A 288,358-nucleotide genomic window follows, 5' to 3' on the forward strand; every position below is an offset into this window, starting at 1 on the left:
GATGTTCACTTGGTAGGAAAAAACTATCAATATTCTTATGTCAAATAGTAGTTTTGAAATAATTTTAATTCAATGAATAATTATTGGAATAATAGGTATAACAAATTTAGTATTGAGCCAAAAAATTAATTTTTCTACTATATTTAATGTTTAAAATCACAAATTCAGTTTTCAAAAAATAAAGAAAATGGATAAAAGCAATACCATCCATGTACTATAAACTATAATATGCAGTATTGATTATCATCTATCCATTTCATATATATATTATGTTTTAAATTGTCTGGCAATGGTCATCCAACTTTCACAGAGTAATCTATCTTAAGATATAGTTTAGGAAGGCAGAATCAATGACTCAAGAGGACAGAATCTGTGGCCCAGGTTCTTTTGACCTATTCTTTCCTTTTTACCAGGAGGAGGTGTCATGGGAACCACTAGCTGTTGTGAAAGTTTGGCATTAGCCTATGGTGAGCTGGGGGCCCTAATGACAGAGACTTAGCCAAAATTTCTGGACTGCAGGGCTGGCTCCTGATCCTCTGAGGCCTTGTGAGCCATCTTTAACCTTGGTTGTTAATCCTTCCCAGGCCCAGAGCTCCTGGACACAAGTGGGAAGACACCAGGAAGTGAGGTGACAGAGGTGATCATGCAGCTAGTTGAATTTTGCAGCCCATATGCCCAGGGATCCCAGGCAGCAAGTGACAAGTCTCTTGAGTGAAAGAAGGAAGTGGGTTCCTGCCATAGTCCTTGGGAGAAGCTTGATCTGTTCTCTTGGGAGACTGAGCAAAGACAGCTTTATATCAGGGACACTGGAAGCAGGTCTGTGACACTGCTCAGAGCCTGCCTTCCTTCCTTCCTTCCTTCCTTCCTTCCTTCCTTCCTTCCTTCCTTCCTTCCCTCCCTCCCTCCTTCCCTCCCTCCCTCCCTCTTTCCCTCCCTCCCTCCCTCCCTCCCTCCTTCCCTCCATCCCTCTTTTCTCATTTTTTCTTTCTCTATCTCTTTCTCTCTCTCCCTCTCGCTTGCTTGTTCACTCCCTTTTGCTTCCTCCAAAAGAACATAGCCTATTTTTGCCTCAAATTCATCCTGGGCTTAGGGATGAAGACCAGGGCTCTCTCCTTCTGCAGCTCCTAGATTGCCAACATTCTCTTTTCCCATTTGTCTTGGAAGTTGTCCTGTAGGTCTTCCTTGGGATACTTTCTTGACTGATGAGACTTTTTTCTTCTGATTATTTTCTTTTCCTCAGTTTTCTATTTCACTTCTTCCATGAAGATCAGCCTATCTTGGAATGTACTCAATAGAAAGTAGAATAGTGGGCCTGGGCACAGTGGCTCACACCTGTAATCCCAATACTTGGGAAGGCCAAGGCGGGTGGATCCTCTGAGGTCAGGAGTTCGAGACCAGCCTGGCCAACATGGCAAAACCCCGTCTCTATTAAAAATACAAAAAAATTATCTGGGTGTGGTGGTGGGTGCCTGTAATCCCAGCTATTCGGGAGTCTGAGGCAGGAGAATTGCTTGAACCTGGGAGGCGGAGGTTGCAGTGAGCTGAGATTGTGCCACTGCACTCCAGCCTGGACGACAAGAGTGAAACTCCATCTCAAAAATAAATAAATTAATTAAAAATTAAAAAGAAAGTAGAATAGTGTGTGCTATCCCAGAAAGGCCCCATTCATACATGCCTCTCCTCTTGAAAGCTCATCTGAGACATACCAGCATTTCCTGAATATTGCCAAAGGCTTGACTCTGTCTTAGATGATCCCAAAGCAGCACCTCTATAGCTGGGGAAGTGTCCACAGTGATTGTGAAAGGATATTGAGGGGTATCCTTCCTCTTTGGTCCCAACAGGGGACTGAGAAGGAAGAGTCAGGAGTTCCCATTAGAGAGAATACCTGATTCTCAGAGGAGTCTCACTGGCCACTCAGCCTCTGGGTTGTGCTCTGTGCCAGCAACCAACTCAGGACTCCTGTGTGAGAGAGATACTCTTTGTAAGGATGTGGAAGGGCACAGTAAGCAACAGGTGAGCATTCTCTGGGTTGAGTTTGAGTGGCAATACCAGAGGTTGGGCACTCCTAAGCTAGATACTCTCAATAGTTCAAGGTGGCTATCCGTGAAGTGGGTGGTCAGGGGCAGCTAAGTGACCTGCAGAATTATCAGGAGCCACATACTGGCAGCAGACATTGTTTTTGGCTATATTCACATCCATATTTGTGTCATTTTCTCAGTTCATTAAATTACTTTGCATAAACTTGTTTTGAAAGTTCATAAGCACTGTATCAGTCAGAATCGGTTGTTTTTCTTTAGCTTATACTCTGTTTAACTGTCCATGTTTAGCCCTTCCCTTCTCCTCTTCCCCTTATTACTAACTGCATTCTCCATGTATGTTGAGCATTCAATGTGCTTTTAAAATGACAGCTATCTTGGAAGCCCTTTAACTCATTAACCTCCTGACTCCCACTCCCATCCCCACTGTCTCCAAAGATGGCCCTGATGAGCCACACTTTCTGGTATTCCATTCTTGTGTAATTTCTTTCCCTTTGAATCTGGGCTAATTCAAGATTATGGCTTGCTCTTGACCCATAATATGTGGCAGAAATGACTCTAGGTTCCTTTAGAACTTACTTAACAGAACCTTGTAGCATCTAGCTGGATCACTTGAAATGCTAGTTCTAGAGGAAGCCAGTCACTTTGTCAGAACACTATCTTGAGATGTCCATGCTAACCATGTGGAGAGACTATGTGTAGAGAGATGTCCAGCCATTCTGCAGCTGTTCCAGTTATTTCAATTCCAGAGCCAGATGTGAGAGAAGAAGCCATTATGGACATCCATCCTAGGCAGGCATTCAGATGATGCCAGCCCCAGATGCCATCTGAGAGCAACCATGAGACTCCAAGGGGAGAGCATCAACTAAGCTCAGTCAACACAGATAATCATGAGAGACAATATATTTCTATTTAAGCCACTATGTTTTGGTGCTTTGTTATGCAGCAATAAGTCATTGGAATGCCCCTCCCCCCCGGCCCCTCAAATTGCAGGACAGGATGTCCATGAAAATAGCAAGCCATTTTCCATACCTATCCTTTGTCAGTCTCCCTGACTCAAGTGTAAAATAATTATTTTCTTCTCATCATATGAAATGTAGTTCTACTGATGGTCATGTGAACTAAATCATACCTTTGTTTTTTTTCTTTTTTAGAGAGACAGGGCCTTGCTCTGTCACCCAGGCTGTTGCAATCATGGCTCACTGTAGCCTCAAGCTCCTGGACTCAGGTGATTCTCCTATCTCAGCTTCCTAAGTAGTTGAGACTATAGGTATATAGCTAATTTTTAAAAAATTAGCCAGGGGGGTCTCTTTTAAAATTAGATGGGGGGGGGGTCCCCTCCATGTTGCCAGACTGGTCTTGAACTATTGGTATCAAGTGATCCTCCCGCCTTGGCCTCCCAAAGTGCTGAGATTATAGGTGTGAGTCACTGCACCCAGCCCTAAATCATACCATTTAAAGTCATGATTGTTGGAGAATTTTGAAAACATCCGCATTGTATAAACCTTTCCCCTCCCCTCCCTGATCCTTGCTCCTGTCATGTACCAGTGTACTTCCTGGACATCATACTGCCTGCTGCATGTGTCCAGTTCACTCACTGGGAGGGTGCTTCAGCAGCAACACACATCAAGGGCAGATCTCCTTGAAGTCAACAGAAGTAAGAGGAAGGGGCTGAGAATCAGTGCCAGTTGGTTGGGGGGACACCTGGCCTCTCCCTCTCTCTTGGCACCAGCTTTTCCCAAGGTCTCATCAGAATGTTTCCCTTCTACTGCCGTGTCCATTTTTTCATGGTATTTAAATTTACTTCTTTATCCTGGAAAAGACATTGGAGAATCCCCTTCCCCCAAATTAAATGAGACAAGGTTGTAGTTTTTCAAAAGGAGTATTTACTAGGAAACTAAAGGGGAACCAAACAGAATGCAAGAGAACAGAGGCAGAGTTGCAAATGGGCTGAGGGAGTTCAAATTTATTACCAGCCTCTGGCCACAGCTGTACTGGCTAGGCAAAGCTTTCCAGACACAAAGCCACCTGCCTGCCATGTGGACAGTCCTCTTTGCCTGCTTGCCCCTACACAGCCACCTTCTATTTCATACCAACAAACCAGCTGCATCTTCATTAGTATGCCAAGGCTGCTGGCTTTCTGGGCAGGAAGCTCCTGAGGTGGGGAACAGTAGGCACAGCTGCCTCAGGATCTCCCGCCTAGGCTCCCATTGCCAAGGACATGTCAGAATTTATTGGGATGGCTGCCTGATACCTATTGAAGACAGTTTTCTTTCTCTGGGACCATTCTTCTGGGCTCATCTGCCTAGCTTTACAGACAATATTTCTGCTAACTATCCTGGTAGTGCTAGCCCTTCATGTTTTGGTTCTAAACACTGGTATGGCGGCGGATGTCTGAATGAGGAAGGATGAGCAGAGGGGAACCTTGAGCAGAGGAAGTTGAATTTTCCTTATGGCATCAGACATAGGCAGAACCTTGGATTCTCTGAATCTCAGTGGGTGGAAGTCGATCAGAGAAGTGAAGCTTGAATGTAATGACACTGCTTCCTACAACCAAAGGCCTATAGCCTTCTTAGATCTGCCATCAGAGTAGAGCTTCTTGTACAGTACTAGGCAGCTGGGGCAATGAGAACTTTCTGAAGACGTGTAACGATCCTTCTTCCACCCAGTTAGTTCCATGATGAAATGTTAATTGAAACAAAGATAATGAACTTTCCGGGAAGGTAAACTACAATCCAACTCTGGATTCTGCTGCAAAGAGATTGTGTGAAAAGAAAAATATTATTTTGGAGTAGTGGTGCAAATGTGTGGATGGGGTGCCTTGCACCTATAATGGGACAGAGATGACCATTAGGTAACAGCCCCCAGTCCTCCCAGGATATGCTGAGGCCTGTGGTTTCATTTACAGGGAGGCAGAAGCAATGAGGATGAGGCGTATAGCTGGCCATTGGTTGGCAGACTTGGTCAGGAAGGAAGCTGAGTAATGAATGAGATGCCTGGGGAGGGCCCTTGACCTTCACTCTTACAGGTATTTCCATCCCCAAGTGCTGTGAAAGTGATGTATGTGTCTGAAGAGAGAAGAAAGCCTCTGTGTGTGGTTGCCCAAGGCTATGACTCTGGGCCATTGCATATGGAAATACCCCAGAAGGCACTCAGGCCAGAGAAGCCCAAAAGCTGTGCCTTTCTCTAGGGGATGGCTGTGTTCTCTCTCCATGATCTCATCTTACCCCTTTTTGTTTGAGATGGAGTCTCGCTCTGTCGCCCAGGCTGGAGTGCAGTGGTACGATCTCGGCTCACTGCAAGCTCTGCCTCCCAGGTTCACGCCATTCTCCTGCCTCAGCCTCCTGAGTAGCTGGGACTATAGGCACCTGCCACCACACCCAGCTAATTTTTTGTATTTTTAGTAGAGACGGGGTTTCACTGTGTTACCCAGGATGGTCTTGATCTCCTGACCTTGTGATTCGCCCGCTTCGGCTTCCCAAAGTGCTGGGATTACAGGCGTGAGCCACTGCACCCGGCCAACAATTACTTTTCACTCTAATAACATTCCCAGTTGAAAGGAAGTGGCTGCTGGTTACTGAGTGAATAGTGTTGGGGGTCTCTGATTCCTCAAAATCTGGTTTTAGCAGAAAATAGGGCCATGTTGATACTGGTACTCTCTACCATGTGCATGGGAGGAGGCAGTGAATTTGCTGTGAACTAGCCCTCCTTGCACTAGATTTTTTTTTCCAGGGAACAGCCTGCTTGTCCTATTACTCTCTTGGGGCTCTTCCTTGCAAATCTGCAGTACTTTTGGGGCACAGTTATTTTCTGGAGACAGTCATTAGCTCAAAGGTAGTCATGTGTGAATTGAGATCTGCTGCCTATTTAGCACCTGGATATATTTTTAAATATTCTGTCCTTCCAGGGCATTCTAGAAAATAATATTATGTTAGAATAACAATTTCCAGGGCAGATGCTATGTCCTCATCACCAAAGGCTTCATATGAAACACTGAGTCCTGGTACTCTTGGTACTGTCACTATATCTATCATTTATTTTCATTCATAGTCCAATCTTGGTTCTTGGCATGAGAGACATGCTACCCTGCAGCACATCACCTTGGGCCACCTGCAGAACGTGGCTGAACCATTCAGGTTCACCAAACCCGGTCTAGAAAGAAGGCCAGTTATTGCTGTGGTTACAGCTGAGCGTTTGGTCACTGAAATTGTCTGGGTGTTGCTGGATGGAAAAAGTTACTTGAGATCTTTGTGAGATGGTTGTCCTATTGTGTCCTTGGCGCAAGCAGTCCTCTTACCCATGGTCATCGTTTCTGCAGGAAGAAAAAACAAAAAAATAATTTGGCTTTCATTCATACTTTTTTTCTTTTTTCTTTTTTTTTTTTGGGATGGAGTCTTGCTCTGTCACCCAGGCTGGAGTGCAGTGGCATGATCTTGGCTCACTGCAACCTCCGCCTCTTGGGTTCAAGCAATTCTCCTGCCTCAGCCTCCCAAGCAGCTGGGATCACAGGCACCTGCCACCACAACTGGCTAATTTTTGTATTTTTAGTAGAGACAGGGTATCACCATGTTGGCCAGGCTGGTCTTGAACTCCTGACCTCCTGATCTGCCTGCCTCGGCCTCCCAAAGTGTTGGGATTACAGGCGTGAGCCACCGCGCCTAGCCCATTCATACATTTTTAATGTGCATCAAACAAGTGCCAGACACGCTAATAGATGCTGGGGATATAAAGACCATAAGTAGGACACTCACCCTACTTTCAAAGGGCTCACAGATGGAGAAATTACAATGTAAGAAGCTGCATAGAATACTGCAGGGGCAATGAGAGGGAGGAAGTAACTTCAAAGGGATTGAGGAGGTCTACAGAGAACATTCTGAAGGATGAGTCTTGAGGTAGGCCATTTAGGCTTAAGAGGAATCCTTCTGGAAAGAAGGAAGAAAGGTCACTTGGGGTAGAGAAAAGAGACTGTGCAAAGGCAGAAATGCAATAAAGGGCATGGTGCATTGAAGGAATCATCACAATTTGGTGTGACTGGACTGTAGTGTGAGGAGTGAAGTGGTCGGAGGTAAGGCTGGTGATGTGATTTAGTTATGCCCCCACCCAAATCTCAACTTGAGTTGTATCTCCCAGGCTTCCCATGTGTTGTGGGAGGGACCCGGGAGGGGAGGTAATGGAATCATGGGGGCCAGTCTTCCCTGTGCTATTCTCGTGATAGTGAATAAGTCTCATGAGATCTGATGGGTGTATCAGGGGATTCCGCTTTTGCTTCTTCCTCATTTTCTCTTGCTGTTGCCACATAAGAAGTTCCTTTCACCTCCTGCCATGATTCTGAGGCCTCCCCAGCCATGTGGAACTGTAAGTCCAATTAAAGCTCTTTTTCTTCCCACTCTCAGATATGTCTTTGTCAGCAGCATGTAAATGGACTAATACAGCTGGGATGGAAAGATGAGGTCTGAGTGGTGCAACATCATTCCTTGTCTCCAAGATGTGAAGGAGGGGCTCTCTTAAGGAAGCCCCAGACTTAGACTAGCAGTATCTCTTGTGTTTCACACTCAGCCCAGCATTCAACTTAATTTAAACTCAGGGCACCTGCCAGCACAGATTAAATGTAGTAATACTGCGGCTATAGAGAGAAAAAACTGAAGTGACTTCTATGGATATAAGAATAACAAAATTTACATATAAACTATGAAAGAGTAGCAACCATTCTGACACTGAAATTTATGGACTTCCTTTCAGGGATCAAAAGTTCACATGTGAGGCTATTACTTAAGGGAAGTATTAAAAAGCAGTGTGTTCACTGCAAAGGGAAACCATGTTTGATTGTGACCCATTGCTTTGAAGTGTGTGCATGTGTGCGGGTGCACACACACATCTCTGGGAAAGGGGTATTTGTTTCTGCATCTAGGAAGAAAGCATGAATGATATTTGTCTTAATATTGTGGTTCATATATCAGTTTGCCAGAGCAGCTGCTACCCTGGAACGTCCTCCGAATAGCTCTGCTTTCTAAGCCACCACCTATGTCAGGCCTTTGGTTCCCTAGCCACTCTTTCAAACTGTGAAACCCATACCCATATCAGTTTGCCAATTCCTGAGTCCTTTCTCATCAGAGAAGGCAAATTGTTAATAGGCTCAGTGCCACCAATGAATGTGATCTGGAATTAAGTTGTGATGGTATTAGCCAATATTCCTTCATTTTTGGGTACTTACTGTATGCCAGGCACTGGGATATAGACTTTACAAGTTCTTAAAAGACCCCTTGGCGTTCTTTAATGGAGGATGCAGAGTTGTAGAGACACTAATTTGTGCAAAGCAACACTGTGACTAAGGGTCAGAGCTAAGATTTAAACCCAAGACTTCTAATTTCAAAGTCCAAGCTTTAGCAATTATGTCAATTTCCTCTGTAGGTCCAGTCCACATTTCTGATGTATTAAAAGTACCTTATCTGCCTTGGCTTTCTAGACTCTAAATCTAGCCAGATTAGCTGCCTTTAAGAAGCCTAGTCCAAACTAGTAGCATACAGCAGGTGCCATATCCCACTTGTGGTTTCCTAGCTGCTCATCCCATTTCTCTGGATTCCCCCAGCTAGTGACATGCATATGTAACTTGTTTCTCCCCTCAGTTCTGTGTACAACCTCATTTTTCCTTGTTATGACCTAGTTTTACCTCTTCATTTAAGCAGTTCCTTCAGAATGCTTTGGATTTAGCTCTCCCCAAGTATCCAGCCTTAGGGACCACCTCTGTACCTGATTTCTTATGGCCTGTCTAAAGCCTCCTTAGAGGGCTAGGCTGCAATCTCAGCCAATTTTTTACCAGTCCCTATACCCAGGGATACCACTAGCAGAGGCATTGTTGCCAATGGCCAAGTCATAGCATAGCTCCGACCTGAACTCCATAGCTGGACTTTGCTCATTTGGTGAATTTCCTTGTGCATGCAATTAGCCAGTCAAGGTCAGCCTCTGGAAATATGGCGGTGTGGCCTACTAGTCTACCCCTTCTTAAGGTGCAGTCCTTCAGTTGGGTGAGTTTTCTGGGCTCTGAATCTTTTCCTCTTCTGGACAGTGCCACTAAGGTCCTAGAATGCTTATGAGCTGGGACCGAGCCCACAAGATGACAGGGTTAAGGAGTTTCAATACATCTGGTGGTGTGGTAGGGTCATTGCTACCAGCAATCTTGCAAGAACAGCCTCTTGAAAACGAACGTATTCTAGGGAAAGTCAAGTATACAAGTTAGGTCTGAAAAAGTTGTCTCAGGAGAAGACATGAGTAAATTTTGCTGTTGTTGCTCAGCCCCTTTTTGTCTGGCTTCTGTTGGGGGAAAACTAGAAAAACTCAACCAAATCAAACAAAATAAGCAAATTACACCTTTCCAAACTCCTATAACCTAGTGAGCTGTTTTTCAGCTAAACATTTCATAAAACAAAATGGGAGAAAAGATTTTTCCGTAATTCAGAAAAGCATTGACTCAGTGGGATTTTGGTGAGACGAAGGTGGTGGAGACTGAGGCATCAACACCAGAGACTGTAATGGTGGTTTAATAACTATTAAGCATAATGCTAGCCTGGCTGGTTCCAATGCTGGTGCCAGCCCTATTTCCACGGGCAGAAGCAGCAGTGTCCTTGTTATGAGACTTGGTGGGCTCCCAGGCAGTACCAGGGGTTTAGAAGGTACCAACAACTCCAGCAGTATCAACAGGAAATAGTGGTTACAATCCTATCTGAACAGAGGAGATTTTAAGTGAATTCAGTTGTCCTGAGACATAAGGATCTAATTTGAATTAAATTGAATTGAAACCAAAGATGAGAACTGTCCTAATGAAAACTGTAATGTGAAGTGACATTTCGATCACAAAAATGACAGCTGATATGAGACAGGCCATTGAAACAGACCCCAAATTAAGAACATGAAAAGACAGAGTGAAACATTAGATAATATCTCTCTGTGAATATGAAAATGGGACTTTATTACAGGAAGTACCTAAGGGCTCTGAACTAAGAAGCTTGTCAAAAATGGAAGTGATTCTTATTACATGATTTAATCTTATAGGTACTTAATATTGTTAAACTTACATTTAAAATTTTATTTAAAAAGCACAAAAATCTCAGGATTTTGTTGACTGTTTATTGCTTACCACAACTTTGCAAATATATGAAGATTCATCATGCTCTGCTGGTTTAGAATCTGATTTTGTTGATTGTTGCTTAGCACAGCTTTACAAATATGTGAAGAATTATCACACTCTGCCAGTTTACAATCTGATTAGCTTTCTGTAAAGAGGGCATTCTATTTTTTTTTTTTTTTTTTACTTTCCCTCTCCCCTTTAAGAACAAGTATGTTAAAGAAATAAAGCAGTATGAATGTGACTATCCTGCCTTTCAGGAGACTGGGTCAGTAGCATGGAGAATGAAAGAGTCCATTTGGGCAATAACTACTATTTATTGATTGCTTAAGCACTAGCTCTATCCTAAGAACTTTGCATACCTTATCTCCTTCACGCCTCACCTCAACCCTCTGTGACAGATATTACAATTACAGTTTTACAGTGAGGTAACTGAGTCTGAAAAAGGCCAAATAATAAAGGTAGTAAATGGCAGAGCCAGAATCTGCCACCATGCTTTTATGGATTCAAATGTATGCTCTTAAGTACTATGCCCAGAATGGTAAATTATTGTGCTTTGAATAGTAACTCCACTACAGCACCTTTCTAAAAAGGATTCGCAGTCCAGAAATGAATTCTGACCAGTCCGGACTTCATAGGAGAGTGTGTTAAGATTCACTGTCAAGTAGACCTTGAGGGGAAAGGTGGCAAATGGTGTGTGGCATGTGTGACATATAGACTGTTATTTACTGAGAGGAGCTCATTACAAACAATCAAGAAGCAAAGGCTACAGTGAAGGCACCATTCAGAAAGTAAGACAAGGACTGTCATATTTTTCAGATGAGGTGGCAAGATAGGAAATTACTACAGGGCCAAAATTACTATACCTGATGAAGTAAAGCGGAGGATGTTTGGAGTTTGTTACTTCAAATTAATATTCATTACATGTATTCATCATTCAACAAACATTTATTGAGTCCCAGGCATCTGTGCTGAGCAATAAGAAAACAAAGTTAGGCTCGGCGCTGTGGCTCACGCCTGTAATCCCAGCACTTTGGGAGGCCGAGGCGGGTGGATCACCTGAGGTCAGGAGTTCGAGACCAGCCTGGTCAACATGGTGAAACCCTGTCTCTACTAAAAACACAAAAATTAGCTGGGTGTTGTGGTGGGTGCCTGTAGTCCCAGCTACTTGGGAGGCTGAGGCAGGAGAATCACTTGAACCTGGGAGGCAGAGGTTGCAGTGAGCCAAGATTATGCCACTGCACTCCAGCCTGGGTGACAGAGCCAGACTCCCTCTCAAAAAACAAACAAACAAACAAAAAAACACAAAGATAAATAATGCACATCTTATTCTTGAAGGGCTCAGTGTGGTCAAAAGAAGACTATAGAATCAAGGATGAAGAGAAGGAACAGAGAGTAAAAGGACGTCTCAGCGGGAAGCTCTGATTGTGACTACTATGTGGGAGTGTGTGTGTCCATAATTCCATCTACCCAAATCAGGGAATAGGAATGATAAAAGTTATAACAAAAAATTCGATAAGGGTGAAATTGGAAAGATTCCAAGGATATATGTGATGCACTGGGTTACAAAATAAAATTTCATTAAAAAGCCTAGGATTGTCTCCCACTGACAGTACAGCAAGCGAAAGCCAACCAGAAGAAGAAACTTGCCTTATTAATTCATACCTCTGGTAAAATTCCCCTGTGAGGCAACCAATGCCCCGTCCCATGTCTGTGCACAGTTATTCTACCTCTGCAATTTGGGACTCAGATCTCTGGTCATCTGTAATTTCAATTCCTAGAAAGAGCTTCTAAACTGATCATTTTGTTCCTATTAATTAGAAAAGGAACTGTGACACAGAAAGGTTTAACAAATAAGAATTATAAATGATGCTTTTGTGTAAATTTTATTTATTCAAGTGCAATATACATCTTGTTATTCCAATTTTTCTTTTGTTTTTAAGCTAAATGCTTAACAATCTGATATACCAGAAAATTATAAAATTCATGATTTTAATGGACATATTTAGAATAACTTAACTAGTTAAATTTATAGTCACCATTTAAATGCTTAGGAAAATCTATTATACTACATTTATAAAGCTTATTTTTAAGATGTTGAAATGCTTAAGATAATTTCACCTAAATGTATAAGATTTTATTTATTAGCATTATAAGAGTTATGTGATTGAGAACAATTTTGTTTAACAACTGCATTAGATGTTTGGAGTGTTTAATATAATCACATTTTAAATTTATGATTTTAGTTTGAAATATTCACAGAAATTTAATTAGTCAATTGCTTAAACAATGCTTAAAAATTTAGGAGAATTTTACTCACTAGATTTCTATCCTTTTCCTTATTGAAAAATATTTAAGAGAATTTGATTAAACGTAAAATTGGTGTTTAAAAGTTTAGGAAAGTTTAATCTGTTAAATTAATGAGCTAATGAGAATTTAACAAAGAACAAGTGAAGAAAGTATTATTTCAAAATAAAATTATTAGATCTATAATCATTATAACGGTTAACATGTAGAATTTGGTATATACTATTATAAGAATATTAGATATATTATTACTCCTTACCACAATTCTCTGAGGCAGGTACTGTTATTCCTATTCTACAGCTGAGAAAATCAAGGTACAGACAAGTGAGTAACTGCTTTATCAAGTGTGTTAGTTTCTTGGGGTTGCCATAATGAAGTATCACGAACTGGATGGCTGAAAATAACAGAATTTTATTGTCTCACAGTTCTGGAGGCTAGAAGTCTGAAGTCAAGGTACCAGTGGGCCCATACTTTCTCTGAAGGCTCTACGGGAGAATTCTTCCCTGCCTCTTCCTACCTCTTAGTGGTTGCCAGCAATCCTTGGCTTATAGCTGCATCACTACAATTCCTGCCTCCATTGTCACATGGCAGTCTCCTGTATGTCCCTCTATGTCTTTATATGACCTTCTTATAAGGACACTAGTCATGGGATTTGGTGCCTACCCTGATCCAGCATAAGCTCATCTTAACATGTTATCTGCAAATAACTTATTTCCAAATAAGGTGACATTCTGATGTTCTGCGTAGATATAAATTTTGGGAGGACACTATTCAAACCAGTACCCCATAGTCACCAATATCCAGCATATTGATAAGCCCAATGTCAGTTTGTAATCCTCATTTTGTTTACATCTTATTTGTCACATCTGGGCATTCCCTCTTTCTGGAAACAATTTCTTTCTTGCCTTCTAGGATACCACACCCTCTTGGTTTTCTTACTATTTCAATGACTTGCTCCTTCTCAGTCTATCAGTTTCTCTTCTTTTCTCTACCTTTAAACAGAATGTCCCAGTTCTTAGTCCTGGGACCTCTTCTCTTTACTATTTATATCTCATCCATTTTTATAGCCTGATCTTTCTCTGGAACTCTAGATTCCTGCATCTAACTGCTATTTTATGTTTTCCTATGGATATCCAATAGTTGCTTCAAACTTATTAGGTCCAACTCCTGATCATCCCACATAGGTGCTCTACCTGCAGTCTTCCCGAGCTCACTTAATGGCAGCTCTGTCTTTCCATGGTCAACCTTGGAATCATCCTTTACTTCTCTCTCTCATACACTACAGAAAACCCTACTGGGTCTCCCTTCAAAATATACCCAGAATGTAATCGTTTCTCACCACGTTCCCTGCTTCTACACTGTCCAAGTCTCTGTTATTGCCATCTGGATTATAGCAGTAGACTCCTAATGGGTATTCTCATGTCCAACCTTGTCTTTATCTAGTCTATTCTCAAACACAGCAGCAGAGAGATCAGTGATAACTTTGGATCATGTCACATCTCTCTTAAAAATTGCCATCTTGGCAAATGAGCCAAAGTACTTTTGAAGCTCTACTGGGTTCAGGTAACCTGAGCTCTACCCACTGTTACCTTTCTGATCTCATCCCCTACTTCTTTCTCTTTTTTCTCTCCTGCATCCCCTACATTGCTCTCCTCACTATTCCTCTTGTGAACTTCCTTAAGACCTTTGTATTGGCAGTTCCCTTAGCCTGTATTTCTGCATGGCCACAGGGCTTGCTCCCTCATCTCCTTCAAGGGTTTGCTCAAATATTCCAATTGTTTGTGAGCCCTACCATTACCTCCATTAAAATTACCCCCCTGTAAAAAGTAAACAATCTATATCACACTTCTGATCCCCATTACATGCTCTATTAAATTAAATTAATTAATTAATTAATTAATTAATTTTTTGAGATGGAGTCTCACTCTTGTTGCCCAGGCTGGAGTGCAGTGGTGTGATCTCGGCTCACTGCAACCTCTGCCTACCAGGTTCAAGCAATTCTCCTGCCTCAGCCTTTTGAGTAGCTGGGATTACAGGCACCCACCACCATGCCTGGCTAATTTTTGTACTTTTAGTAGAGAAGGTGTTTTGCCATGTTTGTCAGTCTGGTCTCAAACTCCTGACCTCAGGTGATCCACCCACCACAGCCTCCCAAAGCGCACACCCTCCCAAATCCCTCCCAAAGGGATTACAGGTATGAGCCACTGCGCCCGGCCCTATTTTATTTTTCATAGCATTTACCTTCAGTATAACATAATATGTCTGTGTCTCCCACTAGGCAAGTTTCACTAGAGCAAAGATTTTTGACTATTTTGTCCCTAAAAATGTATCTTCAGTACCTATAGTAGATATTCAATCAATATTTGTTGAACAAATAAATAAATGCTTGAAACTTTCCATTTCCTTCTGCAAAGTGATTGTTTCAAAGGAAACTTGCTTGACTCTTACTTGGACAGAATTCTTACAATACAGCAAATGATGCCATGTAATGAGGCACCTTGAAAGATTGCTGGGATAAGCTGACAGCATGGCAGCCAACATAGTGACTCCAGGCTTGTAGGAGTTCTGTGCTTTCTGGAGGAAATGGTCATGGGTTTCCCACCCTGCCTTTTAAACTAAGGTAAGTCTCTTATAAAGACCTTTGTGAGAACTGTTTGAGGCTTCATGCCACTGCAAATCCATCTGAGATGATGACTGGGACCTTCATTGCCATTGTCTTAATTCTCATGGGTATTGACTTGCTCTCTGGCATTCAGAGTTAGCTCTCAGTTGCTTTGGTGCATTAATAGAACCACTATGCCTGCAGATTTGAAAAAAAAATGACATGTAGAATTTGTCTAAGAAATCAGTAAGTAAAACTTGTAAAAATCATTTTACAAGTTGTAAGATAGAAGAAATTGAAATTTTATCCAACAAGAACTTATTCAATGCTGACTTTGTGCCAGGCATTTTGCCAGGTGCTTGTTATACAATGATGAATAACACTTAGGCCCATTCTCAAGGAGCAGTGGGAGGTGCTGGGGATGACACACACACAGATAACATCAAGTAGCACAAAATGCTATGTCAGGGGCAGGCATAGGGTGCTAGGAGAAGATAGCACAGACGAGAAATATTTAGCTCATACCACAGGATCTTCAGAATGTTTCCTGAAGAAGCTGACAACTGATTAGATGCTAAAAAGACAGGCTGGATCTAGCCAGGAAAAGAGGGGTTGAAAGGACAGCATAAGAAAAAGTTAAAGCAGAAGCAAAGGCATGGGGGTGAATAGAAAGCATTGTGTGAACCACCAGCAATTAGGTGTGGCCTCAACATAAAGTATAAGGAGGAGATGGAGGCAGAGTCTCAGAGAACCTTGAATGCCAAGGTAGGGAACTCAATCTTGATCTTGTTCGGAATGAAGGGCAGTTATTGAAGGATTTTTAAGTGGGAGAGTTACATGCTCAGATTTGTACTTTAGTACTTGAAGGAGTGTAGAGGTTGGATTGAAGAGCAAATAGGAGAGTCAGAAAAACAGAATTGAGTGATAGTATGGGATCAGCTGAAGCACCCCTCTTGCCTTGACAGATCCCACTGAGCCTGACTCTGTAGAATTACTGGTGAGTGAAGATGGGAAGGAGGTCGTTAGCTTCGGCACTTGAGAACTCTAGGTGGCAGGTTCTAAAACAGGACTAGGGTGTTTAAATTTAGCATTTCCTGAATAGGGACCAATGGAGCTCTGAAAAAATAAGTCAAAAATATAAATACCAAAGAGATAATGAATGAAGAGTCATATATCTATCACCCACTCTCAATTGACCCTAAACTTTAGTGATCAATAAAATGGACATTAGATCTGTTCCCCTATGACCTTGACTTCAGGATATCACCATTACGACTTATGGAGGGTGGCCATTTTCTGGCTAAAGAGCAAGATCCCAAGGTCCTCTAGTTCTCATTCTCCTGACATGAGGAAGACACCGGAGGGAGGTATAAGCAGCCTGCTGCGTGTGCAGGCACCTTGCCTCTCTCCTCTGGGTGCCTCCACCCACTGTGAGGAGCTGTGTGCAAACTGCACCTTGTCTTAATCCTCCCTTGGGTACTTACACACTGACCAGCCCCCTCCTGCCTCCTGACTATTGCACACTAGAAACTTCTCCATGATCAGAGAGCAAAAGCTCAATTGCCATGTGTAGTAAAGGTCTGCAGTAAGCCCAAATCAACTAAATAGTCAATTCAGTGGGCACCGACCAACCCTATGCCCCAGACCTAAAGGAGTCCACATCAGGAGGGAAGACAGATGTATCTGACTAACTACAAAATAAAAACGAGAGGTGATAAGTGGTCAATGTACAATCAAATACAATATAAATACAATCAAACTATTAAGGGAGTACTTCATTCCAAATGGCGCATTGCTCACTAGAGACTTCATGGAGGAGGTGGCACCTAAAATGAACCCTGAGGATTATGCAGGACTTACAGATAGTGGGTGACTTCCTTCTTGGGCATCTGCTGGGATCAGCCCCATCTGACTGGATGGTGATCCTTGCTTTAGCAGACATGACCCAGGGAAAGGTCATTTTTGCTCAGAATTTACACAGGCCACGAAGAGCAGCTGTAGAATGCATAGCCTATTGTGGTACCATGAAGGACTAAATACCAACCCCATGAAGTCCTCAAGCAGGGGCCTTCACCCCTTTCCCAGGACCTTCATGCTCTCCTTTCTTTTTCCAGTTGTGATTTATAGATATGTTTTTCTCTATTTGGGAAAAAGTCTCAGAATTAGCTTAAATGGGCCAGAGACAGTGGCTCATGTCTGTAATCCCAGAACTTTGGGAGGCTAAGGTGGGTGGATCGCTTGAGCCCAGGAGTACAGGACTAGCCTGGGCAACATGGTAAAATCCCATCTCTACAAAAACAAAAACAAAAAAAAACAAAAAAGCCCCCAAAAATACAAAAATTAACCAGGCGTGGTGACGGGTGCCTGTAGTCCCAGCTACTCGGGAGGCTGAGGTAGGAGAATCACTTGAACCCAGGAGATGGAGGCTGCAGTGAGCCTAGATGGCACCACTGCACTCCAGCCTGGGTGACAGAGCAAGAATCTGTCTCAAAAAAAAAAAAAAAAAAAAAAAAAAATTAGCTTAAACATTGGGATGTTGTATGGAATATACACATCTAATAGGTTGAACAGAACTTGATTTTGAAAAGTCAGTTAAATATGTGCTAATTTTAGAAAATGTATTGTCTTACAGCTTGCTTTTTTTTTTCTCAGTGAGAGAAAGAGACAGAAACAAAGGCCCTTAAATGTGTTTGTTTGAAAAGAGGATACAAGATAAGAAACTTTCTTTTATCCTTAAAGGTTTAGAGGCTTTTATTGGTATGTTATTAATAATATTAACATTTTTGGCACTATTCCAACTATTAGCTTTTCATCTCAAAGATACTCACAATGTCAAAACGAATAAAACCTATTAGCCGAATTCATTGTCTCTCATCTGTGTATCTGCTGTTCTCTATACACTGTGGCTGATAGTAGGCCATGGCATATATCTCTCAACTATACTGTTAGCATTGGGTCTTTGTGTGACTTAGAAACAGAAGCCTCCTCCAGGCAAATTCACCACTTGGCAAGTGGAGAGAAAGCTGATTTCAAGCTGACTTTAGCTTCACACATCTCCTCAGCCTGGCACCCTAGTGAAGAAATCACCTGCAAGACAGTGTGCTGGGGCCCTGGGGAAACAGCTCTTTGGGGAGGTATCAGGGGCCTTAGGTTATTAAAGGTAATGCCCAGGTCCTATCTCAGAATGACAGGCTGTGTTATTCTGCATAACCATGTAAAATGTGTTTCCTGTAGGCAGTTTCCTATTCGCAGACACAATTATGATATTAGATGGATGTTTCTTTCCCTGGCTATAGAATTTTCAATGTCAGTTACTTGCATTGTCTTATAATTCACTCGTGTTATCCCCAGCCCTGAGGAAATCTTCATTAAATGCTACAGTCTGGCATTTGCATGCTTTGGGGGAATGGGGAAAGGGACTGTATCTGTGCTTGGGATAGGATAGGGGGATAGGGCAGGGAGAAGATGGTGGCTGGGAGAAGCAGCTGAAAGCCTCTAAAGATGGCCGTAGAGAAGCCTGGAGTGCAGCGGGGAGCAGAAATGGTAAGCATCATCTGAGATCATGACAAGCATAAAAGACCATTCCTCAGGCCACTGCAGAGACATATTGGAGGAAGAAATCAACTAAGGGCTAGAACGAAAGGGTGAGGACTCAGGGTATTTGAGTATTAAAATGAAGGGTGATTCTGGGAGCTGGAGGCTTAGAATCTCATCAAGGGCTGGAAATCAGGTAGGTAGCAAGGAAAGGAAAGAAAAAGGACTGGGGAGCAGCAATGTCAGAAAAGGGGCAACTTACCTGGACTTAGGGATTGGTGTCCTGCCCTGTGGGGAAGCTAAGCCCTTTTGGCCAGCTGGGAGCCTCTAGCCTGTCAAAGCAGAGGAGACTCCAGAGGGTGCCTGCTGAAGGAGACTGGGCTTAAGGCCTCTTCCCTGGTGCTTCTCAGGAAGGAGAGTGAGATCTGAACTTAGGGGCCATGCCCTCTGCACCCTGGCCTGTCTCCCTTTCGACCTCCTCTCCTACAACTCTACCTCTCGTTGCTCATGGTCCTGGCCACGCCCGCCTCCTCTCTACTTCTGGACAGGCCTCCCTGGTCCTTGCTCCAGAGCTGTGTGCTGGCCATCTGCTCCGTGATGGAAACGCACTTCTCAGGCCTTTGCTTGGCTGTCTGCTTCTGGTCAGTCAGGGAAAGTGTCATTTTCTCAGGGCCTACCCCAGCTACCCAGGACCAAGGAGTGCCCCATCACTGCTGTCACATCTTGCTGTTGTATTTGCATCCTCCAGCTTGTGGTGACTTATTTTCTGTTCAACTGGATTCAGTTTGCCTGTCTCCCTCCATCAGAATGCAACCTCCATGGCGCAGGGGTCCCCACTGCCTTGCTCAACACCTTATTCCCAGTGTTGGGAATGGCATGCGGCATATGGCGGGGCGCAATAAACACTGGCTGAATGAATGTGTGCATGCTAGAGACCAGGACAACTGAAGATGGTCATGGGAACTGATGATAGATAAGCAAATGGCTGGCTCTTAGGGGTTAGGGAAACACTTTGGAGTATCTTCCCAGCTTGCACTCACAGTACCCACTCCTCCCCATAGTGGGCACACCACCATGCCTGGCTAATTTTTGTTATTTTTTTGTAGAGATGGAGATCTTAGTATGTTTCCCAGGCTGGTCTAGAACTCCTGAGCTCAAGCAATCCATCCACCTTAGCCTCCCAAAGTGCTGGGATTACAGGTATGAGCCACTGTGCCTGGCCTTATTTTATTCTTTAAAGGAATTTCAGGGCTGGGCATGGTGGCTCACACCTGTAATCCCAGCACTTTGGGAGGCTGAGGCAGGGGGATCACCTCAGGTTGGGGGTTCAAGACCAGCCTGACCAACATGAAGAAACCCTGTCTCTACTGCAAATACAAAATTAGTCAGGTGTAGTGGCGCATGCCTGTAATCCCAGCTACTTGGGAGGCTGAAGCAGGAGAATCGCTTGAACCTGGGAGGCGGAGGTTGCGGTGAGCTGAGATCATACCATTGCACTTCAGCCTGGGCAATAAAAGCGAAACTTCGTCTCATAAAAAGGAGTTTGAGTTAGGTTTTCTGTTCCTAGAAACCTAAAGCATTCTACTTGACTCAGGGTGTGATAACTGTCCCATTCAAAGCTCTCTGGGCAACTGGCTCCATTGCTATCTTGTATGGAATTTATGCTCTGCTCTAGGGACTAGTCTCTCTGAAAGGACTATGGGTAAGGCAACAAGAAAAACAAAAGCACTCTGGAAGAGAGGGGGACTTTCAGAGCTGTCCTAATGGATAGACCAGCAGCAACATGTCGAAGCCCCAGTGAGATCATTTCGACTGTGTAGAAGCAAAACTTTGTCAAAAATCAGAACTTCTTTAGAATAGCCTCTCAAGACATCGCACAAGAAGATGGGAGAAGATTGCCTTTGAAATGGGCCCAACTTACATACCCATACCTCTGTGGAAAGAAGCAGTGGATAGAGTCAGAGAGCAGCTTTTCTGAGTGAGCAGAACTGCAGGGAACAGAATCAGGAGTGAGAAGGCCTCTGGGAGCCAGGACATTCTTATCTAATACTTGAGGCCAATGTGGCAACAAGCAGAAGTGCTTATGAGTAGATTTTCTAGATGTTAATTACTTAAGATTATTATGATTTTGATTTATTTCACATTTGAATTTGATTTCTTATCATTGTTTGTTTTGTTTCCTCAGTGTGTGTGTGTGTGTTTAAATATAAACCTGTAATGCTGTCAGTTCTGCCTTACTCAGTGACCCTTGATTGCTCATTCACATTTTAAAATTAACAACTGGGTATTTTGTATATATTTTCTCTGCTTTCGTGTGTGCAGACTAATTTTCTAGCTATCTCCTTCTCTAGAGTTGGGATCCATCCAGCAGCAATGTCAGATTTGTTGTTGTTGGTTATGAGGTACATGCTAGTCCCTTGCAAGAAACAGTTTCAGGCACAGCTGGATCCAGAGGTTCAGACAGTGTCATCAGGACTCATTATCACCTTCTCCACTTCTCAAGTATGCTTTCTTTTGTTTCACTCCATTCTGGAGTGCAGTCTATTATTTTGATGGTGAGATAGCAGCCAGCAACTCCACATTTATATCCTCGCAGCTTCAAGTCCAGTGGAAAGGTGTGACTTTTCCTGATAGTTCCAACAAAATTCCTGGGCCTAAATTGGGTCACACACTCACCCTGAACCAATCCCTGAATGTGATGATTGGGCTTAAGCCTGGGGAGATGCAAAGACGCTCCTGGAGCTGAAGATGCGGATACCTCTACCCAAACTACATGGTTAGAGGGGGAACAGGGGATGAGTCTTCAAAGGAAAATGTGGTTCTTTTATCTGAAGAGGAGAAGAAAAGCTGCATAAGCAAAGTCATACATTTTCACTTCAGGCCTTTTCAAGCTAAGATAACGAGGGAAAATTATGTTCTGCTTTGGAGGAATAAAATCTTTGCAACTATAAAATTTAGTCTTAACAGAATGCAACATTTAAAACACATCCGTGGGAAAACCACACAGAACATAGCATGACTTCTAAAGTAAAAAAGAGTATTCCATTAACTTTCAGAGTTTTAAAAACAAAGGGCTTTCTGTTAATAAATTTTACTACATATTGTTCAGTGCATGTCCTACTGGGTTTAGAAATTGTGGTTATTTTGAAGCATTTGATTAGGTGGGGAGGAAACATCAGAAGCAAAGCAGCTGAAAGTACATTAGCAAAAAACCTACATCCCAAATTATTTGGGAATGTGAAGTCATAAAGGATGATGAATCGGTGCCAGCAGGATGGAAACAAAATAATTTTCTTTAAAATTCTAAGGCATTGTTCTAGTTTTAATTGTTAAGTGAGCTGAATAATAACAGCTGAGAAGGAAAAATCTTTTAAAACCAGCATTACTGTGTGATCCCTACACTGACCATGCCAGAAACTGGTTGTACTCTGATTGGCATAGCTGTGTCTTCAAAGCTGCTTGACCAGCACAGAAGTGAGGTTGAGAGGTTTGCTGACATGTGTCGGCATATGTAAAACTTTTTCCAGGGAGAGGGCAAGAGAAGGAAAAGAAAAGTTAAACTGGAACTCCAATAGGTTATGAGATTCATCTTGATGATAAAACAATGAAGAGAGAAAGCCTTTCCTAACAGGTGGAGAGAAGTAAGTCCACATTTGGACCCAAATAAGCTTGGTAGCTATGCCCAACAAGCACTGAGATGGAGGAAAACTGTGAGTTTAAATCTGTATTTAGTCAGCTTTTGTTACAATAACAACCCCCAAATCTTAGTTGCTTACAACAATACATGCTAATTTCTTGCTGATGAGTTTGTGGTTGGCTGCAGCTCTGCCAGACAGGTAGAGATCTACTTCTGCATTGTCTTGTTTCAGGACCAAGCTGAAGAAGCCCGTTTTCCAGGGCATGTTATTCCCATGACAGATGCTAAAAGTTCAAGGGGGTGAGTAGAATCATGTGGAACTGGCATGTTGTCATCCATTCATATTCTGTTGATCAAAGCAAATCACAGGCCCGAGTCCTAAGTCACTGGAGTCAAGACCCTGACAAGAGTGTGGTGGGGCATATAACAATGAAGAAATAATACCATCTACCTTAATCTGACAGCTCGGCCAGTTATTTGTCTCATGATGTTGGATAAATTAGTTAAGCCTCAGTTTCTTTTATCTGGGGAGACAAAACTGTTTACTTCACAGGGTGACAGCTAAACTAGGGATGCTTGTACAGCGCTGAGCACAGTGGCCGGGATAGAGTAGAAAATCTAACATTGGATTGTTATTCATTGGAGGGATCATATTACAGGCAAAGCATGCCTCCTTGGGAGGAGTGGCATCCTGACTGGCATCAGGGAGAAGGCAGACAGGAGTTGAGAACTTAGCTGGGCACAGGGGAGGGTATGGTAGTGGGACAGGCAGGAGAGGGTTTAAGGTGGAGGGAAGAGCAGGGGCCCACCAGACCCAGTGCTCACAAACACTGGGGAATGGATGAATAAATGGGTACATGAGGAGAAACAGTTCAGGCCCTCTCTCAAACAACTCCAGGAGAACAGCTGGTCTGAGGATGACTGTGGCTTTATTTTCTAGGACAGCCTGGTCACCTTGCTTCCTCTGGGTGAAGCAGACTTTGCCCCTTGAGATCAAACCTGGCAGGCTGTGCTTTCTACACCCCCAGTCCAGTTGCCTCTCTTGTCTCTCCTGTCATCATATCCTGCCCTGTACTTCCCCTTCTCCAAACCACTTCCAAACCCTGTACTTCCCCTTCTCCACTTCCACTGTCTCCAGCCCTCCTCTGGTGCTCCATGCCTACCTCCCCTACATCCTTAATCCTTTATGTAAGCTTTCTATCCACTTTCGCACTTCAACTGAATCCTGGTTCTCCCTTGAAGTCACAACACTTTCTTTGTAGCACTCTCAAGAGGCCTTTTAGTCCCTCACATTCCATGCATCTATGTATCTCAGGGTGGCCTGGCAAGGTTGTCACTTTTGCTCCTTGTTTTTTTTTTTTTTTTTTTTTTTTGAGATGGAGTCTCACTCTGTTGTCCAGGCTGGCTCACTGCAACTGTTGCCTTCTGGGTTCAAGTGATTCTTGTGCCTCAGCCTCCTGAGTAGCTGGGATTATAGGCACCCACCACCACGCCCAGCTAATTTTTGTACTTTTAGTAGAGATAGGGTTTTGCCATGTCGTCTAGGCCAGTCTCGAACTCCTGATTTCAAGTGACCCTCCCACCTCGGCCTCCCAAAGTGCTGGGATTACAGGTGTGAGCCACCATGCCTGGGCTCTTTGGCTCCTTGATGCCTTTGCTTCTCCACTTTCTCATAACCCTCTGAGTCTTGGCTTCTCCTCCCTGGTTCCATCAGCAACACCCTTGGCCACCCTCCTTCATTCTGTGAAGACTAAGCCCCTGCTGCTCCCAGTTTTCCTTTCCACCTCAAGCCCTGAATCTGCCCCACCCCAGTCAACCGGGCCTGGCAGCCATCTCATCCTTAGTGCTGACCCATCCACTGTGAAGCCACGACTGAAAAGGGGGGTTCAGGTCTCTGGGGAAGCTGGAGAGACCCTGCCCCTCCCTCATTGTGCCTGCTAAAGAATTACATTTGAAGGCCTATGAAAAGTGAGTTATTTTGAGATAATTCTTTTTGCTCTGTAGAGCAGGGTTTGCCACTTTTTCAAACTATTTCAGTATGTCTGGAAAGCAGAACCACACATCATACAACATTGGAGACACAGGGGGCACAGTTGCCATTTTCAGCATAGATTGACGTGCATAATCATAGTGTGAAATTGCAATAAATAAAGCACAGTCATCTTGCTAAAGCGGCACACTCACAGCGGATGCTGTCGTCCTTGGAGCAGGAGGTGTGTGCTGCTACCCTGTACCGCCTTGAGGTAAGCCGCAGCAGGGATTTGGAGCCCTGAACAGAGAAGATCTGCATGAGTTGCCTGTATCACACCGCTTTTAGCAGGCGCCATCAAAGGCAATGATGTTTTCCCCAAGCCTCAAGCCAGATCCCTGAACCTGAGTATGGCACCCTCTCACTGTAAAGGCTGCATTCAGAATAAATCTCAGATAGAACCAGATGGCTCTGAAGCCCTTCGGAGAGAAGGCCTCCCGATTTCTCCTCAGTTTCACAAAGTCACTAGATTGTCTCAACAATATTTGGGATATTTGTGAAATATCCCAAAGTTCACGGGACCCCAAGCCCAGTGGTAATTCTTTCCTTGCAGACTGTCAAGGCTTTGCTTAAAGCCCCTCCAGAGAGGTAGAGCTCATGCTGTTAAGCAAAACATGAGATGCTGTTGGTGAGGGTGTTTTTCATTCAGCTTTTTAGAGTGTAGACGTTTGAATGTGCAATCTTCTGAAACCATACAATGATTGTCAATGAAGGATCTCTAATTTGTGAGTCTGGAATGAGTTTGCACACTTCATGCAGAGCACATGGGAAGCTGAGCCCACCCTCTTGATCTCATTCAGCCAACACTGAGCACCTAGTTGTGTGCTGGGGCCTATACAATGGTCTCAGGATTCAGAGATGAATGAGATACAGTATCTGTTTTCAAGGAACTCATAGTTTATTCAGGAAAACCAACACAAAATTACAAAATAGCATTTTGGGAGCTATCACAAAGAGATATATACAGAGAAAAGGTTGTCTGTATGTTGAGTTCAAAGGAAGTAAATGTTTGTGAGGGAGCTTTGTGTAGCTATCACAGACAAAGAGAACAGCACATGCAAAAGCAAAGTGGCACCGCAAAGCAGTGCTGCCAGGGTCCTAGAAGTGGTCTGTGTGCTGGGGCTGGGGCATAAAATGTTCAGAGGCAGTGATTGGCTATGCCTCCAGATAGAGACGGGCCAGGTTGTGAAGGCCTCTGTGTGCCCTCTAAGGAACTTGGGTTCTAACCTATAAAAGGAAGCCAAGGAGAGCCAGAGAGAACTACAGAGAATTGGAGTAAGGTACCAAGGTGAGTCGTGAAGGGGGCTGGCAGTTCCCTGAGGTATTCACTATGGCACAGGAAGGTGGCCACATCTGTCCCTGCTTAGAGAATCCGTGATACGAGGGCAAGATTGATCAGACTCTGAATCGGACAGTTCCAGAACATTGGAAAGCCTTTGTGGTCCATCAGACAGAGTGACCTCACCAGCTCTGCAGACACACACACTTCCATTTGCCAAACTGCAAATACTGAAGCAAAAGGGCACCAGGATGCATGCCTCTGGGCCCTGAAGTGGACAGCCCTGGTGATGCTGGTGTGTCCCATGCTTCTCTCCCAAGCTCCCCTCAGGGATTGGGTCCTCACTGTCTAGTGGATCATTCATGATTCAGCAGTGATTGCAGGAGGCCTGCGGAGCTGACCAGGGACCAAAGTGGGCTCACAGACAGAAAGGCAGGGCAGGAACAACCTACCCACATTCTTCAGGGGGAGGGGAAGAGAAGCAAGGAGAAATGAGGGTACTAGTCTTCCGCTTCTGGAGAGGGAGCTTGTTGGTGTCACCTCCTGCTTCCCCTTGAGGGAGTCAAGGCAGAGGGGCTGGGGGGATGGCCAGGGAGGGCTTTTTCTTCCCTTGCTCTGGGAAGCGCTAGGATCTAGGTTCTTAAAAGACCGTCCTGTGGTGCCTGTGGTACCACATGCTCATGTTTGGGATCGGGAAGTTGTTATGTTGTCACTGGCTCCAGAGATCACTGGACAGGAGGACCAGCCCAAGAGTAAGCCCTCTTGAGAGTTCTCAAAGCAGGAGAATCAGTGTTTCCGGCCAAGACTCCATAAACCTCATGAAGCCTGGTTTCTCCTTTAATAATAATGATACTAATAATAGCTAATATCCATTGAGCAAACATTAGGTACTAGGCACTCTTGTAAGTGTTCTGCATTTATTAACTTATTTAATTCTTACAACTCTCAGAGGTGGTTAAAAATTAGTCTTCACTGTACAGTCCTTCCAACGATAACTATGATTATCCTTGAACACAGAGACTTGATATTCCAGCTCCATGATTTCAGCAGTTGGGAGCTTCTCATTTCCTTTGCAGCCCTTGGCTCGGCGATAGGCACAACTATAAGGTCAAGTGGGTATTTTCCAGGCAAGTCTAGCACGTGGACTTGATGCTGTGCCTGAGGCTGGTTCCCAGCTTGGGGCTCCCACATAGAGGCTGCTTATGCCAGGGCAAAAGCCAGCCTTGTGACCAGTTCTATGCCAGCTACAAGAACTGGGTTTTTTAGTAACTTCAGCACAGGAACCATGTGCTGTGGGCAGTAGGGTAGGATGGTCTGAGCCCAAACACCGGCCAGAGGACTAGTGCAGCCATCTGGAAGAGTCAGCTCACAAAGACGAGACTTCCCCAGGGCCCCACTGTATAGATAGTGCCTCTGGGATTCCAGTATTAGGCATAGTCTGAAGAGGATTCAGCCCAAGCCTCCTGTCTATTAGAAAAAGTGTCTCCCTGGCTGAAGGAGGCCAGGAAGCAGTTGCATCCCTGTGGGCCATCTTCTCAGATGCTGCTTTGTGTGGTGTAGTAAAAAACAAAAGTGACTTAGGTCAGAAACTTGAGGCATGACTATGTCCCACTGTTAGCCAGTGAAAGCCCATCAGAAAGAGAGAAAAGGGTGGTTGGAAGTGTAGGAGGAGAGCAGGCATATTCAGGGGGCCAGCAGTGCAGCAAGGTTTTTGGAGAAGCACCAGGGCTGGAGCCATGAGAGGGCAGGGTCAGAGAGGAGGGGTGCAGAGGGGGACTGCAGTCAGAGGCTCCCAGGGGACCATCCCCAAGGGAAGTCAAGGTCAGAGAGAGCAGAGAGCGCCCGTGGAGTCCAAGGCTGGACAGCGAAGCCCAGGGGCAGCCCCAGCCCATGCCACATGTGCTTTCAGAGGCCCTAGTTCCCGCTGAAGCACATTTTTGGACATTTGATTTCTCCCTTCTGCTTCTCTTCTTTTCTTGTGCATACATGTATGTTAAATAATATCAATTATCAAAGTTTATCTAGCATCCATTAAGTTCTAGATGCTATGTTAAACATGTTACATTCATTTCTTCACTTAAGTCTCACACAACTCCCTGAGGTAGGATCTATTGTGTTGCTAAAGAGTAGAAGAACCTGAGGTTTAGAGGAATTTAGAAACTTGCTCAAGGACATACAGCTCAAAAATGGCAAAGCCAGAATATGAAGCCAGCTCCAGCACTCATGCTTTTAAATACCACACTGTCTCCTGGGTTCGCAAAGTGAAAAGACCCCATCCCGGCTTTGATAAGCGGATGACGGCCCAGGGCCCTAGCAGAATCCCAGCAGGGGAAGACTCTCCTGGAAGCTCCTTGGCAAAACAAGTCACCTTCTAGTCTGTCCCCAGCCACTGACCTCTAAGTCCCAGTGCTAATCCTGCTTTGGAAAATCACAAACTACATGGGAAATCAAAGGCAAAGTCCCAGCTCCCTCCTATCAATCCATTCCTGCTTGGCCCTTTATGTGGTGCAGGCCCCCAGGGAGGCAGCAACTACAAGCCAGGAGATACTCTTGGCTCTGCTTTCATAGAGAAAACCTCCATTGGCTATGGAAATTGGGCAATTTTTCACTTAAAACCATCTGAAAACAAAATTCAGTGCCTTCAAAATTATATATTCACAGAACATTTCCAGACTCTGGAATAGGATTAGATGGTAATGATTTAATTGATGGTTAAGTGTGTAGATAAAATGAATATGCTGAATTCTTTCCGTAATTATCTCTCCAAGGAGCCCCAGCAGCTGTAATTACTGTCTGAGGCCAAAATTACAAACCAGCTGTAGTTTTAAGCAAAATACATTGCAGCCTCCACTGGATCGCTGAGGAAAAGTCGGTCCCTACCAGCACAGAGGCCCACTAGGACCCATCAAAAAGGGAGCACAGCCCTTAAAGAAGTTTATTCCCAAACCTCAGGGAATGTGTTCTCGCAGCATTGTTCTACATCCTGGTGCTTCACTGTCACTGCACACTGCTCTCTCGTTGCAGCTGGAAACCCTTCTTCCTCCCCTAGGAAGATCAGTTCATACTGATCTCTCATCCTGAGGACCAGAGAGCAGACTGAGCAAAAAGAGGCACTATTAAATCTCAGCCCAGGGAGGATGGGGGAGCCCTCGCGGGCCTGCAGGGAGACTGGCGGTCTCACTACAACTCAGAGTCTGTACCCTTTTGGTAGCCAATAGGCCAAATTAGGTTCTAAATCTACTTTTGGCTATAGTAAACTGGAATGGCTGATTCCACTGATCAAATGAATCCAATCATGACCAAATTCTCTGTAGAAGCTAAGCTCCTTCCTGAATAGTTATGCAAAATCCATGCATTCATTCAACAACCATCACAGAATTATGGAGTACCTCCTACGTGCCAGGCACTATGTGAAGGATTGGGTATACAATGACAAATAGAGCAGATATGGCTCCTGCACTATGGACTGTGGCTCTTGAATTATCCTTCACTTGACTTGGAACCTGCCAACAGTTCTGTCTGGGACACTAGGATCTGCATCTTTAGATGAGGTGGTTGGGTAGAAGAGAGTTTCAGGATGAAGTGGGCATGCTGCAGGTGAAGAATGGAGCACGTGAGCTGCTGATTTCAGCTGAGCTGGCTGGAGACACTGGCCTTGGCTCCCAGGAGCTTTGTCTGCTCTGCAGCCTCTTTCATGCATTCAGCACTTCCTGAGGTGCCTACTGTGTGCACAGACTGTGCCCTCTGTGGTTCACTCCTTTACCCCCTAAAACATGGACATCATGCCCTATCCTTGTTGTGTGGAGCTCTTGCTAGGTATGACTAAGACAGAATACAGTACCAGGTAACACCATAACTGTTATTAAACAATCTCTATTATTTTCTTATGTCTATTTCCTCAGCCAGATTGTAAATTCTGTGGGGGATGGGACCAGCATTTCCCCATTATACCTCCAGTGCCGGGTAGGGTGCTTTGCACTTGCTCAGAAATACTCGGTTTAAAATAAATTCTCCAACTCCACTTCCAAAGGGGAAGCCGGGGGAATTCCTTTTCAGGTGAAGGTGTTAGGCAGTGGGGACTGCAGAACAATGAGCAAATCGAGACTTCCACAAGGGCACACCAGAATCCACTCATTCCCATTCAAAAAGTTCTCTCATTCTCATTCCTTCTTTCATTCTCATTCTCATTCATTCATTCATTCATTCTCTCTCTCTCTCCTTTTCTCTCTCTCTCTCTCATTTTCCTCCTGGAAGACAGGTGCCATGTATTTTTATCACTGAATCCTCAGTGTCTGGACATCGCGTGGTACAGAGGGCCCCTAAATAAGTGTTTATTGAATCGACGTATCAATGAATCCATCAGAGTCCTGAAGAGTTACCTGCAGTGATGTCAATGGCCAGGGGAGGGCAGCAAAGGGCAGCAGAGCTGACGGCTGAGGCCCTAGGAAAGGGCTACTGCTCTTTGGGAGACAGATGCTTGGCATTGAGTCAAGGAACCCATTACCCATGTGAGTATCTGGAGACACTGAGAACCCCAGGACTGGAGAAAATGGCTGACAGGAATTCAGCCAGTGTCAGAAGCCCAGTGTCATACAGGAGGGGGACTAATTTGAGTGGGGAGCTGCTGAAGTGGGTGCCCAGTGCTGGTGGTGAAGGTGTGTGGAGAGAGGAGCTGAAATCCCGATTCCAAGAGAGATAGTCTAGAGTCACAGTGTTGGCAGCACGAGTCCTGTGCTGAGCTCTCTGGGATTCCAAACATGCCTGAAGGGTTTTGACTCTCTGGTTCTTGAAATGACAAGTGTTCCAAAAGTCGGGTCTCACATCATCCTCCACCCTGGTTTGCACTGCAGAAGAGTGGGAAGAGAGAGAGCCAAGAGCAGACCACAGCCGCATGTGTGTGGAGACGTGTTCTCCAGCCCCTCCTCAAGTCCCACCACAGGGGAGGGAAATGGCAGCGTTGGGTCTGTAGAGGAAAAGCTCCTCCCCTCAGCCATTTTCACTGGAGAGTAGAGCGTTGATGGCATGTGCAGAGACATGGCAGGAGGCGGTGGGTTTGCTGGGACCATCTCTTATCTGGAGAGTTTCTCAGTGGGCGCTGCTGGTCTGGCAAGCTTTGAGATTCAGATTTGGTTTGTTGCCCTGTGGTGTGTGTGCTGGCTTGAGCTTTTTGGAATAGGCTACAGAATGGTTTGCTTCCAGGAAGGTGGATAATGGAGTGCAGAGTTGTCATGAGAAGAAATCGGGTGTCTGTGGGGGAGAGTTGGCTGGAAGGTTGGCTGGGTATTGCCAGGGGAGAAGGGGATGGTGTTTTTCTTGGTGTCCCAGAAGAAGGGATCCATCTTCAGGGCTGAACCTGTTTGGCCCACACAGTCCCATTCCTTTTGCCAATGACTGCTTCAAACACTGGCATACTTCTGGCCATGATGTGTAAGGAGCCGGTTTGCTGGGCACTTGAATAATTTTTTCCTTGCTCTTAACAGAGAGCTACAAGAAGTACATTTTCCTGTGGATACTTTCATGTCTGGATGCAATGCCTAGATCTGCATCCATCTTGCGACCAACCCGAAGATGAATCGAAAGTAAGGAAGGATGGCCCAGTAGCCTGGGAAGAACTGGTGTTCCTGATACCATCATTAACCACAGAATCTACAATCCCTGAACCCCCCATCCTTAACTACAGAATCTACAATCCTATCTCTAGACACTCTGTCCGGATGCTACACTTTCTTTGTTCAATCTAGTTTGTGTCAGGATTTCTGTTCATTACATCCAAAGTATTCTAATACTGGTAGCAAAACAACTGGAGAAGTTTTCACTTTGTCTTTAACCAAAGAAGACTTCCAGGAAACATCTCCTCAGTGGATTTCTCCCTCACCACTGGATTTTTGTCTCTGTACTAGTGCTTTGATTTGTTTTAGGAGTTTCACCTCTCCACCTGTCATATGCCCCTGGCAGGCTCATTTCTGCTAATGCCCACAATATGCATATCAATGAGCTTTCAACCTTAGGTACGCAGCTCTTCAGGCATGTATAGCACATTAATCTGTCTGCTTCTAAGTGGTCTGTTGATATGTTTGGGTTACAGTTATACCTACAAGGCTGTGGTCATTGTCCTGGGTTATTCTATTTGTTCTCTCTGCAGGATGCATTAGGACACCCAAGGCCATGGCCGTCATTTGCATCTAGGATTCAATCTTATCTCCTGTGAATCACTGGAAATCTCCTGTCCTGGAACCCTTTTTTTCCACATCCCACTGGATGTCATTCATAGCAACTGGTCTTGTGGGTTGTCTGTTTTATTGTGTTGTCTTACTCTTCCTCTTGGTATCAGTTTTTAAATCCTCTTGATGAGATCAACTAATCAATCACTAAGCAACATAGTCCCTCATGTAAGATTCTCTGCACTCTTGGCTAGAATGATTTATTCTGGTATCTTAAGCTGTGTTTCAGAACCTCATTCTAAATATCAACCTATTCTTGTGAGTCCACTACTGATCATCTTTAGATATTCTTCAGTCTTCCAGAGTTCCAAAGGGCAGTAGGAAGAAGCAATGAAAATACCACCTGTATTCTCACATCTTTCATTTTTCCACTCAAAAAATACTGCCATGTTCACTCCTGGTGAAATGTTTATGTCCATGAGAAGCAGTGGCTTTGAATAGTTTTGGCAGACTCTTTATAGCGCTTTACTCAACATTGGGAAGGTATCTTGCCATCAGACCTTTTGGGTCTCCATGAAACTTCTTATACCCCCTCTAGGAAAAGTCAGTAACTGTGATCTTTCTGAGCTTCTAAACACAGCATTTTTTGTACACTCAAGTGAGTGGGGGTCCTCCCTCATTTGTGCTTCTCTTCCTGTAAGTGTGACTTCCTCGCAGTAGGATGAATCTCATGCCTATTTGTGTTATTTTGCTAATTCCAGCTTCTGTTCTACTTGGGGCGGGGGGTTCCAACTCTTTTAAGGTTTCATCTTCAGCACTTCTAAACCATGGGAAACTATGTGAAAACAAATGTAGTAGCCAAACACACCATTCATCACTGTGCTTCTGGACAGCTACAAGTCCATACGTGTTCAGGTGAGTCTTCAGGTTGTACGGGAATAGAGGCTCACTCAAGGTAGTTCAGTGAAAGTCTAGATGGGAGTGCTTATGGTGTTCTATAATAAAATACTCATGGAACAATAATAGAAATGGATTCTTAGAGAAGCCCAAGAGAAGGAACTATGATTGCTTCATTTCCCTGACATTTCTAAGTTTGGTGGCGTAATCTAATCAACTCAACTCACCTTAGGGTGCCAGGCCATGTCATAAGTCACTGGACTGCCCATAAACAGGTTTCTGGGAGCATGTCCCCATCTTGATCCAATCACCTGTGGCCAGGGACACACATTTTACAAACCATGGTGGTTAGGGCTGCCTGTTCAACAGATATTAGGGGTGAAGTTGTACATGCATGCAGGGGAGGCTGAGATGGTAGGCACCGTGAGTAACATGTTCCAGGGTGGGCTCTGCCTCTTGTCTGCTCTGTGACACACCCCGGCTTCCTTGTCCTGACCTCTCATTTGCTAAAGTCTGATTTCCATCTTTAAAGTCTCTGCTCAATCTCTCCAGCCTTCTGCTCATGTCTTCACCTCCTACCTTGCAGCCTGTCTTTTGACTTAATGTTGCTTGACTGCAATTCCTGTGGTTTGGCCTGAGGGTCCACTCCAACGAAATGCTCCTCTGGCAGCCTTGGCAGGTGTGTCCCAGTGTTCCTGGCTGTCTCCTTGCACCAGTGCAGGCTGCTTGAGATTAGACATGCTCCTCCCTCCTATCAGTCCACCTTGGCCCTGACACTGACTTTTCTCAGCCTCCTTTTGTTTGTCTGCTGGGGCAGAACAAGGTTTCCCAGAAGGTTTAAATTTACATTCTTGGTCAAGGTCTCACACCATCATGACACTGAAGCAGAGAGAGTGACTTCCTTCTCTTCTATGCTGTATGCATGCCTCCATGCCCCTACTAGTCTGTATAATTCCAGTTTCTATACTTTCTTCCATTCTTTCCTGAAACTTTGTCCTCTCTGTTAAAGTAGATTTTTAGGGATTTGTTTCAGGTTGGTTCATCCCTCGGAATATCTTGGGTTTGTCTGATTGAAGCCAAATGGACACAGTGAGTGTTTCCTTTCTGAGTGGTGGGAGGTGGCTCTTGCATCACCTTTGGGTCCCTTAGAGCTTTAGAGTAAATGTTCAAAGACTGCCCACAGCTGGACTAGAGACTGTGAATTAGATCTGGGAGGAGAGGACTTAGCAGGAAAAAGCTTCTGTATCTGATGCTAAAATCAGAGATGAAGTCTGAACAGAAGTGGGACATCCAAGAGTCAGGGGTGGGATGTAGGAGGTGCATGGGATGACAGAGGCGGGGCTCAGATCTGAGAAGGGCAGTTTCAATGTGCACAGCAGAGCACTGGGGAGGGGATGTATTGTTCCGTACAAGCTGATGAAAGTTGATAGAAGAATAGGAACAAGGCTTGGATGGTGACAAAAGACCTACCTGCACCAATGTGAAAAAAGTGGCCCTTTCAAGGCTGAGCCAGTTTGGAAGAGGGCAGAACTGCTTCCACGACACCAGAGAGTGCTGCAAATATGTGAGAAAACCTGGGCACCAAGAGACCTGGGAGAGAGGAGGCAGATGATGGGTGGGCCAAAGTTCTGGTAGTTGGGAAAGGTGATAGAAGGCATTGCATTAATGCTGGGTCCTCTGCCCTTGTCCTAAGAGCAGCACATGGCTGCTTCCGAATCCTGCCCATGTAGTAACATTTGCTTCCATATGCCACAAAGATGAGATGGGGCCCTGATGTGCCTGCTATAGGAGGGCAGAGCATCCTGTGTGCTCTGTGAGAAGAGCTGGGCCACGTGTCTCCGGGTCAAAGCCCATACACCTGTTATCCCCTCTCTCTCTTGTATCTTCAGCCTTTCCTTCCCTATTGGGAAGGATTTCCATATTTCCAAGAGCCTGCTCAAGTGGGGTCAGCATGTGTCTCTGGTCACCACCCTCTCCCCTGTGGAGGGTTGGCAACTCTCCCATCTATACAAAATTTGAAAGCACCAATTATATGATTGACACTGTTACACTGGAAAACAATTTCCTGTCAGACTCCCCCACTAGACTTTTTACAGGCAGGTGCTACATCTTCGTCTCTCTCTCCACAGCACTTGTTGTAGTATTTGCAACCTGGCAGGAATGAAGGAGTCCACGTGGAGTCAAGCACCTCAGGGAACCCCTTCATGGCAGTGACACATACCTCCAACAAGAATTGCCTCTTCTTTCCTTCTGTGGCTTTGCACAGCATTTTTCTTTAATTATAAATACACAGTTGGTCTCTCTATGCTGTTTAGGCTAAGCACAGCACAGCTCCAAACTGGAAAGTTAAATATTTGTGGTAAAAATAACTTATTTGTGCCTATGCAAATGTGGCAACACAAACTCAGGCATGTAGTGTTCTATGCAGAGAAGCTAAAACCAAGAGATGACATTAATTTCCAGTGAAAATATGTGATGACAATTTTAGAATTCTGGCTTTTCAGAAAAAAAAAATCACTCTAGAGGGTCCTAAAAATATGTGCAGTTAGTTATGAGTCCATATTTCCTTCTTACACTCCCACACTGGATCAAAATGCAGCGGTCGTTTTCAAAGTGCATATCACACAGTGTTTTTTGAACACTGTGTGTGTTCAAAAATGGGCTGCTGCCCATTATGGGTTTGTGCAAAGGCAGTGCAATGGCAGTGGCCCATTATGGGTTTGTGAAATTAATTTAATGATTGTGACCAGTAGTCTATTTTTAATAAAAAAACAAAAAAGTGCATCATGTTATATGTATTAATTTCATGAAACTGTTGTTTCAGTTTTATATCTATGTCCATGTTATGATTGAAATGTATATCCAAATGTGAATCAATGCCAAGAACATTTGAGGCGCACTGCTCCCTTCCATGTAGAACTAGGGACTTATTGAAATACTGTGCTACATCTTACATTCTTAACACTAAAGTCTTTGTGAAGCACTGGAAATTCCAAAAGCCAGAGAAATGAGAAACTTGGGCTATCTCTGGAAAAGTTATCCTTAGTTAAGCAGTACAATAGAACAATAAAAAATAAGCTACTGGAAAGCCAGTATAGGTAGAGTTACAGCTTCCTAGAACCTTAATTGGCTGCAGAAAGGACACAAACACTTGTCCAACATCCTTCACTGCTTTCACCAGATACTATGCTAGGTGCTTTCATATATGTTATATCATTTAATCATCCACACACAGTTATCTAAAACCAGCTACTAATATCCCCATTTTACAGAGGAGGAAATGAATCCTCAGAGAGAGAAGATAATTCGCTCAAGCTCAGCAGTTCTAAGTGGCCTAGCTGGAATTAGGTTCCTCTTCCTGTTAGACACTAGTAACAACAGCACAACTGAGGTTGTCCACCAGGAAGCTGAGCTGTGTCATGTCTTCCTCTTTGATTAAATGATTTTGCTTTTCTCAATTTGTCTGCTTCGATCCCAGTAGCTCTTGCATTTATCTGTTTTAGACATTCAACTTTCAAATTAGATTTGACTTCATTAAAGAATTTGGCCAAAAAGAACCCAAAAAAACAAAAAACAAAAACCCAACTGGACACCACTGTATTAAACAAGTAATTTAAGCCTTTGTGTGTATGCTTAAGTTTGCTAAGAGCTCTTACATTTGTACATATACATGCATATAAACAACATATTACAAATAATCTAGAAATACATACGAGCACCATGGACCCTCAATCTGGGATCAGACTAAGCAACTTCTCATTTTACAATTCAAATGCAAATCCATGTTAATCCTACAGAAGATACTGTCCCCACTTTCCCTTCCTCCAAGGCCACCAAATTCCTTTCCCTGTGGCTGGCTGCTGCACCAACACTTCTATAACCTGCTCTTTCTTCAGCTTCTTTACTGCCTGGAAGGAACCTTATGTAACCTACCACCCTACCCACCTCAATAGCAAGCATGTCCTGCTCAGCAGCACAGTGTCTTAAACACAGAGGCCACCTAATGTTCTCTTAGCATGGAGTGGGTAGTGATGGTGGAAGGGCTCAGTCCTTAACTTCCAAGCCCTCCTCTCTAAAATTGGAATGCGTGAAGTCCTGAATCTGGCCCAGATCTGTTTCTCCTATAATAGTCCTGGCTCACCATTATTCCCTGTCTCATGGAGTTCTCTTCTGGTCTTTTCAGCTGATTTTTTTTTTTCTTTTTCTGAGATGAAGTCTGGCTCTGTTGCCCAGGCTGGAGTGCAATGGCACAATCTTGGCTCACTGCAACCTCTGCCTCCTGGGTTCATGTAATTCTCCTGCCTCAGCTTCCCAAGTAGCTGGGGTGACAGACGTGCACCACCATGCCCAGCTAATTTTTGTATTTTTAGTACAAACAGGGTTTCACCATGTTAGTTGGGCTGGTCTTGAACTCCTGACCTCAAGTGATCCACCCACTGTGGCTTCCCAAAGTGCTGGGATTACAGGCATGAGTCACTGCGCCCGGCCTTTCAGCTGATTTTCTAATCAAGAAGCTATATCAGTCTTTGTCTGCAGTTTGTCAAGGACTCTCTTTTAAAGTGCAGAGACTATCCACCTCAGCTACAGCACAGGGCTCAGCACTGTATTTCCAGTTATGGAATACAGTTATTTCAGTTATTTTATATATGTTATATCATTCTTAATTCTGTCCCTAGTTCCTGCTACTGAGGAAGTCCATACTCTGCAGGATAGTGTCCTGGTCTGCCATGAATTCAAACACAATCTGTAAAGAGAGTGAAGGAAGCTACATCTGTGCTTGGGGGCTTTAGAGAGTTATTGGCTTGAAGCAATAAGAGGAACATCTGGGCTGAGTAGTCCTTGAAGACTCTCATGTGATTCAAAAGTCCTTTTCTTCCTTATTATTTCCTCTCTTGCTATCAAGCATCTCCTCTGGCAGCAGCAACTGAACTAAAAGTGATTTCTCTATAACAGTGAGCAAGTTTCTCATGGCCTTTGCTATTGACTCTTTCATGCCTGCTGACCTGCAAAAGAATCAGGAGGGCTGGTGCTGGAGCGGATGGCACACTGTGAGTGATGGTTTAGATTCTGCCTGGACTCAAACCATTTGGTTGATGGCAGTATCCTTGATTTTCCCCCTTCCTATCCTGAGAGTATAGGGTTTCTCTGAATTATTACTTCTTTCTTTGCAAGGATCCATGGATCCTCATTCCTGATATAAGACTAGTTCTAGGTAAGCGCACATTCGTGTGATATATTGGTTCCATACTAGGCAATGGAAGTGCCACATTATCTGTAAGGAGCAGGAGAAGAGTCATTAGCCCTAATCCTGGGAACGAACTTTCTGTAACTTTAAGAAACATAAAATTTCAAATGCAGCTGAAAGGTTATATATATTCTGTCACCTCCAACTACTCACCCATAAATACAATAGGCACCATAGAGGCTAGGATAAAGGGCAAATTTAATATTACAAGTGTGCTTGTAATAAATATTGACAACATCATGCCTTCAATGTTATCAATGTTGATGTCACCCTGCAGGTCCAAGGTAGAGAGGCAGAACTGCTCCCCTGGCTGCCCTGCCATGCTTTAGGGTCATGTGATACAATCTTCCATAGCCACGGGGCCTTGGTTTTCAACTCATTCCTGGACCTTGTGTGCCAAAGTGAGTCCAGCTTCCACACCCTTTACCTCCACCTCCAGGCTGATCCAGACTGCCAGGCCAGGATCCTCCAAGCAGGATCCTACCTTGATCTTAAAAACTTCCTATGAAGAGCTCTACCATCATGTTTTCTAAAACCAGAAGCCCACCCTAATCCCTGCCTGGCTTTTGGTTCCTTCATTAGAGGCAATCACTGCCAGAGAGCGCCCCACTCACTATCCCTCCATAGATGCTTCTAGAACTAGGTTGGGAGCACGAGATGCTCAGCCTTTATATTTTGTTATCTTGAACCACAAGGGAGTCTTTGAGGACTACCCAGCCCAGATCTTTCTCTTATTACTTCAAGCCAACAATTCTCTAAGGCGCCCAAGCACAGACGTGGCTTCCTTAACTGTCTTTACAGATTGTGTTTGAATTCATGGCACAGCAAAAGACTGTCCTGCTGTGTATGGAGTTCCTCAGTAGCAGGAACTACGGACAGAATTGAGAATAGCACTAACACTGGAAATACAGTGCTGAGCCCTAACACTGGAAATACAGTACTGAGCCTTGTGCTATAGGTGAGGTGGATGGTCTCTGAGTCTGTGGACCTCTCTTCAGCCAGTCCAATTCCTGTCTTTCTCTTGTGAATAAATGTTGCTGGCTCCAACTCAGCCTTATTTCTTGATGTGATTCTGACTCCAGTCATTAAGGGGGATGTCTTAGTCCTTTTGGGCTACTGTAACAAAATATCTTAGACTGGATAATTTACAAATGACAGAAATTTATTGCTCACAGTCCTTGAGGCTGGAAAGTCCAAGATAAGGTGCTAGCTGATTTGGTGTCTGATGAGTGCTAGCTCTCTGCCTCATGGATGGGGCCATCATTCTGTGTCCTTACATGGTAGAAGGGGCAAACAAGCTTCCTTGGGCCTCTTTTATAAGGGCACTAATCCCATTCACGAAGGCAGAGCCCTCATAACCTAATTGTTTCCCACCTCTTAATACTACCACATTGGGGATTAGGTTTCAACACATGAATTTTGGGAGGATGCAAGCACTCAGACCATAGCAGAGAGAGATTGCAGATAAGGCCCAGCAGAAAGCACAAGCAGATGTGGATGTATTTGGATCCACTTCTCCATTCCCATTCCCAGGACTTCATTAAGCATTAATAACAGGAAAAAAAAATTCAGAATGTTCATATTTTAAAATTTATAGTCAATCTTAATCCCTTTGGGTGGTATTTACTTTCTTGATTGGTTTATTAGTCCATTCTCACATTGCTATAAACAAATAATCCAAGACTGGATAATTTATAAAGAAAAGTGGATTAATCGGTTCACAGTTCTGAGGGCTATATAGGAAGCATGGCACTTACACCTGCTTGGCTTCTGGGGAGGTGTCAGAAAGCTTTTACTTATGGCAGAAGGCAAATGGAGAGCCAGTGTGGCAAATGGCAGAGCAGGAACAAGGGGGTTGGAGGTGCCACACACTTTTAAACCAGATCTTGCAAGAACACACTCACTAGCATGAGGACAGCACCAAGCCATGAGGGATATTATCCAAACATCTCTCACCAGGCCCTACCTCCAACATTAGGGTTCACAATTCAACATGAGATTTGGGCAGGGACAAATATTTAAACTGTATAATTCTACTCCAACCCCTTCCAAATCTTATGTTCTTCCCATATTGCAAAATACAACCATGTCTTCCCAATAATCCCCCAAAGTCTTAGGTCATTCCAGCATTAATTCAGAAGTTCAAAGTCCAAAGTCTCATCTGAGACAAGGCAAGTGCCTTCTACATATGAGCCTGTAAAATAAAAAATCAAGTCATTTACTTCTAAGATACAATAGAGGTACAAGCATTGGATAAACATTCCCATTCCGAAAGGGAGAAATTGGCCAAAAGAAAGGGGCTAGAGGCTCCATGCAAGTTTGAAACCCAGCAGGGCAGTCATTAAATCTTTTTTTTTTTTTTTTTTTTTTTTTGAGATGGAGTCTCACTCTTGTTGCCCAGGCTGGAGTACAATGGCACAATCTCAGCTCACTGCAACCTCCGCCTCCTGCGTTCAAGCGATTCTCCTGTCTCAGCCTCCCAAGTAGCTGGGATTGAAGGCACCTGCCACCACACGCAGCTAATTTTTGTACTTTTAGTAGAGACAGGGTTTCACCATGTTGTCCAGGCTGGTCTCAAACTTCTGACCTCAAGTGATCCACCTACCTTGGCCTCCCAAAGTGCTGGGATTACAGGCATGAGCCACCATGCCCGACTGTTGTTAAATCTTAAAGCTCCAAAATAATCCCCAACTCTATGTCCCATATCCAGGAAACACTGGCGCAAACGGTAGGCCCCCAAGGCCTTGGGCAGCTCTGCCCCTGTGGTTTTGCAGGGTTCCTCCCTCAAGGCTGCTCTCATGAGCTGGGGTTGAGTGCCTGTGGCTTTTCCAGGCACACAGTGCAAGCTGTCAGTGGATCTACCATTCTGAGGTCTAGGGGATGGTGGCCCCCTTCTCATAGTTCCCCTAGACACTGCCGCTGTGGGGACTCTGCGTGAGACCTCCAATCCCACATTTTCCCTTGGCACTGCCCTAGTAGAAGTTCTCTGGGAGGGCTCAGCCCCTGCAGCAGGCTTCTGCCTGGGCACTCAGGCTTTCTCATACATCCTCTGAAATCTAGACAGAAGCTGCTAAACCTTCACTCTTGTACCCACAGTTAAGCATCTGCAGACTTAATGCCACAGGGAAGCTGCTCAAGCTTCTGGCTTGCATTCTTTGAAGTAGCAGCTGGAGGTGTATCTGGGCCCCTTTGAGTTATGGCTAGAGCTGGAGCAGCAGGGATGGGGGGAGCAGTGTCCTGAGGCTGCACAGGGCAGTGGGGCCCTGGTCCTGGCCCACAAAACCATTCATCCCTCTTAGGTCTCTGAACCTGTAATGAGCAGGGCTGCCACCAAGGTCTCTGAAATGCCTTTGAGGTCTTTTTCCCATTGTCTTGGATGTTAGCACCTGACTCCCTTTTAGTTATGCCAGTATCTCTAGCAAGTGGTTGCTCCACAGCTTGCTTGAATTTCTGTCTTGAAAAGCCTTTTCTTTTATTGCCATATGATAGGCTGCAAATTTTCCAAACTTTTACACTCTGCTTCCTGTTTAAATATAAGTTCCAACTTTAAGTCATTCCTTAGGCTATCAGAAGCAGCCAAGCCAAATCTGGAATGCTTTCCTGCTTAGAAATTTCTTCTGCCAGATACTCTAGATCATCACTCTCATGTGCAAACTCCCACAAATCCCTAGAGCAGGGACACAACACAACCAAGTTCTTTGCTAAAGCATAACAGAGATGACCCTTGCTCTTGTTCCCAATAAGACCCCATTTCCACCTGAGGTCTCATCAGTCTGGACTTCACTGTCCCTATTACTATCAGCATATTGGTCACAAACCATTTAACCAGTCTCTAAGAAGTTCCAAACTTTCTCTCATCTTTCTGTCTTCTTGTAAGCCCTCCAAACTCTTCCAACCTTGGTCCATTACCCAATTCCAAAGCTGCTTCCACATTTTCAAGTATCTTTATTGCAATATCCCACTTCACTTCTGGTACTGCTTTTCTTGCATTGCTATAAAGAAATACCTGGGACTGGGTAATGTATAAAGAAAGGAGGTTTAATTGGCTTATAGTTCTTAAGGCTGTACTGAAAGCATGGTACTGACATCTGCTTGGTTTCTGGTGGGGCCTCAGGAAGTTTTTACTCATGGTAGAAGGCAAAGGAAGAGCCAGCATCTCACTTGGCAGAGCAGAAGGCAAGGCAGGATTGAAGGTTCCACACACTTAAATGACTAGATCTTGCAAGAACTCACTATCAAGAGGACAGCACCAAGCCATGATGGATATGACCCAAACACCTCCCATCAGGCCCCACCTCCAGCTTTGGGGATTACAATTCAACATGAAATTTGGGCAGGGACAAATATTTAAACTATATTAATTGGTTTTATGACCGCCCTTTAGTAAACTTTATTAATATGAACACTTACTATTAACATGCAAAGCATCTAAGCACACACCATTCAGATCCTGAGCTATGAAGGAAAAAATCACCCCATTGTTTTCCTGCCTTATTCATAACTGCTTCTGTTTCTGATAATTTGAGTATAATTCACTGTAGTGTACCATATACCTAAAAGTTACAATTGCATTGTGTGATTTCTCAATGAATTATAAAGTTCCCCTTGCTTTGTAGAAAGCCTCTTTTCTTTATTTCAAGCATTTTGATTATCAATATCATCACATTTTATGTCCTGAATTTTATCTAAGGTGTGAAAAAATATATGTCTACCACCACTGACTGAAGACTTTATAATAATAAAAATAGATAATGTAGAAATAAAAATAATACTACAATTGCTAAAATTATTGTTGTTAAAAGAGTATAGATTTTCATTTTTTTTCTAAACAAATGAATTGCAGTACATCACATAAGACATTGAAGGGAAAGATCAGCTATGTGACTAATCTTCACTCCTGAGGAACTGTGCCTTTATCAGCTCAAGGGAGTGATTATAAAATGAAGAGCTTCCCACAGGCCCTGAGACTCCATGTAGAATTTGAATAACATATAAATACAAAAGGAAAGCAGTTTTTTTTCTTAACCTTATATAATATTTGTATGTCATTATATTTGAAAGCCAAGTGTCCCTCTTTTCGCCATGCTTGCTTTAACACACAAGTTAATTATCTGAACATTAATAATTTGCTCCATTAAGAAAACTTTAATGGGAGTCTACTGTCGCTACACACTTTGTAGGTATTGGACATACCACAGTGAGCCAGGCAGAAGAGCTGATCTCGCGACAGCTTTGGGAATGGTTCTCTTCACTCCCAGAGAACACCACCTGGGGCAGTGTGAGTGTTCACCTGTATCCTAAATAAGATGTTTTTCATTTCAAATAAGAGAAATTCTGCTTATCACTGCTTACACAACAAAGGGAATTTATACATTTACATACTTATAAAGGCCAGAGGTAACACTATGTTTGGGAGAGGTTTGATTCAGGAGCTCAACCACGTGACTGAGAGTCTGGTTTCTTTGTATCTATGGGCTTGGTTTCTCCCTAAACCTGGATCTTTTATAGAGATCCAAAGAAGCCACAGCTGCTCCCAGGGTATTTAGTGCTTTGTTTATATCCAACAAGAAAGAGAGAGTATCTTTGTCCAAACATTCACACCAAATGTTTTATAATACTGTTGGACTGAATCAGTGCATGCAGTGGTAATCCCTGTGGTTAGCTTGACAGGTTTAGCCTGGAACTAAGTCACACATACTGTCACCAGAGACAAGGATGGAGCCAGGCTCCCTAGCATCATTAATCAGAAATCAGGGCCATCAGAAAGGGGGCTTGATGCTGAGGAGGCAACTAATAAATATTCACACTGTTGGTGTATGGGTCCCCACAGGACTGGGCAGGATCTTTTGTGAGGTTCCCTTCTGCTTTTTGTTGCTGGAGTGTGAGTACTAAAACCACCTATCCCAACATAGACTCTCCAATAACTTGGCTGTACTAGTCTACTGCCTTTATTACTACAACTTAAGTATTCACTCATGGGACTTCCCAATTTCTATTCCTTAGGAAGCATCAACAGTTTACACCCCAAGACTCTTTGAATCCCAGGCTCAAAATCATCAACTTGCTGTTCCACCTCAGCTATTGTATCATGACACTGATCCAGTCCTAACCAAGGTCCCCATCCCCCCACTTCATCTCCCTCATCGCATGGAGAGACCCACCTTAAACCACACTTCAAAGTCTCAATAAATAAGACTCTGCCCTTCCCCTTCCATTACCTGGGAAAGCAATAAACTCAGCTTTGTCTTATCAATAGGTTGTTCTGGTAATGTTTGGAAGACAGCATTTGACAGGTGCATCTTCTGAAAGATTCATATCCAGGAGCAGTGGTCTTCCTGAATGTCCTCTGCCAGGGTGCTCCGCCTTTGCCCCAGGCCCCATTCCCCAGGAGGGAATAGTCTTCCTCCCACCAGACTATGAGGAGGGAGTGTGTTTCTTTCAGAGAGTGGTATAAACCATTTTGGTTCATTTCATCTGCGGGGAAAGAATTGGCCTATCACGTTAGCAATCACCTCTGAATGCCATCCCTGGAGATGGAGACAGCTGATGGCTCAAGCCCACTGTCATTCACCTTCCTATTTAATAGCTATACAAGTGTGCAGCAGGGATGCTCCAAGGCAGTGACTACTGGAGCAAGGTCATCTGTGAATGAGAGGAGAGTCAAGATGCAGTTGACTTTCTGTTCAGGCAGAAACGTTATTTTCTACCACATTGTCATTATCTTTTATACTTCTAGTGTTTACCCTAAGTACTTCTATGTTTTGTATGATTACTATCTCTACAAACCTTCAGAAAAGTCACAAAAGTCACCCATTCCTGATAAAGATGAGAAAATGCCTACCGTCTCTCTCTCTTTTTTTCTACAGATAATTCAATACAAGAAAGAAGATTTGCTTGGGAAGGTCTGAATGACTCTGGCTTTGTTTGTTAACCATAACCTCTACCAGCTGGAAACACAATGCCCCACTAATACTAACACTGCCTGCTTGTCCAAGCAGCATTCTGGCCACTTATAGCAATTGACACAAATTCTAACAGGTCTGTTAACGTTATTCAGATCCCAAACTTGCAGTACATTTTTATGTTCTTGGCAATCAGTTTTGCTTCAGCGGCCCTGCAGGTGTTTATGCATGCTGGCACGCTAAATCTCATCATTCAAAATAATTTAATTTTACAACAAAATCTGAAGAATAATTTCTTCATTTTGTCAAAAAATACTCCAGTCCTATTATTTTTCTCTTCTTTATCTTCACGGGTAGGTGGGGCAAAGAATTACCTTGTATAAAACTGCTGCTAAAATATATTCCTAGTGAGAAAGGTCAACTTTCTTCTCCTGATCAACTGATCACCTCCTGATCAGTTTTCACTCAGGGGACAGCAGTCCGCCATTCACCATTGGGATCTCTGTGTGTTTCTTCTCTCTTATGAAAGGAGATATTGAGTGCTCTAGGACTTGGCTGCCCACATCAAGTACAGGGGGACCCTCATGATTCACTAAGGGGCCTCAGTTCTGAATATTTCTCATTATTCAAAAATGCAAAGCCATTGTCATTATGTGGCAGTTCACTGGAACCAAGGGAGGAAATGATCCCTTTTCATGTTCTTCTCCTAAATAGAGAAAAGGTAATTAAAACTTGGAGCTTAATAAGGGCCATCTCCATTTGAACAGCCTAATACAAATCCATTCTCAATACCTTTTTACACCTTGTCTGAACTGACTTCTACTGTGTACTCCACTGCATGGAGAATTCTGGAAATTTAGAACGAAGGGAACCCAATTCATTTTATATATATCACATTCATTCTTTTTTTTTTTTCATTTATTCACCAAATGCTAATTCAATACCTATGTAACAGAAATAATGTTCTTATTGTCTGTAAATCATGTTGTCCCATGCATTGAATACATGCCATATATTATACGAAGCTGAGGGCTGATAACTCAAGGCAAATGATCAGTTAGTCCCCTATGAAATAAGTATCTTATTTCATGTTACATGTAGAAATGACCATGTAACTTTATCTTAAAGCCAGGCCTTGTTGAGAAAAATGGGATCCAAATTCCAAATGTTTCCTTACATGTTGAGAGGAAACCTTGGAGGTCTGAGCATGAGTCACAGGTAGAGAGAAATCATGCTAGGATATATAGTGTTTCCACCAGATAGGAAGACGAAGCAGAGAGTCTTTGGCAGAAGAGATACAGAGAAGTGAGGAGGAGAGGTTCTGGCTTTACCATTCAGGCTTGAAACCCCATGTTCAGATGGATTGAGGGGGAAGCTGAAGGCAAACTTGACCCTTGGGTCAACACAGGCTAGAGGAACAATGTAGAAATGACCATGTAACTTTATAGGCATGAACAGGATGCCTGTGATGGCACTGAGTCTCCTGTGGCTCCCTTGTGTGCCCAAATGCCTGAAGGGTGTGAGAGTATTGGTTGTTAGAATTTCAGGGAATTCCACCAAGTGGGGAATGACTCTGTATTAAGGGCTGCAAAGAAAAGCTCCCAGGCCAAGCATTGAGTGGGAGGTGCTACCCACCCCCGGGGATCCACAGGGACTTCAATAGCTGATGTGGGGCCTCATCAGCCTCAAGATGGCCAAGTTTCTATGCTGAGACAATAGCCCACAGTTACACCAGCCAAGATCCTCAGAAGCAGAGGCAGTGATGATGAAGTCTGACGCCCAAAGGCAAGCAGAACAATATGCACAGTGCCGGTCAATGCCATGAGGTAGCCTTCGTACTTCCCTATACCTAGCTGGGAGGGAGGAAGGAGAGAGGAGACCCCCAGGAAGAAGAGAAAATAATTAACCCAAAGAGACTGACATAACCTGGAAAAGACTGAGAACTACTAATTAGCAAGATAAAGTTCATTTTCCCCTTACTGTTTCTTACCAAGATGGTATGTATCCTTTTAGATAATAAAGAAATTTATGTTTTCTTGCCCTATTTTAATGTGATTTAAATGTTTCTTGTTTTTTCTATTTTCATTCATAACAAAAATTTTGTTCTCAGAGACACTAAGACATGATGCGGGACTATATGGGGGGAGCACCTCATAATATGGGCAAGATGCTGCAGCAGCATGTAGCCCTCCATGTCCTGACTGCTCACTTCTCTTTTGCCATCCCCTAATACACATATTAGGCTTTTGCTGTGTTTATTTACCTAGCCCATAAGCCACTCCTTCAGAGGGCAATGCATGGAATTGCCAGCCTTGGTTCCACACCAACTGAAAAGGGTCTGGAATTCAGGTGTTTCCAAAGACCTGCAGTCTTGGGTGCCTTAATGCTTGCTGAGTAGCAGCACTTTCTAGGATTTTCCCCATTGTATGTTTCAGTCCATGCTTTTCTTTTTTTCATGTCTCAGTCTTCTTCCCTGCTAGTCTGGTTCTCAACAAGACCCAAGCCCTGCAACACAACCAAATCCCCTTGATGGGAGCCTGATTTCCTACGTGGCTTTTCCCAGTCACCCCATCCTCTCCCCACTCCCATCTTTCCTGGTGAGTTACTCCTTTCCTAAATCTGTTGTGAATAACAATTTGGCCATAGTGCTAAAGCCTCTCACTTTAAATTCCTTTGGGAGGCAGTCATTCACATTCATTTTAGACAATTTCCCTGTCCTGTGAGGACTCTTCTCAAGAAGTCTACTCCCAAAACTCCTGCTGAGGTGGGTACCAGGTCACATTTTCATGACTCCAGACCCGCAGCAAATTGCACCAGGATGGACACCTAATCAAATCTTGGGCAATCAGATACATTCTCCTGGGAATATGTGGACCTCCAAGACTCCAGATAGGCCCTGCTGGACAATTGATAGATAATATCTAGACATGGTTTACAGGGGCTACTTGTGTAACTCCAAGACAAGTCTGGGTAAAACTGACAGTTGCTGTAGTCCTTTGACTCTACGTTTATACCCTTCTGGATGCTGAGGGTGATAAATGAGGGCTCTGTTTATGTCTGGGCATATTGTACCATAACTGCCCTCTGGTTATGCTTGGCATTATGTAGTCCTGAGTTGAAGAGGGCCAGGACTCTCAATGAGCTGGTCCCAGCAGACAGTCAGACATGCAGAATTTTGTAGCTGTATTTATGTGTATGTACAAAGGCTGAGCTTGGAGTGAGGAAGACATCCAAAATGGGCCACGCCTTGAATAGAACTTTGGTGTTTGGAATCTTACACCTATGCCTATTAGGATAATATTGCTGATCTTGACTACATATTCTGGTTGGATTCTCTTTCTTCTGTCTTTTAGAAAAGTGAAATTTCATTTAACCAGATAGTATCTGTGTCTGTTCTTCCCACCAAACCAAGATTAGTACTTATTCATACAACAGATGTTACATGGCACTACACAGGGAAGCGATGAAAACTTGGAACTATGTCCTGTTATTCTCCACGAGGCTCATGATGTTGGTCATCTTGACATATAGGAGGGTAGGAAAGGTGTTGCGATATGGCCAGGCCAACACCATCTTCTCTTGAATTGGTGGACAAGGGTGCCGAGCGAAGGGAGCTCTTAGAGCTCTGTCATCTGAGGCCCTATGAAGGGGACGCTCTGATCCCTAAACCCCAGGCAGTCTGCTCGGGGGAGTTTTCACAGCTTTCCAAACCTTTGACATCATGGGGAGTAAAGGGAGCCCTACTGGCTGACCTTTGAGTGTGCAGTGAAGTCATCCAGAATCCCTGTGAGAGAAACGGATTTTTGAACTCACTGGCTTTGAAGATTCCATCTGCCACCTGCCCTGGCAAGGTCAGGGTGTATTGGACACAACCTTGAGCAGGCTGCCAGATCTCTGCAGGGCGCAGAGTTTAGACCTAACCAATTCCTCAGCAGTGAAGAGCTTCTGTGAGGCCAGCCTCCCTCCATGCTAAATCCCAGTGCCCCCATCTTTGTTCTCTCTCCCTCTCTCTCTGTCTTCTATACACACATGCTCATGAGTGCACCCTCACATACTCTGTTATCATGAGCACTGAGATTTAATTGCTGGTTTTTGTTTTAAAGCAGACATTTAAAAGGTTCTTAGAGAGCATAACAGCAGCTTGTCTTTAAGACCACGAAAAAGAGGAAAAGAAACAAAACTTAAATATGTACATCTGGTTTAGCCAAGTACTGGATGACCCCTTCCTCCAATCTGAGATGATGGCTCACTGGGGTGCAGGAGTGGTGGATTCCTGGCCTTTCTCTTATTCTCCATGACACACATGGATGATATTTCTTCATAGGACATAGTCCCATAAGGACACACAGCAGCCCCTCAGAATCTGGGGCATACATAATAACAACTGTAACTGAAAGCTTTACTGAGTGTTTACTATATATACATCAGCTACAATGCTGCATTTCATATCAATAGATTGTTTAATCCTCACCATCCCTCTTGTGAGACAGGAAATGTTATGGTCACTTTACAGATGTGAACACTGAGGTTCAGAAGGCGAAAAACAAACATCTAGTGAGTGGAAGGACAGCAATTTGAATGTAGGCCCTTCCAACTCCAAAGTGAATGTTTCTGGCCACTCTGCCTATTGCCTCCTCCATCCTTACAGCTGCTAACGAAGTATGGCCAACCTCTCCAATACTGTTTTTCATCTCATCTGGTACCATTGCCCCAATTCTGCGAGCTCAACGTTCATTTTTAAAAGAAAAAGCATCACTTCCTCTCTCAGGATGGATCTGGAGTCCCGGACGTGTACTTCAAAGACACAGGAAGCAACAGGGAAGAGGCAGCCTCCCTCTGCCTCTGCTTACATGAAGGTTTGCCCTCCCTCTGCTTATATGAAGGTTTGTCCTTCATATAAGCCGTGCAGGCATTTCATTTCCTTAGTTCTGCTGTAACAGTTGAGAAATGACCATTGTACTGGCCAAAGTAATTTTAGCCGCTGTAACAAATGACTTCTAAGTTTCAGTGGTTTAACCCTAATGGCATTTACTTTTCAGTTACATAACTGTGGAGCACAGATTTCCAAAAAGCTGAGTGTTTGGGGTTTAAGGAATATCTCTCAGGTGAACGAATTTATACCACACTTTTTCTCAGCCATGAAGGAAAAGGCCTCCAAGGCCTGCTCCCTGCACTCTCCTTTGTGTAACACATGCATATACTGCCACTCAGGGGCCCATGTGCAACACTCTGCCCGGGGCTACTCCCCTGCCTAGGTCACCAAAAAAAAAAAAACTGCTGGTGCACGAATCAGGGCTCATCTCTCAGCCCTACACCACACGCCTCATCCTTACTCCTTTCTCATTTCCTGTTTCCTGAGAAGCACAGAACTTTAATACTCTCTGATACTACTAATTACAAATAAGAATTAAAATCAGCAATGGCTCATAAGGGTGCAAAAAGTCTATTACAACTCTTCTAAATGCCACTGCTAGTGACAGGCCCCCAAAATTTAATGAGCCCGCAGATGGACTCCTTTGAGAATTCCACCAGGAGCTGAAGAAGTGAGGTACAGTTCAGTGGACACCAGTCCCCAGCTCCTTCTCAAGTAGCTCATAGATCCTGTGGGTCTCCCTTAGGGATTAATTTTGAGTCTAGAAAAGAATGATTTTTGCTCCTATGGCCCAGGGGCAGAACTATCCTTAGGAACCTGCAAATTAGGGGGCCTTAGGCTCTTTTTGAATACATCTGGGTGCCCCGATAGTTAGAATCCATAAACCCTGTCTTGCCCTTCTCCTTCCTGCACCACCTCCAACAAAGAAGTCCCTTGGTTCCCCTGTCTGGGTTTGGGGCCTCTCTGTCTCTCCACAACTGCCCTGTGTTCACTTCAACCAGACTCACCTGACTATCAATGGCAGGGGGGCCCACACTGGGTGAGGCTCTAGTCTTGGCCTCTCAGATGGCTTTGCATGGAATGGAGCTGCCTGCACCAGGAGAACAGTGGAAAGTTCTCTGCCTGGAACCCCTGTGTCCTCAGTAAATAACTGCTACTGCCTTCCTGGTTTTCCAATTCCCGGAGGCTCAGTTCTCTTTACTTATTGAGAGCATGAAGGAGAGATGCTTCACAGTCTCCTCTAAGCACAATAAACGTCTCTCTCCTTTGCACTTTTGTAGCACTTTATATGGATGGAAATGCTTACATTTGTGTCTCTCAGTGATTAGTTTACATGTCATCTTTTGTTTATTTTACAGTCTATAAGTTCTACAAGTGAAAGGACTGTTTCTTATTCTCATCTGTATTCTCTGTAGCTATTATAGCATTTGACCCACAGAAATGTTACTTAGGGAGTGCAAATTATTTTTGAGAGAACGAGTTAGTGAATAAATAAGAGAGTGAATCAATGAGCAAAGATAAGTGGGGGAAGAGTGAATGAGAAGTAAAGGGGGAGGGAGTGAATGAATGACGATGTGAGTGGCAGAATGCTGGCCAATTGCCTTCAGGTTTTCACTCTCCTCTTATTCTATGCAAACAGAACCCTCGTTTTTAGTTGGACACATTGACACCCAACAAAAAGATTACACTTCTAACTATTCCCTGCAATTTGACATGTCCACGTGACTAAGTTTTGTGACTAAACTAAATGTAAGTAGCAGTGTTGCATGAGAATTCAAAGAGAATCCTTAAAAAGGGAATGTGTGCCCTTTCGGCTCTTCCCCTTTTGCACATTTTTGCGGCCTAGAAAATATGCAGTGGTTGGAGCTTAGCAGCCATATCGTATGATGAGGGTACTTCAAGGAACAAAGCCACACTGGGACAGTGAAGCAGAAAGATAGAAGTCTAGGTCTCTTGTTGAACATGGAGCTGCTAAGATATCCCAGACTGCCTTCCTCTAGACTTTTTTGTATATAAGAGAGAGACATAAATTCTCATTTCATTTGTTTTTAATTTATAATTGGTTGTTTTGGTTTTTATTATATGCAGTTGAACCTGATACTAACCAGCTTGCCCAGAATCACAGGTTGGTGCCAGAGCTGGTCTTAGAATCAAGGCCTCATGTTTTTTCCAAAGTCAGTCTCAAGTCACTGTATGAAAGCCTGAAAGTCCACACTCACCCACACCTTGCAGATGCCCTCCAAGTACCAACCCAAAGCCTTAACACAGAAGTACAGAATCTTGATCTTTTAAAAACACAATCAAAATGAGGGATGATCTCTGATCAATATTCAAAACCCACCAGACTGGTGGGAAGCACAGATTCAGCCTCAAATTGAATGCAAGTCCCAGCAGCCCCAGGAAATGTAACCAGGAAAACCTGTCTATGACATCCATCCTGGTGCGCTCACATGTTTGGCAGCTCCTGCATTTCAACACTAAAGCATTTACTCTTATGTAAAGTGGAGCATGTGGGTTAGGGTCTTACCTCCACCAGGGAATGCCAGTGTGCAATGGGCTTCCGAGGATATGACAACATTTCACTCCAGTGGTCTCTGCCCAGCCTCTCAGCCTCGTTGCCTACTTGACACACGCCGATGATCTCATTGTGACCTACACTGTGAAAATGGCCCACAATAGTTTTTTCTTAAAATTTTGGTATGTAAGATCAACAGCTACTCAATTAAACTGATGAAGGAATTGGGGACGTGGTGAGGTTTTTTTTTTTTTTTTTTTTTTTTTCATTTCCTCACTTAAAACTGCAGGCTAAGCATCACGGCCAATAGAACTTGGGATCTAACATATACCCTGGCTGTCCTAACACTGACATGGGTCAACTTGTTTCCAAGAACCTTGTTCGAAGAACCCCATGATTTGTGCTAAGGATGCCACCTCTTGTTCTGGATCTAGGCTGGCCTCCACATAATAAAGAGGAAGCCATCTGAAAAGAGTTTCTTGCAATAACGGCTGCTCTAACTCCCACAAGAGGCAACCAAGCATGGGTGAGGGAGCAGTTTTGTGTCTGGCAGCCATGGGTCTTGAGCCCACAAAGTAGAGTAAGTGAAGGAAGCTCATAGATCTTCCTGCTCCCTCTCTTTAGAGAAGACTGTTATTGTCTTATACTCATCCCTCTTTTCTTCTAAGTTCAGCCTCTTTGGCCCACTTAATTTCCCAACTATAGAAAGATACATAGCTCCTTTGACCTTGAGGCTAATATTTCCTTTTTTTTTTTTTTTGAAATAGAGTCTCGCTCTGTTGCCCAGGCTGGAGTGCAGTGGCATGATCTCGGCTCACTGCAACCTCCAGCTCCCGGGTTCAAGCAATTTTCCTGCCTCAGCTTCCAAGTAGCTGGGATTACAGGTGCATGCCACTATGCCTGGCCAATTTTTGCATTTTTTAGTTGAGACGGGGTTTCACCATGTTGGCCAGGCTGGTCTCGAACTCCTAACTTCAAATGATCCACCCGCCTCGGCCTCCCAAAGTGCTGGGATTACAGGTGTGAGCCACCGTGCCCGGCCAAGGCTAATATTTCTGAAACTTTCCCTAGGTAGGTCTCTGCCTTGAGCCATTTTTGTTTTCCCTAGCAGTTTTTTAAAAAGTCCGTGGTATAACTGGACTGATATGGCCAATTCTTTAACTCTATAGGATCCAAACTCACATACTTTCTCTTTTTTTTTCCCTCCTGCAAAGACAAGTGATTTTTCTCCTATTTGTGTAATGGAGCATAAAGGTAAGATGAGGGTGGGGAGGTCATGTGAAGGATATTTGAGTCTCTGCTCATTAAAATCAAATGCATGCAGAAGCCCCATGAATTCTGCCATGAATTTTTCCAGGCCAGATTCATGAGTTTACTGAGAATTAAATTAAGGCAGAGCTCACATAATCAGATTTGTCCATGCAGGAAACTTGGCAATAGCTTAAAAATTGCTGGCCTAGGCTTCCACGGTTGGTGGGCAATGTCCCCTACTGGGGCCTGACACTATTGGTGTTGTTTCTTGCCCACAGGAGATGGGACAAGGTCTACTGCTCAGCATGGGTTGTCACACTCATGGGCAGCTGAGCCAATCCACGTGCTCCTTGGGTTGGAAGACTGTCATGCTTCACGCAGGCATCTGCTGGAAAGAGTGTGCAGGTCACTGAAGCTGCCTTCCTGATATTTCAGAGGTATGTGGGAAAATCCTTAGTCACAAATAATATTAGAAGTCAGAATAATTTTTTTTAAATAATGTGCCCAGACCATGTGGGAGGTTTCCAATTAAAGAGAGACTTTGCATTTCAGTCTAATGACTGGTTTAACATGTATAATTCCCTGTTGGTACTTCCTTTGCATATTAAAATGACTGTTTTTCAAATCTGTCCTTTAAATACACAATTGGCTACAATGCAGGCTATAAATATCTCTTCTGTGCTGTATTAATTAAAAAGTCGAGCATCTTATACATTTTAATGTACCTTGTCATCCATACTGATTCTAGCATTTTCAAGAGAACATTTTTGTGTTTGCTTTCAGACTTAAGTGGAAGGAAACAATCTTTATTAAATACTTGCGAGAAGGAAAAAGATTGAAGTTGTGTATTTAGAAATGTTGATGGTCTGGCTAAAGTAGTCATTCTGCCATTTTCAGTGGAATCTTTCCAACGAAGGGCAGTGAGGACTGCCTGACAGAAGATAAAACCTGTGGGGCCACAGTTCTTCAAGCTGAGATTCTAGGAGTTATGCAAAGATGAAAAGGGGAAGAGGTGGAGGTTGGGGGAGGATGGAGGAAGAGAAAAAAAATGAGAAAGGGGCAGAAAAGAATGGGAGTGCTGAGAGACACTTTGGTAGTCTGACTCTACAGCATGGTTTAGAGGTGACTCCTGTCAATGTGCTTCCCATGCACTGCTAGTTGACTCATTTCCTGCAGCCTGGAACACCAGCTAAGAATCTGTGGCTGCTGCTCCCCCTCTGCCCTCCCAGCCCTGGACGCACTGAACTTGCACTGGAAAAGAGTTCCAGGTATCTCACCGGTCATAGTCCATGACTGCTATGGACAAGTGGATTTGGTCAATGTTCTCGGGAGGGACATCAAAGACTATGGCTTCATTGTAAACAGGATTCAAGGTGTTCCTCTTGGTGGATGTTTTCCTCTTCTTCAGTCGTCTGCCATCACACATCAGTGAGACTTTCACGTAGGGATCTGGACAGACCATGAGAAGCAGGAGTACTGTGAGGATTAGTGTAGATTTAGGTGGGCAGTTATATCACTGTGGGTTTTCATGAACTATGGTATGTCGAATTCCTTTACCTGCCTGTGGACTGGAGTTGGAGGATTGTCATTAATATGATATCTGGGGAGCAACTAGAGTGAGGATAATTAAGTCACTAATTCAAGATAAAGCACAGGATACTGTCTCCTGAAAATGTGTGAAATTTAAAAATAGTTTGAAAACATCTGTTATGGAATTAGGAGACATTCCAGCTAGAACTCAAGACTGGCCTGGCCAGGATGGGAAGAGAAATGCACCGGCATTTCCAAGGCTGAAAACAGGCCCCCCAACTCTGAGCCACCTCAGGGAATATTTTCAGGATTTTAAGAAAGGGAATTCCTAGACTCTTTTAATTTCTGAATTCCTAGAGGACAGAGAGAACATCTGGGAGTGGAATTCCTTAAGTACAGAGACCCTGAGCCCCTAGAGTGGCCTGCCCTTGGGTTGCAAAGGGAGAAGCAGCTCAGCATATCAGGGAGAGAAAGGCCACAGGCTTCCTTGTGGTGCAACACTGTGATGGGGTGACAAGTGGCAAGGCTGGCCTCTGCTCCAGATAGGGCTCTTCTGGTCCTAACAGCTATCTCACTCTTCTTCTGTTCGGTGGGAAGTCCTTGTTCTCTTTTCACCTGCATAACCATGCATTGCTCTGACTCCTATATACAGTCCAGTAGGGACTTAGATGACCAGAGGGACCACAGCTATTTTTTTTTTCTGCTTTAAAAAAAAACACTGGGGTATAGGATGCAGAATATATTGCATATGGTGTTCTTTGATTTCAGAGGATGTAAGCCAGGGTGTATTGGGTGTTTTGTGACCACATTTGGGAAACACCTGCAGAGGTTGCTTGTGAATTTGCAGTTAGCAATGCATATAGAGGCATTTTTTTCTTGTTAGGGTTCAGAATTTAATGCTTGGTTTAATGGAAAAACTAAAACTCATAGTTCACTTTAATAAGGAAATAGGATTGTTCTCAGCCTTCAATGAGCCTCGGATGATATTTGAGGAAAGACCAAATTAGATAAGCTTTATCAATGTGTGTAAACAATAGGTCCAATTCAAAATTATGGTGAGGGAGACCCAAGAGAGTACTATTGTCCCTTGTTATCCACAAGGAATTGGTTTCAGGACCCTTCACGGATAGGAAAATCCAAGGATGTTCAAGTCCCTTATATAAAATGGCATCATATTTGCATATAACCTACGCACATTATCCTGTATACTTTAAATTATCTCTAGATTGCTTACAATACCTAATCTGGTATAAATGCTGTGTAAATAGTTGTTATACTGTATTGTTTAAAAAACTGTATTATTTTTATTGTTGTATTTTTTTTCCTGAGTATTTTAAATCCATCATTGGTTGAATCTACAGATGTGGAACTGGTGGATACAGAAGGCTAACTGTATTAATAACAATAACTAACAATATGTAGCACTTAATATATGCTAGCACTGTTCTCATGGCTTTATATTTATTAATTCAGTTTTACAACAGCCCAGTGAACCAGATACCATAATTACTCTCATCTTACCGATGGGAATCCAAAGCTCAGAGAGGTAAAATGACTTGCTCAAGGTCACACAGGTGTTAGGACTAGGATTAAGCCTAGGCAGTCTGGTTCCAGAGTCAACGTGCTTTATTACCTTACTAAAACTTCATAAGGTACTTACTACAGTAGAAGTGCATGAGAAAGTCTGAATTTGAAAATGCCCCACCTGATGCTCCTGTTATGTCCATTGCCTTTAAATTCCTTGCTTTTATAATGGTAATAGTCAGCCTGCCAGCCGTTGGAAGATAGCACAGGGAAAACATCAGCTCTCCCAGATCCACGTTGTCCTGTTGAGAAAGCACAAACTAAAGTATTAGAAAGTGTCTCCAGACTGGTGTGCAAGAGGCTCAGCTTCAGGCCTCACTGAAAGGGAACACACTGCCCCTTTTGCTCAGCTTGTAAATCCCTGGTATCTCTTCCCTTCATGTCAGTCTCAGGGAGAATAATAAATCCCTGCACTTTGGGAGCACCTCACCCTAAGGAGGCATAATCTATCTTTGGATGGCAAAGCTGTAAGCCTGTTCAGGCCTCTGCCACCATGTATCCAGCCACAGGCAGCCCTGTACAGACTCATGTGTCCAGGTAGCCCAGAACATATCCTCCAGTGCAGAGTGCCCCATGTGGCTCCATTCATACCACTACTACAATGCACACAGAGCCTCTAGGTCAAAGCTACACAAAGAGGTGCCCTGCAGTACTGTGGTGCGCCACTCACAGTCCAGGATAGCTCTGCACACAGCCCTATGCAGCATCATGAAGCCTCTCAACAGGTTTCCACACCGCCCCACACACTCCCCTACACAGCCCCCTCAAACTTGCCACCATATCCCTGTATACCCCTGCATACGCCCAACCTCCCACACGCAATCCCCATGCCACAGAGCAGAGCGCACACCCTGGTTGCACACAATCTGTGCAGACCAGCACAGGGCTCCACTGGACCCTGGAAACTTACAGCCTGTCGCATAGCTCCAAATAAGGACACTGTGTGAGCCTGAGAATGGCACCCTGTGAGCCTACACATTCAGAGCCCTGGACACATCCAAGTACTTGCCTAGTCCTGCACTGCCTCCATGCAGGGAGAGAACAGAGACCCAGACTCCCAGGTGGCCCTTGTGCCTCCCTCTCATAGTTCCACTTTGTGGCAGCTCTTTCCTTTTCTTAATGTGCCTCTAAAGACCCCCATTTCCCTCTACTGGGGAAGATATATCAGGCAGTGTGCAGCCATTCAAATAGGTCAGAAGACACAATTCTCTTTCTCCTTTTTAGCTCACGGGGAGTATAACCAGAAAGGAGGGGGAACAAAAGCCATTTCATTTCGTTTCAATTTCTGAGAGATACCTGAGGTTATCGAGCTGAGGTGCCTGTGTCTAATTAACACAGTTTCCTACTGACAATGCTCTGAGGATTCAGGTTCTTGCCCTCAGTGTCCACAGCTTTCCCTCCCCTCCTCAGTTCTCCAAGGATGCTTCTATTTTTAGAAGCACAGATTCAGCTCTGGAAGGTCACCTCGCCCAACCTCCCTTTCTTGATTGCTTCCACAGGAGGATGAGGCAAAGGGATCTATTTGGTCACTAAGGCAGACGGATTACTCTGTGTCTTCTTGCATCATGCATTGCTTGCCCAGTGTAAATAAATGACCTCTCCTTGTAAGCTTGGCTTTCCTGGTTCCGGAAGCCCTGACCTCAAGAGACCCAGGTGACTGGGCCTTCCCCTTTTGGGAGATATGGGGGCTTGGGGACTAGAATTCTATAGGACTGGAGGTTTTACACACAGCAGACTCTGGCTTGCTCTGCGGTGCTGGGTTCCCTATTGTAGGAGCAGTGTCTGCCCTTACTGAAGAGGGGATTGACCCAGCCTCCTGCTGGTGGCAGAAAGGAAAGAGAGACCACAGCTGTCCCCACACATCACCCTTTTGTTTCCTGACTCCCTGGCCCACTTTGCTCTTCAACTTCTGTTCTTCCTTTAAAAGGCTTTTCACTGCACCTAGCTCTCTCCTCTCCCCTCATCCTTCTCAGAAAATCTTGGTTTGGCAAAGTAAACACAGAATTAACCAAAACTATGCCTATGAAGCTTCATAATCAATTCTTTCAACATACATTTCTTGAGGGCCTGCACTGTGCACACACTTTGTAAGGTTCAGGATGTGAAAATGCATGCCATCTAATCTCTGCCCTCAAGACTGAGGCACATAATTAAATGTGATGTGTCAGATTACTTCCATGCTAGGTATGTTGGTTTATTTGTTTTCCTCCGACATAAGCCCATTCACAAATATTTATACAATATAGCTATTTGCTCATAAGTTAAAAGAGAAAAGTCAAACCTCAGACTTGATGGTATATTCAGAATGTAAACCAAGCAAAAGTCCACATTTGTACTTTAAAAAATAGCAAATTAGCTGGGTGCAGTGGCACATGCCTACAATCCTAGCTACTCTGGAGGCTAAGGCAGGAGGATCACTTGAGCCCAGGAGTACAAGTGCAGTTTAGGCAATCTAGCAAGATGCTGTCTCTTCAAAAAGAAAGAAAGAAAGAAAGAAAGAAAGAAAGAAAGAAAGAAAGAAAGAAAGAAAGAAAGAAAGAAACGAACAAACAAACAACAGGCAGCTAAGTGCCTCTACCATGGAGAAGAACCAAAATAGCAAGTAGATATTCACACTTTGAATAGATCATCTAAGGGAGAACACTGGAATTCAACAAAAAAGTGACAGGAAGCACCAAAAGTAACAAAGGAAAAGGAAGCAATGTAGCCTGCTCAGTGGGGTTTGGCTGGGAGCTGGGAGAAGCTCCCTAACATAGGGAAGGGGTTAAGTGAGAGACCTCTCAGGGTCCACATTTCCACCACATACTATCCTACTCACAGGAGAGCCCCTCGACCCTCACAGTCCTCGAGACTAACAGAGAGAGCTGCCTAGAAATTGCACAGTGGTATTGTTTCAAAGAGAGAGCTCATGCTGTGACCCACAGGCCCGTAAGCCCTGAGCAGCTACAGCACAGTGACATTCTGAAAGCTGAGCCCCTAAAGGACTTGTCTTACCCTGGTTTTGGTGCCATTGATGCTACTACCAGGCCAGGGAGGAGATGAGGCCAGATCCTTTCATGCACCCTAAGGATAAATAACACTGTCACTAGTGCTGCAAGCTGCTGGGGGACTGACGCATGAGCAAATCACATGCTGCACAACTACCTACCTATGCTGCTCCCAATGAGAGTGTCTGTGCCCTCCCCAGTGGCAGCCCTGAACTGAAGCCACCACTGCCCTCATCTGAGCATTCTTCTGACTGCCTGGGGACCACCCTGTTCCTGCCTATCATAGGTATGCCTGAACATATTACCAGTGGGCCTGAGGACAAGTCTCAATTCTGGCAACCTGGTCCTGTCTCCTCAGTACTTGCAAATGCCATCCAGGGGCCTGGCAATCATCCAGCCTAGTCTATCACTGCTGGTACATGTGCACTCTTCCCAGGGTCTGAGGTGGGGGCAACTCAACCCCCTGGTACCACAACAATTGGCACCCACTTGCAAGCACCATGAGACTGGCCCATCCAACCCATTACAGCTCAGACCAACTTGGATTTCAGTGAGTGGCCGAATCACTGCTATTGCCATTGCTCACATCAAGCCTGCTCACCTAGAGCAAGAGAACCAGTTTACATGCCAGGCCCACTGCTGCCACTACTAGCATTTCAGCAAGACACCTGGAAGCCCAATAATTGGCCCACTTGGATCCACTAATACCAGAGCCAGCATACATCACTCTGGGGCTCAAAGACAGGCATCTTCAGCCCACTGCTGTACCACTGGGGCCAGAAGACTGGCCTACCTAATAACTTAGTTCCCAGAAAACTTTACCACAGCCTCCACTATCCACACCCTAAGCTATCAAGGAAATCACAGATACCACTGACGCTATTTATAGCCAAGGAGATCATAGAGACTACGCTATTGCTTGCATCCAAAATGAAACCCAAAATGCCCTACTCAACCAACATCATAGATAATCTTCAGAGAAGAGTCCTCTCTACAAAAGTAAATTTACAAAAATTGGAAGAAGTGATTGTTACACCAGATGTGCAGATATTAACATAATGACACAGGAAACATGAGAAAGCAAGAAAATGTGACACCTTCAAAGGAACACAATAATTCTACAGCAACAGATACCAATAAAAAAATCAATGAAATCATGGGTAAACAATTCAAATTACTGCTTTTAAAGAAGCTCAGCAAACAAGATAATTTTGAAAAACAATATAGAAAATTGGAAAAGAATTCATCAGAGAGATACACATTTTTAAAAGAACCAAACAGAAATTCTGTAACTGAAGAATTCATTGAATAAAATACAAAATACAGTCAAAACCTCCAACAACAGATTAGATTAAGCAGAATAAAGAATCTCAGAACTTGAAATCTTTTGAAATAATCCAGTCAGACAAAAATAAATAAAAAGAATAAAAAAGAATGAGAAAGGCTTTGTGACATATGGGACAACATAAAGCGACTCAATATTCTAATTATCAGTGCCCCCCTTTTTTGCAACGGGTTTGCCGCCAGAACACAGGTGTCATGAAAACTACCCCTAAAAGCCAAAATGGGAAAGGAAAAGACTCATATCAACATTGTCGTCATTGGACACGTAGATTCGGGCAAGTCCACCACTACTGGCCATCTGATCTACAAATGCGGTGGCATCGACAAAAGAACCATTGAAAAATTTGAGAAGGAGGCTGCTGAGATGGGAAAGGGCTCCTTCAAGTATGCCTGGGTCTTGGATAAACTGAAAGCTGAGCGGGAACGTGGTATCACCATTGATATCTCCTTGTGGAAATTTGAGACCAGCAAGTATTATATGACTATCATTGATGCCCCAGGACACAGAGACTTCATCAAAAACATGATTACAGGGACATCTCAGGCTGACTGTGCTGTCCTGATTGTTGCTGCTGGTGTTGGTGAATTTGAAGCTGGTATCTCCAAGAATGGGCAGACCCGAGAGCATGCTCTTCTGGCTTACACACTGGGTGTGAAACAACTAATTGTTGGTGTTAACAAAATGGATTCCACTAAGCCACCCTACAGCCAGAAGAGATACGAGGAAATTGTTAAGGAAGTCAGCACTTACATTAAGAAAATTGGCTACAACCCCGACACAGTAGCATTTGTGCCAATTTCTGGTTGGAATGGTGACAACATGCTGGAGCCAAGTGCTAACATGCCTTGGTTCAAGGGATGGAAGGTCACCCGTAAGGATGGCAATGCCAGTGGAACCACGCTGCTTGAGGCTCTGGACTGCATCCTACCACCAACTCATCCAACTGACAAGCCCTTGCGCCTGCCTCTCCAGGATGTCTACAAAATTGGTGGTATTGGTACTGTTCCTGTTGGCCGAGTGGAGACTGGTGTTTTCAAACCCGGTATGGTGGTCACCGTTGCTCCAGTCAACGTTACAACTGAAGTAAAATCTGTCGAAATGCACCATGAAGCTTTGAGTGAAGCTCTTCCTGGGGACAATGTGGGCTTCAATGTCAAGAATGTGTCTGTCAAGGATGTTCGTCGTGGCAACGTTGCTGGTGACAGCAAAAACGACCCACCAATGGAAGCAGCTGGCTTCACTGCTCAGGTGATTATCCTGAACCATCCAGGCCAAATAAGCGCTGGCTATGCCCCTGTGTTGGACTGCCACACGGCTCACATTGCATGCAAGTTTGCTGAGCTGAAGGAAAAGATTGATCGCCGTTCTGGTAAAAAACTGGAAGATGGCCCTAAATTCTTGAAGTCTGGTGATGCTGCCATTGTTGATATGGTTCCTGGCAAGCCTATGTGTGTTGAGAGCTTCTCAGACTATCCACCTTTGGGTCGCTTTGCTGTTCGTGATATGAGGCAGACAGTTGCGGTGGGTGTCATCAAAGCTGTGGACAAGAAGGCTGCTGGAGCTGGCAAGGTCACCAAGTCTGCCCAGAAAGCTCAGAAGGCTAAATGAATATTATCCCTAATACCTGCCACCCCACTCTTAATCTGTGGTGGAAGAACGGTCTCAGAACTGTTTGTTTCAATTGGCCATTTAAGTTTAGTAGTAAAAGACTGGTTAATGATAACAATGCATCGTAAAACCTTCAGAAGGAAAGGAGAATGTTTTGTGGACCACTTTGGTTTTCTTTTTTGCGTGTGGCAGTTTTAAGTTATTAGTTTTTAAAATCAGTACTTTTTAATGGAAACAACTTGACCAAAAATTTGTCACAGAATTTTGAGACCCATTAAAAAAGTTTAATGAGAAAAAAATAAAAAAATTATCAGTGCCCCCAAGGGCAAAGAGAGAATGAAAGGGTTAGAAAATCTGTTTAATGAAATAATAGATGAAAACTTCCCCAATCTAGAAAAAGACTTATATAAGGGTCTCAGAGAACCCCACATAAATACAAAGCATGAAGGTCTTCTCTGCAGCATGTTATAGTCAAACTATTTAAAGTCAAAGATAAAGAGGGGATTCCAACAACAGCAAGACAAAAGTGTCTAGTCATCCATAAAGGAAACCCCATCAGGCTCACAAAGTATTTCTCAGCAGAAACAATACAGGGCAAGAGAGACATATTCAAAGTGCTGAAAGAAAAAAAAAGCCATTTAAGTATACTATCTACCAAAATTATCCTTCACAAAAAAAGTCCTTCCCAGAGAAGAAAATGCTGAGGGAATTTATCACCACTAGACTGGCCCTAGAAGAAATGTCCAAAGAAGTCCTAAACCTGGAATAAAAAAGATAATATTTACCTTCATGAAAACACATCAAAGTATAAAACTCACTGGTAAACCAAACACACAAATGAGGAAGAGAAAGAATTCAAATGGTACAACTACAGAAAACCACCAAACCAAAATGACAAACAATTAGAAAAAAAGAGAGGAATAAAGAACATACAAAACAACCAGAAAACAGTGAAGAACATGACAGGAACAAAGCCTTGCATATTAAAAGCAATCTTGAGGCCGGTTGTGGTGGCTCACACCTGCAGTCTTAGCACTTTGGGAGGCCAAGGCAGGTGAATCACCTGAGGTCAGGAGTTCGAGACCAGCCTGGCCAACATGGTGAAACCCTGTCTTTCCTAAAAATACAAAAATTAGCCAGGCATGGTGCTGGGTGCCTGTATCTCAGCTACTTGAGAGGCTGAGGCAGGAGAATCACTTGAACCTGGGAGGTGGAGGTTGCAGTGAGCTGAGACCATGCCACTGCACTCCAGCCTGGGTGACAAGAGCAAAACTCTGTCTCAAAAAGAAAAAAAAAGAGCTATTGAATGGAAATAGATTAAATTATCTGTTTAAAATATATAGACTGGCTGAATAAATAAGAAAACATTATCCAACTATATGCTGCCTACAAGAAATACACTTTACCTGTCAAGATACATATATACCCAAAGTAAAGAGATGGTAAAAAATTCCACTCAAACAGAGACCCAAAGTGGGCAGAAGTAGCTATACTTAGATCAGATCAAACAGACTTTAGGTCAAAAACAGCAAAAATGACAAAGACAAAGAAGGTCATTATATAATGCTAGAGGGATCAATCCAGCAAGAGGATACAACAATTCTGAATATTTATGCATCCAACCCTTGAGTGCCCAGATTCATAAAGCAAATATAACTAGAGCTAAAGAGAGAGATAGACTCCCATAAAATAATATTGGAAAATTCAACGCCCCACTCTCAGCATTAGTCAAATCATCTAGACAAAAAAATCAACGACAACAAAAAATTGGATTTAAACTACACTTTAGAAAAAGTGGAACTAATCAAACACACACAGAACATTTTATTCAACAACTGTAAAATACACATTCTTCTAAGCACATGAAACATTCTCTAGAATACAGCATATGTTAGGTCACAAAACAATTCTCAACACATTTTTAAAAATCAAAATCATACCAAGTATCTTCAGGTCACAATGGAATAAAACAATAAATCAATACTAGGAGGAATTCTGGGACCTATAGATACATGGAAATTAAAAAACATGCTTCTGAATGACTACTGGGTCAATGAGGAAATTAAGATGAAAAGCAAAACATTTCTTGAAACAAATGTAAATAAGACGTGTGCCAAAACCAATGGGATAGAGCAAAAGCAGTGTTAAGAGGAAGTTTGACATAGGCAATAAATGCCTACATCAAAAAAGTAGAATGATTTCAAACAAATAACCCAATGATGCACCTCAAGGAACCACAAAAGCAAGAATAAACCAAAGTCAAAATTAGAAGAAAATAAATAATAAAGAGCTGAACCAAATGAGATAGACTAAAAAATACACAGAATAAATGAAATGAAAAGTTGATTCTTCAAAAAAAGACAAGCAAAATTGCTAAGCCACTAGCTAGACTAACCAAGAAGATAGAAGACAAAACAAGAAATGAAAAGGGAGATATTACAACTGATACCACAGAAATACAAAAGATCATCACACACGATTATGAATAACTGTACACTAACAAACCAGAAAACCTAGGAGAAATGGATAAATTTCTGGAAATATACAAGCTACCAAGATTGAATAAGGAAAAAATAGAAAACCTAAACAGACCAATAATGAGTAGCAAGATTGAATCAGTAATACAAATTCTCCCAACAAAGAAAACCCAACTAGTGGATGGATTCACAGCAGAAATTTACAAACATATAAAGAAGAACTAATACAAATCCTCCTAAAACTATTTCAAAAAATGACAGTGGAAAGAATTCTCCTCAAGTCATTATATGAGACCAATATTATCCCAGTGACAAAACCTGACAAGGACACAACAAAAAGAAAACTACATAAATCCTCAACAAACTACTAGCAAATCAAATCCAACACACATCAAAAAGATAATATACCATGACCAAATGGGATTTACACCAGGGATGCATGGATGGTTCAACATATGCAAATCAATAAATGTGATACATCACATAAACAAAATCAAGGACAAAAATCATATGATCATCTCAATAGATGCAGAAAAAGCTTTTGATAAAATACACCATCCCTTCATGATAAAAACTCTCAATATACCAAGTGTAGAAGGAACATGCCTCAAAATAATAAAGGTCATCTATGACAAACCCACAGATAACATCATACTGAATGTTAGTATGAATATTACTACTGAAAAGATGAAAGCCTTTCCTCTCAGATCTGTAACTAAACATGAAGGCCCACCTTCACCACACCTATTTAACATAGTACTGAAAGTCTTAGCCAGAGCAATCATGCAAGACAAAGAAATAAAAGGCATCATTCAGAACAAGGATCTCTGAGGAAAAGAAATTTAAAAAATGAAATAATAAAAGGCATCCAAATTGGAAAAGAGGAAGTCAACCGTTTCTTTACTGATGATATGATCTTATAGAAAAATCTAAACTCCACCAAAAAACTCTTAGATATGACAAATTTAGTAAAGTTTCAGAATGCAAATCAACATACAAAAATCAGTGACATTTCTATATACTGATAATGAACTAGCCATGACAGAAATCAAGAAGGTAATCCAATTTACAACAGATAAAAAAAATACCTAAGAACAAACTTAACTAAGGCATTGAAACATCTCTATGAGAAAAACTACAAAACACGAATGAAGAAATTGAAGAGGACACAAACAAATGGAAAGACATCCCATGTTCATGGATCAGAAGAATCAATAATGTTAAAATGACCATACTACCAGCTGGGCATGGTGGCTCACGCCTGTAATCTCAGCACTTTGGGAGGCCGAGGCGAGTGGATCACCTGAGGTCAGGAGTTCAAGACCAGCCTGACCAATAGAGAGAAACCCCATCCCTACTAAAAATACAAAATAAGCTGGGCATGGTGGCACATGCTTGTAATCCCAGCTACTCAGGAAGCTAAGGCAGGAGAATTGCTTGAACCTGGGAGGCGGAGGTTGCGGCAAGCAGAGATCATGCCATTGCATTCCAACCGGGGCAACAGAGCAAAACTCCGTCTCAAACAAACAAAAAAACAAAACCATACTACCTAAAGCAATTATAGATTTAATGCAATCTCTATCAGAAAACCAATGTAATTTTTCACAGAATTAATAAAACAATCCTACAATGTGTATAATACCAAAAGAGAGCCTGAATAGCCAAAGCAATTGTGAACAAAAAGGACAATGCTGGAGGTATCACGCCACCTGACTTCAAAATGTACCAAAAGGCTACAGTAACGAAAACAGCATAGTATTGGTATAAAAACAGCCATATAGACAAATGGAACAGGATAGACAGTCCAGAAATGAATGCATGTATTTACAGCCAACTGATTTTTGATGAAGGCACCAAGGGGAAAGAACTCATGCTTCAATAAGTGGTGCTGGGAAAACTGGAGATCCACATACAGAAAAATGAAACCGGATACCTATGGTTTCCCATGTATAAAAATAAACAAAAGATGAATTAAAGACTTAAACATAAGACCTGAGACTGTAAAACTAGTAAAAAATGGAGAAAACATTTTAAGACATCAATCTGGGAAAATATTTCGTGGCTAAGGCCTGCCTGAAGAGCAGACAATAAAACAAAAAATAAACAAATGGGATTATATTAAATTTATTAAATTTAAAAGCTCATGCACAGCAAAGGAAACAATCAACAGAGTGAGGAGACAATGTGTTGAATGAGAAAATACTTGCAAAGTAGTCATCCTAAGAGGAACTAATATGCAGAATATAAAAGGAACTCAAACAACTAAAAAAATTTCAAAACCCCAAATGATATAATTAAAAGTGAGCAAAAGACATGAATAGATATTCATCAAGAAAAGAGATACATACAAATGGCCAACAGGTTTATGAAAAAATGCTCAACATCACCAGTAATTATGGAAATGCAAATTAAAACCACATTGAGATACCATCTTATCCCAGTTAGAATGGCTATTATTAAAAAGACAAAAAATAACATGCTAACAACGATGTGGAGAAAAGGGAATTCTTACACACTGTTGGTGTGAATGTAAATTAGTACAACTACTATGGAAAACAATATGGAGATTTCTCCAAAAACTAAAAACAGAACTACCATATGATCCAGCAATAACACTACCAGGTATCTAACCAAAGGAAAGGAAATCCGTGTATCAGAGGGATACCTGCACTTGCGTGTTTGCTTCAGGGGTATTCTTAACAGCAAGATATGGAATCAATCTAAGTGTCCATCAACGGACAAATTAATAAAGAAAATGTGATATATATGATATATATGATATATATCATACACACACACACACACACACAAATGGAACACTATTCATCCATAAAGAAGAATGAAATCATGTCATTTGCAGCAAAATGAATGGAAATGGAGGTCATTGTGTTAAGTGAAATAAGTCACGCACAGAAAGACAGATACATGTTCTCACCCATATGTGGGAGTAAACAAGTTAATCTCATGGAGATAGAGACTAGAATAGTAGATACCAGAGATCAGGAAGGGTGTGTGGGTGGCAGGTGGGATACAGGGAAGTTGGTTAGTAGATATAAACATACAGTTTGATAAAAATAGGTTCCATAGAGGTCTTTATAGTATTCTCTGATGGTAGTTTGTATTTCTGTGGGGTCGGTGGTGATATCCCCTTTATCATTTTTTATTGTGTCTATTTGATTCTTCTCCTTTTTCTTCTTTATTAGTCTTGCTAGCGGTCTACAAATTTTGTTGACCTTTTCAAAAAACCAGTTCCTGGATTCATTGATATTTTGGAGGGTTTTTTGTGTCTCCATCTCCTTTAGTTCTGCTCTGATCTTAGTTATTTGTTGCCTTCTGCTAGCTTTTGAATGTGTTTGCTCTTGCTTCTCTAGTTCTTTTAATTGTGATGTTAGTGTGTCAATTTTAGATCTTTCCAGCTTTCTCTTGTGGGCATTTCGTGCTATAAATTTCCCTCTACACACCGCTTTAAATGTGTCCCAGAGATTCTGGTATGTTGTATCTTTGGTTTGTTGTATCTCTGGTATGTTGTATCTCATTGGTTTCAAAGAACCTCTTTATTACTGCCTTCATTTTGTTATGGACCCAGTAGTCATTCAGCAGCAGGTTGTTCAGTTTCCATGTAGTTGAGTGGTTCTGATTGAGTTTCTTAGTCCTGAATTTTAGTTTGATTGCACTGTGGCCTGAGAGACAGACTATAAACACCTGTACACAAATAAACTAGAAAATCTAGAAGAAATGGATAATTTCCTGGACACTTACACTCTCCCAAGACTAAACCAGGAAGAAGTTGAATCCCTGAATAGACCAATAGTAGGCTCTGAAATTGAGGCAATAATTAATAGCCTATCAACCAAAAAAAGTCGAGGACCAGACGGATTTACAGCTGAATTCTACCAGAGGTACAAGGAGGAGCTGGTACCATTCCTTCTGAAACTATTCCAATCAATAGAAAAACAGGAAATCCTCCCTAATTCATTTTATGAGGCCAACATCATCCTGATACCAAAGCCCGGCAGAGACACAACAAAAAAAGAGAATTTTAAAGCAATATCCCTGATGAACATCGATGCAAAAATCCTCAATAAAATACTGGCAAACTGAATCCAGCAGCACATCAAAAAGCTTATCCACCATGATCAAGTGGGCTTCATCCCTGGGATGCAAGGCTGGTTCAACATACGCAAATCAATAAACGTAATCCAGCATATAAACAGAACCAAAGACAAAAACCACATGGTTAACTCAATAGATGCAGAAAAGGCCTTTAATAAAATTTAACAGCTCTTCACGCTAAAAACTCTCAATAAATTCGGTATTGACGGAACATATCTCAAAATAATCAGAGCTATTTATGACAAACCAACAGGCAATATCATACTGAATGGGCAAAAACTGGAAGCATTCCCTTTGAAAACTGGCACAAGACAGGGATGCCCTCTCTCACCACTCCTATTCAACATAGTGTTGGAAGTTCTGGCTAGGGCAATCAGGCAAGAGAAAGAAATCAAGGGTATTCAGTTAAGAAAAGAAGATGTCAAATTGTCCCTGTTTGCAGATGACATGATTGTATATTTAGAAAACCCCATTATCTCAGCCCAAAATCTCCTTAAGCTGATAAGCAACTTCAGCAAAGTCTCAGGATATAAAATTAATGTGCAAAAATCACGAGCATTCTTATACACCAGTAACGGACAAACAGGGTTCCAAATCATGAATGAACTTCCATTCACAATTGCTTCAAAGTGAATAAAATACCTAGGAATCCAACTTACAAGGGATGTAAAGGACCTCTTCAAAGAGAACTACAAACCACTGCTCAGTGAAATAAAAGAGGACACAAACAAATGGAAGAACATACCATGCTCATGGATAGGAAGAATCAATATCGTGAAAATGGCCATACTGCCCAAGGTAATTTATAGATTCAATGCCATTCCCATCAAGCTACCAATGACTTTCTTCACAGAATTGGAAAAAAACTGCTTTAAAGTTCATATGGAACCTAAAAGAGCCCACATTGCCAAGACAATTCTAAGTCAAAAGAACAAAGCTGGAGGGATCACGCTACCTTACTTCAAACTATACTACAAGGCTACAGTAACCAAAACAGCATGGTACTGGTACCAAAACAGAGATATAGACCAATGGAACAGATCAGAGTCCTCAGAAATAATACCACACATCTTTGACAAACCTGACAAAAACAAGAAATGGGGAAAGGATTCCCTATTTAATAAATGGTGCTGGGAAAATTGGCTAGCCATAAGTAGAAAGCTGAAACTGGATCCTTTCCTTAATCCTTATACAAAAATTAATTCAAGATGGATTAGAGACTTAAATGTTAGACCTAATACCATAAAAAACCTAGAAGAAAACCTAGATAATACCGTTCAGGACATGGGCATGGGCAAGGACTTCATGTCTAAAATACCAAAAGCAACGGCAACAAAAGCCAAAATTGACAAATGGGATCTAATTAAACTAAAGAGCTTCTGCACAGCAAAAGAAACTACCGTCAGAGTGAACAGGCAACCTACAGAATGGGAGAAAATTTTTGCAATCTAACCATCTGACAAAGGGCTAATATCCAGAACCTACAAAGAACTCAAACAAATTTACAAGAAAAAAACAAACAACCCCATCAAAAAGTGGGCAAAGGATATGAACAGACATTTCTCAAAAGAAGACATGCATACAGCCAACAGACACATGAAAAAATGCTCATCATCACTGGCCATCAGAGAAATGCAAATCAAAACCATAATGAGATACCATCTCACACCAGTTAGAATGGCAATCATTAAAAAGTCATGAAACAACAGGTGCTGGAGAGGATGTGGAGAAATAGGAATACTTTTCCACTGTTGGTGGGAATGTAAACTAGTTCAACCATTGTGGAAAACACTGTGGCGATTCCTCAAGGATCTAGAACTAGAAATACCATTTGATCCAGCCATCCCATTACTGGGGATATACCTAAAGGATTAGAAGTCATGCTGCTCTAAAGACACATGCACACGTATGTTTATTGCAGCACTATTCACAATAGCAAAGACTTGGAATCAACCCAGATGTCCATCAGTGACAGATTGGATTGGATTAAGAAAATGTGGCACATATACACCATGGAATACTATGCAGCCATGAAAAAGGATGAGTTTGTGTCCTTTGTAGGGACATGGATGCAGCTGGAAACCATCATTCTCAGCAAACTATCGCAAGAACAGAAAACCAAACACTGAATGTTCTCCCTCATAGGTGGGAATTGAACAATGAGATCACTTGGACTTGGGAAGGGGAACATCACACACCGGGGCCTATTATGGGGAGGGGGGAGGGGGAGGGATGGCATTGGGAGTTATACATGATGTAAATGACGAGTTGATGGGTGCTGACGAGTTGATGGGTGCAGCACACCAACATGGCACAGATATACATATGTAACAAACCTGCACATTGTGCACATGTACCCTAGAACTTAAAGTATAATAATAATAAAAAAAAGAATAGGTTCCAATATTCGATAGTAGAGTAGGGTGACTATAGTAGCAACAATATATTTTATATTATAAAGTAGCGAGAAGAGAAGAATTGAAATGTTACCAACACATAGGAATGATAAATACTCAAGGTAATGGATCCTGCAAATACTCTGACTTGATGAATACACATTCTATGCATGTAAGAAATACTCATATGAACTCCATATATATCTATAATATTTTGTATCAAAAAAAGGTATGTAACCTGTGTAAGAACAGGAACTTTCTCTGTCTTGTTGCATCCCAGCTGCCTAGAAAAGCCCCTAGTTCAACAATAAAAGATGCTCAGCAAATACTAGTTGACGCCTCTAAGGAAAACAAGCAGATTTTTAAAAACGTTCTCAAGGAGAAAATGCTTGATTTTATTTTCCAGTGCTTGTAAAAACATATCCTTTTAAATTTTCTAAATTATAAAAATTAAAATGACAAAATTCCAATATAGAAATTTTCAAGTAAAATAGTAAAATATCCCATTTTCTCATACATACATTAGCCCAGGTCATTCCTTTCCTAAGAGCAACAGAGTGAATAATCATCCAGATTTTAAAATTTTCACTCATTCATCCATCCATCAATTTATTCATCCATTCACCTATTCTTTTAGCATTTGTTGTGGTTTTGATATTGGAGCATTGTTTTTCCAGAGGCTGGGAGCTAAGTCTTCAGTGGTAAACAACAGACACTATGTTTTGAGGAGATATGGGCTTGCTAGTATATGGAACAAGAGTTCATTGGCATCTGATGCTAATTCTGCTTCCTCCCCATGAGGTGATGTCAATTTGTGGTCAAGAAGCTGTAGATCTTGATGTTTGTAAACATTCCCTTAAATCAGTGATTCTCAACCAGGACTAATTTTGCTCCCCAATATGACATTTGACATTATCTGGAGGAATTTTTGCTTTTCACAACTGTGGAGGAGGGTGTGTTACTGACATCTAGTGGGCAGAGCTCAGGGATGCTGCAAAACATCCTATGATGCATAGGGAAGCCACTCAATACGAAAAATTATCTAGTCCAAAAGGTCAATAGTGCTAAGGTTGAGGAACTCTAATTTACATAGAAATGCTTAGATTCTTACTAAAAGTTTTCTGGAATGATAATAAAAGTCAAATATAAAGGGGTGGCAGAGTATTTGGCTTTTTTTTTTTTTTTTTTTTTTTTCAGCTTGACAAGTATCAGATGTGAAGAAGTGTTACTGATAGCTGGGTACCCTGGAAAGCACAAGGGGAAGAAAAGCACCATACAAAGAAAGCTTCATTTACCCCTGCTTTGTGTGGCTAAGTTTGGTATTGTTAGAAAGATATATTGGAAATTTATAGCAAACCGATGTGAATTCTCTACCTGTCAATCTGTAAACTCTTTCTGTGATCTGTATGGTTCTAGTAGCCTTTGATCACTGCGGTTTTTGTTGAATCAGTGCATTTTTGCATTCCTTTTCTCATGTAGTTTGGTGAACTCCTTCCCAACTTCATGAAGTTCTGAAAGGGGTGCTGCAGGAATTCAGGCTGACCAAAGCATTCATGCCTTGTCCACTGTTGTTTGTTTAGGGATGTGCATGTAATCCAAACAGGACCACTTACAGTCCTCTCTGGGGTTGAAAAATCGATATGGAGACACATAAATGTTTATTTTATTAACCCAAATAACCGCAGCTAGAATTGTTGAAACTGTTGTAAGGTTCTTATACTATATATGGTATAAATGGCATAATATCACTCCAAGTTAGCTAGTATAAGTTAAAGATATAACTCTAAACCTGAAAGAATTGGCTAAAATAAAACAAAGAGTTATAGCTAATAAACCAAAAAAGGAGATGAAATCAATGATCAAAAATATGAAGTGAATCCAAGAAAGGCAGAGAAAAGGAAAAGAGAAAAAGATTAGAAGAGACAAATTTTGATAGAAATAGATATCAAATAGTAAGGTAGTAAATGTAAACTAAACTATCCCAATAATTACATTAAATGTGAACAGTCTGAACCTCCAAATAAAGGCAACAATTGCCTGATTCAATAAATGGCAAGACCCAATTATATGCTGCCTTCAAGAAATCTACCTTAAATGTACAGATATAAATAGATAAAAAGTAAAAGAATTAACTAATAAAATAACTAACACTAATAAAATTAAATGCCACACCAACACTAATAAAAATAAATCTGGAGTGGCTAAATTAATATCAGACAAATTATATGTCAGAGCAATAAATATTACCTGGGACAAATAGGGTCATTACATTATGATAAAGACCTCAACTCATTAAAAATGTATAAAAATTCTAAATGTTTATGCACCTCACAGCGCACTTTCAAAATACATGAAGCCAAAACTAATAGAACTGTGAGGATAAATAGACAGACACATCCCTAATTATAGTCAGAGATTTGAATACCTAAATAACACTATCAGCTCACTTGGCCTAACTAATGGCATTTTATAAAGAGCTGTTTACCAAACAGTAACAGAATATATATATTTTTAAGGTGCACCAAGAACACTGTACAAGATGTCAAAAAACAGGTTTCATTTAAATTTGAGAATTTCAATCATACAAAGTATATTTTCTTACACAATGGAAATAAATTACAAACAAATAATGAAAAGGTATCTAAAAAATATCAATGTATTTGAAAACTAACACCTCTCTCTCTCTCTCTCTCTCTCTATTTATTTTGAGACAAAGTCTTGCATTGTTGCCCAGACTGGAGTGCAGTAGCATAATCACAGCTCACTGCAGCCTCAATCTTCTAGGCTCAAGAGATCCTCCCACGTTAACCTCACGAGTAGCTGTGACTACCATCAGATGTCACCATGCTTGGATATATTTTTTAATTTTTTTGTAGAGATGGAGTCTCACTATGTTGTCCAGGCTGGTCTCAAACTCCTGAGCTCAACACCTGAGCCTCCCAAAGTGCTGGGATTACAGGCATGAGCCACTGTGCCTGGCCCCAACACACTTCTAAATAATCCATAGGTCAAAGAAAAAATCCAGAGGAAAACTAGAAAGTATTTTGACCTGAATTAAAATGAAAACACACATATTAAAATTTGTGGAATGTAGCTAAAGCAGTATTTTCAGGGGAATTTACAGCACTAAATATCTATTTGACAAGGACAAAAATTTCATGTCAATAACCTCAGCTTCTGTCCTAAAAATCCAGATAAATAAGAACAAATTAAAGTAAGCAGAAGAAAGGAAATAATTAAGATTAGATAAGATAAAGATGTATAATTTCGGCCAGGGTGCACCCAAGATGATCGAATAGGAACAGCTCCAGACGCCAGCTCCAAGTACGAGTGACACAGAAGACGAGTGATTTCTGCATTTTCAACTGAGGTACCGGGTTCATCTCACTGGGGAGTGCCGGACAATTGGTGCTGGTCAGCTGGTGCAGCCCCACCAGCGAGAGCTGAAGCAGGGCAAGGCATCACCTCATCTGGGAAATGCAAGCGGGAAGGGAATCTCTTTTCCTAGCCAAGGGAAACTGAGACACACAACACCTGGAAAATCGGGTAACTCCTACCCTAATACTGCACTTTACAAAGGGTTTTAGCAAATGGCACACCAGGAGATTGTATCCCACAGGTGACCGGGAGGGTCCCACGCCCACGGAGCCTCCCTCATTGCTAGCACAGCAGTCTGAGATCTAACTGTAAGGCCGCAGCGAGGCTGGGGGAGGGGTGCCGGCCATTGCTGAAGCTTAAGTGGGTAAACAAAGCCACCGGGAAGCTTGAATTCAGCTCAAGGAGGCTGGCCTGCCTCTGTAGACTCCTCCTCTCGGGACAGGGCATAGCTAAACAAAAAGCAGCAGAAACCTCGGCAGAGGTAAATGCCCTTGTCTGATAGCTTTGAAGAGAGCAGTGGATCTCCCAGCATGGAGATTGAGATCTGAGAACGGATGCACTGCCTGCTCAAGTGGGTCCCTGAACCCTGAGTAGCCTAACTGGGAGACATCCCCCACTAGGTGCAGACAGACACCTCACACCTCACATGGCAGGGTACACCCCTGAAAAAAAGCTTCCAGAGCAAGAATCAGACAGCAACACTCGCTGTACAGCAATATTCTATCTTCTGCAGCCTCCGCTGCTGATACCTTGGCAAACAGGGTCTGGAGTAGACCTCAAGCAAACTCCAACAGACCTATAGCTGAGGGTCCTGACTGTTAGAAGGAAAACTAATGAACAGAAAGGACACCCACACCAAAACTCCATCATTACGTCACCATCATCAAAGACCAAAGGCATCATCAAACCACAAGATGGGGAAAAAGCAGTGCAGAAAAGCTGGAAATTCAAAAAATCAGAGCGCATCTCCCCCCGCCAAAGAACGCAGCTCATCACCAGCAACAGAACAAAGCTGAACAGAGAATGACTTTAACGAGTTGAGAGAAGGCGGTTTCAGTTGATCAAACTTCTCAGAGCTAAAGGAGGAACTACGTAACCAGCGCAAAAAAACTAAAAACCTTGAAAAAAGAATGGAAGAATGGATAACTAGAATAATCAACACAGAGAAGACCTTAAAAGAACTGATAGAGATGAAAACCACAACACGAGAAATATGTGACAAATGCACAAGCTTCAGTAACTGACTCGATCAACTGGAAGAAAGAATATCAGCGATTGAAGATCAAATCAATGAAATGAAGTGAGAAGAGAAGTGTGGAGAAAAAAGAGTAAAAAGAAAAGAGCAAAGCCTCCAAGAAATACGGGATTACGTGAAAAGACCAAATCTATGTCTGATTGGTGTGCCTGAAAGCGATGGGGAAAATGGAAGCAAGTTGGAAAACACTCTGCAGGATATCATCCAGGAGAACTTCCCCAACCTAGTAAGGCAGGCCAACATCCAAATTCAGGAAATACAGAGAACGCCACAAAGATACTCATCGAGAACAACTCTAAGACACCTAATTGTCAGATTCACCAAAGTTGAAATGAAGGAAAAAATGTTAAGGGCAGCCAGAGAGAAAGGTCGGGTTACACACAAAGGGAAGCCCATCAGACTAACAGCAGATCTCTCGGCAGAAACTCTCCAAGCCAGAAGAGAGTGGGGGCCAATATTCAACATTCTTAAAGAAAAGAATTTTCAACCCCGAATATCATATCCAGCCAAATTAAATTTCACAAGAGAAGAAATAATAAAATCCTTTACAGACAAGCAAATGCTTAGAGATTTTGTCACCACCAGGTCTGCCCTACAAGAGATCCTGAAGGAAGCACTAAACATGGAAAGGAACAACAAGTACCAGCCATTGCAAAAACATGTCAAAATGTAAAGTCCATTGATACTAGGAAGAAACTGCATCAACTAGCGAGCAAAATAACCAGCTGGTATCATAATGACAGGATCAAGTTCACACATAACAATATTAACCTTAAATGTAAACAGACTAAATGGTCCAATTAAAAGACACAGACTGGCAAATTGGATAAAGAGTCAAGACCCATCAGTTTGCTGTATTCGGGAGACCCATGTCACATGCAGAGACACACATAGGCTCAAAATAAAGGGATGGAAGAAGATCTACCAAGCAAATGGAAAACAAAAAAAAGCAGGGGTTGCAATCCTAGTCTCAGATAAAACAGACTTTAAACCATCAAAGATCAAAAGAGACAAGGAAGGCCATTACATAATGGTAAAGGGATCAATTCATCAGGAAGAGCTAACTATCCTAAATATATATATACCCAATACAGGAGCACCCAGATTCATAAAGCAAGTCCTTAGAGACTTACAAAGAGACGTAGACTCCCGTGCAATAATTATGGGAGACTTTAACACTCCACTGTCAAATTTAACAGATCAATGAGACAGAAAGTCAACAAGGATATCCAGGAATTGAACTCAACTCTGCACCAAGTGGACCCAATAGACATCTACTGAACTCTCCAGCCCAAATCAACAGAATATACATTCTTCTCAGCACCACATCACACTTATTCCAAAATTGACCACATAGTTGGAAGTAAAGCACTCCTCAGCAAATGTACAAGAACAGAAATTATAACAAACTGTCTCTCAGACCACATTGCAATTAAACTAGAACTCAGGACTAAGAAACTCAATCAAAACCGCTCAACTACATGGAAACTGAACAACCTGCTCCTGAATGACTACTGGGTACATAATGAAATGAAGGCAGAAATAAAGATTTTCCTTGAAACCAATGAGAACAAAGATATAACATACCAGAATCTCTGGGACACATTTAGAGCAGTGTGTAGAGGGAAATTTATAGCACTAAATGCCCACAAGAGAAAGCAGGAAAGATCTAAAATTGACACACTAACATCACAATTAAAAGAACTAGAGAAGCAAGAGCAAACACATTCGAAAGCTAGCAGAAGGCAAGAAATAACTAAGATCAGAGCAGAACTGAAGGAGATAGAGACACAAAAATCCTTCCAATAATCAATGAATCCAGGAGCTGGTTTTTTGAAAAGATCAACAAAATTGATAGAATGCTAGCAAGACTAATAAAGAAGAAAAGAGAGGAATCAAATAGATGCAATAAAAAATGATAAAAGGGATACCACCACTGACCCCACAGAAATACAAACTACCATCAGAGAATACTATAAACACCTCTATGCAAATGAACTAGAAAACCTAGAAGAAATGGATAATTTCCTGGACACTTACACTCTCCCAAGACTAAACCAGGAAGAAGTTGAATCCCTGAATAGACCTGAAATTGAGGCAATAATTAACAGCCTACCAACCAAAAAACGTCCAGGACCAGATGGATTCACAGCTGAATTCTACCAGCGGTATAAGGAGGAGCTGGTACCATTCCTTCTGAAACTATTCCAATCAGTAGAAAACCAGGGAATCCTCCCTAACTCATTTTACGAGGCCAACATCATCCTGATACCAAAGCCTGACCGAGATACGACAAAAAAGGAGAATTTTAGAGCAATATCCCTGATGAACATCGATGCAAAAATCCTCAATAAAATACTGGCAAACCGAATCCAGCAGCACATCAAAAAGCTTATCCACCATGATCAAGTGGGCTTCATCCCTGGGATGCAAGGCTGGTTCAACATACGCAAATCAATAAACGTAATCCAGCATATAAACAGAATCAAAGACAGAAACCACAGGGTTATCTCAATAGATGCAGAAAATGCCTTTGACAAAATTCAACAGCCCTTCATACTAAAAACTCTCAATAAATTCCGTATTGATGGAACATATCTCAAAATAATCAGAGCTATTTATGACAAACTAACAGGCAATATCATACTGAATGGGCAAAAACTGGATGCATTCCCTTTGAAAACTGGCACAAGACAGGGATGCCCTCTCTCACCACTCCTATTCAACATAGTGTTGGAAGTTCTGGCTAGGGCAATCAGGCAAGAGAAAGAAATCAAGGGTATTCAGTTAAGAAAAGAAGATGTCAAATTGTCCCTGTTTGCAGATGACATGATTGTATATTTAGAAAACCCCATTATCTCAGCCCAAAATCTCCTTAAGCTGATAAGCAACTTCAGCAAAGTCTCAGGATATAAAATTAATGTGCAAAAATCACAAGCATTCTTATACACCAGAAACAGACAAACAGAGAGCCAAATCATGAATGAACTTCCATTCACAATAGCTTCAAAGAGAATAAAATACCTAGGAATCCAACTTACAATGGATGTAAAGGACCTCTTCAAAGAGAACTACAAACCACTGCTCAGTGAAATAAAAGAGGACACAAACAAATGGAAGAACATATCATGCTCATGGCTAGGAAGAATCAATATCGTGAAAATGGCCATACTGCCCAAGGTAATTTATAGATTCAATGCCATCCCCATTAAGCTACCAATGAGTTTCTTCACAGAATTGGGAAAAACTGCTTTAAAGTTCATATGGAACCAAAAAAGAGCCCACATTGCCAAGACAATCCTAAGTCAAAAGAACAAAGCTTGAGGGATCACGCTACCTGACTTCAAACTATACTACAAGGCTACAGTAACCAAAACAGCATGGTACTGGTACCAAAACAGAGATATAGACCAATGGAACAGAACAGAGTCCTCAGAAATAATACCACACATCTACAGCCATCTGATCTTTGACAAACTGGAGAGAAACAAGAAATGGGGAAAGGATTCCCTATTTAATAGATGGTGCTGGGAAAATTGGCTAGCCATAAGTAGAGAGCTGAAACTGGATCCTTTCCTTACTCCTTATATGAAAATTAATTCAAGATGGATTAGAGACTTAAATATTAGACCTAATATCATAAAAACCCTAGAAGAAAACCTAGGTAATACTATTCAGGACATAGGCATGGGCAAGGACTTCATGTCTAAAATACCAAAAGCAATGGTAACAAAAGCCAAAATTGACAAATGAGAGCTAATTAAACTAAGGAGCTGGAAACCATCATTCTCAGCAAACTATCACAAGAACAGAAAACCAAATACCACATGTTCTCCCTCATAGGTGGGAATTGAAGAATGAAATCACTTGGAGACACGAAGGGGAGCATCACACACCAGGTCCTATTGTGAGGAGGGGGTAGCAGGGAGGGATAGCATTAGGAGGTGTACCTAATGTAAATGACGAATTAATGGGTGCAGCACACCAACAAGGCACATGTATACATATGTAACAAAGCTGCACGTTGTGCACATGTACCCTAGAACTTAAAGTCAAAAAAAGAGATGTATAATTTCAAATACTAAAATAGCCACTAAAAAGCTAATCTGTATATTTAGTAAGCCATTATTACAGAAAAAATGGAATAATAAAAGTGCTCGATTCAAAAGAAAAATAAGAACAAAAGTACAGATGAAACAATTAGAAATTGTTAGAAAAGGCAGATTTAAACACTGACAATTACATTCAATGTGTATACTTAATAACTTCAGTTGAAAGAATAGAAATGGTCAGATTGGATAACAAGGCATGACTCAACTATATGCTGTCTACAAGAAACCTACTTAAAATATCAAGAGAAAAATATATTTTTAAAGGATAAGAAACAAATTAGGCCATGTAAACACTAGACAAAAGAAAGCTAAAGTGACTATGTTAATCTCAAAGAAGTTTCCAGACTAAGGAACATTTCTATGGAGGAGACAGACATTTCATTGATAAAGGGTACTCAAATCATCAAACAGACATAACAATTATAAATGTCTAGGCATCTAATAACAGACTTTCAAAATACATTAAACAAATCTGATATAATCAAGAGTAGAAACAGTCAAATCCACAAGTAGAGTTACAGATTTCAACACTGCTCTATTAGTAACTGATTGAACATACAAGAAGAGAAGAAGAATATAAAAGACATGAACAATGTTATCAATCAACATGACCTAACTGGAAATCTCTCCACCCATCAATACTCCATCCTACAACAGCAAAATGCACGTTCTTTTCAAGTGCATACTGAACATTCACTAAGATAAACCATATTCTTGGCCCTTAAACTCAAGAAGACTAACATTATAATGAAGTATATTTTTTGACAAGAATGAAATGAAACTAAAATTTATTCATAGACATCTGGAAAATCTCCAGATATTTAGAAATTAAATAATATGTTTCTAAATTATCCACAAATTAAAGAAAAAATAGCAGGGATATTAAAATTATTTTAGAATGTATTGGAAATAAAAACACAAATATCAAAATCTGTAGAACACAAAGCAGTGCTTATGAGGAAATCTACAGCAGTAAATGCTTATGTTCAATAAAAGTATCACTTCAAAATAATGATTTAAGCTTCAACTTAAGGAACATGAAAAACAAGAGAAAACAAAATGAAAAGGAGATATAAAGAAAGAAATAATAAATAAAGGGCAAAACCAATAAAATATAAAACATAAAAGAACTAGAGAAAAATCAATAAAAACAACATCCTAATGACACTGGATCAGAAAAGAAAATGAGAAAATATTAAATATCATCATAAAAATGGAAGTCTGTAAATTTGTATAGATGCCATAGACATTAAAATAATAAGGAAATTTTATGAAAATTTCATGGCAAGAAATTTGACATCTTATATAAAATAAACAAATTACTTAAAAGATAACAATCACACCACACTAAAGAAAAAATAGATAGCTTGAATAGTCTTACATCTACTAAAGAAATTAAAGTCATTGCTAAAAACCTTCCAACAAAGAAAACTCCAGATCATTAAGGTAAAACTACCAGTTCTACACAGCTTTTCGGGAAAACAGAAAAGGTGAGAACACTTCCCAACTAATTACAGGTTGAATATTCCTTATCCAAAATGCTTGGAGCCACAAGTGCTTCAGGTTTCAGGTATTTTTGGATTTTGAAATATTTGTATGTACGTGTATATATATGTGTGTGTGTGTGTGTATATATATATATGTAATGAGATGTCTTGGGGAAAGGATAATGCCTAAGCCTGAAATCTATTTATATTTCAGATATATCTTACACACATAGACTGAAGGTAATTTTACAAAAAAAAGTTTTTTAGTAATTTTGTGCGTGACACAAATTTTGTGTACATTGAACCACCAGAAAGCAAAGATGTCATTATCTCAGATATTCCTGTGGAAAATCTATGGTTGTTTGGCATCACCATCATTCTTGACTCTAAATTTATGCTACTGATAAATAATCACTTTCTCATATGAATTCACAAATAAATAATAGTAATAATGACATATCATTAATACAGTGAAAAACTAATGTATTCAGGGTAACCAAATAGCACACTAGCGTCACCAGAATACCTGTATCAGCTGTTAAACAACAGCAACAACAGATAGCAGCAGGCTTTCAGTCTCCACCTACATTATTAAACATATTGCATATTATACATATGTTTTGATTAAAAGGTTACTGTATACTGTTTTTTATTTAGGTGAGAAGGAACATCAGAAGCAGTTGAGGGACGAGGAGGTGGCTTCTCTCAGGATGAGGAGGCATTCTGCTAGAATGGCTTTTAAAAATATTTTCTCCAGAGTCATCTGCTTTGACACTGATTTTTGTCTTAGAAGTTTCTCTTTGATTTTATAAACTGGCATAATTTCTAGTTGTCTTATATACATATGCTGCTCTAGTGAGTGCTTCAATAAACCTATCACACATTTTCATCATGTTATCTATGGACACTTTTTCTGAAGTATTCCTAATGTTATCTTCAATGTCATTATTATTACAATCACCTTGTTACAGAACTGTTTGACTATTTCACCATTGTTTGGTTAATGAAGGAACAACTGGAGTCTAATTACTGATTTTAGAAACTTCTTAATATCCACTTCTTCCAGCTTACTGATAGACTCTGAAGGTATATTTTTTGCATATGGAAGAAGGTCAGACATTTTCTTCCCTCACTTGACATGTGGAATACTTCAAAGTGATCACTCTGTTCATCATGATCAGTGGACATAGTTACAGGACAGAAGTTGTGTCAGGCCTGCATAACTGTGTATTCAGTTGCTGTGTTCCAAGCACTGGCAACAGCATATATGGCATCATTCATGCTAAACTTCTTTTGAAAACACTCCACATCCATGCCTCTGCTCACTGCTGCTAGCATGCTGTTCAAGAAAGTGTTTTTATATTTACTCTTCACTGATCTAAGCATACCCTGACCACATGGCTGAACTCAGTAAGTCACATTTGGGGAAAGTACATGGTATAAACATTATTTTTGATGAAAATTTCAGCTGGAGGATGAGCAGAACAGCTGTCAAGAAATAACAAAATCTTGCAGTAATTATCCAGTCTAGCTTCCCTGCAGTGGGCAACAGCTACTGGTATAAAATGTTTGTGAAATCAATCAGAAAAAGATGTCCCTGATGATCCATGCATTTTTTGTTAGCATAATAATGGATTGGTAAAAAAACCACTCCTTGAAAACAGTGAGGATGCATGCTTTTGCCTGTGACAGCAACTTTACATTTATGTGTGTCTTATGCATTAGCATATCCCAGTGCAACAATTTTATACTTGGCATCCTTTGTTCCTATAGCGGATATCTCATCAGCTGTAGTCAGTGTCTTTCTGGGGCAATAACACCAAAACAGTGATGTGTCAACAACTTCATAGACTTCTGGTGTCAGATTTTCATCAGTGAAAACTTTGGCAAACTTGTCAATAAATTTCTCTGCTGCCTCATGGTCAGCATATGCTTTATTACCAAAAATCTTTTAAAATTTAGTGCTGTGTCTTTTCTTAAATTTCTGCAAGTAGCCTAATAAATATTCATAATTCCCTTTAATTTTCATTGAATTATGGCAGATCTTTGCTTGTTTAATAATCGGCATACCATTAAGTGGCATGTGTTCACTGTGATGTTGATGGATCCACTCTTTCAATACATGATTGAGATCTCCATTTTAAATTTGGTGCAGTGTTTTTTAATTTTTTAAATTAACTTCTGTTCATCATTTTCAGCACAGAACTTCAGCAGTTTATCCTTCTGTTTCTTCAGGTCATATATGGTGTTCATTCCAACACCATACTCTTCTGTAAGACATTTCTTACTTATATGATCATCCAGTTTCTCCAAATAGCTTGAATTTCTGTGCAACAGACAAACATAAATGCTTCCTCTTTTTCTTATCACTGTTACCATAGGGATGTCTGCAGGTCTTTTTGACATTTTCAACAATATCTTTACACCACATTGCAGAGAATAAGCAAAAAACCACAACGAGTAAAACATACGTCTCGGCCCTATATGGAGCATCACGGGAGAACCTGCTGTTGGTGTGTCTAGGCTACACACACACCACTGTATTGTCCTTTGTGGAAATAATTGCATAAGTGTCTATGGAGAAGACATATCACAGCTAAACAGGGCTGGGGGGTCCTTTTATCCTTGGGAAGGCTGAAAATTGTGTGCTGAATGTTTTGACTACAAACTGTCACATGAGTTCAGTTGTGGAATTTTCCATTTGTTGGCACTCAAAATGTTTTCAATTTTGGAGCCTTGCAGACTTCATAGTTTTGGAATAGGGATGCTTAACCTGTACATGACAATAGTAATATACTGATACTAAAACTAGAGAAAACCGTAGATCAGTGTCCTCATGGACACAGATATAATCAACCTTTGTAACATTTTAGCAAACTAAACCCATATAAATGTTAAAAAGGACATGTATTCTGAAAAAGTAAGATTTATTCTGGGAATGTAAGGTTGGCTTAACATTTGAACATCATAATCAAGGTAAATCACCAAATCATAGACAAAAAAACATGAATAGATGCAAAATGATCATTTAATAAAAGTCAATACTTATTCAGGATAGCAGCTCCAGAAAACTTGGAATAGAAGGAGATGTCCTTCTATTAGGATGGGGATCTATAAAAAGCTACTGCTAACATTACACTCATGATGAAAGACTGAATAATTTCTCCCTAGACTCCAGGAGCATGGGTAGGATGTCTACTCTCATCTCTTCTGTTCAGTATTGTACTGGAAGTTTCAGTCAATGAAATAAGAAAGAAATAAAAGACACATACATTAAAAAGAAGCAAAACCATCCTAACTTTCAATGCAATGCTTATTTATGCAGAAAATCCTTAGAAATATAAAACACACTACTAAAACAAACAAGTTTAGCAAGGTCAGTGAAGCCAGTACAAAAGCATATGATTTTTATATACTAGCAATAAAATAATTGAGGAGTAAAATTTAACAATGCATTTATATGTATAGTTAGGGGTGCATTTAACAAATTATGTGCAAGACTTATATGCTGAAAACTACAAACATTGATGAGAGAAATTAGATAATATATAAATATATGAAGAGATTCCACGTTCATGGATTGGGATACTCAACATAGCTAAGATATCAATTCATTCCCATTGATCTGTAAATTTAGTGAAATTCCAATCAAAATCCCAATATGCATTTCATAAATGTTGAAACACTGATTCTAAAATTAATATGAAAATGCAAAGAACCTAGAACATTCAAACTCATTTTGAAAAAGCAAAAAATGGGAAAACTTAACACTACTAGATTATGAGATTTAGAATAAAACTACATTAATCAAAATAGTGAGGTTGGCAAAAGGACAGACATAGCACTCAATGGAACAAAATGAAGTGGCTCTACTTAAACTCTCATTTATATGGTCAACAGACCCTCATTAAATGTTCATGATTTTTCTAGAAGGGTGCTACATAATTTAATAAAGAAAGGATATTCTTTTTAACAAATAGTGCTGAATAATTGGATATCTATTTGCAAACAAACAAACAAACAAACAAAAAAAGAACCATGATATTTTGTTCACTTTATATGAAGGACTTTGATGGAAATGGACAATAGATCTACATGTAAAAAGTAAAACTATGAATCATCTACAAGAAAACATAGGAGAAAATGTCCATGATTTGGATTAGACAGCAAATCCGTACATGGACACAAAAAGCCCAAAGCCAAGCAGAAGAAAATGGATAAACTGTACTTCATTAAAGTAAAACACTTTTGCTCTTCAAAACATATTGTGGAAAAGGGGAATGGCAGGCCACATGCTGAATGATATTTGTAAAATATAAAACCAATAAAAGACTGTATGTATAAATATATAGAAGTCATACATTTCAGACAAACAATCTGACAAAAATATGGGCAAAAGATCTAAATCTACTTACTTTATCAAAATTAAATGGAACCATAGTGAGATATTTCTACACAACCACCAGTCTAATTATTTAGTCTAACTAAAATGAAAGACTGACAATATGAATTGTTGTATAGGATGTGGAGGAACTGACCATCTCATAAGCTGCTGTTTGAAAGGCAAAATGTTACATTTTGGTAAAACAGTTTGGCAGTTTCCCTTACAATTACACATTCACTTGTCAAATGACCCACTAATCCCACACTTAGTTATCTACCCAAGTGAAATAATATCATGGAGTCATGCAAAGACTTGTATGTCATTGTTCTGACCCAAACCGAAAAGATGCCCAGATGTCTATCAACTGGGGAATGAATAAACAAAGTGTGGTATATTCACATAATGGAATACTAACCAGCAACCAAATGGAACAAGCTACTGATAAAAGAAACAACATATATAAATCTCAAAAGCATTATGTCGAATGAAAGAAGCCAGACACAAGAGACAATGTACTATATGATACTCTTTACATCAAATTCTAGGAAAAGCAAAAATACAGCGAGATAAAGTGATTGGTGGATGCAGGAGACCAGGAGGAGGAGGAAGAGATTGATTGCAGAGGGCACAATGTTTGAAGAAAATAGAAAAATTCTATGTTGTGATCATGACAATGTTTACATGATTATAAGTATGGGACAAAACTTATATGCTTAAAATTGGTTAATTTTATTATATGTAAACTAAATATTAATAAAGGGACTAAAATAACTCTGAGAAGGACAAGCAATCACTAAGGGAATTTGTTACCACTAGACTAGCCTTATAAGAGAGCTTAAGAAAGTTCCAAACATAGAAATGAAAGAACACAATCTGTTACCACAAAAACACAACTAAGTACATTAGCCAAAGACTCTATAAAGCAACTATGCAATCAGACTACAAAGAAACCAACTAACAACATCATAACAGAAACAAAACTTCACATATCAGTATTAACCATGAATGTAAATGGTCTGAACACTCCACTTAAATAACATAGAGTGACAAGATGAATAAAAAAACAAGACCCAACTTTTTGCTGTCTTGAAGAGACCCATCTTACATGCAACAACACTTATAGGCTCAAAGTAAATGGATAGAGAAAAATCTATTATGCAAACAGAAAGCAAAAAAGAACAGGGGTAGCTATTCTTCCATCAGGTAAAACAGACCTTAAACCAACATTAGTAAAAACGGACAAAGAAAGTCCTTACATAATGATAAAGGATTCAATTCAACAAGAAGACTTAACTATCCCAAATCTAAATGTACCCCACATTGGGATTCATAAACAAGTGCTTATAGACCCAGGAAAAGACTTAGACAGTCACACAATAATAGTGGGAAACTTCAACATCCCACCAAGAAGCATTAGACAGATTCTCTCTTTGCAGAAAACTGACAAATTATACATTTAAATTAGACACTTGACTGATTGGACCTAATAGATAGTTTCAGAATACTCCACTCAACAATCATAGAAAGGACACTCTTCTCATCTATACACAGAACATAATCTGAAATTGGACCACATGTTTGGCCATAAGGCAAGTCTCAATAAATCCCCCAAAACTGAAATCATGCTAAGCACTTTTTTCAGACCACAGTGGAATAAAATGGGGAAAATAGTGGGAGGTGGGTGAGGGATAAAAGACTACAAATTGGGTTCAGTGTATACTGCTCAGGTGATGGGTACACCAAAATCTCACAAATCACCACTAAGGAACCTACTCATGTAACCAAATACCACCTTTCTCTCAAAACCTATGGAAATAAAAATTAAAAAAAAAAAAAAAAGAAATGCCCAGAAGAACTCTCAAAACCACACACTTTACATGTAAGTTAAATAACTTGCCCCGAATGTCTTTTGGGTAAGCATTGAAATTAAGGCAGAAATTTGAAAATTATCTGAAACAAATGAAAACAGAGAAACAACGTATCCAAATCTCTGAGAGCAAAAGCAGGGTTAAGAGTAAAGTTTACAGGGATATACACCTATGTCAAGAAGACAGAAAAATCTCAAATTAATAATCTGACTTGTACCTAAAAGAATTAGAAAAACAAGAACAAACGAATCCCAGAGCTGGCAGAGGAAAAGAAATAGCTAAAATCATAGCAGAACTAAGAAATTTGAGACCTCCAAAAAACATACAGATGATCAATGAAATGAAAAGTTTGTTCTCTTAAAGGATAAACAAGATTAATAGACTACTAACTAGATTAACAAAGAAAAAGAGGGATCTAAATAAGCACAATCAGAAATGACAATGGTGACATTACAACCAATCCCACAGAAATACAAAAGATCATCAGAGATTATTATGAACAACTCTATGCACACAAACTAGAAAATCTAGAGGAAATGGATAAATTCCTGGAAACACACAACCTCCCAAGATTGAATCAGGAAGAAACTGAAACCCTGAACAGATCAGTAATGAGCTCAGAAATTGAATCAGTTAAAAAAACAAAACAAAACAAAACAAAACAAAACAAAACTGTCAGTGAAAAAAAGCTCTGGACAAGATGGATTCACAGCTGAATTATGTCAGGCATACAAAGAAGAGCTGGTAGCCGTCCTTCAGAAGCTATTCCAAAAATTGAGGAGGAGGCTTATTCTACAAAACCAGTATCATCCTGATACCAAAATCTGGCAAATACACAACAACAAAAAAGAAAATTACAGGTCAGTATTGCTAATGAACATAGAACAAAAATCGCCCCAAAAATACCAGCAAACTTCATTCAGCAGCACATCAAAATGTTAATTCACTATGATCAAGTAGGCTTTATTACACAGAATAAGGTTGGCTCAACATATGCAAATGAATAAATGTGATTGGCCATATAAGCAGAATTATTTTAAAAAGGTCATCTCATAGACGCAGAGAAAGCTTTAGATAAAATTCAACATCATTTCATGATAAGAAAAAAAAAAAAAACCTCAACAAACTAGGCATTGAAGGAACATACCTCAAAATAAAAAGAGGCATCTATGACAAATCCAGCCAACATAATACTGAATGAACCAAAGCTGGAAGCATTACCCTTAAGAACTGGAACAAGATAAGTATGCCTACTCTCACCACTTCTATTCAGCATAATACTGGAAGTTCTAGCCAGAGTGATCAGTCAAGAGAAATAAATAAAAGACATCTAAATTGGAAAAGAGGAAGCCAAATTATCTCTCCTTGCTGACAATATGATTCTATACCTAGAACACCCTTAAGTCTCCACCAAAATCTCCTAGACCTGATAAACAACTTCAGTAAAGTTTCAGGATAAAAGATCAACATATGCAAGTTAGTAGCATTCTATACAACAATAATGTTCAAGCTGAGCATGGAATCAACAATGTAATCCCATTTGTAATACACACACACAAATAAAATACCTAGGGATACATCTAATGAAGGAAATGAAAAATGCCTGCAAGAAGAACTACAAAAAACTACTGAAAGAAATCATAGATAGTACAAATGAAAAAATATCCCACGCTCATGGATTGGAGGCATCACTATTGTTAAAATGTCCACATGGCCCAAAGCAATCTATAGATTCAATGCTCTTCTTATCAAAGTAGCAATGTCATTTTTCACAGAATTAGAAAAAGCTATTCTAAAATTCATATGAAACAAACAAACAAACAAAAAAAACAGCCTGAATAGCAAACAATCCTAAGCAAAGAGCAAAACCAGAGGCATCACTTTACTCTGCCTTAAACTATACTACAAAGCTACAGTAACCAAAACAGTATAGTACTGGTAGAACAACAGACACACAGACCATTGCAATGGATTAGAGAACCAAGAAATAAAGTCACACAGCTACAACCAACTGATCTACAATACTGACAAAAATAAGCAACGGCAAAAAGATTCCTTATTGAATAAATGCTGCCAGAATAACTTGATAACCATATGCAGAAGAAAAAAGTGGACCTCTATCTATCATAATATATAAAAATTAACTCAAAATATATTAAAGATTTAATGTAAGGCCTCAAACTATAAAAATCTTAGAAGAAAACATAGGAAATACCATTGTGGTTATCAGCCTTGGCAAATAATGTATGACTTAGTCCTCAAAAGCAATTGCAACAAAAGCAAAAATTGACAAGTAGAACCAAAGTAAAACAAACAGCTTCTGCACAGCAAAAGAAACTATCAGTAAATAAACAACCTACAGAATAAGAGAAAGTATTTGCAAACTATGCATCTAAACTAAGGACTAATATAGAGAATCTATAAGGAAATTATGCAAATCAACAAGAAAAAAATAACCTCATTAGAAAGTGGACAAAGGACATGAACAGATATTATTATTATTTTTTTTTTGAGACAGAGTCTCACTCTGTCGCCCAGGCTGGAGTTCAATGGCATAATCACAGCTCACTGCAGCCTCAACTTCCTGGGCTCAAGTGATCCTCCCACCTCAGGCTCCCAAGTAGCTGGCACTACAGGCGTATGCCACCACACCTGGCTAGTTTTTTTTTTTTTTTTTTTTTTTTTTTTTTTTTTAAGAGATGGGGTTTTACCATGTTGTCCATGCTGTTCTCAAACTCCTGGACTCAAGTCACCTGACTGCCTTGGCCTTCCAAAGTGCTGGGATTACACACATGCACCACAGTGCTTGGCCTACAAACAGATACTTCTCAAAATGAGATATACAAGCATTCAATAAACATGAAAAAATGCTCAATGAAAACCACAATGCAAATGAAAGCCACAGTGAGACACTATCTCACACCAATAATAATTGCTTTTATTAAAAAGCCAAAAAATAACAGATGTTGGTAAGGCTGCAGAGAAAAGGGAATGCTTATACACTGTTGGTTGCAATCTAAATTAGTTCGGCCAGTGTAGAAAGCAGTTTGATGATTTCTCAAAAAACTAAAAATAGAACTACCATTTGACCTGGCAATCCCATTAATGGGTATATACCCAAAGGAAAATACATCATTCAACCAAAAAGAGAGGTGCACTTGTATGTTCACTGCAACACTTCACAATAATAAAGACATGGAATCAACCTAAGTGCCCATCAGTGGAGGACAGGATAGAGAAAATATGGTACATATACATCATGGAATAGAATAAAATCATGTCCTTACAGAAACACAAATGCCATTGGAGGTCATTATTTTAACTGAATTAATGCAGAAACAGAAAACCAAATATTATATATTATCACTTATAAGTGGTAGTTAAATTTTGGGTGCACATGGACATAGACATGGGGACAAGAGATACCAGGGACTCCAAATGGAGGGAAGAAGGCAGGGTTCCTATTGGATACTATGTGCACTGTCTCCATGACAGGACCAACAGAAACCCAAACCTCAGCATCGCACAACATGCCCTTGTAACAAACCTGCACATGTACCCCCCATATCCCAACTGAAGATGGAAATTAAAAATTTTTTGAGAAGACGGGACGGATTTTTGCAAAGGACTATATCTTTGCCTTGTAGCTTTATTGCCTTGAGTTCAGAGAATATGCCCTGATGGTTTCAACCAGTTTTTAATTCCATTCTATTCTATTATTTGTGCTCAAATGCACTTGGAAACAATGTACGCTTTATTCATAGGGGACAAATTTCTATATGTCAATTAAATGAAGCTTGTTAATTTTATATCCAAATCTTCCTCTAGAATTTGTTATGCTCCTGTATTTTACATATGGCTTCTTACTATACCATTATGTTTCACAGCCAAATTATTAATAAACATTTAAACCATGTTTAAAGTGTTCTCATTTCTGTAACTGCTACAGTTTCTTAAAACGATCATCTATTCTTCCAAAACGAAAACCATGACACATGGTTCATTTTGCTTGAGTATGTCACTAAGGGCTTCTAAAAACTTCCAGTGGGTTTCGCAGGTAGTTAAAATAATATTCATACACCATGGAATACTATGCAGCCACAAAAATGGATGAGTTCATGTCCTTTTCAGGGACATGGATGAAGCTGGAAACCACCATTCTAAGCAAACTATCTCAAGGACAGAAAGCCAAACACTGCATGTTCTCACTCATAAGTGGGAGTTGAACAATGAGAACACATGGACACAGGGTGGGGAACATCACACATCAGGGCCTGTTGGGAGGCGGGGGGTTGGGGGAGGGATAGCAGGAGAAATACCTAATGTAAATGACAAGTTGATGGGTGCAGCAAACCAACATGGCACATGTATATCCAGGTAACAAACCTGCACGTTGTACACATGTACCTTAGAACTTAAAGTATAATAAAAAATATTTATTGTGCTCTAATTCTTAACAGAAAGTTGACTGGGCATAGAGTTTAGGTTAAAAGTATTTTATTTTAGAATCATTTTACATCACAAAGTCTTCTTGTATTTCATGTTTCAGTTGAAATGTTTGATGCCATTCTTAGGTAGGTTTTTTTTTCCTCTCAAGCAGGTTTAAGAATGTCTTTTCATACTTTTACTTTGTACTTGTACCTTCTGAAATTTCTCCAAAAGTTATTTTGATATCTTGTTTCACTGATCTCACTTGGTCCTTAATGATAGATGTTAATTAGAAATCTTTCTTCTTGCTTTGGTCTCCTTTTATTCAGTGATCGGTTGATTTTTTTTTTTATTTTGTACTTTCTCTTTTGTGATGTTGGTTTACCTCAGATTGTAGGACATTCAGAATGTCCTACAATATAAATTAATTGTCTGCATTTATAACAGAATGGTTAAACCAAAAAGTCTTCTATTGCTTATTCCTTTTGTAGTTAATCTACTCTCATTTTATGGGGGAGTTCTCAAGAGACAATGAGGGTAGTAGCATCTTATGTTTTTCACCTTACATATTTAACTGGAAGTCCTGGTGAATTATTCTTTAATACTACCTGTATATTTATATCACCAAAATTATGAAATATTGGCTTTACAAAAGGTCATGAAAGGTAGGCAAGGAGTAAGGTCACACAGGGTAGATAAGGAATTAACAGACTTTTGATACCCCAGTCTCCTCAATATTTTTTTAGTAGCATTGTGTCAGGGGTCCCCAAGACCATCCTCAGGTTCAATAATTCACTAGAAGGACTCACAGGATCCAGAAAAGCTGTTATATTCAGAGTTACAGTTTTCTGGAGTGGCCCAAGGTCTGTTATATAAAGAACTCTCAGGCAGAATATCCTAAGGGTTTAGAGATTATCTCTCTGGAACCAGTAAAAAGATGGTACTTTCTTTAGAATGTGCAGGTTCAAGCACACCAAGCCTAGTGACTTAACCCTTTATTAAACAACCACACAATGTCCTCACTTCGATTTCTTTTTCACACATATTTTCCTGGACTGTGAAGGGGAAAAGTGGTTGTGGTCCATATGCTTGTGTACCCAACCATCACACATTTTCATCCAGAGACCAAAGTTGATGTCATGAAAAACATTCTGGAAGGAGGTTAGTTAACATCAGGGCTGGCAAAGATGTTAGATCAGATGAGGAATAATCATAATGCAATTAAACTCAAAATCTATAATGACGAGATAACTAGAATGTTTCCATATGTTTGAAAATACTTCTAAATAAACCACGGCTCAAAATAAATAACAGAATGAAAAACAGAAATACATCGAACTCAATGATAATAAAATAAATGTCAAAACATTTAAAATGCTAAAAAATTATATTGAGAAATATTTTTAGCTTTAAATGCATAAAATAGACCAAAATAAGGCCAATTATCAGAGATCAAAGCATTTATCTAAAAAGCTAGAAAATAACAACAAATTAAGTAGAATGAAACAAATAAATGTAAGAACAGAAAAAAATGAATAGAAAATAAGTATATTTAGGGAAGATTAACCAGCCAAAAGTTAGCTTTTGAAAGGCAAATAAAAATAGCCCTCTTTCAAGACAGAGAAAAAGGAAAGGGACAGGAGAGAGAGAGAGAAAAAAGGCACAAATAACCATGTCATAGTTGAAAATACAACACCACTTCACATCCTAAAGGTATTGAAAGATAAAAGAATTTTATAAAAAACTTTATACCCATAGATTTTAAAATTTGGATAAAATGGACTAGTTCTTCAAAACACAAAACTCATAAAATAGATAAGAAATACTGACTCTGAATGTCTATGTCTCATTAAAGAAGTGGAATCTGTAACTAAAAACCTTACCATAAAGAAAACTTCAGGTGCAGTTGGGTTCAAAGGTGAACTCTATTAAACATTTAGGGAAGAAGTAAATTCAATATATGCAAATATTTCAGAAAATATACAAAGAGGGAATATTCCCCAATTCATGGTTTTTAGACATAATATTTCGGGTATTAAAAGCTGAAAAGGCCATTACAAGAAAGGCAAAATTATAGCTCCATCTCAGGTATGAATTGAGATTAAAAAAATTAAACAATGTAAAACTGAATCCAGAAAAATACAATATATTACAAATGTTTTCAAGTTTACATGGTTTATTAAACATATGAAATTTAAACAACTTAATTGCCCATAAGAGAATAAAGAGATAAATTATGTGATGATCTAAATAAATGTAGAAAACGTGATGAAATCAGGCATCCAAACCAGATATGGAAAGGGAATTTTCTTAAAGAGAGCATCTGAAAACAAGACTACAGCAATGGTGTATTTAATAGTGAAATGTTGAAAGCTTTTTAATTAATGTTAGGAATAAGATACATCACCACTTCTATTAAACATTGTATTTGAGGTCCTAGATAGTGAAATAAGGTATGAAAAAGAAAGAAAAGGTACAAAGTTCTGGCATAAAGAATTCATTCTGTCATTATTCTTAGATGACATGATACGTAAAATAAATTCCTACAATTACAGATAAATTGTTAAAATTTGTAAGTATGTTTATTGATGGTGATTAATAGAGTGGATACAAGCTTAGTAAACAAAAATAAATTGCCTTTTTATATACCAGAAAAAAACAGGTTAAACAAATAAAAATAGAAAAAAACCTCACACCTGCCTTAAAAACATTAAATATCTGGTAATACACTTACCAAAAACATCCAATATTTTTCTGCAGAAAAAGATAAAAATATTATTGAGCAAAGTTAAGGAAAGTCTAAGTAAATACAGCAATACTCCATGCTTATGAGTTGGAAGACTCAATATTGTGAAGATATTCCCCAGACTTATCTACAGGCTAAATATAATTACAGTCAGATTCCAACTTGACAGACTGATTCTAAATTTTATTTGGACATGCCAAGTGCCAAGAATAACCAAAATTCTTTTGATAAAAAGCAAAGTAGAAACATTTACTCTCCTGGATAGGAATAAGAATGCGACTGAACTAGCGTCCAGGATGGACTGCGCTAGTGTAGCATTTGTGCAGGGTAAATAAACCAGTGGAGCTGCACAGAGAGCCCAGAAACTGACTCATGCATATAGATAGTTGCCTGATGTGTTGATTTTTTTAAACTTTTCTTTTTAGGTTCAAGGGTACATGTGCAGGTTTGTTATACAGGTAAATTGTGTATCACGGGGGTTTGCCATACAGATTATCTTGTCACCCAGGTAATAAGCATAGCACTCTATAGGTAGTTTTTCAATCTGATTCTTTTCACTTGCCTTCCTACACCACTGCCAGGCATGCTCTTTGTCCTAACATGTTGTCCTCTACAGAAAGAAATGAAACCTGATGTATTCACGAAGAGACTTAAATGTCTGACAGAGTTTGGAATGAATTGTCAATAGGCTGCATGGACACACACACACACACACACACACACACAGCAAATAAAAACAATATAATTCATTCCTTTATTCTTCATTCAACAAACATTTATAGAAAGCAATTATTTATACCAGAGTACCTGGTACTCTGGGTTCTGGGAATCTGACAGAGAACCAAACAGGCAAAAATTATTTACTCTCATGAAGCTTATATTTCTTGTGTGTGAAGACAGACAATGAGCAAAATAAATTATACACACATGCACACATATACACACATATACAGAAGTACACATATAATATACATATGGAATGCAATGGGAAGAAATAAGCAGGAAAGGGAGTTAAGTAGTGGAGAGTTAAATAATATATTAAATAGGGTGGTCAGGGAAGGCATTATGAGAGGGTGACTTTTGAATAAGGACCTGGAGAAATGAGGTAAGGAAGCAAACCACGCAGCTAATTGGGGAAATTTCCAAACAGAGGAGCGAGCACTGATGCCCCATGGTGAGAGAGTAGCCTTCTGTGTTTGAGGAAGGGCAAGGCAGGTGTAGCTGGAGTATAGTGAAAAACAAAGAGACTGAAAATGATGAGGTCAGAGAGGCTGTGGTGGACCAGATCATGTAAACTATGAAAGGATTTTTGCTTGTACTCTGAGTGGGAATGGAATTCATTACAAAAACTGAAGTAGAAAAGTAGCACAATGTAGCTCATGTAGCACACATACCACTATTACAGGATAGCCCACAGCAGTGTTAAGAATAGTCTGGGGAGATCAGGGCCATCAGTTAGAAGGTTACTTCAATGAACCTGGTGAGAAGTGACATGGTTTGTTCCAAAGAAAGCAGTGCAGGTGGTGAGAGGTCATCACATTTTGAAGATAAAGCAACAGGATTTTCTAATGGATGAAGTGATAGAGAAGATCAAGGATAATTTCAGAATTTTTTGCCTGAGCAAGTAGAGAGATTGAATTGCCATTAACACCCACTTCCAAGTGGAGGGGGGGAAATCACCGGACTATGGGAGAGATCAAGAACTCAGTTTTGCATACATTAAATGTGAGATGCCTATTAGACATCCAAATGCGGATGTCCAGTAGCCAATTAGATATAAGAGAATGGAGATCAGGGAAAGATTCAGGTTAGAGTTACAAATTACCAACTCTTGGGAGGAAAAAAGAATGAAACCACAGGGACATACATGGTTCAGCTATATTTATGTTTACATAACAATAATGATATAAACATGTATAATTATCGCCACAAATGTATAATCATTTTGAGAAAATGGGAGAGGGAAGTAAGGTGTGAGGGTGTGTGTGTGTGTGTGTGTGTGTGGCTAGTGAATTTAAGAGCTAAATCTTCATCTTCCATAATAAAATTTAATAGAAATATATATATATATATTTTTTGGAGATGGCGTCTTGCTCTGTCGCCTAGGCTGGAGTGCAGTGGCATGATCTCGGCTCACTGCAAGCTCCACCTCTCGGGTTCACACCATTCTCCTGCCTAGCCTCCCCAGCAGCTGGGACTACAGGCTCGCTCTGCCACGCCCGGCTAATTTTTGTATTTTTACTAGAGACGGGGTTTCACCTTGTTAGCCAGGATGGTCTCGACCTCCTGACCTTGTGATCCGCCCACTCGGCCTCCCAAGGTGCTGGGATTACAGGTGTGAGCCATCGTGCCTGGCCAGAAATACAAAATTAAAAATCAAGTCAAATCTAACATTTTATATAAAATATGAAAGCATATTTAAAATGAAACAAAGTAGCTGAAAGTATTTCTGAAGACAGGGAATTGAGGTTAGGTGTCTAAACCTAAAGATGATTTCATTTGTATTTAAAAATCTACTCATCTGACAAAGGGCTAATATCCAGAACCTACAAAGAACTCAAACAAATTTACAAGAAAAAAACAAACAACCCCATCGAAAAGTGGGCAAAGGATATGAAGAGACAGTTCTCAAAAGAAGATATTCATACAGCCAACAGACACATGAAAAAATGCTCATCATCACTGGCCATCAGAGAAATGCAAATCAAAACCACAATGAGATACCATTTCACACCAGTTAGAATGGCAATCATTAAAAAGTCAGGAAACAACAGATGCTGGAGAGGATGCGGAGAAATAGGAACACTTTTACACTGTTGGTGGGATTGTAAACTAGTTCAACCATTATGGAAAACAGTATGGCGATTCTTCAAGGATCTAGAACTAGAAGTACCATACGACCCAGCCATCCCATTACTGGGTATATACCCAAAGGATTATAAATCATGCTGCTACAAAGACACATGCACACGTATGTTTATTGTGGCACTATTCACAATAGCAAAGACTTGGAATCAACCCAAATGTCCATCAGTGACAGATTGGATTAAGAAAATGTGGCACATATACACTATGGAATACTATGCAGCCATCAAAAAGGATGAGTTTGTGTCCTTTGTAGGGACATAGATGCAGCTGGAAACCATCATTCTCAGCAAACTATCGCAAGAACAGAAAACCAAACACCGCATGTTCTCACTCATAGGTGGGAATTGAACAATGAGATCACTTGGACTCGGGAAGGGGACCATCACACATCGGGGCCTATCACGGGGAAGGGAGAGGGTGGAGGGATTGCATTGGGAGTTATACCTGATGTAAATGACGAGTTGATGGGTGCTGACGAGTTGATGGGTGCAGCACACCAGCATGGCACAGGTATACATATGTAACAAACCTGCACGTTATCCACATGTACCTTAGAATTTAAAGTATAATAAAAAAAATAAAAATAAATAACAACTCCTGCAGCCTAGACATATAGTGCAAGGGACTGAAGCTGAGTTCAAGTCTTGACTCCTCATTTAATCATTCTGCAACATCAAATAAACTATGTTATTTCTCAGTTTCTCAATTTTCTGTTCGCATTCTCCTCCTTTGGAAAAGGAAACTAACATCTACAGCATAAGGTTGATAAAAAGGTTAAATGAGAAAATGGCTTTATGCAGTAAATACTGAATATGATGTAGCTGCTATTACATTTGATTACACATTTGTCACTCTCACCAGTCTGGGTTCTCTTCAAGGGGAAGGCCCACTTACCCACTTCTCCCCAGTGACTGCCACTTAGGAGTGGCTCAGTCCCTATTTCTTTCACTAATGAATTGATACACAAATGAAGGAAAGTTTAAGGGTCCTTGGATATGTGTTGTACCCTCGGTAGCCCAGCTTCCTGGGGTCTTTGGATCAAATGTCCAGTGAGCCACCAGGCTCTGGGGACATCTGGTTTCCCTTCCATCCTTCCCTGCCACCATATTCCCCAGCACTACTGGCTTACTGAGAAATCCTGTACTTACAGAGCGTCTTTCTAAAGCAAAAACCATTGTGAGAGACAACAGCAAGAAACCATTTATTTAGCAAGGGGAGAGGAAATATTAATTGTAACATTTCTCTCAAATGTCCTTAATCTTCACCTGTAATAATCACACTGATGGTCCAAACTGGGTCCACCTATAACATGGATGACGTTAATAATTTGATCATCCTATTTTCTCAGAAATGCCAACTCTATTCCTGATATTTTCCCAGACATGACAAGATTGGCAAAAAGTCCCTCTTAAGCGATGGATCCTACTAATAATTAGCAAGAACTGTTAAAGTAACTGTTGACTGCACTTTATTTATAGATATTAACATGATTAATTGAATTGGAAGTGTGCCTGGAGGATGACACTTTCTGAGCTGGTGCTGGGGCTCGGGCGAACTCTGCAGCCTCACAGGGCCATGGGAGGGGTCTGGGATCAGCCCACTCCTTTTCTCTTTCTGAACTGCTCCGTCAAATACTTCTAGGTCTAATTCCCTAGGACTAGCCCCAATTTGAAAAGAATTTTCTTTGGCCAGTGACATGTTCAGCTAGGAATGGACAAGATAACATCATCACATTATTTGCAAAGCTCCTTATGGTCAACGAAAAGCATTCACATCGCCATCTTATCTGAACTTCTCCAGTTCCCTGGTTTAAAATATCATTTATATATGAATGACTCCAACATTTACATCTCTTCCATGCACCATAGACTCATATATACAAGTGTTTTCTTATTTAATGATCTAATAAGCATCTCAACATTAATATTTTGAAAATGGAACTGATTTTTCCTCCCTTGCTCACAACCTTCCTACCCAAGTTGCCTGAAGGCAAGATGAATCTCGGTTTGGAAAAAAAAAAATTCCTCTCAGTGGCTAAAGCTAAAAATCTGGTAGTCACCATAACTCTATTCCCCTCTTCTCTCACCTTCCCACATCTGCAAGTCATGACATTTATCCTTCCAAAAATATCTAGAATCTGTCCAATTTTCTCCTTTTCCATAATGCTACCCTATCTCAAGATATCACCTTCTCTCTCACATGTGCTACTGCAGAACAATGAAGGCAAAAGGAGAAGTGAGTCCACTGGCCAGGATGGCTGGTATGACAAGCTAATATCATAGGATCCTATGTTATACATGAGCTGCACAGCACAGAAGGGAGCCTCAGCTGCTTGTTTACATATCCTCATGCCTACACTGCAACATGACTCTGAGTCTGGGCTTCCCAGTCTGGGCTGACGCACTGACACACAGGTGAGTGCTCAGAAAAGGCTTGCTTCTGCTCGTGGAGATGATAAGATATTATAGTTCCTTCCTTTCCCACATGATTGGGATTCCCCTCCTCCAAAGGCTTCTAGAGTACCAGCGGCTGGAGGGCTCCTATCTCATCTTCACCACATAGGCAACTGCTTGTATCCTAGAGCTGCAGTGGCAGATGGGATTGACAATAAAAATAACACAAAGAAGAGTTTAATAACAATAAGAGTAATAATTGCTCAATCTCAGTAACCTCTTTGCCTTCCTGTAGAAAAAGAGACAGCTCTAGTTTGTCTTGAATGACATGATGTCCAGTTTTGCACTGCTGGGATTTGAGTCTTTCACATTTCAAAACACACCCCAGTCAGGGAAGGTGTGGTACATTTGGCAGACACTCTCTTCTGTGACACACTTAGCCAACAATATCTCACTGAGGGTTTACCAAGTACTCTGCTTTTCTCAGTACTAAAGGCAACTGGCTTCTTTCTGCTCCATAGGGTCCCACTGTCTAGGATGACAGGGCAGAGCTTCACCACAGGGCAGTGGCCAAGGACCCTAACTGGCAGAGAGGGAAACCATATAGGTAAATGTAAAGAGCTCGGTCCTTTTCCTGGAAAAGTAAACTCAGTGCTTACTGAGGCATGTTGTCAGGATTTATTAAAAAGTATGATTTTGGAACCCCTAAAAATCATTGAGTCCCAATAGATTGATTAAAAGCAGATGATACCAGACCAATATCACTTCCTTTTTTCTGACTTGGGCTATTGGACTCACATATTAGAGAGCTGTTGTAGGCAGAGTAAATGTGGACCTTGACAGACCTTACCAGATGCTGTGTCAAGGGGATGGTCAGGGAAGACCTCGAAGATCTAAGAGGAGACCTGAAGGAAGTGAGGTAGCAGGCCATGTGAATATCTAGGGGGAAGTGGTTCAGGCAGGGAAAATGACCCTGAGCAGCAGCATGGAGGCTAGTGTGGCTGGAGTGGAGAAACCCCATCGTCTCAGCCCCAAAACTCCTTAAGCTGATAAGCAACTTCAGCAAAGTCTCAGGGTACAAAATCAATGTGCAAATATCACAAACATTCCTATACACCAATAATAGAAAAACAGAGAGCCAAATCATGAGTGAACACCCATTCACAATTGCTACAAAGAGAATAAAATACCTAGGAATCCAACTAACAAAGGATGTGAAGGACCTCTTCAAGGAGAACTACAAACCACACTGCTCAAGGAAGTAAGAGAGGACACAAACGAATTCCATGCTCATTGATACGAAGAATCAATATTGTGAAAATGGCCATACTGTCCAAAGTAATTTATAGATTCAATGCTATTCCCATCAAGCTACCATTGACTTTCTGCACAGAATTGGAAAAACGACTTTAAATTTCATATGGCACTAAAAAAGAGCCCATATAGCCAAGACAATCCTAACAAAAAGAACAAAGCTGGAGGCATCACACTACCTGATTTCAAACTACACTACAAGGCGACAGTAACCAAAACTGCATGGTATTGGTACCAAAACAGATACATAGACCAATGGAACAGAACAGAGGTCTCAAAAATAACACCACACATCTACAACCATCTGATCTTTGACAAATCTGACAAAAGCCAAGCAATGGAGAAACGAGTCCCTATTTAATAAATGGTGTTGGCAAAACTGGCTAGCCATATGCAGAAAACAGACTGGACCCCTTCCTTACACCTTATACAAAAGTTAACTCAAGATGGATTAAAGACTTAAAAGTAAGACCTAAAACCATAAAAACCCTAGAAGAAAACCTAGGCAATAATTCGGGACATAGACGTGGGCAAAGACTTCATGACTAAAACACCAAAAGCAACATAAGCTAAACTTGACAAATCAAATCTAATTAAACTAAAGAGATTCTGCACAGCAAAAGAAACTATCATCAGAGCAAACAGGTAATCTACAGAATGGGAGAAAATTTTTTGCAATCTATCCATCCGACCAAGGGCTAACATCCAGAATCTACAAGGAACTCAAACAAATTTACAAGAAAAAAAAAAAAACCATCAAAAAGTGGGTGAAGGATATGAACAGACACTTCTCAAAAGAAGACAGTTATGTGGCCAACAAACATACGAAATAAAGCTCATCATCATTGGTCATTAGAGAAATGAAAATCAAAACCACGATGAGGTACCATCTCATGCCAGTTAGAATGGCGGATCATTAGAAAGCCAGGAAGCAACAGATGCTGGAGAGGATGTGGAGAAATAGGAATGTTTTTTCACTGTTGGTGGAATGTAAATTAGTTCAACCATTGTGGAAGACAGTGTGGCAATTCCTCAAGGATCTAGAACCAGAAATACCATTTGATCCCACAATCCCATTACTGGGTATATAACCAACGGATTATAAATTGTTCTACTAGAAAGACACATGCACACGTATGTTTGTTGCAGCACTATTCACAATAGCAAAGACTTGGAAACAACCCAAATGTCCATCAATGATAGACTGAATAAAGAAAATGTGGCACATATACACCATGGAATACTACATATTCATAAAGAAGAATGACTTCATGTCCTTTGCAGGGACAGGGATGAAGCTGGAAACGATCATTCTCAGCAAACTAACACAGGAACAGAAAACCAAACACTGCATGTTCTCACTCATAATTGGGAGTTGAACAATGAGAACACAGGGACACAGGGAGGGTAATATCACACACCAGGACCTGTCAGGGGATGAAGGCAAGGGGAGAGAGAGCATTAGCACAAATACCTAATGCATGTGGGGCTTAAAACCTAGATGATGGGTTGATAGGTGCAGCAAACCACCATGGCACATGTATACCTGAGTAACAGACCTGCACATTCTGCACATGTATCCCAGAACTTAAAGAACAACAACAACAACAACCCCTTTATCCAAATGTCAGATCTGACTATTAAAAAGCAGTTTAGTGATATATAAAGTTTAAATGTACAGACTGACAAAAACTAAAAATATGAGTATGTGTTATATGCTAATATTGGTAGTTTAGGAAATGTCAGTTTATTCAGATGGATTGAGATAACTTAGTATTTGGGAAAAATTAGTTAAAATCATTAGCTTATACTTTTACCAAATTAATTCCAAATGGATTCAAGTTTTAAAGCAGATATCACAATTTAGATTGTGGCCTCTGGAGTCAAACTACCTAGGTTAGATTGCAGGGTCTGCCACTCACTATGTGACTAAGTCACTTAAACATTTGTGTTTCAGTTTCTTCTTTTGTAAAATGAGTTATAACAGTATGTGCCTCATAGGATTTTGTGATGATTAAAGGATATCATATACAAAGCTCTTAGAAGGTCCTGGCAAATGGTTAGTGTTAACTTGGTAAATGTTAGTTCTTAATGTTGTTGTTATTGTTAAAAAAAAAAGCAGTTTTTATAATCTCAGGAATGAGGGTGTGGGTTGGAGGAGCATTCTAAGCCTAAATCCAAAGGCAGAAATTCCAACGGAAAACAAATTGTATCTGAATGTATAAACACAGCAATATCAAAAAGCAAACAAAACCTGACACTTTTAATTTCAAAGAGATCTTAAAAATTACTAAGAAAAAGCATAAACCCCAACACAAAAATGAGTAAAAAAGAAGCAGGCAAGTCACAAAAGAAGAAAAGGAAATGGCTTAAATAAACTTACAAAAAGATGTTTAACTGCATCAATGTTACAATAAACACAAATCATGTCAAAATGACCATACTATATTTTGTCTATTACATTAGCAAGCAATGAAATTATGATAACAGAAAAAAATCTGGGAGATCTACACTAAATAAAAGGGGAACTATAACAACTAATGCAAAAATGAAAGCAGCTATAAAGATGGTCTCCTGGGAAGAAGGATAATGATAAGAGGGCATTTGTTATCTTCTTTATACCTTCGTATACACCAGAGCACAGAATATCCACAAGAATCAGGTATAATATCTATAAGTCATAAGTTTACTGTGTGTATATTTATTCACAAAAATTTACAATTTATTAAAGCTAATTCAATAATAATAATAAATGTTTATGAGGGAGAATTGAATCTGGCACTTGAACACAATTTGTGGAACTATAAAATAGTAAACCTAGACCAGTTGTATCAATATATGATCAAAAGCTATAAAATATGTATAACATTTGTCCCCAAATTTCTATTGCTAGGACTTGAGGAAATAATTGGACAATGTAAAAAATACATATATGCGGATTTACATCACAGCATAAAGCCAAAAACTGTAGCAACTCAATTATTAATCACCAGAGGATTGCTTAAAATATGTAATAGTAATAAATGTGAAATGGAATAATAATAACCAGGAGGATTATGACTTAAAATGAAGATGTGGATGTCTATTAATTAATATGGATGTCTATAATAGATGTGGATGTCCATTAATTAATGTGGATGTCTATTAATTAACTCTATTAAGAGTTTTATTAAGAGAAAAACATCAGATTACAAAGAAGTATGCATAGATTGACCTCAGGTTTATTGAAAACAAGTGTGCATATTTATGTTTATGTCTAAGTATTGAAAAAAATCCTAAAATACATACACCAACATATTAGCAGATTGTTAGATTAAGACTGCATAGGTAGAAAGCGGCCAGGACCTGGGAATTCGGAAGGTTAGAATAATAGTCTGTATGAGAGAGTGATCCATTTGCAGAAGAAGGCCCAAAATCCAGGTATGTCAGAGCTTAGAGAAACTGCTAGCCATAGAGAGACCAAGATAAGGTATCAACATGTCCTCATGGCTGAGCAGCAAGGAATCATGGGAGCCAGGACTGGAGAGTCATGTGGTCAGATAGGAGCACCTGGAGAACAGCTGGGCCACCGTCACATTTCAGTACCTTGAAGGGTAAGTAACCAAAGCAAGTAGGACTTTCTTCAAGGGCAATTACAAGGCTATAGGGTACATCAGCAGAACAGGGGTCAGAGATCAGTATCAGTGTCCCAAATTAGAGGCCCAAGAGCCACCAGTGTGGCATAGTACTGACTTTACAGATTGTGGCTAGAGCTGGATCGGAAGGGAGAAGCCTGATATATATCAACAGTAAATACTACCCAATCCTGCTCACATATTTCACAATTTTAAGTCATTTTGGTAACTAAAACAATAACTACAGCAACTAGAAAAAGCAAAATTAAAACAGGTATGAAATCCCCTGAAAATGCCAGTAAAGAGAAAACAATGAGAACCAGAGGCCAGTGAAAACTATTAGTAAAAATACTCTGAGAAGGAAGTTTAATTAACTAATTCATTCATTTATTTTTTAAAAAATTGTCACCTATACAATGTCAGGCATGGCAGGAGGTGTTAGGCTTTGCGGTGAGCAAAGACAAACAAAACAGTCCCCTGACCTTGCAGAATTCCAATTCAGTTTGCTCAGAAGTCCACATAAAATACCAACTACAGTTAAACCAACAAAATGCACATGATATCAGAACCTGATGTACTCTAAAGTCTAAAAAATAGTTTTAGACTTGAAAAGACAGAAAAGAAGACATTTAAGGTTTTCTTCCTTTCAGCTGAGAAAATACCAAAAAAGTGCTCTCCTCTATAAACTGGGAGGGGAATACATCTTTTATTCCATCTTGGATTTTTTTAGATTGGAGCATTTATTTTCCCAATGAATCATTTGTTCCCATTTTCCCACCCCATATTGAGGATTTCTAAATAATTTCATCAGGATTTTTTTTCACAGTCATGAAGACAAAAATGCTTACACTTCATTATCAGAGCTTTCCATTTCATAAGCCTTGTAGTCAATGGAGTGTTTCACTGTGCAAGGAAGTGAAGGCAGAATACGTGTGGGGTGGGCCTGGGAGGAGGGGTCTGGAAGCCTGAAAATCACACTCACTCAGACACATCAGGGCACAAATTGAGACCCCTAGCAATCCATAAAACCTGTCTGGGAGGCAAGTCTTAACTGTCTGAAAAAAGGTTCAGTTTAGGACAGATTCTTTTTCTTTCCTTTTTCCCTCTAGCATTTGCTCCCTCATCCATCTGTCACAGCTGCAGAGCTCCCCAGCCATGAAGGAATCTGACCCCAAATTCTATTTTAGTTCTAGTGATGCTTTGCATTTATCAGAAATAAATGCAACCACTGAAGACAACTAATTCTGCTCAGGCAGGTTAGAGTTTTCAACTGGGTCACAAAACGATCTTAAATATCCACATGAACTGTAATAAGGCCAATGAAGAGACAGCAGAGAATTTCCAACTAGCCAGTGAAAAACTGGAGGAGATAATTTGTCTTTGTCATACTCTTTTAATTTTTCAAATTAGTGTCAGTTTTAAAGTCAAACAAATCTGGGGTTCAGTCCCAGCTCTGCCATCTGCATGGCATACACCCCAGCTATATGAATTGGGGTAAGTTATTTAACATTTGTTTCTTTATCTGTAGAATGAGAATAATCACATCTATTGGATTTTTTTTTGGTGGGCATTAGAAATAATATGTCCCTAACACTAGAAATTTAACAAAATGTAGTTATGTATTGATTGACCAGGCCTACATTTCTTCTCAAAGCTCTGACCTTTATTCATTATCAGAAAATGACTTTGCTTCTGACTTCATGTAGAAAACAAAAATCATTAGACAGAAACTGCCTTAACTCACTGCCAATGTCACTACAAAGAGGTTTGCATCTTTATCCTTCTTCCAATGTTGGCAGATTCTTCTTTGCGTCTTTATGCTTCTTCCAATGTTGCTTCTCATCCTATCAAGTGGGATGAATACCCCACCCCCCTGAGCTTTCTCAGAAACTCAGTGGATTATCTTTGTTGTCCTCATTCTTCAGCCTTTTCTTTCCCATTGGATTCTCTATTAATATTTAAACATATACTCTATATTTTTAAATAAACCTCTTCCTTGAAAGCATGGCCCTCTCCCAGCTACTGCTTGTCATTTTCTTATCTTATCTGGCTAAATTTATCTAAAAGCCTGTTTAAAAGAAATAACTCTAATTCCATATCTTTCACTTGTTCCTCAGCTCACTTCTATCTGGCACAGGCACCTAGGGCTCTACCTAAATTGTTGTCACCAATGTGCCCCTATGTTGCGGAACAGACATCTCTCTATTCTCATCTTGACTTCTCAGTGGTATCTGTTATAAATGATCGCTCCCTCCTTGGGAAAACACTCATTTCTCCTGGATTCCATGATATTAGATTCTCTTGCCTCTCATTTTTGACTTTATCTTTTCAATTTCCTTTGGGGAAGCTTCTACTTCATTGGACCTTTAAATGTAAGAAGTTTTCATGGCTTGGGACCAGGCACAGATTTCTCTTCACTTTAGATGACCTAAAATGATCCTTTCTCAAGCCTTAAATATGTTCAATGTAAAGACTTATCTTTAAGTTTCAAGCCCATTTATCTAACAGCCTATACAGCATCACCCTTTGGATGGTGTACAGATAACTTACCTTCACTATGCACAATTGCACATGAATCATGAATTAATTATGTCCTACTCTAAATATGTTTCCTTGCTCGTATTCTACATTTCAGTAATAGTATTGCCATTTATCTAGATGCTAATGTCAGAAATCTGAGCAACATCATTTTCCTTTCGTAAGTTCTTGGTATTAAAAGTGCTCAATTTAATTGGACAATGTGGGTAAGTTGAGGAAAACTTAGGCTAGTTGTTTTCCCAGTAATTTCTCTAGCTAGTCCAGTGAAGTCATTCTGTAGTAGCAGCAAGAGTAGATTCCAGGACACTAATTAGAAAGTAATGAAAAAAACTAGCAGAGTAATGATAGTATCTTGGGCCCAGATAGTAGTAGTGTAGATCCAAGGTAAATGTGCAAAATGAGATTTACAGACACTAGTGACTCATGGAATGTTTGAGAAGAGCAAAAGAAAGGTACAATGGAGCTGTCCCAAGTTCCTGATATAACTGATGTAAGAAAGACATGATGGATGACCAAAAGAAAAGAGCCAATAAATGGCATGAAGAAAGATAAAAGAGACAAAAATTTAACATATTAACTAGAAAGTAAAACATAATAAAATGGTAGAAATAAATCCATATATATCAGTCATGGCAATATATGTAAATGGTTACATCTTCAATTAAAAGATTTTAAAATCTTGTTCTATGTTATTTACAAGAGACACTTCTAAAATATAACAACACATTAATGTTGAAAGTAATGAAATACATATATGCAATAAGTACTAAACAAAAATTCATATAAGGTTGGAAAGCATGGTCTTCAAGGTGAAAAACATTACTTAGGTTAAAGCAAGTATGGCATACCCTACCAATTTTTCAGCCTAATATTCTTCAATTTCTCTTCTTCCTGACTAATGGAATTTCAATTTGGTTTGGGCCTCCAATGGGCCCAGCTAAAAATACTCATTTTTCTACACTCTTTTGCATCAAGGATGATCAGTGACCATTTCTGGACACAAATATATAGGTGGAAAACTACTGGGGCTGGTCACGGTGGTTCAGGCCTGTAATCCCAGCACTTTGGGAGGCCAAAGCAGAAAAATCACTTGAGGCCAGGAGTTTGAGATCAGTCTGGCCAACATAGTGAAACCTAAAAATACAAAAATTAGCCAGGCACTGTGGTGTAGGCCTGTAGTCCCAGATTCTCAGAAGGCTGAGGCAGCAGAATCACTTGAACCCAGGAGGTGGAGGTTTCTGCAAGCCGAGATCACACCAGTGCACTCCAGCCTGGGTGACAGAGGGAGACTCCATTTCAAAAAAAAAGAAGAAAAGAAAACTGCTGGATGGTACTTTGGGGAAGACTATTATTTTTCTGATGTAATTATTTTCCTGATAGTTTTAGCTAGCATAGGGCTTTTGTCCTTCAACCTTCTACCACCTTCTTATGTGTAATGCCAAGTTGATGCTGGAGGAAGAGGAACTTTTCAGTGACCATAAATTTGAAAATAAAATCGCAAGAGTGGTGGAATAGGAAATTAAAAGGTTATAAGTCTTTGAAAACTAACTTGAAGAGCATGACCAGCCCTGAGCTATTACTAAATTTCTTATTTCTTGAGAAAAATGTAATTCTCTTACTAAGCCACTCTAGTTGATTTTCCATAACATGCAGCTGATCTCATTTCCAGCCAACATAATAATATAAGGAACAATTTGCCAGGAAGATATAATGACCTGAACCAGCATACATTTGCCAGAAAGAGCGATCAATAAATTCACAATCATAGAGGGAAAGTAAAACATACTGCTTTCTGTAAATGATAACCCAAGCAGACAAAATATATAAGAATATAGATTATTTGAACAATACATTAACAAGTTTGATTTAAGGAACACATATGGTACCATGAATTCAACAACAGGAGAGAATAATTTTTGTAAGGAATGAGAGAATAATTTTTTTAAGGAATCATGGAACAGTTATAAAAGTTGACTATATACAAGGCTACAAAGTAAGTCTCTGTTAATCCAAATAATTGGCATTCTTCAGACAATGTTCTACGACCAAAATTCACTATAAGTCAAAGACAAAATGTCAAACAAGTCCACAGATTTGGAAGTTCAAAAACACACTTCTAAATAACCAGTTAAAACAGTGATTATTATGAGAATTTGAAGCTACTCAGAACTGATGACCCACAAGATGCAATGAAAGACCACATCAAAAAGTTGGAAAAAAGACTGAACTGCACCAAAAAGCAAAAGTCAAAACAAAATAGAAGTAAGGGGGGAAATAGAAAAAATAAAGAAAAAATATAATACCAAAAGCTGGTTTTAAAATTAGTTATTTCCATGATAAAATTAATCAAGAAAAAAGAGATAAAAAAGTTAGAAATGAAAAAGAAGCCATAACTATGTGTATTTTAGGAACTTTTAGAAATGTTAGAGAATACTATGACCAACTTTATGCCAAGAAATTTGAAAAGTTAATGAAATGGAAAATTGTCTAGAAAAAAAAACAGCTACCAATGTGAGAATCAAGAATAGATAACTTTAAAAATTTATAACTATTAGATCAATCAAATCAGTAATTTAAAACCCACCTCAAAAAGCTCTCTAAGACAATCTTCAAGGAACCAATATCCTCTATCTTATACAAATTTTCTAGAGGAAAGATTTTAAAAAGGAATTTTCTCCAATTCATGTTATGAAGCTAATGTAACCTTGATATTATAACAACATGAACAGTAGGAGAGAGGAAAATGATAGGCCAATTGCCTTTATGACTAAAGCTACAAAAATCTAAAGAAATTAGAAGCAGGGAAAATGAAGCAATATATGGAAAAAAATAATAAATCATGATAAAGTAGGGTTTATTACCAACATTCAAGGATGACTTAACATTAGACAATCTAATATTGTGTTCCACCACATAGCATGATGGAAATGGAAAATGTAAAACAATATTATCTTCTCATTAGGTTTCCTAAAAACATGAAAATTTAACACTCATTCATGAGACATATATTTTGCAAGCTATGAATCTTTAATCTGATAAAATATGTCCATCAAACATTCACCAAAGACATCATTCTTAACGATGAAACACTAGAACCATCCCTTTAAGAAAAAGACAAGAGTACTTGCTTGCCCCATTTCTGTACAATATTGTACAGGAGGACCTAACAGTGCCCTACTTAAGAAAAATAATAATCAGCTGGAAGATTAAAGAGGAAGAAAAATTGTGTTTCGTTGAAAATGACAATGTTATGAGAATCTGCAAACCAAAATTAATAACCAAATATAAAAATTTCCTGGATATAAGATCAATTTTCAAAAGCCAATAGCATTTTTATTCACCAGCCGGAAAAAAAGGTAACTTTAAAAGAAACAATGTCTATGCTAGCATCTAAAACTATATTGTACTGATAAATAAATCTAAAAAACTTATGATTTTAAGAAGACCATTATTATTGAATGACCCCTCTATAAAACAGTATTCGTCATTCTTTAACCCTTTCTATACCATTGTCTTCTTTGCAGTACTCATCATGCATGACTTTATCAACATAGATAAAGTCAATATTATAAAGACATAAATTCTAGTCAAATTAATATATAAATGCAATGCAATTTTTAAAATAAAAATGGTTACATTGGTTTTCATAGAGCTGGATAACCTGATTCTAAAATTCTAAGGGAATAATGAAGGGCTAAGAATAATTAATTCATGTAAGAGGGAGGAGAGGGAAGTTGAGTAGGAAATTTGAGCTGGGAGTTGAGTGAGGTGATTCATGGTAGCAGGTTCAACAATTACTAATATAATTAGTATTATATCGATGGAATTGATAGAATATAAACTGATAGAACAGAAAAGAGTGCCCAGAGAAAAACAAATGCATATATGGAAGCTGACTTCACATTGATTTGCTATCTTTAGGATTCTCTCAGAGAAGTTGGGGGCCAATTACTACCGGTTCATCTGCATTACTGTCTTTGAGGAGACGTTTAGTGATACTCACACAGGTTTTGAAGACCAGTGTAAAATTAATATTGTTTTTGTCTTACGCTTTATTTGCATCATATTTTTCCAAACACCAGATATTGGCTCTCTTTTGCTATTCTATCAAGGTAAGATGATATTAACATAGTCCTTGACAATTTCCCAAGACACTGTCTTTTTTACATAATAGGTAGAGGGTTATTTTTTTAGATGCAAATGGGATATCACTCTCCTCCTAAAAATCCTTCAGTAGGTTTCCATTGTGGTTTAGAGGAGAAAAATCTCAAATACTTAACATGGCTTGTGTTTCCATTGTGAAATTCTCTTTGAACAACTTCTCTTTGATCCTCTTCTTCTGGTACTTTCTATTCATACTTTAGCCTCAGCATAAGTGCTAGTTCTTTGGGAAAACTTTCTCTGGCTCTTCATACCAGATTTTACCCCTTTGGTTCAGGTTCCTTGAGTATCTTGTACTTTTTCTTGCATTACTTCTCACTATCTTAACTAAATAACAATCTGTGTAATCATTTGCTTATGGTCCACCATTCTCCTAGTTGAAACACCATGAAGGTAGAAAACCTGGAACATAGCAGTGCAATGCCTGGCACATAGTAACAGTTCAGTGTAGAATTGTAGAATGCATAAATTTGCATGTTTATTATTACAATATGGCTAGAAAAAAGTGACATAAAAAATAACTGTATTCCAAATAATAGAACCTGTAAGTGAAGCTTCTATTACTGATGATCAAAATTACTTTTAATTGCATCTACTGTAAAATGTGACAGTTGTCTCCAAAGGACTCATAAGGTTCAAAAAGTGGCTTTTGTTAGTATCTCAAATGTTCTCAAGTCAGAAGTTTAAGTGATTAAATTACAAGAGGAAAGGAGCATCAGTGGAGTACAGAAGAGTAAAGTGCAGCAGGGTGTCTTCTCCTCCTTCTTCCCTCCCTGGAGGGCTCACACTGCAGGGAGTCAAAGGAAGGTTGGGAGGAAGAGAACAGAAACAGCAGAAGGGGCAAAGCCCCCAAGCCAGACACAGGTTGCTAAGGCTACAGCCTTGATGTTAATTGCTCATAATTTAGAACACTGAAATACAGGAGTAGTCATTTCACCCAAGGGACAATGTGGATGCTGAATGTCAGCATTTCAAAGAAGGTATTGGAATTAAATTTCAAGAACTAGAAAAATGACTCAAGTTTGAAAGCGCAAATGGTAGACTTATCAGTCTTTCCAATTAGCTTTTTGGAACTGCTTCTTCCATCCTTTGATGGGATTATCACCATTTTTTGACTGTAACTACAGTGACCAATCTCAGCTCCTGGACAGGCTCAAAGATATTATCAGTTGTATCATTCTAGACCTGAAACAGATGATGAGCAGAAAAGAAACTATCATTCCTTTGGAATGATTTGGGATTGATTCCCAAATGAAAGCAAAGGAAAATGCTTGAGTGTGACCAATTAGGTTCATATTGGAAACATCTCATGAGTTCCAACTTCGTGCAAGGCTGTGGGCCAGGCTCAATGTGGTAGACACAAGACAATCAGGAAAGGACTGGACCACCAAGGAGCTCCTGGTATATTTGTGAGCAAAGACACAGCATGAGAAATGCAAGTAGCACAACTGTGGATCAGTTATTAGAATCGTGGAACTCCAATACCAGCTCCAGGTAATGCTGAACAAGTTCCACTTAACCTTGATAAGACTTCTTTTCTGTTTATATATCATTTGATCAGATGATCTCTAAGGTGAGTTCCACCAATCTCGCTGGCCCCCCTCTTCTCTTTAACTTAGCAATAGCATATAGGTGATGTCTCAAGGACAGTAGCTGAGTATTTGTTTAACTGTCTAATCAATGGATCAGACAATAACTGCAGTAGAAGCTTATGGAAGAAGGTGGGGTAACCTGCATCACATATATGCTTTTGTTTCTTCTAGCTGAGGAAGGCAGAAAAGAATTTAAGGGGAAGGTGAGATTTGAGTTGAGGCCAGAAAGATCAACAGAAGAGATACTAGGGGAAGAGTGTAAGGTAATTCCAACAGCATTGCCCTAATATTTTGTGTTGTGGTAAACACAGGAAGCCACATCTGGTGCATACTGGGGTAACCCCACCAGGTGAGAAGGTAAGGTTGGGGGTAAAGAGAGACCACTTGGTCTTCCACAAAGCTGAGGGAAAATTTGTATCTCAGCATACCTGTAGGTCATCAGTGGCACACCTATGTCCTGCAGCTGGCATTTGTGCCAGCTGGGAAACTCCGATCCAGGAGTCCGATAGCAGGAAAGAGCATTCTGCCTTTTTCAGATTTCTGGTGAAGTCAGGTGTAGAAGTGTGTGAGAAGAGTTGCAGGGAGAAAACATATGGAAACATGCTTTTATCTTGGTTGTCGACCTTGAAAAAATAACAATTAATGTGTATTGAAAATCCCTTCTCTATTACAGGTATTAGTCCAAGCTATAATTCTTTTTTTTTTACAACTTTATAGGTAAATTCAGGTGTTAATATCTTTAGGAGAAACTGAGGCACAGAGGGACATGGTATCATAGCATCTGTGGAGGGGTAGCCTGGGAGAGTGTTCCTGACAGGCAATGCCATCACTGTGTGAGAGGCAATATCACTGTGGTTGGGAAGGGGATAGTGTCAAGTGAGATGACTGATATATTTCAACTGCCCCTGCACTCCAAAGGCTTCCAGCCTGAGAACTTCCAGCCTGAACAAACTTCCAGCCAGAACTTCCAGCCTGAGAACAAACTGTAAAGCATCAAGCTGGGCCCAGCACATAAGAAGCTTCTTGCAATGAAGTAGCAGTGCATTACGCTGTAGAAAGAACAGAGAAGCACACAATCAGCAGAGGGTGTGGGAAAGTAGAACCTGGAATTACTCAATTTACTTAGGAGCTTTTCAGAACTGAGGAGGGGTCACATATCAGATTAAAGGAAGGAATTCCAAGCCTCAGGGCCTGGGTTTCAACAGGAAAAGCCCTGGAGCAGCATCCCTCAGTGTATGTTCCCTACCTCAGGCCTGTTTGTGGGGTGAGCGAGGGTAGGTGACAAGACTGGGGAAAAAGACAGATGTTGGTTCTGCCAGGGTTTGGACCATCAGATTCACCATGGCCTTAGCCTGCTCAAAACTGTCCATAGGTAAGTTTCACAGTTTATCATAAGACTGATAGGGAGCCAATGAAGTGCTCTAAGCAAGTGAGTGACATGATTTTTATGTGGATCACTATGGCTGGAGTATAGGTAATGGACCAGAAAGGAGACAAGGTGATGGCTTAGATCAGCTGTGTCCAAAGAGGACTCATATGCCCTGGAGGTGTGCATTGTGGTGCTCTGGAGTATGGTAAGGAAATCAAATAACTTTATCTTTGTTATTTTAAAAATAAAATAAAGTCTACTCAAACTGAATATAAAGATGGACACAGGTACCCTCTTTTAATTCCAATCAAATCATTATTTGAAATTCAATTTCAATTTCAATCATTACTATTAATGATTAACCATATCTGGTTCATATTGTTACTTGAGATATTTGCTAATTACAGTATAAAGCCATTATAATCAAGATGGTTCAAAGACAATATTTCAAATATACAATATTTCATCTTTATCTTAGTAAGATTTTGTGTATGTTTTTAACATGTTTATGAAAATTAATCAAAGAATACATGAATATAATTGATAAGCAAGAAAATATACATATATTGGCAGTCAGTGCATGCTCAACATTTTTTATTAATAGAAGTGCAGTGAATCAGTCTGGATCTGTTCAGGAGAGAAACCATCCAGTAATTCAAACGGGGAACGTTTAATATAAATAAATACTATAACAGAGGACTGAACTAATGAAGGATTGGTTAGCAGGAAGTACAGCGAACTCTTAAAAACTATAGGATTAGCAGATATGAGGAGCAGAGCACTCAAGGAGGAGATCCTCCCTGCCCTCACGGCTGAAACCCAGACCTTGTTGGAGAGGGCACAGCCATCACTCACAGAATGGCAGAGAAGTCAATGTGGTACTACACCAGCAGAACTTACTGGAAATCTGCCTCTGGCACTGGCCAGAAATCTGCCATCTAGGTGCTAGGAAAAGCTGTTCATGGGAAGGTGTCTCGCCAAGGGAGTGCCTGGGGAAGCGGCTGCCCATTGGGTGCTGCTGATTGCTACGCGCTGCAGGGGCTGAGTACTGGAGAGGCCATAGGTGTTGTCGAGCCTTGCACTGAAGCTGCTGCCCACATTACAGGAAAGCGATTCCTGGGTGCTGGAGGAACTGTGCCTCCCTGCAGAGGCCTCAGGGGAGGACAGCAGAGCTGGGAAGAAAAACTCCCCCTTCCTCTTGCAATGCCTCTCCTGCGCCCTCTACTGACAGAGCTTAACATTGTGCTGGGTGGTAAAAGGAAATAGATGTAAAGGTCCGAACTCGACTTTTCCAGAGCAGAAAATGAAGGGTGAATTTGAAGCTGAGAGAAAATAAATTTGCAACTGGTACATGAATATCAAAAAATTGGGGGGCACATACCCTATATATATATATATATATATATATATATATATATATATATATTTACTTACTTATAAGTTTTATACCTGTATAGAATTCTAACATTATGTATGTAATAAACATATACAAAAGAGAAATAACAAAGATGAGAAAACATAAATAGAAGTCCTACTATTTTATTCTTGCACCCCAGTGTATGTCATCCCACAACCCACTCTGAAGATGACTGCACCCAGTCAAAGCCTTCAGGGACCAGTACCAAATGGCTTACTCTATGATGCCTTTCTCGTCTTCTTAGCTCACAGTAATCTCTGTGTATTTCACTTGTTTGTATGCATCCTGCTCTGTGCTGCTACTTCAGCTTTTCACAGGTGTGTCCTATCTTCCCTAACAAGTGCAGGGAGCACATGTCATATTATTTTGTACTATTCTTCATAGGGCTAGGCACAAATTACACAGTTATCATAGACCCGTTGGTTCACTGACTACTCTTAAATAACATCAATATTTACCTTAACGCTTCATTTTTCTTGTTATTCAGATCATAACCATCGAGAAGCATCATACGTTTCTGAACTTTAAACCATAGATCTAGGTCTTCTTGTCATCCAGGGATACTAGGCAAGTGAGTAATAAAGTGCATTCGTTGATTTCAGTATTGAATATCTGCTGCACAACTTTCTGACTAGTCTACACAAACCCTCTGTCAATCCCAGTGTAGATACTGGGGACAGGTGTGCAAACCCAGCTGCTTTGCTGGAGAGAAATTTATCTCCTCTCCATCTCTGATGTGACTAAACATTAATTGAATACAAATTCGAGATTCTAACCTAATATGAGTTTATGCTTCTTCAAGAAGGAAAACGCCTACTTCCTTTAAATTCATTTATGTCAGAAGTCAGTCTGAGGCAGACTGCTCTACACTGGGTAAATTCTCACAGCACTTCACAAACACATATATTTCCCAAGCCCCTCAGGGATGTTCAGTTATCTGCTGAGCTAGTTGGGATTTGACTAAATAGCCACACAATTGCTCACCATCTGGGCCATCCTCAGACCTAGACCTGCAAAGAAAAGGAAGGTCTGTTGGTCCCTCTGTGCCCTCTCACTCCCATCCTGTCCCCATCACTCCTGTAGAGTTTTGTTTTTTTTTTTCCTGGAAAACACATTTGCAAGCCAATTACCATCAGCTCACCCATACGACAGACTCTGAAATAGAGTGGGTGGTTACTCATTAATTTTTCTTTCCTTTCTCCTTACTCTCAGGCCTGAGTGTCACACTCCTGGTGATGTCTGTAAAATAGAATCCTCCCAGCCCTGGGGATTCAAATACCAGCATATTTTTCAAGTAAACTTACAGTTTGAGGATAATTTGCTCGCTAGAGAAGCAAAATGTTGACAAAACATGGCTTAGTCTCATCTCAAGTTTCTACTTCCATCTTCAGAATCGATGAGGATGCTGGAAAGTGCATCATTAATCCCATTACATCATCTTATTGAAGATGCTGGTGTGGTGTTTACGAAAGGAGATGCTTTCTTTCCCCATAAAATCGATGATGACAGGGTAAGGCTCTGGGCAGGGAATGAGCAGTCTGGAGCTCCAATTCGACATACAGCTCCCACACAAGTAGCCTGTAACTCAGGGGCTGCTACCAAAAGTGGGCCAGCACTGCCACTGCATTCTACATTAGGTGGCTGCCTTTGGACAGGCTGTCCAAAGCCTCAGGGCCCTCTTGTACTGACCGTGGGAGCTTGACCCGGGCCAGCCACAACCCTGGTCAATTAGCATGGATGGCAGATGCTTAAAAATGTAACCACTGCTCCAAATGACGTTCAGATAATACTCTCCTTGTATAAAGACCTAGGGAATTACTGGGCTTTCAGTTTCTTTCCCCACCAAAGTTAATGATATTTAACCATTAAGAAATAGGCAATACATACCACTTCATCTTTTTCAAGGAGGTTAAAAAATCGTTAAAGATAATTTTTTAAAACCCTGGTTATTTATGTAGGAGCAGGACTTTATCAGCTGGCCACTTTGATGTTGATGTTTTTCTTTAAGACAAAATCATGATATCATTAAAAATTCACTGGTTTTGTTACCCTAATACTTACTCCATGCCTAATCTCACGCCATAAGTGACCATCACTCACACATAGGTTGAGAGTGAGCAATGGGGTCAGGGTCAAGTATCCACTATAAATAACTGTTTTATACATTATTTAGAAATGTTTTTAAAGCTAAACATTTATCTGTTTGCTTTTAGATAGTGTCCAAATGCACGTAGCATTTATTTTCTCCCTCTTGCCCTACATCACATCTTCTGGAAAAATCATGCTCTCAGATTGAAAGTTGGTGGTGGTGGCAATAGCAACAGCAGTCACCAAAGGAGGAGCTGTGGCAGTGGGCATTGAAAGGAGAAGAGATTGGACCTGAAAGAAGAGAGAATGAGCCCTTAACATAAGCCTTGAGATATGGAAGATGAAGGAAAGTGAGCCCGGGCCCCAGGGCTGCACTTTGGAGATATGTATCTATGAGGCAGAAGTAGGCTGAGACATAGGAAAGAGGGGATAAAAACTTGTGGCCTGCAGGACACATCAATGCATGTAGGAGGCGACTTTGGCCATTCTTCAAACTGATGTTATTTAAATATCTGTTCAGTATTTATGAGAAGTTGGCTGCTCTGATGGGTAGAGAAAGAGGATTGTTGGAGACAGTGCTAGTCTTTCCTCTACCACCCAAACAGCTCAAGCCTGAAGCCTGCAGTTGCCTGGACCTACACCTTCAGGAGACATGTTAGTGAGCATCTACTGCAACTGGAGCTATTTGGGAATGTCATCACTTTTTCAGGTATTATTCCCAACTATATGTAATGTTCTCCCAGAAAGAAATAGAGATTAATAGGTTCCTCCACCTCAATGTTTTAGTACCCTTTATTGGAAATCTGTCTGGCCAGCCTATTCCTTATTCAGGCTCTGATGTATCATTTATTCAGCAAAAACTATATCGGCCCATGAGGCATCCTTGGTGGGTCCTCCTGACATGAGTGACTCACAGGGTGGAGTGTGATGAAAGCAGCAGAATGCCAGTGCCGCTGAAGTGTACTGGATTCAAGTCACGACACAAACTCATTTTTATTCTAGAGTTGATGGAAGCATTGTTCAGGATCTATTTTTTATACAAAGATGGATATTTTGAAGTTTAGTATAAGCAGGAAAGCTGAGTTTTGGAACACAGGCTTTAAGTAGACTTACATTCAAATGCTATCTCACCTTTATCACTTGTGTGGCCTTAGGCAAGTAATGAACCCCTCTATACCTCAGTTTCCTATTCTGTAAGATGAACATAATAGCGATTTCACTTTTGTGAAAATTAAGTGGGAAACACACTGGAACTGGGGTCTGGCATATAGGCAATGTGGATAGATTTATTAGGACAGATGTTGGTAGGGTGATAGGCCTGGGCTCTGGGAAGCTGAGGGAAACGCAGCCCTTGCTGCATGGAGCCTCTTCTAAAATGAGTAGGTGGCCCCTGCAGGAATATTACCCCTGCCGCCACCCCACTTCACCTGGCTGGAAGCAGGGGCAACTCTATGCATTTGGGCCTGCGCCCTTCTCTGTTGTCTCCAAGTCTTATTTGCACTCTGGTAGAGTTTTCAGGGGGTGTATGTGTGTTTGTATATTTTTTATTGTGGTAAAGTGTACATCATAAAAGTTATCATTTTAACCATGTGTTTAAGTATACAATTCAGTGGCTATTAAGTACATTCACAGTGTTGTACAACCATCTCTACTGTCTATCTCCAGAATGCTGGCATCACCCCAAACAGACACTCTGTATCCATTAAACAATTTCCCCTCCCCGAAGCCCCTGGCAACGCTTGTGGAGTTCTCTAATCCCCAGTAAAGAGAGTAAGTGACTCTGACAGTGAGCAGGAGCCCACTTGAAATCTCCTATTCCAAACCTACCTCTGAGTTTTATGACTCCTTTGGAAGCCACTCCCTAAAAGCTGCGGGGAGCTCAAAAGCACATCTGGATGTGTGACCCCTCTGCCTGAGAGCCCAGCAGTACACCCATCCTCCCACCCCCAGCCCGCCTAGCGGTGGCCCTGCAACCTCCTCAGCGTGGGGAGTTCAGCTTTCTTTTCTTTCTCCAGGACCAGTCACACCTCCCTCAGCTATTTCTGTAACTGCTAGAATGGAGAAATATACAGAGCAGAGACAGGATAAGGGTCTGATGCCCATGACTGGATATGAAATCTAAGAGACAGTAAAATAAAAACCCATTTTAAAAAAGGATCAGGTCAATTCCTAAAATCCACCCATCCACACTTTGAAAATACAGAAGGAATTTCTTCTGTTAAAAAAAAAAAAAAAAAAAGAAAAAGAAAAAAGGAAAGGAGGTCTGATGGCTCTGATACGTGGAAGGGATTAAATACTAAAAATAGCCTAAGGTATTGAGAATGCCAAGGGAGTGCTCAGTTCATGAAGCTGAGGGCAGTAAAATCTGGTATTAAATGCTAACAAGAGAGGAGTTCTTACAGAATGTTCAGTATCTGTGAGTCACTGGGACCTTCCTCCATCAAATGTGAAGCAATATTCTTTAATAGCAGGATTACAGATCTTACTGTCCAACCCAGTGTGTTAAGAAAGCACTATATACCCAGTAAAGGATGCAAACTGACCTGAAATGATGGAAATGAATGATGGATTAGATTCTCTAATGCCTCCCTGTTTTGAGTGAAGCCATGCTGATGGCCAGGTGACATTTGCAGGGCCATCTGGTGACATTTCTTTTTGGGAACAGATTAATAGTGACTGAGGAGGGGGGTAGAGTTGGTACAGGGGCCAACACAAGATTTTCAGGTGGCTTCCTGGAGTTGAGTATGTCTTTGAAGGGGGAGGTCCTGTATTTTTTTCTAGGAGAATGTGGCCAAACTATAATTGTTAAACACTGCATGACCTGATGGGGGACTCCTTCTGCGCAGAAAGAGTTCCTTTAAATTCTGAAAGCATGAATTAATATGAAACCCAAATATTCAGGAAAGTCCCTTGTTAGAAAAGGATGTTTCCCCCTTCCCCTCACTCCTCCAGGAACAGAGGGAAATAAATGCAGCTAGGGCAGAGTCACTGCTTCATGGAATTGCTTCCTGCTCTGATGACACAGACTTAGCCTTCTGCCAGCCTGTGGTTTCCTCCTTCAGTTTCCATGGGCATTCCAGTGCTAGCACGGAGCCTATCTGTTGAAAGAACAAATGCTTCAGGAGACCTGGGACCACTCTCTCATGCTCTGCCTTCACTCAGTTCTTGATCCCTGTCTCAATCTAGCAAGACTCCAAAATTCCTTGTCCTGTTTCCCACTCCCTCAAAAAGCTGCTGGCCAAGGCTGTTGTGAAAGAAGAGGAAACCTTTTCCTCTAGGCACAAGTAGAAGCACATATCCACAATCTTCCTGATTCCCCAGTTCCCACAGCATGTTTATTTGAGAGCTGCCAGCCCCAAGACCCCTGAAGCTGCATATGAAACTTCCCCATGCTTTGATTGAAATATTTGGACCAGGTGTGGTGGCTCACACCTGTAATCTCAGCACTTTGGGAGGCTGAGGTGGGTGGATCACCTGAGGTCAAGAGTTCGAGACCAGCCTGGCCAACATGGTGAAACCCCATCTCTACTAAAAATACAAAAAAAATTAGCTGGCCCTGGTGGCAGGTGACCATAATCCCAGCTACTCGGGAGGCTGAGGCGGGAGAATCGCTTAAACCGGGGAGGCGGAGGTTGCAGTGAGCTGAGATTGCGCCATGGCACTCCAGCCTGGGGGACAAGCAGGAACAACAAAAAAAAAGAAACATTTTGATGAAAATGGTTTGAAAGCAGTATTGGTTAATTGATAAGTCCCAGCTTCTCTTCTGGGCACACTGACTGTGACCCCTCAGCCTCCAAAAGAGAGAAGACAGACAAGCTTCCTTTGAAGGCTGTGCTCTGCATTTTGGCTTGTTCAAGGATGCCTGGCTAGCAGGGAAGCCCTGATCTCAGCAAACATGGACAAAGGAAACGAAACCCTGTTCAGGAACAGGGGCCTCATCCACCTGCAGAAACGGTCCTTTGAGACCAAACTTTGTGTTCGGTTTCCTTACTTAAACAAATTATAGCAAAGAAGCTGGCAAAATAGTGTCACAACCATATAAAAATTGCAAGTGAAGAACCGTGGACGGAGATTATACAGGAAAGATATATCAAACTTTAACAGTGGCTACTTCAGGATTATCTACTCTTCTGTTTTCACTCAAGTTTTCTGTATTGAGCAGACAGATTACATAATAAAGAAAAATCTGGCAAATTATCTTTGAAAAGTAAAACATTTTAAAATTTAAAAAGGACCCAAGTTAAAGTGAGACTGATTACTGATTTTGTAGTTACTATAAAAGAAATCATCAGACCAGTACACGCCAAAAGACCACAAGCTCCCTGAAGGCAGAGGCTCTTTCATACACTCAGCACACAGCCCTGTCTCTTCCCTCACAGAGAAGACAGAGACATTAGAAGGGCTACACTTGACTTCCTACCTTTGGATTCATAAATTCATAAGAGGCACTTTCACTTGCCTCTCCCTCCCACTGTGACATGGGAAGAAGAGTTTTATCAAAAGCAAATCCGCCAACTCTGTTCTGGGTCCCATCCACTCGTGCCATCCAATGGGGTCTCAGCTACAGGAACCCCTCTGCTGTTCATCCTCTCTTTCTTGCATCTCCAGGCTTCCCCACTACTAGCTTTTAGCTGTCAGTATTTAAATGATCTGTTTCCTCCCATTTAAAAAAATTCCTTCCCAATTTCAGTCCTCCTCTTCCCTTTTGCAGCCAAATGTGCCATGGAGCTAAACATGCTGCCTCCTGTTCCCATCATTTGCTTTCCAGTCTACTCTCTTCTAGCTTTGGTCCTTACTGCTCTATGGAAAGTTCCCTTACTAAAGCCACCAATGACTTTCCTGTCACATAATCCAGTGTGCTCTTTTCAGTCCTTTCTTCATCAACCTCAATGTAGCTTTGTCACTCAGTCACAGTGACTCTGACCACTCTTGGTTCCTTGAAACATTCTTCTAGTGACTGCCATGATACAATTAACCAGTTTCCCTTTCACCTCTTTGGCTGTCTCTGCTCAGATTAAGGTTTTCTATTCTATCTAAAGTCTAAACATTAGTATTCTTCAAAAACTGGACCCCTGTCCTCTTTTATCACTCTACATTCTGCTATTAAAGACCTTCGTCAACCTCTGTTATTCAAATACCATAAACAGGATATGTTGACAATTTGTAAATTCATATTTCCAACTCAGGCCCTGCTTCTGAGCTCCAGTCTACTCTATACAACTGTTTTTTTTTTAATTTTTTTACACTTGAATGTCTCACAGGTAGCACAAACTGAATATGTTAAAAATGGAACACATGATCTTACTTATACCAAAATATAGACTATTCTTCACCTAATATTTTCTATCTCAGTAAATATCAACATCTTCCTTGAGTTTGCTCATGCTGAAAACCAGAAAATCATTCATCTTTGACCACTCTCTTTCTTCAATTCTCACAGAAAATCAATCACTTCTGACAATGATGGAGAGGCAGGAAATGAATTTACTCTCACATTTTAAACAACTAAAAATCTGGACAGAATATATGAAACAATGATTGGACATTAGGTAATGAAGATATGTGATCCTTGAGTGACAGGAAACAAATGAGGCAAGAACTAAAACTGCCCATGTCATTACCTGGAGAGAGTTTCAAAGACACAGTACAGACAGGTGAAAACCCAAGCAGAGCCCAGTGGGCTCCCTCAGTTGAGGAAATGGACTTGGGAGTCTGGAGAGGCCATCTCACCTAGAATTTGCAGGGTAGAGTACCAGAGTAGAGAATGATAAACAATGAGAGAGCTCGAGAGACCTGTCTTAGAAAATATTGCTGAGGAAAGGTAAAGACAATGTACTAAATGGAGAGAGATACACTGTTTGTGATGGGAAGACTATTTTTAAGAGTCTTATTATTTCCAAATAATAGAAAGTGATTCTATATTTAATGCAACTGCAATAAAAATTCAAGTGTGTGTGTGTGTGTGTAAAATAATGAGCTGATTATAAAATTCATATGGAAATGCAAAAGACCTAGATAAGCAAAACAACTTTGAAAAAGTAGGGCAAAGTTGCAGCACTTACACTATTTGATTTCAAGATTTAGAAATCTGCAATCAAGACACTGTGATATTCGAGTAAAGCTAGACAAATAGAGCAATGGAAAAGAATAGAGAGTCCAGAATAGACTCATATATGTGATCAATTATTTTCTTCAAAGGTGCAAAAGGCAATTATGTGGATAAAATATTTTTTATCCACATGGACTTTTCAACAAATGGTACTGGAACAACTTTGTAGCATACACACACACACACACACACTCACAAGAAACAACTTCAAACCATATCATACTATACATAAAAATTAACTCAAAATGGATCATAATTATAAATGCAAGAGTTAAAATGATAGAACTTCTAGAGTAAAACAGTAAAAAAAAAAAAAAACTGTATAAATTTGGATTAGGCCAAGATTTCTTTGACACACTACTGAAAACATACCCTATAAAAGATCAAATTGAGTAAATGGACTTGAGCAGAATTAAGAACGTCTCTCTTTCAAAAGAAAATGTTAAGATAATAAAAAGCCAGCACAGCAACATGGCACAAGTATACATATGTAACAAACCTGCACGTTATGCACATGTACCCTAGAACTTAACGTATAATAATAATAAAAAATAAATGAAAAAAAAGATAATAAAAAGCCATAGCTTGGGAGAAAATATTCCCATACCATATATTTGATAAAGGGCTGACATCCGGAATACATTAAAAGCTCTCACAACTCAATAATAGAAAAGAAAAAAAAATATGGGGGATTTAGGAAGAGAGACTAGGGGAACCAGGCTGCAGGCCTCCTCCTGGTGGAAATTAATGAGGAATGTGACAAAAAAGAAGGAAATAATCAAGTGTGGAAGTGTTCGCAATGGAAAGCTTCTCTTCCCTCTTCTTCCATAAAGACTGATATGGTTTGGCCATGTCCCCACCCAAATCTCATCGTGAATTGTAGTTCCCATAATTCCCATGTGTTGTGAGAGGGACCTGGTGGGAGATAATTGAATCATGGGGGCAGTTTCCACCATACTGTTCTTGTGGTATTGAATAAGTCTCACGAGATATGATGTTTTTATAAAGGGTTTCCCCTTTCACTTGGCTCTCATTCTGTCTTGCCTGCCACTACGTAAGACATGCCTTTTACCTTCCATTGTGACTGTGAGGCCTCCCCAGCCACATGGAACCATTAGTCCATTAAACCTCTTTTTCTTTATAAATTACCCAGTCTTGGGTATGTCTTTATCAACAGTGTGAAAATGAACTAATACAGTAAATTGGTACGGGGAGTGGGGCACTGCTGTAATGATACTTGAAAATGAGGAAGCAACTTTGGAACTGGGTAACAGGCAGAGATTGGAACAGTTTGGAGGGCTCAAAGAAGACAGGAGAATGTGGGAAAGTTGGAACTTCCTAGAGACCTGTTGAATGGCTTTGACCAAAATGCTGATAATGATATGGACAATTAAATCCAGGCTAAGGTGGTCTCAGATGAAGATGAGGAACTTATTGGTAACTGGAGTAAAGGTGACTCTTGCTATGTTTTAGCAAAGAGACTGGTGACATTTTGCCCCATTTTAGAGATTTATGGAACTTTGAACTTAAGGGCGATGATTTAGGGTATCTGGCAGAAAAAATTTCTAAGCAGCAAAGCATTCAAAAGGTGACTCGGGTGCTGTTAAAAGCATTCAGTTTTAAAAGGGAAACAGCATAAAAGTTTGGAAATTTTGCAGCTTGACCATGCAATAGAAAAGAAAAACCCATTTTTTAAGGAGAAATTCAAGCACGCCATAGAAATTTGCGTAAGTCACAAGGAGCCAAATGTTAATCACCAAAAGAAAGGAGAAAATGTCTCCAGGACATGTCAGAAACCCTTGCACAGCCCCTCCCATCATAGGCCTAGAGGCCTAGGAGAAAAAATGGGTTTGTGGGCTAGGTCCAGGGTACCCCTACCATGTGCAGCCTAGAGACTTGGTGCCCTACATCCTAGATGCACTAGCCATGGCTAAAAGGGGTCAAGGTACAGCTTAGGATGTGGCTTTAAAGGGTGCAATCTCCAAGTCTTGGCAGCTTCCACATGGTGTTGAGCCTGTGGGTGCACAGAAGTAAAGAATTGAGATTTGGGAACCTCTGCCTAGATTTCAGAGGTTGTATGGAAATGCCTGGATGTCCAGGCAGATTTTGCTGCAGGGGCAGGGCCCTCATGGAGAACCTCTGCTAGCGCAGTGTGGAAGGGAAATGTGGGGTTGAAGCCCCCCCCAGAGTCCCCACTGGGGCACTGCCTACTGGAGCTGTGAGATGAGGGACACTGTCCTCCAGAACCCAGAATGGTAGATCCAGCTACAGCTTGCACCGTGCACCTGGAAAGGCTGCAGACACTCAATGCCAGCCCAGGAAAGCAGCTGGGAGGGAGGCTGTACCCTACAAAGCCACAGGGGCAGAGCTGCCCAAGACCAGGGAACCTACCTGTTGCATTAGCGTGACCTGGATATGAGACATGGAATCAAAGGATATCATATTGGAGCTTTAAGATTTGACTGCCCTGCTGGATTTCAGACTTGCATGGGGACTTTAGCCCCTTTGTTTTGGCCAATTTCTCCCATTTGGAATGGGTGTATTTATCCAATGCCTGTATCTCCATTATATCTAGGAAGTAACTAACTTGCTTTTGATTTTACAGGCTCATAGGTGGGAGGGAATTGCCTTATCTCAGGTGAGTCTTTGGACTATGGAATTTTGAGTTAATACTAAAATGATTTAAGACTTTGGGGAAGGCATGATTGGTTTTGAAATGCGAGGACATGAGATTTGGGAGAGGCCCAAGGTGGAATGATATGGTTTGGCTGTGTCTCCCCTCAAATCTCATCTTGAATTGTAGCTCCCATAATTTCCACATGCTGTGGGAGGGACCTTGTAGGAGATAATTGAATCAAGGGAGCAGTTTTCCTCATGCTGTTCTCATGGCAGTGAATAAGCCTCATGAGATCTGATGTTTTTATAAGGGGTGTCCCCTTTCACTTGGCTCTCATTCCCTCTTGCCGTAAAGCTGTGCCTTTTACCTTCCACCATGATTGTGAGGCCTTGCCAACCATGTGGAACTATGAGTCCATTAAACCATTTTCTTTATAAATTACCCAATCTTGGGTATGTCTTTATCAGCAGCATGAAAATAGAATAATACAAAGACTGACTGCTTCTTGCAAATGTGACAGAGATGTGAGTCATATCAGTATGATTACACATATGATTACACATATGTAATCATATATCCCCCACTGGGGCTCTTGAGCCAGTAATAGCTCTGCAACTGCCTGGGACAGAACTCCCAGTGGGAAGTGGATTACCATCTTTGCTGTCATGCAGTCATCACCCTTGCTATCTCCAGGCTTTAGAGAGTCTGCAGGGACCAGGGGCTGGTCCAGACCTCCAGTACAGAGTAGCTACCTCACAGAAAAGTGACCTGTTCTCCATACAGGTCCTGGTCCTCACTTATCCTCACTGGTTAGGGCTGCCTGATCTCAAACTCTAGCACAATCACCCTGCTCCTGCCTGACCATTTCAATCAGAAGCAGCCCAGCAGTTCAAAGAATACCCACATGCAGAGATGAGAAAGAACCAGCACAAGAACTCCAACAACTCCAATAGTCAGCGTGTCTTATGTCCTCCAAATGAGTGCACTAGTTCTTTAACAAGGGTTTGTTACAAAGCTTAGTTGTCTGAAATGACAGAAATAGAATTCAGAATATGGACAGGAACAAGGATTGTTAAAATTTAGGAGAATGGCAAAACTCACCTCAAGAAAACTAAGAATCACAATAAAATGATTCAGGAGCTGACAGAAAAAATAGCCAGTATAAAAGAGAACCTAACTGACCTGATAGGGCTGCAAAACACATTACAAGAATTTCACAATACAATTGCAAGTATTAACAGCAGAATAGACCAAGCTAAGGAAGGAATCTCAGAACTTTTAGACTGGCTTTTTGAAATAAGGCAGTCAGACAAAAATAATGAAAAAAGAATGAAAAGGAACAAAACCTCTGAGAAATATAGGATTATGTAAACAGGCCAAATCTATTAATCATTGCCATCCCTGAAAGGTATGAGGAGAAAGCAAACAAATTGGAAAACATATTTCAGGATATTGTCCATGAAAACTTCCCCAACCTTCTCAGAGAGGCCAACAGTCAAATTCAGAAAATAAAGAAAATCCCTGGCCGGGCGCAGTGGCTCAAGCCTGTAATCCCAGCACTTTGGGAGGCCGAGACGGGTGAATCACGAGGTCAAGAGATCGAGACCATCCTGGCTAACACGGTGAAACCCCGTCTCTATTAAAAAATACAAAAAACTAGCCGGGCGAGGTGGCGGGCGCTTGTAGTCCCAGCTACTCGGGAGGCTGAGGCAAGAGAATGGCATGAACCTGGGAGGCACACCTTGCAGTGAGCTGAGATCTGGCCACTGAACTCCAGCCTGGGTGACAGAGCGAGACTCCGTCTCAAAAAAAAAAAAAAAAAAAAAAAAAAAAAATCGCTGCAAGATTCTACACAAGAAGATCATCTCCAAGACACATAATCATCAGATTTTCCAAGGTTGAAATCAAAGAATGTTAAAGGCAGCTAGAGAGGAAGGGCTGGTTACCTAGAAAGGGAACACCATCAGGCTAACAGCAGACTTCTCAGCAGAAACTCTATGAACCAGAAGAGATTAGGGGGCCTATATTTGAAGTTCTTAAAGAAAAAAAATCTTCAACCAGGAATTTTATATCCAACCAAAGTAAGCTTCCCTAGTAAAGGAGAAATAAGATCCTTTTCGGACAAGCAAATGCTAAGGGAGTTTGTTACCACCAGACCTGCCTTACAAGAGATCTTGAAAGGAACGCTAAATATGGAAAGGAAAGGTTGTTAGCAGTCAGTGCAAACACATACTTAAGTACACAGACCAGGGACACTAAAACACAACCACACAAACAAGCCGGCATAATAACCAGGTAACAACACAATGACAGGATCAAATGCACATATATCAATATCAACCTTGAATGTAAATGGATTACGTGGCCCATTTGAAAGGCACAGAATGGCACGCTGGATTAAAAAAGCATGACTCAAGGACATGCTGTCTTCAAGAGACCCATTTCACATGCAATGAGACCCATAGGCTCAAAATAAAGGGATGGAGGAAAATCTACCTAGAAAATGGAAATCAGAAAAAAGCAGGAGTTGTAATCCTAATTTCAAACAAAACAGACTTTAAAGCAACAAAGATCAAACAAACAAAAAAAGCCCATAGAAGGTCATTACATATTGGTAAAGAGTTCAATTCAACAAGACCTGATTACTCTAAATATATATGCATCCAACACAGGAGCACCCACATTCATAAAGCAAATTCTTAGAGACCTACAAAAAAACTTATACTCCCACACAATTATAGTGGGAGACTTAAACACCCCACTGACATTATTCAACAGATCACTGAGGCAGGAAATTAACAAAGATATTGAGAACCTGAACTCAATATTGGAGCAAATGGACCTGATAGAAATCTACAGAACTCTCCACTCAAAAACAAAATATATATTCTTCTCATCACCACATGGCACATACTCAAATCGAGCATGCAATGTAGCAAATGCAAAAGAACCAAAATCATACCAAACACACTCTCAGACTATAGCACAATAAAAATGGAAATCAAAACAAAAAATCACGCAAAACTATGCAATTACATGGAAATTAAACCAGCTGCTCCTGAATGACTTTGGGGTAAATAATGAAATTAAGGCAGAAATCAAGAAGTTCTTTGATACTAATGAGAACAAAGATACAACATAACAGAATTTCTGGTACACAGCTAAGGCGGCATTAAGAGGGAAATACATAGCACTAAACACACACATCAAAAAGCTAGAAAGGTATCAAATTAACAACCTAACATCACAACTAAAAGAACTATAGAAGCAAGAGTGAAGCAACCCTAAAGCTAGCAGAAGACATGAAAATCAGAACTGAACTGAAGAATATTGAGACATGAAAAATAATTCAAAAGGTCAATGAATCCAGGAGCTTGTTCTTTGAAAAAGTTAGCAATAATAGATAGGTCACTAGCTAGATTAATAAAGAAGAAAATAAACAATATAAATTAGAAATGACAAAGGAGATGAAACCATAGATGCCACAGAAATACAAACAACTATCAAAGACTACAACAAACACCTCTATGCACACAAATTGAAAAGCCTAGAAGAGAGAGATAAGTTCCTGAACACATACACCCTCCCAAGGCTGAACCAGGAAGAAATTGAATCCCTTAACAGGCCAAAAACAAGCTCTGAAATTGAAACAAGAATAAATAACCTACCAACCAAAACAAACGCAGGGCCAGAGAGCGGGTACCATTCCTACTGAATCTATTCTAAAAAATTGTGGAGGAGGGAATCCTCCCCAGCTTATTCTGTGAGGCCAGCATCATCCTGATATCAAAGCCTGGCAGAGACACAAAATAAGAAAACCTCAGGCCAATATCATTGATGAACATTGAGGCAAAAATCCTCAACAAAATACTAGCAAACCAAATCCAGCGGCACATCAAAAAGTTAATCCACCACAATCACTTAGGCTTTATCCCTGGGATGCAAGGCTGCTTCATTATATACAAATCAATAAATGTGATTAATCACATAAACAGAATTAAAGACAAAAACCACATGATTATCTCAATAGATGCAGAAAAGACTTTTGATAAAATTCAATACCCCTTTATGTTAAAAATTCTCAATAAACTAGGTCTTGAAGGAACATACTTCAAAATAATAAGATCCATCTATGACAAACCCACAGGCAACAGATACTGAATGGATAAAAACTGAAAGCATTCCCCTTGAAAACTGGCACAAGTCATGAATGCCCTCTCTCACCACTTCTATTCAACACAGCATTGACAGTCCTGATCAGAGCAATCAGGCAGAGAAAGAAGTAAAGGGCATCCAAATAGGAAGAGAGGAAGTCAAACTATCTCGCGTTGCAGATGACATGATCCTATACCTAAAAAAACTTATCATTTTGGCCCCAAACCTCCCTAAGCTGGGAAACAACTTCAGCAAATTTTCAGGATACAAAATCAACATATAAAAATCACTAACATTCCTACACACCAACAACAGCCAAGCCGAGAGCCAAATCAGGAATGCAATCCCATTCACAATTGCCACAAAAAGAATAAAATACCTAGGAATACAGCTAACCAGGGAGGTAAAGATCTCTACAGTGAGAATTACAAAATACTGCTCAAAGAAATCAGAGATGACACAAACAAAGGGAAAAACATTCCATGCTCATGGATCAGAAGAATCAATATTAAAATGGCCACACTACCCAAAGCAATTTAAAGATCCAATGCTATTCCTATTAAACTACCAATGACATTCTTTACAGAACTAGCAAAAACTATTTCAAAATTCATATGGTACCAAAAAGAGCTCAAATAGCCAAGGCAATTCTAAGCAAAAAGAACAAAGCTGGAGGTATCACATTCCCCAACCTCAACATGTTACCCTGTTACCACAGGGCTACAGTAACCAAAACAGCATGATACTGGTACAAAAACAGAAGCATAGACCTGTGGAATAGAATAGAGAGCCCAGAAATAAGGCCACATACCTATAACCACCTGATTTTCGACAAAGCTGAAAAAAACATGCAATGGGGAAAAGACTCCCTATTCAATAAATGGTGCTGGGATAACTGGCTAGCCATATGAAGATGATTGAAACTGGACCCCTTCCTTACACCATATACAAAAATTAACTCAAGATGGATTAAAGACTTAAATGTAAACCCCAAAACTATAAAAATTCTGGAATACAACCTAGGCAATACCATTCTGGACATAGAAATGGCAAGTATTTAATGATGAAGATGCCAAAAGCAACTACAACTAAGCTAAAATTGACAAATGGGATCTAAATAAACTTAAAAGCTTCTGCACAACAAAAGAAACTATCAACGGAGTAAACAAACAAACTACAGAATAGGAGAAAATACTTGCAAACTATGCATCTAACAAAGGTCTAATATCTAGCATTTATAAGGAATGTAAACAAATTTTCAAGAGAAAAACAAACAACCCTATTAAAAAGTGGGCAAAAGACATGAACAGACATTTTTCTGCAGACAGACACGTGGCCAAGAAAAACATGAAAAAGAGTACAATGCCACTGATCATTAGAGAAATGCAAATGAAAACCCCAATGAGATACCATCTTATGCCAGTCAGAATGGCTACTGCTAAAAAGTCAAAAAATAACAGATACTGGCAAGATTGTGGAGAAAAGAGAATGCTTACACACTGTTGGTGGAAGTGTAAATTAGTTCAACCATTGTGGAAAGCAGTGTGGCCGTATCTCAATGAGCTAAAAACAGAACTACCATTTGACCTAGCAATCCCATTACTGAGTATATACCCAGAGGAATATAAATTGTTCTATCATAAAGACACATGCACATGTATATTCATTGCAGCACTATTCACAATAGCAAGACATGGAATCAACCTAAATGCCCATCAATGAAAGACTGGATAAAGAAAATGTGGTTCACATATACCACAGAATACTATGCAGCCATAAAAAATATTCCATGAACTACTATGCATCCATAAAAAAGAATGAGATCATGTTCTTTGGAGGAACATGGATGGAGCTAAAGGTCATTATCCTTTGCAAACTAACACAGGAACAGAAAACCAAATACCACAGGTTCTCACTTATAAGTAGGAGCTAAATGATGAGAACACATGGACACAAAGAGGGGAACAGCAAATACTGAAACCTTCTGGGGCTGGAGCATGGGAGGAGGGAAAGGAACAGAAAAAATAATTATTGGGTACTATGCCTGGAACCCAGGTGATAAATCATCTGTACAACAAACTCCTATGACATGTGTTTACCTATATAGCAAACCTGCAGATGTACCACTAAAGCTAAAATGAACATTAAAAAAACTATTAAAAATTGACCAAAGATTTTGTATACTTTATCAAAAAAGATAAACAGATGGTAGATAAGCACATGAAATGATGCTCAATTTCATTTGTCATTAGGGAAATGTAAAAATCACAATGAGATTCTATTTCATACCTCTTAGAATGTCTAAAATGAAAGACCAACTCTATCAAGTGCTGGTGAGAATGTAGAGCAACTAGAACTTTCACAGTTCATAGCTGGTGTAAATGTAAAATGATACAATCATTTTGGTAAACAGTCTAGCAGTTTCATCAAAAGGTAGACATACACTTACCATCTAATTCAGCATTCTATTCATAGGTCATTATGTAAGAGAAATAAAAGCATATGTACATACAAAGCACATGAACGTTCATGGCAGCTTTACTTGTAATATCCCAAACTGAAAATAATCCAAATGTTCATTAATAGGCAAGGGATAAACAACAAGTAGTATATCTATGCAATGGAATAGTATTCAGCAATAAAGAGATTGAATTATTAATATATACAACATGAATTAATCTCAAAAATAATTATTCTGATTGAAAGAAGTCAAACAAAGTGGAGTACCTTCTGTATGATGCCTATTTCTATAAAATACTAGAAAATCCAAACTAATGTAGTGTGACAAAACAGATCAACACCTGCCTGGGGATTGGGGGGATGGGTGGCAGGGAGTGGAGGAAGAGGTTGCAAAGTGGTACAAGCAAGGTTTTGAGGTGACAGATACGTTCATTATTTCGACTGACTATGGTAAGTGGTTTCACAAATGTATATATATGTCAAATACTGTCAAATTGTATGCTTTAAACATATGCAGTTTATTATATACAATTATTCCTCAATAAAACTGCTTAAATAATATCTGGAATCTGCTGCTTTTCTCCATGTCTATTAAACACACGTGACTGGCCTTCTATAATAGAATGACCATCCCCTCACTCCCCACTCCTGTCCATTCCTCATTGCAGCCAGAGTGCTTTCTTAAGAATGTAAATTTCTATGTGTCAATTCACTGCTCAAAATTGTTAAAAAATTACTCATAAAGACTCAAAGAATTATTCTTGCCTTAAAGATCTTAATTATTCTTGCTTCTGCCTGAGTTCTGGTCTCTCTTCCATTTTATTTCCCTATCTTTAACCACCCTGCACTTTTTGTTCCCTGAACTTGCCAAAACTGTTCCTGCCTCGAGGCCTTTCCACATTCCAGTTCCTTTTGCTTGGGACTCTTCCCTTTTTCAGGCAAATGCTTACCCATCTTTTTGTCTCAGCTTCAATGTTATTTCCTCCAAGCATCCCTCTTTAATGTACCAGGCCAGGTAAGGTACTGCATGGAGCGCTTGCCTGCGTTTCCTCTGCAGCACCAATCACACATGTGAGTACTTATCTGTGCAATGTTTTGTTTCACTATCTATCCCTTCTTCTCACATTCCCATCCCCCAAAACCATAAGCCCCAAGAGAGTAGGGACCATTATGTACTTGATGCCCAATACATTGCCTGGCAGACAGTGAGTATTCAAAAACATTTGTTGAATGACGATAGAGACAAAACTGCAACTAACTTCCTGACCCAGAACTCACTTTCTGACTTCCAAATTGGATTTCTCTCAGTCCACTCATGCAAAATTCATCCTTCCATATCTGATAGCCAGATGTACTTGTCCTATAGCTATTTAGGTCTCAAACTGGTAAGCATTAAGAAATGTGTAATAGAGGAGTATCTTTACATATTAAAGACTTCAAAACCAAAGTATTAGACTTTTTATAAAAGAAGGTTAGCAATGTTTAACAGAGCCAAATTCATAGATCCATTTGGTTTTTAAAAGTCAGTCATGCTTATTTTAAAGATATATTTATTCTGGAAGTTACATTCCAAGACAGGTAACACAGGAGAAAACCAGGTTAGAGAGCCAGGGCCTTATAGAAAACGAAGTCATAGCTCCTTGATGAAGGCAGACTGATCCTTGATCCAGCACTACCATATCTTTAGCAAAGCAGTGGTCTAGATTCTCCACATAGCTGAGTGTGTGGAGCTGGAAAGATAAAGATTGCAAATATGGCCACTTTCCAAAACAGCTTCCTAAGAAACAGCCTACCTTCCCCTCCCTCTCACTCCCCCACTATGTTTATTTAGACTCCCCTTAATTAGTGCATTTCAGCCTGGAAGCATAATCCAATCTGAAGGAAAATTTCCCTGGAGAGCCATCTGTCAGAATTAGACTACACTTAGCTACTGGACAGTAAGGCTGTATTGTAAATACCACAGACTGTTTCGATTCTCGAAAGGTTGAAAACTCATTTTCCAAGCAAGCAAATGCCAATCCATGGGACAAAGCTTTCTGTCAGGAAACTGGCTCACTATTTTGGATAGTAATGCTTCCACAGGTAGAAGACCATTAAATGTAGTCCCAGGGGAATGTTCTCCCTTACTGGTCTCACCTTTCTTCAGAGATGAAATTGCTGTCCTTGACAACTCTATTAAGTTCTTTTACAGCTGTGCCAGGTTGTAGACTTGTTTTTTCATGTAGTTCAGCCCTCGCCATGTATTCAGCCATGGAATAATTTAACTGTGTGAAGAGGATGCAGCAAGAGTCCATCTCAGCTCTCTGCAAAGCAAGCCTCCCTCTCAGGAGCATCCAGCCTGCTGTGCAGACACCTGTCTTTGGTAGCCACAGTGCCAAGGTAGCAAGCCAACTCTCGCCTAGGAAAGGAGTATGTGGGGTGGGAGGTGACGGGAAGAGGATTCCTTTTCTCTTTTTCCTTCCTTTTCCTATATCTCAGAGGTCATGGGAGTCAGGGTCCCACCTACATTCCCATAACCCCTTTCCCGTTGTCCTGTCACACTGCAGTAGACCCTATTGTTCCCTGCCTACATGCCCTTTGACCAAGCCAGTGCACCCATTCCTTAGCTGCTATGAGTGTTGGCTGCAAACAGTTTATGGCTATACATTTCTTGGGAAAATTCTCCTCAGCTGATGGGAACCATCTTGAAAATGACAGGCAAGTTTTACCCTTTCTCAGAGGTGGCCTACAGCCCATGAAAGACTAGCACAGGGTAAAATGGTGGCCCCCTTGTCTCAGGGTGGGATACCTCAGTGGTGCTCTTCATGCTCCAGAGCTCCTTGTGGGATCAGGCTCAGGAAAGGCTTTAGCTGATACACGTTTACCTCACTCTTTCCCCTCACCCACCTGCCGCCCCTTCGTCCTTATGGGTTTCACTTGAGAGCAGTCCTTCACTAAATCACTTGCATGAGAATCCCTCTCAGTTTCTGCTTCCAGGAATTCCAATTTAAGATTCACATGCCATGTTGGAGGCATTTTCATTTCATTCATTCACGTGTTCACTCAAAAAGAATTTTACTATCCACCTCTTAGGTTAAATACTGAGAATATAGTTACAGACTTTTTCTTAAAGGAGCAACTATTCTAGGGTGGTAGGCAGAGATACATACTTACAATCTAATGTGATAACTGTGGTGAAGAGGGACATATAGGATGCTCAAAGAGCACACAAGAAGCATCTAATCTATTCTGGTTGCACATATAGAGGGTTTGCTTAATGAGGACTTCTAATGTAAATAGCTTTTTTTTTCAGACAGGGTCTCACTCTGTCCCCCAGGCTGCAGTGCAGTGGCACAATCATGGTTCCCTGCAGCCTTGACCTCCCTGGGCTTAGGTGATGCTCCCACCTCAGCCCTCCAAGGAGGTGGGACTATAGGCACCCGCCACCATGTCTGGCTAATTTTTGTATTATTATTATATATATATAAAATATATATAATATATATAAAAATATACATATTTGGTAGAATCAGGGTTTCACCATGTTGCCCAGGCTAGTCTCAAACTCCTGGGCTTGTGAATAGCATTTAGTTAACCAAAGAGAAGTGGAAAAGTAAGGTTATTATAGGTAGAGAATGTGTGTGTGATTTCTTACAATACATACAATTAGAATTAGCTGAAATAATAGAAGGTAATTGGTTGTTTAAAACTTGTGGCAGACACTGCCACTAGATCCTAGTCTTCTCATGTGTTGAACCTTGATATTGCTTGTAAATCCTTCTTAACACAACACATTAGTCAGCTACTACCAGTTGATTGGTATTGGTCCTCAATATAAAAAAATCCCTGCTATCCCTTTTGCACATTTCTTTGTTGTTGTTTTATCTTTACACTTCTCCAAATCTACAAACTTAACTGAATTTGCTCTCACCTTTTCCCTATTAATTCCTATAACAAAGAAAATATTGTCCCCCAGCTGGGCGCCATGGCTCACACCTGTAATCCCAGTACTTTGGGAGGCTGAGGCGAGTGGATCATTTGAGGTCAGGAGTTCGAGACCAGCCTGGCCAACATGATGAAATCCCAATTTCTACTAAAAATACAAAAATTAGCCGGGTGTGGTGGTGGGCACCTGTATCACTTGAGGTCAGGAGTTCAAGACCAGCCTGGCCAACATGGTGAAACCTCGTCTCTACTAAAAATACAAAAATTAGCCAGGTATAGTGGTGGGAACCTGTATTCCCAGCTACTTGGGAGGCTGAGGCAGGAGAATTGCTTAACCCGGGAGGTGAAGTTTGCAGTGAGCCAAGATTGCACCATTACACTCCAGCTTGGGAAACAAGCTGGAAATTCCATCTCAAAAGAAAATATTGTCCCCTTGTTTATCTAAAGTGAACCTCCATACCTATAGTTTAGATCCTGTTGGCTAACTTCTCGGAGAACTTTCTCTATTGATTATTCCTATCTATTCTATATCTTCCTAGATAGATAGAAATATTTTATATATTCCTGTATCTTCAAACTCTACCGTCACTCTTTTCATTAGATTTTTCTCATTTAATTAAGTCTTTATTTTTCTCCTCAAAAAAGTGATTTTTAAATTTGCACTTATTTTTGATTTGCGGTTCCAGCTCCTTCCAACCCCTTAATCCCCTCACACTGCCGCTTTGTCATCAACCCATCTCCCTATCCCAAAGCCCTGGCAAATGTTGATTTGTTCTCCATCCCTATGGTTTTGCCTTTTTCATAGTATCATATAAAGAGAATAATGCAGTATATAGATTTTTGAGTCTTGCTTTTTTTACTTAGCATTACACACCTGATATCCATAAATGCTACTGCGTGTATATTATGCACACATTGAGTGTTCCTTTCATTGCTGAGCAGCATTCCATTGTATGTATGTAACAGTTTATTCTTTTACCCATTGGAGGACATTTAGGTTGTTTCCAGTTTTTGTCAATTATGAGTAAAGCTGCCGTGAACATTCACATATAGGTTCATGGAGAGTTTTTTTTTTAAAATAAGTATGTTTTAATTTCTTTTATAAATTTACTGTTTTTCAAATTCCATCCAAAATAAGGAAAACAAGGATAGATTTTATAGCGAAAAATACCACTATCCCCTGTAATCTTCTTTGGGCTGTGGATCCACCTCCACACATGTTCACAGGAATCCCAACAAAGCCAGCATGCTTTCTCAGCTTTCTTTCTTTCTTGGGTCCTTTTGTGGACCCAGTGTGACTAAATGAGATGCTGCAGTTCAGACTCAGATTCAATAGAAGGTTCCTGAGCCTCTCCTTCTGTGGTACGGGGGCAAATGCTAGAGCCAACTTAAATTACATTTCCAACCCCTTCATCTGGCCACTTTCCAGAATACAGGCTGAAAAAGCTAAAAATATGCTTTCATTACTTTTCTTGAGTGTGAGGTTTGTTTTATAACAGAGCTTTGTCCACTAAGAAACAAGCGGAGACATTGGGATGACTTTTAGGACAACTTTGTCTTTTAAGACGAAAAAGAGTCCTTAGAGGTACTTATCACTGCTTTCTTTCCTTGTCACTTTCCTTTTGTCTCAAATGCAGAAGTGATGTCCAGCCATATATTTTATAATTATCTGACAGAAAATACTATATGAGCAGATAAGTTTAAAGAACTGAAAAGTTGTCAAAAGTATGAAAATGGATCAAATAATTACACAAATGAACAAAGTTTTAAAAGTCAAAGCTTCTAGGAATGAAAATTATATCAATGTAAATGAGAAATTCAATGAAATTATTAAGTAACTAATTGGAAACTGCTAAAGAAAGAATTACTGTACTCAAAAACAGATGTAAAGAAATTACCAAGTTGCACTATCAATAGGAAAAATAATAAACAAACAAACACGGAAGATAGAGTGAATAGGTCTAAAATATCTAAAGATATTTCCAGGAGGAAAAGATTGAAACCATCAGGGAGAGACAATATGCAAAGAGATCATGGCTGTGAATTTTCAGAATTGATGAGACACCCACATCAAAATCCTGACAACCTATGAATCCTAAACAAGATAAACAATACTTTTTAAAAATTCGACACCATTCATACTATAATCAAATTTCAGACAGAGAAGTCTTAAAGTATGGCACAGAGAAGAGAAAAGAATGTTACAAATAGTGACTTATTTCTCAAAACCAGGAGTTTGGAGGCAAGACTCTAAAAGAATAGGTACTGAGAAAAAGAATTATCCACACAAGATTTGTATACTTATGTTTTTTTCAGTTATTAATGTGAAATGGTAATATTTCCAAACAAGTAAAAACTGAGAGGGCTAACATCAATAGATCTTTAACTAAAAGAATTTCTCTATTGAGGGAATCCTCCCTAACTCATTTTATGAGGCCAACATCATCCTGATACCAAAGCCTGGCAGAGACACAACAAAAAAAGAGAATTTTAGACCAATATCCCTGATGAACATCGATGCAAAAATCCTCAATAAAATACTGGCAAACCGGATTCAGCAGCACATCAAAAAGCTTATCCACCATGATCAAGTGGGCTTCATCCCTGGGATGCAAGGCTGGTTCAACATTCGCAAATCAATAAACATAATCCAGCATATAAACAGAACCAAAGACAAGAACCACATGATTATCTCAATAGATGCAGAAAAGGCTTTTGACAAAATTCAACAGCCCTTCATGCTAAAAACGCTCAATAAATTCGGTATTGATGGAACGTACCTCAAAATAATCAGAGCTATTTATGACAAACCCACAGCCAATATCATACTGAATGGGCAAAAACTGGAAAAATTCCCTTTGAAAACTGGCACAAGACAGGGATGCCCTCTCTCACCACTCCTATTCAACATAGTGTTGGAAGTTCTGGCTAGGGCAATTAGGCAAGAGAAAGAAATCAAGGGTATTCAGTTAGGAAAAGAAGAAATCAAATTGTCCCTCTTTGCAGATGACATGATTGTATATTTAGAGAACCCCATTGTCTCAGCCCAAAATCTCCTTAAGCTGATAAGCAACTTCAGCAAAGTCTCAGGATACAAAATTAATGTGCAAAAATCACAAGCATTCTTATACACCAGTAACAGACAAACAGAGAGCCAAATCAGGAATGAACTTCCATTCACAATTGCTTCAAAGAGAATCAAATACCTAGGAATCCAACTTACAAGGGATGTAAAGGACCTCTTCAAGGAGAACTACAAACCACTGCTCAGTGAAATAAAAGAGGACACAAACAAATGGAAGAACATACCATGCTCATGGATAGGAAGAATCAATATCGTGAAAATGGCCATACTGCCCAAGGTAATTTATAGATTCAATGCCATCCCCATCAAGCTACCAATGAGTTTCTTCACAGAATTGGAAAAAACTGCTTTAAAGTTCATATGGAACCAAAAAAGAGCCCGCATCTCCAAGACAATCCTAAGTCAAAAGAACAAAGCTGGAGGCATCACGCTACCTGACTTCAAACTATACTACAAGGCTACAGTAATCAAAACAGCATGGTACTGGTACCAAAACAGAGATATAGACCAATGGAACAGAACAGAGTCCTCAGAAATAATACCACACATCTACAGCCATCTGATCTTTGACAAACCTGAGAGAAACAAGAAATGGGGAAAGGATTCCCTATTTAATAAATGGTGCTGGGAAAATTGGCTAGCCATAAGTAGAAAGCTGAAACTGGATCCTTTCCTTACTCTTTATACGAAAATTAATTCAAGATGGATTAGAGACTTAAATGTTAGACCTAATACCATAAAAATCCTAGAGGAAAACCTAGGTAGTACCATTCAGGACATAGGCATGGGCAAAGACTTCATATCTAAAACACCAAAAGCAGCAGCAGCAAAAGCCAAAATTGACAAATGGGATCTAATTAAACTAAAGAGCTTCCGCACAGCAAAAGAAACTACCATCAGAGTGAACAGGCAACCTACAGAATGGGAGAAAATTTTTGCAATCTACTCATCTGACAAAGGGCTAATATCCAGAACCTACAAAGAACTCAAACAAATTTACAAGAAAAAAACAAACAACCCCATCAAAAAGTGGGCAAAGGATATGAACAGACATTTCTCAAAAGAAGACATTCATACAGCCAACAGACACATGAAAAAATGCTCATCATCACTGGCCATCAGAGAAATGCAAATCAAAAGCACAATGAGATACCATCTCACACCAGTTAGAATGGCGATCATTAAAAAGTCAGGAAACAACAGGTGCTGGAGAGGATGTGGAGAAATAGGAACACTTTTACACTGTTGGTGGGATTGTAAACTAGTTCAACCATTATGGAAAACAGTATGGCGATTCCTCAAGGATCTAGAACTAGATGTACCATATGACCCAGCCATCCCATTACTGGGTATATACCCAAAGGATTATAAATTATGCTGCTATAAAGACACATGCACACGTATGTTTATTGCAGCACTATTCACAATAGCAAAGACTTGGAATCAGCCCAAATGTCCATCAGTGACAGATTGGATTAAGAAAATGTGGCACATATACACCATGGAATACTATGCAGCCATAAAAAAGGATGAGTTTGTGTCCTTTGTAGGGACATGGATGCAGCTGGAAACCATCATTCTTAGCAAACTATCACAAGAACAGAAAACCAAACACCGCATGTTCTCACTCATAGGTGGGAACTGAACAATGAGATCACTTGGACTCAGGAAGGGGAACATCACACACCGGGGTCTATCATGGGGAGGGGGGAGGGATTGCATTGGGAGTTATACCTGATGTAAATGACGAGTTGATGGGTGCAGCACACCAACATGGCACAAGTATACATATGTAACAAACCTGCACGTTATGCACATGTACCCTACAACTTAAAGTATAATAATAATAAATAAATTAAAAAAAAAAAAGAATTTCTCAAAAATGTATTAAACATAAAAAAAAATCTAGAAGGAAAGTCTGAAGAAATAGTAAACAAAGAGAAGTAGTAAATATGTGGTAAATTTAAACAATCATTGACTTTATAAAACATTAATTATAATATCAAATTGCTGAGTGCAGAAAACCATGGCAAGATAGGAGTAAAATATCAGAAAATAATAGGTATGTCATCTGGAATGGGGGTAATCGGAGTCAAATATCCCAAAGTAAAAGTATAGTTTTGATGGAGGTTTAATACACTGATTAACTTTTTATTAAATTAGCCATGCATATTGTAATTTCTAGGAAATTACTAAACAAGTAGAAACAGAGGTTGTATCTTATAAGTTGGTAGAAGGGAGAAAGTAAAATGGGGACAAAACAATTTAAAAGAAGAAAAATTATTTAAAAATTAGAATTAAAATAAACAAAATGTAAAATGGTAGAAATAAACCCACATGTATTTATAATCACAATGACATAAATAGACTAATCTCACTAGTTAAAAGTCAATGATTTTCAGAACGGATTAAAAAAATCCAGCTATACTTTGCTTACAACATTTATACTTAAAATATAACGATGTAGGAAATTTGTAAGTAAAAAAAGAGAAATATACGAGACAAAACTAAAAGAAAAATTTTTAAACTTTATAAATGCCAAAGAACACTTGAAGGCCTAAAAAGCATTTCTCTACATAGAGACACTAAATAATAATAAAATGTTGAAAAGACCAGACATATATAAAAAGTACTAATATTTTTTATGTATACACATTAAGCAGAAGTTTTGATAGAACTACAAGATGAAATTGAAAATCCACCAGCATAGTAGGAGATGAAAAACACATTTTATCAATAACTGATATATTAGACTGATGAAAAATATTATTCAAGATGTAGATGTGAGTGAGACATAATCTTCTCAAGAAAACATAGCACATTTATAAAAACTGATGTGTAAGAGAACATAAAGCAAATTTGAACAGATATCAAATAATCTATAAAATACACTCCATATTATCTATTCACATTTTAATTGTTACAGAAATAACGCTTAAAAAAACTATGCAGTATGAAATTTTAAAAACACACCTTTAAACCACATATAGACCAAAGAAAAAATCATACTTGATATTAGAAGATGCTTTAAAAAAATGAAAACACTAAATATCAAAATTTGCAAACATAAAGCTAAAGCAGTACCTCAAGGGAAATTTATAGTCTTAAACGCATATTTAAAAAAAAATTTTAAAAGACTGCAAATTACTAACCTAAAGATACAAGTAATTATAAAAAATATCAACTGAATAAAGAAAAAAGAAAGAAAATCATACAGGAAAAATAATGGAAAACAAAAATTAAATAGAATTAATAGAATTAAAAGTTGGTTCTTTGAAAAGGATAAGAAGACTGATAAACTCCAGCGACACTGATTAATGAGAAAGTGAACAGGAATTAATACTCTATATTAGAAATGAGAAGAAGGACATAACCAGAAATAAGGCAGAAATAAGAAATTAAGAAAAAATTATGAAGAACTTTAAGATAATACATTTAAAGCATAGATGAAATAAGCAAATTTCTAGAAAAATCTAAATCACCAAAATCAATTCTCAAAGAAATAAAAAATAATTTGGTATTATAATCATCAAAGAAATTGAATTAATTTCCCCTAAACATCTGACCCAGAAAGTTATACTAGAAAGTTCTAGTAAACATTGACAGGAAAGATTATTTCAATCATACACAAAATCTTTAAGAGACTAGGAAAAGAGATAATATGCCATAACTGTTTTTTTTTTTTTTTTTTTTTTTTTTTTGAGACGGAGTCTCGCTCTGTCGCCCAGGCTGGAGTGCAGTGGCGCGATCTGGGCTCACCGCAAGCTCCGCCTCCCGGGTTCACGCCATTCTCCTGTCTCAGCCTCCCAAGTAGCTGGGACTACAGGCGCTCGCCGCCTGGCCCGGCTAATTTTTTGCATTTTTAGTAGAGACGGGGGTTTCACCGTGTTAGCCAGGATGGTCTCGATCTCCTGATCTCGTGATCCACCCGCCTCGGCCTCCCAAAGTGCTGGGATTACAGGCGTGAGCCACCGTGCCCTGCGCCATAACTCATTTTTAAGGTTTGTACACCTTTAATAATAAAATGCAGATGAAGAGAGAAAAGAAAATCAGTTTGATCTCACTCACGAGTTTAGTCACAAAATTTTTAAAATATTAGCAAACCAAATAGCTGAACACACACACTCATACACACACACATTCATGTATATCCATGTCTATAAAAAAGCAACACATTGTGAACAAGTTGGATTTATCTCAGAAATACAAGTTTTTATAAAAAGTATAAAATATAGCAATATAATTTATTACCTTAAAACGTAAAAGGAACAAAACACATGATTCTCTCAACAGATACAGAAAATCAACTGATAAAATTCAATATCCATTTAGGTTTTCAAAAAGTCTATAGCCAATGTCCTACTTAGTGATGAATAATCAAAGCATTTTTTTGAAGAACAGAAACAAGCCAAGGTTTACTCTACTGGCATTTGTATTGGTGATTGTTATAAATGTAAAACAAGCAAAAAAGATGAGGTAGGGAGAGAAAGCAAGATAATTAAAAAAGAAAGAAGAAACAAAATTGTCCTTATTCATGCATAGCATAATTGTGAATGTACAAAACTCAAAAGAAATCTGGGGTCAAATTATTAGAATTATAGTGTATAGCAAGTCCAAGTGTTGGAGAGAACATAGTCTAAGACGGTCTCAAATACTGCTAGTGGGATTGTAAGTTGGTCAAACTTCTTAGAGATACAATTTTCTTCAACCTAGCAACTCCATTCCTAGGTATATACCTTAGAGAAATTCTTGCATGTATTTACCACAAGACATATACAAGAAATATTAGTAGCAGCATTTTCTGAAATAGAAAAAACTTAAAATTAATTCAAATAACCATTGACAGAAGAAAGATAAATTGTTGTAGACCATATAATAGAATGCTAAAATCATGGTGCAAAACAACAAAAAAGAACTACAGTTATGTCCATGAACATAAATTATTTTAATACACATAATATTGAACATAACAGTTTGCAGAAGAACAGACACAATATAATATCTTTCACATAAATTTCAACAATGGGCAAAACTGAATAACCTATTCTTAAGTGGTAAAATGATTTTTAAAAACAGGAAATTATAGATATAAAATTCAGTATACAGATAATCTCTTAGGGGGATTTTGGAATGGAGGAGGGGCACATAGGAAGCTTCAAAGAGACTGATAATGTTCTCTTTCTTCAGCTAAATTCTGGATTGACTGATGTTTATATATTGGCTAATATATTGGTAGTTCATATGTTGATGGTTATATATTTTATTTAAAAAACCAAACGCTTTGTCCTGGCACCCTCACTAGAATAAAAGCTATTAAAGTCTCTTTGTCGGACACCTATAGCTTCATCAATCCCTTCCTTCAGTTGTGCTGTTCTACAGCGCCGCCAGTTTTCACTGCCTCTGAATAATCTAGACATCAAGGGGATAACATGTCTGAGGGATCACGAGTGGGAAAAATGATAGGGTGAGATTCAGTGGACTCTCATAAAGATACAGCTCAGTAGACCCCAGTGATATCCAGACTTCACCCACATTCTAGAAGGAACCTGGCTTCCCTCTTGGCAGCTGGAAATCATGGCTTTCTGTGGCGTTTTTCGAGTTGCTTGTCCCTTGGGATCAGTGAAGCAGCCGGTCCTTTTTGCATTTTTAGCACTACGTGTAGTGGTGTCCTGGAGCTGGCTCCTATAAGCTGGCAACAGCTTGGGGAGGCAATTGTGGGTGAGCATCTCTTGCCAACTCTGCTTTCAGTGATGTCACACTGGCAACTTGAAATCAGCCCTTCTGGGAGTATTTACAACCCAGGAATCAGCAAATGCTAAAATCAGGTCCCCTCCCTTCCCCCATCCCTGCCCCACAACCAGTTGTTAAGCATCCACCAGGACACCACTGAATGTAACACAACCTTAACATCATACGAAGGGAGGACACGAGCAGGCTATTTCCCAGTCCTACTGGGATGAAGTGAAGGAACCAGCAAGAGCCAGCAGATAGCAAGGAAAGTGATCCCTAGCCGCCCTCACATTTGCATAATACACTCCTACCAGCACGATGACAGTTTACAAATGCCGTGACAACAACCCAGAAGTTACTACCTTTCCATGGCAATGACTCAGAGAAGTTACCGCCCCTTTCCTAGCAAGTCCTAAAACCTGCCCTTTAATTTGTATGTAATTTAAAGTGGGTATAAGTGGGTATATATTCAGTTGCCAACAGCTCATACATTGCTGGCTGTGGGCACACTGCCTATGAGTTACCCCTGCTCTGCATGGAGCAGTACTGTTCAATAAAAGACTGCTGTCTAACATTACCGACTTGCTCTTGAATTATTTCCTGGGTGAAGCCAGGAACTCTCCTGGGCTAAGCCCCAGTTTTGGGGCTCACTTGTGTTGCATCAATATAATAATCACTTATGACTTATGGTACAATGAAACGAAAACGGATTCAAACTAATAAATATCTTCAATCACAGAGCCTGCCTGCCCCATTTGTATGGAACTATGAAGAACAAGCACTCTGGACTTCCCCGAATACTTATATCCCCCCTGCCTGGGTGGTTCCGGGTGTCCATTTCCATCAGGTCTGCAAAAGGCCCCAGGCTTTTGGGAGACAGAACAGGGAAGTCTCCAAATCAGTGACTACAAAATAACAAATCTTGCTGAAATAAGATTTTTAAGTTCTTAACATTACCAGAAAGTCTATGCTGTTGTAAACTGCGTCCTTGCCTTTTCTGAACTGGAATCTATATTGGCATAGAGGGAAATTCATGACTTCTACTATCATTACATGAAAACTGTGGCATCTTCTCCAAATCAGAGTCTAACTGAGGTGGTCATAGGTCCCAGAGAAAGTCTCCGAACCAGTTTCTAAACCAAGAAAGAGATTCCTGAAGTGTGCTTCATGCCTGCTTTTTCAGAAAGCCCCTAACAAGTGGGGTATACTAAAAATGCCAAGAGGATCGTCCTGACAGGCAACATTAACCCAGAACACTAGACTTATACTCTCCGATATTCTGACCTTCCCCCTAGATGCTGTCTTCTCTCTTGCTGACTGATAAAATCCTCACAAAGATGTATTGTACTATTATTGATTGATCTGGCTTCAGTAGTTGAGAGGTTTAATTACACCATCATTTGTACACTCCATAATTACCAGTTTGTTCCTTCATAGGAAAGCATGAGGATTAATTTTTATTTGAGTGCTAACATTTATAAAACTTACACTCTTCTTGGAGAAACAAAGAATTTTTTTAAAAAGATCAGTTTATGAGTTCATAACAGCCTCCAACTAAATCAGCCCCTAGAGCTTAAACAAATTAGTCCCTCATAAGGAGTTTCGCTTTATGCAGCAAGTGCTTATTAAATAGCTAACTTTCAGGCGCCATTCTAGAGGTTGAGCACCCAGTAGGAAGCAAACCAAATTTGGTTTTTGCACGTATAGAAAGAAAATTGAACAAATACACAAAAGAAGCACAAGTAATGATAGAAATACAGAGTGTCATGGAAACAAATGCCAGAAAAACCTACGCTAGTCCAGGGCTCAGAAAAAGACTTCCCTGAGGAAATGGCACATAAGCTGGGATTTAAGAGCTTAGTGGGAGTCAGCCAGGTAAAGAGGGGAAGGAGAAGTAAACCAGTGTATACGATCATTTTGAGCCACCTTTCCCTGCACAGACTGAATTGGTTTTTTAAAAAAACTTAGTCTTAATTTTGATTTGGCTATTATTCAGCTATGTAACCTCAGCTGAATCTCCTAACGGCCATTCATCTCAGCATTATCTGCTAGAATGAAAGACCTCTAAAGTTCTACTCAATTGAAAGACAAATATACACAGATTACTATTCAGTTAGTATAAGTAAAACAGCTTTTTAAAAATAAGCTTTGAGCAATATATCAGTGTTTCTTGCAATAGGTGTGACTACTCACAGAAACTCCTTCAGGTAAAAATACTAGATTAAAAAATTCTTCTTAATGTGTAGCAGAGCTGACGGACCAGAAAGAGAATTTTTCAGTGGACAGAAACAACAAGACAGCATGAATCTATAGAGGTAAGTAAACTCGAGCTGGAGCTTGAATGGAGGTAACTGTGAATCTCTGGTGGCTTAGCTTCTGGCATTCAGAAGACTGCAGAGCCTGAGTGTCACATCATTAAAGGATAAACAACACAGAACTTCTGCCATGCTTACTAAATGGATATTGTCCCCAATATCATGCCTGTCTTAGACTTGCTCTATGTAAAAAAGAAACAAAAGTCCCCTCAGCCAGTTTCTAACCATTAATACAAACTTGCACTACCATAAGAAAACTACTCTTTCTAGCTGCATTTGACCTAATACTGACAACTCGCATTGTTATGCATTTTAAACTTTCGTACCTAAATTACTACTGAGCTAGTTTTATGGGGTCTGTAGTAATTATAGTTTTATTCCTATACAAAGGAATAAATATTAGACTAAATGTCAACTTCTCAAAAACAATTGGAAGTCAGAAGAAAATGAAATGATAGTTTTATAATGCCAAAATCAAAGTAACTCAGTTTTGTGCTCCCAAATTGTTATTCACAGACAATCTTTTAAGAATAAAGGCAAAATAAAGGCATATTCAGGAGCTGTGGCTTTCAGTTGAAAGTTATTGCCAGCCTACAGATACCTCAAGAAATAGGCCTGAACGACAAAGCAAGACTCCATCTCAAAAAAAAAAAAGAAAAAGAGAAAAAGAAATAGGGAAATGAATATCCTGACTCCACTCTTCTCCCTTTCTTGTTGTCTGAACCTAAGCAGAAGTCAGAAACTAGGGGTATTCTTCCAGTTTGAAGAAAGATATACAAAAACCCAAAGCCTTCAGGGACACTGAGCAGAAACAAATGGCAGGCACCCAAAATAATGCCCCAAACTAACTTTATAAAGCAAGAATTACCTCGATTCCAAGCCAGACAAGGACAGTACAAGACAGTAAATTACACGCATCACTCATGAGCACAGAAGCAATAAAATGCTAAATGAAATATCAGCAAACTGAACTCAGCAGTGTAAAGAAAATGTACTATATCAAGATCAGTGTGGATCACTCTAGGAATATATGATTGGCTCAAAATTAGAAAATCAATCAACATAATTGACCAAAATAGCAGATTAAAGGGGTAAAAAGCCTCACTAGATTACAGCATATGATAAAACAATTATGTGTAATAAAAAGGCTTACTCAACTCTGAATAGAGTAAAACATTCTTAATATGGTGAACATATCCACAAAATATATATAGCTAAGTCCGGGCATGGTGGCTCATGACTGTAATCCCAGCACTTTGGGAGGCCGAGGTGGGCAGATCACCTGAGGTCAGGAGTTAGAGACCAGTCTGACCAACATGGAGAATCCCCACCTCTACTAAAAATACAAAATTAGCCGGGTGTGGTGGTGCATGCCTACTAATTCCAGCTACTTGGGAGGCTGAGGCAGGAGAATTGCTTCAACCCGGGAGGCAGAGGTTAAGGTGAGTTGAGATCACGCCTTTGTACTCCAGCCTGGGCAACAAGAGCGAAACTCCATTAAAAAAAAAATAGATATATATCTATATCTATCTATCTATATATCTAAAATCATACTCTATGGAAATTTAAAGACACTTTATTAAAATAAGAAACAAGTCAAAGATATCTACTATCATAATTATTATTTAGCATTGTACTGGAAATCCTAGTGTGTGCATTAAATAACAACAAAAAGGGAAAAAAGGTATACCGATTAGAAAGAAACAAAGAAAACTATCATAATTCACAGATGACTGATTATCTACAAAGAAAATCCAGGAGAGTCTACAATCAAATTATAAGAATTAATGAGTTCTAGGCTGGGCACAGTGGCTCATGCCTGTAATCCCAGCACTTTGGGAAGCCAAGCCCGGCGGATCTACTGAGGTTGGAGCTTGAGACCAGCCTGGCCAACATGGTGAAACACCGTCTCCACTAAAATTACAAAACTTAGACAGACACGGTAGTGGGTGCCTGTAATTCCAGCTACTCAGGGGGCTGAGGCAGGAGAATCACTTGAACCCTGGAGGCAGATGTGGCAGTGAGCCTCAATTGCGCCATTGCGCCATTGCACTCCAGCCTGGGCAACAAGAGCAAACGCCATCTCAAAAAAAAAAAAAAAAAAAAAAAAAAAAAAAAAAAAAAAAGGCCTTAATGAGTTCTACAAGACTGCCAAATAGAAGATAAATTAATATAAATAATTTTAACTATACACTAGCAACAGTTAGAAAATGAAATTTTAGGTGGGGCATGGTGGCTCACGCCTGTAATCCCAGCACTTTGGGAGGCTGAGGCTGGTGGATCATGAGGTCAGGAGATGGAGACCATCCTGGCTAACACGGTGAAACCCCGTCTCTACTAAAAATACAAAAAATTAGCTGGGCGTGGTGGCAGGCGCCTGTAGTCCCAGCTACTCAGGAGGCTGAGGCAGGAGAATGGCGTGAACCCGGGAGGTGGAGCTTGCAGTGAGCCGAGATTGCGCCACTGCACTCCAGTCTGGGAGACACAGCGAGACTCCATCTCAAAAAAAAAAAAAAAAAAAAAAAAAAGAAAAGAAAATGAAATTTTAGAAAAGATACCATTTAAAAGAACAAAAAGTAATATACCTAGCAGTAAATCTAACAAGATTCATGCAATATCTTAATGTAGAAAATTATAAGCTTTGGATAAAAAACTTTAAAGAAGAAATATGTAAATGAATAAGTAAATGGAGAGATATACCATGGTCATGTGTAGAAAGACTTAATATCACAAAAGATACAAAATTTTCATAAATTAATCAATAGACTTCATACAAATCCAAATACCAAAAAAAGAGCATTTAACTTGGCAATGTGATTCTAAAATGTGTGAGAAAAGTCAAATACCAGCCAGGGCTGAACTAAAAAAGAAGCAGGCTGGATGATTTGCCCTTCCAGATGTTAAGGCTTATCATAGAACAATAGTAATTTGCAAATTGTGCTATTCATAGAGATAGTTAAACATCACAGTGGATAGAAAAGAGAATCCAGAAACAAGTTCTGCATATACAGAAATCTATATAGGACAGTGCATACAGTGCATATTATTGGGAAAATATGCCAGAAAATTTTTTACCCATATAGAAAAATAAAAATATGGATATGTTATGGACTGAATGTTTTTGTCCCTCCCAATTTATATGTTGAAGCTCTAATCCCCAGTGTGATTGTAACAGTATTTGGAAATGAAGCCTTTGGGAGGTAATTAGGTTTACATGAAGTCATGAGGGTGGGGCCCCCATCGTAGGATTAGTGTCCTTATAAGAAGAAGAGAAGAGACTAGAACCAGAGCTGTCTTCCTGTCTCCATCACATGAGAGCACAGTGAGAAGGTGCGCCAGGAAGAGAGCCTCACCAGGAATGGAATCTGCTGAAACTTGGTCTTGGATATCCCAGGCTCCAGAACTCTAAGAAATAAATATCTATTGTTTAAGCTGCCCAATTTATGGTATTATGTTATGGCAGCCCAAGCTGACTGATATATGATGCCTATATCATACTATATAAACATTTCCATTCTAGATGGATTAAAATCATAATTGGGGAAGACAAAACCTTAACACTTCTTATAGAAAGCATAGGAGAAATATCTTTCTGACATAGGATAGGGAAGTACTTCTTAAGTAGACACAAATGCGCTAATTTACAATGGAAAATACTGACACATTTTATTAAACTAAACATAACCTCTATTTATTAAAGACACCATAAAGTGAATAAAAAGACAGCTATAAACGGAGAGATGATGTTTGTAAAACACATAGCCAACAAGGGATTTGCATCCCGACTGCTTAAAGAGCCTATGTGAATCAACAAGGAAAGGAAAATACTAGAGTAAGTGCTGAACAAGAATTTTCATAAGAAAGAAAACATGAATGACCAATAAACATATCAAAAGATGGTCAAACCAGGCAACTGAAGAAATACCAATAATACATAATTTTACATACATGCACACACATACATTAATCAGTGTGGCAATTGCAAGAGTTGGAGAGAAAGTGGAACACTAGGGATTATTACATTTCAACAGTGGAAGGATCAATTTGTGATATGTGAAAATGACTGAAAAAGACTGTCATTATCTAGAAAAGTTGAACACATGTATACTTTACCTCTATCAGGGATACACCCTAGAGAAATGATTGCATATGTGAACCAAAAGATGCGTACAAAAATCTCTGCAATATTATTCAGGATCACAGAAAAACTAATAACATCCTGAACATCATCAATACAAGAATGCTAATTTGTCATATATTAATATTAATACAATGGAATATTATATAGCAATGAAGATACATAAGCCACAGCTGCTCTACTTATTTCTATTATTAAATGCCATAATCAATGTTGACCAATGGAAAAAAACTAGTCAAAGAAGAGCTATAAAAGGCCAAAATAGACAAAACCTAAACCCATATTGTCATATCTATATGCATATGTATTTTTAATATCATGATATAAGTAAAATTAAAGATAGTAGTTTTCTCTTGGCAGGACTGAACTGAGAGGGAATGTAATAGAGAACAATTTGAGGGTCAATAAAAGTACTGGTAATGTTCTAGTCTTCAACTAAATGGTGGGCTCAGTCCTGTTTATTTAATTATTCCTTCATTAATCCATATTATTACATTTACTATATTATATGCATTCTATATTATAAAAAGGGAACCATGGCAAATCTCAGATCTTTATGTTCAGTCTCTGTAAAAAAAAAAAAAAAAAAAAAAGACAAAAAAAACCAACACAGTCCCAAATAACACTTTTAAAAATGGAACTTAAAAATATGGCAGACTATGAAATAGCCTGTAATTTCATTGACAGGACCTACCCTCTCCCGTGGCCATCCAAAGGCTTAGATCAATGCTCAGAAGATTTATTGTTTGCCTGAAGAAACAACTGAGAAATCTGAAGCCTGAGGGTTATTGGTTTTCCTCCTTGATAAATAATTTCACATTCTCCTTATGGAAATCCAGGATTTTCCAACAATGGAAAAGAAAACCTTACTCCCAAGAGAATGCTGAAATGGCAGTGATCTCAGGGCCAGAAGGTCTCTACCACCTGCCACTCCATATTCTTGTCCACAGGAACCTGTCCTAGGAGTCGTTCCCACCAGGGATCGTCAGCCTTATCCAGATTTGTATCAGCCACTGTGCAGTCAGTGTTGCTCTCACCACAAAGTCTCTAGAAGGCAACTCTCAGCAACATCCTCACTGAACTTTCTAATAATCTCTCCAGCTATTTTATGGAATCCATTTGTCAAAAAATGTAAGTTGATGTCTCATTAGATGGTATGACCAACACCTCCCTACCATACCTGAGATAAGACATAAGTTCAAGGCACCTCACTGCAGCTGGCAGTGTCTCAGCTCCCATAACCAGAGAGACTTAGTAAATACCCCAGTGAGAGGGGTGATGCCTGAGCCATTGGTATCTTTGTATAAGCAGCCTTCCCATTTTGTTTCTTTAAACGTTCTCTCATGTTGCTTCCTGATTTTGTCATTTGGGATTTGGGAGACAATCCTTGCTTTCCCCAGCATCCATTGTTGGGTTTCCATGTATTATTATCTTTTAAGATAAGGAGACCTATTCCTTCGCCAGTATCCCAAATCACCTTGGTTTCATCAGCTGCTATTCTCTGCACCTAATCCAGCTCCAACTCCTTTCTTTCCTCATCATTGTGATAAAAGCCAGCAGAATCCCATGCTACATTTTGTTTATTTGGATAGCAGCACAAAGCTGGCACTGGAACCTTGTGGCATGTGGAGAGAAGGTGTCCCACAGGGCAACCAAAGCATGGGTGAGTTCCTAGTTTATAAAAGTGGCTAAGAGGGTACTGGTGTAGCTATTTGGTCATTAGGCAGAGGTTAGTCTTTCACTAAATAGGCTCCAGACTCAAGCTGAATCAGTGTCTGAACTGAATAAGGATGGTGGTGCTTGGTCCCTCTGGATGCCATGGCAGAGAAAGAGAGCTACGCTGGCCTCAGAATATTTCATATCCAAGAAGAGGAACTAACAAAGTTATCTCAGGGAATTTGGACAGGTGAAAGAAACAAGTGGCCTTAAAATATCAGAGTTACCTAAGAATGTTCAATTTTGCTTTCTATTTCTGGAATGCCAATACACCTCAACAGGATAATGAAAAGGATGTAAATGGAGTAGAAATATCACCTCTGAAATCTTGTGTTTAAAATGTAGACATAGATGTATTGTACCACTACACAGCACCTTTGACTTCTCTTCTGAGCGCTAAATTTGATGTGACTGTCGACAGATTAGTTTTGCCATTATCTATAGTTTCTTTCCAGACTTCCCTCCTTGTAGCTTGGATTTTGTGAGTTTTACATTTAAAAATGTGGTTCCAACTCTTCTCAACCACTCCCACTTGTAGGGTTGAAGTTGAGGATCCAATCATGGGAAATGCTCTTGAGCCAACTTGAGAACACAGGTAAGTACCTACTGTTCTCAGAGTCAGGTAATGGTCTCTTAGCTGCAGACTATGATTAATAGAATGCCGGGTTGCATTTAGCACAAACAACCTGAAAAAACTCTAAAGAAAATGAGGTATGGAGGACAGATAACACCTGCGTCTCTTAGGGACTAGCTAAGAATCTGAAAGTAGAAAAGAGAGAAAGTTATTCTTTAATGTTTGCATGTAATAACACTTGGAAACTTCAAAATCAATGTTGTTAAAACCCTGTTTCTGAAAAGGTACAAGGAGGTTCTGAAATAATTGCTACATGCACACTGATATGAATTTTACACTTTGCCCTCAAGATAATGTGTAAGTAATCTGTTTTCCTGCTAACTAAGATGCCCCCCACCACCAAAATGAAGAAATGCTGGACTCACATTGGTGACATATTCGATATCCTTCCAAAGGATGCACTCCCTGGGGAAATCAGCCAAGTCTAAGAAGTGATCCACCACCACTTGGCCGATTAAGTCATGACGAGAGAACCTGTCAAAGTCGTACACAGAGAAGTGAAGCTTCCGTGCTTCAAGGTCATTGTAGGAAACCGGAAATAAAAACACTTCATCAAACACAGGGTTCAGGGTCTTTCTGTGAACTTTAGTCTGGTGTTTTGTTTTCCGATCAGGAAGCAAATAGATCTTGACATAAGGATCTGAAGTCCCAGAAAAGTCCTTGGCGGGCAAATTGACAGCTTTGTGAATCTTCACTATGAGCTGTTCTAAGTCACAGTCATATTTTAAAATGAAGTTCAGTTTCCCACAAGCCTTGCTGTTACTCTGTCTCCCGTCATCATTATCCAATGACCTCTGCTTATATAACTCTGGTTTAATTCTACCAATTCCAGTCAACTGTTCCTGTTTTTGAAGCTGCTGGATATTGAAGTCCGGGTTTGACAAGTTGAGTTGTCTTCGGATTGAATTATGCCTTCAATGAAGAGCAACACAGAACAAAGTTACAATCTTATTAGCTATGGGTCTCTTGGAAACTTTTGCCTGGGATGTAGGTAGACTGTTATGTTTTGTTAGGAGCTTAGAACTGTGGGCTTTTTTTTTTTTTTTTTTTTTTTTGGCCTAAATTCAAAATGCTCATCAGTGTGAGTAAGCTGTTCCCTAAGGCTTGAAGCTCAAAACCGAGGGTTGGTATCAGGAAATGAACCTAGGAGCATGTGACCTCGGAGCTTTAAAGGTTTAATACACTTTCTAAACTGTCTAATATGCCATTAAAGAAGCTTATTCATCTGGTGGAATGTAAAGATTTGTACAAACTGCTTTAAAAATAAAATTATTCAACTTTATATATAATATCATTCCGAAATTGAAATAGCCAAGTGTTGCCTTAAGAAGAATGAATCTTTCTCTAAATTACACAGAATTTCTTGCCACAGGCTTATAGCTTTATAAGGATATAAATTCTTACTGGTTCAAATCAAATAATTTCATCACAAGAACACAGCTTTTGCTCATGCAAAAATGTATGTGACTGGGATGTGTCTGTATGTAGTGGCTCTGACAGGTACAAGTGGGATATGTCTGATTGTAGTGGCTCTGACAGGTACAAGTGACAGCATTGGGATTGTGTTTTTGCTGTACACACGGGTGATTAGTGATCAAGAGGACAGGTTTTATTTCTGAAATAAACACTAATGGCACAAAAATTAAAGATGAGCTACTATAAATGTATGTATGGATTCAACTGGAGACGTTGGATACTGTTACTTTTAAATTAAATATTTGCTACTGTAGTATACTCTTCACCCTGTAAGTGTATTGGTTTGGGTTAGAAGTTTCCCTAAAATTCTCTTTAAAGCCTGTCTGATCTGTGCATTTCTTCCCAAGTTGAGAGTAGTTATTACATACAAGGTTGTTTTTAAGGTTACTTTTTGTTGTTTTTAGCTCAGTTTAGAGTCATTATATTGTATTGTATGCATTTAGTCAACAACCTTAATTAAAATAGCCTCTTTACTAGAAGGTGAAAGAGAACAGCTGGGATGTCTCTTAGGGATTGGTAAACAGTTGGAGAGGCAGAGTAAACATTTGAATTTGCCCTTCTCTTCCTTCCTTCAGACAATGAAATAAAGATGTAAATATGGAATCAAGGGACCCCCAGATATGTTTGAAAGTGTTCTCTCTTGTCACCACAGATATTGCTATGCTGAGCATTCCTCTTTATCCTAAAATAGCCTCCTAATCACTAATCACCCACATGTATGACAAGAGTAATGTCACAGAGCTGTCACTTGTACCTGTCACATCTATCACAGTCCATAGCAAGCAGACATAGGCCAGTCACATACATTCCCACATGTACAAAAACTGTGTGGTCCGAAAGTTGCTGATGGGAGATTTTAATCACTTACAGAGAAATCCACAATCTTAAGGTGTCTCTGTATTTTATGATTTGGATGGGTGAGGGAGGGAAGACAGGAGTTGCTGTTAAGCATCTAAAACTGGCTTTCTGCGCTAGTGCAGCCAGGTCATTCCCTTGTCCAGAAGTGGAACCAATGTAGTGCTAGAATAGAGCTTGAGTCTCACTTTACTGGACTCTGTGGGCAGAAAGGACTGGGAGGCAGCAGAAAGTAGCCTGCTATATGCAGAGGTTGGAATAGGCTGGTGCCAGCCCTATTTCCCTTTGCTATTGATTTTTCTTTACAGACTAGATTCAAAAAAGGGCCATAATTGGGTCCTGCATCAGTTCCCACCCTTCTAGGTACTGTCTGGTAAGTGGCACTGTTTACATCATAAAAGTGCATCCTCAATATCCACCGGATGCTCCTTTTACAGATGAGTCTGTGGAAGACCAACAATTCTGTGTCTACACAATCCAGTCCCAGACAACAATCTCGTGTCAGTCCTAGGCCCTGTCACTCTGCTGCTCTGCAGATGGTTGCTGGGCAGACTGTGTATTACAATTTACCTTTGAATTTTCTTAGTACTGGCATTAGATTAATCACAGCAACATTTTGTCTTCACCATTGTCTGTAGGACTAAATCTACCATAGTGGTGTTTTTTTGTTTTGTTTTGTTTTTTAGATGGAGTCTCACTGTTATCGACCAGAGTTGAAATGCAATGGCATGATCTCAGCTCACTGCAACCTCCACCTCCCAGGTTGAAGCGATTCTCCTGCCTCAGCCTTCTGAGTAGCTGGGATTACAGGCATGTGCCACCACACCCGGCTAATTTTGTATTTTTAGTAGAGACAGGGTCTCTCCATGTTGGTCAGGCTGGTCTTGAACTCCCAACCTCAGGTGATCCGCCCGCCTCGGCCTCCCAAAGCGCTGGGATTAAAGGCGTGAACCACTGTGCCCAGCCACCATACTTTCAATTTTGATTTAAAATACATGGATTTGGCTACTTAGTAGTGTGACATATTCTGTTCTACATGTACATTTTCTTAGACATGAAATCTGAAGATAAATTGTCCCACATGCTCAGCCCTTCCTAACCAAAGTGGATTGCCAACAGGGAGGCGGGGTTGTTGGTAAAGGTCAAAGACTGAAAAAAGATCCCATTCCCTGAGAACCCAATTGCACAGGAATACCTCCAAAAATTCCCAATATAGCTGACCTCTTAAAAACCAATCACAGGCTAGGTTCAGTGGCTCATGCCTGTAATCCCAGTACTTTGGGAGGCCAAGGTGGGCAGATCTGAGGTCAGGAGATTGAGACAATTCTGGCTAATGTGGTGAAACCCCGTCTCTGCTAAAAATACAAAAAAATTAGCCAGGCGTGGTGGCGGGCACCTGTAGTCCCAGCTACTCGGGAGGCTGAGGCAGGAGAATGGCGTGAACCTGGGAGGTGGAGCTTGCGGTGAGCAGAGATTGCGCCACTGCACTCCAGCCTGGGCCACAGAGTGAGATTCTGTCTCAAAAAACAAAACAAAAACAAAAACAAAAACCAATCACAGTTATGGGCTAGGCGCAATGGCTCACACCTGTAATCCCAGCATTTTGGGAGGCTGAGGCAGGTGGATCACTTGAGGTCAGGAGTTCAAGACCAGACTGGCCAACATGGTAAAACCTTGTCTCTACTAAAGATACAAAAATTAGCCAGGCATAGTGGCACACACCTGTAGTCCCAGCTACTTGGGAGGCTGAGGCAGGAGAATCACTTAAACCCAGGTGGCAGAGGTTGCAGTGAGTGAAGACTGAGCCACTGCACTCCAGTCTGGGCAACAGAGAAAGACTCCGTCTCAAAAAAACTCAAAAACCAAAAACCAACCAACCAAACAAAAAACCAGTCACAGATATGAATACTATTATCTACTCAAACATTTTACATGATTAATTTCATTCCTAACACTTTCCCCTCCATTCAGAATCACACTTACTATTGGGAAATCAGTTGAATCTAACTGTAAGGTAGTGGCTTAAAGCAGATAGCAAAGACTGCAACTGGGCATGACAGGTTCTCACTCCTGGGGCTCCCTTTCAATCTCTTTCAATTTCCATTCAGAAGAAAGTTAGAGTTTACTGGAGTTGGGGGAGAGGCATGGTAGAAGAGAGAAGCTTAGAACAGCCAGAGAACCAAGGTAACTCATAATCTTCCCATATAACCTCTGGAGGTCTAGGGGCTGAAAATAAGAAAGTAGAGCAGGGAGACTGCCCCAGGGATGTAAAGGAGAAAAGGGGGTGGAGAAAATGGAAAATCAATATTCTATAGCTCTCATACGTTACTCAAACAGAGGTGGGAAGAAAAAGCAAGCCCAAAGCAAGAGGGAGGAAAGATACGGAATATAGTGCCATGACCTGAGCTTGCCCCACCCTAGGTGAGGTGGCTCTAAATGGTCAATGGAGGTGGTTTTGAGTGCAGTAAATGCGAGGCTCCCAGGACAAGGGTCTAGAATTTTAAAGCCATTGACTGATGGTTCCCCCCTCAGAAGAAGAGAGGGAGAAAGACCTCTGGCTGAGGAAATTTTTATGAAGGAGATGATACTTGAGCTGGGCTTGCCTGCTTAACTTGGCCTCATCCTTGGCCACCTCCAAGCTGATGCTGTAGATGTCAATATGGACATTAAATCTGTTTTCATCTTGGTCCCAGTTCTCTAGCAGAATGGTACTTTCAGCTCTTCTGCCCCAGTAGCTTTTTCCAGAGTCCCTCACATTCACCCACTGCATCTTTGAGTCCAGGCTCTGTAAGCCAGCACTCATATCCCCAACACCCTTTCCATTGCGGGCTTTCATGTGCAGCCATGAACAAGTGCATCCTAATATGTGTTCGTTCACTGCAGTGGCCCATCTCAGAGGTGAAACCTGACCTGTCCTTTCCCTGGTTCTCGGGCACCAGTGTCTACAAGGCTTCAGGATCCAGGGAGAAAAAAGAGAGAAGCAAATTGTGGTTTCAGAAATGTTACTGGTTTCTTTCCTGTGTTCAAGTCAAGGCAGGGAATTATGGAAAGAAACAGTGGAGACAGGATGTTTTTCTTCTTCAAAATTCCCCTGGTCATGAAGAAGAGAGGGTTGGGTTGTCCTGAACCACAGGCATACAGAAGAAGGGGAAATCCTGGATAGGGACAGACACAGTTAGTAGAATACAAGGGCTGGAGGAAGTGGAAATTTGAGGTTTTCTTGGCCTGAAGATTCAAGGATTTCCGCATGAGTGAGATAATGATGAGACAGGCATCAGGCCTTGGGGCCAGTGGAGGTGTGTTGTCAAGGGTAGGTGGATACACTGAAGCAAGACCTGCTTCCTCCCACTCCCTCCCAAGTTAAACAGATTTGAAACCTTGAATACTTTATCCTCCATAACTAAGATGAGCCTTTGTTCACCAAAACGTTCTCTACAGTAGCTCACGTCTTATGTCTCTTTTCATTACCATTGATCCCAGCTGAGTTCAGGCCCTCAGAGAGGCTCCTGTATATATCCAATCTTCACCACTGTCCCATGCATCTTATACACTTATACATTCTTTCCAGATTAATCTTCTAAAGAACAAATTGAGCACTTCAGTGTGTATAATTGGTGCTCTTGCTGTGGGTCTTTTGTGGGCAGGGTTGTATATATTTTCTCTCTTTATTGACACTACCTAATACTGAATTTTGCACATAGCAAATGCTTGATATCTTAGAGTAAATACAGAAATGCTATGGATATAATAGTTTCTGATAATTTAATCCCAGTAGAGAAAACACTCATTTACATATCATTTCAGGGTCTCATGGAAGTTGAGATAGGGATAGGCAACTTCCACTTTTGAAGCAGTTAGTTTCTTTAAATCTAAAGAAATAACTTCAGATTCAAAAATTATGTTTTAGATGTTTACATTGAACCAATGTTCTCACCACACAAAAATATAACTTAATAGAAATGTGCTACTCATAGTATAATTACAACATTTAATTTTTGTGTACTATTTACTTGAGTTGTGGCCAATCACGGGACCTAAATTTAGAGTGTGATGGTTATCTTCCTCTTTCAATTCTGTCAGCATATTTCTGTAACTCTATGGATTGCTTAATTCAGAGATAAGGTCAAAAATCTAATGTGGGGCTCTTAATGAATGTGAGACCTGGGACAAATGGCCTTCTGCCAGCCTCACACCATTATAGGCTCTGCTCAGTTTATACTTCTGGCCCTTTGCCATTCTTGTCAGAAGAGCAAGAGAAAAGTAGCCTGATATTGACCAATGTATTCTGTCAGTCATTCATGGAAAAAAGTCCTCCGTGCGCCAAGTGGTGCTAGGGGCTGGATAGACAGGAAGAAACAAAACAGATGTGGTCTCCGAGTTCACAGAACTCAGTCTAGAGGGGAGTACAAGCAATAAAGAATCACTTAAAATAATTTAATCCTGTGAATGAGGGAAAACAAGGCAATGCGAGGGAGAATTGAAGTGGGAAGGAGTGGGGACAGAACACAGGCTTCACATGGGGTGGCCGGGGAGACCTTTCTGAGAAGGTGATGTTTCAGCTAGGGCATTAGAGAAGTAAGGGACCCAAGAAGGACAGAAAAAAAAAAAAAAAAGAAAGAAAAGAAAAGCATTCCTGGCTGAGGGAACAACATGTGTCAAGACCTCAAGGCAGGAAGGGGCTTGGGATGCTGAAGGAACTAAGAGAGGAGCTAGTGCAGCTGCAGTACAACAAGCTTCTTCCACGCAGTCTCCTAGTGAGTTCATGTTAAAAGTGTCCCCTAGGGTCCTGCAACATGGTGGCCCTGGCCATAAGGTAAGGCTGTTGGAAGCAGACTGTGGCAGTATTATCATGCAGGGCCTTAACAGACCTGATAAGGGGTTTGTGGTGTGGTAATCGAAATTTTCGAAAAACCGAAGTGTTACATAAGAAATTTGAGAAAGCTTAAAAAAAACAGGATGAACTTTCATCTTAGGGCATGAATCAGGAAATGGATTAGATGGCCTTTCAAGGTTCCTTCTATTTTGGGGATCTAGGGATTTTCATACATTTGGAGTAGAGAACTTTATAAAGCTCTGGAATTAAAAAATTCAGAGAAAATTGAAATATCCACATTTCCAGCATATTGGATCACTAAACAAAAAGGATTTCATTCAAATAAAAAAGAATTGACAGGAATTTTGTATGGTATTAGAGTCACTGAAGTAACTAGACACAGAACATGCTTGATCTTGAAAGTCATTCTGACCAGAAACATTCTTAGAAGATAAAACAAAGCTCATCTTTAGGACATTTCAAAAAGGCACCGTGTCAGCCAAACATATCCAAGGACACATCCAAGCTGAAGAGGCCAGGTGAGGTTGAGATTTTTGATGTAAATGGTGTGACAGAAACTGTGCCAATCACAAGGATCCTGAAGACACCTTTAAATGGAGGCTATGTCTTACGTGCAATGGGAACCCTGAGACTGTGATAATGGCTGTCCTGAGACAGTGATAATGGCTGCAGGATGGAAGCAGTAAGAGAGTGTCGGCAGGGAGAAAGTAAAGAACATAATGAGAAAGAAAGGAGAAGAAACAGTAACTGGAAAAGCAGACTGTTTAGAGCTTTCTCAGCAAAGCTTACCTTTCCCCTCCCCAAATATGGGTATCAAAAATATTACTTAAAGAAGAATGTTAAAAACGATTTGAGGCATAAAGGAAATTTCATTCTCTTTTTCCTTTTTGTTAGCAAAAAGTGTGTATGTGTGTGTGCATTTTCTCATGATGCAACATAATCCCCAAAGAATTAGAAGACCATGTACTGCTCTTATTGTGGTGAGATCCTCAGACAAGGATATATATTTCTAGACAGACCCCATAAAACTAGGTCAGTAATTTAGGTATGAATGTTTTAAATGCATAAAAATGCAAATTGTCAGTATTAGGTCAAATGCAGTTAGAAAAGAGTAGTTTTCTTATAGTAGTTCAGATATTCCTAAACTTGATTTTTGTCATCAGAAAAGATAATGTAATTGCATGCCTTCAAAACTAAAATAAATCTGAACACAAAGTGCACTTTACAGGGACAATTCCTTCACTCTTCCTTTTAATTTTTTTCTTTCTACCCAATTTCTACAAATCAGTAGTGATGATAAGAGTTTTTATTTTTTAAGCAAATACTTATTGATTTGCAATATATTTATATACTTTTCCAGTATAAATATTGTGATAATTAGAGTGGCATCATTGCTATTAGTTTGTTAAAATTATGGCAGAGTCCTCAGATCAAATCTAAAAAGATCACAGTACTACCACCATATATTGGAGGAACTCAGACCAGAAAAGTTACATGCAGAGTAGAACCAAATAGGAGGCAATTTCGAAGGAAATTTCAATGGAGACTCTATCTAAAAGGCTCTAGCTATTGAAATACTGAAAGGATTTTATTATGAGTCTGCACATTGCATGAACTCTATGACAGCATCAAACAGAGCTCTAGTTATATTTAAGTTTTAAATCTGAAGATAAATCCTAGTGATAAAATCTGAGGATTTCTTCTAAATCAAATGGCAGACAACTACCCATCTCCTCACAGTGGAATATTTTAGATTTGGCTCTTTGATTCAGAATTGAAAATAATGCTAAAATAAGTTTCTGAAACAATCAAATTATAAACTGACATATTCCATCCCACTTAATGAAAATGAGTGGAGCCTCTAGGATAAACTCGATTAACATAAAAAGGGTAAAGTCTTATTTCTGTTTCTGGAGAACAAACAATAAAGATTTTAAAAAAATACCTCCAAATTGTGTTTTATACTTTACAAATAACAGCACATGCTATTTCTCTGGCCATCACTCAGGCCAATATTTTCATTCTACAGAAAGCTGCTTCCTGAGTCTCTTTTCCTGAAATATCTTATTGAAAATGAGTTTTTATATCCAGTGATTTAGAACTGGTTGTTTAGCCTCAAACACACTTTTGTGCAATGTCTGAGCCTTGGGAGAGGCCATAATAGCAATACTAACAGCAAAATGGTAGCTCACATTTTGGAGCTTTTACTAGGTGCCAGACCTGTGCAAGCACATGTTATCATTTCATCCTTAAAACCACCTACAAATCAGTAGTATCTATTCCTCTTTTGAAGAAGAGGAAATGGACAGATATGGAGTTTAAGTAATTTGTTCAATGTCACACATGTAAGTAAAGCCAATTCATTTGACTTGAGAGACCGCATCTTTTTTCACTGCATTATATTATTTCTCTACTGCTGAAGAGCATAAAGCATCCAGACAATAAAAAGAGAGTGACCTAGGTGTTGGTACTCTGTAAGCCTTCCAAAGGCTGAAGATGGACAAAAACCTCCAGCCACACGGTGGAGTCTGAAGAGAGCCTGTGTGTGACTGTTAGGATAGGTCAGACGCACAGGGAATAAATTTTAAAGCAGTAGGAGGGCAGCAGGGAAGAGTGGTTAAGAGTTCAGATTCTTGTGTTGGTTGAACCAGGGTTCAAATCCTGACCTGGGTATTTACATATATGGCTTTTAAAAAAATGTAATCTCCTTAAGTTTCTTCTGCTGTAAAATAAAAATGATATTAGTATACATTTCATGCTAAATTGTGAGCTATAACAAAATATGAATATAAAGTTCTTCCAGAGTACTTCACACATGCTGTCTTAATAATGTTAACTATTATTTTTATAAACTAAGTAGAGACCAAGAAGGGCTCAGGAACCTAACTTCAACGTTAGGTTAGCATGGAGTTTTCCATATTCATGTCTCTGATACAGAACAGAAATCTAAAAGGTTATAGACTCCTTGACCAATCAGTGCTATTTTTGCCAGAGAGGGGAATGGGGTGGTCCTTCCTTGCATTCAGAAAGGAGGAGGCATTACTGACCGAGCCGAGGAGGTTGGCTCTGTGACTTGGCGCTGCACGCGGACGCCATGGGCACAGTTCTCCTGGACTCCCGTCTGGGCGGAGAGGGGAATGTCAGGGGAGGTGTGGCTGATCTTCATGGAGGAGTCAGGGCAGGGTGTGGGAGGGTCTAGGAAGTCCTCACTGTTCTCCTGCTCATTGGTCTCTGTGTCCGTGTAGTTAAGAGGCTCCTGGTTGTTGTCTTTGCTACCAGAGGGCAGGCCTCGTTCTCGCCACGGAACCCAGCAGAGTTTCCAAGATACGAAGAGAGACACGCCAAACAGAGCAAGACCACAGGCAGTGACCACAAGGGTCAGCAGGCTCACTGAGATATCTGCAAAGAAGCAAAGATCAAAAGTCAGTGTGATCATTCCCCGCAAGTCCACCCATTGCATAGTATGGGCAGAATGACCCTCTCATCCACTCATCCCTTGGGAGCCGACTGTGGAAGGTCATGCTGGGGCGCACAGCTACGTTACTTAATTCTGGGGCAGTGGCGATGAGAATTCATACACAAACCAGAGGACCAGTGAGCAGAAACACAGAGGAGGTACCATAGCATGCAGGTCATGTTTAGAAACAATAAACAGCCTGCTATGGCAAGAAAATGGATACATTCATGGAGACTAGAATGCCCTTCAAGTGAAATGATACTCTATCCTACAGGCAGCACCAATCATTAATGTTTTTTGAGCAGGGCAGTTTCAAATGTCCTTAAAAATTATTCTGTCATCTCAGAGAGCTGTATAATGTAACTGGGGAATTGTGTAAGTCATAATTTTTTAAAATAAGAGAAACTAGAGGGCTTTTTCGGGTTCTATTTTTCCTATTAACTTTTACGGTTCTAAGCAAAATGAAGCTCAAATCTTCTGTGAATTTTGCAGCTTCAAGAATAACCCCCACTCAGTGGTAACTCCTCAGGACTCAGGATAGAATATTATAGTTTGGGTTTCCCCAGTAGTATACCCTAAAACAAGTATTCAAGGGCAAAGCATTATTTAGAAGGAGAAGGAAACACAGGAGAAGTGATCCAGAAAAGGAAGTCAACAAAAGGTACACTGTCAAGTCAGTTCCCATAGTGAGGGAGTAAAGGTTAAGTCTGCTAGGGAGGTTTAATACACCTCAGATACACCTCACCCAAGTGGCAAGGGATCCGAGGTATTACACATTAGCTCTCTTTAGTTATTAATTGGAGGGCATTTCCCAAAGGGCATTAAATTCCCATCATTTGACACCTGCCCGGATGAACAAAGTAAGCTTCAGTGGCCAGGAAAATCCCACATTGAAATCAATGCAGAGGCTGCACTGGAGGTCAACAGGCACACAATGAAGTGGTAAGGGGACACGGCAGGTAATGACAGCATCTGCTACATTGATCATGGACCACAGCCCCACGGTGTCAGCAAGTCTTGGCAGTTCAGTATCCAGTGACTGTGCCCCTAAGGTTTAAAACAGTTCACCCCCTCCAGGCTTCTGCCCCAAGCTACAGTAGAGCCAGGAGGCTGAGCATCAGTCTGAAAGCATTTCTGGCACTATGGTAGCCATAAAATCCTTATTTTTTAAAGGACAACCCTGCCTGTCATTACGGTGCTTCATTACACCTGGAGCCCCATGGATTCTCCCCAGGGTTTGCCTCTACTGCCCATCATTAATATTTGCATTGCTGCAACCAAAGTTTTCTGAATGCCTACTACATGCCAAGTGCCACGCTAAGCTCTGGAGATACAATGAGGAATATGATAGGCGCACGCTATGTCTTCATGTATCCATATTCTAATGAAGGAGAAAATTAGAAATTGGTCATTTAGTACTAACAATTTCAACTGTGCACAGCACTGCCAACATACTATGATCTGTGACAAAGCTGTATTTCTGCTGAAGCATGCATAGGAACCCCTCCTGCAAGCCACTTACCTACTGAGTCAAGCTGAACAACTACCATCCATGTGCTTTTTAATATGACTCTGAAGGTACTTGGTCATTCTTGTGAACTGATAAAACTGTTTATCAAAAATTGCTCTTAAAAGCAAGCCAGCTGCCAGGGCTGTTGATGGATTTAACATATTTCCTCTTTGCCTCCAAATCAATCTTCACCCTTCTACTGAAACAATATTATATCTCTGTTTGAAAATACTGGGGTTGAAGTTTCAATATGGGTAACTGTGCAAATCTTTTTCACTTTTGTCTCCTCAAATCCCACAGAAATGGGATAAGCAATGGGAAATAAGAAAGGACATCATCAATTCATCAGTTAACCACTAACTTTGAGGAATATCTGGAATTGTTTTAAAAGAAAAGGCAGTTAGTGTTGAACATTTAACACAGGCAAATGAAGGGAGACTGAGAGAAAATAAAAATTAAAAATCCCAGGTGCAGAGCAACAGGCAAGGATGGGGGACAGGGAGTGGAGTCAGTGGGGTCAAAATAAAAGGGACTGTAGGAACTATACCTCACAGAGCCCAGCATGAGGTGGGGAGGGCATGGTTTGACCCCAGACTCCACCTGGTTCTGACCACTCACACAGGAGAGTAGACAATATGCTGGTGCAGACTTCTGTGGTGGGTGATAGTGCTGGGGGACCAGGAAGGAGGAAACCTTGTCCCAGGTAATCCAGCTGCAAACATCAATCCCCACCCTCTCCAACACAAAACAGGCTCCACATAGCAGTGAAATCTCTTAATACGTTCTGCAGTCTAAATGGAGACAGAACTTCTTCTCTATATTCTGTTAATCACTTCAGCTCTGTCCTGACACAGACACTGCTAGGAGACCACCACCAGCAAAGGCTGGAGGAGGGGCACACTGGGAAGCCATAGGATTTAGGAATGTGATGAGATAACTGTATTATTAGACACTCTGCCCTATCACAGGGCTCCTCTCCAAGGGAGAAGCATAAATCCTAATCCTCAATGTTGGTCTTGGGCATACGACTTGCTCTGGGCAATGAAATACAAGTGAACATGGCCCATGTCACCTTGAAGCAAAGGTCCCTTGTGATCCCACCTTATGCATGAGAAAAAGAGCTCTCAGATAAAAGCTGATCTTCCAGCCTGACTGCCATAATGAGAAGACTTGTGGCATGAGCCCAAAGACCAAAACAAGGAGTAAACTTAAACATGACTGACAACCTGAGGCAAAGCTACAGCTGATCCACAGATCCATTAGCAAAACCTAAATATTTAGTGTATTAAGTCCCTAGAATTTTGAAGGGATGTTGGCACAGAAAAAAAAAATGGTAATTTATGTGATCATATAATTTACCGTCCAAAGCTGGGACACTTTTAGGAGAGAAAAGGGGTTATATTAATAATTACATGGGGATAAGATACTTAACCTAGGATTGTCCAGGCAAAATTAGGACGTAGGGTCATCATAAACTTAAGAACTCCATGTGATCTCTGAACTCATCAGCTTAGTACAACATGACCTCTTGGGATTCACTTGGCATAGTAGCATGCTAAGTAAATTGAAGTTCTGCGTCACTTTTACTAGTAACCACAGGACCCCGACCCAGTTTAAGAACAACTCCAGCTTGATAGTTGACTACAGCTCATGCACTCACAAAACAGCCTGCTCAGAAGTCCAGTCGTGGGGGATCCAGAAGAGCAGAGATCTTGTCTCTCTCAACACTGACTGCCAAGAATCTAAAAGAGTTCCTGGCACACAGTAGGCATTCAGTAAGTGATGAAGCCCACCTGAGGAGCCCTGTACCATGTGCTATGTCTACCTTGAATTACGGTTGTGTGGGTTGTGGCCTGTAAACTCTAGGGGGCACCAGTTACAGTCATAGTCATTATAGATTTTTGTGCATATTGTTATTTTTTAAATTGTGGCAAATGGCAGGAGTGGCTTTTTTTTTTTTTTTCTGATTTACACAAAGGTGCTGTGTGAGTTAGCAGTGGCCCAGAGAGAAATGCCACAGGAAACACCAGTGGTGACCTACACAGCCACACCAGACACCAAGCATAACTGTCTAGGCTTCTGTTTACAAATAGCCGAGTATGCCTTCTAGATGGTACATTTCTACCTTTCTCTTGTTTTTTCAGAAAGAGGTGCTAGAAAGCTACTTTGGTATCACTAAGGCTATACTTCCCACCTCAGACCCATGACCTCCAAAAACGGAGCGGGAGCATCAGCTTAGAATCACGAGATACTATTTCTTAAGTTAGGTGGTAGAAACATGACCATTTATTTTATTGTTAATTTTATATGTGTTCATGAGATTTATTATTGTCATTTATGGTATATCTCATTTTAAAAATTGAAAAATATATGACATTAAAAAAATCGTGACATAATTTTTGTAAAGAATAGGAATAGCATAATTAGTCCTTTTTCCCAAGAGTCGGGGTAATAGCCAGATAGTCCCTCAATGATGAAAAGAGTCAAATGGCAAACCAGTTCTGATCCAGATCCCTAGAAGTATGGCTGCTGTGGGGGTGATTGTGCATAAAACTATACCCAGAGCTGTCATGGAGTGTATTCTTCCCAGGAAAGGTGTGGCATAGGATGCCCTGTAATCATGCCTGTTTGTCAGAAACCTCTTCTACTGGCTATTAGCCCTAGCCATAAGACATGATGCATTGTAGCAACATCCCTAGCACACCACATAGAAGACACCCATGACACCTTGGACCCAGCAGACATTCCAGCTGGACACCTATAATACTAGAGGATTCCTGCAAGCATTTAAAAAAAAAAAAAAGTGGACGTGTTTTACAGTGACAGTGATTACTGGCCAAGAAGTAAAACATTTAAGCCCACATACTAACATGGATGAAAAAAATTGGTTGTCTTCCTAAACTGTGAAGGGCCAGGAAGAACACATAAGCAGACAAAAAAAAAAAAAAAAAAAGAAAGAAAAGTCATGGAAGAAATGGGCAAATCAACACCTCAAAAGAGGGTAACCAAGCTGAGCCATCAGAATAAATAGCCCCTGATATGAAACGAATTACAGTAATGCAAGAGGCAAATTAATTCATGTACTGAGATTTATAAAACAGCAACCAAGGGTGAGAATTATGACTGCAGCAGTAACCAGAAAAAAACACAATTGAGATCCAATCTGATCTAGAAGTAAAATAATGTGATTGGTGTAATAGAAGAAAAATTAAATAGAAAGCAAAGTCAAGGAACAGGTACCTGAATGTAGACCAAGAAAAACAAAACCAAACAAAACAAAGACTTGGGAAATTTAAATGAAAGATATGATATGTAAAGTATTTATCCAGGAGGTCTAATATTTAAATTTTCCAGAAATGAGGGCAGAGAGAATGAGAGAATGAAGGTGAAAGATATCAAAGAAAAAAACGAAGTCCCCTGGAACCGAAGGACAACTTGAAAGGGGTCCACTGAGCATCTATAATAAAATACCACTACCTTAATCGCATTATTGTGAAATTTCAAAACACGAAGATTAGAAAAAGTCACAAAACTTGAGACAAAACGAATTTGAAAAAATAACAAAGAAATTAGAACCATAGTGGCATCAGACTTTTCACCAGAAACCATAGATAATTGAATAATGCCTGCAAACTTCTGAGAAAATTACATTTAACCTAGAATTCTATACCCAAGCATGATATCAATAAAGTGTGAGGGCTGAAAAAGTCATCTTTCAAAACAAGTCAGAAAAATTATTTTCAATGTATTTATCATAGCAAGTTACTTGAGGATGAATGTAGGAGATTAAAATGAGGCAGACAACACAGTGTACAGGAAAAATTGTACTGAAGTTGGAAGACTGGAGGAAGGAAGTCCCAGCATGCGAGCTGAGCAAGAAGCCTAAAGAGGGGTCAGTCCAACCTGGATCAGTTACGTGGTTGGGTTTGAAACACCATACAACTAAGACACATTTACAAAACAAGAAATATTTGAACTGAAAATGTAATGATATTAGAGATTATTGTTAATTATTTTAGGTATGATAATTGTATTGTGGTTGTGTGTTCTAGATACATATAGGAATAGTCAAATGATATGTCCACAATTTGCTTTACATTATAGGTAAAATAACATTGACTGTGAATTGATAATTGTTGAAACTGAATTTTGAGTACATGGAGTTTATTATATTAACCTCTCTACTTTTAAATGTGCTTGTCAATTTCCTGATGGAAAGTGAAAATAAAACATATTTTTGTAGGCAGAATCTCTGACTTCAATCTTAGATATTCTTATTTAATATGTCTTGGGTGAGGTCCAGAGTCTCCATTTTTAGCAAGCATCTCAACTCTGAATAAATCTGATCTCCCTCTCTCTCTCTCTCTCTCTCTCTCACACACACACACACACATACACACACACACACATACACACACACACACACACGCAGACACATACACACACACACACCATGGTTCAGAATACAAGACATTTTCCTGATCCTCTGATAATTGTGTGTGTGTGGTGGGGGGCTAATAAATATATTACTGGGAAATTTAGTTAGAAAATCAGTCCATGGAGAACTTGAGGATGTCAATGGTGCTTTGTAGGGAGGGTGGTAACATAATGAGATAGCGGAAACAGGTGGGACCAGACAGCTCTGATGTTAAGTGTTTCAAATTGCTGAACCAATGAGGAAACATTGTATTAAGAATGAATACAATAAAACCTTACAGATAATCCAGAATAATTCGTGCCACAATTACCTCATCAATATCCCTTTCACATAAATACAATGCCTTCATTTAATATCTTATTTTCTGTATTTTTAAACTTTATAAAATGAATATTTCTCTCTTTTGCAGTTTAAAAAGATATTCCTAAAATATCTGTGAATATTAAACTGTGAAACTAAAACTTCTCTAAAAATTAAAGTCTATTTAAATAAAAAGAAAGAGAAAGAGGAAGAAGACGAAGGAGGAAGAAGAGGAGAGGAAGGAGGAGAAATTGTTGAGTTTAAGCATCACAACATTCTGGAATTATTCAGTGAAGGAGAACTTAGATCCATACACACCTCAACAGGCCAGAGGGCATCCTGAGTGGTGATCCTGCAACATCTTGAAGAAGCATGTAATAGATTCTAGTTTAAATCAGATATTTTGTGTTTAAATGATTGAACTTAAGTCATCTGGGAAATGCAGTATTGCCAAAACATTGTTCTTTAATTATACTACAGGCACCATAGCACAGTAGTTGCAAACACAGGTTATAGAATTACACATCAATATCTGCATTTCAATGTTGTGTAACCATAGATAAATTTTCTGTATCTTGTTTTGTCATAGTAATATTGGGATAATAATAGTACCTATCTCTTGGGGGTTTAGTGAATATTTAGGAAGGTAGCAGTGCTCACTGAATGTAAGTTATTGTTTCTGTGTTTTCCCTGAGGTAACCCAGGATTTAGCTGCTCCATATCAGACTTATTGCAAATAAATAATCAGCTTGTTTACTAAATACTGAGGCTTCCTGCAGCTTTAAAAAATGGCCTGGCATCAAACCAATGTCAGGTCCTCAATAGGTGCTTATTGAACTGAATTACTGAGAACAAGAGAAGGAGCTCCTATGGAGTACCTGATATTTGCTAAGTATTGAATTAGGGATATAAAATAAATAAAACTAATCCTTGCCCTCAAGGAACTACTAAGCAAGAAAATTTCAAGAGTGCTAGTAGCAATTTATAGAGTACCACTATAGCCTAGAAGTCAGGCATACATAAACCAATACACGGAGTTCAGAGAGGCCTTTTAATAATACTAACAGAAATTGATACCAAGAAGTGGGGGTGCTGTTGAAACAAATAAATGCCTAAAAATATGAAAGCACTTCTGAAATTATGTAATGGCTAGAAACTAGAAGAATTTTGAGGTGCATGCTTGAAAAAGCTTACACTGCCATGAATGGACCATTAAGAGCAATTCTAGTGAAGGCTCAGAAAGAAAAGAGGAGAGCTGTAGAGAAAGCCTCAAGCTTCTTACAGAATACTTATGTGCCCATGACCAGAATGTTGGTAGTGTATGAACAGTAAAGACCATTCTGATAAAGTCTCAGAGAGAAATGAAGAACGTGTTATTAGAAACTGGAAGAAAGGTGATCCTTGTTATAAATAGGGAAATAACTTGGCTGAATCATGTTCACGTTCTGCTGTTTTGTGTAAGGTAGAACTTGGGAGCAATGAAAGGGAATATTTAGCTGAAGCTATTTATAACCAAAGTTTTGAAGGTGCAGCTTGGCTCCTCCTGACTGCTTATAGTAAAATGAAAGCGAGAATGACTTAAAGACAGAATTGTTAAGCAAAACAGAATGAGAACTTGTAGATTTCGAAAATTATCAGTCTATCCATATTGCAAAAAAATGAGAACCCATGTTTGGAAGAGAACACTAATAGTGTGGCCAACTGACTATTTAAGAGATTAGTATAGGTATGAACCACAAACTTAATCACCCACCCCAGCAGGGAAACTGCCAATTTGAACCAAAGGGGAAGGAAATGAGAAGGAATGAAGGAAGGCTGTCAGATTTGGATTTTACAGGATTGGACCACAGTGCTTTTCAGCTGAGAACATTCACTATTTATCAAGAGAAATGAAGAATGATCCTGAAGAAGATTAACAGATCATCAGGGCTACCTCCTTGGTTTTAAAAAGGATGACAATTGTCTTCCTTTCAACAGGCCAAATGGTCCCACTGAATTGAGAACCATGGGGAAAGGGCTGCCCAGAGGTGTGGGTGTGTGGGCCATGTGGCAGAACCCTGGGGGCACAGTTTATACCTGGCAAAGCAACGGGGGCAGAGCCACAGCCCCAGGCAGGCCCTCAGTCCCATTGAGCCTGGAGGGTGGAATATTAAGCCAAAGAGGATGATTTTTGAGCCTTAGGACCTCATGGAGTTTGCCTTATACCTTGGACTTACTCAGGACCTGTTACCTCTTTCTTCTTTTCTGTTTCTCCATTTTGGAATGGAAATGTCCATCCTATGCCTTTCCACCATTGTATTTGGAAACATGTAACTTGTTTGGTTTCACAGGTTCACAGCTGGAGGAGCAGTTTGCCTCAGGATAAATCATATTTTGAGTCTCATCCATATTTAATTTAGATAATAGTTAGCTGAGACTGGATTATAGACTTTGGAGTTAATGCTGGAATGAGCTAAAACTTTTGGGGCTTTAGGCATGTAATGAATGTAGTTTGCAGCTACGAAGGGCATAGATTTTGGGTGGCTAGTAGTGGAATGATATAGATTTAATGCTTGTGTCCCTCCAAATTCGTATGTTGAGATCCCAGCATCCAATGTGATGGTATTAGGAGGTGGAGCCTTTGGGAGGTGATTAAGTCATGAAGGTGAAGCCCTCGTGAATGGGATAAGTCTCCTTATAAAAGAGACTTAAGCGTGTTCCCTTGCTTAAGTCCACCCTATGAGGACACAGAAAATATGCTGGTGCCTTGGTTTTGAATTTCCCAGTCTCCAGAACTGTGAGAAATAATTTTCTATTGTTTATAAGCCATCTAGACCATGGCATTCTGTTATAGTAGCCCAAATAGACTTAGACACCATAGATGAGGAGTGAGCCAACTACTACTTATTACTACTTCTCTTATACAAATATAAAACCCAGGTCATCTGTCATGTGGCCAAAAGACTTCACCAGGAGAAAGAGAAAGTGAGGGCTTCTTTCTATGGCCATGCATGTTGCACAGGGCACAACTTGCTGAGCTTTACATGGTGTCCCTGGGAAACAGCTTGTATATTCCAAGTGACCTAAGACCAGCTTTGCCATCATTTATATTTTGTGACCTTGGCTCACTGCCCCTCAGTGATCTTCCTCTATCATAACAGGTTTGGGCATGGCTCTCACATTATGTGGTTCTTGTGAAACTGCCATATGACTTGGGGTACACAGCAATGTCTGTATCTAAGACGGAAACCATTATAATACTTCTCATTAGTGACCATAAGTCAATGAGTGCTAATTAACTGAAGGCTAAAACCTAGGACCATTCCTGCTTTTCATTCTTGGAGCAGACATGTGGTTCTCTTAGTACTGACTCATGGTGAAAATTGCAAGGATTAAGGAGTATTAACCTGGATCTACAGGGCCATACCATTTTTAAGACACTGAGCCAGCTAAACAAAGAACTCTGCTGCCTTAAATATAAGAAGTTTGAGGGCTGGTAAAATGAATTGGAACATGGAAATTGGCAAATGGCATTAAACACATTTTTTTCTGTGACTGACACAGAGGGAAGAACATCTGAAATATGGCTGTTTCTGGCTCTCTGATTCCTTCCTCAGAAGGCTGCCCAGATGATTCTGCCTATGTTAACTAAGGAGCTGGCCTAAAATTAGCATTGAGAGAACACTTTCTGTTACACCTTCTATTTGCAAAGTGCTGTCTCATCAGTGTGACCAGCTCCTCTTCACACAGGCATCACCCAGATGGGGCAGGGGTTGCTGAAGCTAGACACTGACTGCCTGGAGCCATATACCCTAAGAGCTGGATTTTAGTTCTTGTGTCCATAACCCTGTTGCACCTGAGTCCCCCCTGGCTGCATAACAGGAAGGTTCAGGAATCATTATTAGGTTCGCCACTGGGTTTCTGCTTTCTTTTAATTGGGGGAAAATCTACTTAAAAATATTTTATACCCACATAATTGGAAGTGCTTGCAAAATATACAATGTTTTCTACACCATTGGATTCTGGCCTGTTCAGTGTAAACAGAAACACTCAGATGTGCTAGGATTCTTAAGAAACTACAGAAAATCTGATGTGCAGAGTTTTAGACAATTGAGACTTTTTGCTGAAAAGAACTGTGAAACAACTCAAGAACACGTGGGGACTGGGGACAGGCCAAAGAGGTTAACAACCCTCTTTGGTGTGTCCACAGGAAGTGGGATCCTGACCTGCCCTGTAGGGCAGTGTGGAGTTGGAGGGGAATGGGATTCAGGATATGGAGACCAGCTTTGTTGCCTGTTGTGAGACTTTGGACTGCCTGCACTCTCTCCTAGGCCATTTCTCACCTTTACAATGGGGGAAGAGATTCCTCCTAGCCTGGCTATGCACTTGCATCTGTATAAAACCTGTCACAGTGCTTTCTTAGTGTTGCTTGAAATTCTTTTTAAGCTTGGCACTACTGTATTGGCTCAAATCTTTACACTTCCCACAGGACCCTTTTCCACACTTTTTCAGTGGATGTCCTTTCCTCGGCCAGATCTTGTCTTGCTTTGATGAAATTCATGTTTTAATCTCTCATCTACCCTGTGGAACAAGATCAAAAGGCTGCTTATAATCACCTTTGTGAATGAGCATTTAGAAAAATCTCATAAAGCAATATATAATGTGGGAAAGTTTCTTCCCATTTTTGCCTTCCATGAGAAGTGACTTTTCTCTAAATGCTTTTGCTCACTTCTCTCATCCCTCACTTCTGCATTCCAAGGAAAAGTGAGTTTTTTGATTGATTAGAAAGCCACACTCAGTCTTGCCTCTCCTTCTATTTGACCTTCACCTTCCTACACAAGGCATGGTGCAATATTGGGATGTTTGTTTTTGCTCCAAACCCCAGGATTAGGCAGACTTCCCCTCCTGGCCTTCCTCAGGCATAACTGAACATCTTCAGGACAAGGTCTTGATCCTTAAAACACATGGTCCTACATGTTTTTAGAGAATATACTGCATATATGCTCTCTGCTAGCTGTGCTTATGCTGGTATGGGCAGAAGACTTCCAGGCTTCTTTTGGCATGAAGAGAGTACACGAGATTTTTTTTTTTCCCCCAGAGCACAGCAGTTGTGCAAGACACAAGATATATGAGAAAATGACTTGGAGATTGGGTGCAGACTTGTTTTTAAACACATGTGAGACACCCCCTAGAGCCTTCTCATAGTTCTTGAAAGAAGGAGCAGAGCCCCTGGTGAGTCCTGGCGAGCTGTTGAGAGCAATGGGCCAATGCATTTTGTGTGTGAGTATCTGCAGGCTGCTCAGGTTCTTGGCATTTCGGTTTATAATTCTATGATTGTAAAACAATATTTTCTCTTTCAAATTAGAAACTTAAAATATCCTATACTCAAATAACACAGCATTTATATGTGCTGCCCTTTAGAGTCAAAGACTCTCTTCCAACATCTGATGAATACTGAAACCATGTCCTAACATTTGCATTTTAAGTCTTTTAGTAGGGAACTATGGAAGTTCCATTTACTACTGCAAATCTACTCTCCTCCACTCTCTCCCCAGCTTTGTGCCCTGTGAGGCTGACCTACATGGACTACAACAAGGGATTCCCTTACATTTGGATTCTGTTGAGTCCAACCAAAAGAAGACCCTAAAGGGAAATGGGCGGGGGGCAGATGAGTGAAGTTATAGCACTTATTCCTCCAACTTTCTTCCCACTAAGTCACCCCATTGCATGTACCCCTCTACTGAAAGCCACAGCTCTTTTTTGGGGTTCTTTCAGGCCTGTGGATAGCAATGGCTCCCTACTATTACTAGCCCTGGAGTATTACACTGTCCTTTGCTCCTTTCCTTGAATCAAGTCCATATCTTTTTTATATGTTCCTGTACTAAAATCTCCTCAAATTACCTATTTTGACCATATCACCTATTTCCGCTGGGATTCAGACTGATTCACTGTAGACTGAGTTGTTTCCTAACACACAACATGAGATGAGCTTTTATATATTAAGGGGCTTCCATATCTCATATTCTCAAATTGTGTGAGAAAATCTATCTCTAAAGTATCTCCTACAACTTAGCATGATGTCTGGCACACCAGAGGAACTCAAATTTAATGAGTGATAAAATTCTAAGCTACATATCATTTCTATTTTATACCTATTCCTTACGCCACTAAAATGTGCTTTAGGAAAAGGAATTGGCAAAGAAGCTGTGTGTTTAAGTATATATACATATACAACAGGCATTAAGATTACATTTTCATCGTGATTGAAAATGATACAATATTTCATGCTTCTCTAAACATCTAAGACTCCACCGAGGCAGAGCAGTATAGTAGAAGGAGCATTGGTTCTGGGACAAGCATCATGTATTAAATTAACCTCACGACATGTTGTATTGAGCTGCTGCTCATGGAGGTATTATATAACTGGGACTGGAGTGGCCCATCTAGGCTGTTTCAGGGAAATGAATCTTCAGAAGAAGTTCCTAGTGCCTGATGATAGCTCCAAATAGTCTTGCTTCTGCAGTCAATATTAACTTTAGAAGAGTCTCTCCTGAGAAATACTTCCAAGCTGCAAGGTTGCCTAATGTCAGAATAGAGAGTAGACTCCTGGTTCAAAATTTTCCCTATTTTTTTCCTCATTTGTCTGTCTTCACCCCTTGTCTGTGGTTAAAAGCACAGACTTTGTTCCAACGTATAACTCCTTACTACTTGTACTGCTATACCTGAAACCCACCTCTACACCCCAGATCATGGATCTATCTGTGCTGAAAGCATGGTCAGGCTTCGACTATTAGTAATTGGTTAAAAGCATAGGCTCTTGTGTCTTTGTATTCAACTGTCAGCTTTCTACAAATAATATGATTTGAAGTCAATTTCATTTTAGCAAATAATTCATGCTACTAAATAAAGATGGTTTCTTTTAAATTGTCAATTTTTATCAGTAGTCATGCATAGCAGTTGGCATTTATTCATCATTAGAATGATTATTAACAATGCCATATGACCAAGAAATGTAGTAATTGTTTCAAAAATCATTGATCAATAAAGAAAAATAATACTTAAGATTACAACACAGTTTACTCTTAAATCAAAGTGGAAGATACAAACAATATCAATTCTTTTCAGAAGTGTTCTCCTCAGGCCTGCCCTCTCTGAGTCTACAAATTCTGCATAACAGGCAGTGGACAGAGCTATAGCTATGAGCAGGCAGTGTTGTTTTTCCTAAGACATTTCTGTAATCTTCACTTATCTTTTAACCAAGTAGGGTTTTTTATTCACATTTTTAAAAATTGTAGCAAAATATACATAACATCAAATTTACCATTTTAACCATTTTAAAGTATAGTTCAGTGGTAATTAACTACATTTATCCTGTTGTGCTGTGGTAGTGGTGATCCACTATCCATCTCCAGAACATTTCACTATCCCATGCTGAAACTCTGTACCCATTAAATACTAACTGCCTCCCCCGGACCCTGGTAACCACTGCTCTACTTTCTGTTTCTATAATAAACCAAGCTGTCTCATTTTACTGAAAGTTGGTCACTAGACAGGATCTTTGCCTCGCAAAGGTACATATGGAAGAACAGGAGCCAGAGTGCTCAGGCAGCTCCTGAACAAATACTGAGGAAGGAAGGGAGTCTGCAGCATATCTCAAATGATGCTCTGGAGACTGAGGCAGGAAAGAGGGCTACAAATAGGTGTTTTACTAACATTTTCCAGATCCTCTGGCCCTAGATGGAAATTTTCTCTCCTGAGGATGCACAGAGCTTTTCACACTTTTCTGGGCATCCATCAGCATCCTGTATCACCAGGGGTCCAAGCAGCATTTCCATGAGACACTCTCTATAAAAAACTGGGCTTGAGATAGAAGTGCCTCCCTACACACCAGAAATGTGAGCACTGGAGACAGGAATAATGAAGACTCCAAAGAGCAGCCATAGAGAGAGCAGGGTTCTCACACCTGAAAGAGTGGAAGAAATTGAAGCTGCATCACTAGTAGGAGATCAGACAGTCGTCTATGGACAGAACAGAGGTTAGCAGACAACAAGGCAAAGAAAACAGGAGCAGCATCAGGAGACAGAAATAGTAAGAACAAGTATAAATGAGAAGGAGGACAAATGCAGTAGGCTCAGATGAAAGACAGCAAAGCCAAAAATTTGGCTCATTTTATGTAAGATGTTATTCTCCACCATATCCCTAATGGGGAACTCACAGGAAAACACGAGAAGTAGTAGGACAGGGGTCCTTCCTATCTGTGGACAGGTAAGGGGTAATGATCCAGTAGGCCTAGATATCCACTGCTAATGTATCAGGCCCAAAGGGCATGATATTCTGGAAGATATTTGGGTGATGTTCTGGAAGATATTTGGGTTAGATAATAATAAATGGAACAGAAATAAGAGGTATTAGAAAGGGTGAGACATTATCATAAAAATATAAGAGAAGAAAATCAACTAAGGAAGCGGAAGGTAGATGAAGAGTTAGATTTTTTTTTTTACAAATACATATAATGCCATAGTTTTACCAAATACCAATAACAGCGAGGTACACAGTCCCTTTCAAACCCTTCTGTCAAAGTACTCCTATGGAGTACTGCCTCTCCACCTCGAGAGTCTGGGGTCCCTCCCAGGGTTTCCCAGGCCCCTGACAGTGACAGTCACATACTTATTTCCCACTATTGTGCCTCTAGGAATCTGTGTCAGAAGACCCTTGGATAATCCTGTAAAGCTAAGTGTAGGGAGCATCTCTGCCATCTGCTGTGATGTTATGATGTTTCTGTCTACTGGGAACACATAGCTTGCTATTTATCACTTGGAAAACATGGTGCACAGAGCTTAAATAATGCCACTTCCATCAGCAAACTTATACAATATATAATAAGGAAACAATAAAAACATAAGGTGTTTGGTTGTCTTTTCATAACTTCTGTATTGTCTTGGGAATTCCTAGATGTTTGCTGCTGTATAATTCGTTAGAAACCAGAAGAGAGCCATTATCTCATTGTCCCAAAATAAGAAAGAAAAAGTTGCAGTTAAAAGTCATCACTATTTATCATGTCATAAAAAAGGGATGCAGATTTTCTCAAGAGGAAGATGCAATAACCAGGTTATGAGTAAGAAACTTCAGCATTAGAGAATGCCTTCTCCTCTTCTAAGACAGTGAGTAACTCAATTTCTGCTCTGGCCTTTGAATAACTAAGGATAGAGGCCACAACCACTAGTGAGCTGAGAAACCGGTGTGGGTGATGATATCCAATTATTACTTAATGTTATCTTGAGAAGAAATGGACATTGCTGAAACTGCCTTCTGACTGATGTTGGTCAGGGTTCTGAACTCTTCACTCAAGGACTTATAAAAATAACCACTAATTTAATATGGGCATTGATATGGTTTGGCTCTGTGTCCCCACCCAAATCTCATCTTGAATTGTAGTTCCCATAATACCCGCATATCATGAGAGTGACCCAGTAGGAAGTAATTGAATCATCAGGGTGGTTACCTCCATGCTGTTCTTGTGATAGAGAGTGAGTTCTCAAGACATCTGATGGTTTTATAAGGGGCTTTTCTCCCCTTGACTCTGCACTTCTCCTTGCTGCTGACACGTGAAGAAAGGCGTGGTTGCTTCCCCTTCTGCCATGATTGTAAGTTTGTTGAGGCCTCCCCAGCCCTGCAGAACTGTGAGTCAATTAAATCTCTTTCCTTTATAAATTACCCACTCTTGGGTATTTCTTCATACCGGAATGAGAATGGACTATCACAGTAAATTGGTACCGCAGAGAGTGAGGTGCTGCTATAAAGATATGTGAAAATATAAAAGCGACTTTGGAACTGGGTAACAGGTAGAGGCTGGAACAGTTTGGAGGAATTAGAAGAAGACAGGAAGATGTGGGAAAGTATGAAACTTCCTAGAGACTTGTTGAATGGTTTTGACCAAAATGCTTATAGTGATATGAACAATGAAGTCCAGGCTGAGGTGGTCTCAGATGGAGATGGGGAACTTGTTGGAAACTGGAGTAAAGTTCACTCTTGCTATGCAAAGAGACTGGCAGCATTTTGCCTTTCTTGCAGAGAACTGTGGAACTTTGAACTAGAAAGAGATAATTTAGGGTATCTGGTGGAATAAACTTCTTTTTTTTATTATTATTATACTTTAAGTTCTAGGGTACCTGTGCACAATGTGCAGGTTTGTTACATATGTATACATGTGCTACGTTGATGTGCTGCACCCATTAACTCGTAATTTACATTAGGTATATCTCCTAATGCTATCCTTCCCCACTCCCCCCACCCCACAATAGGACCCGGTGTGTGATGCTCCCCTTCCAGTGTCCAAGTGATCTCATTGTTCAGTTCCCACCTATGAGTGAGAACATGTGGTATTTCATTTTCTGTTCTTGCAATAGTTTGCTGAGAATGATGGTTTCCAACTGCATCCATGTCCCTACAAAGGACACGAACTCATCCTTTTTTATGGCTGCATAGTATTCCATGGTGTATATGTGCCACATTTTCTTCATCCAGTCTGTCACTGATGGACATTCGGGTTGATTCCAAGTCTTTGCTATTGTGAATAGTGCCACAATAAACATACGTGTGCATGTGTCTTTAGAGCAGCATGACTTATAATCCTTTGGGTATATCCCCAGTAATGGGATGGCTGGGTCAAATGGTATTTCTAGTTCTAGATCCTTGAGGAATTGCCACAGTGTTTTCCACAAAGGTTGAACTAGCTTACAGTCCCACCAACAGTGTAAAAGTGTTCCTATTTCTCCATATCTTCTCCAGCACCTGTTGTTTCCTGATTTTTTTAATGATTGCCATTCTAACTGGTGTGAGATGGTATCTCATTGTGGTTTTGATTTGCATTTCTCTGATGGTGAGTGATGATGAGCATTTTTTCATGTGTCTGTTGGCTATATGAATGTCTTCTTTTGAGAAGTGTCTGTTCATATCCTTTGCCCACTTTTTGATGGGGTTGTTTGTTTTTTTCTTGTAAATTTGATTGAGTTCTTTATAGGTTCTGGATATTAGCCCTTTGTCAGATGAGTAGATTGCAAAAATTTTCTCCCATTCTGTAGGTTCCCTGTTCACTCTGATGGTAGTTTCTATTGCTGTGCAGAAGCTCTTTAGTTTAATTAGATCCCATTTGTCAATTTTGGTTTTTGTGCCATTGTTTTTGGTGTTTTAGACATGAAGTCCTTGCCCATGCCTATGTCCTGAATGGTATTACCAAGGTTTTCTTCTAGGGTTTTTATGGTTTTAGGTCTAACATTTAAGTCTCTCATCCATCTTGAATTAATTTTCGGATAAGGAGTAAGGAAAGGATCCAGTTTCACCTTTCTACTTATGGCTAGCCTATTTTCCCAGCACCATTTTTTAAATAGGGAATCCACTCCCCATTTCTTCTTTTTGTCAGGTTTGTCAAAGATCAGATGGCTGTAGATGTGTGGTATTATTTCTGAGGGCTCTGTTCTGTTCCATTGGTCTATATCTCTGTTTTGGTACAAGAACCATGCTGTTTTGGTTACTGTAGCCTTGTAGTATAGTTTGAAGTCAGGTAGCGTGATACCTCCAGCTTTGTTCTTTTGGCTTAGGATTGTCTTGGCGATGCGGGGTCTTTTTTGGTTCTATATGAACTTTAAAGCAGTTTTTTCCAATTCTATGAAGAAAGTCATTAGTAGCTTAATGGGGATGGCACTGAATCTATAAATTACCTTGGGCACTATGGCCATTTTCACAATATTGATTCTTCCTAGCCATGAGCATGGTATGTTCCTCCATTTGTGTCCTCCTTTATTTCACTGAGCAGTGGTTTGTAGTTCTCCTTGAAGAGGTCCCTTTACATCCCTTGTAAGTTGGATTCCTAGGTATTTTATTCTCTTTGAGCTATTGTGAATGGGAGTACATTCATGTTTTGGCTCTCTTACTGGTGTATAAGAATGCTTGTGATTTTTGCACATTAATTTTGTATCCTGAGACTTTGCTGAAGTTGCTTATCAGCTTAAGGAGATTTTGGGCTGAGACGATGGGGTTCTCTAAATATACAATCATGTCATCTGCAAACAGGGACAATTTGACTTCTTCTTTTCCTAACTGAATACCCTTGATTTCTTTCTCTTGCCCTCTACACACTGCTTTAAATGTGTCCCAGAGATTCTGGTATGTTGTATCTTTGTTCTCATTGGTTTCAAAGAACATCTTTATTTCTGCCTTCATTTCGTTATGTACCCAGTAGTCATTCAGGAGCAGGTTGTTCAGTTTCCATGTAGTTGAGCGGTTTTGATTGAGTTTCTTAGTCCTGAGTTCTAGTTTAATTGCAGTGTGGTCTGAGAGACAGTTTGTTATAATTTCTGTTCTTTTGCATTTGCTGAGGAGTGCTTTACTTCCAACTATGTGGTCAATTTTGGAATAAGTACGATGTGGTGCTAGAGTGTATATTTTGTTGATTTGGGGTGGAAAGTTCTGTAGATGTCTATTAGGTCTGCTTGGTGCAGAGTTGAGTTCAATTCCTGGATATCCTTGTTAACTTTCTGTCTTCTTGATCTGTCTAACATTGACACTGGGGTGTTAAAGTCTTCCATTACTATTGTATGGGAGTCTAAGTCTCTTTGTAAGTCTCTAAAGACTTGCTTTATGAATCTGGGTGCTCCTGTATTGTGTACATATATATTTAGGATAGTTAGCTCTTCCTGATGAATTGATCCCTTTACCATTATGTAATGGCCTTCCTTGTCTCTTTTGATCTTTGATGGTTTAAAGTCTGTTTTATCTGAGACTAGGATTGCAACCCCTGCTTTTTTTTGTTTCCATTTGCTTGGCGGATCTGCTTCCGTCCCTTTATTTTGAGCCTATGTGTGTCTCTGCATGTGAGATGGGTCTCCTGAATACAGCAAACTGATGGGTCTTGACTCTATCCAATTTGCCAGTCTGTGTCTTTTAATTGGACCATTTAGTCTATTTACATTTAAGGTTAATATTGTTATGTGTGAACTTGATCCTGTCATTATGATATTAGCTGGTTATTTGCTCGCTAGTTGAAGCAGTTTCTTCCTAGCATCGATGGACTTTACATTTTGACATGTTTTTGCAATGGCTGGTACCTGTTGTTCCTTTCCATGTTTAGTGCTTCCTTCAGGATCTCTTGTAGGGCAGACCTGGTGGTGACAAAATCTCTAAGCATTTGCTTGTCTGTAAAGGATTTTATTTCTCCTTTACTTATGAAACTTAGTTTGGCTGGATATGAAATTCTGGGTTGAAAATTCTTTTCTTTAAGAATGCTGAATATTGGCCCCCACTCTCTTCTGGCTTGGAGAGTTTCTGCCAAGAGATCTGCTGTTAGTCTGATGGGCTTCCCTTTGTATGTAACCCGACCTTTCTCTCTGGCTGCTCTCTTAACATTTTTTCCTTCATTTCAACTTCTGTGAATCTGTCAATTATGTGTCTTGGAGTTGCTCTTCTCGGGATTATCTTTGTGGCATTCTTTGTATTTCCTGAATTTGAATGTTGTTCTGCCTTACTAGGTTGGGGAAGTTCCCCTGGATGATATCCTGCACAGTGTTTTCCAACTTGGTTCCATTTTCCCCCTCACTTTCAGGCACACCAATCAGATGTAGATTTGGTCTTTTCACATAATCCCATACTTCTTGGAGGCTTTGTTCATTTATTTTTATTCTTTTTTCTCCATACTTCTCTTCTTGCTTCATTTCATTCATTAGATCTTCAATTGCTGATACTCTTTCTTCCAGTTGATCGAGTCAGTTACTGAAGCTTGTGCATTTGTCATGTATTTCTCGTGTTATGGTTTTCATCTCTATCGGGTCTTTTAAGGTCTTCTCTGCATTGATTATTCTAGTTATCCATTCATCCATACTTTTTTCAAGGTTTTTTGTTTCTTTGCGCTGGTTACATATTTCCTCCTTCAGCTCTGAGAAGTTTGATTGACTGAAGCCTTCTTCTCTCAACTCGTCAAAGTCATTCTCTGTCCAGCTTTTTTCCGTTGCTGGCGAAGAGCTGCATTCCTTTGGAGGGGGAGATGCGCTCTGATTTTTTGAATTTCCAGCTTTTCTGCACTGCTTTTTCCCCATCTTTGTGGTTTTATCTGCCTTTGTTCTTTGATGGTGGTGATGTCCTGATGGGATTTTGCTGTGGGTGTCCTTTCGGTTTGTTAGTTTTCCTTCAAGAGTCGTCAGGACCCTCAGCTGTAAGTCTGTTGGAGTTTGCTTGAGGTCCACTCCGGACCCTGTTTGCCGGGGTATCAGCAGCAGAGGCTGCAGAAGATAGAATATTGCTGTACAGCGAGTGTTGTTGTCTGATTCTTGCTCTGGAAGCTTCGTCTCAGGGGTGTACCCCTCTGTGTGAGGTGTGAGGTGTTGGTCTGCACCTAGTGTGGGATGTCTCCCACTTAGGCTACTCAGGGTACAGGGACCCACTTGAGCAGGCAATCAGTCCGTTCTCAGATCTCAACCTCCATGCTGGGAGGTCCACTGCTCTCTTCAATGCTATCAGACAGGGGCAATTACCTCTGCTGAGGTTTCTGCTGCTTTTTGTTTAGCTATGTGCTGTCCCCAGAGGAGGAATCTACAGACGCAGGCTGGCCTCCTTGAGCTGCGGCGGGCTCCACCCAAGTCGAGCTTCCCGGTGGCTTTGTTTACCCACTTAAGCCTCAGCAATGGCAGGCGCCCCTCTCCCAGACTTTCTGCCGCCTTGCAGTTAGATCTCAGACTGCTGTGCTAGCAATGGGGAGGCTCCGTGGATGTGGGACCCTCTGGGCCAGGTGTGGGATATAATCTCCCAGTGTGCCATTTGCTAAGGCCCTTGGTAAAGTGCAGTATTAGGGTGGGAGTTACCCGATTTTCCAGGTATTGTGTGTCTCAGTTTCCCTTGGCTAGGAAAAGGGATTCCCTTCCCCCTTATGCTTCCCAGGTAAGGAGATGCCTTGCCCTGTTTCAGCTCACACTGGTCAGGCTGCACCAGCTGACCAGCACTGATTGTCTGGCACTCCCTAGTGAGATGATCCCAGTACCTCAGTTGAAAATGCAGAAATCACTCGTCTTCTGTGTCACTCACACTGGGAGCTGGAGGCTGGAGCTGTTCCTATTCAGCCATCTTTGACATTCAAACTACTCTTAAAATCTGGTGGAATAAACTTCTAAGTGTCAAAGCATTCAAGAGGAAGCAGAGCATATAAGTTTGGAAAATTTGCAGCCTGATAGAATATGATAGAAAAGAGAAAGCCATTTTCTGGGGAGAAATTCAAGCTGGCTGCAGAAATTTGCATAAGTAACAAGAAGCCAAATGTTAATCACGAAGACAATGGAGAAAATGTCTCTGAGGCATGTCAGAGACCTTCATGACAGTCCCTTCCATCACAGGCCTTGAGGCCTAGGTGGGAAAAATGGTTTCCTGGGCCAGGTCCTGGGACCCCCTGCTGTGTGCAGCCTCAGGACTTGGTGCCCTGCATTTCAGCGACTCCAGCCATGGCTAAAAGGGGCCAAAGTATAGCTCAGGACATTGCTTCAGTGGGTGCCAGCTCCAAGTCTTGGCAACTTCCATGTGGTGTTGGTCCTATGGGTATGTAGAAGACATGGGATTTCATAGGATATATGGAAATGCCTGCATGTCCAGGCAGAAGTTTGCTGCAGGGGTAGAGGCCTCATGGAGAAACACTGCTAGGGTGGTGCAGAAGGGAAATGTGGGGTTAAAGCCCCCACACAAAGTCCCCACTGGGGCACTGCCTAGCGGAACTGTGAGAAGAGGGCCACCATCCTCCAGATCCCAGAATGATACCTCCTCTGATGGCTTGCACCATGTTCCTGGAAAAGCCACAGACACTAAACACCTGCCCGTGAAAGCAGCTAGGAAGGGGGCTGTCTCCTGCAAAGCCACAGGGGTGGAACTCCCAAGGCTGTGGGAATCTACCTCTTGCATCAGCATGACCTGTGAAATATGGAGTTAAAGTTGATCTGGGAACTTTAAGGTTTAATGACTGCCCTGTTGGAATTCAGACTTGCATGGGACCTAGAGCCTCTTTGTTTTGGCCAATTTCTCCCATTTGAAATGGGTGTATTTTCCCAATGCCTGCACCCCATTTTATACAGGAAGTAACTAACTTGCTTTAGATTTTATAGGCTCAAAGGCAGGAGGGACTTGCTTTGTCTCAGGTGAGATTTGGACTTGGACTTTTGGGTTAATGCTGGAATTAGTTAAGATTTTGGGGGAATGTTGGAAGGGCATGACTGTGTTTTGAAATATGAGGCCATGAGATTTGGGAGGGGTCAGGGGTGGAATGATATGGTTTGGCTCTGTGTCCCCACCCAAATCTCATCTTGAATCATAGTTCCCATAATCCCCACGTGTCATGGGAGGGACTGGTGGGAGATAATTGAATTATGGGGGCAGTTACCTCCATGCTGTTCTCATGATAGTGAGTTCTCAGAAGATCTGATGGTTTTATAAAGCGCTTTTCTCTTGCTTTACTCTGCACTTCTTATTGCTGCTTCCACGTGAAGAAGGACATGTTTGCTTCCCTTTCTGCCATAATTGTAAGTTTCCTGAGGCCTCCCCAGCCCTGTGGAACTGTAAGTCAATTAAACTTCTTTCCTTTATAATTTACCCAGTCTTGAGTATTTCTTCATAGCAGCATGAGAACAGACTAACATAGTCATGGAAAGGAGAAAGAATCCTGCCTGATATTTAGCTCCCAAATTCCTCTGAAATAGGTACTAGGGATAGCTCGGTGTCTTAGGGAGGTGGAAATAAAGCCCAATGGTCCGGGTAAACTCATGCTAAGTTTTTGTTTGTTTGTTTCTCAATGCCCAGCCTCCATAGTTAGGTGACAGAGTGGATGAAAAATAATGGTGAATGTGTCTTGTAAAGAGAAAAAAGTATGGAGAGGTAGGGGAGGGAGCAAAAGGTTCACCCACACTAAAGTACTCTGAGGTAAACTTTTGTCTTTGAAGACACTAGAAATATGAAGCAAATAGAGATAAAGCAATAGAGGAGCAAGGAAACATAGAAGATTAACCTAGAAGGCTCCCCGAAGAGAAAACAGACAATGGAGGGGAAGAAATTGGCAAAAAATAACATTTCCCAGAATGAAAGACATCTTATTTTTATTAACTGTCCTGGGAAATGCTGAGAAAGATGAATGAAAAAGAACACACCCAGACACATTGCTATGAAATATCAGAACTTCAACATGAGAGAGAAGACTATAAAGAGATCTAGAAGCAGACTGCCCTCAGACTTCTCTTAAGGAATCTAGAATGCTAGAAGCCTATGAACCCCTTTAAAATACTAAGAGAACATAATTTTCATTGTAGAATGTATGCTTAGCCAAATCATTATTTTAATATCAGGGCAAAATAAGAGCATTTTTAGAAATGTAAAAGACTCAATACTTATATACAATGTTTCTTTTTTAAAATTTACTTAAGTATGTACTCCAACTAATTAAGGAAAAAGGAATTCAAGAAAGAGAAAGTAGGGAAACTAATGTACCTAACCTTCAAGTGGCAGTAACTTGAGGCTCAGCTCTGTGCAGGTTTAAAGAATATCTTTCTAGAAGAATACTGTCAAACAGAAGAAAGTTGGCTTCTCAATGCAAAATGTATGATCAAGAGGCTGGATATATTTAACAATATAGAGAAGAAGTATGCTTTTATTTAAAAGATGCTTTCCTTGTTTATGAAATATCCTAAGTATTTTATGATAGAAATCTTATAAAATAGCTTAAGAAACACATAATGCCAAAAGGAAAGCTAATAGCCAAATACCAAGACAATTAGAACATGACAAGATTTTGAATAATTGATGGAGATAACTGAAGGCTTTAGATGCAACGAACAGAAATCTTCAAGTGGCAAGAGATTAGCATAAAGCTGTGTTGCCTTTTTGGAGGGTCTAATCACACTTCAAGGCTGGGTAGTCACTAATGTTTTACAAAATTGCAATATTGTAATAGCAATAACAACAGCTCCACATTTGAGTTCCTAACAAGTGTCAATGATGTGATAAGGCAATTCACATCATGAAAACCCAGGATTACTACAAATTAACAGATAATGAATCTAGGCACAGAAAGGTGAAATAACTTGCTGAAGGCTACTCTTAACCACTGTACTCTAGAATTAAAAAGTCTTCTTGGCTAATGTGATTGGGATCAATTAATTGAAAATGTCAGTTAAACCAAAAACCACCTCTGCTTAAACCTTAAATATTTTATTTTAATGTAAATATTTTATTTTTACTGAAAACATTAACTGAGCTTTTGACAAAGGGTAATGGTCTTTTCTTTGAATATGGATCCTCTGATTATATTTTTGTGTTGGCTTTTTACATAAAAATACCCATCATGCAGTTTGGTGTGTGTGTGTTCAACTTGTACTTCCTTAAAGTAGAATAAGAAATTAAAAATATTTGTGGAGTAATCTGAGAAGAAAATCCTTGTAGGTTTTTACCACTGTCTCCAATCTTTCACAGTTTTTCTCCATCCTAATTTACCAGCATTTTTATAAATAACTTCACTGAGTCTTACAAAGCATTTGATTCAGTTTAGGAGCAAAAATAGCTGCTTCTTAGTAAGTATTCAGTTTAACATATATATGTGTGTGTGTGTATGTGTAACATATATATGTGTATATACATATATATGTATGTATACACACACATACATATATAATCTAAAGTTGGTAAACCAAAAATTAAAGTACAAGTACATTATTTACAACATAGTGGGAATTATCAGAAACCTAAAACTAGAAAAGGGTAAATAAAATGGTTGCCTCTGGGAGCAGACCCACAGGTCCACTTTAAATCAAAGCTTTCTCTCTCTCTCTCTCTCAATCTCTGTTTCTCTCTCTCCCTTGGTAATATGTGTGTGTGTGTGTGTGTGTGTGTGTGTGTGTGTGTGTGTTTAACACGGTGCATATATTACTTGAATAATTATTAAAAATTATAAAATGTAGAGAAGTTAAATGTAATTTAAAGAAAACATGCTTTAAATTAGGAGGCTGAAACATTCCAAATTCTGACTCACAAGGATCCATAAAGGGATCAAAAGGGGCTGTGTCTCAAGGGAAACAGCTGCCAGAAAGCACAGGACAGCACCTAAGAATGTTTCTCCTCTCAGGGACTTCCTACCATGCTGTCTACAGGCTACTCTAGGTTGGAGGACCCCGAAGACTGAAGATACCTCTGGGCTAGCAAGCGTGCACACAGTACTCAAAGAGGTGCACACTAGAGGAGCTATTATTAGGTACTGCTGGTCATCAGCACCTTGGAGCCTGGAGTTCCTAGCCTGCCATCCATCTACCTGCCTGTCTCTGTGAACTCACACCTCCATATTTACCTGGGCAAAGGATATTTTATAAAAGCCCTCAGTCATGGTTCCATTTTTTTGCCCCAAGCCAGGGCCATGGAATCAGTTGCACATCCCCTTAGGAGATTTGTATGCAATCAACTTGGCTTGAAGAGAGCATGGAAAAACAACATAAATATTCTGAAATGGGTTTGGCATCTCCTCCCAGCCAAAAGATTATTTGGTTTTACGTTATGTTCTTTATAATATGGAAGAATGTTGCTTATTTTCATTTTATAATGTAAATTTTTTTTACATTATAGGAGAGAAGTTTTCTTACCCCAATCAGGAATGAGTAGACTCCATAAGAATTTTTACTTGAGATAGTATTTGAGGATCTACAGAAAATCTCTTATGGTTGAAATAGTAGCCAAGTTGCCGGGTCATGGCCAATGTCCACAGCAGGAAGAAGAATTAGCAACTTAAAGCAATTTTGTGTTTATATTTGTTTGGCAAGCAAAGCTCTGTTTAAGTAGTCCCCTGTGTCATAATTACAAAAGTCAGTACAGAAAATATCGATAGAGCTCAGGTACCTACAGTGGGAAATTCCAACACACTTCTGGAAATGCTCTTGGGGAGCAGAATGAAGTTATTTAACAATTTGCTTGCAAGCATAACAGTGAGAAAACAGGAAGAGAGAAAATAATTGTGCACTAGAGGTATATAGCTTATTCTATTACCATCCAAAAATTCTATCCAAGAAACAACATTGCACAGCACTGTCTGTTTTTAATAAGAATTTACATAAAAGTTGTGGCCCAAATCCTCATATCTTTGTATGTGGCAGATAGCCTCAAACTTTGAGCTCCAAAAATTTTTACACACCAAATAAATTCTATATCTGGCTTTGAGTAAATGGCTCCAAAAATCTACTCTCATGGCCACAACTAGGCTGCCATCAAATTTTAATTGCAAACTGAATACCCTTTTACAGAACAGGTGTAGAAGAAAGGAAGTGGAAATGTAAAAAGCAGTAATATCATAACATCACTGTATTCCGAAGGGCTTGTAGAAAGTGTCAAGATATCAAAAACAATTTTGCTGAAATCAGTAGGATGTAACATGAGAGAGGTACATTTACATGTCAGAATATCTACTGATGCAAAACACAGAGCTGGCAAAGAGTATGAGTCTGGAATCCTGTTCTATTGGATCTGATCTCCTCTGTTTAGGAACTCCTCTCACTGTGATGCCCGGGGCAGGACACATTTGTCAGACATGACACTGTTATGCTCTGGTTTAGAAGAGCTACATTTTTATGCAAATATAGAAATGTGCCTGAGTATCATATATATGTTCCTGCATAAAAGCAGGGATATAATCCCGTCACATTTCTGTGAGTTCAGAAAATCTGCCCATTCAGTAGTGAATTAGACTCAGCTCACAGAAGCTCATAAGAATCAACTTAAATTTTCAGAAATTTTGAGAGCTGATTATTAAACACAGCCACTATGAAAAACTAAATTAAATAACTTTAAAATTAAATAAGTTATGTTGAACACAAAGGTAATATTCAAAAGTCAAAGATGATATCCAAAGATAATTCTCAAAAGCTATCATTTCCTACTCATTTAACTATAATTTATTGTCTATGCTCTCAGTGTTACTTACATCTCTAGTATCTTCTTCTTCTCCACTTACATCTATAGTATCCCTTACTTACATCTATAGTACTTACATCTATAGTATCCCTTCTTCTCCACTTGGAAATACCAGATATTGATGCACTACTGCACATCTCTTCTCAGCTCCACGGTCAGCAATATCTTATCGGTATCTTGAAAAGAGCCAGGCTGGGAGCACTTATACCACAAAACTTGCAAACTCTACAAACCAGGGTTTTATTTATCATTCTGTTGAGGTCTTCTGAAAGTGATGTTTTATGAAAGTCTTACGATAGTGCTGGAGAAAATGTTAATAACAGATGAAAAGTGTGTCTTGTCTGTAGACATTACTTTGTAAACAGCACAAAATATTGAGGACATATTCTTCCAATATTAAAAAACTATTATCTGATTCAAGAAGTTGCTCAGCCTATTGATGAATAAGTGAAGTTCTGACAGGTGTCATTGTTTTACTTTCCTCTCACTTGTTAACAACCAACAGGCTTGTTGGGCCTACACTCATTTGTCAGCTGCAACCTAAGGTTGCTATGGATACAGGAGTTTGACAAAAATCAAGAAAAGCATTCTGTGAGAATCATTTGTAATGTAATCAATAAAATGCAATGTGTATTTTTTTATGAATTGTGCACTGCATAGCATTTATATGAGTAATACTTAAAATAAACATATGTGTGTATATTTATGCATACTTTTCTATTCTGGAGAATTAGTTGTTTACAGATGTATTGGTACATCCCTGCCCCCAATCCAGGCAGCATGGAGACTGAGTTTCTCAAGGAATTGTGTAAAACTAAGTTTCTTTCAGTATGCCTCATTGCTCTTCACCTAAGGTCTTTACCTGATGGAAAATCCCATTATACTGCTCAAAAGATTTGCCTCATCAGCCCTGCTTTTGCAGCATAAGTGGCTGTCACCAGAAGGCATTTGGGTTGGGCTTGACCCAGGGCAATTAGATGTAGAGGAAGATCAGAAATTTCTGGGTCACAATCATATATAAAAATGAATCTGCTTATGAAACAGCTAAAGGCTTTCTTTATTTCTCTAACTGGGTAGCTTTCTTCACAGCAAATAGTCTTATCTTTGAAGCAACAGTTCTGAAATTTACATGTGCTTGGTAAGTATTTGGGAAGTTTGTTAAAAGTATAGATTCCTGAGCCTCCAGAGATCATGATGCCGGCTGGGGCATTTTAAATAAATACCCCAAAGTATCTCTGAAGGCAGGAGGTGGTCATGGTTCTCAGTTTGGGAAATGCAGTATTAGGGGACACTCTGCACCTAGACCTGGTAGATAAGTTTCCCACTGCCTTCTTAAGCAGATTCTATCTGGCTCCATCCAGCTGCCCATAAGGAAGTATCTTCCTGCCTCTCTGGCATGAGCTTCACCCCTCCTATTCTTTCCTTGAATCAGTTTCTTTGTTCTCATGGAAAAAATACATGTTGGTTATCATAAACTGCCCAATGAAAAATATTGCTGAAGTCAAGACAGACTCTACCAGTAAGAGAAGCATGGGAGTTCACCGTAACTTTGTTTTACTAAGCAAACTCTGCAGCATCTTTCCTAAGTGCTCACAAGCCATCTGCTAAATTGACTTACGACTTTGCCAGAGATGGACACCAAGCTCACAAGCCTTGAGTTTCTAGGGTCCATGTATCCTCCACTGTGAGAACTGGACCAGGTGCCCCACTTTATCTGCTGGCATTGCTCCTGCCTCTATTGGATGTCTTCTGGCATCTGTTTTCATTACTCCCTCTCCCTAGGCAGAGAGATGTCTTCCTTCCTGATTCAAACATAAATTAACATACATTTTTGATTATTCTCTAGACGTTTCCAAAACACTAATTCATTCTGGCTATCAGCATTCCTGAAAATATCTTCATAGAATATGCCTCCTTAAAGTTCCTAGATGTAGTGCGTGGATGCTTCATTTGTGTGATCATAACGCTTTACATTTGTGCTCATCAGCATTAGTTTCCAAGTTAATGCAGTCTCCCCTTCTTCTCCACTTGTAAGAATTCGAATGTGAGAATCTAAAAAATCTTCTATGTTTTTCAATCCTCTTAAGCTACTTGGAATCTTACTACTTAAAACTATACCTAGTTTTATTCATTTAAAATTTTCCCCATATTATGGAACACAAGAACAGCTATATTCAGCTAAATCAAGTCAAATATCAAGTAAAATATAATAAAGAACCACCCTCTTTAAACCAGTCACCAGTGTTATTGCTCTTTGCAGGGGGAATGAGGGGCAGCTTCAGTTTCACTTCTTAAGTCCACCTGTAGGTGGCCCCAAGACAATGTTGCAGGATCTGTGGGCTCAGTAAAACTACTGAGTTTTAAAACTACTGTGCAGCTTCACTTACCTCAGTTTGGGACTGGTTGCTATGGTTTTAATGTCTCCTCCAAAACTCATGTTGAAACTTAATCACCAGTGTGGTAGTATTGAGAGATGGGGACTTTAAAAGAGGTGATTGGATCATGAGGGCTCTGTCTTCATGAATGAATTTGTTATTTGTGGATCATTGGGCTAATGGATTAATAGGTTATCATGGGAGGGGAACTGGTTGCTTTATAAGAAGAAGAAGAGAGGCCTGAGCTAATACATTAGCATGCTCAGCCCCTTTGCCCTGTGATACCCTGTCTTGATCCAGGGCAATTAGATGCAGAGGAAGATCAGAAATTTCTGGGTCCTTCCACCACCTTGGGACTCTTCAGAAAGTTCCCACTGGCAAGAAGACTCTCATCAGATGTGACCTCTCAACCTTGGACCTCCCAGCCTCTACAACTGTAAAAAATAAATTCCTTTTCTTTAGAAATTACCCAGTTTCAGATATTCTGTTATAAGCAGCAGAAAACAGACTGATACACTTCATTTTCTCTGCCATTTACATTCCATGCAGCATTCCTAGCTTTTAAGATGTCTACAGCATCATTAGCACTGTGCCTTTCCCAGTAATCTATGCATGCCACTGTGATAGAATTGTTCAACCTAAAATATTCTAGGCATGAATTCCAACAAGTTGATGATAAAGTTCTCCAACAGGAGCATTTGTTTTCACATTGAAAACCCAGATCCTACAAGCATGCTGGGGAAAAGAGCATTAACTTTCAACTAAGCATACACTAATCCTGAAGAATTATTCACTGAGCCATATTGTCAATATGCCAAACATAATACATTTTATAGTAAAAACACAATTACTTTACTACTGAAAAAAGTGCCCTTTTCTTCACATTTGAGAAAATGCTTCAAATTCATAAGACAAAAAAAAAAAAAAAAAAAAAAAAAAAAGGATGTAATCTTCTATTGTTCCTATTCCCTCATTCTCTTTTTTTCTGTTTAGTTTTTGTGAAGTTGACTTTTGGACTTAATAGGACAACAGGGAAAGTAAGACATGAGCACTTTCTGAAAAGCAAAAATGCAGTTTTCAGTAGCACACAGCACATAATGAATTCCCACTTTGCAGATTACACTAGTTTTTTTCAGATTTTGGAAATGTAATTTTATGCCATAACTTGATGATAATGACCAGATTTCAGCCAGAAACCTATCTAAATTGGTCATGCATTATTCTTTCATTTATTCAAATGTTTATCAAATCCTCATTATGTTTCAGTCATGGAGTTAGATGAGGAGAATAAAAAGATAAATAATACGCAGTCCTTTCCCTCAGTGAGTTCCCAATCTAATGAAGGAGGCAGACACATGGCAGACAATGTGTTTTTGTTTTTGTTTGTTGGTTTGCTTTTTGTTTTTTGAGACGGAGTCTCACACTGTCGCTTGGGCTGGAGGGCAGTGGTATGATCTCGGCTCACTGCAACCTCCACTTCCCAGGTTCAAGCGATTCTCCTGCCTCAGCCTCCCGAGTAGCTGGGATTACAGGTGCCTGCAACCATGCCCAGCTATTTTTGTTGTTGTTGTATTTTTAGCAGAGATGGAGTTTCACTATGTTGGCCAGGCTGGTCTTGAATGCCTGACCCTGTGATCCACCCACCTCTGCCTCCCAAAGTGCTGGGATTTTAGGTGTGAGCCATGGTGCCCGGCTGGCAGATAATGTTTTAAGTATAGGTTCAGTGATAAAGAAAATGCACAAGAGGACAGAGAGTTTAGGTAACCCCAAAGCTGAGGCTTAAAAGGATGAGGGAGAATCCACCAGAAGGGGGAAGGCAGAGGGGAAAGAGAATCATTTTAGGCTGAGGGGACAGCTTAAGAATGGAGGCAGGAAACTGTGTGGCACACTCTGCAGTTACTCTGACGCAAGGAGTGCACCTTATTCCACCATATTAGTCTCTCATGTGTCATGCTAAGGAGCTTAGACTTGATCCCGTAGTTGAATGGGCCCACTGAAGAGTTTTACAAAGGAAAATGGCAGGGTTAGATCTACTTTTTAGAAAGACCACTCTGGCTTCCATTGAGGCTGGATTTGGGTGCTTAAAAACTGAGGCAGGAAGCACCTTAAGAGGTGCAATAAGACAGAAGGAAGGTTTGATGGCTGGAAATAAGGTGGTCACAGGGATGGAGATAGAAGACAGATCTGATACATTATTACGAGATAAAACTGGCGGGAACTGGTGACTGTTGGATATGGGAAAGTGAGGATGCGGTGATGCTAACAGAAGTTTCTGGTATAACTCCAAGTTTCAGATCTGAGTGACTGAGGGTGGAACTGGTGTCACTCATCAAGATAAAACATACAGAAATCAGTCTGGGGGGTGGGGGATGGTGTATTCACTCACTTAATATTTGGACACCAGAAATTGTCTCAAACATAATGGTGAACAAGACAGATAAACAGAGCTTACATTCTAGTTGGGGGTGGGGAGCAAACAAACAAGTAACAAACATTATATAGATTCAAATATATATGCTCTGAAGAGAAATACAGCCAGGGAAGGAAAAGGCACATATGGGGACTCCTGGAGAAGGTGCTGATTGGGCAGAGAGGATAATGAAGTCAGTGGTGAGCCATGCGGGGCCTGTGAGAAAAATATTTCAGGCAGAGGAACAGCAGCAAGTGGAAAGGCCAGAACGAACTCGGGTTGTGGACACATTGATTTAGAGGCTGCTTCATCTATGCAAATGGAGATGCCCAGGAGGTGGCTACATATACAGGTCTGAACTTCAGCAGTCTGGGCTGGAGTATGAGTCTTGAATTATCAGTATATTGGAGGCTGGTATATTTTAAGATTGGAGAGGACAACTTGGGAAAAATGCATAAGTGACAGAAGAAATGGGTCACAGTGATACAAAAAATGCCAACATTTAAGGGGCAAGTAGAAGAAAAGAAACCCATGAAAGAAAAAAGAATAGGATTTGGTGTTGTAAATTCAAGAGAACAGGAAGCAGTAATCACCATTTCAAACACAGCGGGATTCCAACAACTGAAATGTGTCCACTGGGATTAGCAATTAGCAGGTCATTGATGGCTGTAGTTACAGCAGCCTCAGAGAAGCGGTGGGTGTGGGAATTGGACTAAGGTGGTTTGGAGAAGGTGGGGAAGGAAATCTATTTTATGAGCAGTGTGGCTGTGAAGAGAAAGACACCATTTGGAGAGGGGAGAAACAGTGTATTACACTACACTGGTAAAGTTCAGAGCCAGCTAGTCAGGGAGAATCTGCTGGAGCAGGGCTGGTGGACACGTAACACACCCAGAACAGGCGCAGAGGCCATGCACACTCTGCTAGCTGGCTCTGTGCAGCCTTGGTGCCCAAGAACTAATTCCAACCAACAACCCAAACTTTACAGGGCCAGGATGGAGATACTAGATCCCCCAGCTTTCCTCACTCCAGTGGGTTGTAACTTCCAGGAAGCTCTCCCAAAATCTGTGTGAAGAATCAGGTGTGATGGAAAACATTGTAACCAAAACTTCAAATAATGCTTGTTGATTGAGGAATGTGGCCATAAGGAAGAGGTTGGGGACCCACTGCTAGGTTTTCTGAGCAGATGGTCTTATGTGTGGCTGCTGCATCCTGTAAGGGAAAACTCCTCATTCCTCCATCCATACCATACAGCATCGGTTCCAAAAGTTCAAGGTGAGGTCCAGTTCTATGCATCAGGTTGGGTGAGAAGTGAAAGAAAGGAAGACCTGCATAGTGATGAAGAGAAGAGCCCAGCTGTATAGGAAGAAACTAACTAAACAAACTAACATCATTAAAAGATGAACTTGGCCAGGTGCAGTGTCTCATGCCTATAATCCCAACACTTCAGGAGGCCAAGGTGGGTGCATCACGTGTGGTCAGGAGTTTGAGACCAGCCTGGCCAACATGGCGAAACCCCATCTCTACTAAAAATACAAACAATTATCTGGGCATGGTGGTGCACACCTGTAATCCCAGCTACTCGGGAGACTGGGGCAGGAGAATCACTTGAACCCAGAGGCAGAGGTTGCAGTGAGCTGACATCATGCCACTGCACTGCAGCCTGGGTGACAGAGTGAGACACTGTCAGAAAAATTTTTAAAAACAATTAAAAAATTAAAAACAAAAAGGATGAACTTAACACAGGTATAAGAAAAGATGGTACAATCATGACTGATGTGAATTACAGAAACATGAATTTAGTCAACAAAACTTGAAATGCCTTAATGAGATCCAACATGGCTGATTAGGAACAGCTCCAGTCTACAGCTCCCAGTGTGAGTGACACAGAAGATGGGTGATTTCTGCATTTCCAACTGAGGTACCAAGTTCATCTCACTGGGGCTTGTTGGACAGTGGGTGCAGCCTACAGAGCATGAGTTGATTCAGGGTGGGGCATTGCCTCACCCAGGAAGCGCAAGGGGTCGGGGAATTCCCTTTCCTAGCCAAGGGAAGCCATGACAGATGGTACCTGGAAAATCGGGACACACCCACCCTAATACTGCACTTTTCCAACGGTCTTAGCAAATGGCACACCAGGAGATTATTTCCCACGCCTGGCTCAGAGGGTCCCATGCCCATGGAGCCTCGCTCACTGCTAGCATAGCAGTCTGAGATGGAACTGTAAGGGAACTACAAGGCTGGGGGAAGGGCGTCTGCCATGGCTGAGGCTTGAGTAGGTAAACAAAGCAGCCAGGAAGCTCTAACTGGGTGGAGCCCACTGCAACTCAAGGAGGCCTGCCTGTCTCTGTAGACTCCACCTCTGGGGGCAGGGCATAGCTGAACAAAAGGCAGCAGCAACTTCTGCAAACTTAAACGTCCCTGTCTGACAGCTATGAAGAGAGTAGTGGTTCTCCCAGCACTGTCCATTCTCAGAGTTTGAGATCTGAGAATGGACCGACTGCCTCCCCAAGTGGGTCTCTGACCCCCGAGTAGCCTAACTAGGAGGCACCTCCCAGTTGGAGCCAATTGACACCTCTATGGCTGGGTGCCCCTCTGAGATGAAGCTTCCAGAGGCACAATCAGGCAGCAACATTTACCATTCTGCAATATTTGCTGTTCTGCAACCTCCGCTGGTGATATGCAGGCAAGTTTGTGGAGTGGACCTCCAGTAAACTCCAACAGACCTGCAGCTGAGGGTCCTGACTGTTAGAAGGAAAACTAACAAACAGAAAGGACACCCACACCAAAACCCCATCTGTACGTCACCATCATCAAAGACCAAAAATAGATAAAACCACAAAGATGGGGAGAAAACAGAGCAGAAAAGCTGAAAATTCTAAAATCAGGGTGCCTCTTCTCCTCCAAAGGAATGCAGCTCCTCGCTAGCAATGGAACAAAGCTGAACAGAGAATGACTTTGACGAGTTGAGAGAAGAAGGCTTCAGATGATCGGTAATAACAAACTTCTCCGAGCTAAAGGAGGATGTTTGAACCCGTTGCAATGAAGCTAAAAACCTTGAAAAAAGAATGGATGAATGGATAACTAGAATAATCAATGCAGAGAAGACCTTAAAAGAACTGACAGAGATGAAAACCATAACACGAGAAATACATGACAAATGCACAAGCTTCAGTAACCGACTCGATCAACTGGAAGAAAGAGTATCAGCGATTGAAGATCTAATGAATGAAATGAAGCGAGAAGAGAAGTGTGGAGAAAAAAAGAGTAAACTGAAATGAACAAAGCCTCCAAGAAGTATGGGATTATGTGAAAAGACCAAATCTACATCTGATTGGTGTACCTGAAAGTGACGGGGAAAATAGAACCAAGTTGGAAAACACTCTGCAGGATATCATCCAGGAGAACTTCCCCAACTTAGTAAGGCAGGCCAACATCCAAATTCAGGAAATACAGAGAACGCCACAAAGATACTCCTCGAGAAGAGCAACTACAACACACATAATTGTCAGATTCACCAAAGTTGAAATGAAGGAAAAAATGTTAACGGCAGCCAGAGAGAAAGGTTGGGTTACACACAAAGGGAAGTCCTTCAGACTAACAGCAGATCTCTTGGCAGAAACTCTCCAAGCCAGAAGAGAGTGGGGGCCAATATTCAACATTCTTAAAGAAAAGAATTTTTAACCCAGAATTTCATATCCAGCCAAACTAAGCTTCATAAGTGAAGGAGAAATAAAATCCTTTACAGACAAACAAATGCTGAGAGATTTTGTCACAACCAGGCCTGCCTTACAAGAGTTTCTGAAGGAAGCACTAAACATGGAAAGGAACAGTTGGTACCAGACATTACAAAAACATGCCAAATTGTAAAGACCATCAAAGCTAGAAAGAAACTGCATCAACTAGCGAGCAAAATAACCAGCTAGCATCATAATGACAGGATCAAGTTCACACATAACAATATTAACTTTAAATATAAACAGGCTAACTGCCCCAATTAAAAGACACAGACTGAAAAATTCTACAATGAGTCAAGACTAATCAGTGTGCTGTATTCAGGAGACCCATCTCATGTGCAGAGACACACACAGGCTCAAAATAAAGGGATGGAGGAAGATCTACCAAGCAAATGGAAAATCAAAAAAAGCAGGGGTTGCAATCCTAGTCTCTGATAAAAGAGACTTTAAACCAACAAAGATCAAAAGAGACAAAGAAGGCCATTACATCACGGTAAAGAGATCAATTCAACAAGAAGAGCTAACTATCCTAAATACATATGCACCCAATACAGGAGCACCCAGATTCTTAAAGCAAGTCCTTAGAGAACTACAAAGACACTTAGACTCCCACACAATAATAGGAGACTTTAACGCCTCACTGTAAACATTAAACAGATCAACGAGACAGAAAGTTAACAAGGATATCCAGGAATTGAACTCAGCTCTGCACCAAGTGGACCTAATAGACATCTACAGAACTCTCCTCCCCAAGTCAACAGAATATACATTCTTCTCAGCACCACATCGCACTTATTCCAAAATTGACCACATAATTGGAAGTAAAGCACTCTTCAGCAAATGCAAAAGAACAGAAATTATAACAAACTGTCTCTCAGACCATAGGGCAATTAAACTAGAACTCAGGACTAAGAAACTCTATCAAAACCACTCAACTACATGGAAACTGAACAACCTGCTCCTGAATGACTACTGGGTACATAACGAAATGAAGGCAGAAATAAAGATGTTCTTTGAAACCAATGAGAACAAAGATACAACGTACCAGAATCTCTGGGACACATTTAAAGCAGTGTGTAGAGGGAAATTTACAGCACTGAATGCCCACAAGAGAAAGCAGGAAAGATATAAAATTGACATCCTAATATCACAATTGAAAGAACTAGAGATGCAAGAGCAAACAAATTAAAAGCTAGCGGAAGGCAAGAAATAACTAAGATCAGAGCAGAACTGAAGGAGATAGAGACACAAAACTCCCTTCAAAAAATCAATGAATCCAGGAGCTGTTTTTTTGAAAAGATCAACAAAATTGGGAGACTGTTAGCAAGACTAATAAAGAAGAGAGAGAAGAATCAAATAGAAGCAATAAAAATGACAAAGGGGATATCACCACTGATCCCAAAGAAATAGAAACTACCATCAGAGAATACTATAAACACCTCTACACAAATAAACTAAAAAATCTAGAAGAAATGAATAAATTCCTGGACACATACACCCTCCCAAGACTAAACCAGGAAGAAGTTGACTCCCTGAATAGACCAATAACAGGCTCTGAAATGGAGGCAATAATTAATAGCCTACCAACCAAAAAAAGTCCAGGACCAGACAGATTCACAGTCGAATTCTACCAGAGGTACAAAGAGGAGCTGGTACCATTCCTTCTGAAACTATTCCAATAAATAGAAAAACAGGGAATCCTTCCTAACTCATTTTACAATGCCAACATCATCCTGATTCCAAAGCCTGGCAGAGACACACACAAAAAAGAGAATTTTAGATCAATATCCCTGATGGACATCGATACAAAAATCCTCAATAAAATCCTGGCAAAATTAATCCAGCAGCACATCAAAAAGCTTATCCACAACAATCAAGTTGGCATCATCTTTGGGATGCAAGGCTGGTTCAACATATGCAAATAAATAAATGTAATCCATCATATAAACAGAACCAAAGACAAAAACCACATGATTATCTCAATAGATGCAGAAAAGGCCTTTGACAAAATTCGACAGCCCTTCACGCTAAAAACTCTCAATAAACTAGATATTGATGGGACATATCTCAAAATCATAAGAGCTATTTATGACAAACCCACAGCCAATATCATACTGAATGGGCAAAAACTGGAAGCATTCCCTTTGAAAACTGGCACAAGACAGGGATGCCGTCTCTCGCCACTCCTATTCAGCATAGTGTTGGAAGTTCTGGTCAGGGCAATCAGGCAAGAGAAAGAAATAAAGCGTATTTGATTTGGAAAAGAGGAAATCAAATTGTCCCTGTTTGCAGATGGCTTGATTGTATATTTAGAAAACCCCATCGTCTTAGCCCAAAATCTCCTTAAGTTGATAAGCAACTTCAGCAAAGTCTCAGGACACAGGATAGAAAATAAATGTGCAAAAATTACAAGCATTCCTATACACCAATAACAGACAAACAGAGAGCCAAATCATGAGTGAACTCCCATTCACAATTGCTTCAAAGAGAATAAAATACCTAGGAATCCAACTTACAAGGGATGTGAAGGACCTCTTCAAGGAGAACTACCAACCACTGCTCAATGAAATAAAAGAGGACACAAACAAATGGAAGAACAGTCCATGCTCATGGATAGGAAGAATCAATATCATGAAAATGGCCATACTGCCCAAGGTAATTTATAGATTCAATGCCATCCCCATCAAGCTACCAATAACTTTCTTCACAGAATTGGAAAAAACTGCTTTAAAGCTCATATGGAATCAAAAAAGAACCCGCAATGCCAAAACAATCCTAAGCCAAAAGAACAAAGCTGGAGGCATCACGCTACCTGACTTCAAACTATACTACAAGGCTACAGTAACCAAAACAGCATGGTACTGGTACCAAAACAGAGACATAGACCAATGGAACTGAACAGAACCCTCAGAAATAATACTATACATCTACAACCATCTGATCTTTGACAAACCTGACAAAAACAAGAAATGGGGAAAGGATTCCCTATTTAATAAATGGTGCTGGGAAAATTGGCTAGCCATATATAGAAAGCTGAAACTGGGCCCCTTCCTTAGGCCTTATACAAAAATTAATTCAAGATGGATTAAAGACTTAAATGTTAGACCTAGAACTATAAAAACCCTAGAAGAACCTAGGCAATACCATTCAAGACATAGGCATGGGCAAGGACTTCATGACTAAAACACCAAAAGCAATGGCAACAAAAGCCAAAATTGACAAATGGGATCTAATTAAACTAAAGAGCTTCTGCACAGCAAAAGAAACTACCATCAGAGTGAACAGGCAACCTACAGAATGGAATAAAATTTTTACAATCTACTCATCTGACAAAGGGCTAACATCCAGAATCTACAAAGAACTCAAACAAATTTTCAAGAAAAGAACAACCCCATCAAAAAGTGGGCAAAGGATATGAACAGACACTTCTCAAAAGAAGACATTTATGCAACCAACAGACACACAAAAAAATGCTCATCATCACTGGCCATCAGAGAAATGCAAATCAAAACCACAATGAGATACCATCTCACACCAGTTAGAATGGCAATCATTAAAAAGTCAGGAAACAACAGATGCTGGAGAGGATGTGGAGAAATAGGAACACTTTTACACTGTTGGTGGGACTGTAAACTAGTTCAACCTTTGTGGAAGACAGTGTGGCAATTCCTCAAGGATCTAGAACTAGAAATATCATTTGACCCAGCCATCCCATTACTGGGGATATACCCAAAGGATTATAAATCATGCTGCTATAAAGACACATGCACACAAATGTTTATTGCAGCACTATTCACAATAGTAAAGACTTGGAACCAACCCAAATGTCCATCAATGGTAGACTGGATTAAGAAAATGTGGCACATATACACCATGGAATACTATGCAGCCATAAAAAGGATGGGTTCATGTCCTTTGCAGGGACGTGGATGAAGCTGGAAACCATCATTCTGAGCAAACTATCTCAAGGACAGAAATCCAAACACCGCATGTTCTCACTCATAGGTGGGAATTGAACAATGAGAACACTTGGACACAGAGTGGGGAACATCACATACCAGGGCCTTTCATGGGGTGGGGGTAGGGGGGAGGGATAGCATTAGGAGATATACCTAATGTAAATGACAAGTTAATGGGTGCAGCACACCAACATGGCACATGCATACATGTGTAACAAACCTGTATGTTGTGCACATGTACCCTAGAACTTAAAGTATAATAAAAAAATAAAATTAAAAAAAAGAAATGCCTTAATGAGGAGACTCCACTGGAAGGAAAAGAAAAGTCAGGCTTTGACTAATCAAAGGCAGTTCTACATAGCACAGCAGGTAATACTTTTATCGTAAGACTTTATTTCAAAAAGCATACAAGCCAGAAATAAATATAAACTCCAAACATTTTTTGTTTGTTTTACTTTAAGTTCTGGGATACATATGCAGAACGTGCAGGTTTGTTACATAGGTATACATGTGTCATGGTGGTTTGCTGCAACTATCAACCCGTCATCTAGGTTTTAAGCCCCGCATGCATTAGGTATTTGTCCTACGGCTCTCCCTCCCTTTGTCCCCCACCCCTGACAGGCCTTGGTGTGTGATGGTCCCCTCCCTGTGTCCATGTGTTTTCATTGTTTAACTCCCACTTATGAGTGAGAACATGCAGTGTTTGGTTTTCTCTTCTTGTGTTAGTTTGCTGTGAACTCCAAACATTTAAAAATAAATCCCGTAATAATTTTATTTTATTCAATGAAATTAGGTGCTTTGCAGACCTCTCTATTACTGGAGATTGAGTATGGAGGATAAGCTCTTACTTATCACTAACCCCAAAACCTCATTCATACACTCCCTCAGACTACCATTAGGCCATGTCCTGGCCATGGGACTCACTTAGAAGGAACCTTCAAGTTTTTTTTAAGCAACTCCTGTGATACCAGAGGTTAAACACTCCCAATTTTTTCCTAATTGCCTTCAAAAGAAATAAATACTGGGTTCTCTCCCCCACTTTAACTATGTTCTTCTTATACTTTTCTCTCTTGGCTACATATAGTTGGGCCATAATTCCTTAACTATGCCCATCAGAATGTAAGGACATTCAGAAAAATCGATTAAAAAAAAATGCAATCACTATCAAATTTCAGAATAATATTTGAAACTGTTTTTTTCATTTCAGGCCCATATTTACAACTACAGGGACTACATACCTTAAATACACATTTCTAAAACCCCGTTCAGTCTCTCTTTCTCATTCCCTCTACCTGCTCCTACTTCTGCATTTTATATGACCCAGCTGCCTAAATCAGAAACCTTAGATTTCCTTTATACCACTCTTCTACTGCATTTCATATTCTATAGATTCTATCATAAAATAGATAACTATTACGACTAGGATAAAATGTAAATTCTTAACATGACCCACAAAGCCCTTATTTACCTTTCTGACTTTAACTGTCATTACATAAACAACCCCCAACTCTAACTTCCAAATTCAACTCCACCAATCCTGACTTAGTCAGGGTCCCTAAGGTCACATGCCACTTCAAGCATTTAAACCTTTGCACATGTTGTTTACTAGAAACTCTTCCTCCAAATGCTTTACTGGAACACTCGTTCCCATGACATTTCAAAGCATTTCTTCTCTGGAGAAGCCTTTCGTGACACCACTTCCTCCAAATTTGGGATAGTGCCCCTCCTATGTGCTACCAGAACAAAACACACTTTCCCTTACTGCACTGAGTTTCAATTGCCTGTTTACTTGTCTGTATCTTCCATGAGAAGGTAATCTCCTTGAAGACAAGGCTCATGCCTTTCTTTTTCACAAATCCAGCACTAAGGACAGTGACCAGTCCATGATAGGTTCCTGTTAAACGTGATGAGTGAATAGCTAGATTGCATTACATTGTCACTTAAGGTATGCAGAAGAAACAAACAAACAAACAAACAAACAAACAGGATAAAATGAAGCAAGAGGGGATAAGATGAAAAAAGAGGAGAGAAAACAATAATGGATAAGGGCACTAGAAGGTGGGTGGAGGAAAAGAAAAGAGATTAATGGAGGAATTAAAGAAAGCAAAAATAAAGAATGGGACAGAAGTCAGTCGTGCCGATTTTTGTGAAACATTAAAAAGACTTCTATTGAGGGGATTAATAAGAGAACTAACATTAATTGATCTCTAAATGACATGCTGTGTCCCAAAGTCATGATCTTACTCACACCCTCAGTTCCCCTATAAGCATTATTATCCTCATTTTGCAGATAAGAAAACTGAGACACCAAGAAGTTAGGTAATTCTCCACAGATTATATAACTATTAAGTGGTGAGGCAGTCTTTGAATTCAGTTTACATGGACTTCCCAGGATATGTCCTGCTCTTGTTTATTTAGGAAGTATTTAAATGTAGAACAAAAGCAAATTCAATGGTAAAAGACTGTAAGAGTCCAACTTATACGTGAAGCTCTGACTTACCTTCTTACAGCTCAGCTTCTGCATTTTTTCTCTAAATATCTATCTTATAGCTCATCCAAGAGCAAGCAGAGGCCAGGCGCGGTGGCTCACACCTATAATCCCAGTACTTTGGGAGGCTGAGGCGGGCGGATCATGAGGTCAGGAGATTGAGACCATCCTGGTTAACATGGTAAAACCCCATCTCTACTAAAAATACAGAAAATTAGTTGGGTGTGGTGGCACACGCCTGTAGTCCCAGTTACTCGGGAGCTGAGGCAGGAGAATGGCATGAACTCGGGAGGTGGAGCTTGCAGTGAGCAGAGATCACGCCACTGCACTCCAGCCTGGGTGACAGAGTGAGACTCCATCTCAAAAAAGAAAAAAAAAAAGCAAGCAGAATATTCTGAAGTCAGCAGTAGTTAAAATTCTATATAGGACTGAAATCAGGGGCATCCATTCCTTACTTGCCCCTCCAGGGAAATGTATGGCTGGCAGGCCTGGGCCAGGGACCTGGGACACATCTTGGTACAATGGATTGCTCTTGCTACAGACCCAACAGGATATAGGAGTGTTGCTTTTGAACCAAATAGCAACCCATTAAAAACAGTCCAGCACTGGGTTTTGCATGTTCTAGCAATAACCCTAAAAATGTTAACTTCTGGGAGTGCAGAGTTTGTGGGAGATATGGTCCTCAGGTTAGGCACCTATCAAGATGAAAGAAAAATGCTTCCTGAATTGACATCAAAAGTGGGCTTGGAGCCAAATTATATAATGTATTATTTTATATTGAAAAAATGTGTTCTCTATCTTTTCCCAAACTTCTATAACAATAAAATAGCTTTGTCATGACAGTTAGCATTCGCAGATGCAAGAAAAGAAAGGCTACTTCTCCAGTCAAATAATAGTGACTATTATGCTTCAGATTCCTTTATTTATATAAATCTTCCCTCTCCAAGTAGAAGCACAGTTCTTAGAGGCAGAGCCCTTTGCAGTCTTCCTTCATTCTTCGCACTTTTAAATTGATTAGGCTTTGCAGTTACCTGCAAAAACTCTCCACACCTGATGACACTCTCTCCACATTATGTGTGTGTATGTATACGTGTGTGTAAGTGTGTGTGTGTGTGTGTATATATATATATATCTTGTGCATCTAAACATCAAAGTCAGTATTCTCTCATGGAAGCAGCTTTTCACAAGAAATTAATTTTAACTGATACAATTCATTATCTAACAGTGGTTACCAAGGATACCAAATAGCCAAAGCCACTTGGCTCCAACTTGCTTGTTATCAGAAGATATTAACAGAAAGCTGTGAGGAATTATTGTTGCCTAAGTAATATGGCTAGAAACCATGCCCCCTTTCAATGTCCCGAAGTCCTGAACTCAGTTCAAAACACTCATCTATAATAACCACTAAAAACACACAATTTTTTTCTACAATTTGAAATTCACTGATTAGCATTTAGAAAAATGACCACTAATGGTTTTGCTTTAATTCACTTCCTGATGAAGCACTGAACTGAGAATGGCTACTGATTTGATCTTCTTATCAATCTGAAAGCAAACGATTCTCATTGTGGCAGTTAATTGAGCATTCAGGTAATCTAGCTGAATCTGTCCTAAATCAAATAGCCTAAAACAGCATTTGTGAGCTGCATTTAATGGATGAGCCTAAAATGTGCCCTTGAGGGGAGAGAATTAAACTAATAATGCCCCATACAAAAAAAAAATGCACCCTCTTGCTAAAAGGTCAACATGGTTAAAAAAATATATATATATAAGAGAATAAACATTGTCAATGTGGTATTATTGTACATTTAAGGAGTAATCAAAGAATTGATACACTCTCTCCAAAAGGCACAGTCAAGTGTGTCTTACACTTGACTGTGTAATGTATTTCAACAGTACATTTTAAGAATTTTAATCCTCTATCATTCATTGTTATTATTTTGTCCCACTTTGAAGTTTGTTTTAATTTTGCTGACGATGAACTTTGCAAAATAAAAATGCTTCTGTTGTAGTGCTTTTCAAAATCTGTCAACCTTGTCTTTTATGGTTTTTGGCTTTAGGGTCATGCCAAGGAAGGCTTCACCTACTACAAAGATCACAGACACTGGTAGTTGCCACCCCATATCTGTTTTTCCCCTTTTCCAAAATAAGAGAAGTTAAATTGCATTTGAAGTGAAAATATATCAAGCTAAAAGACTACATTTCTCAATCTTCTAGTAGCTAGGGATGGCAATATGACTAAATTCTGATCAATGAGATGAAAGCACAAGTATAGAGTGGGACTTCTAGGAAGGTTACTCTAAAAGAGCAGACTCAGGGCGAAAGTGAGGTTTTTGTCTTTCTCAGGGATGCAAATGTAAGTGCTGGAATTCCAGCAACCATATTAGCCCATGATGTGACTTCGAATTTGAAGTCACGCACTAAAGAAGGTAAACACAGAAAGACAGAAGGAACCTGAATCTTAAGACTACCTAGAGCCTCTCAGACCTGGGCAGACTACTCCTAGGTCTCTTTACATGAAAGAATTTTAAAAATTTATCTCTGTGTCTAACCCGCTGTTATTGTTTTGCTGTCATCTATACAGTATTCTGATTATAAAATGATTATCACATAATTTCCTTTGGAATTTTAGCAGCTATATTTGTAAAATTTAAACCACATGAAAAATTTTGGGAGCAGGCATATAATGTTTTTCCCAAATAGTTACTCAATTATCTCAACCCCATTTTCTGAATAACCCATTTTCTCCCCCCGTCAACTGATCTGAAATGCCATCTTTACCAGATACTATATTGCCATGTCACAATAGCACAAAATTGGAAACAAGCCAAATGTCCATCAGCTGGTAAACGAATAAATAAAATGAAATACATCCATCTAATGGAATATTAATCAGTAATAAAAAGGAAAGAACTAATGACACGTGCTATGATATAGCCAGGCCTCAAAAACATTATGCTAAGGGAAGGAACCCAGTCTCAGAAGAGATCACATATTGTATGATTCCATTTATATGAAATGTCTAGAACAGACACATTAATAGAGACAGAAAGTAGATTAGTAGTCTCCTGAGTCAGGGATTAACAGAGAATTGATATGAGGAATCTTCCCGGAATGTTGAAAATGTTCTAAAACTGATTTATAGTGATGTTTGCACAACTTCATACATTTACTAAAAAATAATTCCATTGTACCCTTTCAGGGTGAATTCTACAATATGTAAAACATGTCTCAATACGGTTATATTTTTAAAATCAGAGAATGACTGGAGATAGAGGAAAATGTGTAAAGTTTGTGACTTATTTTGCATAAATCGTCAAAAGTTAAAATAATTATATATATAAAACAACAAAAAAACCTATCTGTGCAATACTAGGCTTCCTAGTATTTTACCATTCCTGTAGTCTTAAATCCTCACCAGGTTACAGTACATCATTATTTTTAATACAAAGCTGTATTTGTTTTACTATTATTTACAATATATTTATGTGCTTAACTGAGACTGGTATCAAGATATCTTTACTATTGTCTTTGTCAGATTTGATATTAGTGTGATACTAGCCTCACATAGTAAATTAGGATGCCTTCCATATTTTTTCTATGCCACAGTATAGTTTCTACAGTATATGAATTGTTAACCTTTGTAGAGGACAATTTGTTAATTTTATATCAAAATATTTAATGTGCATAAGCCTAGCAATTCCACTTCTGGTAAAAGTATTAACAGTGATTGTTAATGGAAGTGCTGATGACCTTTAATTCTTGTGCTCACTGAAAACTTTTGTTGCAATGACAACACAAATTTGTAATGACTATTTGTGGCTCCAACAAATAAGAGGGCTGATGTAGTACTTAATATTTTGTTACTTGACCTATAAAAATATTTAGGCCTATACCTTTCTACACAGAAAGTTCTTTGACCACCTTTCAATCTCTTCTAAATATTTTTATACTCACTCTAAGATGTTTATGCCTTCCACTTAATTTGTACCTCTACATCATTGACATATATGACATTTTCTTATGCTTTCTATCGTCTTCTATATCTGTTATTAAATCCTCTTTCTTGTTCTTTTTGCTTTATATTTGTGCTTTCTCATTTTTTCCTTAATCAGAATAGCACAATATTTATTTTTCATTTCAGAATGACACACCTGGGTTTTATTTATTAACACTGCTTCTTTGGGTTTTTTTCACTTTCTAATTCAGTAATTTCTTCTTTCGGTTTTACTGATGCTTTGCTCTTTTTTTTTTTCTTCTTTTGATTTGCTTTACTTTTCTATTTTTAGGCTCTTCAATGCATTTTTTTTCTATTGCTGTATTTTTTTGCTATTAACAACTTAGAAATTTTCATCTAAATATAGCTTTGGTTATACTCCATTGTGTTCTCAACGTCTATAATTTCAGTGTTCATTTCTGATTTTTTTAACTCAAGAGATCTCTGAAAGAGTTCAATTTTTAAGTGTTTAGAGTTTTGGTATTGTTGTTGTTACTTCTTAATCGCTCATTGATTATTTCATGGTCAGTAAATGTGGCGCATGCAATTTTTACCGGTTGGAATTAACTTTTCCTTTGTATTGTCATGTCTAAAAAATTAATCACGTGCTGATTAATTGTTTAAGTGTTTTGTCAATATGATTTTTCTTTATTATTTTAACTATATAACTTCTATCCTCTGTGTATTTATTTTGTCTATTTGATGCATTCCATTACTAGTGAAGTATTGTAGTCTCCAACATAATTCTCATTTTTCTAATTTGTAAAGTTATAACAAACTTGGTTTTATATATTTACAGATTGCTTCATTAATGAAAAGTAAAAGTTTATGACTTCTAAGTCTTTATAGTTTATTGCACTATTTATGAACCTAAGTCTCACTTAATGACGTATACTGTATTCAGTATGTTTTTATAGGAATGTTAATTTAATTAGCATGAGATTTTGGAAAAAGAGAAGATTAAAAGCAATATAAATCAGTAGACAAATATTTTACTATATTTAATTAAACTATTTCCTAAACATTTAAGGAATCAGGTATTACAAAGCTAACTCCGATCCTCTTCTGACAATCCCCCATGTTCTAATTGCATCATTAAGGCCACTATTTACTACTCACTTTTCTCCAGGAGTTTCCCTGGGTCAAATCTGATGATTGTCTCTAGCACTATGGGACACCACTGCAAACGCTAAGACATCACATTTTACTATAAAGGCACATGAAGTAGACCTCCTGTTTTGTTAATCTGCCCAATTTAACTTCCCGGTTCCCACATACTGAGGCACTGGGAAGGCAGATGTGATTGAATTACTGAAGCATAAGATAATACAAAAATTAAAAGATAAAAAAAGAAGACAATGTAATGGAAAAGAGCTGCAGTTTTAATCTTTATCAGCGTGCAGAGTGGATCCTCTCTAACTGAACTTGTGGGGATTAGATTCTCCTCAAGAGAAGCCAACAGTAATCCACACATAAATGGCCTCTAAAGCAGTGTGGAGTTAGAATCAATGAATTTTCCTACCAAAGGCATCTGGAAGAAAAAAAAGAAACACTTTGGGGGATTTTCTAGTTCTCTTTTGTAGATTCCCTCTGAAATAGATTCCATAAAACGATTAATCTGAGTTCCCTAAAAATTAAAGTAATACACACAAAGTACTTTAAAAGCCCCAGAAGAAGGATGACCTATAAATTCGCGATACTACAGTTATATTAAATCTAAAGTAGCAGTCACGGTGGAACAGATTAAAGAAGAGCAAGCAGCACTGTTTTCTCATTCCCTCTGAAATGATTTGGGAAGCCTTCAGAGCTAGCTCAGCTATGCTAGCAATTGACATTCATATTATTTGAAAAAATAAGAATGGAAATATGTTTAACTTGGGATCCTATGACTCCTAAGTTAAAAGTGATAAAAGTGATTCTAATGTGGCCTCCTCATTCTTGTCCAGTTTCTTTCTCTGTTTCGCAGATTTTTCTGACAAGAAGTGAGCATATTGGCTAGGATGATTTATAGCCTACAGGAATCAAGCAACCATGTTATTCTCTAACCTCATGGCCTAGTTAGAGTTTTCACAAGGTTTATGTACTGCATGGTTATCCTAAAATAAGGACAAATGATAATCATATTACTTGCCTAGAGATAAAGAAGACCATGATTTTACTTAGGGCTAGGACACTACAGTTACATCCTAGAGCTAAATTTTCTACAGAATTTATTAGTAATTGTGCCAAGAGTAGCTGTACTTACTAATAATTTGAGAAAATTCATTGTGGTTAAAAAAAAAAAAAGGAATCCATCATAGATAGAAAACACATTTTCAAGTTTGGGTTTCTTTGCCTAATATTTTATAAAAGTTTTACATAGACAGTTTGAGCATTTATTTTGACAAAGGGGCTGTAAAAAGTAATTGTAAACCATGAAGGCCGTAAGTGCATGTCATTTGCAACCCTAGCTGTGTAGAGGTATTTTAGATGTCACCCCTGAAGGCTGATTTGGTCAATCTTGGGACAGGGTAGTTGTGTCTTCAAAAGTTCCTTAACTGATTTTGATGCATAGCTGGAACCGGGAACCACTTTACAAAAATCTATGAGTTGCAAGGGGCCTTGACATTCAATCATTTTTCACCCTCCTTATTTCCAGTAACTTCTTCCCAGTTTTCCACCAGTCAACTGCCCTGGGCATCTGCATGAGATGTCATATACATCCCAAACTTAATGTGTTTAAAATTAATCTCATGATTTTCCCACAAAATGTGCTTGACTTCCTGTGGTAAACCTAATAAGTTATAGGGACATCTTTCCAGGCACATACGCAAAAAAATTGGGAATCAGGATCTCTTTATTTCATATCATTATGAATTATTTTATCTCTTAAATGTCTCTTAAGGCATCTCTACTGCCTTAAAATATTCCTTCAACACTTCTACTTAAGTAAAAATTAATAGTTTACTGCCTGTTGCTGTTTTCTTTAAAAATACCCAGATTTAAATCTCACACTGTCTGACCACACCACTACACCACAACCACCCATCTTGTTGCAGACATCTATCATTCCTCAGATCGCTTCCCCCACATTCCTGGAAGAGCCCAATTGCTGGCTTACTGTCACTTTCCAAAACTACTTTCGTCAAAATCCTCAGCAAACCCAATATCCATGTCGATAGCACTTCCAAAACCCTGGGCCTGTAGTTCTTTGAGCTCCTATCTTCAATCATTTGTCCCCCTCTCCCCATCGTGCCTCTCGTGATCATGTTCTGGACCTGGTCATGCCAACAATTGCAACTCCTCCAGAATGCTGATTTCAAATATCTCACTCTCCGACCCTCTTCTCCTCACTGCATTTTCAACAAGCATTCCACCCCTCCAGGACCTACAACCCACTAATCCTACCACGTCTTCACTACCCCTAATCCTTTTACATATCCGCTTTTCTCTCCTTGGTCTGATGAAATTTCAGAATCAATCATTCCAATCTATTCTATATACCCTCAACTCTTTTGCCACTCTTTCCTCATCATACACACAACCCTGGCTTAAACACAAACTTCCCTCTCTTCCATGACTGCACAAAAAGAGTTGAACATGGAAGAAAAACACGCACCTATGCTGATGGAAATCACTTTAAATTCATGATCGCCAACTTCAAGCAGGCCCTTGGTATTGCCTGGCAATCACACTTCCTTCCCTAATCAATTTCCTCTTCCACTCTCCTAGACATTTATAACTCTCTTATTTTCAAGTTGCCATTACTTCATAACCATCCCCACTCAGACTATAAATTTGCTGCTTCCTATTTCACCAAGAATAGAAGAGCGATCAGAAGGCAAACTTCTGCAAGATTCCCAAACCACATCTGCCCACCTGTGCCCACATACTCTGCCCTGACTTCTTGACAATGAATAAAGTGTTGTTGAAAAACCCACCTACTCAGCCTACTTAGCACATCACTCCAGCAGTTCAATCCTCTACATCATTTTTCCCTCTCTCCAGAATACATAGTTATTTTGTCTTTCCTTTAAAAGCCTTCTTTTGAATCAGTTTCTCCTCCCTTTCCCTTCACAAAATAATACAAAAAAATTGCTTACTTTTCCCTCAATTTCTCTCCTCTCATTCTCTTTTTAAAAGACTCTAGTTAGACTTTCACCAATTCCACTCAGGCACCACTCCTCCAAAACCACTCGGTTCAAGGTCACCAATTAGCCTCCATGTTATTAAATGCAATGGTCAGTTCTTGGTTGTCATCTTACTTGACCTATCAGCTGTGTTTAACTCAGGGGATCCTTTTTTCCACCTAGGAATACTTTCTTAATTTCCAAGCCAGCATGGTCTTGATTTTTCTCCCACATTACTTTCTGGTCCTTCTCAGTCTCCTTATTTGTTCCTGCACATTTCTCTAACTTCTAACCAGTTGTTTGACTTCTTTTCTATTTTTTATTCACCCTTGGTAAGTGTGAAGGTCTGAATGTTTGTGTCCTCCCCAAATTCATATATTGAAACCTAATCCCTAGTATGAAAAATGCTAAGAGTTAGGGCTTTTGGGGAAGTGACTAGACTATGAGGGCAGAGCCCCCATGAATGGGATTAATGCCCTTATGAAAGAAACCCCTTCCACCATGTGAGGACACAGAGAGAAAGTGCTCTCTATGAGGAACAGGCCCTCACCTGACACTGCATCTGAAAGCTCCTTGCTCTTGGACTTTCCAGCCTGCAGAACTGTGAGAAATAAATGTTTGTTGTTCATAAGCTACCCAGCTTATAGTAATTTTGCTAGGGCAGTGCAAATGGATTAAGACAGTAAGCTCATCTAGTGTTTTGGCTTTAAATATCATCTATGTGCCTGTGGTGCCTAAATGCCTACACTGAACTCTTGGGAAATATACCCAACTTCTCAACCAAGTATATCATTCTAGCAATCCTCCCCTCCTTATCCTATATCATGAATTTTTGTTCTGTACTAGTCATTCCCATCACCTTGGTGCTGTTAAGTCTCGTAACTTATGAATAAATAAATAAACAAATACAACTCTTGATCTCACTTCCCTCACCGGCAACTACTATGCCATTTATTTGCTCTTGTCAGCAGAAAAACTTAAATGAATATTCTGTCTTCACTGCCCCAATTCCTCTCCCTTCAATCTCTCTTAGAGCCATGCCAATCAGGCTCTTCTTCCCACCTCTCTATCAAAAATGCTTGTCAACATCACTTCCAATGACCCCTGCATCGCTACCTGCAATGGTGAGTACCCAGTCTTCATTCTGCTTGACCTAACAGTAGCACTGGACACAACTGCTTATTCCTTCTTATTTGATTACCTTCTTGTTCATCTTGGCTTCCAGGTCAACACTATTGCTTGGATTTTCTCTTTCATTTCTAGTGTCTCTTCATTAATCTTCCTTTGTGGTTCCTCAAGTTCTCTCTAGCCTCTTACTGTTGGACAGTTCTAGAACTTAGTCTGGGTCCTCTTCACTCTCCTGTTCACTTTGCCTTCCTAGATAATTTCAGACAAACTCATTTTAAATATCACATACATGCTGACAACTCCCATGTTTATATCCTCAGCCTAGCCATCTTTCCCAAACTCCAGGCTCATATATCCAACTGTCTAGTCTGTATCCCCACTGGACTCACTAATAAGCATTTGCAAAATCCCACATCAAAAACTGAGCTGCTGGTCATTCCCCTCAAGCTTAATTCTCCTGCAACTCTATTGTCCTAGCTGCTCAGGCCACAGTCTTAGTCTTGACTCATCTCTTTCACATTCAATATCCATCCATTAGTAAATGTTGTCTTCTCTACCTTCCAGCTGCCCAGAATCTGACCACCTCCTACTATCTCCACTGCTATCGCTCTGGTCCAAGCCACCACCATCTTTCACCTACATGATTACAACAGCTTTATAATTCCTCTCCCTAACTTCAACCTTACCCTCCTATAGTCTGTTTTCTATGTGCTGGTCAGAGTGATCCCTTCTCTTCCTAAGTCAGATGTTATCTCTCTTCTGATAAAACTTGCTAATGTCTTCCTATCTTACTGCAAGTAAAAGTCACTTAAAAAAGGCTTATAGAGGCCTATAATCAGTTTGCCATCACCTCTCTGACCTCATCTACTACTACTCTCTTTTTTACCAACCTCACTACAGTCATACTAACCCTTGGCTAGTACCTAAACATGTCAAGCACAATCCTGCCTTGGGACCTTTGTACCCGCTGCTCTCCTGCCTGGAATGCTCTTCCCCTGCTACACGTGTATCCTGCTCCCACATTTCCTTCTAACCTTTATTCATTTGTCAACTTCTCAGTGATGCCAGTTTAGTCTTTATGTCTTGGTCTCTTTCCACGCTTTGTTTTTTTTTTTTCCTTAGCACTTACTACTATCTAACATACTATATAATTTACATATATATTATCATTTTCCTCTCACCAGAATGTAAGTTTCATGAGGACAAACATTTAATTTTCTGTTTGATTCCCTACTGTATGTACAATACTGTGTCTAGATATCTACATTTGTACATACTTAGGACAGAGCCTGGTACTTAGTAGATGCTCAATAAACATATGATGAGCAAATAACTGGCATCCCCAACTACAGCCTCTCCAATCAATATTCATCTGGTCTCCAGAATACCTAATTAAGGGTTAAAACTCACCTGAATTTTCAGCGTAAACTCTTTTAATGGTTCTGCAGTGCTACAGCTGATACAAACTAAGATGTCTTCAATAGGCAGGCATGTCCCAAAAATGTGATAAGCAAAGTGTACATGTATGGGGTGGGGACGAGGAGGCAGATATTAGAAATGGACAGCATGTGACCCACTTAAGGGCATTCAATCAATTATTTTTAAAAATTGTGCCTGTTAATTGGCAGCCCCTGTACACAGAATAAACAACCATCTCTACAGCATGGTTTGGTGAGCACTAGGCAGGCCTGCCATGCTTATTCCCTCTTGGGGCCTATAACTTCAGAGAAAACAGACTGTGCACATCCACAGACTGGGTAGTTACAATGCAGCTGAACACATTGCTTTTTCCATTATTAAATAACCAGGCAAGGAAGCAAGATGTCACTGTTGGCATAGTCAGGAATTATATCTGGAGTCCAGATGTTTGAACCAGATGACTAAACTTGCTAAAGGCAGTCTTTACAACTATTCAAGGTAATTACAGATGGGTTTCGGGTGACATGTTGGAGATCTAAAATGGGTAAACTTCCATTCATTGATTCCAATCTGTGAGGACCTTATCTTGGACAGAAAGAACATCTTTGCCAGTAACCTGAGTATATTTTCCATGAGGAACCAGGAAGACTTGAGAAGTTGCATTTACGGAACTGAAATCTCCTGGTGTGCTTTGCTGAGAATGGATGCTTTGAGCTTATCATATAAACTGTACTTCTTTCAAGATTTCTGTATCAGAGCACTCCAGTCAGCCCTCAGTGGGATTTTGGCAATGGCATACGGGGGCTTTCGTGATCTGATTTGACCATTGTTTACTACAGCAGATCCATCTCTCAACATTCGCAAAACACACTCAACTTACTGTTACCCAGAATTCATCCTCTTCTGTGTTAGGACCTTTGTAAATTCCTAGAACGCTTTTCCCACCAACAAATTCCAGGCAAACTCTTCTGCCCAAGAATAGCCTTCTGTTGGAAACCTCTGCAGATCCGCTCAAGTCAGCTAATTACTTCTCTACTCTTTTTTCTGTACTGTATCCAGTAGATATCTCCCTTCTTGATTTTATTAATTGCCATTATTGTTTTATGTCAATTCCATAGGGGCAGTAAGCATGTCTAATGTATCTTTGAATGACAGATGCCCAACCTTGTACATAGCACTTAAGGGGCCCTCAATAAATGTTTTTGGAATTTAACTTAATTATAACTAGAAAAGATTGATCCGTTCAATGTGGTTAAGTAACAGCTACATAAGGGTAGGGTGGGGTGGTTTGGAGTGGGAAAGAAAACACAAAGAAAAAGAGATTCAAATTATAACAACTTTTCTCATATTTCATATTAATGAATGCAGCATTTTGCATTGGAAAAGAATGTTACAACTAATCCCTATTTATTGAAGCACCCCTGAAATTTCAAAAGACACTTTAATATAATGGGTTGATTATAGTCAGACAATCTGAGCTCATTCACTATACAATACTCCTTCTGTGAGCTAATTTGACAGAATATTTACATTCTAATTAATGGAAACTGGTAGAAAAAAACCTTAAGATTCTCAAAAAATAAAATTAATGGAAACTGGTAGAAAAAACCTTAAGATTCTCAAAAAATAAACTGGCACATGATAGAGAATGTGGTAGAGAACACAAAAAATCACATAAGAGTAAATATAAGGTTCAAAACAAAAAATATTCAGTCCTACCAACAACAACAAAAAAACCCCACAAATCGAAACAACTAGGCAGCTATTTAAACCATGTTAAATTAGCAACTTTTTGTTCACATTATACACCTAATTCACTAGCGGATTTACTGTTGACATGTAGCAGGACTAACTAACATAGATCTACCGAAAGCAATTAGGGCTCACTGTTTATAATTTATCACGAAAAAATTTTCCCAAAAGGAAATAGGGAACTATAAATACAAGACATTATTCATACTAAAAAAAAAAAAAAATTACAAGCTAGAATAGCCTCAAAAGAATGGTTAAATAAAAAAGGTATAGCCATTCTTTGGAATATACATAGTCATCACAATAATAATAATTACATAATAATAAGTGTTAACAATGGGAAAATTATAATAATAGAAATAATGGCTAGTATTTATTGAGCATTTACTATGTGTATTACTGTGAGCATATACCAGGTACTATGGTATTTCATATGCATTGTGAGTTAGGTACTAGTATAGCGTTGTCAGCATCACCAAATAAAATTATAGGATGCCCAGTTCAATTTGAATTTCAGATAAACAACAGATAATTGTTTTGTATAATTATGTGCCATGCATTATTACCCATTGTTTATCTGAAATTCAAATTGGACTGGCAGTCTATACTTTATCTGGATACTAGTAACCCAGATACTAGTAATACATTTTACTGGTGAGAAAATGAGGACACAGAGGTTAAATAACGTGTCCAGGAACACACAGCTAATAAGAGGTAATAAAATGCTAAGTTTACAAAACAGTAAAAAATAAATTTAGCCTACAAATAATTACAAGTGGTAAAACATAAACATGTTTGTGGACTATAGCTGAAAGGAAACATGGGCAGGTGATACTACCAAAAACATCAATTTACTGATTCGTTATTTGAGCATTTACTCTGGGCACAGTGTTACAGCAATCTTCCACTCCCATTTTAAAGATGAATAAAATGAATGGTGAAATATTTTACTCAAGGTCACTAAGGTGACCTTACTAGTGCACTTACTAGTGCAGTCAGATTCTAACTCCAAAGTCCTTGCTTATATCATTTTGTCATCTTGATGTACTGGAAGATATTTTTTCTCTCAGGTGCAGTTCTATCAATGTTGATTTAAATTTTTTGTGTGATAAAATACATGTTCAAGGACATATGAAGATTTCAAAGAGATCTGCAGAGCCTAGTCCTCAGGATTTGATGTGGTCTAAAGCCCTTTCTAGAGCCCACCAAATGAAACATTTGAAAGAAAAAGAAGTTGTGATGCACATTTCTTGCTCCAAGATTGCAGTGAAAACTGAAAACTTCTCCACAAATGGTGATTTTATTCAACTTCATTCAGAAAATAGAAATACGTACTCCATACTTATCCTTTTAAAAGTGAGATTGCTCCCCCATTTATGCCTCTCACTAAGCTCCTCCACTTTCTCTATACACTTTGGAGTGTGAACTTGTTAATTCCCCCGAATCAACCTGTTAGGAAGAGATTACGAATGTTTTTAAGCAAACTATATGGGAAATTGCACTTGCACCACAAACATAAAAGTACCTCAACGCTTTTTCAGTGCAAGCAACATCTATGCTCTATACATAATAGAAAATTTTAGGATGATTTCCTTTAGGTGTTGGTTTAATTTTTCCTTGAGAGTTCATCCCACATCAAAAAGTTTGTGTCTTTGATTGTTTATTGTGAAAGAGGCAGCTGGCCATAGGGCTGCCTGCAATGCCTTTACCACAATTTGCTTTTGTTTTCCCCTCTTAATAATTACCTCATGACTAAACCACTCACTGGTCCATGTAGAGAAGTACCGCAGAGATGAAAACACACTTGTTTAAATAAAATATTTATGAAGGAGCCCTAAAATGTCACTGAAGTAAATGCGTATTAGATATTCACATATTGTGCATCCAATATGCCACTCATTCCTTAGAAGACTCTTTTTCCTGACTGCAATTAACATTAACTTTAAAAAATTAATCCCATTGTGCATAATCACACCAAGGTCTATTCATAAACATCCAGTGTTTCAAGATTGATTCTCTTTTGACTATCTTAGAAAAATTTGAATCAAGGCTAATATTTAATCTTGATGAATATTTTGGAGGTTTTTTCATAGAAACTATATTTAATTATTATTTTACATGTACATTTTCTAATAAGTGACTTGACTATAATTTAACATAAGGTGACATTCGTGAAGGTTCTATATTCTGACCTTTTAATGACACTCTATTTAGACAAGATTTTTCTTGATTGGTTTGTTTTTTCCCCTCTCAGATTGGATGGACATAATAGAGCCTTATGACATGTTCAACGAGCCCTCAAAATAAAAATTTGGGATAATGTTGTGAAAAGAAATTTAAGAATCAGTTGATATGGGTGCTAGCTGTACAGGGTAACAGTGAAGGTTCCTGGTATTTGATACTATCTTTCCTAACTTTGCAAGAAACAAATGTGAACTGAGCTGAGAAGGGTTAGGTGGATGCATTCTTTGCCCAATGGTCTCAAAGGTTGTTCTCTACTTGGCTGCACATGAGAATCAATAGATGAATTTTAAAAATACTGATACCAGGCCCATTTCCCAGAGACTGTGATTTAAAACTGATCTAGGGTGCAGCCCAATCATTGGTAGTTTTTTTTGTTGTTGTTTGTTTTTTCTGTTTGTTTGTTCCAGCTCCCTAAGTATTCCTAACGTACAGCCAAAGTTGAAAACCAGTGATCTAGAAAAAGCTTTTCTTGAATAGAGTAATATTTACGTGGAGAGAAGAGTCACTAATCACGAGTCTTAAGGCTCTGCTTCACACTCTGACCTGCTGAACCTTTTCTAGAGCTTGGGTACAAACACAGAGAACATGCACAAAAAATCTTCAGAATATGGAGTTGGAACATGAATGGAAAACCCGTATCCTGGATAACAGAATTCATAATCAAAAATACTAAGCTGAATCTTTATAACTACATAGAATGTGACCTACACTTGGGGATTAAATCCATCATACAAGTACAGAAGAGAGAAAGTAGGTCTAAGGGTGGCTCTTATGAAAGATACCTAGAAAATGTTCATTGACAATAACTCCTCAGTTTTCAGTATATGTGATGTGAGTACCTAAGAAGCTACTTTAACTTAGACCCAATTCTTCTTTTAAATGGACTCCATGGCCCTGGGCTAGTTTACTTCTCCGCACTTCAGTTTACTCATATATATCAATCACTTTTAGCCATGGTTCTTGAACTTTAATGTGCCTACAACTCTCACCTGAAGATCCTGTTAATATACAGATTCATATTCAGTGGGTCTGGGACATAACTGAGATTCTCCGATTCTAACAAGCTCCCAGAAGCTGCTACTGCTGCTGGAACACAGATGAGTGCTTAGGAGACTTATGAGGACTAGTGAAATGACCTACATAAAGTGCTTGGCACCCTACAGAAGAAAAGACTTAAAAAGAAAATGATAAAAACATGTTTAAGACCTAGACATTACATGATCCAATCCTCCTTTCTGTTCCTTCAAAAGAGTGGATCTAGAGAAGTTAGGCTAGGTTACCTCCTAGTAGCTAAAGGTATATGATGGAGAAGAGGGATAAGACTAATGCTTTTTGATCAAAAAAAGTATAATCAAGATCCATGGGTAGAAATTTAAGATACCTTTTAATTCCCTACAAGGAGAACCTTCTAACAATACATGCTGTTCTACAACCAATTAATCTTCTTGACAGCGAAGTCTCCAGTTATAAAATACAAGCATAGAGCAATTGACATTAAAGAGGATAGTCATACCTCAGGTCACTTAACTGTAAAACAGCCTGGCTATCTAAAGAGGCATCACACACTTAATGTGTTACAAAAAGTTAAAGTAAAATAAAAAATAAACCTCATGATTTCCCTCCTCACCCCTACCTTCTTCCTGAAGACTTCTACTTGTACATGGAATTTTTAGGTCAAAAACTCTTTGAAGCTTCCTTAGCTGCCCTTCTCTCACCTTTCACATCTCTTCCTTCAATAAATACTTGTGGCTGTACCTGCAAATTGCGTTCATAATCCAATTACTTCTCATCAACTCCATTGCCACTATCGCTGTTGAAGTCACTGTCACCTCTGTCTGGATTTCTGAAATAACTTCCTAAGAGGTTTCTCTGACTTCACCTTTGCTCTTCAACATAGCAGTCAAAGTGTTGTCACTTCTCCACTCAGTACCTTCTAATGACTTCGTATCTCATTCAGAGTAAAACCAAAGTCTTTATAATGGTTTACAAGACTCTGCATGATCCACCCTCTCTAACTCTTGACCATATGTCTTACCACTCTCCATCTCTTTCACGCCTCTCCAGCCACCTCTGAAATCACCATTTCTAGAATCATATCAATAATGCTCCCACCTCAGGGCGTTTGCACTTGCTCTTCCCTCTGCCTTAAAGGCTAGTCTCTGAGGCCTGCAAGTTTATGTCCCACATCAGTAACATATAAAACACTATAAAAGCAACCAACAGCACATTCTAATTGCTTTCTATGGACGAAAGTGCTCACACTCAGCACTTTACTTTCCACAAGTTGGTACAGATGACAGACTGTGTGAGGCACTTCAGTTCCAATTGTAACTTAGGCTTATTTTTTAAAATTACAATTGCATCAAGTCCTCTGTGAACACCAAGTCAGGGAAATCTGGGTGCTGTACTCCCCCAACAGGGCACTATAACTACCTGGACAAAAAATAACCTTTCTGATGGCTCAGGCCCACTGGTCTGTGCCCTAGTCTTTCCACACCTCTGAAAAAATGAGTAAATTTCCTAGATGCAGGGTCACTTTGCTCTCCACAGGAAATTATATCTTTTTTCTCCTTTTATAACCAAAGTCCTTAGTTGAGCTTGAGGAAACCTAGCTATCACTGGGTGGCCGTGAATGGACAATAACAGAGAAAGCTAGGACATGGCATTCAGGTGGATTCCTTTACAGAAAAAGAAATCATCCATTTACAGAGATGACTCTCTCTAGAAACCCATGTCTCAGGGCTGCTGTGCATGGTTGTTCTGGTTCACGCTATCATAGCAGGGACATTATTCACATGGTGTTGTGTGGTGCAGCTTTTCTAGCTACTCAGCTTTTAGGGTTCAGAGATTAAAGTCACTCTTGCTTCAGAGGGATGAAGACAAATGCATCTGATGTAAGAATTAATGTCGACAAGGCAAGGAAGGAAGGAAATGAAGGGAGATTTGGAAATGAAGGGAAAAGCGTCCTGAAGGAGAGGGTGCACTTAGGATGTAATCTTTGGCCTCGTTTCCTCTCACCTCGCACTTGAACCCACCACCCCCACCCCTTCCCTCATGAGCTGGCTACTTTCCAACACAAACCAAAGAGCCAGAGGGGCATGGGGCTACTTCAAAACCCTGTGTCCTAGTTTAAGAAAGGAGAGCACTAATATCAGGAATTCAGAGCAGCAAGGTCGACTCCTATCTATAGCTATTCCTCAGCCAAGGAATCAGATTTACTCTTGTAAGAAGTCCTCTTAGTGAATCTTTCTCAGGGGTTGCGTGGTGTAGGGGCTGAAGAGAACCTGAAAACACAGGATCCAGCCCCTGGATTAAAAGGAGCAGAGACAGAAAACTGGCCAAAAATATGTGATTCAAAGATAGGCCTCATCCATCGTCTCTTGTAAAGCCAAAGACAACTGCCTATGTGGGATAACAAGGAAAACTCGTGGTCCGGTCATAGGCAAGGAAGTGAGATGTTTCAATACTAACACTTGCTTTGGGCAAAGCATGTAAAATAATTGTCTTGCTTCTGCTGCTTAAGGACGAACTTCCCCAACTTAGGACATCTTCGATAAACTTAGTTAATATAACCATTGGCAATGGAAAACAATATTTTTTCTTTTTCAATAGAAAAAAAGCCTCCAGTAGGGAAAATCTGATATAAACTTTTAAATTTTAGCAGATGACTTCACCCCACACACCCATCTTGAATATATCAAGGAGACACTATTTAAGTCTGGCTCAGTGTTGACACTCGTTATAAATCAAATAATTCTTTAATTTATCTTTTGGATAAATGGATTTTTATATAATAAATTGGTTTCAGCTCGTCCATGATACTTTGCAAGGCAATAGCTCATTTCCAATATTTATACATAGCAATATCAAGAGAAAGGCCATTTTCTCATCCCATTTTTAACAATCTAACCACACTATGCTTTTCTGGTAAGTACTTAGGTTGGGAGAATATTCGAGAAAACTCTTTCTCCAGGTGAGAAACATCTCAAGCAAACATTGGAAGGAATGCATTTTCCACTAGCCAGTAGTGGATGAGACGACCTGGGAGACACAAGGACCTCGGGAAAAGCAAATGGCTCCGCTAAAACTCCCTCCTCCAACCTTAATTGGTCAAATGCCAAAATAAATGAACTTTCCAAAGTTAAGAGCTTTGCAACTTTCACTAGGAATAACTACAGGTGCACAAGCCAGGACCGACGAGCCTACGGACCCCAGTGTGGCCGGCGGTAGTCGCTGGTCGAGCCCAGCGCCCAGGCCCAGGCCACCTCCACGCCGTGCGACCTGCCGGGAATGGGTTCAGGCCCGTCTGCCCAAGACGAAAAGCTCCCTGTCCCCGGCCCAACGCCGGATCGCGTCCCGCCCTTCTCACCCCAGACCAAGGAAAGGAACTAGACGCTCAGGAGAAACGATGAGCAGCACCCAGTGGGATTCGGCCCCAGCCCGAGGCCGTCCCCAACTCCCAACTTCCCAGAGTTTCCTTTGGCCTCGTCCCCCTTCCCACGGCTCCGAGGCCGCCTTGGCCTCACCTCGCTCTGAATGCAGATAGCCCAGGAAGTGGAGAGCGTAGCTCGGAGCTAGGGAGCCGCCCCCAGGAGCCCTGGCGATGGGAGCGCAGGTGGCGGGCGTGGTCCCTCCAACCCTGCCCCAGCCGACCCGGACTCGGCCTCCGTGCAGTAGCCACCGCCCGAGTCCCCGCCTGGCTACAGCATCAGGCCACAGAGCGATGGTTCTTGATCCCTCTCCTGGCTCGGTGGCCGCCCCCCGCCCTCTCCCAGTCCGCGTCGCTCTTCTGCCTCAGGCCCCGGTGCGGCCCCAAGTCCCAGCCCAAGGCCCTTGGGTCCCTCCAGGCGGCGGTGGCGGCACTCACCTGGGTCGCGGAGCCGGGGTCTGGCACGGTCCCGCAGGTGGTAGATGAAATCCTGGCAGCTGTCGTGCTCCAGGGCCCCACGGGCACAGAGCTCGGCCAGCAGCTGCAGCGCCTGGTGACAGAGCGCGTCCCTGGCCCCGGGCATCGCCCCCCCGCATCCTCGGACCGCGCCGGGCAGGCGGGCGCAGGAGACAGCCCTCCGCCTGCCAGCTCAGAGCCGCCGCTTCCGGGCCGTCCGCGCTCACCGCCAGGGACCCGCCGGGAAACGGTCCGAGCCCGATCCCGAGCCTCAGACCCAGCCGGCCCGGCCTCCCACCGGTTGCATGCAGCTCTTCGCCAGCCGGTCGGTCAGGTTTTCTCTGTCTCCCGCCGGGTCCCTCTGTCCCTCCCCCAACACCGAGGAGAGGCGGAGCCGCACAGCCCAGAGCGCCTCTCTGCTTGCGCTCCGCCCGCTACTCGCGGCCACCGCGGGGCGGGGCCGGGTCAGGAGTGCGCGCCGCAGGGTAGACTCGCGGCGGCCCCAGACGGGGACCTAGGGTACGCCCCGGCTCCTGGCCAAGCGGGAGACTTGGTTTGGGACCTCGCGCCCAGAGCGGCCGCGCCCTGGCTTGGGGAGTGTGAGCGTGTGCGCGCTCCGGGCGCTGGAGCTACTCCACCCCTCAGCCCTGATGCAAACCAAGAACCCGTTTCCACCACCCTGCGTGTGTCCGAAGCACGTTCTTGGATGCCTGGTGCGAAGACTGCAATCTGGACACACCCGCCAGATGCGCAGAACTGAGTCCCTATTTGGAACTTGGAAAGAGCTGCCTGGGTTTGAACCATGGGCCTATGGGTGTCAGATGCCCAAATGCAGGGTTTGGGTCCAAGAATCGCCAACAAAGGAAGGATTTCCCAAGCACAGGCCCTTTTCGACCACCGTGGTGATTTGGAGAAGGTGGAGGCTCTAGGTCAGAACTAAGATCAAATAAATAAACGACTCCCGGGAAAGACTCTGAGGCTTACCTGGGAGTCTTAGGTCTCGGTTAGTTTTCTAAGCAACCGTTTGGAAATCCAAACATTGCCAACGTGACTTCAGCACCCAAGGAGGAGTATCACAGAATCTTGGAGAGTTGGAAGGAACCTCAGGGCACCTTTCATCCACCCATCTTTTCAGCTTTTCAAGCAATAAAGCCTAGAAATAACCAGGAAGTACTGTGTGTGTGTGTGTGTGCGTATCGCTGTGCCACAAGCCTTTTAGGTGCATAATCTCATTTAATTCTGTACATAGTTCAACGAGGTCTGTGTAACTGTTATCCTCATTTTACCAATGAAAAACTGGGGGCAGGGGACTCACAAAGGTGTTACTTGCTCAAATTCACACATGATGAAGGTAGTTTTGATCTTCTTTCTCTTTTTTTCTTTCTTTCTTTCTTTCTTTTTCTTTCTTTCTACTTTTTTCCTACTTTTTCTTTTGTCTTTTTTATAATACTGGTGTTCAGGCCCCCACTCTAGAACAATTACAGTAGGATCTCTAGAACTGGTAACTATCATTCTTAGCCATGAGGTTGTGCTGTCTCTACGGGCATTTCACAATTCATATTGCACAGAAAGGTAATTTGGGACCCCATAGAATGCTCACGCAACAGGCAAGCTTTGAAATCCTGCTGTCAATGGTACTAGGGCTTCAGGGAACTTATATGGGAATAGCAGAGAAAATGCAAAGCTGTAAAGGTAAAGATGCCTCCAGAGAGTTGCAAAGAGACAAGCAGAGGAAGGAGAAACCAGCTTTCAGGGAGCCTGTAGGGGAGGTTGAGCAGATGCTGTTTCTTCAAAGGGGGGAACCCCTAGAGAAGGAGAAACCCTGCATTTGGGCATCTGACACCCATAGGCCCATGGTTCAAACCCAGGCAGCTCTTTCCAAGTTCCAAGCAGGGACTCAGTTCTGCGCATCTGGTGGGTGTGCCCATGAACAGAGAAGGTGACACCAGAGATAGTGTGATGCTGGGGGTGGGGGTGGGGGAGCCGTATAGTAATGGTGAGAAGGTATGTGTGTTGAAGCACGTAAAAATATTACACTAATGCCATATGTCAGTGAGGAACTGAAAGCAACAAGTTCAGTTAAAAAATGACTTTCATAAACCAAGCAAGAAATGATGAAGGCTAAACCAGGCCAAAGGCATTAGCTGATTGCTAGAAACATCCAAATTTGAAAAACATTTCAAGTATTAAGTGACAAGATTGTAACCAATGGAATAAGAAAGAAGCAAAATGCACAAATGTTTCAAAACGTTACATGGGTCATATATATTCACACCCTAATAACACTTAGAAATGCAAGCCTAGAGTTTAGGAGAGAGGGAAGACTGGCAATCATCATTGGAAAGGTAGAAATTGAGTTGCCACATGGGATGGTTCCTTCAAGAAAGAAGAGTTGAAGAAATAAAAGAGCAGTTTGGAAGGCAGCAATCACAGAAGGAGGAAAGATTGTACAGAGGGGAGTCATAGTGGTCATGGGAGGAGGAGTGTTTGGTAGAGGAGTGATCAACAACATCAACTGTAAACTCTCAAATATAGTTTAAGGAGAAAAAACTAAAAAGTGTCCTTTGGATAAAGCAGATAGTAAGACATTCAAGATTTAGACAGACTAGTTACAATGCAACCAACCTTCTACAAGTTAACATTTTTGTGCCTAGGGTTTCTCATCTTATTTCAAAGATAATGTGTATCTTTGGACTGTTGCAAAGATTACATAAAGCAATATGTTTAAAGTGCTTATAATAGTGCTGCCACATAGTATGGGCACAATCCATATGTGTTTTTGTTGTTTCTGTTATGTTTCTACTACAATGTACTAGGTGCTAAACACACTGTCTTAATCTATTACTTACAACATCCCAAAGTGGCTGATAGTATTATTTCCTATTTTACAGGCAAAGAAAGTAAAATCAGGTGGTTAAACAATGTGTTCAAGGACAAATTGACAGACTGTTTCCAAAGACAGCTACAGCCATCCCTCCCATTCCATGTGTCCTTTTGGAGTGTGTGAGTTAACTACTCTTCCCATCAACAAGTCAAGTCTATTCCCCTTCTCCTTGAATTTGGGCCTGCCTTGTGACTCACTTTATTCAACAGAATGTATGTAAGTGAAATTCTTAGCTGAGTCTAGACTTGAAAAGATCTTGCAACTTTTAAAGGATATCTTGCTGGAGAGGGGTCCAGAAGAATGAGGAAAAAATGTGGGAAAGGACATACTGCTATAGAATGAACTGTGTCCCCCGAAAATTCTGCTGTTGAAGCCCTAATTCCTGATGTCACTGTATTTGGAGATTGGACTTAATTAAGAATAAACTAGGTCTAAAGGTAGAGTCCTGATCCAATAGGATTAGTTTCTTTATAAGAATCATCAAACCAGTTGGCTATAAGTATTTGGGTTTATTTCTGGGTTCTCTATTGTGTTCCGTTGGTCTGTAAACCTATTTTCATACCAGTACCATGCTGTTTTGGTAACTATGGTCTTATAGTATAGTTTGAAATCACGTAATGTGATGCCTCCTGATTTGTTATTTTTGCTTAGTCTTGCTTTGGCTATGTGGGCTCTTTTTTTGGTTCCATATGAATTTTAGAATTGTTTTTTTGTAATTTTATGAAGAATGATGGTGGTATTTTGATGGGAATTGTGCTGAATTTGTAGATTGCTTTGGTAGTATGGTCATTTACACAATATTAATTCTACCAATCCATGAGCATGGGACATGTTTCCATTTGTTTGTGCCATCTCTGATCTCTTTCAGCAGTGTTTCGTAGTTTTCCTTGTAGAGGTCTTTCACCTCGTTGTTTAGGTATATTCCTAAGTATTTTATTTGGAAAGGATGCCCTATTCAACAAATGGTGCTGCAATAATTGACTAGCCACATGTAGGAGAATGAAACTGGATCCTCATCTCTCACCTTATACAAAAATCAACTTAAGATGGATGAAGGACTTAAATCTAAGACCTGAAACTATAAAAATGCTAGAAGATAACATTATTAAAACTCTTCTAGACATTGGCTTAGGCAAGGATTTCATGACCAAGAACCCAAAAACAAATGCAATAAAAACAAAGATAGATAAATTTCTGGGACTTAATTAAACTAAAGAGCTTTTGCATGGCAAAAAGAACAGTCAGCAGAGTAAACAGACAACTCACAGAGTGGGAGAAAAATCTTCACAATCTTTACATCTGACAAAGGACTAATATCCAGAATCTACAATGAACTGAAACAAATCAACCAGAAAAAAAAACAAACAATCCCATCAAAAAGTGGGCTAAGGACATGAATAGACAATTCTCAAAAGAAGATATACAAATGGCCCACAAACATATGAAAAAAATGCTCAACATACTAATGATCAGAGAAATGCAAATTAAAAGCACAATGCAATGCCACCTTACTCCTGCAAGAATAACCATAATCAAAATCAAAACATAGTAGATGTTGGCTTGGATGCAATGAACAGGGAACACTTCTACATTGCTAATGGGAATGTATCAACTCACTAGTACAACCACTATGGAAAACAGTGTGGAGATTCCTTAAATAACTAAAAGTAGAACTACCATTTGATGCAGCAGTCCCACTGCTGGGTATCTACCCAGAGGAAAAGAGGTCACTATACGAAAAAGATACTTGCACATGTATGTATATAGCAGCAGAATTCACAATTGCAAAAACGTGGAATAAATCCAAATGCCATCAATCAACGAATGGATAAAGAAACTGTGGTGTGTGTATATATATATATATGTATATTATATGTCATATATATGTATATGTGTATTATATGTCTCATATATATATGATGGAATACTACTCACCTATAAAAAGGAATGAATTAATGGCATTCATAGTGATCTGGATGAGACTGGAGGCTATTATCCTAAGTGGAGTAGCTCAGGAATGGAAAACCAAACATCATATATTCTCACTCACAAGCGGAGCTAAGCTGTGAGGATGCAAAGGCATAAGAATGACACAATGGACTTTGGGGACTCAGGGGAAAGGGTGGGAAGGGGACAGGGGATAAAAGACTACAAGTAGGGTGCAGTGTATAGTGCTTGGGTAATGGGTGCACCAAAATCTCACAAATCACCACTAAATAATTTACTCATGTAACCAAACACCACCTGTTCCCCAATAACCTATGGAAATAAAAAATAATTTTTAAAAAGAGTCATCAAAGAGTTTGCTTTCTCTCTGCCATGTAAGGACACAGTGAGAAGGCAGCTCTCTGCAAGCCAGGAAGAAAGCCCTCACTAGAAATGGAATTGGCTGCAACCTTGAGCTTGGACTTCCCAGCCTTCTGACTGTGAGAAAATAAATTTCTATTGTTTAAGCCACCCAGTATATGCTATTTTGTTACAGTAGCCGTGGAAGACTAAAACAGATGTTTCAGTCAGCAGCCAGTCCAAGACCCCACACATGTGAGTGAGGCCATGGACCTCTCGAGCTTGGACCTTCCAGCCCATAAATGAGTACAGCAGACAATAAGTGAAGCAGACGTGAACCATCCCCATTGACCAAATTTCTCACCCACAAAATCATGAGCAATAAAATGGTGGTTTTTTTTTTTTTTTTTTTTTTTAATCAGCTTTGATTTTATTTATTTTATTTTATTTATTTATTTTTTAAATTTATTTATTATTATTATACTTTAAGTTGTAGGGTACATGTGCATAACGTGCAGGTTTGTTACATATGTATACTTGTGCCATGTTGGTGTGCTGCACCCATCAACTCATCATTTACATCAGGTATAACTCCCAATGCAATCCCTCCCCCCTCCCCCCTCCCCATGATAGGCCCCTGTGTGTGATGTTCCCCTTCCTGAGTCCAAGTGATCTCATTGTTCAGTTCCCACCTATGAGTGAGAACATGCGGTGTTTGGTTTTCTGTTCTTGTGATAGTTTGCTAAGAATGATGGTTTCCAGCTGCATCCATGTCCCTACAAAGGACGCAAACTCATCCTTTTTGATGGCTGCATAGTATTCCATGGTGTATATGTGCCACATTTTCTTAATCCAATCTGTCACTGATGGACATTTGGGTTGATTCCAAGTCTTTGCTATTGTGAATAGTGCTGCAATAAACATACGTGTGCATGTGTCTTTATAGCAGCATAATTTATAATCCTTTGGGTATATACCCAGTAATGGGATGGCTGGGTCATATGGTACATCTAGTTCTAGATCCTTGAGGAATCGCCATACTGTTTTCCATAATGGTTGCACTAGTTTACAATCCCACCAACAGTGTAAAAGTGTTCCTATTTCTCCACATCCTCTCCAGCACCTGTTGTTTCCTGACTTTTTAATGATTGCCATTCTAACTGGTGTGAGATGGTATCTCATTGTGGTTTTGATTTGCATTTCTCTGATGGCCAGTGAAAATGGTGGTTGTTTTAAGCCATAGAGTTTGGGAGCAACTTTTTAATGCAGCAATAGACATCTGAAATTTGCACAAAACTGGTAAATGATAGAAACAGGACTGGAATCCATGTCTTTGTGGCTCCAAAGCCTCTGTTCTTCTGCAATTATAGTAGAGTGGTGCAGGTGGAACCAGCTGAACACAGGATTAAAAAGTACATGGAAACTGAAGAAGTAGAGTTAGCTGAAATATGCTACCTTTCCCCAACTATTTGTTCTTTCATTCATTGAACAAATATTTATTCCTCTATGATTCAGAAAGCATGACAAGTCCCCTGTGACTCAGGAAGCCTTCCAGGTCCAGGTTAATATATAAAGAAATAAACAATGATCCTTGCTCTCTGAGGCAGTGCTTCTCAGTCTTGTACTTGCCATGGCATAGATAGAAAATGAACTTTTTATAGCACATGGGGGTAAGGGACTAGGCCACTGGTGGCCAGCAGGGATGGTGGCAGAAGGAATCAATGTCTCAGCCCAGGTATTACCCATTCTGTGGCACACTGAGCTTCCCTGGTGCCCAGGTTAGGAAGTTTTGCTATTTAGACCTACCAAGTAGAAGTAAAAGTAAATCTTTTGAGAGAAGGACAAGGACAGAGGAGATGGTAACTGAAAAAAAAGTGCATAGAAGAAAAGTTGTTTGAAGATAGGAGCGACTTCAGAATGTTTTTATCAATGTTTCCCAAAGTAAGGTTCATTTGCCTTCTGTTCTGAAATTGCCTGGATTTCTTAAGAAAATGCTGGTTCCTGGGATTCACCCAGACCTACAGAAGTATTTCATAAAGAGCATCCCAGATGCTATGGTTGGACAAAAATACATGTTGAAATTTAATAGCCATTTTAACAGTATTGAAAGGTAGAACTTTGAAGAGGTGATTAGGTCATGAGGGCTTCACTTGCATGGGTAGAATTAATGCTATTATAAAAGGGTAAGTTTGGTCCCCTTTTGTCTCTTTGCCCTTCCACCATCTACCATGAGATGATACAGTAAGAAGGCCCTTGCCAGATGCCAGTGCCTTCATCTTGGACTTCCCAGACTCCAGAATTATAAGAAAATAAATGTTTGTTCTTTTTAAATTACCCAGTCTTAGGTATTCTGTTACAGCATTGCAAACAGAATAAGACACTGGGTAATGCTTCTGAACAATGAAGTTTGAGAACCTCCAGTTTCTATGCTGAGGAAAAAAAGTCTTTGGTGGGTGACAGAATAGAACCCTGACTCAAAAAACAAAAACAAAAAACAAAATAAGAGAGAAAAGAAAGCAGAAAAGAAAAGAAAAATGCCTTCGGAAAAAGATATTTGAAGTCACCTACAGTGTCCCTGAATGATAACATTAATGATTATAACCGATCATTATTAAGCATTTGTTACATACCATCATGTACTTGATATATGTTGTTGCATTTAATCCTGACCACCCAGCAAGGCACACATTATGTTTCCATTTTACAGATGAGGAAACAAGAACAGAGAAGTTTAGTAACTTCTCTATGGAACTTCTCCGGCTTATTGGAGACAGCCAGCATTCAAATTCAGGTTTGTCTGGCTCCAGAGCCTATGTTTTCCATGCCACACTGCCGCTCCAAGTCATGTCCAGAGCACAAATATCCAATATATTTATCCATTTTTTGTGTGACATTGCTCAGGTTCTCTCATCATCTTATCTACTGTCTTCTATGTGTGCTGCAACTGGTCAAAATCCTTTCTGAAATAGGGCCCCTGAGCTGAGCCCAGCACTCCTTCACCCTTTAACATCAATGTCTTTCTCTCTCTGTGCCTCAGGCTTCTGAGTTGCTGCTTGGGTTGCAGCATCTCAACATGCAGTGGATGAAATCCCATAAATCTTTCATGCTTCTCTTAGACCACATCCTTACTGCTGTTCCTTTGACCTAGATTCTGTGCTTTGGGAAATGGTTTGGGATTCTTAACAGCAAAACTTTCTATTAATTGTCATTTTGTTTTATTCAGTTACTTGCCAGATAGTTGCTTTTAACAAAAGAAAATTAGATTTAATTAGCATGACTGGTTCTCAGTGAACCCATGCTACCTCCTAGCGATTAGCACTCCCATCAAATGCTCAAAAACTTCCTATTTAATTATCCAAAAAAGGTATTCATGCTAACATTTGCTTTAGAGCCTGAAGTATACATAATTTGTCTGGACCAAGAGACTAGCACTGATTTAGAGTTCATGTTCTGTGACAATCACTCTCATCTTGGGCATCAATAGCCTTTAATCTGTGAGCTTTATTCTTTACTGTTTCGAGTGAATTTTCTTGAGAGATGAAATAAAAGCAAATTGAGAATTGAGCAGCTCTACTTTGCCCATGTGTATGTTATCATTGCACCATTATTCCAGTAGCAGTTGTTCTGGTATGTTCAAAATCCGTATTCCTCTCTCCTGGACTGTGTGTATTTCTTTCCAGTTTTATGGCGTACAATTATAAAGTTATAAGTCCATTTCTTTCACTTTAAAGAAAATAGAGATTTATTGACTTTAGAATTTAAAAAGATACACCATACACAAAATATACTGAAACGAACAGAAGAGGATGTTCTGGGTCGGAGGGCCTGGCACTCCTCTGCTGTCTCTTAGTGGACTCTCATGGTTTTACATTTGTTCATCTTTTCAAAACAAGGCCAGAAGGGAGAGCAGAGGTCAGATTTCTGCTGAACTGAGACTGAGAAAAACCTGGACCTCAGTACCCTCCACCACCAGATGAATTTTTTTAAAAAATGCTTTCTGCGTCCCTAGAGCTGTCTTTCAAAGTGGCTGACGACTCTCATCCTGGGCAGGTCTGGGCAACTGCTGCAGTCAATCTGGATGCTCCAAAGACAGAAGAGGATGATGAAATCCAAAATTGGTTAGAGAGTGTCACAAGTGGTTGTAGACTATCCAACTGTCCAAAAGATGCCAGAAAAAACAATTCCAATGAACCAACCCCTTTCCTCATCGCCCACAGCAAGCCTTCCCCATCCCCAGTGATGAAAATGAATCTAGAGCAGGTGGACCGACACTCAGCTGCCTGCTTAGGAAAAAAAGGGTAAATGTGCACATTTATGGGTGAGAATATGGGTCGTGAGCACTTAAAGAAGAGTTTTAGCAATCCCTTTCTTGATCTTTTACTTAGTAACAAAGCTTTGACAAAAATCTCTGTGTACACAGAAAGAGACGGAGGAGGTAAGAAGGGGAAGGGGAGGCAGAAGGGGGAGAAAGAGGGAGAGATCCACTATATTGCCACTGGCCTTATTCGGAGACCATAGAAAAACCATACATTTGTCTCAGCCCTACTCTGTGCAAAGAACCAGGCTTCAGGTTGTCTGCCGAGTTTAGTGCTTAATCACATTAGTCAAAAGCCAATCAATTAATCAAAAGTTTATTCAGTGAACACTAAATGCAAAGGTATTTGATACAAATTTTGTGTTGGTTCTTATTTTCCATATTTAAGCTTTCCTTCTCTGCTTATATCATTCATTCATTAATTGTAACTGCACAATTATTGCTGTCTTATCATAGAAATATTTTTTCTCTGTATATATTTTATTTTCTCTACTTTTCAGAAATGTTCTTTCAGAAATGTTATCCTCTTCATATTGGTTATACTTTATTTTTATTTGTTTATTTATTTACTTATTTATTTATTTGTTTTTTGAGACAGAGTTTCACTCTCATTGCCCAGGCTGGAGTGCAATGGCATGATCTCAGCTTATGGCAACCTCTGCCTTCCGGATTCAAGCAATTCTCCCACCTCAGTCTCCTGAGGAGCTGGGATTATAGGTGCCCACCACCATGCCTGGCTAATTTTTGTATTATTAGTAGAGACAGGGTTTCACCATGTTGGTTAGGGTGCTCTTGAACTCCTGACCTCAGGTAATTCTCCTGCCTCAGCCTCCCAAAGTGCTGGGATTACAGGCGTGAGCCACCTCGCCCGTCCTGGTTATACATTAAATTACCTCCATTACAAATTTTCTTGAGGTTTTTTCCCCACCTACCTACTCCTAACTTTATTCTTTCTCATTCTTTCCATAAATTCATTCTGCAAAGCTCTTCTTGGGAAGCAAAGTGAAGTTTAGAATCCTAGAGGTCTATTTCAAAGTCAAAATTACTATCATTGCTTTATTAAAATTATTTTTACTGTTTTTTGAAATCATACTATGTGCCAGACACAATAAAAATGCTCTAAATATATTAGCTCATATAATCTCTGTAACAACCCTATGAGGAGGATGTTGTTCTTAATTATCACCACTTTTCTACTGAAGAAATGTAAGCACAGAAACCAGGTATCCTGCCCAAATTCGCACAGCTGATCAGCAGGAGAGTTGGGCAGTATGACTCCTGAGCCCTGCTCTTAACCACCCCAGATGGGTCCAGGGAAAAGCACAGAGCTCACATCCTGAAGCTGAATAGTCCCAAATGGCCAATAAAGGCAGCACTGGCTTTCACCAACTCTGCAGTCAGATCTATGCCTTCATTTTGTTTTCTGCTTGTGAGGATGGGCAGGGTCTGACCAATGCACATTAGAGCCCCATGTGGTCTTTCCAGACCAGCCTATGCATGCATTTACAGCAGACATTTATTGAGCAGTTGCTCTGCATCACATGCTGTATGCTGTGCTTTATGTGTTTTTAATTTAATCATTTCCATGAGCATTTGAAATAATTATTGTAATTAGCATCCGGACTTTATAGAAAGAAACATTGAAACTCTGAAGTCTAATTCACCTGCCCAAAGTCACATAGCTAGTAGCCAATGGGACAGAAATGTGAACCCATGTTTGGGAGACTCCGGAGACTGAAGTGTAATCACCACACAATATGTCTCCTATTAGAATTATCTGGCAGGATTTTTCAAATTTGATATACAGTCTTTCAGACTCTTATGACCCCCTGGACAAATGCAGGAAAACCAAATCCACACATTGAAATGAATTATACGCAGCTTACTAAAGAATTGATTAGAGCCCAGGTGATTATACTACAGACTATAAACAAAACACTCTGTGCTGTTGTTATTCTTCTAATCTAGTCCTACTTGACTAATCAATCAATCTGTGATCCTAATTAATCAGTCAGCGATTCCACTGTGGTCTGAATCCTTCCAACTGGCTTTTTCCTGGTCCTTAGCTACTTTTCTTCTGCACTTCAGCCTTTGATGTCCATGTACATTAGAGTTACCTTCCTTCACCACAGAGACTTCAATTTCTCTATCTGAAACTCACCAAAGTTCATACTTTGCATAGAAATTTTCTAATAACTGAACATTTTCTTTATATTCAATAACTGCAAAATAATTGCTGTTCATTACCACATAAATATGTTTTCTCTACTTCCATCTGGGTAGTACCTCACTAAGTTTCTCTGTTATCATTTTTCACTCCTTTTCATACAGATCTCTAAGATCTGTGCTGTGTGTGGGGGGTGAGAGAGAGAGAGAGAGAGAGAGAGAGAGAGAGAGAGTGTGTGTGTGTGTGTGTGTGTGTGTGTGTGTGTGTGTGTGTTTTAAATAACACCTCTTCCTTCTTGTTGGGAATAGAGTAACTCTTTTTCTAGGCTTGGCCAGTAGAGGAAGTAATGGACTCTTATCTATTACAATATAAACCAGTGTCTCAAGATACATGTGGATATAACAAAAAATATAGTTTGTTTTTCTTTTAAAACTTTTTATTCCCCATGGAAGACTATTGCTTTCCAAGGAGAATTAGAATTTCTCAGGTTTGTCAGTGCACAGCAGTGAGCCAAGGTGAGGTCTTATTTTGCATTTCTTAAAGGGTCTTCTCGGTTTAGACCCTTTCTGAGAGTGTGGTGTATTGAAAGGAGGAAAAACTCATTAAGTTTAGATAATGAGTTTTTATGCAAAATCTGAACTTCAATGAACTGTAGATGGCTGCCTGACTTGGAGGGTTTAATTAGAAGAGGTATATCTTAATTAGAAGACATATACCTTTTAAACTACAACTTTAACCTCCATTGATTAAAATACATCTTAATTTTTTAAGACATAAAAAAGTTCATTACATATCATTTTTCCTGTTTGAAATAGTAGTTCGTTTAAAGCAACATAATGTTATTTGTGAACTTCTTTAAGGATACTACTTGAATCAAATAGTAGGAGATGGTCTTCACTTCATGTTTTAAAATTTGTGGAATACTAGAAGACATATTCAAAGCTTGTTTGTGGAGGCTGGTTTTCAGTCATTTACTGTGACATTTATGAGGAAAATGTCTTGCATGTATTATTCAAGAAAGAAACAGTAGACAGGTTTTATAAAGCATTGGAGTTTTTCTTTTGTTTCGATTCGGTCCCTATTTTTCTTCAGTATCTAGCATTGGTTAGGCTCAATTGACAGTGAAACTCACTTAAAGTCAATCTGTTATATGAAACTTCAAACACAGATGCAAGTTAAAATGTGGAAACTGGTCATTACCTTCAAATAAAGACAGCCAGGAATGGACTGGGGTGGAGTGAGGTGAGGGTAGGGAGGAATTGGGACTCGGGAGGCTGGACAGCTAACCACTTGGACCTCTGAGATGTGCTTTGGTCTTCTTCTTTTCTCATGGGCTACTCTCTTTCTTTCTCTTTCACTGGCTTCCCCTCTTCTCCCTGACCTCTAACTGTTGGCATGCCACAGAGTTTGGTTCTCAGACCTGCATTCCTCCCTTGCTACCCTTGTTCCTAAGGATTTCACTCAGTTCCGTGGTTTTAAATTCCTTCTATATGCTGATGACTCTCAAGTTTATATAATCAGCCATGATCTCCCTTTTAGCTTCAAATTCATGTGTTAATCTGTCTATGTGCAACTATTCAAATGTGTAACTTCACCTTCACCTCAACCTGTTTCTACCCAACCTTTCTTACCTAAGTAAATTATTGATTTAATTGCTCAGGTCTAAACTAATGCATCATTCCTTCTATCTCATTTTTTCCCTTCTCCCTCCTAATCCAAAACATCAGCAAATCTTGTTGCTTTTAGGTATGTCCTTCTCTCTGCCCCTACTCTGTTACCCTAATACAAGCCACCATCACCCTCTGCCTGCATCCTGTAATAACTGCCTAAAGCAGACAGTATTGTTGCTTACTCAGTATCTACTAATCTACAGAAAAGCCCTATTTTTTAAATATAGCCTACCTTCTTCCACCTAGCCAGGTGCTTTAAGGGAGTCTGACTTCTTTCCCAGATCTTGGAGGTCAAAACTAATTAGTCCAAGGCAGTTGTGGTAAAACCATTCTTCTTTCCAGTGTTAGGTTTAGGATGGAGCACCTGACATAATTAGGGCTAATGAGACATGAAGGAAAGTCTATAGAGGGCTGCTGAATAAGGTGCCTCACTATTACAAAGAGAATGCTATAGTCAAACTGCCACCAGCCAGCGAGGATGACGAAATGCACAGGGAAAGGCCCAGGCTTGAGTGCTCCAGTACAGTGGACCCAGAATCTTGGCGATTCACCCCATGCAGTCCTCTTCTTCTGCACTTACTGTTAAGGAACTAGTTCATTCCATATTATTTAAGCTACTTTGAGGCAGCGTTTTCTGTCACTTGCCTTCAAAGGTTTTTATGTCAGTCTGGGTTCCTAGTTGCCAATAACAGAGCTCACTAGATAGTTTAAACAAAATGTATGAAAGAATATCCTGGAGTGAATCAGGCTTGGGGGTCAGGTAGCCAGAAACAATATCCATGTTCTGTCAGCAGACAGCTCCAATGCTGACTCTACCACTCCTACCACTGCTGGATGCAGCACAGCAATTCACAGGGACAGAGGTGGGCACAAGATTCCCCACTGGCAACTTTACCTCTGCCTCCTCTGAAAGCAAAATTTCCCTCCACCACCTTCACTGGAATTTGTTCTCTGCATTACTGGCTTCTTCATATCATTCTTTCCTAAGTTGAAGTCTCAGGCAGGAGGATAATGTTGACAAAGGTCAGGACTGCAAGGGAGGCTGAGTGTGGTAGCAGGGTTCACAAAGGGGATGCATTCATCATCTGTTGTTATGTAACAAATTACCCTCATAATGAACAGCTTAAAACAGCACATATTTATCATTTTTTAGTTTCTAAGTGTCAGAAATTCAGAAGCAGTTTAGGTGCGTGGTTCTGGTTCAGGGTCTCCCATGAAATTCCAGTCAACTTGCTGGCCAGAGCTGCATCATCTGAAGGCTTGACTAGCTGTTTTCAATAATGCCTACTGGTTGGCTATTGGCTGGAAGTCTCAGTTTCTCATCATGCAGGCCTCTCTACAAGGATACTGGGGTTTTCTTAAGAAATGGCAGCTGACTATTCCAGAGTGAGTGACAAGAGAGAGAAAAAAAGAAAAAGCAAGAGAGGGAGCTCAAGACATAAGCCACCATCTTTTATAACCTAATCTTATAAGTGGTATGCCATCACTTCTGTTGTGTTCTGTTGGTTACACACACTAACCCTGGTGCCATGTGGGAGGGAATCACTCAAGGCAGCAAATGCTAGGACATGGGGATCACTAGCAGTTATCTTGGAGGCTGGTTTCCAAGTGGGAAATTCTTCAAACATAGATAGAGTGTATTAAAGAAGCCTGATGCCCAGAAAGCATGAAAAATATGTATTGAAGCAGAGCTGTCCAATATTTTTTACATTGTGGGAGACATGGAGGATGGTGCACATTTTTCAGCATTCTCTGGTTAAAGGATGAATCTTTCTATGGCCAGAACAGCCCCACAGCTTTGGCCAACCTCGTTCTCTCCTGTTTACACCAAGGGCAGAGGGGATCAATACCTTTTACACCTATAACCTGTTGATGTGCTAAAACATCCTAACTGATGCACTTCCTTCTTCCAATATTGCCTCCTACCAATTCTTTCCCCTCAGAGCAGCCATAGTGATCTTTTAATTCATGAGTTTAATCATGTTGACTTACTGCTTCAATCCCAAATGGCTTCCAATAGCCCTGGAAATTAAGCCCAAACTCCTTTGTTTGATCTATAGTGCCAGCATAGCTGAGCTCCCTCTACCTTTCTGACATCAGTTTGTGCCACTCTCCCTCTTGCTCAGTTTGTCTCAGTCACATTGTTCTCTTTCTGTCCTCAAATGCAATCAATTTGTTACTAACTCCCTGATGTTTCACTTGCTTCTTCCTCAACTTTAGGGACACCTTTTCTGCAGGCTCCTTACTTTTCTTTGCATATTGACCTATACATCACCTTTTCACAGAGCCTTCCATGTTGACCCTATCTTGCTGCTCTATTTCACATCAATATCCTTCATATCACTTATCACTATCAGAATCTATCTTGCTCATTCCATTAAATCACAAATATTTATTGAACACCTGCTATATGTCAGAAATGGTTCAGGGTTCTGAGTGTCTGTTTGCTTGTTGTTATTTGTTTGTTTTTGTTTTTGCTTACTCCCATCCCCCATTCCCTCTGACAACTAGGATGTTCACTCCATGAGGCTAGGGACTTTGTCTGCCTTGTTTGTCACCAAGAATCCAGCATCTAAGACAGTGCCTGACACATAGGAGGTGTCCAGTGAATAATTATTAAATGAAAGAAGGTGGATAGTGAAGGGCAACACTCAGATCCAGATGGCCTAGGGTACTCATGAGAGCATGGGTCAGGAGCTTAGCAAACACGTAAGAACCATGCTGTTGTTTTCTTTTCTCTGGGCATAAAGTAATTGCTCAGTAATTCAGCCAGGCAAGTTTGTAGACAACAACTTGCCCAGTATTTGACTAAGAGTAGATTTTTTTTTTAATGCTTGTCTGGTAATTGAGTGACCTGGTATAATTTCAAGAAAAACCCTTAGGAGAAATATATCAAAACCGTTCGATGATTTTGTCTGCAAATATGAAGATTCAAAAGCACCCGAGGAAGCTAATCTTTTCCTGCTGGCTGAAATGAAAACGCATTCCCCTTGTATGTAAAATTATAAAGCAACTGAGTTTAAAATGGAGAAGAAAACAGAAGGGCTTAGAAACAGGTCTGTAATTTTACGCCAAGTTTGAAATATCTTACCTTGAATTTGTATCCAAGATTTAGGTCCTTACTATCTGTGCTACCTAGTGTAATGGATGGAAACCTGGGCCAAGAGCAGTTCCCTGGACTATTGTCTTTGCTTCTTTCTGATTGCTTAAGGCTGATGAGTTGAGCACCTCCTGGCTAAATATGGCCTTATCAGTCACTGTGTGCTCCTTAAATGTATAAGGTCAGGTTGTTACCTGCAGGGCCTCACATTAGCCATGTAAAAATTTTTTAATAAAATTATAAAACAATGCAAAGGGATGGAGAGAGTAATTCTATCTAGAAGAACTAGGCTATTATTTGATCGTGTGGCCATAAGAAATTTACTTACTATGTCTGGATAGAAGTATTTCCTTGGCAAAATAGCATGTTTGACAAGACAGGACCCTTTTGGGCTCTAATAATCTAACGCTGAAGTTAGAGTAGCTGGTTTCATATGTATTAGTCTCATCTTCCCTGCTAGACTATCATTGGGTAGGAATAATATCTCAGTCATCTCTCTATCCCAGAGCCCAGGGCCTGTGACCATAGTAGGCATCCATTGAGTGCACATTGATTGGTCAACTAAAATTCATCTTTCTATCTTACTCTAATATTTTAGAATCTAGTAGAATTCAGCATTCTACATTGACAGACTTCAAACAATGGAGTTTAAAGGTATATATTAAATACCTGCAGAGAGATATTTCTAGCCTGGTGCCTTACTTTTGTGAATCCTGATGAAGGGCTCAAAGAGGGCTCTGCACCTCAATTTTACTTTGACAGAAATCTATCTGAAAAGCTTCCTCTTGTGAGCTGATCTAAGCCCCTCGCCCCTCCATGATCCTCCCTGAGTCTTAACACCTTAGACCTGTGAACATTAATGTAAATATGTATCTTGAAGATGTGTCTACATGTGAGAATTGTGTGTGTGCATGCATGCAAGTTGTCTGTATCTCTCTGAGTGTGTGCTTGTGTGTTTTCTCCATTGAGAGCGAGTTTTCTATGCCCTGCAGAATTCCCAGCCCAACCTCAGAAACCAGAAGCCTTCCGCCAAGTTACAAAGTTTATCCCAGAGAACAAACATAGATGGAGCTCATGTTTCTTGCTTGTCAGTCCTAGGTCTTCATTCCCTATTCCTGGAGGAAGGAATCTATTCATGAAGATTTAGATAGAGATGACCATGGAAAAGCTACCAGTCTCAGGGTTGTTGGGTTTTGTTTTTGTTTTTGTTTTTGAGTATTAAAAGATAGCAAGCAAGTTTGACATTTTCTACTGAATAGATAATGTTCTGTCAGAAAGACTGGTGCCTGGAAAGTTTTTGCAGACACTTGCTTTAAGTTTCTAACTTGCTTTGCTCCCACAGGAGCAAGAAAATGAATCATTTGTTTTTCAACACAGTAACACACAGACACACAGACACACAGACACACACACACACACACACACACACAGAACTATAAAATAAAAAATGATGGCCCAATAAGCTGTCCCCCACCCAAGTTTAAGTCATACCTGTCTGAGTGTCTGTACAATTTAAGCACTAAGGTATAAGTGGGTCCAAGTCTAGGTTTCCAGAGACTATCCCGTGAATATTAATATTAATCTGGGATTTTCCACGAACTCAAAGTAGCCTAATATTACACCACTAACACTGTTTCTGGGTCAGGATGACTCCTGAGACGAAGGAAACTTCTATACACTGGAGAAGCTTCAGGTTACTTTTCTTGTCCCCCATCACCTCCACCTTCCCCCAGCACTTGCTGTTCTATTACAGAACTAGTGGGAAGGAGCCCATGTGTGGAGTTGTTGCTGTTCTAAGCACTTTACAAATAATAACTAACTGATTCCTCAAAATAATTCTGTAAGGTAGGTGCTATTACTACATCCATCTTACCAGTAAGGAAACTGAAGCATGGAAACACTTACTCAAGGTGAAAGAGCCAACAATTAGGAGAGCCAGGTATCAAACCTAGGCAGTCTGCCTAGAGACTGCTTTATTAACTGTGAAACCACACTATCTGATGGACCAAACCCTTGTTGCAGGCAGGTTCTAGAAATGAACTTGTAATGTCAATATTAAATAAGATCACAGTTTTAAATAGGACTAAACTTTGGCAATTATGTATTTGAAGATTAATTAATTTTAAGGATCATAACAAGGCAAATGTAAAAATGGAAAACACTGAGAACTTGTTGTAACAGCCCATGGACTATGATTTTTTAAATGTACTAATAAGAGCAAGGAAACTTCAATGATTTCTCTTCTTTTATCCTCTCATCTTGATATCTCTGGATACAGCGCTCCACCATCTGTCCATATATGCCTCAGCTATGTTGAATCCTGGGAATGGAATTCCTTAAAAGTATACACAAAGAGACCTCTGTAGCCCGTTTTGTGTGGTTGGAGGGGAGAGCAACTCCTCTGTATCCTCTGGTAGGTGAAAGCCCTGGACCTCGTAGCATCCTTTGTTAGTGATTTTACTTAAAATCTACCAGATTTTTAAAACAATATTCCTATGTAACTTTTTGCGTTTTCATGTTAGGTCATTGGGAAGTGAGGGAAGGCAAGTCAAAGTTTTCTAGTGAGGCTCTGTTGAACCTGTGTTGTCTCTTCTAAGACATATTGCATATGTATCTTAAGAAACAAGTAGAACCATGAAAATGAAAGGTTTGCTATAGTATCCTGTGGCATGTTGCTTTATACTATGATGTATCCTTGAACATATATCATTGTATTTCCTACACTCTGACTCTATTAAATGTTTTATTCCATTTAGAATCCCAAACATAGTCTTTGCCCAAAGTTGTCAACTATCTGCAACATACACTTGATTATTTTTCCCATTGAATTAATTATCTATTGCTGCTTAAGAAATTATCCCAAAACTTATCAACTTAAAATAACATATATTTATTTACTCACAGTGTCTGTAGATCAGGAATCCAAGGGTGGCTTAGCTGGGTACTTCTGGTTCAAAGTTTTTAGCAAGTTGTAGATGAGCTTTAAGCCAGGGCTGTGGTCTCATCCGAAGGTTTGTCTAGGGGAGAATTTCCCTTCTAAGCTCACTTATATGATTACTTGGATGTTTCCATTCCTCACAGGCTGTTGAATTGGGCCATTGGCTGGAGAGCTTCTCTAGCAGGCCATTGGAATGGAGACCTTCTCTAGCAGGCCATTGGAGACCTTCTCCAATTCCAAGTCAAGTGGGCCTCTACACTGGAAAGCTCGCAACATGGCACCTGGCTTTCCTATGTCTGAGCAAGTAAGAGAATGCCCAAGATGTCGAGAGAGATGGCATTCTTAGTTTTTTTGTAATCTAATCTTGGAAGTGACATCCCATCACCTCTGCTGTATTCTATTTGCTAAAATTGAATCACTAAATCTAGCCCATAACTATCTAGGGGAAGGGTTTACACAAAGGCCTGGATATCAGGAAGTGGGGGTCTTCGGGTGCCATCTTAGAGGCTGCCCACCACATCCAGTTAGAACAGTCATCCCAACAGTGGGGATTATTGATATTCAAGCATTTATAATCTAGTACTCCCCAAACTCCCCCTTTTTCAAGTCTTACCCTTTGCATAGTATGCAAATAAGATGGTTCAAGCAGCCACACCACACACTGTGTGAAGTTCACCTACCTCTACCACTGGTGTAGATTTCCAGGGAGAGCTTATGTTCCAATGAGTCCCTCCTGAATCCTGCTTCACCCCTGTAACCTGCTCCTGATAGGTTTTCTTTGCTTCTCGGTCTATGTTACCTCTTGCTGGGGACTCTTTTCCTCTTCCTTCGTGGTACTTTCACAAATAACACCAGGTCATTTTAGTTAACAGATTTCCACCGAAGGCTTGGAGATGATAGGAAGTAATTATAGTCTATAAAGGAAACACCCTCAAATTTAATAGAAGATAGCACTGTTCCTTGAAATGTTTTCCCCACAATTAGAAATTTCTCACTGCCTGGGACCCTCCGTCTGTTTTCTGAGCACGGCTTCAGTGTAAACATTTTCTACTTTCTACTCAAAGACCAGATATGCCTACATACTTAGGGACAATGAGAAAAGCCAACCCTGGCAAAGACACACAGTCTCTGCCATGCCTTTTCTTCAGTGATGGGTGCCTACTCACCTAATATTTACATAATCAAGTAGGACCATTCAAGTGTTGGTTAAGAGAATGTGCTTCAATGTGAATTTCTATGTCCATCTAGACAAAGGCACATTTTGCAACTTCTCTTTCTAAACATTTTTAAAGCTCTCTTTTTCCAGGCAGCCAGTTATAAAAGTATGATCTCATTTAGAAAGAAGAAACTCCATATTTATATAAATGTAAGGAAACAAACCGAGAAGCAAGACACAACCAACTGTTAGAGTAATTCCATCTGAGGAGTGAGGTTATTTAGAAGCCCTATAGGAGAGATTTCTACTTTATATAGTACACATATCTGTATATTTTAAAGAATAAAATGTATTATTTTTTGCCTTGGTCTTCAAAATTTAAGAATAAAGCATCCTGGCATTAAAGAAAAAGGAAGATCATGAACAAAGAAATAAAGGCCAGCTTCAAAATACTCTTCAGCAATGCCAAGTACTAGAAAATAATGGAACAACATATCACAGTTTTGATGGGAAAAGTTTATGGAAGAATTTTGTCTTCAGCTGTTTTTCCATACCTGATGACAGCAGAAAGAAATTCTCAGATATTCAATGGTTCAGCAGGTATACCATCCTCATATTCAGATGGAAGAAAATTGGTATATATGCACTTCTATGTCTTAGTTCAGCTAACCAGGTAAAGACACAAAGAATAAAAAATTTATAATTCAGAGTATAAAATTATTAAAGAACATAAATATCAATATAAGAGAGGATTCATTGACCAATCAAAAAGTATTTATTGAATACCAATTATGTATCAGGCATACTTCTAGAATCTTAGTAAATAAATCAGCAAATAAAACAAAGGCCTGTGCTCTTAAAGAGCTTTCATCTTAGTTACATAGGATGTTGATTGGCCCATTAAAAAGAAGGATAACCAATAAAGGGAAACCAGAGTATAAGGAACTTGACATCCAAGTTATAATTTCCAGAATGACAATTTAGAGATAGATGTAAAAGTCTTTACTAAACCAATGAAAATCATACAGTAGTATATTACAAGATAATGTTTAGACTATATTATGCATATTTTATTCTTGGAATATAATATTCACTTATTAATAGCTCATTTATTAATATTGTTCATCAGTAATAGGTCAAAGGAAAAAAACAACACAATCATCCTCCTGCAGATGCTCTAAAATCATCTCATAAAATTTAATATCCATTCCTTGGAAAAGTCTTAGAAAAGAAGCAAGAAAGGAAATTTCCTTAACACTAGGATTAATATCAAAATGTAGAGGCAACATTCTGAAAAATTGAAATATCAGAAAAAGTTCATTTAAAATTCAGAGACAAAAAAATTATCCTTAACGTCTTCATTATTCAACATTACCTTGTAAATGTACAATGCAATAAAAGAGGCAAAGGTATTAAAGTAAGCAGAAAAATATTTTACAAATCATTAATTTACTGATCTAGAAGTCCCAAGATATTTTTTAAAAAATTATTAGAGCTAATAAGAGAAGATAGGAAAATGTTCAGATGCAAGAACAAATATAAAATATTAATAGTTGTTGGTGAAATCAATAATTCGGTCAAAATTATGATGGTGAAATTATTTTATTTATGCCATCAGAAATAATTAAGCAAATTTATAAATAACTCTGTGAAAAACAACTTAGAGAATTGTGTGTCATCTATATGAAAATAATTAGAAAACATATGGAGAGATATAATAGCATCATAAATGTAGAGATATACCATGTTTATGAATGGGAATACTGAATATTATAAAAAAAAATTATTTAATTCTTCTCAAATAATTTAAAGGTTTAATGTGACTGAAAGATTTTATTAAAAAGTTATTCTAATTTTTACTTGACAAAGTGAGAACATAGCTCATTTTAAAATATATATAGTTTTGAATAGTGAAAAAGTTTCAAAAAGATAATATAAAGTAAGTTGGAAAGGACAGTAAAGAGAGATTTGTCTTACAAGATAACAAAACATACAATAAACTTTCAGCTATCAAGATAGTGTGCATCTAGGGCAAGAACTGACAGTTTGATCAACGGATCAATACAAACATTTAGAAACTGACTTTCATACATGTAAGAATTTAATATACAGTTAAGTTTCTTGCATAAATCAATATGTAAAAAGCAGAGTATTCAATAAATAATGCTGGAACAATTGGTTATGTACTTGGGGAAAAATAAAGAGAAATCAAAATGACTTAGTGCTATGCTTAAAATTAAGACAAAATCAAACTAAATCAAAGTACACTATTCTAGTAATGAAACTAGAATAAACTATAAATGAGCATTTTTAGGCTCCAGGAAGGAGAAATTGTTTCTAAGGATGAAATATATGGAAGAAATCACAAAGCAAAAATAATAAACAAAACCAAGTCAGTATGTTTAACTTCTTAAAAATCTAAAACCTGTTTCTCAAGAGTTATTATGAAAATAAATTCTAAATGTTTGACAAACTGGGGAATTATTTGTAGACAAAGAGTTAACCTTCCTTAAATATTTTTAAAGATTGCTTCCAAATTATAAAGAGACACAGTATTACCTCAGTAGAAAATAGTGGATAAAGGATATGGACGGATAGTTCACCAAAGAAGAAGCATAAGAAGATTTTCCAAAAAATATGAAAAAAATAAAACGTTTGACCTTTTTAGTCATGAAACATATGGGTTAGAATAACAATTAAAATGTTTCCTGAGTTTAAATATGAAAAAAAGAAAAGTTACAATATTCAGTGAGGATTATACTAATACTAGATACAATCTTGTCTGGAAAATAATTTTGGAAATGTATATGAAAGGAAATAGCTATACATTAATATCCTTTGACTTAAATAATTCTAATGTTCTTAAAATAGCAGCTATTGTGGCTTGTGCCTGTAGTCCCAGCTACTCAGGAGGCTGAGGCAGAAGGATCACTTGATGCTGGGAGTTCAAGGCTGCAGTGAGCTACAGTCGTGCCACTGCACTCCAGCCTGGATGATAGAGCAAGACTTTGTCTCTAACATTAAAAAATCAAATAAAATAGCAGTTATTTGAAAAGTTTCATTGTCTAACAATAGGGAATAATAGTTAAATGTTGATAGATTAATAATAATAGTTCAATGTTGATAGGTTAAATGTAGATAAATAATATTGTACTTTTACCACAATTATAAATAATATTCTCAAATTATTTAATAACATCAAAAAATATTCACAATGTAAATGAAAGATTGTTTATGTTACATTATCATATTTGTGTGTACCTATGCACACACACCTACAAATACCAATGCATGTGTATATAGAAAAATAACTAGAGGAAAATATTTAAAACCTAATTTTATCTTTACAAATGGATTATGGATGGCTTTTCATTTATTCTCTTCTTTTTTGCAATTTTGAAAATACTAAGAATATTGTGTTTTTATAATAATTAAATAATTGTTGAAGAAGGGTAAGGGGATACCAGTAGAATCCAGGAGTGTATGTAGTCATCCAACAAATATAACAAGCATCTACTAGTGCCAGGCATTGTTAGGTCCCCAGTATATAAAGGGCAGTTTTGCTGGTGACTTTACAGTCCTTGTACCTCTCAAGATTTGTATTTCTGGTTTTCAACCTCTTCTTTTCTAATATTATCTTAGTCAGAATAAATAGGTTGCATTTTTCTCATACTCAGCAAAAAAATTTAGCTTGCTTCCCCACAAAGAAAACCTAGCAACCAATTCTCTTAACTTCCCATCTTTTTGCTCTAATAGGCAGCCCTCCCCTGGAGCTAACATTTTTCATGAAAGATGATTGTGTCATCACCAGCAGCCACATTGCTAAATGACACCTTCCTTTCTCTCTGATGTGTTACCAGCCCAGGAGCTCAAGTTAGCAGAAAGCTGTGCTGAGGCCTGGAAAAGAATAAATTGTTTCCTTTAAATAAGCTCTGAGATGGATTCTAGGAAGTGCTATCATAAGCTACTTCCCCCCACTCCAAGATTTTGCTGTTATTTCTACAATATAGTGTGTGTCTGTGTGTGATGCACTAGTGCACGGGTGCTATATACATATTATATAGGTGTACTAGATTTCCCAAATGAAACTTTACAATTTATGAAAGATATGTTTAATAAATTATTACAAAATTAACCTTCCTCATTGCCCTTTTAGTTACTGATTCACTGGGCAAGAATTTTAAAATACTATTTTTCCTGCAGTCGAAACAGCTTCTGTCAGCCAGTCATTCAACATGTAGTGAGAATCCCTTCTAATGATCCTAGCCACTGGGAAAATTGAGATGAATGAGGCATAGTCTTTACCCTCAACGCCGTTAGAGGGTTGAGCAGAGATGCAAAGATGCAGAGAATATTACAATACTGTGAGCTAAGGACCAGGTTTCAGAAGCTTTGGGAGGCAAAGAAGAGTTTATTTAATAAATTCTTTTAAAATATGATATTTGTGCTAAATTTGCAAAGATGTGTAGAAGTGTGAATGGCACACAAAATGAGAACGGACGAGAAGGAACATGTGAAAAGTTAAGGACCCCTGCAAGAACACCATAAAGTGTGTACCAGGGTAATTTGTTGACCTACTAATGGTTATCTTGTTTCTGCTTCTGTGAGAGAATTGGAAAGACTGTGAGTTCCCTGTGTTTTTCTCATTGTATTTCCCTCTACTCTCCCTACATTCTAAGAAGTTACCACACACTTATCTAAATCGTTTTTATACGAAAAGGTTAGAAACATGCTACATACTAATAAACCAGAATAAGTTCTAGTGTTCTATAGCACTTTAGGACGACCATAATAAACAATAATTTATTGTATATTTTCAAATACCTAGAAGAGAGAATTTTGAATGTTCCCAACACAAAGAAATGATAAATGTTTGAGGTGATGGATATGCTAATTATACTGATTTGATCATTACACACTGTATATATGTATTAAAATATCATACTCTATCCTATAAATATGTACAATTATTATGTCAATTACAAATTGTAAGTCACTAAGAAAAAACATTTAAAAAATAGCTATGGGTTATAAGGTTCATAGAAAAAGAAATCCAAAGGAGCGACAAACTGTGAAAAGATGTTCAACCTCACTTGGATTTTGTGAAATGCAAACTAAAGCAACAACACAATGCCATTTTTCCTCTCTTCAAATAGGCAAATATTAAAATTTCTGATGATATCAGTTATTTGCAAGGATTTGGGGAAACAGAATTCTCATACATTACTGGTAGGAGCATACATTATCATAACAATTTCAGAGAGAAATTGGTAGCTGCCAGCAAAATTACAACTAGGCAAACTTTATGAGCTAACAGTCCACTTCTAGATGTGCAAACTAGAAAAAATTCTCTTATGTATGTACCACAAAACATGGTTAATGAAAGTAATTAATCTATTGTTTAATATAAATAAGATAATATAAAGCTGCCAGCAACAGAAATGTCTACTACAAAGAGAATAGGTGAATAAAATTTGATATGTTTTATAGTTGTGTAATGAAATACTTTACAGTGAATAAAAAGTGGGTTACCTCCCCTTCTCTCTCACCCATTCAAGTGTCAGATGGGAAGGAGAGATTACTCAAGCTTTGGACAGGTCTGTGGATTCTTGGATCAAAGAGAAAGAGCAAGAATAGCCAGGAAGAGAAATGATTTTTGAGGTGCATCCAGGAGATGGATATTGAGAGGGTGGGCCCCATGGGAGCTGGAGTGGTGGGGGTTTTCTTGTGTGTTCCCAGTGTTGGCTGTCACACTGGATGCCCTAGACAGGAATGGAAAAATGATGACCAGAGACCAGACTCAAACCCTATACTCCCATGCCCCATCTCTTGTCCCTGGGAAGATCCTCCAGAAATTAGGTGCAACCCTGGGAAGGGTGGGGGAATTCTCCAAATTGACAGAGATAAATTTCTGCTACACTGAAGGAATGGAGGCTCAAACAGAAATTAGATTGAGTTATCAAAAATGAACATATTTCTTGTACAGTTAAGTCTGCTGACTGACATTCATATCACTACAGTTGCATCTGTAGTAGGTAGTCATACTTCAGGTAGAAGAGTCTGAGAAGGGAAGAGTATGTGAAGCTTACAAATAGAAATCTAGAGGAAAAAAGAAAATCATTAGGAACAAAATGACAATTTCAACTTGTTCCCTGTTTTTAATGCCATCATATGCACTGAAGTCATCCTATTTGTTTGTAAAATCCCAAATTTATCTTTGATTGAAAATTCCTGCACCTATTTCTTGTGAGTTAATGTGACCTTCTGCTTGTACTTTTCAGACTCTGATCAAATTAAAACTTTTCTCTTGGGGAAAGAAACCCCACAAAAACAAATAAACGAAAGTCCATGGGTCACTGGCTTCCTGGGGCTTCCCCAGGCTGGACCCTGGGGCCTAAGTAATTTTATTAGATTCTTTCCCTTTCTCTCTCTGTCTGTATCATGGTCACTATCTCTCTCTCTCTCTCTTTACTAGATTCTCTCTATCTCTCTTTTTATTAGATTCCCTCTCTCTGTCCCTGTCTCTGTCTCTCTTTCTTTATTAGATTCTCTCTCTCTCCCCTCTCTCCCCCTTTCTCACCCACTCCCTTCTTCTCTTCCACTTCTTCCTCCTCCTCCCAACTTTGTAGTGCTGCTACTTGGCCTCATTTTCTCCAAGTGTAGATGGATGTTTTTTAGGCAGTTAGGGAAAATGGTTGCCAGAAGCTCCAGGTTTATACTGTCTGAGCTTAGTAACTTGAGTAGAAAGATAGATGCTTTTTCCCATATATCAACCTCAAGAAAGGGTTCTGATTTCCTTGTTAGGATCTTGTGTCTACTTGAAACACATAGGGTGTGTTGCCAGGAGGAGAAGGCACTGTGACGATATTCTACCAGACCAAGTGGAATGGGGATGGGGCATTTTCCCAAGTGGAAGAGAGATGCCATTACCAGACAAAGAGGAAGAGATGCTGGGCAACAAAGCTAATTGGTACCACACATCCACACAAAATTCTCTCTGGTTATTCTTAAACTTCGGTTACTTGAACTTCCTCTCATTAGTGATTCTCTGGTAAATTAAGGTGGAACTTCGAAGGAAAAGGACATTCATTCTCTGAATCGTTCTTCCATGGAGGTCAGCATGGTGGCAACAATGCCAATGTGATGCAGATGGCAGCTCCAAAGCTCCAGGTGAAGGTCTCAGAGCAAAGACATCTTAAGGCATACATAAAAGTAGGTATTAGAAATTAGATGATAACAGAGAAGGCTTCAGCATGAACTGGCCCGGAAGTGGATACAAGGCAAATTTCTTCTTCCCTCAAATATTTAGAGAGGAAAATACCTTGGGATGGGGACAAGGAGATGGCCCTGCTTTTTCTTATATGTTTAAAATTTTCTTTATATTGCTTTGCTTTCCCTGCACTCCCCTCTGCTTCTTTGTTTGCCTCTTTTCTCGATTCCTTTTTTCATTCCCCTCTACCTCCCATGCCTACTTCCTCTCCTTTTTGACACACTGCTTTTCATCTTCTCTATTTTCCTGTAAGATCCAAAGTCATTTTTGATAAAACAGCCAACTCTAGATGTTTTAGGAAAGATGGTCATTATTTTTGCCAACTACTGAACGTGAGAAGACTCTCTATAGCTGTAATGTGATGAGAGTTGTTCCTCCTGTTTCAAAGGGTATGATTGAAGGCACCAAGAAGGAAAGATAAAAAGACATACATAGCAATGTAAGAAGATATATAATAGGTTAGAATATATTCACACAAACATAAAGGTATCTATTTGGAGGGAAAAAGCCCTGGGAAATGCATGGGAAGAGGTCACTTCCTTGAACATCTTCACTTTTTAACAAAGATGACAGACACACAATCAAAAGACCCCAAAATGTCTTCTGCAGACCTGAATGGAGGATGTCTTGAGTGTCTTGCTCTACAGGCAAGAGGAGGCACAAGGCTGTAGTATTAGTATTTGTTCTGTGCCTGGTTTGCTAATAACCCACTACCTAAAATTTAAAAAGTTTAATTTTGAATGCAGCCATACCTAAAATCACCCCATGTTTTTGGCTGCAGCTTTAGTTCCAGTGTCCACCATGGGAAAGACCAAAACACAGCTTCCCTCTTACTTTCTACTGACTTCACAGCTCTCTTGTCAAATGGAAATGTGAGTGCTTTTTCATTCGTCCAGGGGAAACATCTGTCCTCCCTGAGCGTGGCCATGCTGTGAAAAGAGAGATGATAGAGTGTCGCTTTACAGCCTGCTTCCTCAGTAGCTGATCACCAGGCAAAATGTCAGAGCAGCTGGTGCTCATCAATTCACACTCTGTGATGTCAAATACCAATTAGGACTGTGAACTCCTAATTGCCTCATTTCTAGCCACATTTTAAAGTAATTAATAAGTAATTGAGTAATGCGTTAATAATAGTCTTAATCATTTTTCTAATGATCAGCTCCTGTATGTAGTCATCTTTATGACCTACGAGGAGCATTGCATCTCAGATCATATCTTGTTAATAGCCCCCAAGCTATAAAATAATCATTTCTTAACAGGGCCATTTGTTTTCCTCCCCCAAAGCATCACCAAATATATATATTAACCTTCAAACTGCAGTCTGTAACACCTCTGTTTTTCTTTTTTCCCTCCTCTTTCATATTCCATCCCTTCCTCTCAGTTTATTCTCCCATTGGAAATCAGAAGTAAGTGTCAACATCCAGGAGCGATTTCTAATTGCAGTGAAACTTTACTGCATGATCATTCCTGAGCATATGCTTCCTTCACTGATAAGAACATTTATCTTGACTTCCAGTTTTGTTTCGTCATAATTATAGCTCATATTTATCTGTTAGATATGAAAGCACTTATTAACCTCTGGCTTTATATTTAAAAGGAATGATAGCAACTATAAAACTACCCAAACCATCAGGAAAGCTATAGGCAAGAGGTATAGAGAGTCATAAGGATTCCCCAAATAGGTTGAAACTTACTCTCCTGATGATCCACAGCAGTTAAGATCCAGGGCAACCAAGACATTTAGAAGTGCATCAGAAGAGCATTGGAAACCTCTGTCAGATATTATCAACTTTTGGTCTTAGAGGTTAGAGGGTTTAGGTATGGGAACTCTAACTCTAAAGATGCTTCATATAAGTCCAGTTCGATGATTGTGGAGATAAGTCTATTGGAGACTAATTTACAGGGCTTGGTTGGAATATGACAAGACCCTATACCAACTAAGCCCTGTAAATTAATTATTAATTATTCTTATTATTTTATTATTATTTTATTTCTTCTATTAGCTATTTATTCTTTTTCTAGAATTCATAACTCCTCTTTCCACTGATATTTTTCATCCAGAATATAAATATACTAAAGTGTTTCCTCAAAAAACCCCCACAAAACTTAGCTCTTCCAGTGCCTTTCCCCTTGCCTCTAGCAACTACCTAGTGTTGCTGACAGGCCATTCTATCTACAGTGACCCCTCAAAACAGGTCCACGACAATGGGCATTCAATAGTATTTAGAACAGTGTTTCTCAAGGAGGTGGTGGGGTGATGCGAGGTGTCAGAATTTGGGGAAGAAAGGTATCAAAGGTGGATAGAGGTAGGTACAGCTACAGAATATACTTTCCTTATCTCCAACTCCTGCTTCTAGTTGAGAACTACTGCCTTAAAATTATGTCATATTGACTTCTCATTTGGAGTCTTTTGATAAGTCCTCTAAATGATGAAATCAAGACTGTTCCTGCAGCTAGATCCAAACATGAGAGGCATAAAGGTGATTTTAATATATATGTTCCTTCAGGTTAAGTTCCCCAGAGACCGACTTTGTAATCGAGATTTGATGCAGGAGTTTTGTTGAAGACTGTTCTTGGGAATAATCCATACAAAGGAGTAAGAAGGAAACTGGATTCTGCTGAGGGAATACTTAGAGTGAGATGCAGTGGCACTGATGTTTCAGCCAGTCTCATGGGAATTCTGAAACTGAGATGGCCCTTTGGAGATGTCTTGAACTGAGGCAAGGAGGCTGGGTCCTGATACCTCTGCAGCAACCAGTCATTAAATATAGGTTGCCAATGGGTAGGGAGTATAACCTTTGACAAGGACAATTTCTGGGAGAGACTCAGCCATTAGCAACCAGTATCCAACCTTCCTGGCAGCTGGAAGAATGAGTGCCTCACTCCTGGAAGGCGGATCCAGATGACACAGGCTGGCATCCCTACATTCATTCTTCCTCCCTCTAAGTCATCTTACTCAAGCACATGCTGGTACCTCAACCTTGCCCATCTTGTCTTATGCGTAAGTGTGGCGGCCTCCTCATTTCCTCATTTGCCTCAACCGGCTTGGTAGGAACCAGAATTTGTTTATCTTCTGGAATATAGCTCTATTCACTTCCGACAATAACAAACCACATATTTTCTTCTGATTCTTTGGTCTAATTTCAGATACTTCCTCTAAAACTTGTTCAAGGGGGGACTAACTGAAGTCAAATGCAATTCTCAGGAAAGAGATTGGAACTCTTACATTCCCTTTGTCTGTCCTTTTCTTGAATGAGAATTTTAGTAACTTCCTAATTGTCAAAGTCAAATGACATTTTTTAGTTTTCAACTTATTGGACATCTCTAGAATAGGACTTTATTCTACACTTCTACACCCCCTCCTCTCCTTTCACCACTGTTTTTGGACCTCACAGTCTCTTCATGTACTGTTTACTTCTCTGACTCTTGTCCCTTAGATTCTAGACTCTTCTCTATTTCTTAAAACACCAGTATAATATCTAGACCATACTAATAACACAAAAATTGTATTTAGTTTTATTATCCTTTTTTACATATCAACAATATGCTATTAATATTCATATGTATAGATCTGGCTCATATGTCTTTACTGAAAAATTTTGCTATGTATGTGTGATCTATGGTTGTAGACATTGGACATCTTTGGACATTTGCCCTGAAATGTCTTAGATAAGGTAGGCACAATATGGTCTCTTTTTCTTTCACTTAATTCCTCTCCCATTTCCCTGATTCGGGTAATGGCACCAGCAGGCACACCCATTAACAAGCCATTCTAGGCTCTGGCTGCTTCTTCTCATCCCTTATGTAATCTAACAGCAAATCTGTTTACTTTACTTACTAAGTAATTTCAAATCTCTTCACTGTTCTCTACATTGCTACTGATTCTAGTAGAGGTCTCATAAATTCTCACCTAAACCTCTTTAATAGCTTCCTAATGGGTTTCTTCACTGCATTCTCCCCTCCTCCAATTCATTTCCCACACTGCTACCAGAATGATTTGCTTACAACACACGTCTAATCTTGTTGCTTCTTCCTTAAAAGCCTCCAACTTCTGATTGCTTTCTGGATAACGTTCAAAAATCCTTGCCATGGTATTAAAAATCTCATGATCTGGCCCTTGCCCAGGTCTCTAGCTTTATCTTTTGCCATGCCTCATTGCAGACATACCAGATATTTTGCACATTCCAGAATCTATCATCTTTCTCATACCACCATGTCTTGCTCCTGCTGATCTATTTGGAACATCCTTTCCCTTATATAGGAACTCTTTTTCAGAAGTGAGTTATGCTTTCATATCATTTCTAATCTGACTAAATTGTCCGAGGAAACAATCTATAGGGGTGATGGCCAGTTGGCAAGTTTTACATGAATAATCTGTGACCCATAGAGGGGAAGATGAACGTAGATGATGGTTAATTCTTAGGGATAAATAAATGTACTTTCATTATTTCAAAATGGAAAAATAGAAAATAAAACATATAAGATATTTAGAACTCTGAGCGGATAGAAACCTAAGCTGAATTTGGTACTCAGGCAACCCAATAAATATTGAAGGAAAATTACAGCCAAATTATCATCATTGGAAAACTCCCTTGTTAGAGAGGGACCAAATGAACATAACTGCAACTCTGGGTTAATAAAAAGATGTTAAGAGGAGGATGGATTAAAGGACAAGCACATGCCCACTGTTTGCCATTAGTTGCTAAATGCAGGTAGAAGATAGTCAAGTGGCAGCTCTCTTGGCTTACTCAAGTCTGTGCCTCCCTGTTTCCTAGAAATAGACAAAAGGTATGAGCCAAAACTATCCATAGGTGCTTGCCCAAGTGAAAGAGCCTGCTTGGTAGTCATATTTCTGGCCCTCCTGCCTTTATAGTCTTTCAAGGAATTAATATGATGATTAGATGAGACTCCCATAGCCACTTTTATCATATAAGGGGAATCTCATAGTCATTTATATTTTAGAAGAGACCCACTTTCGGTAAACATATATGTGCCTATCTGCCGTGCATGAGAGGATTTGCCTACCTGTCATCTATGATTTTTTTTTAGAAAACAAATCGGGCCGGAGCAAGATGGCCAAATAGGAACAGCTCCACTCTCCAACTCCCAGCGCGAGTGACACAGAAGACCGGTGATTTCTGCATTTTCAACTGAGGTATGGGTTCATCTCACTAGGGAGTGCCAGACAGTCAGTGCTGGTCAGCTGCTGCAGCCTGAGGGCGAGGCATCGCCTCCCCTGGGAAGCGCAAGGAGAAAGAGAATCCCTTTTCCTAGCCAGGGGAACTGAGACACACAACACCTGGAAAATCGGGTAACTCCCACCCCAATACTGCGCTTTAAGCAAACAGGCACACCAGGAGATTATATCCCACACCTGGCCGGGAGGGTCCCACGCCCACGGAGCCTCCCTCATTGCTAGCACAGCAGTCTGGGATCTCGCGGCAAGGCAGCAGCGAGGCTGGGGGAGGGGCGCCCGCCATTGCTGAGGCTTAAGTAGGTAAACAAAGCCGCTGGGAAGCTCGAACTGGGTGGAGCTCACAGCAGCTCAAGGAAACCTGCCTGTCTCTGTAGACTCCACCTCTGGGGACAGGGCACAGGAAACAACAACAAAAGCAGCAAAAACCTCTGCAGACACAAATGACTCTGTCTGACAGCTTTGAAGAGTGCAGTGGATCTCCCAACACGGAGGTTGAGATATGAGAAGGGACAGACTGCCTGCTCAAGTGGGTCCCTGACCCCTGATGAGCCTAACTGGGAGACATCTCCCACTAGGGGCAGTCTGACACCCCACACCTCACAGGGTGGAGTACACCCCTGAGAGGAAGCCTCCAAAGCAAGAATCAGACACGTACACTCACTGTTCAACAATATTCTATCTTCTGCAGCCTCTGCTGCTGACACCCAGGCAAACAGGGTCTGGAGTGGACCTCAAGCAATCTCCACCAGACCTACAGCTGAGGGTCCTGACTGTTAGAAGGAAAACTATCAAACAGGAAGGACACCTGCACCAAAACCCCATCAGTACGTCACTATCATCATCAAAGACCAGAGGCAGATAAAGCCAAAAAGATGAGGAAAAAGCAGGGTAGAAAAGCTGGAAATTCAAAAAATAAGAGCGCATCTCCCCCGGCAAAGGAGCGCAGCTCATCGCCAGCAACGAATCAAAGCTTGATGGAGAATGACTTTGATGAGATGACAGAAGAAGGCTTCAGTCCATCAAACTTCTCAGAGCTAAAGGAGGAATTACGTACCCAGCGCGAAGAAACTAAAAATCTTCAAAAAAAAGTGGAAGAATTGATGGCTAGAGTAATTAATGCAGAGAAGGTCATAAACGAAATGAAAGAGATGAAAACCATGACACGAGAAATACGTGACAAATGCACAAGCTTCAGTAACCGACTCGATCAACTGGAAGAAAGAGTATCAGCGATTGAGGATCAAATGAATGAAATGAAGTGAGAAGAGAAACCAAAAGAAAAAAGAAGAAAAAGAAATGAACAAAGCCTGCAAGAAGTATGGGATTATGTAAAAAGACCAAATCTACGTCTGATTGGGGTGCCTGAAAGTGAGGGGGAAAATGGAACCAAGTTGGAAAACATTCTTCAGGATATCATCCAGGAAAACTTCCCCAACCTAGTAGGGCAGGCCAACATTCAAATCCAGGAAATACAGAGAACGCCACAAAGATACTCCTCGAGAAGAGCAACTCCAAGACACATAATTGCCAGATTCACCAAAGTTGAAATGAAGGAAAAAATCTTCAGGGCAGCCAGAGAGAAAGGTCCGGTTACCCACAAAGGGAAGCCCATAAGACTAACAGCAAATCTCTCGGCAGAAACTCTACAAGCCAAGAGAGTGGGGGCCAATATTCAACATTCTTAAAGAAAAGAATTTTAAACCCAGAATTTCATATCCAGCCAAACTAAGTTTCATAAGTGAAGGAGAAATAAAATCCTTTACAGATAAGCAAATGCTTAGAGATTTTGTCACCACTAGGCCTGCCTTACAAGAGACCCTGAAGGAAGCACTAAACATGGAAAGGAACAACTGGTACCAGCCATTGCAAAAACATGCCAAAATGTAAAGACCATCGAGGCTAGGAAGAAACTGCATCAACTAACGAGCAAAATAACCAGTTAATATCATAATGGCAGGATCAAGTTCACACATAACAATATTAACCTTAAATGTAAATGGACTAAATGCTCCAATTAAAAGACACAGACTGGCAAACTGGATAAAGAGTCAAGACCCATCAGTCTGCTGTATTCAGGAGACCCATCTCACACGCAGAGACATACATAGGCTCAAAATAAAGGGATGGAGGAAGATTTACCAAGCAAATGGAGAACAAAAGAAAGCAGGGGTTGCAATACTAGTCTCTGATAAAACAGACTTTAAACCATCAAAGATCAAAAGAGACAAAGAAGTCCATTACATAATGGTAAAAGGATCAATTCAACAGGAAGAGCTAACTATCCTAAATATATATGCACCCAATACAGGAGCACCCAGATTCATAAAGCAAGTCCTTAGAGACTTACAAAGAGACTTAGACTCCCATACAATAATAATGGGAGACTTCAACACTCCACTGTCAATATTAGACAGATCAATGAGACAGAAAGTTAACAAGGATATCCAGGAATTGAATGCATGTCTGCAGCAAGCAGACCTAATAGACATCTATAGAACTCTCCACCCCAAATCAACAGAATACACATTCTTCTCAGCACCACATTGCACTTATTCCAAAATTGACCACATAATTGGAAGTAAAGCACTCCTCAGCAAATGTACAAGAACAGAAATTATAACAAACTGTCTCTCAGACCACAGTGCAATCAAACTAGAACTCAGGACTAAGAAACTCAATCAAAACCGCTCAACTACATGGAAACTGAACAACCTGCTCCTGAATGACTACTGGGTACATAACGAAATGAAGGCAGAAATAAAGATGTTCTTTGAAACCAATGAGAACAAAGATACAACATACCAGAATCTCTGGGACACATTTAAAGCAGTGTGTAGAGGGAAATTTATAGCACTAAATGCCCACAAGAGAAAGCTGGAAAGATCTAAAATTGACACTCTAACATCACAATTAAAAGAACTAGAGAAGCAAGAGCAAACGCATTCAAAAGCTAGCAGAAGGCAAGAAATCACTAAGATCAGAGCAGAACTGAAGGAGATAGAGACACAAAAAACTCTCCAAAAAATCAATGAATCCAGGAGTTGGTTTTTTTGAAAAGATCAACAAAATTGACAGCCCGCTAGCAAGACCAATAAAGAAGAAAAGAGAGAAGAATCAAATAGACGCAATAAAAAATGATAAAGGGGATATCACCACCGACCCCACAGAAATACAAACTACCATCAGAGAATACTATAAACACCTCCATGCAAATAAACTAGAAAATCTAGAAGAAATGGATAATTTCCTGGACACTTACACTCTTCCAAGACTAAACCAGGAAGAAGTTGAATCCCTGAATAGACCACTAGCAGGCTCTGAAATTGAGGCAATAATTAACAGCCTACCAACCAAAAAAAGTCCAGGACCAGATGGTTTCACAGCTGAATTCTACCAGATGTACAAGGAGGAGCTGGTACCATTCCTTCTGAAACTATTCCAATCAATAGAAAAAGACGGAATCCTCCCTAACTCATTTTATGAGGCCAACATCACCCTGACACGAAAACCTGGCAGAGACACAACAAAAAAAGAGAATTTTAGACCAATATCCCTGATGAACATCGATGCAAAAATCCTCAATAAAATACTGGCGAACCTAATCCAGCAGCACATCAAAAAGCTTATCCACCATGATCAAGTGGGCTTCATCCCTGGGATGCAAGGCTGGTTCAACATTTGCAAATCATAAACATAATCCAGCATATAAACAGAACCAAAGACAAGAACCACATGATTATCTCAATAGATGCGGAAAAGGCTTTTGACAAAATTCAACAGCCCTTCATGCTAAAAATGCTCAATAAATTCGGTATTGATGGAACGTAACTCAAAATAATAAGAGCTATTTATGACAAACCCACAGCCAATATCATACTGAATGGGCAAAAACTGGAAGCATTCCCTTTGAAAACTGGCACAAGACAGGGATGCCCTCTCTCACCACTCCTATTCAACATAGTGTTGGAAGTTCTGGCTAGGACGATCAGGCAAGAGAAAGAAATCAAGGTATTCAGTTAGGAAAAGAAGAAGTCAAATTGTCCCTCTTTGCAGATGACATGATTGTATATTTAGAAAACCCCATTGTCTCAGCCCAAAGTCTCCTTAAGCTGATAAGCAACTTCAGCAAAGTCTCAGGATACAAAATTAATGTGCAAAAATCACAAGCATTCTTATACACCAGTAACAGACAAACAGACAGCCAAATCGTGAATGAACTTCCATTCACAATTGCTTCAAAGAGAATAAAATACCTAGGAATCCAACTTACAAGGGATGTAAAGGGACCTCTTCAAAGAGAACTACAAACCACTGCTCAGTGAACTAAAAGAGGACACAAACAAATGGAAGAACATACCATGCTCATGGATAGGAATAATCAATATCGTGAAAATGGCCATACTGCCCAAGGTTATTTATAGATTCAATGCCATCCCCATCAAGCTACCAATGAGTTTCTTCACAGAATTGGAAAAAACTGCTTTAAAGTTCATATGGAACCAAAAAAGAGCCCGCATCTCCAAGACAATCCTAAGTCAAAAGAACAAAGCTGGAGGCATCACGCTACCTGACTTCAAACTATACTACAAGGCTACAGTAACCAAAACAGCATGGTACTGGTACCAAAACAGAGATATAGACCAATGGAACAGAACAGAGTCCTCAGAAATAATACCACACTTCTACAGCCATCTGATCTTTGACAAACCTGAGAGAAACAAGAAATGGGGAAAGGATTCCCTATTTAATAAATGGTGCTGGGAAAATTGGCTAGCCATAAGTAGAAAGCTGAAACTGGATTCTTTCCTTACTCCTTATACGAAAACTAATTCAAGATGGATTAGAGACTTAAATGTTAGACCTAATACCATGAAAACCCTAGAGGAAAATCTAGGTAGTACCATTCAGGACATAGGCATGGGCAAAGACTTCATGTCTAAAACACCAAAAGCAACGGCAGCAAAAGCCAAAATTGACAAATGGGATCTCATTAAACTAAAGAGCTTCTCCACAGCAAAATAAACTACCATCAGAGTGAACAGGCAACCTACCGAATGGGAGAAAATTTTTGCAATCTACTCATCTGACAAAGGGCTAATATCCAGAACCTACAAAGAACTCAAACAAATTTACAAGAAAAAAACAAACAACCCCATTCAAAAGTGGGCAAAGGATATGAACAGATATTTCTCAAAAGAAGACATTCATACAGCCAACAGACACATGAAAAAATGCTCGTCATCACTGGCCATCAGAGAAATGCAAATCAAAACCACAATGAGATACCATCTCACACCAGTTAGAATGGCAATCATTAAAAAGTCAGGAAACAACAGGTGCTGGAGAGGATGTGGAGAAATAGGAACACTTTTACACTGTTGGTGGGATTGTAAACTAGTTCAACCATTATGGAAAACAGTATGGCGATTCCTCAAGGATCTAGAACTAGATGTACCATATGACCCAGCCATCCCATTACTGGGTATATACCCAAAGGATTATAAATCATGCTGCTATAAAGACACATGCACACGTATGTTCATTGCGGCACTATTCACAATAGGAAAGACTTGGAATCAACCCAAATGTCCATCAGTGACAGACTGGGTTAAGAAAATGTGGCACCTATACACCATGGAATACTATGCAGCCATAAAAAAGGATGAGTTTGTGTCCTTTGTAGGGACATGGATGCAGCTGGAAACCATCATTCTTAGCAAACTATCACAAGAACAGAAAACCAAACACCGCATGTTCTCACTCATAGGTGGGAACTGAACAATGAGATCACTTGGACTCGGGAAGGGGAACATCACACACCGGGGCCTATCATGGGGAGGGGGAGGTTGGAGGGATTGCATTGGGAGTTATACCTGATGTAAATGACGAGTTGATGGGTGCTGACGAGTTGATGGGTGCAGCACAGCAACATGGCACAAGTATACATATGTAACAAACCTGCACGTTATGCACATGTACCCTAGAACTTAAAGTATAATAATAATAAAAAATTAAAAAATTTAAAAAAAAAGAAAACAAATTCAACTGCTATTTCTGTAGGTCTACAGATGCCAAAGTTATATAGGATTTGAAGGAGCCCATCCCAACGAAAAAATATATATGTAACTCTTCAAAGGTAAAAAAAAAATGTCATGGAGCAAATTTTAAAAATTGGTACTTCAAAATAGAGTGTTACACTGAGAAATCAGGGCAAATGGGCCAATTTTTTGCTTAAAAAAAGAATTCACTTAGCAAATAGTTAAAATCTTTAGAGAATTCCAAATTCTGTCAACTTTAATGGGGTATTGCATTGATAAGACATAGCCAGTTGCCATAATGAAGAAAAAAATGACAATAAGAAAGTGTGTTTCAGTAAAAAATTGTATTCACCAAAATAAAAAAAGAATCAATAGAGACGATAAACAAGAAGGTATGGTATGAAAAACTGAATTAAGCATTTTAATATTTGAAATAAATAACCCCCCATGAGTACAGAGCAAGAAAACAAAGAGAAATTATGAGAAAACTCAAGTAGACAAATCCTGGTGTTCTAATTTCTAAACAACGGTAAATTAAAAGGAAAGAGAAAGCTTGTGGATAAGACATGGCAATGAAAATTGAACTGGAGGAGAATTTATCTGAGCTGAAAACCTAAACACTTGGCAAGGTCATTGAAAAATATCTACATACACTTACACACATCGTGGTGACATTCTGGAATCAAAAAATAAAGTCATAAAAGCTTCCATACAGAAAAGAGCAATTATCTAAAAAGGAGGAGACTCAGATTGGTACAAATATCTTCATTTATGATATTGGAAATACAGTAACAATGAAGCAGTATCTGTGGATTTTTTTAGGAAAAGAGATGGCAATTATGCATTACCATATCCAATCAAATTTTGTTCATTCATGAGAGCAAGAAATTTATATTTTTAGATATGCAAGCTCTCAGAAAGTATCACATGCATACTTCCTTTCTGATAAGAAAAAGAAACTCATCAAAGTACTCTAGCCAAATGAAGATTACATTAGCATAAAGATCTCAAGATGGCAAAGTTTTAATATACAAGAAACAGTAGCAATCAATGAGACTAGTTGTAATTCAATTTAAGTAACAGTTGATACTATGGTCCTGAAATATATATAGGAATTGTTAAGAAATAATTCTTTAAATAGAAGGGACATAATGTAATAAAAATGTGAATAACAATGTAAGATTTAACATTGAGTTAAAATGTGAATAACAATGTAAGAATGCAGGCTCTCAAACTTAAATGATATTTCTATCACTTTCTTGCTGTTATAATAAAGATTAATTAACCTCTTGTGCCTTAGTTTCCTTCTTAGTATAATGAGATTGATAATAGCATCTGCTTCATAGAGATGTTTTGAAGAATAAATTTATATATATGTTATATATATTATACATATATAGTTTAGAAGAATGCTTAGCATATAATAAGTGCTTAACAAACATCATCTATTATCATCATTGCTATTACTTTTGTTATGTCATTGAAGGGACAGAAACAAACACTATCTAATCCTTAACACTGCTAGAAAACAATATAGGCTTAAAATGTCCATTTAAATCAAGTAAACTGGTAGAAAACTAGAAAGAGTTTATAGAAATTTGAATTCAATTGAAGAGAGGGGGAACAAAGACAACTTGATTAATCCAGCTAATTAACTGAGATGACAAATACAGTACAAGGAGCTTGTTTGGGAATGAATATAAATTCAGTTTGGACACCACGAATTTGAGGTACTTCTTAGACAATTAAGTGGATATATGGAACTCAATCTGAGGGAGATCTGGGCCAGGGACATGTAATTTTTAAAATGAAAGTATGGAGGGATTTCAAGAAAGAGGATTAGTGTGATGTGTGGCTGAAAGGTATGATAATATAGTTAGATTTGGCCATGAAGAGACCATTGGCAACTTAGAACAAGCCTGATCATCGTGGACTAAAGAGGTGACTGATGCCCTGGCTACATGGAGAATCAGATGGCCAAAATGAATCATCCTGCCTGATAAATGCTACACTCAGGGAAGAGTATATCTGTCTGTGCTGAGGAATAAACCCTCACACATGAAGTGGCAATCTAGGAATAGGATTAGGTCATGAGGCAAATAAGCAGTTATTATGTAGTTAATTCCACAAATATCTATTGTCACCTATGTCCCAGAGCCTGTGCTAGACTCTGGGATATGGTGGGTAGAACACGCCTTCTCTGCCCTCACTGGGCATTAAGGTCTATAGTTATGGGAAAAAGAAGTATTTTCCTCAACCTACAACAGAGTGAAGTTTCCTTCCAAATATTAAACTAACAAGATAAATGCCAGAATATAAGAAGGCTCCAACTTCTTTTTTTTTCACCCTGTCAGAGACAAACATTTATTGATTATTTTTATCAGCATTCACTATGTCCTGGGATATAGGACTGTCAAAGGTATTACTTGCATCTCCAATTCCTGTGCATCTCAGTAAAAGGGACTCCTTTCTTTTACTAGGGCTGTAGATCACCCACTCTCCTTACATAAGCAGACAGCAAGAGACAGTCTCTCTGGGCTCCTACAAACCGTAAGTCACCTATGCAGGAGAAAGCCTGGGCATTTCTTATGAAGATTCCTCCCCATCTCTTTACCCCACTCACCTCAAATCAATCTTAGGAAGGAGACTGGGTGAGAGAATATTTTTCTTGGTAGTCCTTGTGAATGTCATAGATTCAAACTCCATGGTTATCAATTGTGTAGTGACAACAGTTTCCTGTTCGTGTAACTTCACATTATCATATGATTGTGCTGCATTCTCCACTGCAGTAATAAGACAGTGGCCATTTCTCATCCATTGCCTCAAGTGCATGTGGGAAGCCTGGAAATTCAGAACTCCAGGTGAAAGTTCTGAAGATGCACCGTACATAGGACTAGGAACTGTAGCAAACAAATCTTTACTCAGAAATGTAGGAGGCAGAGGGCACCAAAACCAAAGGCATGCACAAAGCTCAGGTGGGAACTCTGAAGAGAGCTAGAGTAGCTGTCCTAAATTTCGGGTATGGATGCAGGAGACAAAAATCAGAGATGATGAAAGCAAGAGCAACAGGCACCAAAAGGTTGGTGATTTCCATATGTGACTACTTACATTTAAATTGGGATAAGACAGGCAGAGTTTATGAGGCCTATTGAAATTACGTATGATCACCATAAGCATGAAGCAATTTTCTCGGTGTGTTAAGTTAGAGAAAGTCTGTGTGGGTTATAGAAATGAGAATATAAATTTGTGCTAGCTCCAATATGCATCCCTTAGGATCAGCCCACTTTAGTTTCCTGGGAAATTATTACTATTGGCTGCAGGATATTCCAGTGAATTGATACTTTATTGTGAACATAACCATTCCCTTATTGTTGAAAATTTGTGTCATTTCCATTGTTCACTAATATTATACTATGATTAACATCTTTGTACCTGCATTAATGTTCTCATCAAGTATTACAGTATATCCTCAGGATAGATACAGTTGCAGAATTTTAAGAAGAAATTTAACTTAATCACATCTGTATCTTAGAAAAACAGTTTCAATGATAGGGAAAAAGAATTGGAAGCAGGAAGACCAAACAGGAAACTATTAGCAATAACCCCGGTAAAAACTGTAATTGCTGAACTCAGAAATTGGTTGTGTCAATGACTATTGAAGGAAGAACTGATATAATGGATGTCAGAGCAGATGTAGTCGGGAGACAAAGGAAAAACTCGGATAATTCCTTGGTTTCTAGGAGGTGAACCTGTTAAATTGAAGATACCTATGAGGCATCATGAGAGAGATATTGAATGGCTGGTTGAGATGTACAGCTCTAGCACACAGGAGATTTATAAAGTGGAAGATATCACTATTATTTGTCTGCATATACATGATGCTCGAAACTGCAATTACATAGATGTGATTACCCAGGAATATTGTGCAGAGAAAAGAGGTCAAAAAAGACCAGTCTTTTTTGGTCTTTGGTCAGACTCTGGTCTTTTTTGACTTCTTGGTCAAAAAATATGGGTAGAGGGAGAAGATATTCTATTTCTTCAAAGTAGAGGTCAATGATATAGAAGAACAAAAATATGATGTGATTAGAGAAATGAACCCAATGAACTTCAAAAATGGAATAACAATGTTTCCTAATCTTAAAGACAATTCCAGTGAGATAAGGATTAGAGAACAATTGGTATCAAATTTTCTTCTGACTCCTAGATTTCTTCCGTAGTTCTCATTCTCAAATTGGATAAAATTTGATTCTTAGTGAATTACTGGGGAAAAAATGCATACTTCTATGTGATGTTTGTCATAAGCCTAAATTTCACAAAATGATATATAATAGATTTAGTTCTGCTATAATCATTTTGACTGTTATTTTGGTTTATACCACATAATATATACTTATTTGTTTTAGAAATGATGTATAAATTTAATCATTTTTTAGGAGTCACCTTTGCTCCTTTGTGACACCCACTAAAATACTTTGTTTATTGCCATTTCTTACCAAATATTTACTGAATTTATTTACTTGAATCTACCACATAATTTTAAGCACCCAAGAGAAATACTCAATAAATGTTTATTGAATGAATAAACTAATGAGTCATTGCGTCTAAAGTCTTAGTCCTGTGCTACATAGCCTGGAAGCCTTGCTGCAGCTAGAAGTAATGTGGTATGACTGAATTAGCTGGTAAACATAATCATTAATCACTGACTGTGTGCCAGCCACTGGGACAAGCAACATGTTATCATCTATCTCTCCATCTACCACAACCTGCGTCTTTATTCTTCCTCTTCTTTCTCTCCTATAGATGGATATCTCCTGTGTCTATCTAAGGCCAGTGCTCTCACTGATGGACTCAGTGATATCCTCATAAATGTTTAACACCCTACTCTTTTAGGATAAAAAAGTCCGTATTTGTAGTATTTGCCAATTTATGTGGTATAAATAATCCCACCTCGACCTCTTACAAGCTGACAACATGATGTCACTGAATATGGAGTTCGTAAGAGATGCTAATGACTCGCTCTTGGGAGCCTGTATGAGTGGGGCTCAAGAACACCAGTAGATGTGCTAGATCCCACCCCTTTCTTGTCACCCAAGAACATTGTTTTAGCAATTCTTCCCTCTTGCTCCTGAAATAACAATTTCCCTCTCTACTGGAGCTTCCTTATCAGCCTGTGAACATAGTATCATTTCTCCTATTGAAAACACACACACACACACACACACACACACACACACACACACAAATCAAACCTACTTTCTGTCTCCAGTTACTGTGCCATTTTTCTGCTCAGCTTACAGCAAAACTTTTTGAAAGAGTTGTGTATACTTGATATATATAATTCTTCTTTTTCTTTGTCTCTCAAATTCAGTCAGACTGCTTTCACCACTCCCTCAAAACACTTTTCAATATCAGTAATGACCTCAAGATTGCTAAATCTAATAACTCAATGTTTAATTTCATATTTAATTCCATTTGAACCAGTATTTAATTTCACATCTAGTCCATAGGATTGGACACTCGGCTTCCCTCTCTTGGATTCCCTCCATCCTCCTCACCATTCTTCAGCATCCTGTGTTGGTGCTTCCTCCTTTCCTGATTTCTTAATGCTGTAGCACCTCAGGGCTCAGGCCATGGACTTTGCTTTGTTTATTCTCTCTCCCTTGGGGACTTGTCTCTCATGGCTTTAAATATCATCTATAAAGGAAAAACTCCTAAATTTATCTCTCTGGTTTAGACATCTCCCCTGAACTCCTGACTCATATCCTACATTTTCAACCTTTTTTCTTGAATGTCAAATAGGCACCTTAAATTTATCATGCCCAAAGCTGAGCCTTCTTTCTTCCCAGCCCTCTCTGCTCCACCTGTGTTCTAGACCATCCAACTAAGGGCATCCTTCCCATCGCTCAAGCTCCAGCCTTGCATCATCATTGACCGCCCTCTCTCATAGTTCACATTGATCCATCAGTAAATCAATCCTTGAACATCTGTGTTCAACGTATATCTAGAATCTGACTACTTTTCCCTACATTCACTTTGATGATCATCTCCACTGGGATTAGCTTTCTAGCTAGCCTTTAGGCTTTCACCCTTGTCTCTCTGCTATTCAATCTCAACACAGCCACAGTGGTCAATGCATATCCTTTGAAATTTAAACGAGATCATGTCCTCCCCCTGCTCAAAACTCACCAGTGGTATTTTCTCTCACTGAGAGTAAGGCCATGATTATTGCAATGACCAATAACACCTCACGTGATCTGGGTCTCTGCCACCCTCTGATTTTGTCTTTTACCTTTCCTTGTAGTTACTCTACTCCAGCCACTAGTTACTCTACTCCAGCCACATTGGTCTCCTTGTCATTCCTTGAACAAGGAGTGGCAAGGTTAAGGTTTCTTGAAAATTCAGGTTTTTCCACTGGCTGTTCCCCATGCCTACAGCACTCTTCCCCCAGGTGTTTGTCTGTTTAGTCAGTACATTTTTCAAGATTGTTGAAATGTCACTTTCTCAGTGGTAGCCTCCCCACCCTCACCCCAGAACTCACAGACCCTCTTAACTTGCTCTGTGTCACCATAACACTTATGTTACACTACAATGATTACTATTTACTAAAATTACAAGTTTCTTGAGGACAGGAAATTCTTTTTCTTATTATGTTCATCAGTATATCCGATGCACTTAATACTTACTGGCTTCTAGCAGGTAATAAATATTTGTTGAGAGCATGAATAATATCATTTAACTCTCACAATGCTATGAGGTAGGTTTTATCAACTTCCCTATGGTACAAATTAAGAAACTGAGGCTCAGACCTTCCCCACATTCAAAGAGATATTAAGTGGTGGGGCTCAAATTCAAATGTATTAGTCGGCTGAATAAAACACTAAAAATGACTAATAGAGTCTGAACTTCATTAAAATATGAGCCTTTGATTATAATAGAAATTTTTCTCATTACCTTAAGAAAATATTGATTATACGATACAAAACTTGTGAATAGTAATGATTTCTTCCAAGGGATAGGGAAATTGTAAAAAACTTATTCCAGTGATTTGAAGTAGATGAAACCACTCAGTTTCCTCATGTTATGAATTAATAAAATAATCTTAGTAAATTTTACATGTCTTTTAGAGTATTGCTTGGTAAATAGGTATATTTGGGTAGAGAAATCTTCCCTTTTCAAACTGGAGGTTGAAAGGAGGTGTCACTTGTTAGAAGATATTGTCCTGGACTAATATACCTCTAAAATGTGAGGGCACATGTAGGATCAAATAATATGAGCTCTATCCCCCTAGTGAAATACAACTCCTCTGACTGTCAGATACCCAGATATTTGAGGCAATGGAAAAGGAAAATTAACAGTAACAGTTACAGATATCAAACTATGAAAGAGAATAGAGATGTACATTGTACCCAAAGGACAGAGGGCAAACCAAGGTCCAGGGGTAGGAAATTTCATGGCTTTGTTCATGGAATGGGAAAAAGTATAATATAAAATGAGTTAGAGAGAAAAGTTGGGAAAAACTTGGAAGACAATGGCAGCGATGCTAAGCTGTTTCTATAGCAATGGGAAATCTTAAGGGTCTTAAAACATGTGATATGTGTGCCATTGTGTGTGTGTGATTATAATTGTAGACATTCAAAAAAGAGGACGGGAGACTAGACTATAAAATCTGCCAGCCTCCAAATGACCTTATTTATTTACTTATTCATTCTGCATCTTAGTTCAATAAAAGAATTTAAGAGATAGCTTGTCAATAGGCTGTTGCAACCTCTCAGAATGAGAAAGGCAAATGCTGAGATAGATTATAGGAAAGACATAAACACTTGAAGCAAATAGGAACAGAAAGTGAGGAATTTAAAACATAAGCAATGGGAAGAAATGCAGCTAAAATCAATTGAGGTAAGTTAAGCATACACATATATGCACACACAAAAAGATACCACACCATTGCATTGCTAGAATGAAGGGCTTGATATAAGCTGTCACAATATGTATTGATGGTTCTGGTACATGCAGACTTCCACAAACTGGGTGATTACAGTCTATACTTGTCATTGCACATGCCAAGTGGCTCCTGCTGGGCTGTTACAGCATGTGGTGGCTGTGATGGAGCATGCGGGCTGATAACCTCTGGGCTACCGCAGTGTACACAGACTGTTAGAATACAAGCAGGATGGCACATGCTGAGCTGTCACATTGCATTCTGGTCTGCTAAGATGCTTAACATCCTCTGGGCTGTCATGATACATGTAGAATGGCACAAAATGCTCCCCCACTCAACCCCCGCTCAAGTAAAATGGCTACTATGGTTCATGCAAGGCTGTCATAGTATATACTGAACTTTCAAGGTACATGCAGAATATATATATATAAATATATATAATATATATATAATATATAAAAATATATATAAATATATATTTATATTTTATATAAATACAAATTTATATATAAATATATAATAATTTATATATTATTTATGTTATATTATTTATAATATATATTTAATATATTTATATAAATATAATATAATTTAATATATAATATATATTTATATAAATATATATAAAATCTGTGCTGTTACCGTATATAGTAGTCTGTCATGGTGTGTGAGATTGACACCTGACACACACTGGTGCCCCACAGTGTAAAATGGCTGTCAAAGTGCAACAGGCTGACATGTGCTGTGCTGTCACATATTTAATTAGTTTTGCATGGAGATTGATACATGCGGCTGTCCCAGCATAATGGACTGACATGGCACATATGGACTGACACACATTGGATTGATATGGTCCATTATGGTACCTGTAGACAAACATGTTGTGCTGCTTTAATGTCACATGGGTTGTCATGGTGTGAGCAGGCTGATACATCCTAGACAGTCACAGTGTATCTGGGCTGCTGGCATGTAGGCAACTCTCAGATAAGCTAGCCAAACAAATTTCCCATTTTATGTTCCAGTAATGTGTGCCTCTAGCTCCTATAGTAAATGACCAAAGAAGTGCCAATAATATTACATTATTAGTTAATAATAATAGTTCAAGTTGAGTTATAACGCGCATATTTATGTTAAAAGTTCTTCCATTCCAAAGGAAGCACCCAAATAGTTGAGCAATAGTATTTCTTTCCCTAATACATATAAAGAATATCTTTGATTTTCATTTCTCCTTCAGTTACTTGATTTATATATTTTTTACTTATCTAGGCAGATGGCAATAAACATACTGTGTTTTCCCTAACAGATAATTTAGTTTCCTACACAGAATATACTGTGTTTATACCAATACATCACAATAGTTGCCTTTCACTTCTCATGGCTAAATATATTTGCAACATTTAAAGAAATAATTGATAATTTTGAAATGTTTTAATTTTCAAAATAAGATAAAATATATTTTATGTATTTAGACTTTAGAGTGTAGACTGTGAGAAAATATATGCTAATGTAATATCACTTGGTTTGTATAACAAATAGAAACTTTTATAATAATCAAATATAATGCAATGGGACAAATGAAACAAATCATACTATCACATCTACTAAGGGTTCTGATAACCTGATCTCACATTTCTGTCAGCATGAACACTGGATGGATGTGCTGAAATGTGCCTATGGCATTTACGCCTCTATTCTGAGTTAAAACGCAGGTTGTAAAAATAAACACATCTAAGTAAAATCGGTCTAGTGAATGGTAATGAAGAGGAGACCAGAGTGCCCAGTGTGACCAAGTGCCATAAAAGAATTCACTCAAGGTGGTGGAGGTAAGCAAGTCCTGTGGAAAAGCATACTTGGGACTGAATATGGAAGTTGATAATTTATTTTAAGATGATAGAAAATTCCACAGACTGTTTTATTCTTTTTTTTTTTTTTTTTGGCATACATTTTCCATTTTCAAACAATCTCAAGCTTACAGAAAACTAGTGACTACAGCACAGAAACCTTTGAGAGTAAATTGCTGACTTGACATCCATCAGCCCGTGAATACTTTGGTGTGTGTTTCCAACAAGTGAGGATATTTTCTTAATAATCATAATACAAATAACAAATTCAGGAAACTAATGTGGTACATCAGTATCATCTAGGCCTCAGATCCCATTTAAGTTTTCCTAAATGCCCTTTCTAGCAGAAGGATTCAGCTTAGAATTATGTATTAGCTTTTAGGTATTATGTCTCCTTAGTCTCCTTTAACCTGGAACAGTGCCAAGTCCTGGACTTTCGTGGCTTTTAAAGACGATAGGTTATGGCCGCACACAGTGGCTCATGCCTGTTATCCTAGCACTTTGGGAGGCCAAGGTGGGTGGATCACTTGAACCCAAGAGTTCGACACCAGCCTGGGCAACATGGTGAAACCCCAACTCTACAAAAAAAAGTATAAAAATTAGCCAGGTGTGGTGGCGCATGCCTGTAATCCCAGCTACTGGGGAGGATCACCTGAGCTAGGGAAGACAAGGCTGCAGTGAGCCATGATCGTGCTACTGCACTCCAGCCTGAGTAAGAGTGAAACCCTGTCTAAAAGAAAAAACAAAAAAGATCACAGGTTGTCGTTTTGCATTAGGTCTCTCCATTTTGGTATATCTGATGTTTCCTCATGGCCAGGCTCAGGTTATGCAATTTGACAGATGTATTACAGAATAATGTCATGTCCTTGTCATTGCATCCTATCAGATGACCCAAGATTTTAATTTGTCTCATTACTGCTAATATTTACTTCAATCATTTATTTCAGATAGTTTATGCTACCCTTCTTTAATATGAGGTTACATTTTTTTCCTTTGAAATCAGTAACTTTTGTCAAACGGTTCTGTGAAACCATGTAAATACCTCATTGCTCATTAAACTTTCTTGTTTATATCAGAATGACCTATTGTTTCCTATGTTATTCAGTGGATTATAATACATTCCTCTCATGATGTATTTTGATGCTTAAATCTGATGGCCTTCGAGATAGTTTCTGTATCCTTTTAACATTTCATAATTTGGGGGGCACTTCTTTGCTTTCTGGTATTAAGAAGCCAAGATACAGGTACTACATGTTCTCACTGCTATTAAAGTGAGGCCTCCAAACCCCTCAGTCAATAGAGTTACATACATGTATCCACATACATCTACATTTTCAAAATCCATTTATATTCATAGAAGTCCATAATTTCACACCAATATGTCAAAATCGAATCTAACACCATGGGTTCATCCTGGTTTTCTCCCTTTCCATAGTTTGAACTCTCTTCTGTGATAGGCAGAAGCCTTTTTTCTATTATCCTTACTATATTTTCTTATTTTATCAGCTCCGCGGTGTAATAAATCTCCCATCACTCTTTCTAGCCTTCTCCCTATATGCATGCTTTCCTTGGTTGGTTCCAGAATCCCATGCCAGGGAGTCCCTCTGTGTGGATCACCTCCTGCCACTTGGTCTCTGACATTTCATGCCAGGCTGCCCTTCCATGTCAACACGCTTTACACCCTGCTCTGGAACTGATTTCCCATTCCATGCTGCTTCTCTACATAAACACTCTCCTTGCCTGACCCCAGGTCTGGCATCCATGTCAGCAATCTCATTTCTTCTTGATGAGTTACTAAGCCTATGTATTTGGGATATGTTTTGATCACAGTGGTCGTAACAAAGAAAATTTCACGAAAATTTCACATTTTCGGTGTTGGGAAGTGGCCGAGTAGGAGAATTTATGGTTGTTTTATCAAGACAGGCTGTTTGCAAATCCCCCTTCTAATCACCACATTCAATCATGAAATACCTATTGAGAATATACTGTGGGTCAGGCACTAGGGCTGCTCTTCACTCATAAAAGTAACTTTGAAATACAATCCTTTCTATTAGATGTCTGGTGTATAGTAAATGGCCAAATGATATTTATTGAACACATTAATTGGCATGACTATTGAATCAATGCCTGTCTCATAATGTGTGCTCTGTTCTAAGCTCCATGGCAGGCATGAAGAAAATACAACGAGTAAGACATATTTCCTACTCTCCAGGAGATAATTTAGAGGTGGAGATAAACATGTAAGTAGCTATAATGCAATATAAAGAAAGTGATATGGTAGAAGCCATGAAGAAATGTGAGAAAGAAAAAGTTTAATAACATTCTCTTGGAGAAAGTGGGGTTTCAGCTGACTATACAAGGATTAGTTAAGTTTTTCAGGGATGGTAAAGGCAAAAGAAATTGTTCCAGACTAAGTCACAGCAGGAGCAAAGGTAAGGACAAAAAATCATGCAGGATATATTTGGAGGAGAAGAATAAAGTTTGGCTACACTGGGGAAAGTAGCAGGAGATAAGGAAAATAAGGATGAAATACAAACATGCAATTTCTAGAAGAAAGTTAGCTTAGCCATCAGATTAATTTGGCATTAGTTGACTAAAATTAACTGAGCAGATATGAAAAAAATGAATGAAAAAATTAAAGCTACCTCACTAAAAAAAGATTTATGAGTTAATGGGACTAATTGTGAGCCAAAGGGCTTCATACTGAACCATTAATTATCTACTTGGCTTAAAGGAGGGTAAAAAATGAGGGGAATTATGACACCGGTTAAAACTTGTTATATTTGATGGCAAGTGTTAATATTAATTAGGATGTTGCTAATAACATCCTATGATTTTATTCTAAGTTGAAACAAAAACTTCTTTACATTTTCAGGAAAGTTAAAGAGGGCCTGTAATATTTGACTCAAAACATCAATAAAGCGAGTAACAGAAAAAAAAAGACACTAAAACACAGTAAGGAAAAGTGGGAGACATCATCACACATGTTGATGCGACTAGTTAATTCTACATTTTACTTGGCAGCATGTCCCATAACAAGCACTCAATTTGTATGGTTTAGCACAACAAAAAGCAATTTCTTCCTCACATAGCAGTCTAATGCAAACATTCTTGGTAGGTGTTTATTATCTACCTTATTTAGGGCCACAGGTTCTGGCTGTCTTGTGGTTTCACCTTCCTCTGGGGCTCGGAGTCCTCTGTATTTATCCAGAAGATAGAAAGCTAAAGGGTAGATGTGGTGTCCTTTGACACCACTTCTCCAATTCTCTAAAACTAATTGGGTGTCCAGCAATGCAATTCAATTCTGACACTAACTACCCGGAGCTATGACAGATCCCATAGGTTAAGGTCTCAGTTCCCCAAGACTGCCCCATTTTCAGACTCAATCATAAGTCTCAGGTTGCCGCCTGTACTTCTGCCTGACTGGCTATGAATCAGGGGTTCTCAAAACCCACTCCTCGGGTTTAATAATTTACTAAATTTACTAGAATGACTCACAGAACTCAGGGAAGCATTTTGCTTACTATTCCCCATTTATTATAAAGGATACAGCCAAGGAACAGCTAAATGCAAGAGACACATAGGGCCATGTATGGGAGGAGGTATGTGGAGACTCCATGACCTGTGCACACCAGTCTCTGGTACCTCAATGTGTTCACCAACCCAGAAGGTCTCTGAATCCCATCTTTTACAATTTTTTATGGAGGTTTCATTACATAAACATGGTTGGTTAAATTACTGGACGTTGGTGATTGACTCAATCTCCCTCTCTTCTTCCCAGAGAACAGGGAGTGGGGTTGAAGGTTCTAATCTTTTAATCAAGGTTTGGTCTTTCTGGCAACCAAATCCCATCCAGAAACTATGTATGGTCCCCACTCTCCCAGTTATCTCATTAGCATACAAAAGACATTTATCACTGACTAGATTCCAAAGGTTTTAAAAGCTGGTGTGCCAGGAACCCAGGTCAAAGATCGAATGCATTTTTTCATCATACCACAGTGGAAAAGGCTAGTCTGCTTCCTAACCACTTCATCCTGGAAATGACACATGATTCAGCTCACATTCCTCTGGTGAGAACTTGTCGTGTGTCCACACATAACTGCAATGGGGGCTGGGCAGCATAGCGCAAGTGTGTGCTCAGATAAAAGAGGAAATCCATTTGGAGAATAGTTTGAAGTTTCTGCCACAGCACTGTGAAACAATGTTTCTGAATTAAAGTTGTCCCGTATACCGGTTGCTACAATCCTTGTCTCCTGTCCCTTGACAATAACTGAAGGACTATACAAATATTATAAACTAAGACACAAATGATTATCTAGTTCAGTTTATTATGCCACAATTGGAATAGTGTCCAGCTATCCATAGGTGAAAATCAAGGAGAATTACTCCATGCCAACTCTTCAATAAATAAAAGATCCCATGCAACAGATCCTTAGCCTACTGTCTAACAGTTTTGCAAGATTTGTACTGCATCTCCATAAACGATGCTCCATAGAGTTGTGCAGTACATAACCTGTGCAGCTACAGATAGCAGCTCTGCTCCCCCATTTTAAATAAATGAGAACCAGAAAGGAGAGAATATGAAACATATTCATAGAAACTACAAAAAAGAAAATCTTGAAACAAAACCTCTGCATTCTCAGAGAAATTAGAGGACATATAGTCTTCAAATCAAAACATCACTGAAGAGATTAAAAGATCAAAATGAGCTAAAAATCAATAAGAAGAGCGACTGCCAGCTGATTCTTTATTTTACTTGAAAGCATAAATTTGGAATAATAATTGAGTATCTACGGTAAAGAATAACGAAAGAGTTGCCTAGCAGATGTTTAAAAATTGCCATTTTTAAAACTTACAAAAGTAAACACTAAGGTGTCAGTGTAAAAATCAGGAATTAGATCAATGGGAACATAAAAGAGAGTCCAGAAACAGATCAAAGTACAAATATTATTTTAGTATTAAAGCGGTGACATTTAAAGTCTGTGAAGGAATGACTAATTATTAGTAAAATGATTTTTTAGTATTTGGCTCTCTAGTGGAAGATAAATGTAAAAATAAAAGATAATATAAAAATAAATTTCATATGGCTTGATAATCTAAAGGAAGAACTTAAAGTTGTGTAAATACTAGAAAAAACCCAAGAGCAATATTTTATTATCTTAGAGGATGGCATAAGAATGAGAAGTCATGAAGAAGATTGACTAATTTAATATAAAAACTAAAGTTTTCTCAACTGCCTAAGATATCATACAAAGTTACAAGAGAAATAGTTACAATAATAAGCAGTTTTCTATGATAGATAATGGCTAGGTGCTTTACATGCAACACAATTCTTACAATTACTCCATTATGGGGGAAACTACTATTATCTGTAATTTACGCTTGTGAAACTGAGGTTTTGAGGGGGTTAAATAACTTCACCAATGTTACCCAGCTAGTAAGTGACAAACCTAAGTCTTATAATCAAATGTTGATTCCAAAACCTATTTACTTAACCTGTACACTGCATTGCCTCCTTAATACACACAAAACTAGAAAAATATTTGGATCATAAGAGATTCATTCAGTAATACCTATAATGCATATAGAATTCTTGGTGTGATTTGGAAAGGGACAAACTAACTCGATAGAACCAGTGGGTAAAAGATATGAACAGAAAATTAATAAAAGGAATATACATGACTAATACTTATTTGAAAAAGTCAACCTGGCGAGTAACTAAAGAAATGCAAACGAAATTAAAATAAAAAATAGGTGGGTTTTTAAAATTCATCTTACTTGGTAATGGTGTGGAGAGTTAGGCATTATTATTTGCCACTGGTATATATGTGGAGAACACTTTGGAAATATTGACCATCATTTTACGTAGGTATATTTAGGGACCAAATTTTCAGTGTTAGAAATGTAGCATAGAGAAACACAAGATTTTGAAATATTTATGTGCAATATTTTCAGTGCAGCATTATTTATAATAATGAAAAACTAGATATAATCTAAATATCCATTATTAGAAGGCAATTACATAAAAGATTCTATACACATAAAATAGAAAAATCTACAGTTCTTAAAGTCAAATGAAAGCCAAATGTCTTATGTTGTATACAGCATGCTGCTAAAACAAGTGACATTACACCCAGCAGACTGCTAAAATGAGGGATGGAAAATACCAAGTTTATGCAGAATGTGGAAGAGGAAAACTACCTCTCAAACACTAGCTGGTAGGGGTGTATTAGTTGGGGTTCTCCAGAGAAAAAGAATCAATACAATGTGTATGTGTAAGAAGAGGTTTATTTTAAGAAATTCGCTTGTACAGTTGTGGAGGCTGGCAAGTCCAAATTCTGCAGGGTAAGCTGGCAGGCTGGAGACTCAGAGAAGAGTATGAAGTTTGTCTGCTGACAGAATTCTCACTTCCTCCAGGAAGGTCGGGCCTTCAACTTATTCCATGAGGCCCAGCCACATTGTGAAGAGTATTCTCCTTTACTCAAAGTCCTGATTTAAATGTCAATCTCATCTAAAATATAACTTACAGAAATGTCTAGAATAATATTTGACCAAATATCTAGGTACCCTGGCATAGCAAAGTTGACACATAAAATTAACCATAACAAGGAGTATAAATGGTTTTTGGAAAATGTCTTTGAAATGTAGACCAAAGCTGAATATTATCAAAGTCCATGACTGAGTAATCTCATCCTTTGTTTTATAGTCAACAGAAATGCACATGAATGATTCCCAAAAGGTATGCACAAGAATGTTCACATCAGCACTATTCATGAGAACTCCAAACTGAAAACTACTTCAAAGCCTTGTAAAGTGCATTGGAGAAATACGTTGAGGTGTAGTCACACAGTGGAATACAAGGCATCAATGAGAATAAACAATTTACAACTACAGGTAGCAACACACAGATGCGTCTCAGATACATGACATTGAGTAAAAGAAGCCAGACACAAAAGCGGAATACTTTGTTATTGCTGAAGTTGCTATTATTACATTCATTTAAAATATAAAACTAGCCAAACTAATAACTCCCTCTAGAAATCTGCATAGTCAAAGCAGTGACTGCAAAGGGGCACAAGGAGATTTTTCTGGGGTGCTGGCAGTGCCCTGGGTTATTTTTGTTGTGGTGGTTGTTTTCATCTTAGAATGGGTACCCAAGTGTGTTCATTTTGTGAAAACTTGTTGAGATGTACAATTGTGGTATGTGCATTTTTATATATGCAAGAAATGCTTTCATAAAATATTTTTTAAAGTAGAAGCTTAATATATATTTCTAAATATTAATATATATCTATATCCATCCACGTTAGTAAAAGGGTAGATATGAATCTGAAGGTCTTAAGATTAGAAATTAGTCTGGGCGCGGTGGCTTATGCCTGTAATCCCAGCACTTTGGGAGGCTGAGGCAGGTGGATAACCTGAGGTTAGGAGTTCGAGAGCAGCCTGACCAATATGGTGAAATCCTGTTTCTACTAAAAATGCAAAAATTAATCAGGCATGCTGGTGCATGCCTGTAGTCCCAGTTAGTCAGGAGGCTGAGACAGGAGAATTGCTTGAACACGGGAGGCGGAGGTTGCAGTGAGCAGAGATTGCACCACTGCATTCCAGCCTGGGCAACAGAGTGAGACTCCATCTCAAAAAAAAAAAAAAAAAAGAAAGAAAAAGAAAAGAAAAAAAAGATTGGAAATCAAATTAACAATGCTTATCTCTGGAGGCAGGTGTTGGAAGTCAGTGAGAGGAGCACTTAGACTTTCACCTTTTACTTTTGATATTTCTGTATCATCTGATTTTCTTAAACATGAGACGCACATTTTTAAAATTACTTTTCTTGGTGTGGGGGAGAGAGTGGATGGCCTTTCAAGCATCTCTGTATTTATAAATACACATAAAACCTATTATTACAATTTTACAAAGCCAATATTCTGAAACCTTCATTTTTTATTCAACAAGATCTTTCCAGTAAATAAATATAGTGTCCATTTTTAAGAGCTTTATGAAATTCCTACATCATAATTTACCTTACTAGTCTATTATTGATGGACATGAAGGTTGTTTCACATTTTCAATATTGTAAATAGGCAGTAATGTGTATACATCTCCTTAGGGTAAATTCCCAGAAGTGTGTTGCATAATTAAGTATTTTACAGTGTAATAGGTACTACTGTGCTACTTTCCTAAGGTGATATGACTGTTTTATACTTTCAACAATACTGCATGGGAAGACTTGCTGCCCCTCACAATTGCAAATTTAGGTATGTCAATAACTTTAATCTTCGCCATCTTGATAGAGGTAAAAAGACTATTCACATTTTACTAGCATTTCTTTGATTATTCCTGACACTGCACATTTTTCAGATGATTTTGTGTTTCTTTGGTGGATTGCCTCAGAGTATTTTGCCCATTTTTCAATTAAAACATTAAATATTTTCCCTATTGATTTTTAAGAGCTCACTATTTATCTAGGATATTAATTCTTTGTCTTCATTTTACTGCAAATAATTTTCCAATTGGCCTTCTACCTTTCAACCTTTTATTTTGTTTATTTTTACACAGAAGTTCCATTTTTTTAAGTGGTCGATTTTACCGGTGTTTCCTATTAAATTTTCTGATGCTTGAGACAAACTTAGAAAGGTCTTCCCCAACCCAAGATGATAAAAATATTAATTAATGTGTTACTATTTTATGGTTTCAGCAATAATTTATTTCAGTATAGTAAGTGAGGGAGAAATCTGGATCTATTTTTTTTTCAAATGTCTAGCTAATTGTCTTAATTTCATTTACTAATCTTTGTTTTTTGTATCAACTTAAAACACTACATTTATCAGACACAAACCTCCTGTATACATTTAGTTCTAACTCCAGAGTTGTATTCTTTCTACTGTTCTTTATTTACACTATATATATATAGTGTATAGTTATATATACATACATATATATATATATATACACACATACATATATATATATATATATCTTCATAAGGCATTTTAATGTCTGCTAGGGCAAGCCACTCTCCTGCTTTCTTTCTCAGCATTTTTGACATTTTCACTTGTATGTTTTTATAATTGTTTTGTAAAGTTGAAAAGAAATTCTGTTGAAATTCAATGGAACTGCATTGAATATATAAACACACGTAGAACATTAATATATTTATGGTTTGAAGTCTTTCTATCCTAAAACAATACAGACCTGTTTATTTACAATGTTTGGTAATGTTCTATAATTTTATAAAGTTCATTATTCATGTTACAAATAACTGGATATTTTCTAGTTGTTATAAAAGTAAACTATAACTTTTCTATTATATTTTCCAGTTGATTCTTATTGGTACATGTAAGATATATTGACTTGAGTACGTTAATTTTATAACCAGTCGTCTCACTCATATTTTCAGTATTTATTAGTTTTATTGAGTTTTGTTGGTTTTCTTGGATTTTCTAGGTATATATTTATATATATCTTCTTTCACTGTCTTGTGCAATAACACTAGCAATTGTATCATGTTAATGTACAGTGGAAAATAACAAGAGTCACAGTTGACATGCATGTCTTATTCCTAATTTTAAATACAATGTTCTAGTGTTGTTATTAACATTGACATTTGGTTTAAATTTGGATATACGTAGAATTCCATATGTTCAAACAAGGATGTATTTTTCCACTTACATGAAACTAATAATTAATTACTTAATAATTAATATCTTTTTAAGATCAGGGTAAGAAAGGCTTTATTGAACATGATAAAAAATTAAAAACTCAAAAGCAATTAAATAAATGACACATTAAAATAAAAAACATATTTGAGACAAAATAAATCATTAACAAAGGTAAAAGATAGAGCACATATTTGGAGGAGATATTAGCAATCCATAAATACTTAATTTATCTTTAATGGGGAAAAATAATTTATAGAAGAAAGTTGAATGTTAATACACATTTTAAAGATGTTCAACCTCAGAATAATCAGGGAAATGCAAATAAAAAATTTAAATTTCACACCCATCTGATTGTCACCGGATTAAGAAAATGTGGCACATATACACCATGGAATACTATGCAGCCATAAAAAAGGATGAGTTTGTGTCCTTTGTAGGGACATGGATGCAGCTGGAAACCATCATTCTTAGCAAACTATCACAAGAACAGAAAACCAAACACCGCGTGTTCTCACTCATAGGTGGGAACTGAACAATGAGATCACTTGGACTCGGGAAGGGGGACATCACACAGCAGGGCGTATCATGGGGAGGGGGGAGGGGGGAGGGATTGCATTGGGAGTTATACCTGATGTAAATGACGAGTTGATGGCTGCTGACGAGTTGATGGGTGCAGCACACCAACATGGCACAAGTATACATATGTAACAAACCTGCACATTATGCACATGTACCCTAGAACTTAAAGTATAATAATAATAAAAAATAAATTAAAAAAAAAGAAAGATAGATTCAGGATTCAGATTAAAAAAAAAAAAAAGATTGTCAAAACTTATAATTGATAATACCAAGCTGTAAGGTAGATAGACAGAACAAAAACTTGTGTACTCCTAGTGAGAGTGTAAATTGTCATGGCCACTTTGGAGTGTAATTTGGCTCCATATCATTAAGTTGAAGAAGTTTACCCTCTACCATTTTAAGGAATTTATCCTGGAGAAACTCTAGCACATGTGCACAAGGAAACATATGCCAGGAAACATTGCAGGACTATAAAACAAAACATAATAAGTAATCTAAATGTCTATTAACAGGAGAATGTATGAAATCAACAACCAAACTAATATTTTCAACCAATGGTCTTTCAATGAATAATCTAGATTTACATGTATTAATTCAGTTTAATAATCATATTGAATAAAAATAAAGCAAGTTGCTAAATGATAAGTAGATCTCATTAATATACAATGTTAAAATGTTCAAAAAATATTATATGTTTGAAGGATACAAACATATATGGAAAAGGAAGGATCCTATACTCACGAAGGATCTAAAACACACCAAAAAAAAATGTGGCTCAAACTTATGCAGAGTTTACTTTTCTCCTGCCATAGGAAGTCCCAGGCTAGTTGAGTGTCTCCTCAAGGACATCAAGGTCCCAACTCTTCTGCTCTTTCTCTCTATTTACTCAGCCATCCTTAGCATGTGCTTAGCACATAGTAACTGATGGGACAAGATGATTGCTCCAGATCTGGACATCCCAGACAGGAAGAAGGACAAGGGTAAAAGACAAAACATTGTGTTCTGATGGAAACTGGTGACCTTTAGTTTTCTTAGGAGCTTCACTCAGCAAAGTCTGCTTACATGTCACTAACTAGAACAGGGTTACATGGTTAATTCTATCTGCAAGGAAATCGGGGAAATGTCATATGGTTGGGCACATCACTATTCCCAATGAAACTGCGTTCTGTTTACAAGGAAGAAGTAGAGATGGCTTTGCAAGTAGCAGCCTGTCACATGATACATGGCAATTCCAGGACAGCAGGTCCCCTGGGGAGGGAAGGAGGGAAGGAGGTGGCACTGGTGGTAGTGGTACTCAGGGTGCTTTAGAGGTATCTGTAATGTTTTACTTTATTCAAAGAGTATGATCAGGCATAAATATGGCAAACTGATAACATTAGTTAAATTTTTGTTATACCATTACCTTTAAAATTAAGAGTTGAAATAAATCTTAATTGTAAAAATGTAATGGGAAAAACAGTCATATATGAAAGGTTAGAGAGGTGTGGAGTACTATTTTAGAGGGTTTGGCCAGGGAAGACATTTTCAAGAAAAAGATGTTTCGACAAAAGCAAGAATGATATAAATAAGCCAACCATGCAAAAGCCCTGGAGGAAGGGTGTGACAGGCGCATGAGCAGCAGCTAGAAACACCTTCAAGTAGAATGATCTCTGTTGGAGAAGCAGCTGGAAGACCACTGGAGTAGACACTG

The 288,358-nt window shown here is 39.6% G+C and overlaps 1 protein-coding gene and 1 pseudogene across 7 annotated transcripts; one reads left to right on the forward strand and one right to left on the reverse strand.

Moving 5' to 3' along the window:
• Positions 1-3,902: 3,902 nt before the first annotated feature.
• On the reverse strand, positions 3,903-227,982 carry SYT9 (synaptotagmin 9). Of its 6 annotated transcripts, none has more exons than XR_010580903.2 (7): positions 227,615-227,982; positions 165,535-165,886; positions 155,688-156,234; positions 56,623-56,743; positions 54,665-54,836; positions 52,149-52,273; positions 3,903-6,348 (listed from the first exon to the last, which is right to left on the reverse strand). XR_010580903.2 is itself a non-coding variant. In XM_005578751.5 (7 exons), exons 1-7 carry the CDS (start codon positions 227,757-227,759, stop codon positions 6,340-6,342), a joined length of 1,476 nt encoding a protein of 491 aa, XP_005578808.2. In that variant the 5' UTR covers positions 227,760-227,982; the 3' UTR covers positions 3,903-6,339. The 6 variants fall into 6 exon arrangements, 4 of the variants coding, with proteins under 4 accessions (XP_005578808.2, XP_073870562.1, XP_065384704.1 ...); XM_005578751.5 differs by having other exon boundaries at positions 52,149-52,278; XM_074014461.1 differs by lacking the exon at positions 227,615-227,982 and adding an exon at positions 227,274-227,462 and having other exon boundaries at positions 52,149-52,278.
• LOC102115531 (elongation factor 1-alpha 1 pseudogene) lies at positions 60,990-62,748 on the forward strand (annotated as a pseudogene). The gene has a single exon (XR_012423428.1). The product of XR_012423428.1 is annotated as an elongation factor 1-alpha 1 pseudogene (transcript).
• Positions 227,983-288,358: the final 60,376 nt, after the last annotated feature.

The sequence above is a fragment of the Macaca fascicularis genome, chromosome 14 (genome assembly GCF_037993035.2).
Source record: "Macaca fascicularis isolate 582-1 chromosome 14, T2T-MFA8v1.1".
Taxonomy (NCBI): domain Eukaryota; kingdom Metazoa; phylum Chordata; class Mammalia; order Primates; family Cercopithecidae; genus Macaca; species Macaca fascicularis.

Coding starts and splice junctions, on each gene's coding strand:
- SYT9 (XM_065528632.1), bottom strand. CDS start 227,759: ATGCCCGGGGCCAGGGACGCGCTCTGTCACCAGGCGCTGCAGCTGCTG. Junction 54,837..56,622: donor GGACATAACAGGAGCATCAG/GTGGGGCATTTT, acceptor TGGTCTGTCCAG/ATCCCTACGTGAAAGTCTCA. Junction 52,279..54,664: donor GCAGTCATGGACTATGACCG/GTGAGATACCTG, acceptor CCATTTTCACAG/TGTAGGTCACAATGAGATCA.